The sequence below is a fragment of the Hemicordylus capensis genome, chromosome 4 (genome assembly GCF_027244095.1).
Source record: "Hemicordylus capensis ecotype Gifberg chromosome 4, rHemCap1.1.pri, whole genome shotgun sequence".
NCBI lineage: Eukaryota > Metazoa > Chordata > Lepidosauria > Squamata > Cordylidae > Hemicordylus > Hemicordylus capensis.
This window is the reverse complement of record NC_069660.1, coordinates 178,891,193-179,179,550: the sequence shown is the minus strand read 5'-3', so window position 1 is coordinate 179,179,550 and position 288,358 is coordinate 178,891,193. Positions and strand designations below refer to the sequence as shown.

At 44.6% G+C, this 288,358-nt stretch overlaps 3 protein-coding genes and 1 long non-coding RNA gene across 34 annotated transcripts; 2 read left to right on the top strand and 2 right to left on the bottom strand.

The window, feature by feature from the left end:
* The first annotated feature begins 87,287 nt into the window (after nucleotides 1-87,287).
* Nucleotides 87,288-206,499, top strand: ADAMTS16 (ADAM metallopeptidase with thrombospondin type 1 motif 16). 4 transcript variants are annotated; one of them, XM_053250585.1, is made up of 24 exons: nucleotides 87,293-87,437; nucleotides 87,759-87,945; nucleotides 88,211-88,310; nucleotides 93,693-94,018; nucleotides 103,415-103,682; nucleotides 107,130-107,329; nucleotides 111,666-111,749; nucleotides 119,234-119,393; nucleotides 121,099-121,204; nucleotides 122,310-122,447; nucleotides 127,558-127,711; nucleotides 129,540-129,635; nucleotides 147,077-147,225; nucleotides 154,213-154,385; nucleotides 156,562-156,692; nucleotides 159,257-159,380; nucleotides 161,331-161,575; nucleotides 166,215-166,353; nucleotides 180,945-181,071; nucleotides 188,657-188,858; nucleotides 192,229-192,423; nucleotides 193,535-193,753; nucleotides 196,126-196,273; nucleotides 204,519-206,499. In XM_053250585.1, exons 2-24 carry the CDS (start codon nucleotides 87,892-87,894, stop codon nucleotides 204,632-204,634), a joined length of 3,654 nt encoding a protein of 1,217 aa, XP_053106560.1. In that variant the 5' UTR covers nucleotides 87,293-87,437; nucleotides 87,759-87,891; the 3' UTR covers nucleotides 204,635-206,499. The 4 variants fall into 4 exon arrangements, with proteins under 4 accessions (XP_053106561.1, XP_053106560.1, XP_053106563.1 ...); XM_053250588.1 differs by lacking the exons at nucleotides 87,293-87,437; nucleotides 87,759-87,945; nucleotides 88,211-88,310; nucleotides 93,693-94,018 and adding an exon at nucleotides 99,814-99,888 and having other exon boundaries at nucleotides 103,415-103,561; XM_053250586.1 differs by lacking the exons at nucleotides 192,229-192,423; nucleotides 193,535-193,753; nucleotides 196,126-196,273; nucleotides 204,519-206,499 and adding an exon at nucleotides 189,106-190,312 and having other exon boundaries at nucleotides 87,288-87,945.
* On the bottom strand, nucleotides 116,656-128,723 carry LOC128325116 (uncharacterized). Its single transcript, XR_008307268.1, has 4 exons — nucleotides 128,647-128,723; nucleotides 123,811-123,958; nucleotides 122,379-122,518; nucleotides 116,656-116,804 (listed from the first exon to the last, which is right to left on the bottom strand). It is a non-coding gene; the product is annotated as an uncharacterized LOC128325116 (long non-coding RNA).
* A 41,267-nt stretch (nucleotides 206,500-247,766) lies between the features above and the next one.
* Nucleotides 247,767-282,195, top strand: LOC128322706 (basic proline-rich protein-like). 17 transcript variants are annotated; one of them, XM_053244487.1, is made up of 4 exons: nucleotides 247,767-247,852; nucleotides 274,496-274,647; nucleotides 275,653-275,786; nucleotides 277,390-278,480. In XM_053244487.1, the coding sequence occupies exon 4, from the start codon at nucleotides 277,532-277,534 to the stop codon at nucleotides 278,459-278,461; it is 930 nt and encodes a 309-aa protein (XP_053100462.1). In that variant the 5' UTR covers nucleotides 247,767-247,852; nucleotides 274,496-274,647; nucleotides 275,653-275,786; nucleotides 277,390-277,531; the 3' UTR covers nucleotides 278,462-278,480. The 17 variants fall into 17 exon arrangements, 14 of the variants coding, with proteins under 14 accessions (XP_053100462.1, XP_053100470.1, XP_053100460.1 ...); XM_053244495.1 differs by having other exon boundaries at nucleotides 247,794-247,852; nucleotides 274,521-274,647; XM_053244485.1 differs by lacking the exon at nucleotides 247,767-247,852 and adding an exon at nucleotides 249,567-249,700.
* LOC128322709 (basic proline-rich protein-like) lies at nucleotides 258,907-266,705 on the bottom strand. 12 transcript variants are annotated; one of them, XR_008305897.1, is made up of 4 exons: nucleotides 266,455-266,705; nucleotides 265,244-265,449; nucleotides 262,418-262,611; nucleotides 258,907-260,005 (listed from the first exon to the last, which is right to left on the bottom strand). XR_008305897.1 is itself a non-coding variant. In XM_053244501.1 (3 exons), exon 3 carries the CDS (start codon nucleotides 263,568-263,570, stop codon nucleotides 262,641-262,643), a length of 930 nt encoding a protein of 309 aa, XP_053100476.1. In that variant the 5' UTR covers nucleotides 263,571-263,712; nucleotides 265,244-265,449; nucleotides 266,455-266,705; the 3' UTR covers nucleotides 262,622-262,640. The 12 variants fall into 12 exon arrangements, 8 of the variants coding, with proteins under 8 accessions (XP_053100476.1, XP_053100478.1, XP_053100474.1 ...); XR_008305898.1 differs by having other exon boundaries at nucleotides 265,316-265,449; XR_008305899.1 differs by lacking the exon at nucleotides 262,418-262,611 and having other exon boundaries at nucleotides 265,316-265,449.
* Nucleotides 282,196-288,358: the final 6,163 nt, after the last annotated feature.

The following is a 288,358-nucleotide window of genomic DNA, read 5'->3' as shown; positions in this document are numbered from 1 at the left end:
CCACAGATCTTGATTAATTTTAATTTCACACCTGGTTTTCTAAAATGAACTGCTTTTACAACATGAAGAATCATAACTAAATATTTCTATAATTACAGGAAACATTTGCATTCACAGTGAAATGTAAAGTTAGTTATAAGTTTATTCGGTCATTGACCAGCAAACATTTACAATAAACCAGTACGTATTTTACAAATAATATAACAAAACTTGGCCATAACAGAAATAATATCAGTGTCCTCATTAATTAAAAGATAATTTAAATAAAATTCATCAGACTGGCCAGGCAAATTGTCTAACATAGGAGATAAAAGTCTTAAACGGGGTTCCCTATAAACATTTGCATTCACAGTGAAATGTAAATATTCAGAATCAGACGGTGATGGACAGTTGTTCATGCTTGTTGTGGTATTTTCCAGTCATATCACCAGGTGGCAGCAAATGATAATGCTGTTGAAAAAGAATTGCTGTAATTCAGTTTTTTAAAAGTTGTCCATGAAGTGTTACCAGTTGTTAGAATAGAGGAGAACATAACAAGACCTATATCCAGCGATCCTACACACCCTTACATATTAGTAAGCTACATTCTAATAAATAGGATTTCCTTCCTTATGAAGAGGTTTTGTAGAGTTGCCACAAAATTTCACCTGGCATATAATTAGAGTCAGTATTGAAGTCCAGATTCAGGTAAAACACATGAGGAATTTGGAGATGTTTCGCTAAGACTAGTAGAATTCACAGTGCTGTTTTGTACATTCCTACTTGGATTTTTTAAAAAAAAATGCCTGCTGTGCTTTCATTTGTATCTCATTAGTACTGGATATCATCGTAAGATGAAATCCTCTCAGACATCCAAGACCAATGAAGGAATTCTCTAAGCACAAGGCAAAGTTGGGAATCCATGTTTTAATGCCCTGTTGGGAATCTGGGACAGATGAAGCAGCTCCTCATTCTGGGGCAAAGCTGATCAGATATGGGATTGGAGCTGCCAGTGAATTTCACCTGAGACAATGCTGAGGTTGATGCTCAGGTGAAATGCTCAAGATCATTTTCCAAATATGACTAGTGGGGGAGCAAGTTCATGCAACCCAAATATTTAGTGTCCGTGTTCTTGGGGCTCATCTGTTACAATAGCTTGTCTCTGTCAGAAGCTAATTCCTGATGCTTGAAGATTCTAGTTTGCTTATTTTATTTTGGTTAAGAGCTGGTCTTGTGGTAGCAAGCATGATTTGTCCCCTTAGCTAAGCAGGGTCTGCTCTGGTTGCATATGAATGGGAGGCTTGAAGTGTGAGCACTGTAAGATATTCCCCTTAGGGGTCGGAGCCGCTCTGAGAAGAGCAGAAGGTTCCAAGTTCCCTCCCTGGCTTCTCCAGGATAGGGCTGAGAGATATTCCTGCCTGCAACCTTGGAGAAGCCGCTGCCAGTCTGTGAAGACAATACTGAGCTAGATGAACCAATGGACTGACTTTGTATATGGCAGCTTCCTATGTTCATATGTTCCTAACTGGTTGGTGGTTGGGTTGAGTTAGGTTTAAAAATGAAAAGCTATCTCCACAACTCATCAGTGTTATCATAAAAAGACAAATCTCTGCTCCTAAGGATCACATGCTATGAAAGGTTGACAAGAAGTTCTGTGTCTCCCCATCATCCCCCAAGTGTAAAATGAAAAGCAACCTACAGCTGGGAGAAGAAACTCAATGAGGGAAAGAGCTGCTTAACTCTTTCTCTTACTGCTGTTTGTCTGCTAAAACTCACTCACTCTCACTCTCTCACTCACACTTGTCCCCTAAAAACTAAGTAACTCTCTCCCCCCCCTCTCTCACACACACACACAGACAGCTTCCCTACCTACTTGATTAAAGGTATACAGACCCCATATCTTTCCCCCCTCAAGATAAAAACAGCTACAGGCAGAGGTGTATCTAGGGAAAATAGCACCTAGGGCAAGCACTGAAATTGCGCCCCCTGTCCAAACATCTGACACCCATCTTTCAGATACCTTTACCATAATATCAGCTCAAAAATACAAGTCAAGCTCATTAATCTTTTAATATTTCAAAAACTATTTAGCAATGGATGTAGCCAGAAATACCCAAAGACTATGTGGAGGTGTACTTGGAAAACTAAACAGAAGTGCCTGTCTAATTCTCTACTATGCATTGTAGCATCACTATTACATAAGTTTTAAAAATAAATAGAGAATCTGACTTTTCCCAGATACTCTGAAAATAATTAAAGGATATGCAGAGTAAACTGTGTCACTGCTTGGAACATATTCTAGTATTTCAGAAAGAAAGTTAAAATGAGAGAAAGAGAGCAAGAAACTCCCAGTGGCCTTGATACTAAGGATTTCGCACTGATTCAAAGACAAACTCACCATTAATAGCCATATTATTAAGACATCACATTTGACTCAATCGTAGCTCATAAGCTTCAGCTCAGTATTCACAAACCCTGATTCTCTGTACATAGTGCCAATCTGAATATGTGTACAGTGACTTATATTTAAAAAAAATTAAAAAATTACCTGTAGCCCCTTCGGGGGGCTTCCTAAAGGCTGGGGGGGCTCTTCAAAGGTTCCCCCTCCCCCAGCTGGCCTCTAGGGCCTCGCAGGGACCATTTGAGCATGTGCGGTGGCCATTTTTTAAAACATTTTTTTAATGGCCGCTGAAAATGAAATGGCCACTGTGCATGCTCAAATGGCCTCTGAGAGGCTGGCATGGCCTAGGGCCTCATAGAGGCCATTTGAGCATGCACAGTGGCCATTTTGTTTTCAGTGGCCACTTAAAAAAAATTTAAAAAAATGGTACCCCCCCTTCAAGTGGCGCCCGGGGCATGTGCCCTGCCTGCCCCATGCTAGATATGCTCCTGGCTACAGGATTTTCTAGGAAATGAACTGCAGGAGGGAAAACAGAAGTAGTCCCTGCCTCAACTGTTCTTCTGCTCCTGATAAGTTTCCATGGTCACCCTTGGTGCTTTCTTTCCCCCAAATTCACAGTTCTTAGCATGATTTCCATGCTCCATCCCCTTGAATGCCAAAGAATAAAGAGCACTAATGACCAAAGAATAACAGGGACTTCAGCTGTTATTTGCCAGGGTTATATGGTGAAGAGTCTAATTGGTGGGAGGCACACCATAGGCACCACCTAACGCAGCAGGGAGCATAGGCGCAGCAGGGAAATGACTTGACTAGGAAGCCAGAGGTTGCCGGTTCAAATCCCCACTAGTATGTTTCTCAGACTATTTCCCAGACTATGGGAAACAACTATACCAGGCAGCAGCAACATAGGGAAGATGACGAAAGGCATCAACTCATACTGCATGGCAATGGTAAACCCCTCCTTTATTCTACCAAAGACAACCACAGGGCTCTGTGGGCGCCAGGAGTCGACACCGACTCAACGGCACACTTTACCTTTACACCATGGGCACAGAAAACCATGTGCATTGCATGGGGCACAGAAAACCATGTAGGCAGCCAATACATATAGGTACAAAAATCCAAGCCAATGGGTGTAATTTTAAAAGAAGATCCAGCCTCTTCTCAAGCAGTCGGAAATGCCAACTCTAAGATAGAAACTGCCACCTATTTGTGTTGCATGTTGATTCATGCAGCTTTCACAGCAGATACCATTTCAGAAGATGCATAAGAGCAAGTATCTTCCCTAAGATGATGCTAGCCAGTTGTGGGCTTAATAAGTACATGTGGATTTTTATTTATTGGGCGGGGGAGCAGCCCTGATGAACTGGGAGCAACTTTATAATTTTACAGGGCTAATTCTAACCAGTTCATTGACTAGATACTGCAGCCCCTGCTTGTCATGCTTAGCTTTGGCTGGATCTTGCCCAGATATAAAATTGTAACTGTCGGTTTGGCCTCGCATTCTTACTTACTTCATCATGTCTTTTACTGTGTATGAGATCACCACCGCCTCAACAGAAGCTTTTTTAATATTATACCATTTTCTGTATGGTGGGAAAGGTTCCCATGGCTACTGTTCTGTGGATGGTTTGTTTCTCAAAAATCTTTGTACTTGAAAAATGCATAAAATAAATGTCTTCTAGCAGAGGGACACCTGTTGGGAAGGAAATCATTTTCATATAGAGAAGATTACGACTTAAGCATATTAGGTAGTTAATGCATTCATGTGAGGCTAACCCCTTCAAAATCTATAGAGATGAAGGTCTCTGCTCTGTGAATATTGCATTCCAATGCACACTTACCTGGTGGGGTCAGTCCATTGAACTCATTGACTGGCACATGCAGTAAAACACAGGCAGTTCTGCTGCGGGTGTCTGAATTATGCCAGTGGTCTTCTGCAAGAGTGCTTTTGTACAAATCCTTAAAAGGTGCAATTGCACTTCTGTGATGCTACTTATTAGAAATAAGTAGTGTTATCGAAGTGTGATCACACAGGTTTAAGACTTTGCACAAGTGCTTTTGTGCAAAGCAGATACCTTGGGGGGGGGGGCATCAGCAGGGTGAGTGGTTCAGAATTGCCCGCATTTCTCTGTGCACATATTGACCATTGAGAATCTTGCTTTTGTGTCAACATGGTTAGTATCACATTATATGTAGTTCAGTGATGCATTGTTTTATAACATCCCTGATACACATACTTATGAATTTGTATAGCCTTGTTCAGCTGTTTACAGTCACTGCACTATGCAGGCAGACATTTAATCTCTATGGCTTGTTTGAAATGGGGATTGCACTGCCCCCCCGCCCCACCTTCAGCTCCCTGTGGAACACTCTGGTGTCCCTTACCATGTGCAGGTTGGAACTATTATTTACACAAGGGCTCCTTGGGAGAGGCCAATGTGTAGATAATGGCCAACATGAGCAGATAATGCCCCATCGGCATTAACTATACAGTGTACACTTTGAATTCCTTTTGTGTAGAGATTGAGTCAATATGACTGGATTTTATCTGTGCAAGTCCCTGTGCAAACATTCACTCAAATACACCAATGGTGGGTGTTTTTGGTGTTTGCGGGGTGGGGGCATTTGCCAAAAGAGGAAGGGCAAGAGGCAGGACCCCAGTTCACCACCCTATTGTGAGTTTGAGCATCTGCATAGGGATATTCTGAAGTCTGAATGGGACTAGTATAGTAAGTTGACTAAGAATAAGTACAGAAAACATGGTTTTTCTTTTAAAAAGCAGACCTTGTCCCTCACCCATTAAGTTCATCCTACTGCTAAATGTCATTAGGCATCATGGATATCTGATACAATATTGGCTTGTTGGTAGTGCTGTGTTTGCACTTGTTCCCAGCAGGGAAACCATGTTCAGCACAGGGGTAAGGCTTCCGAGTGCATCTGGATCAGTACAGGGCTTACAGCTGTGCCTTGGGTTGCTGTACTTAAGTTCAGCATCCCCCCTTTTAAAAAATGTCTGAAGATGGCTCTGATTTTCACTTTGTAGAGGGGAGGTTTCATTGAATAAATATTCTTGAGGTGTATGTTTCAAAGTTTAGGGATCCACCATTCTTTGTTTGAATTTGGGGCGGGGGGGTAGTTTTCACAAAACCTCCCAATAGAATTTGATCCCTGGGAGCTAATGGCTTTCTTGTTACATCACAAAACAGCATCTATAGTAGAAAAATATTGCCAAACATCTGTCCTTGTGAAGTTCTACTGCAGCTGTACATTTAGAATGGTCACAGGCTATAATCTTCTCAGATAATATTTAAGTTTGTATGTAATTGCATTTGTCACACGAATGTTTTACTGACTGGCATTTCTTCTCTGTTACCTCTGACAATTCCTTGGTCAAAATCCACAAGTTTATAAGAATGCTGCAATAATGTGTCTGAACCAATTTTATTGTATTTGGTTCACTGATACTATAAAAGTTACCACCATCTGTAGAAGACTGGAGCTGAAAGGCCACAGGGAAGTATGAGTACATGGAAGCTATAAACATACAAAGCTATCTTAAGAAGACCATCAGTCCATCTGGCTCAATATTATCTACACTGACTGGTAGGAGTGTGTACAAACCACAGTTTGAACCGTGGTTTGAGCACCATTTGGGAGCAGGAGCTTTAAGAACAATATTGAGTAAGTAGACAGTTTACATGTTTGAAAACTAGCCCGTCCAGCCAACACACACTCTAAAACCAATCTTAAAAGTGTGTCCTGCTCGGGAAGCACGTGTCCCAAGTATCCCTGCATGGTACCAGCACACACATGGTGTCCGCGCATGTGCAGGCACCATTTGCGTGGTGAGCAACATGATGCTGTCCACACAAATGGTGCCTGTGCATGCATGGACACCATGTGCATGCTCGCGCCACATGAGAGTACTTGGGATGTGCATCGCCCCAGCAGGAAGTGGCATGGGGCAGCAGAGAACAGGTAAGGACCTGCTCTCTTCTTACTTAAAGGTCCCAGTCCCCACTCTCAAACGTAGCTCAAATGTAGCTCGAATGAGTTCCCAAACGGAGCTCAAAGCAGGGTTCATGCACACCCCTACTGACTGGCCGCAGCTCTCCAAGTTTCAGAGAGGTCGTTTGTAGCCCTATCTGGCGATGCCAGCGATTGAACCTGGAACCTTCCACATGCAAAGCATGTACTTCACCACTGAGCTATAGCTTGTGAGCACAAGCTGTGAGACTAAAGAACACTTTAGCACAACGCTTGAGCATAATTTGTGAGACTAAAATGTGTTTACTGCTTATACAGTGCGGAAGTCAAAGTAGCATACAATTTCCACGTAGTGACTGCCATTTTTTCCTGTTTGCTTTCCAGACTAGACCCTACAACAGGGTCACATTTTATCTTGGAAGTGTGCTTCCACACTTCCTGTGTCGTGACACCGCAGTCCCTATGTGGACAGCAGGGTGCCATTCACATTTCCAATGCCTTGTTCTGAATTTAATTGCTGTGATATAGAGCAAGGACATCATATGTCCAGCGTGGGAAAGTTGCTGTTTTTTTGGATTGTTAGTTGCTTCGAGACTGCTCCCCCTGCTGTTTACGTTCCAAATGCGACTTGCCTGAATGGAGGCATTTTGCTGCTGATGAGCAGCTAGTCTGGAAAGAGCCCTGGCAGTAGCAATATTTTACCCACAATACTCTGGGATGAAGCTGTGTTGCACTTTTTCCCTCATTTAAAACAACTGGACTGTGGGAAGCATGGTTTTGAAAGGTTAGAAAGAGAGAAGCAAGTGTTTAAATATTGTAACTGTTAACACATGGAATAGGCCAGTGAATGTGTTTGGGTGTATAAATCTCTCAGTCTGCCTGGATTTTTGGTTCCTACTACATAACCACATGCAATGAATGTACCTTAGATTGGAAGCACGTGCACCACCAGAAAACAAGAAGAAATATGGGCTCCTCATTGTAAGAAACAACATTTGATTTGATTAATCCAAGTGGTAACAGGTTGAGGACATAGAAAAAGTCATGATTGCCTTGCATAAAAGCAGGAATTTGACAGGAATACCTAATCATTCTTCTATTTGAATCATGTTGCAGTTTTAGGTTCTAGCTATTTTAACTACAAAAGATCGTCAATTGCCTAAACTTTGACTATGTTCCTAGTTTATCCAAATTTCCTCTGTGCCCTCAAGTAGTTTGTGAACATAATCAACCAGGAAATAATTCTGCATAATCCCCAGTGAAGTTAATGGAAGCAGCAAAATCCACAGATGAATACTTCTGTGCAAAGTCCATTGAAATGACTGGGAACCATGGAAGAGCAATGAAATGGGGCTCTTTTAGAAGACCCTCCTGATAGTCTGTTCCGCATGTCAATAAAATGTTATACAAAGAAAGCATGTTTGCATAAGTGAAGCTGTTTCAGCGGACTGCTAAATTTTTGTTAAAATCTTCCTGGTTTGTTGAGCAGTTCATTATAACTTTCCCAATAATACTTGATGCTGATTCTAATGCATGTGTGGGTATAAGGATAGTAGAAAGGCTCCTAGAAGAACAAAAAAGATTACTGCTTTTTTGGCTTTGGCCATTTTACCTTACAAACGCTTCAAGCCATCAACCTGTGATAATTTTTTTTTTAAAGTCCAATATCCCTTTAGGCTGGAGGTAGATGATAATTTTGTTAAAGGTTGAAGGTCATATGACAGAGTCTCCCTTCCACCTCTCTATTCACAAGTTTTTGTAAACCTGAAAACCTCTTTAACCAGAGACACACACCAAAATGAGTGCAATGACACCTCCATCACACCAATTGTTATTCTCCTAAGGGCCAGAGTCTTTCCCAGCCTCAAGTGACCCACTTCTAAACCTGCATTTTTGAAAAGTTCCTCCTTGACACTCTACATTATAACCACACTGAAGACATTTCCTTGCCTGAAAATGCAATTATTATGCAGCTCCCCATCCCCCTCTCATAGAAGATTTCATTTTCCACAGTTTGTCATGGAACAATGAACACAAGGGCTCGTTTGTTCCAGTGGCCCTTTCCAACCGTCTCCTTTCCATGCTCACTGCTGACTTCACAAGTCTAATGTCACAACGTCTTCACCTTTTTCCTCATGCCAAGAGACTAATGATCTCCCACTTGAGAGAATGAGAGGCTCATTTCCCCTCCACTTGCAATCTGTGTGGCAGTCTCTATAGCTGCCCACACAAAAATGCAACCTTTTCATAGACAGCAGTGTCGGATTCAGAGGCCTGCCAGCACTGTGGTCTGATCCGCTGAGTTTCACCACCATTCACCAGCATTCTGAAAGGCAGCTTTGGGGAAGAAAGGAGCGGGGGATGGCTCCCTGGCCCAACAACCGGCTCCTTCCTTGTTGTGCCTTTTATTCCTTGAGCTTGGAAATTGAGCTAATAATACCACAAGCAAAGGGGGATGTGGCACAACTTCTTGTTTTTGTGACCCTCCATTGTGATAGCATTGGGCTGAGGGTGGGGCGGGGGGGGGAGGAGATAAATTCACAAACATAGAACTTTCAGTACCTCAGAGTCAGAAATCATGGTGCTCTTTCCTGTCTGAACATAGATAAAACCTTTTAAATGAAACAACATGTTAATAAGCAGCAGGGTGTATTTTTAAAATACCATAAATCTTTCAGGGTTTTTTTCCCATTTTTAAAAATTCATCTTTAATTGATATAACCACTAGATTAATCAATCAAACCCTTTCCCCCAATTCAGTTCAGGATGCTTTCCAGACTAGCTGCTCAACCTCAGCAAAATGCCTCTGTTCAGGCAAGTTGCATTCAAAATGCAAGCAGCAGGGGGAGCAGTCTCATGGAAACTAACAACCTGAAAAACAGCAGCTTTTTTACACTGGATATACAATGTCCTAGCTCTATACCGCAGCGATTAAATTCAAAACAAGGCATTGGAAATGTGAATGGCACCCTGCTGTCCACATAGGGACTATGGTGTCACAACGCAGGAAGTGCAGAAGCACACTTCCAAGATACCATGCGACCCGATTGCAGGGTCTAATCTGGAAAGCACCCAGGACAGGCTATTGTAGGATAAAGCAAAAACAGTATGCAACTGGTAGAGAAGACCCTTTAGTGTGTGATAGTGGGATGTGGGCTCAGCCAATGATTCTATAGTAAGAATGGGGATGTTACAAACACACAAGAGTGTCCCTATGTTCATCTGTGAGTTCTTAGAGGGAACAGTGTGGGACATACATTGACCATTATTCAGCAAAGCACTGAAATAATAGTATTTTCCTATTTTTCCTCAGCCAGCTATTCCAGGGCAGCTAACAATATCAAATACCATTAAAACCAAAACAATGTCAAATATTTATTTAGGAAATTTAATATTGCTGATCAAAAATCCAAGATAAAAGCCACCCCCAAATCCTTGAAAAACAATACCAAAACAGTCAGCCCACCATCTGAACAGGTGTTGTATCATAAACTAATTTTAAAACCTCAATTCATTTCGAAAGTTAGGTATGTGGCATCAGTGTGCTATTATGCCAGTATAATGGGGGGAAAGCCTGCATGCCTAGATCCCTTGCATATGCAGAATTGAGTTCTCTAGGATTTTCATCCAGCAAACTCACTCTCTGGGCTATATCATTTGAGACTATGGGGAATTGAGTTTTTGAATACTCCTGCTCATTAAAGAAACTCCAAGAAAAGCTTTGCCTCTTGACCAGTGTTCTCTCGAAGGCATGTACACGTGCAAGTGCTCAAAAGTGTTTTTTAATTTTAGATCCTGTTCAGGTTGAATCTGGAAGGTCCCACTATGAATGCATGTGCGCACACACTGCCTTTATACTGCCACCCAGAAAGAACAAAACTCATTCCACACAGAGATTTTTTAAAAATTAGAGAGAACACTGCTCTTGAGTGTTCTGATTGTATGAAGTGGCCTTGCACGTTTTGTCCCCGTGGCCACCATTTCATTTGCACCTCTCCTTCATTACACTGTGGAAATATGGCATGACACTCTATAATTATTGCATTGTTCTTCTAATGTTGTTCCAGGCAAGGTTCTAAAGTTGTTCCAGGCCCTTAATCCTTAACTACAATCTCACGTGTTCCTGTTCCTCAGAGCCTTCCGAAAACATGATATGGACAAACTCATCAAACATTGAGCATTTTAGTTGGGTCATTCATAGTATGGCCTCTTCATAATATGGTGCTAATTCTTTCATTATTTTTTCTATTCTGTGCAAGCTGCCAAACTATACACTAGTACCATCACACAATGATTACCTTTGCTTTTCCTACCCCTCCTTCCCTCCCTTCCAGACATACAGTTGAAGAGAATGCTTCATATATTAGAAACATGAAGAGAATTACTTGAACTTGTCATCAGATTCTCATGCAGAGCTACTCAGTGCGATGACATCATAGCATAAAGTGGAAAGCATCATGACAAAGAAAAGACCTTTTGGCAAGAAGTGATGCTGGAAGTCATCATCACTGCTGGCAGAAAGACCGTGTGCACATTATTCAGTTTTGTGTTTTGTTTTTTAAATACAAAATATTACAAACACAAAACGTCAATTGCACCCAGACCCAATGAAGACGCAAGACAACAGTAGTGGAGTAAAATGGGCCACAACATTTTTGATCGACATTCTGATTAACGAAAGGGGAATGGTGCTCCACCTCCTACAGTGAGGAAGTGAAAGACTGGCTGCTGCAGCACAAGTCAAACCTAAACATATTGGGTGACACACCTTGGCTCCAGGTAGCATCGGCCCTATGGCTGGTGCTGCCCATCTAAAAGCCAAACTAATGCCAAGGCACCTGCCTTAGGGATCATCATCCCCCAAGCCGCCAAGCATTTAAGGCTGGTGATTCCAGAGCAGATTGGAGTAAGTCCTAAGCTGGTGCTTCCTGAGCTGCACAGCCTCTAGGGACTGCCAAGGACTCCTCCATATGCCAAACACATGCCTGAAGGTGTTCACCAATCCCATACAAACGGCAATGTTGGAAACCCAACTAATTAAGGCCCATTATACAAGGCAGGCAAAAGAAAAGACACACACACACACCGCCAGCCAAGGCCAATCTGCCAGGGGCCAAAAAATTCCTACCCAGTTCCCCAAAGAACAACCAGCCAAAGGCCACACTATGGCCAGGGATGGGTGGGAGAGGTTGCATCTCAGACTCAGACTGCGAGGCTTGAAGCATGGCTAAGGCAATGGCCATGCAAGCACCGCCCCCTGCCGGCCCACACCAGCCAATCAGGGCCCGTGTTTTGCCTCATGCCTCATTAAGAGGCTGGGGCAAGGAGCCCACCCTTCAGACAAGCAGGGGGATGCAACCAAAGTCCCGTCATTACAATATAATACCTACTGAATCCTCTTCCATGTTCTGTCAAAAAAGTAACACAGTCAACTTTCCCCCCCCCCCAAAAAATTTCCCAAGAAAATCTGTTGTGCCCAAAAAAGGACTACTTCACATGTTTTTCAAACAAAGCAAATTCAAATTCAAATTTCTGAATTGTCTTTAATTATAGTATGATCATAGTGCTCCTGCATCACTCCTCTTCTGAAGGCATGCCATCATAAAGCACCCTAAAACAAAGACTATGCTTGTTTACAGAAGACCATCAATGAAAAAGTCTGGTGGATCTCTTTAGGAATGAATCTCAGAAAGTAGATACAGAGAGAGACTGGTTCTGCACTGTAAATGAGTTCACCGCTGTGAACAAAGAGACCTGGACCAAAGCCATGCCTCATAGGCCCAAGAGTACATATGAGAGGAGGTTTTTCTTCAGGTGTGTGTGTGCAAGCCTCAGATCATTTCATAGCTTAAGGCTAAATAACAACAGTACTAGTTTTCTACAAATTTAAAAGCAAAGCCATGAACACATGAAGCTGCCTTATATACAGGGTTTGGCTCCAACTGAGCCCAATATTATCTATTCTGCGCCAAAGGTTTTTTACTCCAACTAGAAATAGATCTCCAAGTATTCAGATCCGTGACAATCTTCAAGTTCCTTAACAGCTACTGTCTGTGCATATCTCCCCCCGCCCGCCCCCCCGCAAAAGAGTATGAAGCTTCTCTATAATAGAAGGCTGTTCAAAAAGGGAGGAGGGGATAACCTATGTGAATGCTAGTCACTAGTTTCCCTTTAAAATCATCAATACATCAGAAATCAGTATGTGCATTCTATGTTTAGCTGGTATACAAGGAGAAGCTGTAGCTCAGTGATAAATCACACAGACATTTTGCACGTAGTAGGTCCCAGACTCCATTCACTCTGTCTCCCTCAAAAAGGAACTCAGTTAGCAGGGTTGGAAAGACCCCCATCTGACCTGGAGATTGGGGATTTTACATCTGTCTGCATTTTTTTAACGCACATTATAGATTTTCTAAGGTGCACAATTAGTTTATAACTGGCCAGACCAATTGGGTCTCAATGTTGCCTCCCATGAACTCTGAACACTTCCAACAACCATGCAGCTGCAGTTGTAGGGAAAGATTGATTGTGGCATGGGCAAGCAGTCTTTCAGGGAAGTTTGTCTACCATTGCTGATCATCTCATAAGGAACCCTAGGGTTTCCCAGTTTAAACACCACTGACTACAAAATATACATATAAATACATAATATATTTGTATAATGAAGCAGTGTTTCTTTAAAATAACAAGAAGGCAGTTGACAAGATACACACACACACACACAGAGACGTTTTATACTTGTCCTTTATACTTGTTTCAGCTATGTATAAGGAAATTTCCAGATTTCAGTCACAATTGCTTTTAACATTATAGTTCATGGATGCTCAAAAAGGCTGATCCAGCTGACTTTTATTACACCCAATAAGAAATGAACAAACTCAGCTCATTTATATGCTACTGGTGTGCAATGAAGCAATTGCTTTCTGGGGAGGTTTTTATGAAGAAGTGGAGGGCGAAAGGCCTTTTCTGCCTGAGCACCCAACAGAGAAGAAATCTATTGTGTCCCCTCTCTCAGTGCCTGCCTGCAAAAAGGTTCAAGATGAGGTTTCAAATTTAGCATGATGTCATCCTGCGATATATTCTCCTGAATAAAACACAGAGGGTTTCTTCTGTAGCAGTTTAGTCTTTCAGAGTGTCCACAGAGTTCAAAGGTTCAAGGGTCTTTAAAAAAAAAAGATTACCATCATGTGGTGCTTTTTTTTAAAAAAAAATAAAGGTGCCAGTACTCTTAAATAATGCCCACACATATTGATTCCTATGCAACTGCTGGGGGCTGAACATAGTCTGCCTACCCAAAATGATCAAAATGCACAACCAGACTATGGCAGGACTATATAAGCACAGCAGTAAATTCACCTTTATCCCTCAGTAATACTTAAAATATTTCATAATACAAGGCTGAAATATTTATTTTTCTTTTTAAGAAGGAATTCTGAACAACATCCTTCCTGATGATGTGTGAATGCCAAATTTTGAATTGACAATCCTGCCACTTGAATTAGCTGAATGCACTAATTTTTACACCAGGATATACCAAATGAAAGGTTAAATTTAGAAAAGAAATCCTAGATAAAATCATCATATTTTACCTGTTATTGTTCTCAACAGATTTTTAACACTCAATAATCAGATCAAGAATCCCAAGCCAACATGCCCAAAGCAGGACCCCTCCTCACAACCCTTAGAAAGTGCTGCCTCCTGAGTCTCCCAGGGCCCTTATTCCTCCTCCTCTCCTTCCTATCTCCCTTCCCTTCCCTTCCCTCTCGAGTGAATCCTTCTTTTGCCCTCCATGATGACTCATTCCTTGTTGTTCTGCCTTGGAGTCTGTCATCTCCTAGAAGGAAAAATGCTGGGGTGGTGGCACTGGCGGGCAGCAGGCGCCTGCAGAGGAGCATGGATGGGGCCTGTGAGAGTGGGAAGAAGAGGACTGGTGCAGAATGGTGGGCTGTGTTTTGGGGACTAGGGAGGAGTACTAGTTTGGTGCAACAGGAGGGGGACAAGAATGAGGAAACAGCCAGCCAGGCCAACTCATAAGAGCCACAGGGGTTGGGGGGCAGCAGCACCCGGGGGGGGGCAAACATGCCAAAGCAAGATGAGCTCAGCTCTCCAGACTCAGACGGTCAGCCTTGCTCCATCCACCTCACCTCACCATGCCATGTGCTGCAGCTGACTCGGAGGCAGCCTGCAGCTGTGCATGCTGCATGCATGAGCTCTGAGCTGGCAGAGAGCAGACAGTGAAACATTGCGCCACCACTGCCACTTGCTCACAAGGAATTGCCACTGCTGCTTTCTGCCTGGCAGGAGAAAGGAGGAGCTCAAGCCAGCTGGGAAGAGGCAAGGGAAGGAAGGCAGCAGGCTGGCCTGCTTTGCCTTTTGCTGTGCTGCTGCCGAAGACAAAACGAAGAGAAAAACTTGCTAAGTGCTGCTATCCTGGCTGGGAAAAGGTGGCGGTAATTAGTACCAGTGAGTACTACCACACAAAAAATTTGCTGTCATGCCATTAAGTTTCCATCCATCCACTCTAGAAGAGAATTACCCAGCCTCAGAATTGACAATGAAGACATTGAAGTGGTGCATAGCTTCTGCCTTTTAGGATTGACAGTCAACAGTAAAGGATCCAGTCAAGAAACACGTTGCAGACTAGCATTTGGTAGGGTTGCAATGAAGGCCTTGGAAGGGATATTTAGATGCTGTGACATGTCTACACCTACAAAGATTAGAATTGTTTGGACAATGGCTTTTCCCATGACACTCTATAGATGCGAAAGCTGGACTTTGAAGAAGCAAGATAGAAAAAGTATTGATGCTTTTGAACTTTGGTGCTGGAGAAGACTTTTGCGGATACCACGGACAGCCAGGAAAACAAACCAATGGATCATAGAACAATTCAATCCAGAATTTTCACTCAAGGCAAAAATGACCAGGCTCAAACTAGCATACTAGTTGATGACCAGGCTCAAACTATCGGACACTTTATGCCAAGATCCAACTCCCTTGAGAAGTCCATAATGCTGGGAAAAGTGAAAGGAAAGAGAAGAAGAGGAACGCCAGCAACAAGGTGGATGGACTTGATTACGACAGCAGTGAATGCACCACTGAGAGACCTCATAGGCCAAGTTGAAGACAGATCATCCTGGAGAGAATCTATCTATATATCTATTGCTAAGAGTCGACACCGACTTGACGGCACTTAATCAATCAATCAATCAAATGAACTGAACGATTAAGGAAAGAGATTATAACAAACCATTAATTAAATGCTATGCAAAACCACCAGCTTTTCTGAGAAAGAATTAACAGTGTGGAGCAAAGGACATTTTTCTTCCTCTCTTATAATACCTAGAACTCAAGGAGGATCTTCACATGACTCTAGGGGGGTCCCTGCAGACGAGCAGCAGTCTGCTCTGGGCGGCCGCAGCAGCCACCCACCCAACTGCCAGCTCTGTCATTGAGCCAGCCGGGGCTAGGGAGTTCGCACAGGGCATGCTGGAGAGACCCCTGAGCTGGGAGGCTGCTTTTTAGCCTCCTGCTCATGAGTGGCTGCGGTGTGGAGCCGCAGCATGGCTACTCACAATTGGCTACTCACTGGGTTTAAGGGGTGGGCTACCTAAGTGGGCTAGCCACTTGTAAGCCACCGGGCTTGCCTGCGAGCCCGGTGGTTTACATGAGCAGCAAAAATCGGGCTATGCTCTCCTAGCCTGATTTTTGCTGCTCGTGGGAATAGCCTCAAGGTCATTCAAAGAAGCTGACTGGCAATAAGCGCAAGATTGACAAAAGGAAGCACTTCATACTCTGCAGAATTAACTTGTGGGTTACTTTTTCAGAAGAGGTGGAAGATGGTTAAATCCCAACCAAGTGTCCTTACAGTATTGCACCAAGATCTTTAAAGCTCTCTTAAGTCCTATTGGGGTACACAAAATGACCACTACATTGTCTGCATATAACAAAATTGGTATACTTAACTCTGCAATTTTGGGTGTGTGCAAATCCAGGTTAGCCAAATTTCTTGCCAAGGAGTTGATGGCTAGTATCCTCAACATCTTAAAAAAAAGAAAAAAAACCCAGATATGGAATCCTGTATATAATTGAGTCTTTGAAAATTATGGAAAGCTCAGCAATTATGGCACAGAATTCCCAAGAACATAACAGCATACCATAGATATGCTGATGTTAGTTTAAAAGGGTTAGACAAATGCATGTAGGGTAGTTCTATTAAAAGCGATTAGAGATGATAGCTAGATTACTTTTGCAGGTCAGTAGCATTATGCCTTTCATTAACAGACTAGTTATTTTTGGCCCGTTAAATTAATGGGTGCTAGGGGAGTTGTGCGCTCCGGGCCCCCTGTCGTCATTCCCCCTCCCCCCACCGCCGGCCTCCATGCCGCGGCCGGTCTCCCCGGCTGGGCAAGGGCCCCCCTCGACCGCCGGCCTCCCCTTTCCGGCTTTCTGCCTCCCCGGCTGGCCCTCATCGGCGCTGCGGCCGCCGGCTCGTGTCTGCTGCCGAAGCGGCCGCTGGCTCGCCTCCGGCGACTTCCCCTCCTGGCCCCTTCCCGGTTCCCACATGTCGGCCTCCCCCCGTCCGGCTTTGGCTAGAGGCCGCGGCTTCACCGCCACCTCGGCCAGCTTCCCCCTCCGCCTCTTTCCCCCGCCCGGCTTCGCGGCGGCCGCTTCTCCTCGGCCGCCGCTTCTCCCCGCTCATCATGGCCGCCGTGTCTGGGCGGCCGTATCTTTCTCGCCCATTCTGGGCATGCGCATGCCCAGAACGGGCGAGAAAGACACGGGCGGCACGGGATCACACTCTACCATATTATTATAGAGGATACTGGGGACAAACACTATGGAGTAGTCATTAAGGGTGTGCAAGGACTGGGTTGACCCAAACCAGTACACTGCAAACCAGGGCAGTTTGAGCAGTAAATTAGACGGTCCTTTCCAGTGGTGCTCCATGCAGCCTCCAGGAGGTGGTGGTGCTCCCCCCCCCCCGCCCAGTCCAGTGCCGTGCATGAAGGTGGCACAGCTCTGGTACTCACCTGGCCTCTGCGCATGTGTGGAGGCCAGGTGACTGCAGGGGCTGTGCTACCGCCGTGTGGGCTTCTGGGGTAGCACTGCCACCACACCTGGACACTACCCCCTCCAGCACCACCCTCACTGGCCCTTGGACCGCCAAACTGGTTCAAGTTGGTTCAACCTAACCAACCAACCCAGTCAGCCGGATCAACCAAACGGATTTGCGGACCCGCAGTTCAGTCCAAATTCATCCAAATTTTAATTGAACCACAAAAATGGGTCTGCGCACACCCCTAGTAGACATCACCTTCATGCCTTGGTTCTGGGCTTCTAGAGGGATCTGACTGGCTGCTAGAGGAGAGGAGAGGAGAGGAGAGGAAAGGGAAGGAAAATACTTGACTCAACTTTGTCTGACCCAGCATCTTATACGTTTTCTACCATAACCTTCATAAACAAGTACAAGAGAGACATTATATAAATGCAATTTAGCAATAAAGATTTGGTAATGTCATTTACAGCCATGGCCTATACTAGCATTGTATACCTATATGTATTACATATGATAGCATTGCAGACTGATATTAATTAATTTATTTATTTATTTATTTATTTATTTATTTATTTATTTATTTATTTGAAACATTTAATATACCGCCCACTCCAAAGATTCTGGGAGGTGTACAAAAACATGCAAAGCAAGACAACATTAAAACTACATTCTAAATTAAAAACTAAAGTAACTAACAAAAAGAAAAAACCAAATAGGTAAACTACAGGGCAAAAGCCTGGCGAAAAAGAAAAGTCTTCAACAGAGATTTAAAAATCAGTAAGGAAGGAGCTATACGAATCTGAAGGGGAAGGGAGTTCCAGAGAAGTGGGGCAGCAACCGAAAAGGCCCTTTCACAGGTCCTAGCACCATTTTAACACAAATGGTCAGCTTGCACTGGCTTTCTTACATGGGGGAGCAGTCCCCATCACTGTGTCTGTATTCTGCTGGGATGAGGTTTCTCCCTTGCACAGCACACTGTTTCAAAGAGATACCATTTTTTAAGCATGGAGGACCAAGAGAGGGAGATTCTAGGGGGATCATTCACCTTTTCATCAGATAATGCAAAGAAGAGAATGAGCAGAAATGTGTGCTAAGCCATGGTTTCAGCTAGCTATGGTTTGGAATGATGTCTGATTTGATAAAAACCATACTTATGGAGGCCAGTCACCTATGGAGACTGGAGTTCTCAGTGGGGGATGGGGGGGACAAAGCCAAGCTGCACATTTGGAAGTGCAAATCATTCTTTTAGTTCTCAACCATGGTTAGTACAAACCACAGTTGGTTGTAAAGTCTGAATTGAGTCATAGGGATAAGAAAATGTTGGTGAGTGGAAGAAGATTTATTTTAATGTTTAATTTGCCCTCCTTTGCTTCTTCAAACCATCCATATTACATAGATCATAAACCTTTGGAGAAAGAGATAGATCTGACTTAGATCAAATTGTTTTGAAGAGGTGTTCTTTGATTATTGACAAGTTGTGGAAAGGGAAAGAAAATGTATTGGCTCAACTGTGAAATATTTAAGAATTGTAAAAGACCAGGGCTGACATAGCATGCAGTGCACTACGCATCAGAGAGGGAAACACACATGCAGCGTGCGAGCCAGCCAAGAGTCCATTCTCACTGGCAGCAAAGGTGAGAAAGGTTCTGTCCATTCACTGTTGTGTGTAATCACTACTCCACAGCTACTGCCATTATTCCCAATGCCAGTAGTGTTGAAGCAGTGATTCTGCACAGCTGTTTGTATATGGAGCCTCTCCCTCCTCAGCTGCCAGCTGTGATGCCATATAAGTTGTGATGCCATATAAATTCATTCTGTCTATCATCATCATCATCATCATCATCATTATTATTACATTTATATCCTGCTCTTCCTCCAAGGAACCCAGAGTGGTGTACTACATACTTATGTTTCTCCTCACAACAACCCTGTGAAGTAGGTTAGGCTGAGAGAGAAGTGACTGGCCCAGAGTCACCCCGATAGTTTCATGGCTGAATGGGGATTTTTTGAACTCGGGTCTCCCCATTCCTAGTCCAGCACTCTAACCACTACACCACGCTGGCTTTCTCTAGAAATGTCTAGAAATGAGCAATGCCCCCTGTTTGCCTAGGAAGGATACTCAGATGTTCCTTAAATTCCAGTGTTAGGGGAATTCAGTCGGCAACTGGAATTGTGAGAATCCCTCTGAGAATGTTTACTAAACATTTAAATCCTTTTCTCTCAAAATTGCTACACGTGTCTTGCTTGGGCAAGATCCCCTAAATTCCCCTTGGCATTTCCTGCAGCTGAAACTGAAATGAACACGTAACGTTTGTCTTGCACTCTTTTGAGTGTTAAGTGTGCTTCATGTGCATTATGCTGATGTGAGCTTTACAGCAATATAAGCATCATCGTCATATTACAGATAGAAAACTAAGGCTGAGAGGGAGTCCCTTGCTTAAGGTCACCTAGTGAGTTCACAGCAGAGTTGAGACTTGAATTGAGCGAGTTCTGATTTGCAGCTTAGTCACTACACTACACCAGCTCTCAATGGAAAATATACTGACATAAGAATTTACAAAAAAATGATGGTGAATCATTAGAGATATTAGCCTTGAGGCAGTGTCACAAAAACAGTTCCATAAAAGCCTATAGGACTACTCTAAAACAATAGCTTGTGGGGCAGCAGCCTTTATTCAATCTCTTTCTTTCATTGAAAGCAGGGCTGCATTTTTATAAAACCTACAAAACTCCAGGAGTCCTTTCAGCCTAACCTCTTGATTAAGCTTTCAATGGAGATCGTCTGCATTGTAGAACACTGGAGCAAATCACATGAGAAGAAACCAGCACTGTAAATCCTCCCTTGCAATGAGCTATCAGGATTCAATGTAGTGTTCAATGAAAATGTGTGCTCAGTCAGTCTATCTATGGAGCTCAGCTCTGTAAGAATAATAGGAAAGTCATTCAAATCTGCATTTTGAATACTTGCCAAGCTCACATATGCTCCTCTTCGGTGACTATGCTACTGCGGTTGTTGTGCGTTGGTCTCCATAAGCAGGAAAGTCAGCAGGGATGAGCGAATTTCCCCACAAACACCATGGACAGATTCAGAAAGTAATCAAGTTATTTCAAAAAAATAAATCAATCAAAATAACTCAATTCCTGAGCCAAATCAAGGCTCAAAAAAGCAGCCCCATGCAAATCAGTTAGGGAAGAACATGAACTGCCTCAGGGAAACCTCCTCTTATCCCACTGGTTGCCTATGAGGATGGAGATTTCCTTCCATCCCAGTTTTCCAAGATGTAGCTCATTCGTGAATCAGAAACTGGGGGGAGAAGTAAAAGTCAGTCCCCTCATCAGACCTTCTTACCCCAAGGATTTCCTGGGGGGTTGGCTTTCCTTCTTTCCCCTCAGCTCTTCATTCAGCATGAGGCTATTAACATGATGGGGGGAAACCAGGCTAAGGGAGCCCAGCCCGGATTTTCCCCATCGTGAGAACTACTGGGCTCACAGGCAAGCCCAGTGGTTCAATGGCGGCTAGCCCATCCTCTAAAACAAGCCCTCCTCTAAAACAAGGCTAGTGGAGTAAGCGCTCCACTAACTCCTTTTTTTCAATCACGAGACATGGTGGCACAGCTTTGCACCATGGCATTTCGCAAGTAGAACCCAGACCGGGAGGCTGAAGCAAGCTTCCCAGCATTGGGAATCCCCCCAGAATGTCCTGTGCACTTGCATGGTGCATGATGGGACTTCTGGAGGCCAGATGGGCCCCAATCCCCACCACCCCTACTAGCTCCGTGACAGAGCCAGTAATCATGTTGGCAGCTGATTCTGCCGCCCTGGGAGAGTTTTATACTCGTATGCAGGGAGAGCGGGCTTGACCCGCTCTCCCCGCCAAACCCCATCCAGTTCTCCACACTGCTCATGTGGAGAGCCTCATTATCTTAGCTAAAGAACATCATTGAGGGGCTGCCCCTTGAAAACTGGGAAAGGAAGAAGCAACCCTCCTCAGGGACTCCTGAGGTGAGAGACTCTGCCAAGGGGGCAGTGTTTACTCCTCACCCCAATTTTCTAGGGGGTGGGGTTCATTGAAGAGTTGACAAACAAGGTGAGGTGCAAAAGCCCATCCCATAGGGATGGCTCCTCTTGGGATTAGATGAGGTTTTACTGAGGTAGCTTGTATTTATTCCTGGCCAAACCATGGAGAAACATGGGCGGGGGGTGGCTCTTGTCCCCTCCCCCAGTTTTCCAGGGTGCATTCCTCCAAAGAAGGGTTCCATTCAACTGGGTTCAAATTCATTCACAGTGGGTTGGCTTCTTTCTCTGACCTTGGGTTTTTGCCCCTGTAGCAAAGAAATGGAGCCACAGGGTTCCACATAAATGGTGAGGGAAGCCAGCAATTCTTCTCCACTCCAATTTTTATCCAAGTCAGAGGGCTTTAAAAGTTTGCCTCTCCTTTGTGGTGGGCTTTATTGAGCCCCCAAGTCCATTTCTGAGCTTAAACTTTGCCAGAATCCCTAGAAGTCAAGCGATACAGAATGAAAAGTGAGCTGATATTTTGTCTGAGGTATATGTGTCCCAGAGTTTCAGCTGAGAGGCAGGGGGGATGGATCAGCTTAGATTAGTTTCCATATGAAAAATGTTAACAATACTGTTCTAAATGCTTATCCAGCAGAGGCACCATTTCAGTTTTCTGGCAGTGGAATTCTGAAATTCTCAGAAAGATTTAAAAGGCTGTACTTGGATATGTTCAGGATGACATCCATGTATTTTAAGAACATTTTTTTCCTGAATGCTTTTGCATATCTTCCAATAAATATAGCAATGTTATCAACATATATCAGTCAGTTTGTTTATAGCCATGGCCAATGTCTATAATCAGTGAACTTGCCAGAAATACTGCTGCTGCCCAGGAACTATTTTTGTGGTCACAGCATTGGAGCATCCTAAATGGGAGCTTCTGACCCCTCCCTGGAGCCCAGTTTGGGAAGCTCCATAGACCCAGGCCATGGCAAAGTATCTGTTTAGCATGCCTAAAGTTCCAGATTCAACCCACAAAATTTCTAGGCAATCAAATGGTCACCGCTGTGTATGACATAAGTGTGGTGCTCATCCTGCTGTCCAGACATAGGACTGAACTTCAGCAAGAGCAGAGCAAGTCAGTGTGGTACAGTGGTCAGAGTGCAGGAAAGGAAAGAGCTGGGTTCAAATGCCCAGCTGGCCATGAAGCTCGCGGGTGACCTCGAGCTAGTCACTAACTTACCTCATGGCGTTGTGGTGAGGATAAAATGGGATGATAATACGGATGCCACACTGAACTCTTTGAAGGAAAAGTGGGATACAAATGAATGAATAATAAATTATCTATATATTTTTTTTTCTTAGGCATACCTGCCACTAATCCCATGTGTGGCAGCTCTCGCGAGAGTTCAAGCAGATGCCGGATAGTGACAGAGATGGGTGGGAGGGAAGAAAATGGAGGTGGCGGCTGTCAGAAAAACAAAATGGCAGCTAATGGCGGTGGCAGCTGGCCAGCTGGCCCACTGGCCGGCAGGTGGGCAGGAGAAGAGGGCAGGTGGCTGGCCAGCTGGGAAGAAAACAGTGGGTGGGTATGGGAAGTAGTGACCACTCGGCTGGCAGGCAGGCGGGAGAAGCGGAGGCGGAAGAAGACAGTGACAATGGCAGTGGGGACGGGGGGATGACAGCAGTGGTGAACTAGAGGTGCAGATGTTCTGTGCCCGGTTCAGCTAGTTCTCATTATTATATATCTTGATCTTCCCTCAGAGCAGTGTAACACTTAATGATTCAGGCCCACACATCCTTCATAGGGCTGCAATCTTTAATCAGTAGAGCTGTGGTGTCCAGTGAGGGTGGCATGGGGGGAGGGGGAAGTGGTGAGAGGTTCCTTTAAAAAGTGATTGCCAGTGGTACCTGTGGCACCTGCAAGCTGCCATGAGCAGTGGTGTCCCACCCAGCATCCCACATGATGGTGGTGGTGCAGTTCCAGCACTCACCTGGTGTCTGCACATGGGCAGAGGCCATTTGCATGATCAGCAACACTATTCTGACCATGCAAATGGCCTCTGCACATGCACAGACTGAGCCCAGGTGAGTGCCAGAGCTGCATCACTGCCATACAGGATGTCAGGCAGGGCACTGATTCTCGCAGCGCCTTGCAGGTGCATCACCTACTCCAGTCCTTGGGCAGCTGTGGTACTGCCAGTAATCACTTTTTAAAGGTACCTCTAACTGCCCACCCCCATGCCGTCACCAGCTGCCACTGCCGTAGAATAATCAGTGCAAGATTTAGTTGATTAATGGGCACGGCCAACTTTAATCAGTGAGAATGCAAATTAAGGGCAACATTTTTAAAAGGGTAATTACAGTTCTCATGTAGGAGGGAATAAAAAGAAAATATTAAGATGGCTCTCCTTTTAATGATGGTTGGCCTTTACGTATTAAATTATTTTACACTATTAACAATATATAGAATGACTATATTTTTTGATTATGCAAATTCAGTTAAATATCACAAATTCATTAGCTGATCAATCAGTTAAATAGCAGAGGATTAACTCAATCTGCTGATTGCCCTAACTCCTCTCACTACACCTGTCACTTTGACCAAGTGCACAGTAGGCGTACATAAATCTCCAAGTTCACTTATTGGCATCTCCAGTTAAGAGAACCTTGGAAGCAGAGCTGAGAAAAATCTCCACCTGAGCTGCTGGTTGTTGGAGCCTACAGGGAGCAATGGTGTGAGGCAGCATCACTTTGTTCGGACCATTTCAGTCATGGTGGTGGTGGTAGTGGTGGTGGGATTTGAGTCAATTCAAGAGAGAGAAAGGGAGAAGCAGAAATGGCTTCTTTTTCCAGTGAGGGAGTGGTTTAATGGGTAGAACTGTGCAACTGCCAGGTAGCAGAATTTGAGAAAGAAGTGGTTCCGGTGCTGTAAGCGGACACTGACAAGGAGATGGATAACTGTTTTGGAGTTCTGGGGGTTCTGGCAAATGCGAACAATGGGAGGAAGGCATGCACCTGAAGTCACCTACACTGAAAGCATCCTGTGAATGCTCCTGGCTAGTGGAATAGGCTGGAAGTTCACTCTGCTTGGACATAGTCCAAGTTGCTATGGTCCCACTGCAGACTGCACTCTTATGAGAGAGTAATCCACCCATAGGCAAAGTTAAGCCCATGGAATGTCACGCAAGTCATTTGCCTTGTGGTGGGTTGTATCTCATAAGCCCTGTGGTCTTTCGGCAGATCCTACAGATTGAGAGTCCTTGGTGATGCTGGGTACTACCCCTTTTTAACCTAGGAGAGAGGTTGACCACCATCCTCGCTTTTAATGGTGAAAGACCAAAAACCATATAAAAACTCACCCCTACTAGCCTAGCTTAGTGGAACTACAGGCACACACGGAAGGGAAGGAGAAGTCAGGTAGGGAAAGGAATAATTCCTGGGAGTGAAGGAAGGAGTGGGTGCTTCTTCTGCTACCTGTCTGATGTTAAGGAGACATTCTCTGAAGAGAAAATGGGGTGTGGATATGGATGAGCAGAGGGCCACAATCCCCAGAACAATCCCACAGTCCCCAGGCCAAATCCCAGAGACTGCGTGCTCTGGGAGGCTTTTGGCTGGCCAGTTTGTTAGGGTAAAAAGGCATGAAATCAGTGCCTCTCTGAGTTAATGATCAGAGGGGTTGGGATCTCCAGTGGAGAACAACAGAACAATGAATTTCAGGACAGGAAGATACAATTTTCTTTGAAGTAGAGTGTTGGCTGTAGGAATTTTGGCTTGTTGGTTTTAAGGATTTGAAGGATCTCAGAGGCATGAGGGAACTGATGTCAGCCCAAAGGTCAGGAGTTCAAGAATGTGCACGAGTGGGAGGAGAGTAATGGTTGCCTTGTCTTGGGAGTGCTTTAGAGTCTCCATGTGGGAAGCTCCTTTTGGGGGTGTTGAGGTGCCCTGTCCGGGCTCCTCTTGGAAAGGAAGCTGTAGCTGCTCTTAGTTGGTTCCCTAGGCTACTCCTAGCAGTGATCAGCACTGTTTCCTTCCCAGACTCTCCCAGAGACAGGCCAAACAAGTCTATATGCCTCTGTAGGGGCACAAGGGGGCACTACCATTTCTTGTACCCCTAACAGGGTTGCCCTGCTAGCCAAATGAATGAGCAAATAGAGATGATCACATGACAGAACATACGGGACTTTGGATCTGAGTAAATATTAGGACTATGTTAACCAGCCCTGCTTTGGGGGGGGCACCTCCACATCTGGGGGAGGTATCAATTCATTTTAGGAGTTTGGTGGGATCCTGCTTTGCTTTGGCTGAATTCAGAGCCAAAGCTTCAACCCTCACCTTCGCTCTTCCCCTGCCTCACCACCCTCACCCAACCTCTGTAGGAATTGACCAGACACATGCAAGAGACAGGCTGGCTCTATTATTATTATTATTATTCAAATGCATTGAGGTACCATTTGTTGCAGAGGGTGTTCTGTCTGTGTGGATTACAGAGCAAACACCAGTGAGAGGTTTTTAAGATAACTCTGCTTGTGAGACAAAGGCACTAAGAGGTCCGTACAGAACTTGCTGATTCATACAAAAAGGAACAGGAACAGGAAGGAGAACAGAAACTCCTAGCTAGCCCAACCAATACAGAGGATGTTTCATAGTGCCCCCTCTGGGTTTGTAATGCATTGCATGGAAGCTAAGCTGCAGCTGTTGCATATCCCAACAGCATTCAGGTAGCAACATCTTCTGTGATGTCACAACTTCTGAACATATTGTTTTAAAAAAAAAATTCCCCCAGCAATCCTGGGAAAGGCAAAGGATTTCCTGGGTGTTTGATTCTTTTCTGGGTCAGCGGGAGTGGCTGCAGCTGTGGGGAAAAGTCTATAGATCCCAGGAGACCCTCTGTCTTTCCCAGGACTGCAGGGGAAGAAGTAAAGGGAAAGGTGTCATTTTAAAATGAGGCTGCAGAAGATGCTGCTACCTCGCTGCACTCGGATAAAAATTAAAATAGTTGGCCTGCCTCCTGCCCTTGCCTGGTAAGCACTTGCAGCAGTCAGGGGAGGCTGCTGAGGTGGAGAGAGGGGCCAAAGTGGCCAAATAGCTTCCAAAGAGAATCAGCCCAGTTTATTTTATTTATTATTTCTTGTTTACACAGTAAGACAGGTGTTATTGACTGGTTTGTTTTATCCAGACATTGAGTCTTTCCCAAGGACCTGGGATGGCTGAATTTTATTGTCGGTTGTTATAGATATCGTCGCAGAATATAGGCTGTTCCCAGTAAAGCTGCTTTTTGTAACTGGCTGGTGGTGATTTCTGTGGCCCCTATGGTGTTGAGGTGCTCTTCAAGGTCTTTTGGAACTGCACCCAGGGCGCCAATTACCACTGGGATTATTTTGGTCTTCTTCTGCCACAGCCTTTCAATTTCAATCTGTAGATCTTTGTTTTTGGTGATTTTTTCTATTTCTTTTTCTTCTATTCTGCTATCCCCTGGTATTGCTATGTCGATTATTTTGACTTGTTTTTCTTTCTTCTCGACTACAGTTATATCTGGTGTATTGTGTGGCAGATGTTTGTCTGTTTGTAGTCGGAAGTCCCATAATATTTTTACATCTTCATTTTCTTCAACTTTTTCTATTATTATTATTATTATTATTACTATTATTATTATTATTTACATTTTATATCCCGCTCTTACTCCAAGAAGCCCAGAGTAGTGTACTACAAACTTAGGTTTCTCCTCATAACAACCCTGTAAAGTAGGTTAGGCTGAGAGAGAAGTGACTGGCCCAGCATCACCCAGCAAGTCTCATGGCTGAATGGGGATTTGAACTTGGGTCTCTCCGGTCCTAGTCCAGCACTCTAACCACTACACCACATGCTTGCTTTGATTTAGTCTAGCACTAAACTGCTTCGGTTCCAAATCAAAACTTCAAGGGCTTCATTGGGCTGAATCTCCTCCAAACTGGATCAGCCATCAAAGCTTTGCACACAGCCCTGGCAAATATATTTGCTGAAGGCAGACACATAATGGAAATTTATGAGTATTCTTCCTCCAGTTTATATCCAGATGTTGTTTCTGTTCAATCCAATCATTTTTAGTACCGCTTGTATTTTGTAAATAAAAGCTATGTTTTATTATTTTAATTTTCTGTTTTCATAATTTCCTAAGCATACATGAGAGATTCATGAGAGGTCTGCAGCTGCACATTACATCTAAAGATAAGACCATTGAGATCAAAGAGCTACTAGTCAGGGTAGCTCTTAAAAATAGCCCTAACCACTTTAGGAAAGCTACTCTCTCACCCCATAAGAGTTGTGTCACATGTGCTATAGTAATGCAAACAGACATGCTTTGGTAACTTCACAATGTTATATACTTTCTCAATGGCTTGATAAAATCTCTTAAGAAGCGTGGGAGTTTGGGTCCTTCTTGGAAGAGTTATCCTTGTGGATTAGCACAAAGAAAACATCTTGAGTGAGAAGACACTATTAGGGACAAATAGGGGGGTAGTGGAGGGGGGACATGCAGGGATGGTGCATTGGTACTTCTCAACTTCTCTGGCTGTTGAGGTGGGCATGGCCATGGGGGCTGTTATGAAGAGCACCTGCGCTTCTGAATTTGCAATTACATTACTGGGGACAAAGAATATTCATGGTCCTGTTTGTTTGTTTTTAAGTATACCATTTGGAGTTTGGCTTACCACAAATTCAACCTCCAAATGTTTCACCCCATAATGCACACTTTCACACAGTGGGATCAACACAATTAGATTCCTCTGCTAACTATTATTAGAACTTTTCAAAATGGCGATTCTCTTATTTTTAGCAGGGGGAGAGCAACTGGCTGAATTCATCCAATTCATCATCCCCAGCACAACACACCATCAGTGACTGCTGCTGGTTTCTGCCTTGTCTTTCTTTTTTAGATTGTGAGTCCTTTTGGGACAGGCCATCCCATTTATTATTTATTTATTTGTCTATGTAAACCGTTTTGAGAACGTTTGTTGATAAGTGGTATATAAATATCCATTGTCTTCACCGTTTTCATATGTGTGTAGATTAATCTATTATCTATCAGGAGCATGATAAGTGCATAGAACTACATAGCTATACCAGTAAAACAGACGTGCAGTTTGCAAGCATTCCTCCTGCCCCACAAAATAACCATGCACTCTCCCTTCGCTTGTTGCTAGCTGATGTGCAGAAGAGTCTATGCATTTAGAACAATATATTTATATCTCCAGCACTTAAGTTTTCTCAGGTTTTTCAGTTTTGTAAGCGATTTTCGTAGAAATCCGACACAGAGTGAAATGCAGTGAACTGAAAAAATATAGCTTATTCATTGCTTCATAGTTCAGTGAAAGCCTGGACTTTCACTGAAAGTGCAAAAAACTGTCAAAGAAAACTGTCAAAGTTTGTCAGAAAGTATCATTCCCCAAGCTTGACCCTGGAAGGACAACTCGCACCAGCCAATAGTGTGACAGCCCATGGGAGGACCATACTCCCTTTAACTCTGGTTTGGAGTTAATTCAGAATGCGGACATTGTGCTGCAGGGAACAGACCCTCAGTTGTGTGAGTGAATTAATTCCCAAGTTTGGCAGTGAGATCGGAACCATGGTTGGGTCTGGGAACAGCAGTCCCAATTATTCAGACAACACAGTGGGTGAACTGGAGGTGAGTTTGCCTCCGGTTTGGCGTTATGTGCAAAGGCAGCCATAGACACACTTCAGCAATCATGAGTATATTGTTTTAAATGTTTTGTAAACCACCTTGAGGTTATTTTAATGGAAGGCGGCATAAAAATTTAACAATCAATCAATCAATCAATCAATCAATAACTTCCTAGGTTCAGGGTGGGCAAACTTGGCATTCTAGCGGATGTTGAATTGCAACTCCCATCTTCCCCAGCCACAATAAATTATAGCTGGGGATGATGGGAATTGTAGTTCAACAACATATGGAGGACCACGTTTGCACACCCCTGTAACTGTCCTAGGACCTAGGACCCTGACATTTGGCCACAAGACACCCTGATTACTAGAAAACTGAAAATTGGCATCAGACCATCGATCCCTCTGAAACAACCACTTTCTACCTCAATCAGACAAGGGCCCCAAACATGATTGTGCATAATGTTATCACTATTGGGGATGCTTATGGGATGAAACTTGATAAACGAATTCAGAACTGATGGCCATCACCTGTTCTGAAACCATCCACCCAAAAATTGTTTTCATCAATTTCCATAATACTAATGTGGATTACATAAGATTTAAAGTTTTGCCCTTTGAACTATTATTCTTAATCCTCCTTTGGTTATTTGCTATCAAAACATATCTGTTTCTTACCTGACATTCTCAACAACAGGTTCCTTATCTGATTTCAGGTTGGTGCTAAAACTGATGAACAGCAGAACTGACTGGAGAAGATTTTTCCTGTGATGGGAATGCTGAAGTTTGACCTTTGCTGTTGTGTCTGAGCTGGGAAGGTTCTCTTCTGTTTATTCAATGTCTCCAGTGTTCACTGAATGGCATGGGGAAACTTTATAAATGTGCAAGGGTCAATGACTCTCCAAAAGACCCCTGGCAAAGCTTCAGGCAGAAGTGATTAGATGGAATTGCACAGAATATGCCAACTGCTGCTAGTGAGTGTGTGTGTATTCAAATTTGTCATTCAACAATAGTTCAAAATAGCATAAGCACTTTAGAAAAGCCAAGGTCTATCTAACCCTCCCTATCTAATCCTATTTCCCACAGTCGCCAACTGAATGCCTTTGGAAAGCTCACAAGAAGGAAATGAAGACATACAGGTGGACCTCGTTATTCGGGTTAGGTTCTGTGCCTACAACCACGTATAACGAAACTGCAAATAATGAAGCATTGTGTCAATGGGAGATTGGGGGTTAGGTTCTGGAATATCAGAAAATGGCCTGAAAAATCCCCCAAACATCAGGGAAAAGGCTGAAAACAGGATAGTACACCACGGTGTGCCTTGGCCAACTCTGATATAATGCTCTCCCACTCTCTAGATTCCCCCCAGCCCCTCAACAATGCATAAAGTACAGTGTAGTGGAGTAATGTAAGATAAAGAATTCTCACCCTGCTGCTGTCATCCTGGGCACTTTCCAGATTTCATGCTGCAACAGTGTAAAATGCTTCAGCTTGGCAGGATCGTCTTGAAAACGATCCCCAGAATCTCAAACTCCTACAATGGGAAAATACAGCTATTTTTCTGCAACAGACTTGCAACGTTGTAGCACTATAACGCAAAGATAAAATCTGAAACAAGGCATCGGAAATGTGAATGGTGCCTTGCTGTCAGCGCAGGGAAGCACACTTAGGAGATCCGTAGTGACCCTGTTGTAGGGTTTAATCTGGAAAGTGACCAGCACATAGCAGCATGAATCTCAGGCCTTATCTCACAACACCCAAAGGGGTAGTTCCCTCACCCCTCTCACTTCCAGTTGAGCACTTTAGAGGCATTATAGCATTAGAGATAGTTCAGGTAAGCACCCAAAGAGGAATTTCCTCGCCCCTCTCACTTCCAGTTCAGCTCTTTAGAGGCTGCACAGAGACATTTCAAATAAGCATCCAAGGGGTATTCTCCTCACCCCTCACAGTTCAAGTTTAGCACTTTAGAGGCTGCACAGCTTCAGCGACAGTTCAAGTAAGCACCCAAGGAAGAGTTCCCTCACTCAACTGCAGGAGTTAGCAGTAGAGATGTGCACAGAACTTCTGACTGCCAGTATGAAGGTGGAAGAAATCGCTTTAAGGACTGAGGAGCATGCTCTCCCCCCATCCCCAGAAGTGACCGGTGCACGTATGCACACCATGATGTGCTTCTGACCGCTTCCAGTCTGCAACACACCGGGATGGTAAGGAGGTACACTGCTGCCCTGCAGGACCGATTTTGCACACAGCACCGGTGGAGGAAATGCAGCTGGAAGGGGGGAAGCACCCTCCCCAGTCCTTAAAACTTTCCCCTCACCTTTGAACCGGTGGAACCACCCAACTTTCAAACCAGTTTGGAGGTCCCTTTACGGACCACCATAAAAGGGCCTCTGGACTGGTTTGGTGCACATCCCTAGATAGCAGCACTCCATTCTGTGTCCTTAAGTGGTGAAACAAAAACAAAAAATGCAGTGGAGTTTAAGTTAAGTTAAGTTACATTACATTACATTAAGTTGTGCTATCGAGTTGGTGTTGACTCCTGACAACAACAGAGTAACGTAGCTTTCTGTGATAGAATACAGGAAGGGGTTACCATTGCCATCTGTACAGTAAATATTTAGGATACAGTACAGTATTAAATATATATTCAATTTAAATAAATAAATAAATTCAATACAATTGAAAAAATAACTGTTGTGCATTGTATGGAAAGGGTTCAGTAATTAATTTACAAGATGAATATCACAGTACTGTAAGTTGTTTCCTTTAAATATATATATATTAAAATTTAAAAGTATACAAAATTAAAAAACATAATGATTAAAAATTAGCTGTGGTGCATCGTACGGCAAGGGTTCAGCAATTAGTTAACAGGATAAAAGCAATGTACTGTAAGTCATTTAATTAAAATAAATTTAAATTTTAAAAAATGCTGCAGTATACTGGGGCTGAACACTGCTCCAGGAGGTTCCTCTTATGAATGGCCATGGAAAGGCTCATACAGGCCTAGTAAGCCAACACAGAGACCCAAAGAGCTAAGACAGCCAGCATGAAAAGGAATGGCCCCAAAAGGCTACTAAAGGCTCCCAGAGGAGACCAAGCTTCCACTATGCTGCCAAAAGCTGAGGAAATACCACAAAAGCTGTAAAATACTAAAAAAACAAAACAAAACAAAACCCACCACCACCCAAAAAACCCCACCACTACAACAGTCCTCCAACTTTCTCCAAAGTCCTCTCTCAACCCGTGCAGGAAGAGCACACCCATATATGGGCATAGAAGTGACATGCCGAAAACTGTGGATATGCGAGACACATGACCACGAATGGCAAGGTCGGCCACTATTTTCAAACCATGGATACATGAATCCCCTAATATGGAAACCAGGGATAATGAGGCCCGCCTGTATTCCCTTTGCTGAAGTTGCTCCTCTGCAACTGGTATTCAGAGGCATCCTGCCTCTGCCCCTAGAGATAGTATGTAATCATCACATACATACCTAGTAGCCTAATAGATTTGTCCTCCGAATTTGGAAGATAAGTCTACTAGTATCTAAGCTAGTGCCCATCGTAACATTTTATGTCAGCAAATTCCATAGATTACTTATGCTCTGTGTGAAGTACTTCCTCTTGGCCATCATAAATCTCCTGCCAAACAGTTTCATGGCATGACCCCTAGTTCTAGTGTTGTGAGAAAAGGAGGGGGGGAAAGTCTCTCTGTCACTTTCTCCACACCAAGCAATGTTTTATAAGTCTCAATCATTTCCCTCCTTAATTGGATTTTTTCTAAACTAAAAGTCGTAAACATTGTAGTCTTCCCATATAAAGAAGGGAAGGAAGGGAATATCACCACCATAAAAAGAGGCCAACATAACTATATACATTCAGCATATGCTATAGCTATACTGGGTGACTCTGGGCCAGTCACTTCTCTCTCAGCCTAGCCTACTTCACAGGGTTGTTGTGAAAGAGAAACTCAAGTATGTAGTACACCTCTCTGGGCTCCTTGGAGGAAGAGAGGGATGTAAATACATACATACATACATACATACATACATACATACATACATACTCCCGCTAACTGAGCAAAGAGTCACCTTTTAAAGTGGTGCTTCTGTTATATTAAGCAAGGGGAGAGCAACTATCCCTATCCAACCCCAACACAGCATTCTTCCAGTCTTACTGGTGTCTACCTTATATTTCTTTTTAGACTGTGAACCCTTTGGGGACTCCCATTCAAATGCAAACTAGCTAAGATCCTGCTTAGCTGGGGGGGCACTGAGGTCAGGTCCAAAGTAGGGTCTCAGCTGGTGCACCAGCCATAGCTGGTAGAAGGCACTTCTGCACACTGCAGCCAGCTGTGCCTCCAAGGACAACGTCAGGTCCAGAAGTACTCCCAAGCTGCAGACTTTGTCTTTCAGAGGGAGTGTGACCCCATCCAAGACCAGATTTACCTCACTATTTGGATGATTAGTTTTACCAACCCAGAGTACTTCCATCTTATCTGGATGAAGTTTCAGTTTGTTTCCCCCATCCTGTCCAGAACAGTCTCCAAGCCCTGGTTCAGAGCATCCACTGCCTCCCTGGTGTCTGCTGACTTAAAAGATAGGTAGAGCTGGGTGTCATCAGCATACTGGTGGCACCGCAGCCCACACCTATGGATGACCTCTCCCAGAGGTTTCATGTAGGTGTTAAACAGCAAGGGGAACAGAATAGCACCCCTTGGGCCCAAGGCTAAGGGGTGGGGCAGGAACCCGCCAGCACCACCTTCTGAGCACAACTCTTAAGGTAGGAGTGGAGCCACTGTATAACCATGCCCCCAAGTCCCAACCCAGAGAGACGTCCCAAAAGGATAACATGGTTGATAATATCGAAAGTGGCTATAGGGATTCCACAGAGTCACACTCCCTCTGTCTATCTCTCGATGTAGGTCATCCACCAGGGTAACCAAGGCAGTTTCCCTCCCATATCCAGGTCAGAAGCCAGACTGGAAAGGATCTAAGTAATCAGATTCATCCAGGGCAGCCTGGAGCTGAGATGCCACCACTCTCTCCAACACCTTGCCCAAGAAGGGGAGGTTAGAAATTGGTTGAAAGTTATTCAGGTCATCTGGGTCCAATGAGGGCTTTTTTAATAGGGGCCTGATTACTGCCTCCTTCAGCTGAGTGGGCACCCCCCCCCCATCTTAGAGAGGCATTCACCACCCCAGCCACTCATGGACCCAGTCCCTCCCTCAACCAAACGTGAAGGCCAAGGGCCGAGCATGCACGTGGTAGGCCTCAGACTTCCAAGCAGTATGTCCACCTCCTCCGGCAACACAGTCTGAAAAGCATCCAATACAAGAAGACCAGGCAGTGCATTGGCAACATCCAGTTCCAGCAGCACAAAAATCTTAGCAACCAAGTCAGAACGGATACGAGCAATTTTATCCACAAAATGTAACACACATTGGTCACAGTGGGCTGCCGAGGATATTGTTTGATGGTTTTGGGGGTCCTCACTTAGGACCCCCCGAATGACTCAAAAAAGCTCTGCTGGACAACATTGAGCAGATGGTGGTGGAAAAGTAGGATTTCTTCGCTACCATCACCATAGAGTAAGCCCTAATATGGGCTCTAGCTTGTGTTCGGCCACATTCATTCTGGGTTTTCCAGCAACAACGCCCAACCCATCTCCTCATACCAGAGGGAGACCTGGCCATCAACAGGATCATTCACTCTCTCAGCTGGAAACTCCCCCAGAGCCATCAGGAATCCATTAGGAGCCATATGCCTTTGCGGCCGGACCATCCTAACTGGTCCCCCACCCTGCAGAGGTGTTTTGGCTCCACCCTCAGTCCAATATTCACCAGATAGTGATCCATCCATGATTAAAGTGTCCTGGACTATCCATGGAGAGCCACTGTCCACCACTGACCCAAAGACCAAGTCAAGTGTATGGCCTGCAACATGTGTGGGACCAGGAATTAGTCTGGACATCATGGAGACAAGGCCATGGTCATCATGGAGGACATGAAGTTGCGAGCTGCACCAGACAAGGCAGCCTCAGTATGGATATTAAAGTCCCCAAAGACTGACAGCTGCAGGGTCCTCAACACTACATCCAAGACCACCTCAAGCAGTTCAGGCAAGGAGACTGTTAAACAGTGGGGTGAGTGGTGTACCAGCAGAATCCCAACCTTCTCATGATCCCATCACTGCATGCAGGCACTCAAACTGGTCAGAATGGCGGGCAGTGCACCTGGTGAGGGGGTTGGTCTCCTGATGAACCAGGGCAAACCCACCTCCCCACCCACCCCGCCTTGGCTGATGCTGCACCCGGCAACCTGGTGGGCACAACTGGGAGAGATTTACATCTCCTCCTTCATCCAACCAGGTCTCTGTAATGCATGCCAGGTCCATGTCTTCATCCAGGATTACCTCCTGGATGGCTGTGGTCTTTGTATTTATGGGCCTGCTTTTTTAATAGTACCAGCTTCAGGCAAGATGGACTGCTGTGAGAGTTACTGGGGTCTCTTTGGGTGGGAGAAGGACTGGAGGGCGTGATGACTATAGCCAACACGCCTTCCCCTCACCTGGCATGTTCTGCCCCCACTGCCATATTGCCCTCTGCCAAGGACCACCTCAACTCTAAGGGCCTCCTCCAAAATAACACGTCCTCTGACAGAAATTGAGAAGAGCAACACCTTAATAATGACAAAAGTAAAAATTCTCTCCTATTAAAACAGAGGCAATACTCTAATCTGGTAATTACCAGATTAATCTGGTGATCTGAGAATAGGGCAGTGTACTTCACTGCAAAGCCTAGGAGCCCCTGGCAACTCCCATTGACCCAAAGTGCAGCTCCCTAATTGTTTATTAGGCCTGTACAAAGGTGCAGTCAAAGCAAAATTCTCCACAAGCTCCCCTGGCATCATGCGGAGGCAAGGCAACCTTATCCACTGCAAGGTATTTCTTTTATTTGATTTTATTTACTATATTTATAAACTGCCTCGCATTTAAATCTCAAGGTGGTGTACAACAGCTTTCAAAACAGCAGAAATAAAATGCAATAAAATCAACTGGAACAATTTTTAAATAGTTTTAACAAAAAGCCTCAGAAAATAGGTGGTTCAACTTCTTAAAGGATTTTTATTTTTAAAGGCAGCCAGAGATGGAGAAGCTCGTATTTTGACAAGGAGTGCATTCCAAAGCAATGGGACAGGCACAGAAAAGGCCTGATCCTCAAGCAAGCTGGTGGCAACTATACCCAGACCTCCACAAATTATCTTAATAGGCAACGGGGTTTGTGACACCCTCTTAAACACCCTGGACCCAAGGCATTAAGGACTTTATAGGTAACCAGCCGACCGCACACAGTGCATCTGTGCGCTCTTTGGGGCCGGAGGTTCCCCCTCCCCCCCGCCTTCTGCCCCCTCTCTCCTCCGCCGCCTGCCACCTCTTCCTGGCGGCCCAGCCAACACCTGACCACGGCCAGTCCGGGGCCTCCCTGCTGTCTACTTCTGCCCCTCCCATTTTCTTCTCCTCCCTCCCGGCGACCAGGCCTGGGCCTGGGCCTAGGCCTGCCTCCACTGCTGCATTTCCGCCTACCAAACATCCCCCCTCATCCACACACATTTCCAACCCCACATTTCCACCCACCACACACTGGCTTAGTGAAATAGTTATATAGATGATTGACCAGCACTTTGTAATTTGGTTGGAAAAAGCAAATTGTGCTTTCCCCAGTACTGGTGGGGCTCCTTTGAGGGAAACGGAGCCCTCGTGATCCCCAGCACCATCTTGTAAGGTGAACATGGAGCACTGGACTGAGTACTTGGAAGTAGAGTCCTTCCCAGTTCTTTCCTCAGAGATCTAGATTAGATTTCCCAGAAGTCCATGTGCACCTTCTAAGAGGTGAGACTTGAGACTTGACAAGGCTCTATCATTTATTTATTTATTTATTTATTTATTTATTTATTTATTTATTTATTTATTTATTTAAGCACATGTTTAGGGACCATTTGGATGAACAGCCCACACATGCAATTAAGGGACACACCAGGAGGGCAAAGGGAAGGCACTCCCTCTTCCTGTGCACATGTACTGCTAAGCCATATAGTTTGAATCCTCTCTCTCTCTCTCTCTCTCTCTCTCTCTCTCTCTCTCTCCCCCCCCCCCCCCACCACCACATGAAAACAGATGCCTCAAGATCTCCTCAGTCTCCCCTCTTCAGCAAGAGGGAAAATAGGAGTGTGCTGGCTAGTCGTGCCTCCTTCCTGGACCGATCTGTCAGCTGACCACATCAATTCCCAGGCCAGGTACCTTTCCTGCATGCACTGCTGACCTATGTGGTAGGGATGTGCACAAAACCGGTTTGCCCAGTTCCAAACCAGATTCAAACCAGACTGGGCATGTTTGGTTTCCCCTCTTCAAATGGGTTCCTGGTTCAGGAACTGGTTCTGGCCCGGTTCGGGGGTGCCAAGAAGCATCTGACACTCCCGAACTGCGCCCAAACTGATTCAAATTTAAATCAAACTGGGGGGCCCATTTGGGGTGGGGGGGGAACCAAACATGCCCTGTCCAGTTCAAATCCGGTTTGGATTCTAACTGAACCGGGCTAATTGGTTTAGTGCACATCCCTATAAGAGACTGTTAGTCTATTGTTTCTTAGCCTATTTTTTTTAGTTTGTAATAAATATCAAACTCTTGTTTCTCAAAGTTGGCTTCCTGTTCAGTTATGTACAGAAGAGACATAATTTCTCTTGCAATAGCAACCTTATCTTCAGGGACAGTTCAAGACATTTTGCTGCCTGAAGCAAAAGACACAATGAGGAGCAGCCAAGACTGGGCTAGGTCAGCTAAGACTCAAGCTGGTGAAAGCTGTGTGGCTTCTGGCCGTGCCGCAGAGGCAAATCCACCTATGGATCCTGCCAGTTAGCCGAGGTTAAATGCTCAATGCACCCTTAATTCAGGCTAACTGCTTGTGTGCGAGTGCCGGCTGCTCCCATCCGGTGCTGGCACAGGGGCGGACTCCTGGCCATTGCCGGGTGGATGCCCACAATGCACCCACGCACTTACATGAGCAGAAGGTTCCAAGTTCCCTCCCTGGCTTCTCCAAGATAGGGCTGAGAGAGATTCCTGCCTGCAACCTTGGAGAAAGCCACTGCCAGTCTGTAACGACAATACTGAGCTAGAGAGACCAATGGTCTGACTCAGGATATGGCAGCTCCTTATGTTCCTATGTGGGATTTCCAGGGGCCGGGATGAGGCATCCTGACACCCGCACCTCTGCGCTGCCTGGGGCCACAGTGAACCGTCTGGGCACATGATGGGTGTGCCCTGACCCTGCCCAGACCCAGCAGCCAGATTGTATGTGGGGAAGGAGAGCTGCTGCTGCCTTCCCCACCACCCGCCCTGAAGCCCTCTCACAACGGGCTCTAAATGTTCCTTGGAGTAACATGTGGGGTAACTGTTTGGGGCCCCAACTCTGCATTTTTACACCCTGTCTAAGTTCATCCTGAGGTAAGCTTCTTTAGAAAGCATACTCCATAAGCTTGAGAGCACAACTGTGAAGGGTCTGCTTCATAACTGTACCTAGGTGTCCACCCTAGTGGGAGCTGGATGTGAGAGTTAGCAGAGTCTCCCAAACAAATCAGCCAGAGTGACATGGTAATCCTTATAGCGTGTCAGGTGCTGCCACAATTGCTGAAATCATCATAGATTTCGCTTATATAATGCCAGTGTGCATAACCGTATGGAGAAAAAAGTAATTTTTTCAACATGTGTGAGCAGGACCCTCTTTCCCAATCCTAATTCAATTCATGTTTAAAATAAAATGAAGGTAAAGTACCGAGTGGCCAAAGAAAAAGAAAAGAAAAAAGCATAAAGGAGCCGTGGATTAGCTTGCGTCTGTGTATCCCTCTCTCCTTTGGTTTGGTTTCTGATGCTGGTGTAGGGCATGCCGCACAGGGCCTTTCTCTTTGAGGATTTAATACTGGCAAAAGCTAAAGCTATTCATCATCACATTGCTCAGAATGGAAGGCAAGGTTAGCATGACTAACTCAGCTCTTCAACTCAGAAAGTCAAATGCCCGGGTATCCTGAAGACAACAAAGCTATCACAGTCCAGTGTGAGAAGTTTAGGATAAGAGTTACAAAACTTCAAACACAACTCGGAGGTGGGCGCGAAGTGGGGGGTGCATGTCAAATTGAGAGACTTGACCTCTGCAGTTTCCCCTCAGACTGGTGTAACTGAAAGACCTGGGAAAAGTCTCTGAATTAAGAGGCTTTGCAAAGCTCCAGGGGTGGAAATGCTGAGAAAAGGAAAGGAAAAAGATTCCCCTTCAATTCTCATTTCAGTCTCAGGGGTGGGGGGTGTGCACATCCATTCATGTGGTACTGCATATCTATTACATACTGAAAGTCCTAGTTTATGTCAGCAGTACCCCAGGTAAAGGATCTGAGGTAGCAGATCTGAGGAAAGCCCCTCAGCCGTTCTGACAAGGTTCTTGGAGAGGAACATAGGAAGCTGCCTTATACCAAGTCAGACCATTGGTCCATCTAGCTCAGTATTGTCTGCATTAAGTGTCAGTGGCTCTCCAAGGTTTCAGGCAGGAGTCTTTCCAAGCCCTATCTGGAGATGCTGGGGATTCAAACTGGGACCATCTGCATGCAAAGCAGATGCTCTAGCCGCTGCCAGTCAGTACAGGTACGTGGGACGACGAGTGGAGTTGGGAAATCTGGCTATTTACTAACTTAGATTATGATCTCTTTGGAGAAGAAGACCAACTCCTCCTCTTCCTCCAACTCCTCCTCGTCCTGGGTAGGGTTGCCATTCACACCAGTATCTTATTGGCTTGACCAACAAAAATGTGTTAGGAATCTGGCATTGTCTGACGAGCTTGTAATTAGTCAAAATTTCCAAGCTCTACCCAATCCAGTAGGTTCCATCCTTGTTCTGCCTCTGAACTACCAAACGCCATCCAATCTCCACATCTATCTGGCCAGAAACCTCCAGGCTTCTTGACTGTCATGTTCTGCCCCATCTCTGTCTGCCTTGGCTCCACCTTGGCCCCTCCCGAAAAGCCAGTATTTTTAAAATCAAAAGTTGGCAGTTGGGGATGTTTGGTCTGACTGTGTTTGGGGTGGCTTATCATAACACCAAATTATTTGCAAGTTCTAAATAGTGTTTAATACATGATGACTCATTCACACCAGTTGATCCTGCAGTCTTCAAGTGATGAACATGCATGTGTGTACCAGGCTTAGGTTTACGGTCATGAATAACACCACAAATTAGGAAAAACAAGATCTTCTTTTTTTAAAAAAAATTGGCCAATCTCTTTAGCAACAGTTTCCATTCTAAAGAAATCTAGCCTGAATAAATTGATCATTATTGTTTGTTTGTTTGTTTGTTCATTTACCCATCCATCAATACATCACAAAGACAAAGACAATGTTTAATAGCATTACGGAAAATACAGAACAGATTCAGTCTCACACCCCTATCCACAGTCCATTATGCCAAAATATTTTGATCAAACCCATTTTTGATGCATTGACCTCAATGGGATGTTACTGGCATCCGTCCAAGAATACTGCCTTGAAATGGGCTGAAGCTGGAGCTGAGAGTCTTTATGCCTTCCTCAAATTAGCACAGAGCAGCTTCCCTGGGAAATCTTGATCAGGCAGCAGGGGCCGTTGAGAAGAGCATGCAACTGGCATGCTCCAAATTTCCCCAGGAAACCGAGAGATGCTAACTCTGCCCATTCTCTGCAGGCCTAGGTCCTGGGAAACAGAGCCCTTTCCCACTCTTTCCTCTAGCCTCAGAGAGATTCAGTGGCACTGTGGATTTTTACTTTAAGCCCCTGTGGATTACTTTCATATCAAATTGTTTCCAGTCCCATTCATCATTGGAGAAATTGTGATGAAAACAAAGTAGCTTTCTAAAAGGAAAAAAATGTTGTTACAAAAGACGAACAACAGATTTCACCTGAGATTTAAAGAAAAAGTAGAAAGCATGCAAACAGTGAAGGAAGGAGACTTCTTTGTCTTGTCCCTTTAAAAACAGTCCAGAGCTGAGATTGTAAAAATATGTTTCCTGTAGCAAGGCAAGCACTTACATTTATTTTGCACATTTCTATTTTTCCTTTTCCTGAGTATCCAATTGAGAAGGCTGATGAGATAGCGGCTCATATGAAACTGGGGAGACCCAGGTTCAAATTACCACTTAGCTGTGATGCTCACTGAGGGATCCTGAGCCATCATTCATTCTCAGCCTAGCCTACCATACAGGATTGTTGTGACATTAAAATGGTGCAACCAGGTAAATTGTAAAGGGGAAACTATATACAGAAACCATGTACTGAATTCTCTGGAGGAAGACCAGAATATTGTGGAAAGAAGATAAGTTAAAGGGTCAAAGACCAACTGGCACTGCCATATTCCTAACCTCATCACTCCAGTAACTATTTGAGAACTGAAATGAATGTTACTAAATATGCCTTGCACAAAATCCTTTTCATGTTTTATATTTAATATCCTGTATTTGGCATACAGCAATATCTAATATTGTTCATTATTTGACAATAAATATGGATTACTCTGTTGATCATAGTGGCTTACATACCAAGGTCAGCCATGCACCCAAGAGGACATAAGAATAACATCAATTTGATGTGATGTAGATTGTACCATACCACTGTATGTATTGTTTGATTCAGTCTATCAAAGTAACAAATTGTTGTCTATGATTTGTCACTCCTGTTAAATCTACTTTGTTTTGTTTCTCAGAATTATGGACAAACTTCATCCATATTAAATTTCCTACTTTTTATGGACAACACTTCCAAAATATGAATTAGTCCATAAAAATTATGAAGAAGTGTTGTCATTTGCTATCTGACAATACCTGATAGTTAACAAGCTATGATATCTAATGTTTGGCATCTCACAGAGTTCAATACTTATATTTTGACAGCTAGTAACATTTTATGTGTTTATGATATTAGAAAACATCTGACAGTATCTGACAGAGACAGCATGGTGTAGTGGTTAGAGTGCTGGACTAGGACCGGGGAGACCTGAGTTCAAATCCCCATTCAGCCATGATACTTGCTGGGTGACTCTGGGCCAGTCACTTCTCTCTCAGCCTAACCTACTTCACAGGGTTGTTGTGAGGAGAAACTTAAGTATGTAGTACACCGCTCTGGGTTCCTTGGAGGAAGAGTGGGATATAAATGGAGAGAGAGAAAAGTAAAGTATCTGATACCTGACAGTATCTGACATTTTATATCTGGCACTCGACAGTAGGATTGCTGATGAAGTCTATATAACCTTGGGATGTGCACAAAACCGGACAAGCCAGTTCGGCTCAAATCCGAACCGAACTTGAGCTGCCCTGGCCTGATCCAGTTCCATGCATACTCGAACCAGTTTGTTTTGAGTCAATTTGAATCCAGATTCCCCTTTATCATTAAAGGGCGGGGGGGGGCGGGGGGATTTCCGCAAAAGTAGAGGAGGCAGGAGGGGAGTACAAAGATACCTTAGAAGTGCCCCCAGCGCCAGCGGCCAAGGGTGGTGGAGGGGGTGGAAGCGGCTTCCTCCCACTCCTGCAGGTCTCCCACTGAGTAGCCCAGGCTGGTTCAAGCCTGATTTGGGCCTGATTTGGGCCTCTGCACAGATGTGGAGATCTAAAATGGCCTCCACACCTGCGCAGTGGCCCAAACTGGGCCCAAACCAGCCCGGGCTACTTAGGGGGAGGTTGTTCGGGTTGAAGCAGAGCTCTTGCCACCGCCACCACCCCTGTGACTGCCACAGCTGCAGCCACAGCCAATGGCATCAGCACTTCTAATATACCTTTTTACTCCCCTCCCGCCCGCTCTACTTTTATGGAAGTCCCTCTGCCCCCATTTTACTGGTAAAGGGGAATCCTTACCATGTACCAGTAAAGGATTCCCCTTTACCTCTGATCCGCCTCGTTTCGAACTGGGCCTGGTTCATTTCTAACTCAGACCTAACTGGGCCTGGTTCTGTTCAACCTGAACCCTTCGAGCTGAGCTGACTCAAACTTCAGCCTGGCTTGATCTGAGCCAGCTCACAGACCCCTAACCCATTATTCAGCAATGTTGGAAGTGAGGCTTGCTGAGCAGAACTGGCTCATTAGGATTTGCTGTAGATTTGGGGAGGAACTCAAATTTCCCTTTGATATGAATTGTGTTTATATCCCTTGTCATGGCAAGTTAGACCTGCCAGGAGCGTACCACTGGGTCACTGATGATGTCACCAGCAGTATACATCAAATACTTATTTGTTTTTAGCAGCAGTTACCAATATTTCATAGAAAGCTTTGAGTGCTTCTTATTTGCTAATTAGTTTTATGTTTTATGTTTTATTGCATCTGACAAGTAAATTTGGATGTTAATTGTTCTAAGAAATAAGTGTTCATTGGAGCAACTTCTAATGCTAAGACTGTGTTCAAGAACCCTGCTTGAAAGCCTAACATTGCCCACCAAAATTGTTCTTCTAAGTAAAGACATAAATAAATATGCTTGTTGATTGAGTCATGGGCTTTAGGATTGATTAAGAGATTGCCTAATTAAATCTTCCATACAAATAAGAAGATCCATGGGACATGAATATTTCAAATAAAGACTCTCTCTATATGGGGTGTGGTGATGGCTACAAGCTTGGATGGCTTTAAAAGGGGCTTAGATAAATGGTGCAGTGGGGAAATGGCTTGACTAGCAACCCAGAGGTTGCCAGTTTGAATCTCTGCTGGTATGTTTCCCAGACTATAGGAAACACCAATATAGGGCAGCAGCGATATAGGAAGATGCTGAAAGGCATCCCCGAGAGGAAGCAATGGTAAACCCCTCCTGTATTCTACTAAAGACAACCACAGGGCTCTGTGGTCGCCAGGAGTCAACAACGACTTGACGGCACACTTTACTTTAGACAAATACACAGGGAAAGGTCTATCAATGGATACTAGTCTGGTAGCTACAGGCAACCTCCAGCCTCAGAGGCAAGATGCCTCTATTTACCAGTTTCAGGGGAGCAATAGCAAAAGAGAGGGCATTACCTCACCTCTTGCCTGTGGGCTTCCAAGAGGCATCTAGTGGGCCACTGTATGAAACAGCATGCTGGACTAGATAGGCCTTGGGTCTGATCCAGCAGGGCTGTTCTTATGAAGCACACCCTGCACATTAATCAGTGGGTACAAACCTGCTCAGATAACTACAGAGCCTTTTAAAGACAACAAGAGGCCTGAGGCCACAATATTCATTTAAGAATCTCCCACTTCTTTCTCTCTGGCTGACATACTGCGCAACATTATGCATGTGGAGGCATATAATGTTTGTGCAGTTTCACAGAAACGCTGTTGCACATGGGCAGAAATTGCACAGAATTGTGAAATAGTGAGACCATTATTAGGGATGTGCAGAATATTTCGATGTTGAAACGTTTCAACTCAAAACGGGCCATTTCAAGTATTTCAAGTTCAAAACAAAACTGCCTTTAAATAAAGAGCCTGTTTGCAGCTTGAAGCAGAACAACCCTGTTCGGTTGAAATGTTTCAATGTTTTGAGCATCATTTTGGAGACCTGTTTTTCTCTTTCTGATTGGTTTTCAGGCACTGGCTTGATATCTGCTTGCTTCTTGGTTGGCTTGTTATCATACAAATCATGTGTTGTCATGAGCAACTGTGCCCCCATTGACTGGGGGAGGGAGGAGGCAGGGGGAAGCCCCAAAGGAGGGAGTTTCAAAATGTATTCAAAGGGACCTACCACCCAACCCACAAGAAATAGGCAATTTGGTGTCCCTAGGAGCTATCCATGGGAAACAATGGAGTGTTTTGAGTTTCCGCATTGTTCCCTGTGGCCGAAACACTTGAAACACTTCGATTTTTGTTCCATTGAAACAATCACTTTGACTTCTGTTTTGATGAAATGTTTCAGCCATCTGCATTTTGTTTCAAGTATGAAACAAAATGCAAAATTCCTTTCGTGCACATCCCTGACCATTATATATAATGGCTGCAGTGTCACACAACTCAGTTTGTGAAATGTGCACTTGCCCAACAGTGCTCTTGCAAAGCTTTGTAACTGTTACATTCCACCACATGCGTAAGATTGCACAGTAGGTCAGCCATTGTATCCCATGTCAATGTAATAAACCAAAATACGGAGATAAATCTTGATTCTGTGGTTATAACTGATTATTTTTACTGCCTTGAATGAAAAGGATCAATCTGATCATTTCAAATATTGAACCATACTTTGGATGGCACCCTCCATGAGTGGGGCCTGGGGCTATAGTCCCCCACCCCCCCGCTTCCCAAAGGCCTTGGGGGTATTGTTATCTAAGAATATTAAATAGGCAATGAGAAAGAGGTGGGTGTTGTTTTTTCCTCCTGCAATAGCCCCAGAGCTCTGCAACAAGCTTCTGGGGGGGGGGGGATGTAATGTACTTATTTCCCAAGGTCTAAGAAGCCTTAGGAAAGGATATTTAGATGCCGTGGCGTGTCTTTACCTACAAAGATTAGAATCATTAGGACAATGGTTTTTCCTTTGACACTCTATGGATGCAAAAGCTGGAACATAGGAACATATGAAGCTGCTGTATACTGAATCAGACCATTGGTCTATCTAGCTCAGCATTGCCTTCACAGACTGGCAGTGGCTTCTCCAAGGTTGCAGGCAGGAATCTCAGCCCTATCTTGGAGATGCCAGGGAGGGAACTTGGAACCTTCTACTTTCCCAGAGTGGCTCCATTCCCTGAGGGGAATATCTTACTGTGCTCACACTTCTAGTCTCCCATTCAAATGCAACCAGGTCGGACCCTGCTCGACTTTGAAGAAGCAAGACAGAAAAAGTATTGATGCTTTTGAACTTTGTATACTGGAGAAGACTTTTGAGGATACCATGGACAGCCAGGAAAACAAACAACTGGACCATAGAACAAATCAATCCAGAATTTTCACTCAAGGCACAAATGACCAGGCTCATACTTGGGACACATTATGGGGAAACCCAGCTCCCTTGAGAGGTCTATAAATCTGGGAAAGGTTGAATGAAAGAGAAGAAGACAACCAGCAGCAAGGTGGATGGAATCAATTACATCAGCAATGAATGTACCACTGAGAGACCTTAAAGGCCAAGCTGAAGACAGCTCATCCTGGAGAGAGTCTATCAATGTGGTCACTAAGAGTCGACACCAACTTGACAGTACTTAATCAATCAATCAATCAATCAATCAATCAACCAAGAAGCTTTGTAAAGCCCATGACCTCAATTCAGCAACGGTCATGGACAACTAGTCATGTGTCATAGCTGATGGTTCTGGATGTAGATGTGCATTCCAATTCCAGCCAGCCAATAGTGTTCAGATGAGCAGCATATTCAGGTTGGGGATGTACATGAGGATGGGAGTGACACTGTCTCATGACGAGTGCATATAAAAGACTGCTTACTGCGCATGGAAGGCTGCTCACACACACAGATCTTGCTTTCTATTTTGGAGCATAACTTTTTAAGCAGGGTTTTGAGAACTGGTCTGATGTTACTTCTTTTTCTTTTCTAACATGTTTTTCATGTTAACTCCACACAGATGAATTCTAGATTTTAATTATTAGAACTGCATTTGTGAGTTTTTAAATGCCATGAGCCCCCTTAAAGCTGTGGAGAATGCCAGGAGCTACATTCCAGATTTTGCCTATGTAAAAGCAGGAATATAATATTTCTAGAAAAGTTGATATGACGGTAAGGACATTTTGTATATGGGACTAATGTAGATACAATTAAAATTCATATTCATTGAAGAAGGTGAGTAAACATGTTTTCTTCTGTTATATTATGACGCTATGTAACATTACTGTTAAGCTATGTAACAGTAGTAGCACATTGACTGATCAACAGTTTATTGTCTTAACCACCGTTAAGACAAAGATGAATGGTATATATATTCATTCCAGTCTAACTAGAAGCATGTAAAAACAGGCTTCTGCAACTGTATCCTTAGCTAGAGGGTGAATCAGATGTGCAAATTGTTGCAGTACACACTGTTATCCTTCCCAGATCTAGCAGTCAGAGATGTGCACATGTAGTCCTTTGAAAAATGGGGGAAATGTGGATATCAGACAGATCAGCTGTTCAGGAGGAGGAGTGGGGTGCTGGAGTGGGTCTCCCCCATTGCCCCTTTAGGCCACGCAGCTGATCAGTAGGATTTCAGCTTTTAAATAGAGGACTATGTGTGCACAGCCCCAGATGCTCCACGCATACTTTCTGTTGGACTGGAAACATGAAATGTATGCCACAGTGACCTACTGTTACAAACAGATACAAATAACTCTCTGTAACCTTCACTTTTCAAAGCCAGAAAACTGCTGATTGCCCTCTAGGCTTGGGAGGAGAGGGTGGAGAAACTACTGCTGGATTCTTGAATTTAAAATATTTCAACAACTAAGATGAAAAGCTGAATTGTTATACTGCTGAAATGAAAGAATAATCCATATACTCTCTCCTTGGAAAAAATCTATATAAGGAGTTTGGAACTTGTATACAGAATTCTTCTAGGTCCAAAAGCAGAAGTATGAAACAAATAAGTTTTGCCCAGAATTCCCAGCCTCATCAAAACTGTGTCCAGGAAGGAAAAAAAGACAAAGTGTCATGTATGTTGATCCATATGTTTCACTCATCAAAACCCTAGAGAAATAACTATTGATTAGACCCAATTGATAAATACAACAAAAGACAATGAAGGACCAAAAAGCAAACAAACCCGCAAATAAAACAAATTTAAGTTTTTCTTGGTTCAAAGCCTTGAGGCTGACTCCATTTCAAGGAGCATACAAAACAAAGCACATTATCGAAGGAAATTACTGCTCAAGATTGTCTAGTAAGAAAATAATACAGTGCACTGGTACTCCAGGGAACTGCTTGGAATAAAATATCAGCATTGCTGGGAAAATGAAACAAAAAGAGATCAACAACCTGCAGAATGCAAAGGAAAACCCAAGTCTTTCACTACATACACAATTACAGAATCTCTCCTATGATAATGCCTGAAAAGAACCCCAGCATAACAACTGATCTGTAACTTGTGACCATGCTAAGTATAGGATGAGAACTTCAGATAAATAATTACAAATGGGGCTTTCATTCTCCTCCCTCTTCTCTATTCACCATGATGTTTCATACAATGAAGGGCCAAGCTGGGGGTTAACTCTGGCTGACCAGAATGATGCAACACACAATTGAGCCTCTGTACTGAGCCAAACAGCTTTCACGGAGTGGTCCCTTTTAATTAGCTGCCTGAGATTTTCAGGACCTGACAATTTCTTTATGGCAACCAGCCAATGAGAGGAGGCTGAGTGGCCTCTGTTTCAATTTGGCTTTTGCTCAATCTAGTTGCAGGATGACAGCACTTGGCACAGGTAGTATCTTGCAGTGGCATGGAATTTGACAGGAGGAGAAGCATGAGGCATATCTTCAGATAGAAAACCTCTACATTTCCCCCCACCCCCAACCACTCACACGGCTTCCTAGCATGCATTAACAACCAGATTGCAGATAAATTTTAATAAAGAAGAATTGCGGCTTGGTTCTTCTCTGGCACACTCCTGCAGGGGTCCAAATACCTCCAGGAGTGATGGAATTGAGTGTTTGCCCAGAGTGCCTTAAAGTAGGACAGGCACACTGAAAAGTTACACATTCAATAATTAGGGAAGGAACAGCTCCAAAAATCTATCAGAAAAAACAATAAAACCATACAGGGTTATTTTGTCTGAACTGTAGACTCTCATAGTAGGAGTGTGCATTCATTTTGGGACAAATGCTATTGCTAAAACACAAGGCACAGAACCTGTTTCATTCTGTTCAGCATTTATCTCAAACAGAGTGCAGTGGCCACAAACCAGCCCTGAGGGAGCAGCTATCAATTTCAGTATTTGGGTCTTCTCAGGTCTGCTTTGTTCCCTTGGTTTCAATTCTTGTAGCCAGCTGCAGGTAGGAGAGAGAGAGAGAGAGAGAGAGAGAGAGAGAGAGAGAGAGAGAATGAACCAGGGTGGGGTGGTGGTGTTTCATAGCATTCACTCTCCAGTCTCAAGCACATTCTAGTCAAAATATGAAAGAATCCGACAGAACTTCTGGAGACACAGAACTTTCAGTCTGACAGAGTGGGAGGATGTTCAGAATGACACGAGTGGCAAAGGGGAGGATATTCAGAAATATAAAAGATAGAGATGACATGTGCTATCCATGTTCTACACCTGTTCTCCATGGTGAGGGAGAAGACGGAGAGGACTGGAAATTTGTGTTTTGTGCTTTCTTATATATGGGTTGGTTCTCATTATCAGATGTAAAGAGGAAGGGTCTGCATACTCGGAGCATGCACGGCTCCTCCAGCCGAGATTCAGGAGCCGTGCATTCTCCCACCCAGCTGGCATAGCAGCTGACATCTGTGATCTGGCATATGAGATATATGATCACTTTCAGTTTGTGACTCCTGATGATGTGTGGACATGCTGCTTTGGACTGTACATCCTACCACCTGTTCTCTTGACCCTTGCCCAACTTGGCTCATTTCATCTGCCAATAGTACTATCAGAGATGGTCTGGTATACATATTATAAATGCTTCTCTGAGGGAGGGCAGGGTGCCTAATTGCCTTGAGGAGGCTACTATTAGACCTTACTTGAAGAAACCTGCACTGAATCCCTTAGAGTTAACCAATTATAGACCTGTCTTCCCATGGTTGGGCAAGGTGATTGAGAGGGTGGTGGCCTCTCAGCTCCTGGCAGTCCTGCAGGAAACAAGACTACGGTATATCAATTTCATAGCCTTTCATAGTGCTTGGTTTGATAGCAATATGATTTCAGTACTATCATCTTCTGATTCTATAGTAACTGTCTTCACAGCCCTCATAGGCTATAATTTTATAGTTTTAATCTTCCACTTTTGATGACACTTTTTATGTTTGCCTTATGCTGGTCAAAGACCATAATAAATACAGTATATTGATTGATGGAAGAGAGGCACTCCTTTGTCATGAACCCTCCCACCAGGGTCCCCTCTAACAGGGATTCCCAGATGTTGTTGACTGCAATATGTTGCTGCAATAGTGTTTGCTTAGGGACTATGGGAGTTGTAGTCAACATCTGGGAATCCCTGTTTGTTTGTTTGTTTGTTTGTTTGTTTGTTGAATTTCTATACCACCTAATATAGAAATCTCTAAGTGGTGTACAGATTAAAATATAATATAAAATATAAAACATTTAAAATCCATCAAAACACATAAAAATCACAACAGATAAAAACACATTAAAATTAAAATTTCAGTTAAAAGCCTGTGAAAACAGGTACATTTTATTTATTTATTGTTAAATTTATATACCGCCTTTCATTAAAGCAATCCCAAGGCGGTTTACAGCAAAAAAAAAAATTTTTTTTAACACAAGATGGTAAAAAAGACACAATTAAAATATTAAGTGGGGGAAAATATTAAACAAATCTGATTAAAAAATTAAAAACAAGAGCATAAAAGCAATAAAAAACTATAAAGAGCAGCAGCAGAGAATCAAATAAATGCCTGGGCAAAGAGCCAAGATTTTACACTTTTTCTAAAAGCTGTGATGGAGACCAAGGAGTGAATAGCCACTGGGAGAGCATTCCAGAGTCTGGGGGCAGCAACAGAGAAGACCCTGTCCCGCTTGCACGACAACCGAGCCTCACTCATTGTCGGCACCCAGAGCAGAGCCGGAGAGGAGAGCTGGTCTTGTGGTAGCAAGCATGACTTGTCCCCATAGCTAAGTAGGGTCTGCCCTGGTTGCATCTGAATGGGAGACTTGATGTGTGAGCACTGCAAGATATTCCCCTCGGGGGATGAAACCGCTCTGGGAAGAGCTGAAGGTTCCCAGTTCCCTCCCTGGCTTCTCCAAGATAGGGCTGAGAGAGATTCCTGCCTGCAACCTTGGAGAAGCCGCTGCCAGTCTGTGAAGACAATACTGAGCTAGATAGACCAATGGTCTGACTCAGTATATGGCAGTTTCCTATGTTCCCATGTTCCTAGATCCCCCTCAGATTACCTTGTCAAGTGGGCAGCAACCCTTGGAAGCAGGCAGTCCCTCAGGTATCCCGGGCCCAAACCGTTTAGGGCTTTAAAGGTCAAAACCAGCACCTTGAATTGGACCCGGAAACAAACTGGTAGCCAGTGCAGCTCTTTCAAAATGGGTGTGATGTGCTCCCACCGGGCAGCTCCGGATAAGACTCTAGCTGCCGCATTTTGCACTAGCTGCAATTTCCGGATGTTCTTCAAGGGCAGCCCCACGTAGAGCGCGTTACAGTAATCCAGCCTTGACGTGACTAATTTTCATTCTCCTAAAAGCAAACAGAGAAGGAGATGCTCTTATTTTAGCAGGGAATGCATTCCAAAGCCCTGTGGCACCCACAGAGAAAGCCTGGTCCCAAGTTGCCACCAAACGAGCTGGTGGCAACCATAATCAGACCTCTCCAGATGATCTTAATAGGTGACAGGGTTCACGACAGAGAAGGCGCTCTCTTAAGTACCCTGGACCTTAGCCGTTAAGGGCTTTATAGGTAATAACCAGCACTGTATTTCATTTGGAAACATATCATCAGCCAGTGCAGTTCTTTTAGAATAGGTGTTATATGGTCCCTTCGGGTAAACCCAGAGACCAATCTGGCTGCCGCATTCTGTACCAATTGTAGTTTCCGAACTACGTACAAAGGCAGCCCCATGTAGAGTGCATTACAGTAGTCAAGCCTAGAGGTTACCAGCATATGTACCACCGTTTTAAGGTCATTTGTCTCCAGAAATGGACGTATGTGGCATATCAGCCGAAGCTAATAAAAAGCACTCCTGGGCACAGCCTCAACCTGAGAAATCAGGGAGAGTTTGGGATCCAGGAGCACTCCCAGACTACGAACCTGATGTTTTAGGGGGAGTGTAACCCCATCCAGAACAGGCAGATCAAAACCATCTCTCAGATCCCAACCTCATACAGATAGTACTTCTGTCTTATTTGGATTCAACTTCAGCCTGTTATCCCTTATCCAACCCAATATCGCCTCAAGGCAGGAACTTAGGGGGATCATGCATTTCCTGAGGAAGTTGGTATTGAGGAATAGATAGTTACTCCTTCCCACCTATTAAGATCATCTGGGGTGATCCAGTAAAGGCTACCACTGGCTCGTTTGGTGGCTAGTTGGGACAGGGCCTTCTCTGTGACTGCCCTGGGGCTCTAGAATGTACTCCATGTTAAAATCAGAGTTTCTCTATCTCTGGCTGTTTAAAGACCCTTAAGACGCACCTGTTTTCTCAGGTTTTTAATTAATTTTAATTGGTTTTATATTATAATTGTTTTAATTATTTTATCCTGTTTTTAAATTTGTTGTATTTTAACTTATGTACACCACCTGGGTATGCACATGTCAGTATAGAAATATGATAGAGAGAGAGAGAGAGAGAGAAAGAAAGAAAGAAAGAAAGAAAGAAAGAAAGAAAGAAAGAAAGAAAGAAAGAAAGAAAGAAAGAATAGGGTGGAGGGAACACCGGCACTGCTTGCAGCAGACAATCATTTCCCAGTCCTCTGCCTTACATTACCCTCACCCTCATGATCAATTATCAGGAGCATCTTTTAATTCCAACACTCTAAGGCAGTTCACGTGATCAGAAATAGGGTAGAATACATGTCCTAGCCTCATTCAGGAGTTGTGCATGTTCCCATTTTCTGACTGTGTGCAAGTAAAAAACAAGGTTGGAGGCTTAGGTAGTGATTGTCTATTAAGGGGTAGCTGGGTAGGAGGTCTTCATTCTACCCAGCAGCTGTATGTAGCCAATCAGATTTGACTCTGTGATAACATCAGTGAAGGCAAATGAAATCAAGAGGGAGACCCTTAAAATTAATAGGTAAACATTTTTATTGGCATTGTTAAAAAAAACCCAAGCTTGAAAGCAGGTGGCAACATGGTTAATAAGCTACCTGAAATACAGTGAGTAATGTGTATTATTATACATATAATTCTACATTATTATTGTATAATATTATACATATTGTATAATATAATTGTATAATATTATACATATAATTAGTATACATATACATATAACAATATAATCGCTAGATTTAGTGAGTGATGTAAAATAACCTAATGACTATAGCATGTGAATTGGAGACTGCTTTGGGGCTGTTTAGTCATGTTGGTTGACAGGCATGTCAGCCCTGCATAGTGAGAAGAGTCACCTCCACATTGTACCCGGGGTGGGTGGGTGGTACAGAGTATTCAGTTTTGGCCAAAGCTTCATACAGGCTCAATATACAATTAGTTGCACTTAGGGAGCCGCAGTTAGGTTTGATGGAGGTTTGATGGAGCCACAAACACTGCTTTATAGAGTAGAACCAGCCCATTGTGTTGTGTGAGTGGTGGAGTGGAAAATTCTTTGGAGGAGCCCCTAACAAACTGATATAAGAATTGATATAGATTATAAATCTATTAATCAAGCCTCAGGAGCAGATGCTCCCCCTTCTCCTGCCCATGCAAACCTCCCTGGAATTCTTCTTCTGATTTAGGTTAGGAAGAAACTGCAATCAGTTGCGACATCTGACTGAAAGATTTTGGTTTATTCTAAGCAGCTTGCTTCAAATAAAACTAGATATGAACCCAAGGTTTGCATTGGGATTCATATCTAGGTTTATTTCAAGAAAACTGGCTAAGATCAGTCAGTATGGATGTAAGACTCACCTGAACTTTGACCATGAGGGGACCCTCACAGTAGAGGAGAAGGAGAAGAAGGTGGAGGAGAAGCAGCAGCAGCAGCAGCATACTCCAGCCAAGATCTTGGAAGGGCGCTAACTGCCTTGAGCCATTTTTTGAAGGCCGGTATAGAAATCAAATGAATGAATGAATAAAAAGATCCTGGCCCTGATGAAGGTTCCCTGGTCCAATGGACCCCAAGCAGCTAGAGCTTGTCTTCCCTCCTGTAGTCACCCTCCTGAAGGAACTCTGGAGATCCAGTGCCCCCCAGCAGAATTCCTGTTCCATCCCAGAAACTCCCTCCATCACCCCCAGACCCCAACAGTTGAGGCCTCCATCCCAATGGGCTTACTTAAAGGAGGAGGAGGAGGAGGCCGGCTCAGGCACCTGCTTCAGATCAGGGACAGGCTGAGTTCCAGGAAGAGGCAGGGCTCCTCCTATTTTGCACCTCCATTCAAAGCCTAACATTGCTGGCACAGAAGCTCCCTTGCTGTGTTTTTGGTTCCATTTGTTGCCTTACTAACCTGCCCCTCTGGACCCAGACTCAGGCATAAACACACATCACAGCTGAGCTTGGTTTTTTCCTAAGCTAAACTGGAAGTAGAATTCTTAGGAGACTTGCATGGGCAGAGGAGAGGGAGATGTGCACTCCCAGAAGGTCTTGAGGACATAATGTGGAACTAGCCTTTAACCCTAGTTTGATGTGATGTCTGAATGGGCCCAATGTGTGAGGTGGGTGCTCCATGCCAAGGCCCGTATGCATATAAATAATATTTGCACAACCTTTTCCTCCTTTTTTGAGAGGGAAGAATAATTCAAATAAGGCTCCTGTGCCCACAGGCCTCCACAAGGATTGTTCAACTTTCACACACGCTATTTCACACCAAGTAGAGAGAATGGAAGTATGCCCACTCCTTCATCACAAGCAGGGGGTTGCTTGCCCAGTAAGAGTATGAACTGGGCTATTGTTTGCAAACCCAGCCAGCAAAAAAACACCCAAAAATCTGACCTCAAACTGCAGAACTGAGTCCACTTTGGGCACAGCGATGCCATCAATTTCCAGAAATGCTTTTCAATGATATATGACAGTATGAAGCTTAATAGTGGCAGGTCTTTTCACACTTTGGTGGGTGGCCCCATTCAGAATGTCACACACTCTGTCTTGAAAGAATTCTTGTGAATACTTGTTTCCATATATACATATTAATTCATGATGTTGCTATCCTTGGCACTTCTTGTGCCAAACATCGTTGTTGACCAGCCAGATCCTGACAAATTCGTCACAGCCAGGATGAAGTATTCCTGCAGTCAGCGTTGGAGGTCATCCAAGCATCTGTCAGTCCTTTGGCACTGGTGGCTTCTGCAGGCTCCTGCTGACTTACAGATGCTCTATTCCCAAGCTGCTACAAAAGAGGGATCACAACCCCGCCTGCCATCTTCCTGTTTTAGCTCAAGAGGAGCAGCAGCAGTATGGAGTGGCTCTGAATATAGTTACACGCTCCCCACTTCCCTGACTGGTGAGCAGAGGCGTATCTAGGGAAAATAGCGCCTAGGGCAAGCAGTGAAATTGCGCCCCTGTCCAAACAGGAATGATGGGACTTGTAGTCAACAATATCTGGAAATCTCTGTTAAAAGGAAAACTGTACCATCTAGACATAGTTGTTGATCAAAACCTGAAAACATGAGCCATCTCTGTAAAAGACTTAGAACAACAGTCAGGAGTTATGCGAGGATTCCAAGTGTCATTTTCTCTGTCTCATCTCATTCTTTTTAAAAAACATGACTTTGTCCTAGAAGATCACCTGTCCAAATAGCCACTAGCAAAATAAGGGAAGAAGAAGGTGGCGGGGGGAGGGGGGAGAATCTATAAACCAGTGAATGATTCCTGCCAGCCTTTGTCTTGTGATGATTGTTGGCTCATGATGGGGTATATATGCATTTACCACACTAGTGCTTACTTTGACACCAGGAGGGAGGAGGATACATTAGTTTGCCACACTAGACAGAGGCATTTGCAACAGGAGCAGACAGCCAAGTTCTGCCAGGGCCAAAACCAGCCCCTGCCAGACTAAGAAACCATTGTAATTTGCCCCTTCCTGTCGCAAGCAGTGTGCTGTTCTTTCATTATTGACTGTAACTCTCAGATATCCCAGTCATGGATGGAAAATTCAGGGTCAATTTACAAGAGACACATTTTCTACATGGGAGTTTCTTCTGTGCGGGTGTTATGCAGAAACCCATGTGTAGTGATCAATACATATGTATCTATTCCGCCAGGGGCATAGCAAGGTTGGAATGGGCCCAGAGACAAGATTTTAAAATGGGCCCCCAGCCCCTCAAGGTCCAGGGCCTCCACACACCCCAGGCTCCCAAGGATTTAAGTCTGATATTTCAAAATAAGTATGCTGCCTGGAAATACATTTCACTGAATACACACACGCACACTTCACAATATATAGTGATATATATTGGTACTATATATTTGTGCTACTTTTAATGCCTAGGACACACTAGAAACACTAATTATTAAAATGGCCCCCTCGCTGCAGATTAGCAAAGGAGACTTTCAACCATGCAGGGTGAGCCTATGTATGTTTTCTCAGAATTCTGAACAAATTCAGTAAAGTTTGATTCCAGGAGGTTTTTCAGACGGGGCTTTTAAAGCCCTTTAACACACATCTCCTCTGGAATGGAGGTGCTGCATTCACATGTTGGCCAGATTTACCCTGAAGTCCCTGCGAGTTATTGGGGAGCAGTTCATACATAAGAAAAATAAAATAAAATAAAACAAAAGCACAACACATGCTTCACAGTTCTCACTCAGACCTTCTGGGTTGCAAAACCACTTGAACATAAGTGCATTTATGAATGAATGAATGAATGAATGAATATAATATTGTTCCAGAAGTTTTTGTAATTTTCTTCCATGAAACAAGCCACTTATAGGGCAAAGTTTCCACTCTGTTTTAAGTTAAATATTCAGACTTCTCAGTCTCCCCTCCCCACCCCACCCCACCCCCCATATCAAAGCCCTATGACAAGCAGATCCCTATATATCGGGGGTAAACAACAAAAAGGAATTCACAGTACCTGACAAAAGCTGTGCTGGACGGTCTGGGCAGAGGGTCTGCTGCTGCAGATAACTCTGCTGGCCTTCTTCTTCCTGGCTTCTTTGGGGCCTGTCAAGTTCAGGCTTCAGGGAGGCCTACACGAGGCCTCTCTGTAAGCCCCACCCACCCATTGATCAGCTGAGAGGTGGGGAGAGAAGAGCTGCTCTGCAGTTTGCAGGCCCCACCAGCAGCCGATCCTAGGCCTTGCAGAAGGCAAGCAGGATGGCAAGTGGCTGAGGGGCCCTGGAGCTGGGCAGGTGGGCAATGGGGTGGGGGTGGCAGGAACTGGCATGGCGTCCCTCCCTCAGTGGCACCTAGGGCACGTGCCCTGGCTGCCCCACCCCAGTTCCGCCCATGCTGGTGAGAAGTTCCAGAAACAGTGCTACTGCTGAAATCAGTTTCTTTTGGATGAGAAAGCAATGGAGGCTTACAGTGTCATTGCAATATTTGCTTTACATTCAAATATACACACAGGGAATAGCAGAAACAAAGCAACTCTGAAAAACAAGCTGCCAGTCTCCAGGGAGCAACTTGTGCACCTTTCCTCAATGCTGCACTCCCATTTTCCAGCTAACACCAGTTAGAAACTCTCAGCTCCAGGGGCACAGCACAGTTAGTTAGTTAGTTAGTTACTATACCACCTGACTCTGAGGCTCTAGGCAGATCACAACAATAAGCAGAATAAAAACACAATAAAACCATGCAAAAAATGATTTAAAATAATTTAAAACATTCCAAGATTACTGAAAGCCAGTCTAAATACTGCAGCATACAGGATCTTTTAAAGGCTAGTAAAGATGCTACCACAAATATTTATAGGGAGCACATTCCGACCACATCCCAGGAGCAACTACAAAGAAGGCCTGCTCCCAAGTCACTGCCAGACAGACTGGTGGCATCCAGAGACTAACCTCTCTTGATGACCTTAATGTGCAGTGAGGATCATGTGGAAGGATCATGAGGATCATGGAGAAGAGAGCTGGTCTTGTGGCATGACTTGTCCCCATAGCTAAGAAGGGTCTGCCCTGGTTGCATATGAATGGGAGACTTGATGTGTGAGCACTGCAAGATATTCCCCTCAGTGGATGGAGCCACTCTGGGAAGAGCGGAAGGTTTCAAGTTCCCTCCCTGGCATTTCCAAGTTAGGGTTGAGAGAGATTCCTGCCTGCAACCTTGGAGAAGCTGCTGCCAGTTTGTGAAGACAATACTGAGCTAGATAGGCCAATGGTCTGACTCAGTATATGGCAGTTTCCTTTGTTCCTATGAAGAAGGTGATCTCTCAGGTTACCTGGTCCTAAGCCGCTGCAATTGACCCTGGGACAATAAGTGAAGATGGGATGCCAATGCCAGATCTTTGCTGTTTTCTGCTTAGGCTAATGGCAAGGACTTGCTCTTCACCTCACGGCTTATTTACTTACTTTAATGCAGTCACAGACCAGGAGCAGTGACGCAATAGGCATCCTTTCCGTCCATAGCAGCAGTTTGGGCATTGGCTAAGCACAGAGAGGAGCTCTGTTCGGAAGCTCCTCTCTTCTGCACAAAAACTGCTTTCAGTTCGCCCGACTGCTGCGGGCTGCTTCGGTTAAGGAGGTCTCAGGCAGCTGGGAGGGCGGGGGGGGAGGCCAGAGGGAGTGGGGCGGGGGGGGGAACTCTCCCCTACTAGTGCCCGTTATTACAACGGGCCAGAAAACACTAGTAAGAATATAAAAAAATAGCACTGCTGGATCAGGCCCAAGGCCCATCTAGTCCAGCATCCTGTTTCACACAGTGGCCCACCAGATGCCACTGGGAGCCTACAGGCAGGAGTTGAGGGCATGCCCTCTCTCCTGCTGTTACTCCCCTGCAACTGGTACTCAGAGGCATCCTGCCTTTGAGGCTGGAGGTGGCCTATAGCCCTCCGAATAGAAGCCATTGATAGACTTCTCCTCCAAGAAGTTATCCAAACCCTTCTTAAAGCAATCCAGGTTGTTGGCTGTCACCACATCTTGTGGCAAAGAATTCTACATGTTTATTATGCTTTGTGTGAAAAAGTACCTCCGTTTGCTGGTCCTAAATTTCCTGGCAATCAATTTCATGGGATGACCCCTGGTTCTAGTGTTCTCCACATCATGTATGATTTTATAGGCCTCTATCATGTCTCCCCTGCAGTTGTATTTTTTGGCCTACTTTCCAGTAGACTTATGAGATCACCTGGCATTCTGTGTGTGTGTCTGTGTCCCCCCCCCCATCTACTTCACAAAACCTGGACCAATATGAACCAAATCGGGTACAGTTGTAGGGACACATAGGGAAACCCCAACGACATAGTTTATGATGATGTCATCCACCCCGATCCAAGATGGCGGATGCATAAACTTTTGAGGTGCAAGTGGGCTAACTTGTGAACCACTTAACCGATTTGAACCAAATTTGCTACAGCTGTAGGGACATATAGAGACACCTCAACAGTGTAGATTGTGACAATGTCATCCAACCCAATTCAAGATGGCAGACATGTAAACTTTTGAGGTGGAAGTGCACTAACTGATTTGAACCAAATTTGCTACAGTTGTATGGACACATAGTGATGCCTCAGTGGTTTAGTTTGTGGTGATGTCATACACCACAATCCAAGATAGTGGACATGTGAACTTTTGAGGTGCAAGTGTGCTAACCTGAGGGCTGTCTAACTGATTTCAACCAAATTTAATACAGTTGTAGTGAGTGACATACAGAGACACCTCAATGGTGTAGTTTGTAATGATGTAATCCACCCCAATTCAAGATGGTGGATGCATGAACATTTGAGGTGCAAGAGATCTAACTTGTGGACCTTGATCTGAACCAAATTTAGTCCAGTTGTAGAGACAGTGAAAGGCTGATTAGTTCTTACTAACAACAACTTGTTCTAAACTAAATAGCCCCAGGTGTTGCAGCCTTGCCTCATAAGAAACGTGCTCTAGGCCCCTGATCATCTTGATTGTCCTCTTCTGCACCTTTTCCAGTTCTACAATGTCCTTTTTTAGATGTGGTGACAAAAATTGTACGTAGTACTCCAGGTGTGGCCGCACCATAGTTTTGTATAAGAGCATTATAATATTTGCATTTTTATTTTCAATCCCCTTCCTAATGATCCCTAGCATGGAATTGGCCTTTTTTCATAGCTGCCACACATTGAGTCAACATTTTCAACGAGCTGTACACCACGACCCTGAGATCCCTCTCCTAGTCAGTCACCGACAGCTCAGTTCCCATCAACATATACCTGAAGTTGGGGTTTTTCATCCCAATGTGCACCACTTTACACTTGCCAACACTGAACCGCATTTGCCCTTTTGTGGCCCACTCCCCCAGTTTGGAGAGATCTTTTTGGAGTTCCTCACAATCTACATCGTGTCATGCTGTGCAAACAGCTGTCAGTGGCACTGCAGCTGAGGCTAGCACAAGAGAGAAGAGCAGTGACTGGTGCCAGGACATGAAGGAGGTGGGGACCAGCAAAGAGATGAGTGTGGTGGGGAAAGAGTAGCAGCAGCAGATTTGTGGTGAGGGAGGTGAGGTGATAGTCATGGTGGGAGATGAGGTGGAGAGCCCATAATCTTGGTGCAGTTGCCGCTTGAAGCCATCACCTCATAGGGCACCATAGGGAAGCCATTCCTGACATTCCCGAACCCAATCCCAACATTCTGAAGGGTCCAAAGGATCCCGATCCAACATTTGTGGGATTGGGTCCAATCAGGTCAGACCCAACCCTGACATTTGCAATTGTGCATAGCCCTCAATAAATAACCATTTATTTACCTCTTGTATTGCCTTTTTTAAATCATTCAATTGCCAGTTTCTGTGCCTGTGAGGGGGAGAATTGCTAGTTTCCTTGCATTTTTTTTCTTTTCACTTCTATAGATAAACACTGTTATTTTGCCCTTTCCCCAAAAAGAAATAAGAGGAACTCATTAAAGCCTTCCCTCTCCTCATGGGACTATAAAGTGATATCATGGTCTCTTTTGCTGTCTCTCTAGACTCACAAGTCCAATATGACTAAGAAACAGAACCTTCCATCCACTATATAGATGGAAGGGCAGGCTATGACGATAGAAAGGTTCTCATTGACTTCTGTGGAACAATAAATGAAGTCAGGTGATCAACAGTGCTGGGAAGGGCAAGTTCTGCTCCCTCCAAGAACCTAGGGATCACCAGAGACAAGTGGCAGGCTTAACTCTTGCCCTAATGGTCTCCTTAAGGACACCCATTGATTTCCTTCTATTTCTCCTGTCCCTTTTAGGTGTGTGCACAAAACCAGTGTGCCCAGTTCAGTTCGAGTCCAAACTGGACTCAAACCTAACGGGGCATGTTCGGTTTTGTGCCCCCCAAACAGACCCCACGCTCGAATTCAAGCTTCTTTGGGGGTTCTAAAGTCATGACCCAGCCACACAAATGGCCAGGGCACATGCATGGCAGCCTCCAAAATGGCGACCGCCACCGGAGGAAGGGCCAGAACTGCCCCCAAATGGGCCAAAATGGCTCTTGGAAGAGTGGGAGGAGGCCAGTAGTGGAGGGGGAAATGGAAGAGACAAACATCCCTCTCTGCGGCCACAGCAGCACCCACGGTGACCACTGGACCCCGTGGTGAGTGTTTTTTAAAATTGTTTTTTACTTTAGAACCCCCAAACCAGCCCTGAGTTCACCCAGGGGGGTTGGCTTGAGGTTGAGCCAGACTGGTTCAAAGGCGAACTGGCTCTACCTTGAGCCAGTTTGCACATCCCTAGTCCCATTGTGCTCTATTAGTTTCTTGATCTTTGCCACAAAAGCAATAATCATCTGAAGCTCAGTAAAACATCTTTGTATAAATGGGTAACACAATAGTGGTACTATAATCATATCACTGTGTATAGTTGTGTGGATAACAGTTTTCCTTGCAAATTATGAAGGTTAAGTCTATGGAACATAACTTTGTTTAACAGATATACTAACCAGATATACTAACTTGCTGGATTAACTACACTGCAAATATTTAAATATGTTAATATATATTTCATTTTATTTAAATGTATCCCTTCATCTAGAGAGTTCAGGGCATCATTAATCACCCCTCCATTTTATTTGCACAACAATCCTGTGAGGTAGGGTAAGCTGAGAAATAGTGGCTCGTCTAAAATCACCCAGTGAGTTTCTCGGCTGAGCGGGCCAAAGTCTCCCCAGTCCAAGTCTGATATTCTATCCGCTACACCACATTGGCTCTCAGATAACAGATTAATAACAGCAGACTACTTGAAACATGGCTACATCTCTGCTTAGTGGTAAGTGGCTGATTTTAGCACAAAGGTTTTGCTGAACAAGCAAAGCATTACAGGATTGTATTTCAGGTATGCTTCTTATATAGCCTGGCTGCGATTCACATGTATCCTTTTGTTAACTGAATTATTATTATTATTTTTAAAAAATTAGAAGAAGGGGGCAGGAAATTTCATTGGATTCAGACACCAAATACCATTTCAGATGTAGGACATCACTCATATCTTTTATGTTTCTGCAGGAAAACCCTATGATGCAACTCCTTGGCAGCAAGGCACATGTCTAAGAATTTAGTTCCAGTCTGCTAGCAGAGGGTCGTTTCCTACAGCTGCCAGCAACCATGTGGTCAATACAGTATGAATCATTGCATGATTTTTCACCTGGCATTCCCTGCTTTCCTGAGGGCATTTTATATTTCTTCCAACATAGATACTGTAAACTGTCCTCTGTCTAAAATCAAACTTCTGTTAGGGAAGCTGCTGAATTCCACTCCAGCCAGCAGCTGGCTGAGGTAAGCCTTTTCGAAATGCAACCAGGATCTGCCAACTCTAGGCCCATTCTTCAATACTGGAGGCTTACAACTCTGTTGCTTGGCCAGTGTGCCATGGCACACTAGTGTACTGCAGGACACTGGCCAGTGTGCCACAATGACTCACTCTGAGGGCTCATTCAGATGAATGTCCACCACCCCTTTCATATGTGATAAGGTTCGAGCCCCATCACCAATGCTCCCACCCCTACATCATTCAAGGCAGTGCCGACACATTCTCGGCATGTCCTTTAATAGCATGTGAGGGAGTGATCATCCAAATGGCCCCTCTACACGTGCTGCAAAACCCTCTTCAAAGAGGGGCTTGAGTATAATCACATGTAAAAGAGGCATCAGGCTAACATTCATCTGAACATACCCAGAGTCAACTACAGAAAAGGAGTTTATCCCTGCTTTTGGTGCTGGCTTACCTCATAATTCACGAGGAAGGTGCATGAAGGAATAAGCCAGCTCCAGAAGTTTGGAGTTGACTCTGAGTAAATAAAAAGTAAATGGTGGATTTGCAGCTGCAAAAAATGTTCCCCGATTCTTTTTAAAATTTAAGTGTGCCTCAGGACAGAACATGTTGGGAAACACAAGCTGTGTGGGTGAGGATGTGATACCTTTACTGATGAGCAGTGATAGTGGATTCTAAGTTCATTCATCATTTTGCAGCAAAGATGATGAATAAACAACTTTGTTAATTCATAATCTTCTTTGGTGCAAAATGATGAATGAACTTAGAATCCACTATCATTTCCCACCAAAGAATGTACTCTCAGACCACCTCAAATATTGAAAACACAAAACCCAGTACCACATGGGCTTGTGGTTTTGGGGGTAGATGCCACCCTATGTGCACTACACCACAACCCACTCTTGGCCATCCAGATGCCCCCCAATTGGAGTTGTGGGGCTGCTGAAATCCCCATTATTCCCTGGGGGGGAGTTAAAGAGACATTATAGAGGCATCAACAATCGCTGCTTCCATTCAGTTAAAACCCTTCCCCAGGAACTTCAAGAACCATGCAGTCAGATCCATGCATTTAAACAAAAATAAGTTTCCTGACGCATCTGGCGAAACTGGTCCCCATTCTTCCGACTTACTTCCAGATAAGGAACTTCCAGTTGTTTCCCAGCTTTCCTTACAGTAGTTGCTGATGAGACCCAATTCTGAAGCCTCCAGGGAAGAACTGAACTCTACCAAACACCTCCTCTGTTCCTCTATAGGCTGTTGTCTACAGCTTTTTATATTATTTTATTCAGTGGTTATTTTGTTTGTTTGGATGGATAGGCAGCTGGAAGGCTGCTCATCCTACCCTCTCCCCGCCCCATCTGTGCTCACCTGCTAGCCTGCCACTGGTCAGCTAAGGGGTTTTATTGTGTGGGGCAGTGAGTGGAGCAAAAGATTCTCTTCAGGATGAGGGGTAAGTGCTTTCTTTTTGGTGCCCTCTTTGTCCTTAAATTTCATTATAGGGCTTCTTTTCTGGTTTGGGTTGGGGGAGGTATTTTTTTCTGTGTCTTTTTTTAATATATAGGTTGTCTCTTACCAACCCTGGTTCGAAGCTGGTTAAAATTCAAACCAAACAGGCCCAGCCGGTTTTGTGCACATCCCTATCCTTAGTTAGCCATTGAGAGCCATTAGGAGCCTTTTATGAGCCATTGCTGTGGAGCTTCTTGGAGCCATTTTCTGGAGCCTCTTGCAGCTGCCCTTGTAAGGTGCTAATTATCACTTTTATAAATGCAATTTTAATTTTAATTTTGATTAAATTTCATTTTTAATTTAAAAAATTCAAATCAAATTTTTAATTTTGATAATTACAGTATATTAAATACAGTATTATTTAATATAAATTTCAATTAAAAGTTCAATTTAAATTAAAAATTAAAAACTGATTTTAATTATCCATTTAAAATAGATTCTTCTCTCACTCCTTGATTCTCTGCATTCTTCTCTGTATGTTTATTTGAAATGGATTTAACTTTGTACTACCACTTTGGCCAACCTACCATCCAAACAGCCCATGGGTTCTGCTGCTAAGTGCTGGACTTCAACTGTGGGATGAGGAAACATCACAATTATGTATTACTGGAGGAGCTGGGGGGCACTGCTGGAGGAGCTAGAGAGTGGAGAAGAGGAAGATTTGATGTCGCCAAGGTACAGTGCTGTGCTACATCCTAACTTCTGCTTTTACCTTTTCTTTTCAGTGATTTTTTGGTCATTTTCCTGGGCTCCAGAACCTAATCTCCCAATTCCCATTGACTCAATCAATCAATCAATCAATCAATCTTTAATACAGTCTTAGACCAGCACAAAGTACAAGGCATAAAAGGCATAAAAATACAAAAGTAGCAGAAACATTAAGAGACATAAATTGGCATAAAGACATGAGTAAAACATAAAGGCATGAAATTACAAAAATAGCAGAAACATAAAATGGGATCAAACACACAAATAAGACATAAACTCATTGACTTAATGTTTTGCTATCCAGGTTTTCATTGTCTGTGGTTGTAGGTCAGAACGGAATGCCAGCGCATAATGAGGACCACCTGTATCTACTTTATTCAGGAGGTACAGAATAAACTGAGACCTAGACCTAAGCAACAACAGATGGTAAAGCTGTGCTTGGAGAAAGCAAAAGTAAAAGTTGTGCCCTCAAGTCGGTGTCGACTCCTGGCAAACACAGAGCCCTGTAGTTTTCTTTGGTAGAATACAGGAGGGGTTTTCCATTGCCATCACCCGTGCAGTATGAGATGATGCCTTTCAGCACCTTCCTATACTGCTGCTGCACAATATAGGTGTTTTCCCATATTCTGGGAAACATAGCAGTGGGGCTCTGAACCAGCAACCTCTTGCTCACTAGGAAAGTCACTTCCCATAGCCTATTATTTCCCCTAATATGCTAGTTTTGTATGTGCAGAGAAATTTTTGTTTCTGCTGACAGCTGGTGTAACATAATGGCTGTGAGCTATGAATGGAGAAATCCCTTAGCCAAGAACTCACTCAGTAGCTACTGATAATGGGACGCATGATCAATGTCACAGCTCACGGGATCGCAGCTCATGGGATCGCAACACTGATAACCTAAACAGAAAGCAGAGTTTCCTCTAACAGGAATTCCCAGAAGTAGTTGACTACAGCTCCCATGATCCCCATCAAAATGCCTTTGCAGCTGGGAATGCTGGGAGTTTTAGTGAACAACATCCGGGAATCCCTGTTAGAGGGAACACTGCCAGAGAGGCGGGCTGCCATAGGCACTCTTTGCCCAGAGTGCCATTTATCCTAGGACCAGCCCTAGAGAGGAGGCAACAGGACATGTGTTCATGGCCCTCATCATGTGGCAAATGGCACCCGTTGGTTCTATTGTCCAAAGTGGTCCTAGGACTGCTTAAGTTCTGCTTCAAATCTCTCTCTCTTTTTAAAAGTGTTCTAGGATTTTAGTTCTTTGCATAGTATTACATTTTTAATACCACCTTGGGCACTTTTGATAGATAGATTATTTATGTTTTATAAATAAAATAGATTCATAGGACCAAAGAATTTTACATTTGGAAGGAACTTTGGAGGTCTTTGAGTCCCCCACCCCCCCACCCCACATACACACTGCTTAGTGCAGGAAACGGCTACAGCAGTATTGTGTAGCCTATGACTGAAAACCTCCAGTGAACAAGAAACCATCGCTGCAGGATGGAGACTGTTGCACTGTTGAACAGCTCTTACACTTAGGACAATAAACTCTTTTGCTATATAAATGTTTACTTTTCATATTGGTAGTATTAGTCATGCATAGGTCCTGTGCTTGCAGGAGAGTATAATCTAGCCAAATTAATTTCATTATGAGCAACGGAAGCATATTCTAAGCAATTCCACTGAAATCAATGGGATTTAAATGTGCTTAACTTTGGCTAAATTAATAAATTTATAGGTCCCATTGGGGCCTATCAATATATAAAGCATTTCCTGTTATGTCTGTTTGTTTTTGCAAAGAAACATCCGCTTTTGAATGTATACTAAAAATGGTAACAAATTCCTGGCAAATTACTGTTTTAACAAAAGAAGCTCAAATAATCCCAGTGGTTTGTACAGCATAGGACCATTCTGTAGATTTCCTGCTAAACCCATTATTTTATTTTCAGAAGAAAAGCTTAGAATCAGAATGTTTAGTTTGCTTGAAAAGTTTCCAAACAAAGGCCTGGGAAGCAAATCCCTTAGGAAATACTGTGGTTTTCAGAATTCATCCTTGTCAGTGGAAAAAATGTAATGACTTTCTTTCAATTTGAAAATTAAAACATACTCATAAAGGGACTGGAAAGTATAGAGATTTATAGATTATTCTTACATGCAAAAGGACTACATGACCTGTGAAGTCAGCAGCTGACTTCTAAAAAAAAACAACCCAAAGAGGTATGCTATGGACTAAAGGTTGCCAGGTCTCAGGGACTGACCTGCAATTTCAGGGTTTTAGCCCCCTTGGTTTCCAGGAGGAATAAAATCTCAGGGTGAGGGGACAGACAGAGCCAAAGGTTAGGGGGCAGGGGGCAAGATATATTCTGCTTGGCTTGCTGAGAGCTTTTGCTATTGACTCCACCCCAAGTCCACTGGACCATTCCTGAGCCATCGGACATAGCCAAGTTCTGCTCCTTGGCCCACTAGGTGTCAACTTCTTTCTCCACCATGCTCCTCTGCCAACCTTCCATGTACCAGATTTATCTTCTCCCTGATCCCTCCCTGAGGATGTGAAGACATAGGCAACCCCAGTTGTGTTTATTCAGTGAGGACTGACACAGGAACACACACTGTCCATTTCTCTATTACTTCACTGTTCTAGGCCGTGTAACTTTTGTTGGAGATGGGTTCTAGTGCATCGATCTTTCACACCAACTATCCTAATGACCACTAGGAGCACTGGGAGTAGAGGTAGTTAGTGAGGGTCCCCTTACCTGTCCCTGCTTTACCTCTACTTTATGACCCCTGCCTAATCCTCAAGTATTTCCTGTAGTGAATCAGTCCTACTTCCTTTCTCCTCAGAGAGCAGATGGGAGCATCTCTCCCTCTCCCCTCCTGTTCATTATGTAGCTCATAGTTAGGATAGGTCTTTCCTATCTCAAATGTACTTAACCTAATAAACCTTATTTACTTTATACTGCACGACAATCTCCATGCTTGTTCTTGACTAACTGCAACAATAAGGCTCTGGACTACTTTGTAACTGGAGTGGGCAGCTTCCTCTTGGTGCTTTGCTAAGCTATCACAAATTACAACTTTGACACCTTCTTTACTGGCCCTGTTTCTAGGCTTCTTACAGCAGCCAGATACATTGACATTTAATGGCTGAAGCTTTTTCTACCACTTTCCTCGATGCCAGGAAGATTTATTTCTTACATAGCTGTGCCTTTGTCATGTACACCAAGGTTATTCTTAATGTTCTAGGGTACCTTGGGGTTCCATGGCTGAAGCTTTTTCTACCACTTTCCTCGATGCCAGGAAGATTTATTTCTTACATAGCTGTGCCTTTGTCATGTACACCAAGGTTATTCTTAATGTTCTAGGGTACCTTGGGGTTCCATAGAAATGATAAGGTAGGGATTGCTCAATGAGAAGAACCCTCTTCAGACAACGCGGATATTCACACAAGCAGCCCAACCCAGGCTAGGCCAGCTTGGGTTGCTTGCATGGAGCACCAGGATCACTCCTGATCCCGGTGCTTCCGCCCCCACTAGACTGACTTTTTAACCTGGCATTTAAGGTAAGGGTAAGTTGTGCCATCAAGCCGAGGTTAAACAAATCTGTGATTCATTTAACCTTGGCAGGAGATTGTGAGCATGATTGCCGTCAGGTTAAAAGGCTTCTCCTGGCTTGCCGCCATTTCTGCCAGCGAGCCGGCAGTGGACGGAGTGGAGCAGCCAAGCTGAATGTGGCAGCTGCTCTAATGAGAGTAGCCGCTGCACTCATGGCGCAGGTCACTCTGGGATGCGCGGGGTGGGTGGGTGTAGTCCTCCCACTCCCAGATTTTGCCTTCACCACACCACTGCTCATGTGGGTGTGCAGCACAGTGAAGGCAAAGACACCGCTACTTGTCTGCTGGGGAAGGCAGGAGCTTGCCTGCCTTTCCCAGCAGACGTGTCTTTGCTCCTGCGTTCCCCACAGATCTCCATGAGTGGCGACGTGAGGTTGTGTGCACGACCTCATTACATTGCACCTGAATCCAATGTCTGTGCACAGGTACATGTTTTTTTGTGAATGGCTGTACCTGCATTCATCTTAAATGTGAACCTGGGTTCAGGCCCCTCAGATGCATGATACAGGTGCAACATAATGAGGTCGTGCACACAACCTCACATCGCCACTCACGGAGATCTGTGGGGAACACAGGAGCAAAGACACGTCTGCTGGGAAATGCAGGCAAGCTCCTGCCTTCCCCAGCAGACAAGCAGCGGTGTCTTTGGAAGTGTACTGGTGCACCTGGGTTCAGCCTATCGTGTGAATAGCTGTACCTCCAAACAGTTCTGTACCTGTGCTAACTGTACACAGATTGTATGAGTATGGAACATAACATGTAAATAGGGCTATTATAAGCAATGGAGAATAGCTTGCCCACTTACTACCCATTTTTCTCTGCACTGCAAAATCTGGGTGGGTGTTGGATGAGTTTAGGGCACCCTCTCAGTTCATGTGGGGCAGCCATGAGACCCAAACAGTGTGTCCAGTGCCCCAGGTGAATTGATTGTGTGCTATAGAATATGTCCCAGAACCTTCTGCAATACACAGGAATTCCATGCAGATGTGTAGGAGTTCTCAGCGGGCAAGCTGATGTGTAAAATGTTCCCTAAAGGCAAAGTTTGAAAAACAGCAACTTAAGAAGATGGTTACTCAGTGATCAGTACCAGTAATGTGGCCAAAAACATACGTGCTCCTGAAGAATAATCATCTGTTGTTTTGAAATGCAGGCATTGATGGTCCACTTGTCTTCCTTAAATGATGCTACTGACCATTATGCTAATCCACATATAGGACAATAAATTTTAGGACAATAAATTTTTAATTGAACCAACAAACTACCAAATTATACAGTATGTTACTAAAGCACAATTATATACAAAGGAGTTGTTTTTACATCATATACAGAGAGAGAGAGAGAGAGAGAGAGAGAGAGAGAGAGAGAGAGAGGTTTATATGCATGGAGTTGGTGACCAGCAGTGAGGTAGAGTATATGTAGGCAGTGCTGTGTAAGGGCAAAGATTTCTAAACATATCAGGTTATCAGAGGGTTTAGATCCAGTGTCCATTTCCACAATTTTTCCCATTGCTGTTTGGAGGAGATAGATTTGTCTTTTTGTACATAACCATATAGACTTTTCCAGAAGAAATTTACCATCTTGTCCACATGGATCTCCCGATTGTATTTTTCCTCCCCGTTGCTATGTAGGAGCATTGCATAAATGACATACAGATTTACTAGCTTGATTACAAGTAGGGGAACTTTCCAGTTCCCTAGTATGGGACTACCCGTTCCATCCCGTTTCCTTGAGGGCTTTTTACTGGGACCTCGAAAAGAGGTTCTATCGATCAAACCCGAGGCCAGTTCTTCCCATGTCCCACATACAGGGCTTTGAAGAGAGGGGAGAGGTAGATGTTTGATGAGAGGTCATGACAGAGAAAAGAAACCTGACACCTAGTATATTTATCATCAAATATAAAGCACTACCTTATCTTTTGTTTCCCCACACAGTTGTCAAAAGCAAAATATAAAAAGCAGCTGTGAGCTGCAGAACTGGTCCCCTTCAGGGCAATATGAGTTTTAGACATGTATGTATATCTTGTCAAGAGGAGAGTTTGTGCTGCCCTCCCCCTGCAAACAATGCAAGTCACTGAACTGCTCCTAACTGTTCCTTCACCTTTGACATGGTAGTAAAAACTAATTAACCAGCCCAAGAGGTTTTGTTTTAACAGGTGAGGGAACATGAACATTGTAGCACTTGGTTTGGGCAGAACAGTGCAAACAAATAGACCTTCCTAATTTTAGGATATCATTCATGTGCAAATGCAAAGGAATCCTGCCTCCTTCTCACTAAGCTTCATGGGGACTGAAACTCACCAGTGGGCTTAAAGGCACAAAATAGTGAAATTCCGGCTTTACCAGACGTCCATCTAGTCCTATGCAACATTAAATATGTCTAAAGTCATTGCTTTCACTGGTTTTAGGCAGTTGACACTGTGGTTTTCTTTGGTAGACTACAGGAGGGGTTTACCATGGCCTCCTTCCACACAGTAGGAGATGATGCCTTTCAGCATCTTCTTACATCACTGCTGCCCAATATAGTAGCAGTTGGGATTCGAACTGGCAACCTTCTGCTTGTTAGTCAAGCATTTCCTCACTGCGCCACTTAAAGTTGCACACCATAGGTACATCATTGGAAAGTATCACTTGGAGGCACCTTCTACTGTTACATTTTAGCAGCATGGGAACTGCTGCAGCATGGCTCCTTACTGGGCCACTCTGTAATGTTAGAAGTTCAGGGTCATTTGAAAGAACCCCATGCTGCAGCTTCTTCCTATATCAGTGTTGCCTCTCCCTAAAAATGGAGCCATGCTGGCACGAGAAGGAGCTGCAGTGCAACCTTCTTTGCATGTGACCTCAGGCATCAAACGACTTTATCAAGAAGGGGACAGGAAGGCGCTGTGCAGCTGGTGACCACAGAGCCCTGTGGTTGCCTTTGGAAGAATACAGGTGGGGTTCACCATTGTCATCTCCTACACAGTATGAGATAATGACCTTCAGCATCTTCCTATATTGCTGCTGCCCAATATAGGTGTTTCCCATAGTCTGGGATACATACCAGCAGGGATTCGAACCGGCAACCTCTGGCTTGCTAGTCAAGTCATTTCCCCACTGTGAAGGGGCCCTCTGTAAATGATCATCTGTTTTCAACAACTCTCAAACAGTGTATTCTCGTCACTTTTCTTTCTTCGGTAAGGAACAGAATGGACCCTTTCCTGTACAGACAACAAGAAGGTGGGAAGTGAGATAGAAGATCTTTTTCTCTTCTTTGTCTACCAGTTCTCAGCACCAGAAGCGGCTTCCTCCATAAACCAAATTGCTTGAGAAAGCACACATAAGAAATACAAATGTTATCCAATGATCAGGCTTTCCTCAGAGATGAAGAGGGAACTCCCAATGTTCAGCCAGTGATTTAAGCACAGGACCACACAGATTGTTGGGAGTGGTGAGATCAGTTACACAGAAGGATAAGGCGATAAATTTCCCATGGCTATCACACACTGTCTGCTACACCTGGCCTCAGCAGAAGTTCTGGGAGATGTTGATCAGTTTTGCTAATGTTGGTAGAACATGTTTCTTATCTAAGGAACAAAAGAATTTGGCCAACTGCATGGGGAGTGTCAGGGCGTGAGCATGCAGACTGAGAGACGAAGCAGCTCCAAGATGAATTCAGCGGAGTAAATAAATGTATAACTGAGTTCAGAAACTAGCAAATTGGTTTTAGGTCATTTTGTCCATGGCTTCATGATAAAAGTTAGCTGTTCTTTTTAGAGCAAATGCAGGAAAGTACAGAGCAAGAGAAAAGGTAAAACAGACATAGCCAATGTCAGCAATTGGAGAGGGTTGGGAACTTTCCAGGGCCAAAACCTATTAAGGGGGCATCAAAAACTAGCATGTCATTTTGCACTTCAAATACAACTGGTCCCCACCAAGTAAAAACATGCACCAGATTCCCCTGTGGTGATACTGGGAGCTCTGGGATATTATTTTACTTCGGGTGAGGCCTGGTGTTCAGGAATATACATTGTATCTGACCTGATCTGGCCTGAGTCACCTGAGAGCAGTTTCAGAGGGCTCCTCAATTCACTCACCCACCTCTGCCCCTCCACCCAAGATAAAGGGGGCAAATTGCTTATTGTCTTACCAAAACTTGGAGCTGACTCAGAAAGCAGGTCCTTTACATTTGCTACAACCATTGGTTGATGCAGAAGGAACCTTATATCTCCTGAAATTGAGGGTTGGGAGACCTTCGGGAACATAGTTTAGAGAGGCACAGGTGAATGAGGAGGGAAAGGAAGACTGCCAAAAATCCCTCTTGTGTAATGGAAAACACTGGTGCATCCATGCAACATTAGTCTCAATGTCAGCCATAAAATTCCATGATACAAAAAAAGTTAAATACTGCATAAAACACACTAATATGTCGTTTAAACAGGAAAAATTATATTCTCTTGTTAATATATCTCTGATTCCAAACAGAAATGAATGGGTGCCATTTCATCAAAAAGTCTGGCTGGCTATACAATTTTAAAGCAATTGATGTTAGTATGTGGTGGAAAAGCAGGACTTTTAGTACAGATTGTTTTGCCAGATTCGATCTGCAATTGGTATGCCTAGTGTGTTCACTCATTATTATTTTTTTAATGCCTTTATCACTTTCTAGGTTAATCAAACTTTAAAAAATCTCTGACAAGATTCCTTTCTGACTACTGGATTCATTTCATGTAACAGCATTTCAAACATTGTTAATTAAGAAGTCAATTTTCCTCTGATTATATTCTGCATGATAGAACTTCTGAACTGAAAGTACTGAAACCACTGTGCAGAGATGCCATTCAGTTCCGCTTTTAATTCATTCATCGAGAGATACCAATTATGCTGTATTACATCATTCAACCTCAACACATCTGGTATAATCTAATTCCTGGTATCTCCTTCAGGATGAAACCCTTTATGAAATGTGAAAAATTAGAGAAATGATATCAGGGGTGGGGGGCTAAGTCTTCCTCTGAGATTTTCCCAATTCATAGTTGTATTAATTAAGAGAGGAGAGCTGGTCTTGTGGTAGCAAGCATGAATGGTCCCCCTAGGTAAGCAGGGTCCACCCTGGTTGCATTTCAATGGGAAACCACATGTGAGCACTGTAAGATATTCCCCTCAGGGGATGGAGCTGCTCTGGGAAGAGCAGCAGGTTTCAAGTTCCCTCTCCAGCTTCTCCAAGATAGGGCTGAGAGAGATTCCTGCCTGCAACCATGGAGAAGCCGCTGCCAGTCTGTGTAGCCAGCACTGAGCTAGATAGACCAATGGTCTGACTCTGTATACAGCAGCTTCCTATGTTCCTACGTTCCTAATTTTAACTGATTTGGGTGAGTTTCTTTCACTGGGGCAAATGCCAAATGGTGCTGTAACCCATTAAACTACCAGGAGCACAAAGGTGACATCTGCTACAGGTTGGTTGGCCCCTACACTAACTAATCCAGAAAGACTGGACAACTGGAAACCTTTCAGTTCAGTTCAGGGCATGGACTGAACTGTTAGTTAGGCACTACAGAGCTCAGACCAGGTCAGAGACAAGATTCCTACGCTACTGGTTGGATGAGGATTGGTGAAGGCCAAGTCTAATTACTATTGCTTCTTCCTAGAATTTTCCTGGTCCTGGAAATCTGGTGATACAAGAGAGCCAATCCTGTACTGCTGCTTGGTATAAAGCTTCCAGATCTAAGAATAAAGATGCATGCTTGATTGCTATCCACACTGCAGTTAACACAGCTATACATATAGGAAGAATGGGAAGTGACAGCTGTTGGGGGGAGCCCTGAATTGTTTGCTCTGCCCTCTCCCCTTCAAGAGACCACCTGGATGCATAATGGTAAAGAGACCACCTGGGAGTTATTCACACATGGCTTTATGCCCCGGGATATCCAAAGAGCAGATTTGAGACAGTTTAATTCAGGGGATTAGATGGACCGTCAACAGAGCTGTTGGCTCCTCCCTGCATTCCCTGTGATCTTTCTCCTGTGTGTGATCCCAAAACTTGCTCAGGGATTTTTATCCAGCCAATCACATCCCAGGTGGAGGCAGCTGCGGAAGACCTGTTTCTTCTTTTTTGTTGGTTTGACAGTCGTAGTTTGACAACCATATTTCAGCAAGATTGACTAGGCTCAGAAAAGCAGAAGAAAAAGCCTACATTTCTCATTCCCAATCATGCGTGCTTTGATTCAAGAATTTATTTTCTTTTTTCCTCTCCTTCTGGACTGCGGGAAGGCAGGTGAGAGAGAAAGGGAGGGGAGGGGAAAGTGAGGGGGCTCATTGCAAGAGAAGGAGCCAATTCTGTCAAACTCCTTTAGCAGAAGATCGGCAAGACAAATTGCCAAGCAGCGGCCTCTGCTGACACTTGGCATTCCGTTAATAATACCCAGCAAACGTTTTAAAACACACACGCCAAAGTGTGGTTCTGGGGAAAAAAATCCCAATGATCAGCACTGGCCCATCCACACATTGCTGATAAACTTTGGGGCATAACAGAAGCCTCGGGTTTTGAGTTTTTTCAAAAGCCGCTGGAAATAGAGGATTTGTTTGAACCGTACATACTTTGGGCTAAGCCAGAATGTGCAGCCTGGATTCGGGGGGGTGGGGGGGGGCAGAGTCTTATCTGTACTGGTCTCTGATAGCCTGCAGGGACATTGGGGTAAATGCAGAATATGTGGACTGGCACACTCCATTCCGGAGGAGATTTGAAGTAAAAGCCCTGTGTGTAAAGCCTCCTGGTGGAAAAGGCATGAGCCTAAGGGCAAGAGCACAAGGGCTCTCATCCTGAGCTCTCAGCCTGTGAGAAACAGCCTGTGACCTGAGATTTGCACGGCCATGAGAAAACTTTTAAAACTTTGCCTTTTTAAATTCTGCCCACCTGTGGGAGCTGATCTTTCGTATGTGCCTAGAGCTTTCCTAGACAGCAGGATTGACCGCAGGCCCCCACAAATGATGCAAAAAGTCAATTTTTTAAAACCCCAGATATAAATTGGGCTGCACTCTAATGCGCAGTGAAAACCGTGAATTGTGTGTGAAGTGCTCCCTGATAGCTCGCAGGGACTTCGAGGTAAATCTGGACAACATGTGAATGCACCCCCTTCATTCCAGAGGAGATGCAGGTTAAAAGCTAGGTGTGGAAAACTTCCTGGGAAAGCAGGGAACTGGGGGTAGTTTGGGGGCAGCTATTTCTTGGGTGGTGGGCAGAGAGAGATATGGCAGTAGGAATTTCAGCAGGTTGTTACAGGTGGTGGTGGTCGAGGCAACTGAGGACTATTCCTTTTTCCAGCTCTGCTCCCAACCCTGCAGCTCCAGGGAGTTCTGAGAACACTCCCTCAAGGATCTGGGTTCTTCTGCTGAATGTGAGGTCAATAAATGCAGAAACATCTCTCATCCATGATTTGTAAATGAGCATGCTGACCTGGTATGTGTGACTGGCCCTGGTTGGGTGAGTTCAGTGGAGTGTGTCTCTCCCAGCTCTGCCCTCCAGGTTTCATGATCCTATAGCAGCCCTGCCTTGATGATCAAGGAGGTAGGGGTGTGCATGAACCAGAACTGGCAGTTGGGTTTGAATTTGAATTGAATTCGAACTAAAACAGCATGCTGTTGAACCAGTTCGGTCGGGGTCCATTTGACTGAACCAGTTCAGCAGTTCAGCTATACTTGTAAAGGGGAATCTGATGTAGGGGTGTGCATGGAACCATGGAAGCACGGTCCGGTGCCAGTGGGGGTCTCCCTTTAAGGGCGGGTCGCACTTACCCCTCCTACCGCTTCTCCCCACCCCCGCTGGTGCTCTGTTTGTTTTTTTAAATGTTCTTGGGGTGGCAGCGTTCCTCCCTGCCACCCCTGCCCCCGTTGTTGGCCAGAAGGACGGGAAGTAGCGATCACATGTGCGCCCGCAGGGGGCAAGGGTGGCAGGGAAGAATGCTGCCACTCCATAAACATTTCGAAAAAATGGAGCACCGGCAGGGGGAAAGTGGTGGGAGGGGTAAGTGCAGCCCCCCCCCTTAAAGAACCCCCCCCCCCAGCGCCAGACCTCCAGACCGGGCCACGTTCAGACCGGTTCTTGCACATCCCTAATTTGATGAGGATCCCCCTTTACAAGTAAAGGCATGGGAAACTCTACAAAGTGGCAGCCGGGCAGTGGCAACTCCCTAACGTAAACTGCTTACCAACCAGTGCAGCTTCCAGCACTGCCACTCCCCCCGCCCAGCGCTGCCCAAGTGGTTGCAGCCTCTGCAGATGCCCGAAGGCCATTTGTGTTGCCTCTGTGCATGTATAGAGGCCACTGCCACTGCCGCATGGGGAGCTTGGTAAACACGAATCACCATACGCTTGGGCAGCACCAGGGGGCAAGCAGTGGCAATTGTGCCAGCTGTTAAGCGCTTTACGTAACTCCCTCCCCTTCCCTCCAATGCTGTACCGGTTTACTTTAAACCAGGCTTGGTTCAGTTTGATCAAGGACTGAATCGTCCTGGTTCAGTTTGCAATCAAGCCGCCAAACCGGCCAAGTTCAAGGCGAACCCGTTCAGAATCAAACAGTTTGTGCACACCCCTATGTGGAGGAGGAATTACAGTCATCTATCATGAGTCCATTCCCCGCTCCAGATACCCCGTTAGGCAATATCAACATTTTGAGTGTTTGCCCCTGTGGGTGGGCCTACGAGATATGATAGGGATTCTGTTGGTGTTCCAACCATCCTGCTGCACCTCAGTCTCTCAGCCTGAGCTGGTGGAGGTGGTTTCAGAGGTGGTGTTGGGTTCTCTTAGGCTTATTGTCTTGGGGGATTCAATGTCCATGCTGAGGTCTCCTCTAGTAGGAGAGGCTCTGAACTTCATGGCCACCATGACAACCATGGGCCTATCTCAACTAATATTGGGTCCTACTCACATGGCACAACATATGCTGGATCTGGTTTTTGCCAACCAGGAACTGAATGATCTGCAGGTAGGGGAATTTGATATAATTATGGTCCACCCACAAAGGCTTATGGATCTCCTCAGTTTCCAGACAGCCCTTGGGGAGTTCCCAGTGTCCAGAACTGGTGACTCTGTCAAGGCCCTGGTGAATCTCTGGAATATGGAGACAGCCTGAGCTATTGACATGGTCGCTCCTAAATGTCCTCTGGCTTGGAGGAGCCTGTTCCATTCCTTGATTCTCCTTGAAGCTTAGGGCAATGAAACAACTTGGATGATGGCTAGAGCAACACTGGAGGAAGACCCAAAAAGTATCTGACTGAACATGGGCTAGAGCCCATTTTAGGGACTACTCTGGCAGTGGGGGTGGCAAAGAAACATTTTTTCCCCACCTCCACTGCATCTGCCCAGTGTATGCCAGAGGAGCTGTTTTGTGTGGCAAAGTCAGTGCTTCACACAGGCTTCTGTGTGACAGGAGATGAACCATCAGCAGCCTGCTATGACCAGTTTGTTTGTCACATCACAGATAAAGTCACTCACATCCGTGCACCAGGATTTTGTAAGTTTCAGGAGATGTGCCTTGGCAACCATCTGGTCCAACTGTGATGGATTATTTTGAGTTAATGCAGCCTGAGGAAGTGGACAAAAGCCTAGGCAGTGTACGGGCAACATCATGCACTCTGGATCCTTGTCCTTCATGGTTAGTAAAATCTGCCAGGGAAGGAATAGGTAGATAGTTGGAGCCAATTATTAATGTTTCATTAAGAGAAGGCAAAATGTCATCGAGCCTCAAGCAGGCAGTGGTAAGACCACTATTTTAAAAAGCCCTCCCTTGATTCTACCAACCTGGGTAACTATCGGACTTTTTCCAATCTTCCCTTTTTAAGCACAGTGATAAAGTGTGTGGTGTCTGTGCAGTTGCAAAGGGTTTGGATGATATGGATTATCTAGACCCTTTTCAATCAGGCTTTTGCCCTAGGTTTGGGACTGAAACTGCCTTGGCCTCCCTGGTAGATGACCTACGACAGGAGATAGATAGGGGGAGGGTATCCCTGTTGGTTCTGCTGGACCTCTCAGCAGCATTCAATACCATCAACCATAGTATCTTTTTGGACTGCTTCTCAGGTATAGGGTTAGGGGATGGTGCATTGAAGTGTTTCTGGTCTTTTCTTAGGGGGAGGTTCCAGAAGGTGGTGCTGGGGGACCTCTGCTTGACTCCTTGCCCTCTGGCCTATGGGGTCCCACAAGGCTCTGTATTGTGCCCCATGCTGTTTAATATCTTCATAAAATCACTGGGAGAGGTCATCAGGAGGTTTGGACTGAAGTGTCATCAATATACAGATGCACTCAGCTTTCTCTGATATCAGATCCTATGGAAGCAGTGGAAGTACTGAACCGGGGGCTGGAGGCAGAGATGGACTGGAAGTGGGCTAGCAAACTGAGTTTAAATCCAGAAGATGAAGGTGCTGCTGGTCATTGGAAAAGTAAATCGGGATAGGGTGATTCAACCAACTCTGGATGGGGTTCTACTCTCCTTGAAAGAACAAGTGCACAGCTTGGGGGTGTTGCTGGACCTGGTTCTGCTTTTGGATGCTCAGGTGGAGACAGTGGCCAGGGGTGTCTTGGCTAGAGCACCAGCTGCATTCCTTTCTTGAGAAGGCAAATCTGGCCACGGTTACCCATGCCTTAGTTACATTGCAGCTAGATTACTGCGATATACTCTTCGTGGGGTTGCCCTTGAAGAATATTCAGAAACTTCAGTTGGTGCAGAATGCAGATGCCAGGGTTCTCTCTGGAACTGCTTGCTCATAACATATTACACCTATTTTGAAAGAGCTGCCTGGCTGCCAGTTTGTTTCCAGATCTAGTTCAAGGTGCTGGTAATTACCTTTAAAGCCCTTAATGATTTGGGCCCTGGATACCTGAAGGACCACCTACTCCCAAGGGTTCCTGCCCACCCAACAGGGTCATCAAACGGGTCTTTGCTCCGTGTGCTGACATTGAGATAGGTTAAATTGTTGTTCACACAGGACAAGGCCTTCTCTGTTATTGCCCCCAGGCTCTGGAATGTTCTCCCAGTGAATGTCTGCTCTGACATCTGTGGCTGCTTTAAAAAACTACTAAAAGCCTTCTAATTTGTTCAGGCTTTTGCCCCTTAGGGCTGCAAGGTCCCTCAGCTCTCCTGCTTCTTTTTGTCTTTTTTATGGTTGTTTTTTGTGTGCTCTATGGTTTTTACCGTTTAACTGATTTTAAGGTTTAAATGTGGTTTTTATGGAATGTTATTGTATTTTAACTTTTGTAAACTGCCTTGGGCTGCCTTATGAAAAGCGATATAAAAATTGAACAATAAATAAATATTTTAAAGCTCAATATATTATTTATCTTCAAAACTTCTTGCAGCAAAAATTCAATTGTGTTATGCAAAAATAACCACATTTGCAAAAGAGAGGTTAATATCCCTGCTCATGACTGAAGAGCACTTCTGTGATTCTGTAAGTGTCTAATAACACTTATAAAGCTTTGCTGTTTTTTTAATGAAGTAAAGTTTGAAGGTCATTTTAGTCTGTGGTTTTTGCCAATGTAAAGACAAGGAATAACTCAGTTTCCAGTTAATAATTTGTTATGATTTATTTCTCTTTAACAGGTGAAAAATTGATCATGATGTTTACCCTTGCTGAAGACATATTTGTATAATAGTATTTCAACCAAAGTCACACATATTCTCCTTTAAAAGATTCCTTCAGCTAAAGCATACCTACTAAGCCAAGCCGTTACTCTCTGTGACCAATCAAGCTGAACATAGCCCAGTTATATTCTGTGGCTTCCCTGGATGCCTGACAGCTGCCTTGTTTTTGCAGTCAACGTCAGACAGCAAAAACAGGACATTTAGAGAGCTCCCGTTGAGACATTTGTCTGATGGACTGCACTCACCTGGGTGGATGACAAATTGTGCAGTATGCCTGCACGATTGAATTCAGCAGGATAGAATCCCAAGTGACTGCGCTTCCGTTTATCATTCAAATATTTTGATCTCTCTTTTTCATGCTTGCATTTTGGATCCGAGAATCCTGACCCTCCAGCATTTTGAAAGTATTTCTAATACCGCTGTGATTGTTATTTGGGGACAACCAATGACTCCGGGACTTGAACCAGGAACTTCAAAGTTGAGACTAGAGAACCTTTGAGACTGGGGTCTAGTTCTCACTGTGGTTAACAATGTCTGGGCTGAATCATTTCAGATCTCAAGTAGGAGCTCTCCTGAGGGGAGTGACAGTAGCTCAATGGTAAAGCACATGTTTTACATGTACAGAGTCCCAGGTTCAATTCCTGGTATCTCCAGGTTGGAATGAGAAAGATGCTTGTCATGCCTTTAGGCAATAAAGAGCTAGATGGGTGTTCTGATTAAGGGAGCTTCATATTCATTATGAGCCACCTAATGGCGGAGTGGGGAAGCAACCTGCCTAGAGAGCAGGAAGCTGTTGGTTCGAATCCCTACTGGTGCATTTCCCAGAATATGGGAAACTCCTATATCGGGCAGCAGTGCTATAGGAAGGTGCTCATCTCATATTGTGCTGGAAAAGACGATGGTAAACCACTCCTGTATTCTACCAAGAAAACCACATGGTTCTGTGGTCTCCAGGAGTCAACATCGACTCGGCGGCACAGCTTTTCCTTTTTTTCATATCCATTATGAAGAAAGGCTTCTCCACAAAAAGGGCTTCCTGCACACAGAAAATGAGCATACCAGGACTAGGCTAGAATCTGACTCCTTAGCATGCTGCTTTTGTATGTGGAAACTAACAGCTGTTCAAAAGAAGGCACTTTGGCAGATGCAGCTTGTCATGGCGGGGAGAAAACTGCTTGTGGAGAAAGGTCCACACTATTAAAAGGTACACAAGCCCTCTGCTCTTCCAATTTGGGTCACCCCTTTTCTGTTTCCATCCCTAGGGTGGGATGTCTCTGTCCTTTCACTCTACTCTGTGCTCTCCCCAACTCCCAATGCAGGCTGAGAATACAAGGCAAGAATTTCTCCCTCTCTATTTGTAATATACCAATGTGCAAGATAGGGTTTGAATGGAGATGGAAAGCAGGTTGAAGAAGGAGCAGCTGCAGCACTGAGTAAACCTATGTGTTTGTACAGTTCCCAGCTCCCTCTTCCGGATGAGCTGCCCCTCCTAACAAGGAAGCCAAATGCCATGCAATTTGTCACAGAACTGGAAATTGTGTCATGCCCCTCTGCTTGCCAGTTTCTTAATCTCATGCATTTGCTTTAACCAGTTGACAGACAGAGAGTTTTGTAGTGTGCAGTAGTATGTTAGCATCAGGACCTTACTATACTGAAACCGTCTTTACTGATTGCAGGAAAGAGTCAGAACAGGTTGCTAGACTGGCACCTGAGATTTATTTTTATTTTTTATTTTATTATGTAATATTTCAAAATGCTCAGAGCATCTTATGTGGGGCTCCCAGAATTGCACTCTCACTTATCAGGTACATATCCACTAAGCTTCAACAGCGCAAGGGCATCAAGTTGTGGGAGGATGTTATAGCAATCTAAGCACTCTTATTTGGAAATAAGTTCCAGTTTGGTACTTGAAGTAGGATTGGTGTGTGCATATTTGTGTGGCTCAGACAATGACGCTGGTTCAGAATTCAATTTTCAGTTACAATTTCAGCAAATGCTATTGGACCTTGGTTCCCAAATTTGTGGTGCACTAAGAAGAATGACACAAAACGGTCATTGGAATGTAATGGCTCCTTTCCAAAGGTTTTCTACATTGTTCAGTCTCTCATTGCCATCTCAATGCATTTCAGTGGCTATTGGGAAGTGGAAGACTTCTGTTTGGTCATTTGGGAATGATTCTTAATTACCTTTTACACAGTAATCACCCTTAGTTTAATTCATTCCAATGAACATTCAAAAATTCAGTGTATTCCTATTACTATTTGAAAGGGGCCATACTGACTACTCAGCATCATTTTCTTCATAAATACCCCAAATTTGTGTCAGAAATGCCATATGGAAATGGCATCTCCATATCACATCAGTGAGAAAGCCAACAGAAAGCACAACAAATTATTTCAACTGAAATGTTGGGTAAATTACTTATTTGTTAGTTCCATGCTTGAGGCTTCAGACTTGTAGCATATATAGTAATATCTGCTTTTCCTACATGCTACCCATTCCCAGAGGCATATTCTTTCTGTAACATTACCATCATGATGTTGCTACCCAGGAAAGGAAAATGTCATTTCTAATTCCAGAATCACATTTTCAGGAGGCAGCCTCAAAGTGTTATACAACTTGGGTGAACAGGCAAATGGAATTATATTGACCTGGAGTATATAGAATTATTTGGGTTTGTCAGCTTACAAGAAGAAATTGCGATCTTGTCATATTCCACAAATATGGAACAGGTCCTGTCATTAGGTGGTCATCCCTGTGGAGAATAGCCCTCCTCAGACTACCCTGTTTAAATTTTAAATATAAATATAAATTTATACTTGATTTAGAATGTATATACATCATTCTTTGGCTTCTGTGCTTGAAACAAAGGCTGAAAAGAGAAGTAGGCTTTTTTAAAAAACCAAAATATGTGATATTTTTGTATGACCTCATAAAGAATAGTTAAGAGGTTCATTTTATAACCTTCCAGAGAGCACTCTTTCAGTCCCCACCCACTAGGATGTGATCATGTGGGGGATATATTGGGAAGTACGTTTTTTAAAAATATGATCTGACATTTCATTTTAATTATCACCATGTTCCACCATTAAGTATGCTTAAGAAAAATGCTTTCATATGGATCTGCAATTGCTTTCTCACACACCCACTCAGCAGCTAACGAGCCAAAATCACGTATGCATTTTCAAACACTATAATGCTCACTTAAGAATCTTCCCCTGCTACCAATAATGTGTATTATTGTCATTCAAATTCTACTTGCATTACTGCATTATTGGCCCACCCAGTCCACTGCCATTTCCTTCACTGTCCCTACTCTCTGGTGAAATTGTCAAGGTTAGGATAAATCTTTGTCAGTTTCATCCTGTACCCTTCTCTGAAATCTGAGGAACCAGACAAGGTCAGAGGGAATTTGGCAATTTCACCAGCACCTCTTTTTCCCCCTTCCAAAGGGTGTGTGTGTGTGGTGTGGTGTGGTGTGGTGTGGTGTGTGTGTGTGTGTCAGCACCAGTGCATACAGTAATATTTTAATTTTTTTAAAATGAGAAAGTATCCATGAAATTAAAAAGCCTTTCCTCTCATTCTGTCAGCTTTACAGACAGAAGAGAGTGGGGTGATGAAATAAGTGTTTTAATTATTTGGTTAGCCACTTTGACAAGAGTGTCGAACAAATGTGGCAAGAAGCAGCATATAAATCTAAACAACAAAGAAACTCAGACTGTTCATGTGACAGATGCCCATAGTCATGGGAAGGGAAGAGGAATCAGATGGGAGCCACGCCATGTCTGTTAATACTGACCAAAAAGGTATGATTTTATCTCGGAAGAGATAAACGACTTATGATCAGCAGTGGGAGGCACTACAACATGCATCAGCACAGGAGCAGGACTTGCAAGTAGCATTGCAACCATGAAGACCATTACTGAACGCCTGAACAGGCTACAGTGGGTCCAAAATGCATTCTGAATAGAGACTACTCTTCATTCACCACCTATCGTTGCAAATCTGGTTCTTGCTTACTGTGAATAGGTAAATCATTGTCGCTTTGCCTAATAGGAGCCAGAGATATGACAAAAGCACATTAATGTGCCTTTCATGAGTGTTTCCTGAATGGGCAGGTCACCTGCCTGATGGGGTGTCAGTCCAGAGTTTGGCAGACACTAAGATTATTCATATGACTGATAACAATAGCACAGGGGGAGGGCTGGCAGGAAGGCAGGCTCCCATATGCCTCCGCACACGATCAACTTATTTATTTTTACATTTTATATCCCGCTCTTATAGCCCAGAGCGGTGTACTACATACTTAGGTTTCTCCTCACAACAACAACCCTGTGAAGTAGGTTAGGCTGAGAGAGAGTGACTGGCCCAGAGTCACCCAGCTAGTGTCATGGCTGAATGGGGATTTGAACTCGGGTCTCCCCGGTCCTAAACTGGCACTCTAGCCACTACACCACGCTGGCTCCTTAACTTAACTTAACTTAACTTAACTTCTAAGGGTCTGCTGCTGACGTGGCACACGAGCCATGCTGCAGCGAGTCAGAGGAAGAAATGCTCCCACATCCCTCAATGCACCACACTAGGACCATAATGCATTGGAGGAATTCCCCTCATCCAGGCGCTCATGTGCGCTCGTGTGTCAGTGTGCATGCTTGAGTTATCTGTAGCCAACACACACTCTACCAGGTACCTGGGATGAAGAGCACACCTGTATCATTCTATGTAGGTAATAGTGGTGCCAGAGGTAAAAACTTGGGCTGCCTGGAAGCTCTTCAGACAGCAGGCTTTACTGCAAGTTTCGAGCATAATGGATACTCTGATGCAAAAGAGGATTTTTATTTATTTATTTTTAACTCTGGACATAAATCAGGCTAGGTTCCAGTACAGAGAGAAAAACCCCAATCGTGTGTGAATCACACACCCGAATCATGTGCTCTCTGAAATATCATCCAGACTTCAGGGCAAATCTGGCTGATATGTGAACGCATACCCGCTCTCCCAAAATAAAGTCACAGTAAAGTCACCATCTGAAAAGGCTCCTGGCAGGACAGCACCACAATTGGCCTGCGCTTCAAACAAGGAGGCCAAGTGCTTCACAAGAGCAGCCCTACCCTACCAGGGCCATGTAAGCCCCAGTAGGGCTGCTCACATGAACAGCCTTTGTGTATGAGAAACAGCAGCTGGCAGTTTTAAAGGGCCAAAATACACATTATGATGAACACATAGTTTAGCCTCCCTTTATCTTCTTTAAAGCTCAGATAACTTTTTAAAGTACATTAAACCTGTTTCAATAACCTTAATGTAGGTTTGGAGAGAAATTTTGGTCCGGAAAATGACACTAGAAACATTTATCATATATTAGGGAAGAAAATCTAAAGTCTTGGTTCCGAGTTCTTAACACTTATAGAAGGAAACAGGTGCAGGCGCACCATCTTTTGAACTCAAAACCCGTCAGGTGTGGCAGGAAACACACTGTAGGAGCAGACCAAGACCAAAGTCAGCATCTCATAGTGGTTAGAGTATTGGACTAGAACTGGAAAGACACGGGTTCGAATCCCCATTCAACCATGAAACAAGGTGACTCTGGGTCAGTCATGTATCTCTCAGCCTATCCTACCTCACACGGTTGTTGTGAGGATAAAAATACCCACATACATCACTCTGAGCTCCTCAGAGGAAGAGCAGGATATAAATGTAAAAGTAAAGTCACAACAAGCCAGGGGTCAGAAGCCAAGAATCAATCCAATGGGAGAAGGTAAGATCAGAGTCAAAAGCAAGCACGGGATCAGAAGCCAAGGAATCATAAAAGCAGGGAACAGGGAAAGGGCCAATCATGCCCACAAACAAAGTTGCTTCAGCAAGAAACAGAGGCCAAATGAGGCCTTCAGTAGCAGCCAGAGGTACAGCCCCACCCAAACCTGGAAGATCCTTAATCTTAAAGGGCCTGTCTCCTCAATTCCTGGTGTTGGCTCCAGTGGGGCTGAGTGGAGGTTCTGGTGCCTCTCCTTCAACCACCAAGTCTGAGGACAAGGGTAGGCAGCTGTTGAGAGGGTCAGCAGGCACTGGGGACACTGGTGTTGGAGATGGAGACTCCTTGAACCCTTCCTCCTCCCTCCAAGTCCTCTGTGTGAGACCCTGGTGTGTGAGGGTCAGATTCGGGGCTAATGACTGTTTCTTCCACTGAATCTTCAGATTCTGATCCAGGTAGCATGGGGTCAAGCTTGGGGTTCATGACACTCACCAGTCAAACATGCATGGACTGAGTGCCCCCCTAAAGGAGAATCTTTGATACTCCACACTGGACGTGGGATGATTGCACCCTTACTGTACCATCATCTTGGTTTAGAAAGATCCACCAGAAAGGTCCACATATACCTGCATGCAAGAATCTCTGCACACTCACCTGTGGAACAGGTTATTTGTCCTGGGTTGGGGATCCCAAAAGGCAGCCATAAAGAGGGGAGGTCAACTGCATAAGTATAGGAAACTCTTCATCAATCCCCAGTATATGGGGACTCAATAGTCAGACCTTGATGGTAGAATGAACTATGTACTTCAGGCTGGAGGTGCAGTGATGCTGTTAATGCTTCTCTTCATTTAATATATATATAGATAGATATAGATATAGATATAGATATAGATATAGATATATCTGCAAGTAAAACAATAGCATATTCGATCTTGGCTTGATTTCTGCTGCACTAGCCTCTGTCTGGCAGATACTGTGCATCCATTTCCAATACACACAGAGAGAAAGGGAACACAGCCTGAAGTCATACAGACCATTCTACAGTTCAGAACTCTACGACCTCATTCTGCTCCATCTGTAAACCCAAGCTTTTTAGTGATGGAAAAATGCACTCTGCACTTGATCAAGAACATCTTCACCTAGTCCAGAGATTTTAATTATAAACCACCCAGAGACACAAGTTTGGGGAGGTATAGAAATATTTTAAATAAAATAAAATAAAATAAAATAAAATATTGCCTGTGATCTATTCCACGGTGAAGTTCTGGCCCTGAAAACAGGTGCCCAGACTGAGCTCTCTCTGCCAACCCTGGCCATTGGCCAACTGCTCTCTTTTGCACTTGCCTTTGCACAGATGTGATTGTTCCCGCCTCTTTTGCCCTGGGAGGACAAAGGGAGAGATCAATGAGGAGGAGAGCAATATCCCGCCCACTCGCATCTCCTTCGCAGCCGGCGCGTTTTTCATGCTTGGACAGCAGCAGCAGCAGCGAGAGCCGGCGGCCTGCAAGACAGGGAGTGTGGGAGGCGGCCGCAGGTGCTGGGCGGGACGGAACAGGCTGTCACTCAGCAGGAGTGGCCGGCCGGCTGCCCGTCTGTGTTGGAAACAGAGGCTGCTGCTGCTGCAGGAGCTCACATGGGACGCCTGGGCATGGAGAGCTGCACCTGGCGCGCCAAGCAACCTCGCTTGCTCTGCCTTCCTGGGAGAGGTTCCCTTTAACCACTGGGTGTCCTTCCCACTGGACTGGGCCGGCAGCAGCAGCAGAAGCGGCGGCGGCGGCAGAGTGGGGGAATCCGTTCCTTTATGTCATGACTTCGTGTTAGGTTGCCGCTTCACAGCCTCTCTTACTCCCCGCAGGGCATGCAGGTCCCTGCCACCGTGGAAGCGGGCGCCACTTCCTCTCCCAAGCCGGGAGCCAGCCTCCCTCCGTCCGCCTGGTTCCGTCGCTAGGGGCTGTTAATTTGCAGCTCTCTGCTTTGCGGGAGGGAGGATGTATTCAAGCAGTTTAGCGGTGCTGTGGCTTCTCTTTGAAATACAGTTCAAGGTACGTTCTCCTAAAGTGAGGGTGTTCAAGCTCCCATCGTCCTCCTCCAGCTTGGATTGCATTAATTGCGTCTTTGCAAATGTCTTGCTCTCCCCCCTCCCCCCAGGAATATTATTCTAAATCTAAATAAAGCTGTTTTGCACCTTTCTCTTCTTCAGCTTTGATTGCATTAATGGCCTCTTGGCACGTTACATATTCCTTCAGAGACATTGACTTCAATAAAGCATTTTTGTTTTTGTTTTTTGTTTTTTAATTTTATTTCCAGTATGCACCTGTGGCATGTGTGGGTCAAACTGTGGTTGCGAGCCAGCCCTTCCTCCTTCCCTCCTTGCACTCAGAGTTGCTGGACTTCACGGACAACAGTGGTAAGTCAGCAGAACTCTGAATAATTCCCACAGCTTCCAAATCATATAAACCCTTGGACTGAATTTTATAAACAAGGGTCATAGTATGTGTGGTGTTTGTTTCAATGATACATCAGTATCATTGCCTTTCTTATAATTAGATACATATGTCCACTAACATTACTGACAGGACTTGTAGCGTGTAAACCTCTATGCATGTTTACTTGAAAGCAAGTCCCACTGTCTTAGTGGTGCTTACTCCCAGGTAAGAATTGCAGCCTTACTGTGCTAAGGAAGCACTGTGATAAGGAAACTCAGAACTTCTGGCTGAGGTATCATATTAACCTAATGCATGAGTATACCAATTGCACATCTTCTGGGTGTCTCAGGGTGTTGTGAAGCTTGGCTTGCAAATCTTCAAATTCTTAAGCTTGTATCTTAAAGCATGCTTGTTTGGAAGTAAGTTCCATGAGAAACAATGAGAACTGCATCTAAGTAAAGGCTGCAGTCCTATACACACTAGCCCAGTGAACACATTTACCCAGGACTGACTTCTGAGTAAACATGCATAGGTCTGGGCTGCATGGCTCAAATTCAGTGTGGATTCAGATAACAGCATTGTTAAGTATATTGAGCATAAGAGAAAAACCAGTTAAATGAAGCTTCTGCAGTCCTAAATGCATTTGGCGGATGGGGAGTCCCATTGAATTCAGTAAGACTAACTTTCAAATAAATATGCTTAGTATTGTGCTGTAAAAAACACCCTACTCTTAATTTAACTTGGTATTTTGGAATAGTTGTAATTGGAAAGTGTGGGTTATATCTGATGTCTTGCTTTGGGTCTATGTTAATTGATTTCTGCACGCACATAATGTGAAGGCTATTCCAGTGTAGCTTTCTTAAATTAAACTGATATATTTGTTACTGGATTTCTTCCAGTCTGGAGTTGCTGCCCTGCAACTTAAAACCTAACAATAATAACTTAATGGATGAGGAAATAACACCCACACACATTCAAGCTAATGAATAACTGTTGCCCTCAGTGAGGTCTTGCTGCATGGTGATAGTAGCCCAGTAAAGATCAGAGCCAACCAGTGATTTGTTCTGTTATTGCCTTGCAAACATTTAAGTATAGCTGGAAGTCAAAACTGAGGCTTATTAACTGCCTGAATAATGTTATATACATAATCTACACCCTTTTTCCATAATCATGACAAGAGGAAGTTCAGCTTTTTATTAGGCACATAAAACATCCAGATGCTTCATACCTGACTGGAATGATTCCATTCTGTAACACTATCATAAAAATATATTGCTATAGGAAGTTGTGCATGTGGAGATAAGAAGGAACACTAGAGGGTGCTAAATGTGAACATTACTATCCACAGCATTCAATGAAAGCCTCCTTTGAATTAAAATGGGTAATGTCTTGTTAATTTCACTAGGAACTTTATTTGAGATGTTTTGGAGGTAGCATTAAACATCTTTGCAAAAACTGCTATTCTTTGTAGTTTGAAATTAGATGTGGTAGTAAACATTTGGCTGCTGCCAAAAATTGAGCCACTGTGCATTTATTTCTCCCTTACATGTCTGTAACACTGAGTTAGTCTTACCCAAGTCCTAGCATGACAGCATGACATGTTTCCCACTGCTGTTAAGATTGTGTTGAATGTTATCTGTACTGAAAGTACAGTTTCAAAATTGTAAGGAAACTGCATCTGCTTTTTCATTTCTGGAAAAAAAAGTAATATGATGCAAATGCCTGTTGGCCCCAGAGATCTGTTTAAGGCCTTTCTTTTGACATTGAAGAGAATGGAGCTCCTTCTGTTTGCACGGTGCTCAGCAAGGGCATACTTGAATCTTTGGGTTAAAGTGAAAGGTGTCTAATCTCATGCTTTTGGTTGGACTGAGTAGCAAAATTGAGTGGCTATTTTAGGAACATAGGAAACTGCCATATACTGAGTCAGACCATTGGTCTATCTAGCTCAGTATTGTCTTACACACTGGCAGCGGCATCTCCAAGGTTGCAGGCAGGAATCTCTCTCAGCCCTGTCTTGGAGAAGCCAGGGAGGGAACTTGAAACCTTCTGCTCTTCCCAGAACGGCTTCATTCCCTGAGGGGAATATCTTGCAGTGCTCACACATCAAGTCTCCCATTCATATGCAACCAGGGTGGACCCTGCTTAGCTATGGGGACAAGTCATGCTTGCTACCACAAGACCAGAAGGCTGCTAAAAAGTCACTGGGTGACATCCTGACTAATGATCCACCAGTGCAATGAGAGAAGTGCCAGTGCTTCAGAACAGTTCCAGACTAACACTGCACCAGAATATGTGTGTGTGTGTGTGTGTGTGTGTGTGTGTGTGTGAATTTTAGCAGCTTCAATTTCCCTTGAAGCCCTCTTCGTCACCTAAAAATATGTCTCTGTGGGCTGCATGATCCTCGAGGACATATTTTTGGGTGGCACAGAGCACTTCCTGCGGAAAGGGAGGTTGTCAAAAATTTTCCCCTTACTGTTATGAAGCTGAGTTAATTGAACTTTTCAGAAGCAACAGTGCTTCTTTCATTGCATCAGTGCTTCATTAGTTAGGATATCAGTCACTGTTCTGAGTTACTCAGCTTCATTTTTGTCACCTCATTACTGTTTCTGGTCTGATAATATTACAGCACCCATGGAAAATACATGCAGAGAGGAAAACATAAAAACTGCTATATCGGCCAGTGGCACTGCTCTTTGGTTAGGGGGTTGAGATTAGTCAGTATAATTGGTTAATTGGGTAAATGTCAAATACTTAATGACTGTGAAACAAAAGGAAATCAGGTGGCCACTAATCATGTGATGCCTGCTCACACAAGCAACAAATGAGGCAGCAAACCTGTTTCCTGGCTGTGCCTTTTCAGACTGCAGGTTGAATGCTCTTCCATACCAAATAAAAAATAAATTCCATTCACACAGGAAACTGGCATGTTAGAGAGAAGATTAAGACAAGTTGAGCAGAGAATTGGCAGGGGGAAGCATTGCTTAACTCCCTCCTCCTTTTTTCTGCTCAAAATTGCTCCCTTCTGTTGCTTTCTCCCCATAGAGAAAGAGGTACCTCATATATTTTACTGTGGGTGGCGAAACAGCTTGGAGAAGGGTGATTCTGAGCAGGCAAACAGCAAGAAGAGAAAAAGCGAAGCACCCCTCCTCCCTCTGCCTTCACCCCACTGGTCCTCCCCTTAGTCTAAAGCCATCCACATATGCTTTGCATGATAAAAAGCTCTCTGGAAAAACAGACAAGGAACTTCATATAATGCATTGTTTCCTCTTAATCTTGAAGGTACCACAGGGCGCTTTGTAGTTCTTGTTATCACAGACTAATGGGTCTATCCCTTGGAATGAAAAGCTTTCTGTGAGGCAGCTCTAGCCATTCAGAGGCAGCTGTCCCTAGCTTCCAGACATGTGGTAAGCAAAGTTATACCATGCTTCCCCTGGACTTCCAAGTATTTGCAGAAATTTGGTAATATTCATGTCGTCATGCAGACAGGCACTGCAGATGACTGCTGTGTGATTCCTTGCAGAACAAGGTTTTGAGAAGACATGCATCATGTGACACTGCCTTGTCTTCCTTTTGCTGAGGAATGGGTTTTGCAGCACAGTTATCTGCACAATGTTCAAGAAAAAACATTCTTAACCATTTTTTAGAAATGTATTTCATATTATGTCAGAATGCTGCTAATCATACAACCTATGAGGAAAATGTTCTGTAAATGTAATATTTCTTTAAACATATTGGGCGAGCTAAGGACTTAGCGTTGTGAAGGTAAAACTAAACATGAGCATCCTGAACTCCTTGGAAGAAAGGCAGAATAATAGATAACTGATCACTTCTGTTAAAGGATTCTTCCTTCTTCGGCTTCAACTACTCTTTCTGTCCCTGGCTCATTAATACAGTGGGATCATTCACACAATCAAAAAGTATGTTCTACCTGGGTTTGAGAGCTGTGTGTGCTCCCAATTTTCCTTTGTGTAGAAGTAAGTAAGAGGAAAATCTGGGTAGAAGTAATTGAGGTCATTCATACAATAAAAAACCGAGCCAAGCTATGCTGGTCTATGACCATAATAAAGATGATTGATTGCCCAAGCCAAGCCTGGTGCTTTGGTGCCAAACCCTGCACTGAAGCCCAGCTCTTTGGGATTGTGTGTCAACACAAGCTGCTTGCAGCTCGCGCTGACTCAGAAATTGGTGCCTAGAGTGCCCATCCCCTGCGGGAATCCCCCAGTGCACTGCACTTGGCACGCAGTGCACTGTGGGATAGGGGTGTGCACGGAACCGCAGAGCTGCGGTCCGGCACTGTGGGGTGGGTTCCTTTAAGGCATTCTGCCACTCTGTATGTGGGGGGAAGTCGCATGGAAGCCGGAAGTGAGGGTTGCCTGGGCTCGTCGGCACGTCCTCCCTGGCAGAGCTGTTCTCTCACTCAGTGGCTGCTGGGCGACGGCGGCTCAGGATGGGGGAGCCGCCGGGCGGAGAGGCACCAGAGTGGAGGCCGGCTCGGTGCTGTGCAGGCTTCTTCTCCTTCGGCATTACCATGGGCACTGGGGAGCAGTGATTACTTTTTAAACCGTGAGTCCCAGCAACAGGATCTTCGCGCGGCTGGCGGCATTGCAGAGGGACAAGGGGCGGCAGGGAAGTATCCTGCCGCCCCAATTATTACAGTAAATATGCGCGCTGGAGGGGGGCAAGCGGCGGGAGGGGTAAGTAAACCCTCCCCGCCCTTAAAGGAACCCCCTCCACCCGGACCGGACAGGCCAGGTCCGAACCGGTCCGGACCGGTCCAGACCCATCCCTACTGTGGGATACTGGGGATTTTGTGGGAGCGTGAAGCTCCCACAAGGTAAGCAATGATGATCTCGGGGAAAAGGAAAAGTTTGGGAAGCTTTCCCCCTACCCACCTGGTAGGTCATGTGAAATTAAGAGATAAACCTAGGTAGAAGTGATTGTGTGGAAGCAAGGTAGGAGGAAAAGTGATTGCTTCCATGCAATCGCTTCTACCCGGGTTTCCTCTTACCTTGCTTCCACAAAACCAAAAATTGAGTGCACACACAGATCCCAAAGCCAGGTAGACCACAATTTTTGATTGTGTAGATGACCTCAAAATGTTATAGCTCAGAGCTGAGAAGTCCTCAGTTCTAATTTTGCCTCTGCTATGGACTCAGTCAGTGGCTTTAGGCAAGCCACTGTTTCTCAGTCTCAGGCATATGAGTAACTTATCTGCCATATGCCACTGATCTGAAGTAGTTCTCTGGATCTCAGCCAAAGCAAACACAGTTGCAGTGGCCAGCTTGCAAACTGAAGTGTGTGTTTTATGCCTACGTATGTCCATGTCATTGTGCATTCTGACTCTGTATCTCTACTCATTACAGAATATGATATTGTGACGGCATATGAAGTAGACCAAAATGGGGAGTATGTGAGTCATGCAATTGCACACCATGAAAGGAGGAAGAGATCGACTTCAGGGGGAGGAGCTGACTTGCTACATCTTCATTTCCATGGGTTTGGTCATCACTTCCAGCTCGACCTTAAGACTTCAAATTTTCTTGTTGCCCCTGGATTTACAATACAAACACTGGGCAAAGGGAGAACCAAGTCAATACACACCTACCCAGTAGAAGACTTTTGCTTTTATCAAGGTGTCTTACGATTGCACAAAAACTCATCTGTAGCACTTTCAACATGTGGAGGTTTGGTAAGTAAAATTGCAGCAAGTGCAGCACTGTGTGAAAGATTGTTCTTTAAGATTGGCTGCCAAATTTTGGTTCATGTGAAATTCAGATAGGATGTGGAGAGTCTTGCTCATGTGAAACATCTGTGGGAATTTCAATATAAGGGAGCGTCACTTGTGTTTTAAAGTGTACATGTAAAGTTTTTTATGTGTAATGCAGAAATGCAACCAAGAAATGCATTCTTTACCACCACATGTATAGTATACCGTGATGTATTGGTACCTGTACATCTTACCTGTTAATATTAGACTGGGTGATAAGGGAGCATGTTGGTAGATACATAGCCTCATGTTAAGGGTGACCAAGACATGCCCAAAAATGTTAGTTTGGGGGGCAGATCCCAGACCTCTCCCCAGAACCAAATGCCACTCCTGAAGAAGCAGAGAACACATACACTTTGCAGCCACAGAATGCTCAAACAATGGTTCTGACAGGAGGTTATTTTCCTTCTGTCAATCAACAGGGCACAGCCAATAACAGTGGAGGTTTGGAGTGAAGAACATAAGGAAAGCCCTTTTGGATCAGGCCCAAGGTCCATCTAGTCCAGCATCCCATTTCACACAGTGGCCCAAAAGATGCCTCTGGGAAACCCACAGGCAAGAGCTGAGGGCATACCCCCTCTCCCATTGTTACTCCCTTGCAACTGATATTTAGAGGCATCTTGCCTCTGAGGCTGGCCTGTAGCCCTCCGACTAGTAGCCATTGATAGATCTGTCCTTCATGAATTTTTCTAAACCCCTCTTGAAGCCATCCAGCCTGGTGGCTGTCACCACATCTTGTGGCGAGAATTCCATAGGTTGATTATGTGTTGTATGGGAAAACTACTTCTTTTTGTCAGTCCTAAATTTCTTGGGAATCATGGGATAACTCTTGGATCTAATGTTATGTGAGAAGGATAAAAATTTATCTCTATCAACTTTCTCCACACCATGCGTGATTTTATAGACCTCTATCATGTCTCCCCTCAGTTGTCATTTTTCTAAACTAAAAAGCCCCAGGTGTTGTAGCCTTGCCTCATAAGGAAAGTGCCCTAGGGCCCTGATCATCTTGGTTATCCTCTTCTGCTGGACCTTTTTCAGTTCTACAATGTCCTGCTTAACTTATGGTGACCAGAACTGTACCCTGTACTCCAAATGTGACCACACCATAGTTTTATATAAGGGCATTATAATATTAGCAGTTTTATTTTCAAACCCTTTCCTAATGATTCGGGTATTCAGTATGCAATTGTCCTCTTTCACAGCTACCGCATATTGAATCAGCACTTTCAACGAGCTGTCCACCACGACCCCAAGATCCCTCTTCTGGTCAGTCAGACCCCATGACCGTATATGTGAAGTTGGGGTTCCCCCCCCAATATACATCACTTTACACGTGCTAACATTGAACTGCATTTGCCATTTTGTTGCTCACTTTGCCAGTTTGGAGAGATCCTTCTTGGAGCTCCTCACAATCTCTTTTCTATTTCACTACCCTAAATACGAGTTTGGTGTCATCTGCAAATCTGGCCACCTCACTGCTTACCCCCAACTTCTAGATAATTTATGAACACGTTAATGAGCATAGATCCCTGGGGGATCTCACTTCTTACTTTCCTCCATTTAGAGAACTGTCCATTTATACCTACAATCTATTTCCTGTCCTTCTACCAGTTACCAATCCACACATGAGCCTGTCCCCTTATCCCATGACTGCTAAGTTTTCTCAAGTCTTTGATAAGGAACTTTGTCAAAAGCTTTTGAAAATCCAGGTATACTATGTCAACTGGATCACCTTTATCCACACAACTGTTGACAAACTCAAAAGACTCCAAAAGGTTAGTGAGGTTATTTGCAGAAGCCATGCTGGTTCTCCTTCAGCATGGCCTGTTCTTCTATACGCTCAACAATATTATCCTTGAGAATGCTCTCCATTAATTTGCCCAGAACAGACGTTAAGCTATCCAGCCTGTAATTTCCCGGATCCCTTTTCGAAAATCAGTGTTACATTGGCTAATTTCCAGTCCTCTAGTACAGAGTCTGATTGTAGGGATAAATTATATAGTTTTGCAAGGAGTTTTGCAATTTCACATTTGAGTTCTTTAAGAACTCTTGGGTGGATGCCATCTGGCCATGGCTATCTTTTTGTTTTTAATTTTTTCCAGACAGTTTAGTACGTCATCTCTCATCACCTCTATCTGACTCAGCCCTTTGACCTGAGAAGCTTGGTTCAGGCACAGGTATATGCTCAGTATCCTCTGCTTTGAAGACAAATGCAAAGAACTGGTTTAGCTTCTCTGCAATCTCCATATCCTTCTTAATAATCCCTTTCATTCCCTCATAATCTAACAACCCAAATGCCTCTCTGGCAGGTTTCCTGCTTCTGATGTATTTAAAGAAGTCTTTTGTTATTCCCCTTGATGCTTTTAGCTAAATCTTCCTCAAAGTCTCTTTTCGCTTCCCTTAATGTCTCCTTATTTTTTTTTAACCAGAGTTTGTGTTCCTTTCTATTATCTTCATTTGGTTAAGCCTTCCAATTTCTGAAGAAAGTCTTGTTCCCCTTTATAGCTTCCTTGACTTGACTTGTTAGCCATGCTGGTATCCTCCTGGAATTGGTGGTACCTTTCTTCCTTTTTGGTATACATTTTAACTGGGCTTCTATTCTTGTGCTTTTAAATAAGCTCCATGCAAACTCTCCTGATTTTCCCTTTTAGTCTTATTTTCACCAAATTCCCCATTTTAGAGAAGTTTCCTCTTCTGAAATTCAAAGTGTCTGTGTTAGACTTCCTTGGTGATTCTCTCCTCACATGTATGCTGAATTTGATCACACTATGGTCACTGTTCTCTAAGGTTGCCTTCTCTCTGGTTGGTTCCATGATCAACTGTTCTAGTTTACAGTCATTCAGTGTGTCTAGAAATGTGGCCTCTTTGTCATTACCTGACTGTGAATCTACCCAGTCTTGTGGGTAATTGAAGTCACCCATTATTACAGCTCTGTCCCTCTGAAATGCCTCCATGATTTCCTTCTGCAACTCCCAGTCACTGTCAGCATTTTGATCAGGAGGGTGATAGCACATTTCTCTAGTAGCACATTTCCTTTCAGGTCTTGTATTGTAACCCACAGAGTTCCTGTGGAGGACTCCAGTCTTCATAGAAACATAGGAAGCTGCCATATACTGAGGCGATTCTCACAATGCAGAGAAACCGGGTTAAGGGAGCCCAGCCCAGTTTTTCCCCATCATGAGAACCACTGGCCTCTCGGGCGAGCCCGGTGGTTCAACAGCGGCTAGCCCACCTATGAACCCTCCCCTAAAATGAGGTTAGCATAACGAGCACTCTGCTAACTGCATTCCCCCGATCATGAGACACTGCGGCAACTCACGAGGAGACCTCCGACCAGGAGGATCCACACACACCCCGCCAGCCTTGGGGGATCTTTTCAGAATGCCCCACGCACTTGTACAGGGCATTCTGGGACTTCTGGGGGCACACCTACCGGCTCTGTGACGGAGCCAGTAGTTGTGTGGGCAGCTGATCCGGCCGCCCGGGACAGCTCCCTGCTTGGCTGTCGTGGGAGTGGGCAAAACCTGCTCTCCCTGCAGAGCCCGGTAAGGTTCTACACACTGCTTGTGTAGAGAGCCTCACTGAGTCAGACCATAGGTCAATCTTGCCCAGTATTGTCTACACAGACTGGCAGCGACTTCTCCAAGGTTTCAGCCAGGAATCTCTCTCAGCCCGATCTTAGAGATGCCAGGGAAGGAACTTGGAACCTAGATGCTCTTCCCAGAGCGGCTCCATCCCCTAAGGGGAATATCTTACAGTACTCACACTTCTATTCTGCCTTTCATATGCAACTGGGGCAGACCCTGCTTAGCTAAGGGGGCAAGTCATGCTTGCTACCACAAGACCAGTTCTCTTCCTTGAGTACTAGGAAGGACTCCTAGCTTGTGAGATTCTATTCCTCCTTTAATATACAGTGGTACTCCATCCCCAATTTGCCCCTCCCTGTCCTTTCTATAGAGCTTATATCCAGGAATAACCATGTCCCACTGGTTCTCACTGTTCCGCCATGTTTCTGTTATGCCCACTATATCTATGTTTTCATTAGCAACCAAGCACTCCAGCAGTCCCATCTTGGCAAGGAGGGTTCTGGCATTGGCATATAGGCACCTATATGCTGAATCTCTTACCTGTTGTGTGCTATCTTTCTTTTGGCCATTTTGTCTCTTTGACCGGCTAGCAAAATCCTTCTATCTGCTTTTTATCTGGTTCTTCTCTGTCCCCTTCTGGTTTATCTGAAGCATTTACACCCTGGCATCTTAAGGGATGGCATTTGCCAAACCAGATACTGCCCAGCTCCTGTTGGCTATCCCCCAGATGTAAGAGAGAAATAATTGGGAGAAAAGGAGGGAGCAAGTAAAACATCCCTAACTAGACACAAGCCAAGGGAAGGGAGCAGCAGAAGAAGCATAGAGGAGGACAGTAGAATATTGGGTATGTGAGTTGCACTCTTAGGAACATAGGAAGCTGCCGTATACTGAGTCAGACCATTGGTCCATCAAGCTCAGTATTGTCTACACAGACCAGCAGCCCCTTCTCCAAGGTTGCAGGCAGGAATCTCTCTCAGCCCTATCTTGGAGAAGCCAGGGAGGGAACTTGGAACCTTCTGCTCTTCCCAGAGGAGCTCCATCCCCTGAGGGGAATATCATATAGTGCTCACACTTCTAGTCTCCCTTTCATATGCAACCAGGGCAGACTCTGCTTAGCTAAGGGGACAAGTCATGCTTGCTACCACAAGACCAGCTCTCCTCTATTGTCTCACATGTCCTCCGCTTACACTTCCTCTTCTGCTCCTTTCTCTTGAGTCTTTGAAAAAACATGGAGGAGAGTGGTAGTGGCTAGCACCCCACCACTGGATGAGAACTGAGGGAGAAGGTGGGCCAGTTGAGATAGTTGGCTGTGGCAAACCAGTGGAGGTGACCACTCCAGGCAATATGCAATCTACCACCTCTGCCAATCTGCTGCCTGAGGTAACTTCCTCACTCAGCCTCATAAGAACCACTTGAATCCCAGACGTTCATGTCAGGTCTGATACCCATTCTGGTAATTATTCCACCTAATTGGAATCTGGGTTTTAGGTCCACCTTTCAGTTAGGATAGAACTCCCCTCTGCCTCTAGTAATTATATGTTTTTCCTGATATGGAAATTCCTGCTTTACGTTATCCTATTTTCCCTGCACTCCCACCTTCTGGTGAGTGTAGAATGATGCTAGTATCTGCAGCATGCTGGAACCCCTTTGTGCTGTGTTTTGTAAGTTGATATGGCAACACAATAACAAGTAGGAGGCTTTCTTTTAGAGGTAGAGTTTGGAGACCCAGAGAGCTGCTATATGCTTGACCCAGAGGGCAAACAAGTACTTGGCCTTACATTAGGAAACATAAAATCATAGTGGTTAGTGGTGGAAAAGACCTATTAGCTCATCCGGTCTCTTTTTTTGCCAGATTAGAATTGTTTCCTTTGGTTCAGTTTTTAGTCCTCTGATCAGTTTTTTTAAAACTCCCAGAAGAATAGGTAGCTGCCATGTCCCTCGTGCTTAATATTAAATAGATTTATGTATTATACTATTACATTCCTGTGGTTCTTTTTTTTTTAAGTCAGAATAAATGCTGCTTCTTGTACAATTGTGCCCTACATTAAAAGGAACTCAGGGCTTCCAGTGAAAGCAGCAGGCCTGTGTTGAGTATACTCCCCATATGTACTTCATGTCCTTCCTTTAGTAGACTGAGCATTCTCATACCAGCAGCACCAGTGATGTGAAGTGGGGGAAGGGAAACTCTCAGCATAATGATACAGGGTAAGTTGTAGCAGATATTAAGGACACTTTTGGCAGCAGCCTCCTATGTGTTTTTGCCCTTGTCTTCCAGTTAAACCTCTCAGCAGAATCCTCTCTTTTCATTGAAGATTTCTAATTTATCCTCTTTAGCTGTCACTTTGCTTGTGTTGAATGTATTTAACACAAGCCTGTAAAAACTGCACCAAAGAAGCCAAAGGCAGCCCACCAGCTGTGGGTAATGACATCAGGATTGGATAATGTATGCCAGAGACTACAAACTAGGGAGTGTGCTGCAATCATATATATTTTTTGTTTCACTTTTCCATTTGGTTTTGTTATTAAACACTTGTTTTGTTATTTGTTTGTTGAACTCACATGAATCTTAGCTATTATTTTAATCATTTTCATTATTTTTATTCCACCTCCAGTGGCTACCATTTTCACCCCAGAATATTCTGGACATTGCATCTTTACAAGGCACTCGGGTGGGGTGTGTGTGGCTGACACACATAAATGGTAGCTCTCACTGGTAGCTGCCGTGTCCCATCTTGCCTACTAGAACCCACGAGGTCCAACAGAAAGCCAAGCAGTCAAGGTTGCAGAACCCTGGAGAGTTCCACTTGCTCTGACAAAGGCCAGAAGAGGAATGAGGTCTCAATTTACTTCTAGGCTTAGACTACCCCTCTTAGGTTCTGCTCTCTGCCTGGAGAACAGAGAGATTTAAAGGGGCAACCCTCTGGCCTGTAGTCTTGCACTCTTCCGCTGCGCATAACATCCATCTTGGCCCATTGCTGGTGCTGCTATACAGGCTTGAAGGCGCATAAGGGAGTTGGGATGAAAGGGACCAGTTAATCAAGCTTAATGAGCATTGGCTCCAAGATCTCATTTCTGGGGTATCTGGCTCTAAGGTCTTCTTCCTGGTATCGGGACTTGGGGCTGGGTTCATGGCTGGCTTTTTCATCTTGACTCCTTCACCTCCCTCAGGGTCAGACTCATGAGCTATGGCTCAGGGTGGGGGTCATAACAGCGGTCACCTCCCCCCACCGCCTGAATGCTCGGAAACAACATAAGGTCTGGTGGGGCATTCTGAAGGGGGGAAATGATTGCGGCATTTTCTGTACCTCTTCTTAATGCCAGATCTGATTAATTGGGGGCAGATAAGTATGTCAGAAACAATTCATCCACAGCTATATGGGAGAATGAGCTGGAGAAGATAAGGAAGGCTCACATCTGCATATAAGTTCCACTGTTTAAAAACTTCCATTGGTTGCTTGAGAGGACAAGCGTTAGGATGGGCCAATCCAGAATGGCAGTTTGAGATCTAAATCTTGCACCCAGACTCCCCAAACCAAACTGGTTTTATTTCTAGCCAATCAAAGGAGCCTATGCAAGCTGTTCTGCCAGGACTGTCTTTATTTTTGATGCTATGATGCTATGAACTGTTCAAAATTGTGTTGTCTTTTTTAAAATGTCTCTATGAACCATAGTACACCTCTTCCTAACTGGTAGTTCAAAGTTAATTATGACCTCAACATTCTTCCAAGCTCTGTCCAGTGCAAACATAATACTAGTACTTCGTAAACCGTGGATTGCAAATCAGGAGTGCTCCAGTCTTGCCTCCTTCCCTCCCTGAAATGTTTCCCCTCTGCTTTTCCATATATGTTTGTGTGAGTAAGTGTATATTTTTTGTTTATAATTTTATTTAATATATGTACATTGCCTCAAACTTCCGTCTCTGGGCAGTTTACAGCAAAAACTGCCCCATGGTTTAAGCATTACATCTGCATCAGTGCTAACAGTGCTTGGAGTAAGCATAATACTACCTGCTCTCCCAACTATGCATAAGAAATTGGGCTCAGATGTTCTTCTTTCTTCTCTCCTCTCGTGCTACATTCTTCCTTCTCCATCAATTTAAGAACATTGAAAGATGCTTTCTGCCAAGTCAGGCCTTTGGTCCATCTAGCTCAGTACTATCTACACTGACTGGTAGTGGCTCTCCAAGGTTTGAGACAGAGGTTTTCCCCCAGCCCTACCTGGAGATGCCAGGGATTGAATTTTGGACCTTCTGCATGTAGAGCAGATGCTCTGCCTCTGAGCTGTGGCCCCATCCCTAGTTTCAGAGCTAACTATGGTTAGTGTTGTATCTGTGGCCACATTTGCACGTAACGTGGAACTGCAGTTGAATGGGCCTGTGGTTCCATGGATGTTATGTCCAAATGCAGGCAACCCAGGTTACGCATGGTGACAAAACCAAGAGTTCAGATTTGGAACTCCAGTCTGAACCCTCAGGTTGTAGTGAGTTTCATCGCCACAACCCGAAGTTCCAGGCAGACTGCGGCGGCACATCCGAATGTGGAACCGTAGGCTGCTTTGGGTGTTGAGGGAGGACGCTTCTCCTTCAACTCCAGTGTGATTGGCTATGCGAGCTGTCCTTCAGTAAAGACAGAAGCCCAAACATCCAGCTCCCTCGCCTCTCTGCAGTCTCGCTGGCTGCAGAGAGACTGCTCTCCAGTATGTCTGAATTTGGACGGGAGAGCGGGGGGAGGGGGCACGGAACTGCAGGTCCATTGGACCCGTGGTTCTGCATTACATGTGAAGGTGGCCACTGACTATTGCTGTCCAGAGATAATGTTAAACCACAGTTTGGAACTCTATTTACAACCATCATTTGGCATCATCAATGGTTAGAGAAAATGCTGGTCCAGACATAGTGCTATCTTTAGTTCTGAAAATGAAAAAAATAGATGAATGTCTGCTCAAGAGGGGAGAGGAAGGAATGTGTGAGCCCATGATTATTCCAGATCTTTTACCCATGGTTAAGAGCAATGCTACATCTGCACGAAGTATATATTCCTTCTAGGGTTTGCAAACCCTAGTTTCAAATTCATGAGTTAACATGAAAATCCTTATTAGTGTTAACTGTAATTCTCATCAGTGAAGAAACAAATACACCGGGGGAGTTCTCACAATTTTTTTTTTAAAGGCCATCTTAACAGAATATCCCAGTTGCCAAGCTGTGTATGCTTCCATGGAGCATGTAATGAGAACTCAGGATTTCCTCGCTGATCCCAGATTCGTACAATGACTGACCAATATTTAACCAGAATTGTTAGTCATAGATCTGAACTTGGCTGGTCGATCCTGTTAAATGTTGAGTGTTTGCAGCACTAATCTGGAATCTTCAAAAAATGTTCTCATGAGGCAACCCACAGGGAGTGCACATGACTCGACTGGGTTTTTTATAATCATGAGAACCCACCCACTGTGTTCGTGTAGATGAAGCACTAAACCATGTTTAAAACTGACAAGGGAAGGGAGTGGGAAATCTGCTTCAGAGAGTGGGGTGGGGAATCTATCCCCTAGGCTGGCTTCTGATTTACCAGTCATGGTTTGCAAGGAGTGAGAATGATGTCTGCACTGAACTGCTGTTTTCTAAAAACCACTGTGTAGCTTAAGATGTGGGTGAAAGCTCAGCATGGAAAGAGGGCTGAAAGAAGGGAAATGGGCAGCCAGTGGTCTTATTTTTAACTATGTTTTGTCTTTCTAGTCAGGCTTGATAAGGACACAGCAAGCTGATTACTTGCTGAAACCACTACCTCCAAGTATTGCACTTAAGCACAACTTCTCTGCTCCTCACCGCTCTCACGTACTGTATAAGAGATCTACTGAGCCTCAGCTGTCAATTGATAATGAGGTAACTGTGAATGAGAGTCAAAGGGAAGTGGATGGTCACAATAATGTTTTTCAAGAAACCCAGCACCATCGCAATTCTGGGCAGCAGCAAAAACGGCACTTTTGTGGGAGGCGCAAGAAATGTATGTAAGGACATAGTGTTTCCCCCCCTCCCTCCATGATTTATGCTCTCTGTGTAGCTGCTGTTAAGATGGTTCATTTGTGGTTCGGTTCAGCCTTTCTGATATAAGGGAATTTTTCCACTTCATTAGGACATGAAGTTAAGCTGAGAACCTTGTCTCCAAAGATGTTGTATTAAGGCTCAGGCTATGGTTAGGAGGAGATGTCTGCCTCCGCCAGTGTTCATATCAGCTATGCAAGCAAATACCTCTGATAGAATCTATAGTTCAAACCTGTTGCCACATCCTGAGTCAATTAGTGCTTCATTTTCAAAAGTTTTTTGTTCCTAGAGCTATTGCCACAAAGGACAGGTACTAACTACATGTCCTGTGGCGTTCCCTGACAGTATGAATGTTCACCTGCACTGTTCCCTCCAACAGGGATTTTCAGATGTCGTTCACTACAACTCCCAGCATCCTCAGCTGCAATGGCCTTTGGCTGAGAATTATGGGAACTGTAGTCAACAACATCTGGGATTTCCTGTTAGAGGGAACATTGGTCACCTGGATATACATTTCATAATGTATATGTACATTACCCAGAATGTTGGGGGGCAATATGCTAAATCATTGTAAACCGCTTAGAGAGCTTCCAGCTATAGAGCGGTATATAAATGTAAGTGCTATTGCTATTGCTATAATGTGCTTCATCCCACTCCTTGCCCTGCCTCTCCTCCATCACCAGTAACCAGTTTGGTTTTGTGCATATCTGCATTTTTGACAATCTCCACTTGAAATCTCTGGTTAGCTTATGCCCAAGTTAAGCATCTTTCAGTCCCATCAATTTTAACTGAAGCTTCTAAGAAAATGCCTTAATTTTGGCAATTTAAATTAGTGGGACTTAAAAGTGCTTCACCAGATGGGTACTGCCCCTTGTTTCCACTCTGTTTTGTTGGTGTTCTTTTCTTTTTGTTTTTTTGCAACATTGCATACCTCCTGGTTATTTTGCAGCCTCATGGTTCTTTTTTGCACAGCATAGGTACAAATGAGTGCCCACTGGTCTGTGTGCACATAACCCAAGCCCACTCCAGCAGTAGCTCACATGATAGGATTCATAATGTTCACCTCAATATGATAGGATTCATAATGTTCACCTCAAATGTAAGGCAAACACTATACCCACAAATTGTTCTCTGGCTCAGATTTTAATCCAAGGAAGAGAAGTCTACCCTTCCACTCTCCTATCCAGTCAGCCCCTAAACTCACTCCCTCCATCCCATTCACTGATCATGTCAGTGCTGGTTGAGGATACTGCATACAATGGCATGGTTATTTGGCAAAAATAGAATAAAATAATCCATAACCATTTGTATGTGTATGCATGCACTGATTAACCTGAATAGGCACTCTTAATTGTAAAAGTGCTGCTGAGAGGAAAATCTGTGCATGCGTACCAATGCATTTCTCATTCCCCATTTCTGCAAGTGGTAGAAAGTTCAGGAATAGGTTTACAAGGCTAGCTGTTTATTTGCAGGTTGCGCAGATGTCAAGCATGGATGAGGACAGGCAGTAGTAGTTCCAAAGCAGGATCAGTCCAGCATCCCCTTGATCTCTGAAGTTGCTTCTGCAAGCCAGAAGCCTCTTAGCAACCTTTTCCAGCCAGTGCTAATCCTCAAACACCTTTTTCTCATTCACTGGCAAAGTTCAAAATTGCATTTCCTTAGGCCTCACTCAAGCAGGTGTGGATTTTATGCACATTCCAGTGGCTTGAAGTAATCATTGGTCATCAAATGCAATTAATCAGCCCTCTATTCACAATGAAGCATCAGTGTTTCATGTGATTTGGATTATCTTGATGATGTCTGCTTAAAGTATTCTCTCTTTCTAGGTCCTGAGATTTCCACCATATTTCTCTTTTTGTCTTTAATGTCACTTTTAGTCAGAGTAGGTCTCTATTTAGTAGTGGTATTTGTGGTGGGGGCTGAATTTACTACTGTTCATAGCTGATATACAGAAGAAGGATATATCAATGTAACGACAGCAGCCTAACAGAACTAACAAACAGGGGCATATCTAGGGTAGGGCAGGCAGGGTACGTGCCCCGGGCACCACTTGAAGGGGGGCACCATTTTTTAATATATATATATTTTTTTAATGGCTGCCAAAAATAAAATGGCCACTGTACATGCTCAAATGTCCTCTGTGAAGCCTTAGGCCATGCCAGGCCTCTCAGAGGCCATTTGAACATGCATGGTGGCCATTTTGTTTTCAGCTGCCATTTTTTAAAAAAAGAATATTAAAAAATGATCACCACATATGCGCAAATGGTCCCTGTGAGGCCCTAGAGGCCAGTGGGGGAAGGGGGAACCTTTGCAGACCCCCCCATGGTCTTTAGGAAGCCCCCCGAAGGGGCTACAGGTATTTATTTTTATATATATATATATATATATATATATATATATATAATATAATCAGTGTCACTGTACACATATTCAGATATGTGACTTGTATTTTTCAACTGATATATGGTAAAATTATCTGAAAGATGGGTGTCAGCTGTTTGGACAGGGGGCACAATTTCAGTGCTTGCCCTAGGCACTATTTCCCCTAGATACGCCTCTGCGTAACAAACTACACTGATGCATTGCAAAAGGGGTACCCTTCACTTCCCCAGGCGGCCCTCTCTGACATCTGAAAATATGTGTGTGAGGGCTGCAAAACCCTCGGGGGGCATATTTTCAGATGGCAGAGAAGGCTTCCTGAGGAAGGGTTCAGTGCCAAAATTTGCCCCATCTCCAGCACACCAGTGGAGTTAGTTGGGAAGTGCTGTTTGGCTGCTCCTTTGCTGCACCTTGCTCTATATGTAAGCCCATGATTGTTGACCAAGAGCATGAAGGGGGACCCTTCCATTATTTGTACAGAAACTGTTCCTAAAGAGAAGCTAACAGTGCTCTGTGTGGGCCCAGGCAATGATGTCACCAGTCTGCATAGAAAACTGTTCTCCACTGTCCAGGAGCAGTGTTTGCCCCTTGTCGCTCAGCAGAAATGATCAAATAAGCAGTGGCCAAGTTTCTCCACAGGTAGCACCACATGTTCATATATATGCTTGTGAACATACAAACATATATTCTCTACTGAGTTGGATCTCTGATGGTCTGCTTTGACCTGTAGCAGCTCTCCAGTGTCTCAGGCAGAGGTCTTTTCCCAGTGCTGCCACCTAAGACCCTTTTAACTGAAGATGTTGCGGACCTAACCCACAACTTTCTACCTGCAAGCCATTTACTCTGCCACTGAGCTATGACTCCTTCTCATGGCCCTGTGGGAGTGACTTTTATGGGTGCTTTTTGTAATCTTGCTCAAGTATTGCTATTTGATTTGATTTGTTTTCTGACACACACACACACACACACACACACACACACACACACGCAACTTGGGTTTTACTCAGATCTCCCGCCTTGCTTCCTGCAGATATGCCCCAGCCTCCAAGTGGAGATACCTATATCTTACCTGATGAATATAAATACCTGCTGCGCAGCAAGCGATCTCTTCTGAAAGCCCACAAGAACAAGGAGCTGAATGTTGAGACTTTAGTGGTGGTTGACAAAAAGATGATGCATAACCATGGGCTGGACAATATTACTACTTATGTCCTGACAATACTTAATATGGTATGGCCATCTTTTTTTGTTTTTCTTTGAGACAAGTTGGGAAATTAAAATGTATATGCAATATTAAATTTTCACATTTTAGGCCTGTCCTGTCATCTCTTTGCGCCCCACCCCCCACAGTTTTACTGGGGTGAGATTATGATCATCTGACTTCTGTGCTCCTTCCCCGCATTGCAGCTAGTAGGGAAGTCAAATCCAATTGCTCTGCTTAACACCATTAGTCATCACAAATGGGGAAAAGAATCACATATCAGAAGGCATAATGCCACAGAGGGAGATACGGAGGTCATTTACATGACTGGGCAGGCAGGGGTAATGCTGGATATACTCACCTTCTCTCCCCCCGCCCCCCACCATGCTCCCAGATGCTTGGATGGAGGCTGGGATGACGTGTCCTGGCCTTGGGATATCCCACAATGCACACTATGTGACATGCACAATGCATTGGGGGGATTCCCCCAAAAGATGGGTGCTCTAGGAGCCCATTGTTGAGTTCACTAAACATAGCTCCAGTGAACACACAATGCTATAGCCCTTAACTCTGGCTAAGAGCCAGGTTAAGATCCCAGATGGTGCTGAGATCAGGCCTGATCCCGGCAGTTCTCATGCAACGCTTAACCCAGACTGGGCTTCCCTAGCCTGCGTTAGGGTGCGTGTGAGAATAGCCTCATAGCAGCCAGTGTGGTGTAGTGGTTAGAGTGCTGGACTAGGACTGGGGAGACCCGAGTTCAAATCCCCATTCAGCCATGAAACTAGCTGGGTGACTCTGGGCCAGTCACTTCTCTCTCAGCCTAACCTACTTCACAGGGTTGTTGTGAAAGAGAAACTCAAGTATGTAGTACACCGCTCTGGGCTCTTTGGAGGAAGAGCAGGATATAAATGTTTAAAGAATATATTATCGTTTCTTGCAAATGGTCCCCAGTGCATCATACCACAATTTGTGAAATGAACATATACCTAATAACTTGAGCAGTTGGGCAAACATGGCAACCTTATATGTTAGATGTCGCCTCATCAGATATCAAATAGCTGGTTTTCTAACAAGCTAATATTTCATTCTTATCAAAAATTACTTTGAAAAGCCTTTCCTGGGGGGATTGAATCAAGAACAATACCATATGTGCGTTCTTCTTGAGCACAAATGCATAACAGACAATCAGCAAGAACTTTAACATATCTCTTCTCCTAAATATAGTGAAGGCATCATTTGGAGTTGCAAAGCAGTACATGCTTTCCTCAGAGCATAAAGACATAACTCCACAAAATAATCAGGAGCACCAAAACTTAATTGTTCAAAACTGAGAAAACTGCATACAATGGCTGACATCTTGACTAATGAAGCTCATGGAGCTAATGAAGCTCATGGACAATTAAGGGCTGTGGGGACGTGACTGAGGCTAACGAACAACTCGCCCAGTCCTCCCCACAGTTGTTGTTTTCCCCTATGTGTTACACACACCGGTTGGCATTCTGACTAATGAAGCACATGGGTAATGAGTGACAGTGGGGACTGGGGCTCACGTGTGAGTCCCACAGTCCTCCACACATGCATGCTGTTAAACAAGTGGATGAAGCTTCCAAGTTTTGCCTGCACTCCAGAAGTCTATGGAAGAGAGGAAACCCATCGCTGAGGGTCAGCAACATGTATTTCCTCTCTTCCAGAGCACGGGCAGAGCTTGGAAGTTTCATCCCCTTGTGCGGAGGACTGTGGGACTTGCACATGAGCCCCAGTCCCCACTGTCACTCATTACCCATGTGCTTCATTAGTCAGAATGTCAACCAGTGTGTGTAACGCATAGGGGAAAATAACAACTGAACTGAAAGATCCTATTTAAATGAAATGCAGGATTTGCCTAAATCTGCAAGATAGGTAGGGCAGAGAGGGGCTCCTGCTTACCCTAAAATCCCAAGTGCAAAATATCTGATGAATAAGCCCTGTATTATGAGGAGAGGGTATATTAAAAGTCAAAAACCAGCCTCATGTTATTTAGGCTAAGAACCTTTCTAGCAACCTCTTGTACATATGTGTTTCAGAGGTAGTGTGTTGATATTAATAAAGTATCAGAATTGTACCACAGAGTCCTGGGTTCTAATAATCCCAACTCACCCCTGAAGCTCACAAGGTGAGCTTGGGCAAGTCGCTTGGAGGGTTGTTGTGAGAATCAAAGGAGGATAAGAGAGAACCCTGTCCTGAGCTCCTTGGAGGGCAGCAGCATAAAAACCTAATCATAACAAATGAAAGTGTGTTCTAGCAAAAACTTCAAAAGCTACATTGGTTGTAAACAGCAATTGCACCACCTATATTCTTAATGCTTTGATGTATCCTTGATTTAGTTAATGTTTAGTTTCCCTGAGCGATGAAATCTGTGAAAAAGGGATGTACAAAATTAATGAATCTCAAATGTTCTCCTTATGTTACACATTGTTTTTTCTTCTTGAGCACTGAAATGCAAACTTCACTCAAGCAAATAACATTTGTTTTTTAAAAGTGTATGAACATGATCTGGCAAAAGTTAAGCACATTTCAGGTCTGTTGTTAATGTCAGTGAGAGAGTGAAACAAGCATTTAGGACCAGCCCAACCACCAAAACAAACTAGAGAACTGCCTGGGGTGCCCAAATGCTAGAGAGTGCCAGTCTCACCTAGTGAATGTCTTGGAGAAAGAACTACTGCCTGCACTTTTGGAGGAAATGCAGAGAGGCACTTTTCCAGCTTGTTCACTTGCATTCCTGGGCACACAGTCAACTGGTCACCATCAGCCACCCAAGGCCCAGAAACTGTTGTAAAGGGGGAGGAGATATAAAGCAGTAGACGTTAAACATGAAAATGTGAACATAGTGTTGCAGTTGAATCTTGATCACATAGAGTACTTTTGTGATACTGCTCAGCAGAGGATAAATGCAAGAGCAGGCAGCAAACACACACACACTTGAGCAGATTCTTTACATACTTAGTACCCTCAATGAACATTGGCTAGATTATTCTGTATGTTTGAAAAAACTCCCAGAGCAGGGGTGTAGCTATAGTTGAGCAGATGGGTTCAAAGAACCCTTCTAAGGGCCCCTCAGCACCACTCCTCCCTGTTTTATTCATTATCTCCCTCACTCAGAGGGGCCATTGGGGAGGCAGGTGAACACATCCCCCTCTCCTCTAGTTATGCCCCTGTCCCAGCGGTTGACATCTGGGCTAATGCTGCACAGGCGTGCGGAGTTCTAGTCTATCACTGCTGTGTTGCATGAATGGGGGGTGGGGGCATGTTCAACATGACACTCTTCCCTCTGAAGCTCTATGTGCATCACAGAAATATGTCCCTGAGGGTCACATGACTCACAGGGACTTCTTTATGTGATGCACAGTGGGCTTCAGAGCACTGTTCCCTCTAAGGCGTGAGTGTGCCCACAAGTTTTTGGATGTCTGCTCAGTTCAACTGAGATCCCACTCAGGTTGAATCAAGAAGGCCTCATTCTGCTGCCCAGAACTAAACACATTCCACAGAGAGGTGAAAAAAATTAGAGGGACCATTGATTCAGAGGGAAGAGGAAATTGTCAGCAGTCACTCCTTGCCCCACTCACGTGACAGTGCAGCAGTAGTCTAGAACTGCATCCTGCTGCACCTATACGGTACTAGCCTGGATGTCGGTCAGTGCTTGCCAGAATCAGTTACTATAAATAAGCATTAGAGGCTAGTAAATGTGTCGTTGCATAAACTTTCATAGGCCAGAAGCCCTCTATGTCAGATGTTTTCTTGGAGGATCAAAAGGACAATAGTTTAACATGGAGCCCTTTAAGCAGAGAAAGGGCTCTGACAAGGGGAGGGGAGGAAGCCTCGAAAAGCTTACCTCCCCCACAAAGGAGCAGGTCCTTGCCTCTGGGCGGGTGGATTATCAGCTGCTGCCAGTTGCTCTGGGGGTCGGGAAGTATCACCCTGCCCCCTGGAGCTCCAATAACGCACTGCATGAGTGTGTGGTGCATTATGGGAATCCCCTTTCCGCTCCCTGAGTCTGCTAGCCGTGGCTGCTTGCAGCCGCGGCTGACAGATGATCACAAAAATGAGGTTAAAGGAGTGCTTGCTCCCTTAACCTTGTTGGAAAGGGAGGCTTCATAGGCAGGTTTGCCATCGTGGTGCTGCCAGGATCAGGCTCAATCCCGGCCGTTCACACATGCGTGCAAAACAAGGCTGGGCTCCCTTAGCCTCATTTTCAACATCTTTCAATGAACAGGAAATTGGAGGTGGCTTTTGTATCATATCCAGGAACTTGATTCTGATCCTTGTCTTCTGCAAGGGATGGTACTGACCTAATAGGCTCCATCACTTTGATTTTGTATTTTCTTTTAGGTTTCTGCTTTGTTCAGAGATGGAACAATAGGTGGCAATATTAACATTGCAGTTGTTGGCTTGATACTTTTGGAAGAAGAGCAGGTATGGTGAAGATTGCCCTAAATTTTCTAGTTTGACTTCCAGTTTATTTTCTCTCTGCTTAATTTTCTTATCTAATTTTGAAAGATTCTAGCAAAGGAGTTGCACCAAAGGACTCTTCCTTGTCTTTAGATCTTTAGATCTTGAACTTTTTTCACCCCTTCATCTCACATTTTTCCAAATACAGTAATTTTCCCCAAGTGTTCTTTTTTGGTCCATCTATATCCTGTATTATTCACCAGAATTTTTTTAAAAATTCTAATTTCAATTAGGTTTATTTAGGCTTCTAAGGAATATAAGCTAAATCCCCACGTTATCTTTGAATTTACAAACAAAGCTCATTGGGAATATTCATTAAGAACATCATTACCATTCATAAATGTTGATTACATGCAATGGGAATGGAATAATTAAATTTGGTGCTTACCGTTATAGGAGAAAGTGTCTGTCTTTTTTCCTCCTAGTAGTTACGCATTCTTGATTTCCTTTAGCTTTGTGCAGGTGACAGTCTAAGGCAGGCTTCCCCAAACTGTGACCCTCCAGATGTTGCTGAACTACAACTTCCAGTATACCCAGCCACAAAAAATGGTGTCTAGGGATGCTGGGAGTTGTAGTTCAGCAACATCTGGAGGGCCGCAGTTTGGGGAAGCCTGGTCTAAGGGAAGTGGAGGAGGGCTGGGATTGCATCCTCTGGCTCCACCGCAGCTTTAATGCATCAGTCAGGTCTCCCACACAGTGCCTGTTTCACAGCTGTACATGCATAGGCTCTCTCCATGTGATCTGTTCCTTGCATTTTTGCAGGGTACAAATCACATGAAGAGAGCCTAAGTATACAGCTCTCTGTGCATAGGTGCTGTGTGCAGGGGCATAACTATAATAGGGCAAGGGGAGACAGTAGTCTGGGGGCCCACTGCCTTGGGGGCCCCCCAGAGGCAAGTCACATGACTGACTCCCCTAGCCGAACACCAGCCCAGGCTTCCTTCAGTTGTATTCATCCTCCGAAATTGATGTGAGTGTTAAGACCTGGAGCTACCAGAACATCAAATAATTTAGGATGATGTTCTATTGTGGCACATAGGTGTTCGAGAGAGAGAGAGAGAGAGAGAGAGAGAGAGAGAGAGAGAGAGAGATCTTCAGTGAGGGGGAGCCATTTTAAAATCTTGTCTCTGGGCCCACTCCAACCTTGCTATGCCTCTGGCTGTGAGGAAAAACAACTGGTGCACAGGGTGGGGTCAGCAGGTATGATCTCCAAAATCACACACAGCATACCCACACAGACGTTTGTATGACCTGAATTACCATCTGCAGGGGGGTTTTAAATCCTGGAGAGTTCTATAAGACACAATTCAAAACTTCTGGATGAGGTGAATGGAGAAGAGCAGCTCCTATACCTCAGATGTTCCAGCTCCCCCAACATCACAATTGTTCCTCTCCAGCTCCTTTCCCCTGAGAATACCTCCTGCATGCTTGGTATTGAAACTGGCTTCACTCTTCACAGAAACTGCCACTGCCAAGTCTTCTAGCTGGGTTTAGCTTGGAGAACTTGCTGCAGCCAAGAAGGGAGGAGAACTTGCTCTCTGCCAGGTTGCTGTGTGGCCTGGCAGGACACAGCCACAGTCCCTTAGGCTGCACTTGGCTTAGGATACTCTTCTGGGGTCTGGACAGCTGGGAGAGGGAGAATTGTACTCAGGCCCGGCAGGGGTGGGGGGAGAGGGGCCCTGAGTCAGGCCTCCCACCACCCACCCTGGCCTCAGAGCACATCCAGGCTGGTATGAGGAGAGAGAGCAGTACCAGGCAGGCCAAAGGGAATTATCTGTCCCTCCAAACCCACATCTAAGACAGGCTGGTCCCTTAACTATGGCTGAAGCTTAAAGAACCACAACTGTGATGTTAGGGGAGCTGGAACATCCGGAGCTGGAGTGCTCTGCTTTTCTCCTTCCACCTCACCCAGGATCAGGCCACAGGATCATGCATTCTGCCATGGTCACACTGTGGCCAAATCCAGGGACACCTGCTTTCCATATGATGGGGCCTGAGTCCTGAACTCCAGGGTGGGCAAAAGTCAAATTCTGAAAGAAGCAACTGAATATCAGATGGGCCAAAAGCACGTAATGTAGCCAAAGGACAAGTTCAGATGATATTTTGTCCACCTGGTGCACTGCATGTGAAGGATGGGACCATGCCACGAGTGATGTTTCCTTCCTTCGTTACCCCCACCTCCAGCACATGGGGACCTTTCCCTAATTGGCGGGGGTGGGGGCAGTTTGTTTAAGTCACTCCTCTACACACACTAGGAATACTAGTTTAAATTAGCATGTATAGAGGTTCTCTAGCATGTGTAGAGGTTCAGTTTGGACAAAGTGCTCCCCACACACATTTAGAGAGAGGCTCCCCAGTGCACTGGAAGTTGGGGAAGATGGGCATGCTCATGCAGCACTCGTATCCTTATCATGTGCGGTGGGCTGGGTGGATGAAGTATTGTCTGAACCAGCCCAAAGGCAGACAAGAGGTCAAGTTCCAAAACCAGCTGCTGGAGCCTGGAAGAGCTAGAAACAATTAGGGTCCTCAAGGGCAGGCAAGAGATCAAGTTCCAAAGCCAGCAGTGGGGCAGGAGATGGGAGTAGGTGCTTAGCTGGACAGGATTATCTTCAGGGAACAAAATTAGACTGAGGAACAGACTCTTAGACTGGGGTTTTACAACAGTTGGTGGAACCAGTTTGGTCCTTGGCGTCAGCTGACTGAGTGTCATTGTATACCTGACAACATGTCCCTATTTTCCCATTCAATGGGAAGATAGGGATATGTTGACAGGTATGCCACTGCAATCTAGATGATGCCATTGAAGAACACAATTCAGTTTGCCATGCTTGTGGCACAAACTTGTCCATAGAATGTAAGGCACCAGAGCCAGGTTGCAAGGAGCCCTGATTCAAGAATTCCTCTCCTAGTGCCTTCCCCTTCCACCAACTCACACATTTCCCCCACTCTTCTTTGGCAGCCTTAAGCATAAGTGAGGATTGCATCAGCTCCTCTGTTACCACTAGACACAACTGATTTTAGCCAGAGGTTCTAACTATTTCCAAACTCTGATTTTGAACCCTAGTTAAATACAAATACTGGTTAGCATGAACTATGGTTAACAGTGATGCCAACATAACTCCTAACTACCCTGTTTCCCTGAAAGTAAGACCTACCCCAAAAGTAAGACCTAGCAGTAATTTCTGATGTACCGCTAATTGCCCTAGTGCATTTTTTTGGGCTAAAATTGATATAAGACACTGTCTTATTTTCGGGGAAACATGGTATATGAAACTGCAGCCCACTCCCTTAATAATGACTGAATTTTTATTTATTTATTTATTTATTTATTTATTTATTTATTTATTTATTTATTTATATACTGCCTGTCCTAAAACAGCTCAGGGTGGTTTACATTAAAAATTCAAACCATTTAAAATATTAACATAAAACATTACATTAAAACATTTAAAAAACTCATTTAAAAACCATTAAAAACAGTTAAATGTTATTAAAAGCCAGGCTGAAAAGATGGATCTTTATGGCTCTCTTGAAGGCCTCCAGAAATAGTAAGCCTCTTATACCCACAGGGAGTGCATTCCACAACCTAGGGGCGAAAACTGAGAAGGCCAGATCCTAGGTTGCCACCAGATAAACTGGTGGCACCCAGACCTCTCCTGATGATCTCAATGAGCAGTGGGAATTTCACAGAGAACAGTGTTTTCTCAGATCTGCATTTCCCAATTTGGACTCTTTACTGTGCTTTTATGAAAACAGAAAAATTTACATTTTTAATCTGCTTCAGTTTGCCTTAATGAAAATGTTGCTAATAGACACACACTGATTCAGAGCACCCCTCTGGAATGCCCAGAGCAGTACAGCGAGGCAATTAAACTTAGTACTTTAATATCCAGAGCCACACAGCAGTTCCTTTATTAAACCATGACAGAATAGTTCGAGATTATCACTACTCCAGGTGTTAACAGACTATGTTGACTATAGTCTACTCTCCCTTCTTTTATTAAACCATGACAGAATAGTTTGAGATTATCACTACTCCAGGTGTTACAGTTATGTTGACTGTCGTCTACTCTCCCTTCTTTTATTTTCCTCTTCCCCTCTTTTGTTTTTGAGTTGACTCCAGAGCCCCATGCCATGCAGTAGAACGCTCTGCTAACAATGTAATGCTTCATTTTATGTGCTGAGCGATCAGGGCTCCTTAAGTGACAGCTTAATTACTTTGAATGTTTAGCTTTTCGTGCTTGGACCACATCCAACCTGAAGAGAGTAAAAAGAATAATCTTTTGATCTTACACCTGTGACATAACTTTCCTTTGCATCTCTGCTTGTAAGAGCTGCTCTTGTAAATCTGGTGCTTACAGTTCTGCTGCTTTGTGTCCATCCATACTCATTCATATATGACACAGTGGTGCTAAAGGAATCATTAGCACTTGCTGAAAAATTGACTGTAATGTTTACGGCCGCAGCTTTTAGGTTGATAGATTAAAAGCCTTTTGATTGTCTAAAAAGGTGTTCCTAGTTTTAGGCAGTGTTTCAGATTTGTCTTTTTTAGTGGCTGACATCCAGACTATGGTACTAGTCATGAGTAGTCCCATTGAAACTAATGGGACAAGTTAGTCATGACTAATTTGTCCCATTAATTTCAGTGGGACTATTCATAAACAATTTAGTCTAGCTGTCAGCCACTAGTACTTCCCCCTACCCAATAAAAATATCCCACCCATGATAGGCTCCATTTTAGAAGAAGCCTGCTTTTACCTCACATGCAGGAATACCTCTTTTATGAGGATGCCTGCTGCCAAACATATGAATATCATCTAAAAACAAAGAAGGAATGCTGCAGAAAGATGTTTATTTACTGTCTCTTAAATTGATTAGCTAAGATATGGGCTAATATCTTGATATTCAATATAGTCTTAGTAATTTTTTCGGAGTCAAACTGGTTCCATCCAATTGTCTTTTCCATATTTTGCTGTTTTTTTTCCAGGTCTCTGTTTTATTTCTTGTAATAAATTCTGTCTGAGGAGGAGAAAACATTGGACAGTCATAATACAATAATCCTTTCAAAGACAATGTTATATTTTATTTTAGATATTTAGATGAACAGCTTGAGAGATCTCAGGACTAATACTTTTTTTTTAAAGAGTAAGTTAGATTCTGGAGTAATATTATCCCCCCATGTCTTAGGTTTATTCTTAATTATGACAAACAATGTGTTCCATATTGGATCCCACAGTTCATGCTGAGCAGAGGTTATTGAGGCTAGCATTTGTCAAATCAATTGATAAACATTTTGTTTTACGCTATGAAAACACTAGGCAATTCTGTGGCCCTGATAACCCTCAGGCCTGGATGGGGTTGTGTATCCCTCCCAATATGCAAGCAGAAGACTGCTTCCCTATTCCCTTGCAGGATCAGGGCTTACTGTATATGTCTTAATATTTGCTTTATTAAAGTCTAGTAACCTTTCCAAAGTGTTTACTAATACTTATACCTTGATTTCAAAAATGTTACCTTTTCATTGTTTTCCTTACAAACTGGCTGACAGTAGGAACCAAATTTATTCACAATCTCTCTCTCTCTCTTTCTCAGAAATTTTAGAGAATTCTGACTGCAGGTAGAGAGGGGAAGGGCTCCCTCCCTCTTCTCCTTCTCCCTACCTTCCTGCACCCATCCAACCTATTATTTCCATTGTGAAAGCAGAAGAGTATTGGGGATGGCTTTGAAGAATGTCATTTTGTTTTCTTTTGAGCACTACCATCTAAGCAGCTGTTCTAGGCATTCTGTACTTTTTTGCACAATGTAAACTGACTGTGGTGGTGCAGTGGGGCAGGGAGGGAAGGGTAGAACACCTAGAACATGGAGAATGAGGGAAAGGCTTGGAGTCCTCCCCTCCCTGCATGTGAAATTTCAATGGGCATCCTCTAGTATGAGGTAAACTACATTATGCTCACAGAAAATGCTTATGTTGCACTTCTGGGGCCTTGTGCGCCATAGGAGGTGCCAGCTAAGTTATAGAATGAGCCAGAACCTGCTGGAATCTGGTAAATGTACTGACAGAACTAGGGAACACTGAAATTCATGTAGTATTCCAGAAAAGAGAAAAGTCAAAGGGGAATTTTAAAAAATTGGATGAAATATTTTCCCCAAACAGAACAAGATAGTTCTCCCCATCTTTACCTTTGCACCAACCTTCTCTAAGATCCTTAAATCTACATTACCGCTGTTATAACACCTTTCCATAATTTCTTTTAGCTTTACATTTTTCTGAGCAAAAATAAGCTTTGGTCTCCTTGGCTTCATTGGGACTAAAGTAGTGCAACACATCATACAGAAATACTGTTTATTTCATTTATATACCACTTTTCTTCAATCATGGAACTCAAGACATCACACATGGGCTCCCCACACAACTTTTCCCAGGGTGTTTTTCACACAGGGCTTTTAGCTCGTATCTCATATCAGCCAGATTTACCCCAAAATCCCTGCAAGCTATTGGAGAGCACTTTATACACAATTCAGATTTTTCATTGCATGTTAGAGTTTAGCCCGAATTATATCCAGGATTTTTAAAAAAACCACTTTTTGCATCTTGGGGCAGGGGACAACTTTGAACTTGCTATTAAGCCTCATGGTAAAGCCTGCTGACTGAAAAATGTCCAGGCTTTTCCGGGCACAGATCAAACCTAGACCTGCTTAGCTTCAGAAAGGTGGTGGTATCACATACCCTGGGACCTACATTCATTCCTATGCTATTTACAGTTATGAAATTCATCCACTATGTTTACCTTAAAAATTTAGTAAACTCAGAAAAAACTGCTGTTGACTCTCTTTTTAAAAGGAATTATCAAAGAAGGAATTTTTGAGCTGGATGAGTCATAACTCCACATTTGATACACTCAAAAGGAGAGAACAATTGAAAAAGGAATGGTTTGCACTTTGCAGTCATCACTGGTGTTTGTTACTTTACTTATTAGCTACTGAGCAGCATATAAAGTTGCACAGGTTGTGTGACCCGCTAAGACAAATGCAGCCCACCAGCCATGTAAACTGGCCTGCTAGGTGCTTGACAATGTTATCTGTTTTTGCAGTAGGCAGCAAAAACGTGAGAGCCAGGTTCTCACGAGTTAAAATAATGTAATGATGATGTTGCACTGCCAGGCATGGCAGGTGGGCATGCCTTCAGCTCAGTAGCTCGCGGGCTGGGCAGGCCTCTGCTTGGTGCTGCACAGAGCTAACATTGAAAACAGGCCCTTCTAAACAATGTATGTTCTAATCATCCCAACCTTGCAGAGAAAGGTACTGGAATTCCATTCCTTCTTGTTGTCTGGCCCCTGAATATTTATTTGTTCTTATTAAAGCATCTGCTGTGACTAAAGGAAGGCTCATTTCTGGTTCCCATTTAATTCCTGTGCTGGGGTTTTCGTCTCTTTGACTTTTGTCTGCAGCCAGGGCTCATGATCAACCACCATGCAGACCATACCCTGAGTAGTTTTTGCCAGTGGCAGTCTGGGCTAGTGGGAAAAGACGGCAGCCGCCATGACCATGCAATTTTACTTACTGGCCTGGATATATGTTCCTGGAAGAATGAGCCATGCGATACACTAGGTGAGTGTCCCTGGCTAGGAAGGCCTGGGTGGGCGAGAAGCCAAAGGAGGTGGGCCAGAGGCCAAAGGAGAGGCAAGGATGGGCCAGAATTTGGAGCCAGGTTGTAGTGGCAGGATGTGTAGTCAGGGCTGTACTGGGCAGTCTGTTTTGCCTGCTATTGTCCAACTGGCCTAGAGGCAAGGGTGGTTGTTTTTTAAAGCCCAGGATGGGGCCAGCTGACTTCAGCTAGACTGGGGTCAGCTGATAGTGCTCAGCTCAGCATTGCACACCCAAAGGGTGCCCTTCGGCAATGAATTCCCTCCTTCTTGCTGGTGGGTCATTTACTAAACTGATGCTTCAGCTTCAGCTGCTAAATACCTGAAACCCAGTGTCTCTGTTTTCACATCTTCTATGGCTTGCTTATAGTTCAGAAGCTGGAGGACTCTGGACCCAATCTGCCCCCCTGAGAATTGCTACCTGTCCCCCGAGAATTGCCACTGCTCCCATGAGGAGTAGTGAGAGGAGAGCTGGTCTTGTGGCAGCAAGCATGAGTTGTCCCCTTAGCTAAGCAGGGTCTGCCCTGGTTGAATTTGAATGGGAGGCTTGAGGTATGAATACTGGAAGATATTCCCTTCAGGGGATGGAGCCACTCTGGGAAGAGCATCTAGGTTCCAAGCTCCCTCTCTGGCATCTCCGAGATAGGGGTGAGAGAGATTTTTGCCTGCAACCTTGGAGAAGCCTCTGCCAGTCTGTGTAGACAGTACTGAGCTAGAGAGACCATTGGTCTGACTCAGTATATGGCAGCTTCCTATGTTCTTATCCCATCCCAGCTGCTCACCTGTTTGTGAAAGAGGTATTGGGAAAGTGCCATTTGTAGCAACTGATAATTTTGGTAGACCATTTTAGAAGGGGAGAGTGGATCTTTTGACCTCACATTATTCTGAAAGTGACACATGGGGAACCCTTGTTGCCAGAGTCAAATCAAACCAGAACTCAAATCCAACAGCTGGTTCAGAGGGGAGTTTTTCAGTGAATTGGAACTGAAACTAAAATATCCTGCTTTGCCATATACCAGAACTGAATCCCTCAACTCAAGTACAATTGGTTCAAACTAAATGGTTCGATAATGGGACACTCTGCTTGCAATTGTATGATCCACATTTTATCTCTCTCTTTTTAAAATCCTGTTGTTGGTATTCATAAAAGACTTTCCAAAAACTAAAATAAAAATTAAGAACTGGAACTGTTTTGTTAATGGTTTGACTCCTCTGTTGGTTTGATTCCTCTCCAAGATTATAGATCTATAAAGAAAGAAACATCCTCTTCTCACTATCCTTCCTCCCAAGATCATGTTTAGTACTTGAAACTGAATTGCTCAGGGCAAATGTGATGAATAAAATAACAGACATATGGGAACCGATTGTCATTGAATTTTGCACAATGATGTGTGTGTGATTTTTTATTTATTATTCAGTATAAAAGACACATCTTGTACTTCCAGTCAAGAAACGATGGTGGGGAGATTGTTGTGCACTGAGTTAAATAATTGCAGAGCTCTTGCTTCATTTGTGTTATGACATGGAAACCTTGTTGTGCCAGCAGCAACAGAATACTTTACAAAAACAGCTATCCTATCTGCATTCAAAGCCAGCAATGTTTCTGTTAAAATGCCCCTTTCAAAGACTTCTCCCTAAGGAATGATATTCTTTTCCATTTTATTGATTAGGATTTGCTCCGATAAGTGGAATGTGCAGTAAATATCGCAGCTGCACTGTTAATGAAGATACAGGGCTAGGACTGGCCTTTACTATTGCTCATGAGTCTGGACACAAGTGAGTGTGCATGCATGTCTGTTGGAAGGAGATGCTAGTCTTTTGTATGATTTTCAGAATCTTTATTTCTTCCTATCACCAAATGAATTTGAGATTTGTTATGGCTCAATTAAATGTCACATCTAACCATGTTTTGTGCTAACCATACATTAAAAATTTAAACCATGGTCTGAGCTTTTAAATACACAGGCAAACAATGAGCTCTTTCACACAAACAGAAAGGGGTGGTTTGGGACAGGGAAGGGCTTTTACCCTATTTAAGACAACCATGAATACACCACTGAGAGACCTTAAAGGCCAAGTTGAAGACAGATCATCCCGGAGAGAATCTATCTATGTGGTCGACACCGACTTGACAGCACTTAATCAATCAAAGACAGATGATCAGAATCTCCAGTCAGCAATGCAGGCCTCACTACATGCTGCGTTCTCCATTGCTGCAGCTGTGAGCTGGGAACAAAGGACCTCCAAGCCCTGAGAAAGTCACCCTATTGTGCTCCATGATGAATAGGTTTCTAGGGGCAGTGAGTTCCAGAGACAGAGCAACCGCTTGCTCATGGCTTATTCAAAACCAAACCATGGTTTGCAAACCCACTTAAAACAATGATTTCTGATTCTGGTTTGCTGGAAAACCAGAATTCTGATTTTTAAACCATGATATGTCAATTCAGACATCATGCTAAACCATAGTTAAGCTTCCTTAACCATGGTTTGGCATCATTTTTTAACTGAGCCATTGTAGTGTTGTATTACATGTACAGTTATGATGGTGTTGCATTTGTGTTGAATTACAAATCAACACTTTCCTACAAGGAATGTTGCATTACTCTGGTGGGGTGGAGATGAAGAAGTGGTAAACCCCCATGCCCATCCATGCATCCTCCTTTTGTTCAAAGTTATTTAAATGCCTACAACACTGCCAAATGTTCAAAAGAGCCACTGGAAATCCTATATTGTTTTCAAAAACAAATCAGGATTAGCAGTGCTCTGCAAAAGTGAAAGCTGTGGACAAGGTTACTCTTGTTTTCTTTGCAGTTCTGAGTATTGACATTATAAGGAATCATTTCTGAAGACAGCATAAAAATTATCATTTTGTGTCTTACAGCTTTGGCATGGTCCATGATGGAGAAGGAAATATTTGCAAAAAATCTGAAGGTAACATCATGTCACCCACCCTGGCAGGACACAACGGAGTCTTCTCCTGGTCAGCATGTAGTCGTCAGTATCTCTACAAGTTTCTGAGGTATGCCTTTTGGCTAAGATGTTGCATTCAGATGAGATCTTGGTGAGTGGAAGATTTGCTTTTGCCCACCCCTACTTAGAGAAAAAGAAAAATGCATGTGTTAAGCTGCCTGCAGTTCAATAAACCAGAGCAAACAGACCACACTCAGAGTTAGTGCCAGAGACTGGAGTGGCCAAACTTTTTCCAGGGCTCCAAGACTGGCAGAGGTCCATCCCTGTAATAATCTTGCCATTCTCTCTTTATATGGAGTACCCAAGAAGATCAGAGGCAACATGAGATAATTCTTGGATTGAATTGCCCACTTCTTCCAGGATTCTGGTGCCCACTCAAGATGCTTTGCCCAAGGGACCCTCTAAATTCCTATGAATGTCCAAAGAGGCTTTCTACATCAGTTAATCTTACTGACCAGTCAAACGGAGGGATAATATACTGTGTGACAAATGATGAATTCTGTTTAAGCAGCTAGGCAATATATTGTTTGTTTGCCAGAGGGCCACTTCATACATTCCATTTTCAGATTAACACCGAGGATATCAAAAGAATACACCTAAAAACTGAAAGTGTGGATGTGACAAACATATGTCATGCAATAATACTAGCTGTCTCATATTAAGACTGTGGTCAGGAATGTTTTTCACCAGTTTTGGCTGATATGACAGCTCTGCTTGTTCCCTGAAGAGAATGACCTCAAAACAGTTGTGCATCAGCTGGTAACCTATTGCAATGCCCTCTATGTAGGGATGCCTTTGTACATAATTTGGAAACTTCAGTTAGTCCAAAGTGCGGCAGCCAGATTGGTCTCCGGAGTAACTCGGAGAGACTGCATCATGCCTGTTCTTAACAGTTGCGCTGGCTGCCAGTAAGTTTCTGGGTGAGATATAGGGGCCGTTCACATGACCTGGCAGGAGGGTGGAGGGGAAGGCTTATTAAACTCACCTTCCCCCACCCCACTAGATGATTGATTACCTGCTCCTGGGAGAATGGAGCATGTTCCCAGACGATCTATGCTGCATGCCTGCAGCGCAGAGCTCTGAAGGCTGGGACAAAGTCTCCAGATCACACAATGCACCATGTGACACGCACAATACTTTGGGACATTCACCCAGAAGATGGGCACTCTAGGTGCCTGTCTCTGTGTCCGCTGGGGATAAACATAGCCCAAGCAAACACATGATCTAGTCGCCCAGGTTAAGAGAACGCTCACTCCCTTAGCCTCAGCTAACAGCTGGGCTACAAAGCGAGGCTAGGTGGTGCTGACCTGTCAGGATAAGGCCCAATCCCACCAGTTCTTATGCCAGGTTGGGCTTCCCTAGCCTGGGTTAGGCTGTGCATGAAAACAGCCTAATAAAGTGCTGTTTATTACCTTTAAAGTCGTGAATGGCTTAGGCCAAGGCTACTTGAGAGAGCATCTTTCTCTGCAAGATCCCCACCGCTCATTAACATCATCAGGGAAGGTCCATCTTTAGTTCATCTGATGGCAGCTTCAGGTTGGGCCTTCTCAGTTGTCGATCCTAGGTTGTGAATGATATAAGAGGTTTATCGTCTTTGGAGGTCTTAAAGAGAACCATAAACACCCATCTTTTCAGACTTGCTTTTAATAATATTTAACTGGTTATAAATGGTTTTAAAATGAGTTTTATGTTAATATTTTAACTGCTTTTATGTTTTATATTTTAAATGTTTGGATTTTTAATGTAAACCACCTTGCGTGGCTTTAGGATGAGTGGCACATAAATAAAATTAATAACTAAAAATAAATGCTAGATCCTGGAGGGTCCTCATAGTTTTTGGCCTGCATGCTTCTTGCCTTCAACCAGGCTGACACCTTCTGACTTGAGGTTTCTGTTTACTACCTTGTGACCTGAGTTCCTTGCCATCACCTGTGCTGCTGATTTGGGTGTCTGGCAGTGGACTGTGTTTTTCTGTTGCCCTGACCAGGCTTTGAACTCCCCACTCCTCCAACTCTATAAGAGCCTTTTCTTGTCACTGGACTAAGAATCAGGTCACACTCATGTCTACATTCTTTTTTTACTTCCTCGGCCATCTTGGGGGTTTCCAGAGTTGCTTCAAATAGACATGCTCAGAGCTTAGCAAATGCCTGGTAACTAATTCATATAAACAAAATGTTGTTTTAGGAAGAGAGTAGTAGATGATGGGTCAACACCCCCACCACCATCTCCAAAATGGTCTGCTTCCAACTTCCATTGTCACAGATAACTGAAGATCTACAGCTCTGTTTTGCTTTCGGTTGCTGTTGGGGGCCCAAGCCTCATTCTTTAAGAGTTTGATTTATCCCAAGACACACATGTTGCTGTCCTCTACAATAAGCTGAAGCTAGGAGCCTTTTCCCACAATCTGTGAGAAGGGTTCAGAGGGGTAAGGGGAGGAAGCGCAAAAAGCTTATCTCCCCTGCAGATGATCCTCTTCTTGTTGCTGGATGACTGCATTGGCCACCCAGATGATTGCTGTCTTCTGCTGGTAGCTCTGACGGCCGAGGTGCCAGGACGCGTCGCCCCGCATCGCCCCGCCTCGCCCCCAGAACTCCCATAATGCACTGCATGAGTACACAGTGCTTTGTGGGGATCCCCCTCCCCTCCCCAAAGCCAGCTGGCAGATGATCAGTAAAACAGGTTTAGGAAAGCTCTCACTCTCCTAACCCGGGCTTCCTTAGCCTGGTTTTGCCTGCGTGTATGAATAGCTTCTAGTTGTCTTAAAGGTGTGTTGTGCGGGGGGGAGGTGCTTAAGACCTTATGATCTCCAGTAAGTGCCTTAAAATCACAGTTGCAGACAACATTATGAGATCAGGAAATAGTTTATGGTTTTAGGACCATATATTTCATAATAGGGGTTTCAAGCAATCATAAGTAAGATGGGTTTAGCTTTCTGGAAACAAGTGTACAGTGGGTGAACTTGCCACAAATGTGGCAAGTCTTTGGTGTTTTTGAGCTGTCTTCTGTCATTTGTGTTGAGGATGTTATGTAGCTTCCCACAGAGTCCTGCAGTTAGCTAGATTGTGCTACATTTCTTTCAACTGCACCAGGATCATTGCCCATGTTGTTCTGTCATTTCCTATATTAATAGGAAAAGATCTCATCCCATTTAGTGATGCCTGTGTAGTCCTTATTTTAGAAGAACAGGTTAATGTTAGAAATAGCTATTCACGTGTCTAACATCCTTGGGATGGCCTAATCTTGTTTTTCAGCTGCACAAAATTGAAGGCATCTGGATGTCAGGTCAATTACTAGTATTATTTAATCCAAATGGAGAGCTGTGGAACATCAGTCATTGCCAGAATGAAAAAGTGGAAAGCTAGGTTCATTGCTCTGCTGGGCACAGTTTAGCCCTCTGCACATTCTCAGCCAGTAACATTATATGTGCTGAAGCTGTGACCGATAAAGGAGGTCAAATAGGCTAATCTGAGCATGGGAAATGAGTAGTTGCTTGTAACGATGTGAGGTGACTTGTGTATACCTCAGTGTGGAAAGACCTAGTGTGTACCCCAAACTTTGACTCTGGTGCATATTTGTAGTTGGATGCTAGTGGACTATAGTCAATACTCTGGGCTATGTAACTCTGGACCTAGGGCTGGGTTCAAAGGTTTACAGGTTAGTTTCTTTTGGCTAGCCTACTGGCTCACACCCTTGTCCAGGAAATCTGGGATTCCATTTTGTACGTGTGTGTGTGTGTGTGTGTGTGTGTGTGTGTGTGTTCCCTATTCACAGAAGATTTACCACACCCCTTTTAAGTGCTGGAGCCTGAAGGTTCCCCTTAGTTCTAGCCACGCTCCCTGGCACAGACATGCTTTGTGTCCAAGGCCTCCCACATCCCTGAGTGTAGCAATGTTTTGAGAAGGGCCGTCCAGGTCCTGGTAACAAATCTTGCACTGAATTTGAAACCCTGGTTAGTGCTGCTCTCCTCAGAGAAATTCTGTGCCTATGGACGCAGGGGTCTGTGACTATGAAGCACGTTGGCATCAGAGGCATGGTTAGCCATTATGCTCCGACTGCCCGTGTACCTGAGGACATACTCAAATACATAACTTCTGAAAATGGCTTGCCTTTTTTTGTCTAACATAAGGAAAAGTACCCGACAAGTGCAAGGAAGTGTTACCTCCAACAAATCTGAAAATCTGTCCTGGTCATATCTACTCCTGGGGCACAGTTGCTACCAAATGAGGCTGTTCACATGCAGCCCAGCTTGGGCTAGGGTGTACAAGTGAAGCACTGAGATCAAGCCCAGTGCTGGTACCTATGGTTCACTTCACATCAGCTGGTGATTATCTGGGTGATCACCTCTCCCCTCCCCCGGGCCTGGGGTAGAAGAAGTGACCACACTTTTAGTGTGGGGCACCCTGGGATGCAGGAGAGGGGAAGTCCTCTCGCTCCCAGCTCCTGCTGTCACCGTGCCACCACTATTGTGGGCACGCAGCGGGCGGAGTGGAGGGCGGCAGCTGCTTGTCTGCTGGGGAGAGCAGGCAAGCTCCTGCCTTCCCTGTAGCCCTTCACAGTGGCTGCCAGAGGTTGTATGAAAGACCTCAATGGTCTCATGCAGCTTGTTTCAGGGGAACCTCCACACTGAGAGTGTTGCTGTGGGTAAAATGCAGTGGATCTGCACATATAGCTTGTTCTTCAGCCGTGTTCTTTGGCAGTGCCCTGGGAGCCAATTCACTGCCTTAGTCGAACAAGAGGAGCTTGCACTAAAAGTAGTGAACTCAGCTCAAGAGTGATGCAGCAAGGTGATAACCGTATCTCCTTTTCTTTTCAGCAATCACATTGGCAAGGATGTCTGCAACCAGAGGTCCTTCATTTCACAAAGAGTTGGCTCACAATTCTTTAGCAGCCCTCATGTCACCATGCATTGCTGCAGCAATCTAGTTTCAGCCAGATATAACCATGAGGAAAAATCGCCCACCTGTGCCTCTTTCGAATTTAGCACTCCCATTTTCCTTTCATGCTTTTTGGCAGAAGCTTTTTGCCCATGAGCACTTCTGAGAGGGCTGTGGTCTATAGTTTTCTTCTTTACAACTAATCTGTTCTATAGTCTTTACACCAAAGGGCCCCTTAAAATACATTCTGCATATTCATAGATGCCTTGTTTGGCTCTTTTGTAGCTCTGCTCAGTCCTTGTGTCTTGCTGATGAGCCTAAGCCTGTGCATGAGTATAAGTATCCAGAAAAGCTGCCAGGAGAGCTGTATGATGCGGCCACTCAATGCAAGTGGCAGTTTGGGGAGAAAGCCAAGTTGTGCATGATGGACTTCAAAAAGGTAAGGAACTCTTTTATATAAACCCATTTTAATCTCACATTTAATGTAAGGAACTCAAGGCATTGTGCATGAGCTCCCCTCTCATTTTAACTTCACAGCAACCCTGTGGGTGGTAGGTTGAGAGATAGTAACTCATTCAAGAGGTACGTGGTTGTGTAGATTTGTACCCAGGTCTCCCCAGTCCAACCTTCTGTCCACTACACCAAACTGATTCTCATGCTGACTCTCACAGTTGGCATACAAATATGGTTTTACTATTGTATACTCTGACTTAGACATTAATAAAGGTCATTCATATGACCTTAGGGGCTGGGGGGAAGGCAGGATCCCACTTACATTCCCCCACATGAGCTGGGGCCTGAAGAGGGCTCTGCTGCCCATGTGCGATGTGCCAGAGGAGAGGCCAGAAAGAAACCCAGCTGGCAGATATCCCACAATGCACCATGAGAGTGGCGCAGTGCATGGGATATCTCCTGGCTGCTGGGCCACTCCTTCCCCCCTGGCTCTATGGTATGTATGGCTGCCGGCAGCCTGAGCACCAACACAACCTGGGCATGAGGTAAGTGGTACAAAAGCTGAGGTAATGGGTGGGCAGGGCTCCAGGATCAAGAGTGATACCAGCACTTCTCACGATTAGCCTATCTGGGCTAGCACTGACCTACCCAGGTAGGGCAGGTCATGAGAATGACCCCATAGACTAGCTTTAGTCTAAGTTGCATATTCCTTGTCTTTAAACAATTATTTTTACTGTTATGATTATTGTTGCGTTATTATGGGTATTATTGTGAATATTTATATAGTGGTACTTCTTTTCAATTAAAAAAAAGACTCGAAGTTGTTTACATAGCAAAAGTGAAAAGAAGATGCTTCTCTTTCCCAAAAGGATCTAATAATCTGTCACAATATAATAAACACGAGAGAACCCCAACACTTACTAAAAGGGACTAAGGATGTGCAGAGCGGTTTGCAGTCAGAACATGCTGACTGTGAACCACCTGTTCCGAGTGTTCTGAGCTTGGAACAGAATGCCCTTCAAATGAAGGGCCTGTTCTGAGCTTGGAATGGAACAACCCCATTCTGACATGGAACACTTGAAACATTCTTAGCCAGAACAGGGTTGTTCCATAGGAATAATTGGCTCAACCAGTTGTTCTGATGGAATGTTCTGGGGATTTCGCGTTCCTTTCCAAGCTTGGAACCGAATGCAGATCTGTTCAGTGCACATCCCTAGAAGGGACACTATGCTGAGCTGAAGTAAGTTAGTAGATTGGCAACCTGATTTAAAATATTTTATTTTTAAGAAAGCTCAGTTTGATATCAGTGAAATTTACCTCCACAAAGTAGGTATAGTTCAGCAAAAATTAAGCATGCTCAAGTTTTCTTCAAGTTAATGTATCAGTTAGCTCTTAGTGCCGCTCATTCTTGTTTTGTGGTAGCAAAAAAAGACTTCATATGTAAAGTATATTCATATATTATGCTGTATGAGTGTACAAATGTCTTTGTTCATTTTACAGACTGTCTTTGTTCATTTTAAAAGTGAACCAGGGCACAGACACCTCAAATGCATGACACAGATAGGAAGTGTTCTGCTGCACCTGCATTCAACATAATATGTAAATAACTGGACCTGTGCAAAGATCTCTACCTGTGTATACTGTACACTTGTACATGTGTTCAACATAATGTCTGAATAAGGCTAGTGTAACAACTGCATGGAGCATGTTGTAGACGTTTCCAGTTGTTCTTTGGCTGTATTTCCTGTGGATTCATTTGAAAATTAACAATTCCAAGTACTACACTTTTGTTTCTGTTTCCCCCTCTTAATTAGGACATTTGCAAAGCATTGTGGTGTCATCGTATTGGCAGAAAATGTGAAACCAAATTCATGCCAGCTGCAGAAGGTACAATGTGTGGTTATGACATGGTAAGAAAGCCCCCTTTTTTGCACGGGGTGGAGGAGGAGATGGGGAATGTGTCAAAAGGAGGATGAATGGTATTGGATCCATGATAGAAATGCTTACACAAATAAATTTGAAGAAGAAATGACTTTTTAATATAGCTCTTAAGGAAGGACTTTTAAATAGACACCTTAGTCACAAGACCCATTTAAAATAGTTCAGTAGATTAAACACAGATGCACTTTCATTCTATCTTTCCTAAGAAATCACCATCTGACTATTTATTATAGAAAGATCACTCTTTCAGTTGTTTAGTTTTAAAAGCAAACCACCTTGAGAACACTTCCCACCTCTAGGCAAAGAGTACTTTTCAGGCTATACATGCAGATGCAAACTTGAGCTATCCTTGCAATATAGTGGTGATATTGAATAATTCATATAACAGATAAAGTCTTAAAAGTAATGTCACTAGGGATGCAATCAGACTAAAGCCATTGTAATTAGGCTTTTAGTCAATTATCAACTATATTTGCATCTGCTTTTTGTTGATTATCAATTATATTTGCATAAATTTGCAAATATATTGTTGATTGAACACACTTGATATTGCATCCATCTCCACACTGTGATGTGTGCTTCATATTTCCATCATCCCCTGTTGATTCTCCAAAGTTGCTGGGATTAACATAAGAACAGCCCTGCTGGATCAGGCCCAAGGCCCATCTAGTCCAGCATCCTGTTTCACACAGTGGCCCACCAGATGCACCTAGAAGCCTACAGGCAGGAGTTGAGGGCATGCCCTCCCTCCTGCTGTTACACCCCTGCATCTGGTACTCAGAGGCATCCTGCCTTTGAGGCTGGAGGTGGCCCACAGCCCTCCGACTAGTAGCCGTTGATAGACCTCTCCTCCATGAAGTTATCCAAACCTCTCTTAAAGCCATCCAGGTTGTTGGTTGTCACTACATCTTGTGTCAGAGAATTCCACAAGTTGATTATGCTTTGTGTGAAAAAGTACCTCCATTTGCTGGTCCTAAATTTCCTGGCAATCAATTTCATGGGATGACCCCTGGTTCTAGCGTTATGTGAGAGGGAGAAGAATTTCTCTCTATCCACTTCCTCCGCAGCCTGCATGATTTTATGGACCTCTATCATGTCTCTCCGCAGTCGGCTTTTTTCTAAACTAAATAGCCCCAGGTGTTGTGGCCTTGCCTCATAAGAAAGGTGCTCTAGGCCCCTGATCATCTTGGGTCTGCCTCTGAACATGGAGACTCTGTTCCATAGTTGCCTTATTGGAACAGACCAAAAATGCACAGAGTGCCCTGTCTCCAATCAAGGCCAGTCATTCATGGCTAAGGATTGTCTCACTGGGACAGACTGTTCTCATGAGCAGCCTAGCCTGGGCTAGGCTGCTCATGTGGAGCACCAGAATCCATGCAGATACTGGCACTCCCACCCAGGATAACCCCACTTCTTAGCCTGGCTCTTAGCCAAGGTTAAGGGTGCCAGCATGCCTTTAACCTGGCTGCAGGGGTCATGTGTCTCCTGGGACTGCATGTAGCCCAAGGAGAAACAGAAATGCACACCTAGAGCACCGTCTGATGGGGGCATCCACCAAGGCACCACACGCATCATACAGTGCTTTGTGGGTTATCTGGAGACCAGGAAAACTAGTCCATGTTGATCCATGCTGCTCCTGGCAGCGCGGATCATGTGGGCGTGTGGCTTGCACACCAAAGACACAAAGATTGATCATCTGAGGGAAGGTAGGTTGAACCTGCCTTCCCCTATAACCGCCCTCTCTGCCCCGGTATTGGGTCGTGAGAATGACCTTTAAGAGTACATACACCATCACGTCCTGTTCCTAATGCAGCCAACTGTTGGCTCTGAGAACTCTACAGACTTTGACCTCCCCCAGCTGTGTTTCTTAGCAACTTGAATTGCTCTGTGGAAATGGCTCCACAACCTTCCCCAAGCCAACCAGTGCTGAATATATGCACTTTCATGAGCTTCTCCTCTCCACCCTGTCCAGGGGCAGAACTACAATAAAGCGGACAGGTCTGAAGAACCTGTGCCACTCTTCCAGGGGGCCGCCTCACTCACCTCCCCCTGCCTCCCCTCTTGCACTGGCCAGCTACTTGCCACTGTGCTGTTCTCCATGGAGGCAGTGCTTCTGCAGCCCACTGCTGCTTCCCAGCCACTCAGGGTAAGAGTTGGTTGGAGGGCAGGCAGTAGGAGTAGGGGTGTGCACAAAACCAGCTGGCCCGTTTGGGTCTGGAACCCACTTGGGACCCCCCCCCCCAGTTTGGTTTGGGTTCGGGGGGTTTGCAGACCGAAAATGTTTTTTGTGGGTTTTTTAACCTTCTGCTCCCCTCAGGGAAGTTCCTGGAGGCGGCAGTGAGGAGGGGGGTGTCTGTGGAGGTTCCCCCTCCCCCTGCCGGCCTTCTAAGTCACCCCCTCACCCCATTCAGGTGCTCTTCGGCCAGTTTTCGGCCTTCACTCAGCACCCAGCCCAGCTGCCAGGTGAAGGCTGGAAACCGGCCGAAGAGCACCCGAACAGGGCAAAGGGGTGATTTAGAAGGCCGGTGGAGGAGAGGGGGAACCTCTGTGGACCCCCCCCTCCAGGAACTCCCCCGAGGGGAGTAGAAGGTTAAAAAAAATTTTAAAAAACAATTTTCGGTCCGCGAACCCCCGAACTTCGGGGGAGGTTTGGTCCAGGTGCAGACCGAACCGGGGGTGGGGGTTGGTTGGAACCATAGTACCCCCGAACCTGTTTGCACATCCCTAAGTAGGAGCATGCCTCCATTATCAGTGGGGGGAAAAAGGATGCCCCTGCCATGCTTCTACCATCATTGCCGCCGGGGGCCACCAGGGTAGAGAGCCTCCTGCTGCAATGGGAGGGCTCCCCATGAGAACACTGAACACCCAAGCCCTCCCTACGCCACTGACCTCTTCCTCTTTCCTCTGTGGCAAGTATCAGGTAGTGCTGCTGTGAGTGAACTTCTTCCCTTCTCAATACAGCAGGCACTTCGGCATGCAAGCTACTGCTGCCCACCATGTGGTACCACCCAGCCTCCCCTCGTCCAGGGTCAAAGCGATGGGGGTGTGATCATGGTGGGTTTGTATGCTGAGCATTGGTTTTGCTAGAAAGGGAGAAAAGGCAGAGGATGCTTGCACATGGGAAAGGGACAGCTCCACACTGCGTGGTTGATGGAGGAGGGGGAAACCAAAGACTACATAGCTGGGTTAAAGATGACCAAGGCATGGGAGGGAGGGAGAACACAATAGCAGGGCTGAGCCAGTTGACATACAGAACTTGGGAGACTAAAAGAGAGAGAGATGGCAGTTGGGCCCTCACTAGAATAACGGGGGCCATAATTTGGACCATGGTCAGATGGATTAATCAGGCTGAAATGGCTTGCTGTTGCTACTTTGAATGAATCAGTTCATCACTCAAGGGCTGCTGCATCAAGACATAGTTCAAATATTACTATTATAGCATGGCTGCCTGCCACTAAAAATCATAGTAGTTTGTCAGGACCCCCCACAGCTCTAAGAGTGTTTATTTTTCCCCTGAAGGTCTTCTGGACTTTGGGGGAAGTAATCACATTAGCATCACTGGACCCCAGGGAGCATGCACCGGCACATACTTCTCATACAACCTTGGGAGTCCATGTGGGAAAATATTTAAACATTCCCATGGCCCTATAGACTGAGCATTTATCATAGAACTGTGAATTTTGGTATCAGCCACACCACCAAAGGCTTATTTGAATTGGACCTAAGCAATAACTTTTGTGTGTGAATGAGCCATCACAGATCAGACACCAAAGAGAGAACTTTCCTATCACCTGGCCTCAATTCATTTTTTGATAGTGAGAGGTAATTGGAACTGCTGAATATTCAAGTAATATACATACATATGCATGATCCTTCCATCCATCTCTGTGCTCTCTCTCTCGACCCCAGATTCAAGGACTCACACTGCTAATCCCCTTGGTGCATGCTTTTCCCACTAGACTCTACCCTCATTTCCTGTACCTTGTTGAATTGCTCAACGCCTTCCCTGTTGTCATTTACATTTCCACTCCTTCATTTGTCCACCATCCTCAAACTTGCTGAGAATACTTCCTACTATACTTTATAATAGGGCTGCACACCTCAAATCTTTCTCAGGGCAATGTTTACATTTTTACTAATTTAAGAGGGCCATGTCGTGATGATAACTGCAAAAATGATTTCCCCCCCTTTCCATTTAGACTTTTTTCTTTTTAACCCATTCTCTCTAAACTATCCTTTTCTCTCTATACCTACTATGTAGTTCAGAGTTTATTAACCTTGGGCCCCCAGATGTTGTTGGACTACAACTCCCATCATCCCCAGACACGGCTTTTGTGGCTGAGGATGATAGGAGTTGTAGTACAACAACATCTGGGTGGCCAAGGTTAAGAAACCCTGATGTAACTTGTTTTCTCTTCTCTCTGCACCACCATAAGTCTCTCCATATCTCTGTTAATCCACCCTCCCTCCTCTTCTCTTTCCACCCCATAGATCTCCTCTATCTCTGTGCAAGGTAAAAGAAATCGAGTCGATTCGACCCTTGGCTCCCATAGAGCTCTGTTGCTGTCTTTGGTAGAATACAGGAGGGGTTTACCATTGGCTCCTTCCACGCTGTATGAGATGATGCCTTTCAGCATCTTCCTATATCGCTGCTGCCCGATATAGTGCCAGTGGGGATTTGAACCGGCAACCTTCTGCTTGTTAGTCAAGCATTTCCCCGCTGTACCACTTAAGGTGGCCCTATCTCTGTGCACCCATCTCCTTTTTCTTTCTGCAGGTCTCAGGTCTCTCCACAGCCCCATCTCTTAGCTTCTCCCTTGCCCTTCACTATTTCACTCTCTGCTATGTTGTGTTACTGGTTTTGTGCCTCACCCCCACATCTCACTAAATTCCAAGCAACACGCAGGCTTTCACTCTCCAAGAATCTGAGGGAGTTGCAGATACAAGTGAGCCATATAGCATGACTGGCCATACAGCTGGCTGCAACAAGTGGGAAACTCTGTTGTAAGCTTCATCACATCACTCTGAAGATCCACAGACAGAAAGAACAATGTGGACAGAGTGATGCAGGAACTCTCCCCTCCCTCACATTGAATGGGCTTTGATAGGCCTTGGGTGTTAAAATAAAAGGGAAAGGGAGAGCAAATAATGGCAGTTTTGCCTAATCCAGCAGGTTTAATGCCACCAATCTTGTGATATCACTTTAGTGATGATTTCGTGGTGAAAGAGGTTCAGTTCCTAGAAGAAGGATATCATAGCAGGCTCCTTTTCCAAATCAGACTGTTGAGTCATTTGACTCCAGACTAGATTTTAAGGATATCATACACAAAGCACATTTCAAGATGAATGTAGACAGGTACAATTTAAGCGCTTCACATCAAAGCCAACATGTGCTTTCAGGTTAAATGGAGTGTAATCCTGATTGACAGTCCCAAGAGAAGTGGGGTGTGTGTGTGTGTGTGTGTGTGTGTGTGTGTGTGTGTGTGTGTGTGTTTCTCTCCAAGAATAACAGAGAACAATTAATCTCAAACTGATTACTTCATATATAAATCAGATAGCATATACAAAGTCTGTTTGCTTTCTTTACTGTATTCTCCCATTTATAGTTTTTTAAGTGTCACTTGCCATAAGTCATTCTCATATATTATGAGAGGTTAGAGCTAGATTAATCCATAACAATAACAAAAAAATTAATGAGATGACTGTTCCTTTGAAATATAAGATTTTAAACACCATTGTCCCAATCCAGAGAAACTGACCTGTGTTCAGAAGAAAATTTCCACACTCGTATCTGCAACTATGATCATAAGTTGGATTGTATATGAATGCACATGTCTATTTGCAGTGCATAATTTTCAAAGGGAAGTTCATCTGGATATGCATCCCTATCCAAACGTTTGTGGAAATGTGCATATGGGTACACATCTGAATCCACACTCACTGGAAGTAATAGACAACTCAGAATGGATATCTGATATACTCTCACTGTTTCTGATACATGCAGAGAAACCTACTTCTATGCACACATTACCATCTCTGTATCAGGTGCATGTGCTGCATTGCAGGTATTCATAGCAGATTTGAATTAATAACAGGCCTTCCCAATGTTTCCCAAGCTTAAATTTTACACATAAAAAATGCAAGCCAGAGTTAAATTAAGTGCATTAAAATAAAAAGGTGTTTTCACATGTCAAGTAAATTGAGTAAAAACCAATGGAAATGAAGGATCCACATTATTCCAAGCATAGCTTACCTCCATCTGCTTCCCCTACAGGAAATAAGCAAGTTAATGTAGCAAGCATGCATTGTCCCCTTGCTACCACTCTGATTTGCATTTGAATGGAAGACTATGTGTGAGCACTATAAGATATTCCCCTTAGGGGATGGGGCTGCTCTGGGAAGAACATCTGAGGTTCCAAGTTCCCTCCCTAGCATCTCCAAGATAGGGCTGAGGGAGACTCCTGCCTACAACTTTGGAGAAGCTGCTGCCAGTCCATGTAGACAATACTGAGCTAGATGGACCAATAGTCTTACTCGGTGTAAGGCAGCTTCTTATGTTTCTATAAAAGTAAGGTGATAAATGAGTAAATTTCCTATCTAAATGAGTGTGAGAAAGCACCTTTTCTGTGGTGGCACCCAGAAGGCAAAGCTCCCAGTCCCAGAAAGTTTGGTTGTTCTCAGTGTTAGCTTTAACTTTTAACTGCTGCTGTGGAGAACCAGCTTTAACATCTGTATTAATTTGCTGGCATTGTTAGTGTTGTTTTTTTATGTCTTATTGAAGCTGCTTCGAGAACCTTCATTTTAGGAAATGAAAAGTCAATTTGAGAGTATCCTCAATTAATTAATTAAACACATTCAGTTTGGAAATTTGTATTACGGACAAGATAACAATTTTAGGCAATTCTGCTACTTCCTTCTTGAAGATACTGGGCAACATGTGCAATGTTACATTGGCAGAAGCCAGGAATTTGCATAAGCAGATATCATAGCTGTGTCATGTCTAAAACCGCCTTGGAATTGTTCTAATGAAAGATGGTATACAAGTTGAACTATAAATAAATAACAATGAATAAAATAAATGTGCAAGCAGAGCAGTTGAGCAATTTATGTTGTTTAAGCTCATCCTGGACTGCTAACTGCTCTTGTGCAAGCTCACAGGTTTGTACACCACCATGATAAAGTATGAACCAAAAAAGATCAGCCATTTAGGGTAGCTTGCATTCTAGGGGTTTTCTAAATCTAGAACCAGACAACAGTCAGGTGTAGCCGTGCTCAGGGGCATAGCTGTAATTGAGTGGATGGGTTCAAAGAACCCGGGGGCCCCAGCTCCACTTTTCCCTATCTTCTTCATTATCTATCTATCTATCTATCTATCTATCTATCTATCTATCTATCTATCTATCACTGCCCCAAACTTTCATCTCTGGGCGAATTATCTCCCTCACTCTGAGAGGCCACCGGGAAGTGGGTCAAACATGGGGCCCCTATCCTCTAGCTACGCCCCTGGCCGTGCTAGGATGCTGACTGTCATCTCTTTGGGAAGGTATTTGTGTCTGAAGTAATCTGCTTAAGGGTAATAAGGCTCCATTTATCCATTTCCTGGAGAGCTGTGGGTTGTCACAGTTCCTGATTATTCTGCCCACTTGTTCATAGGGTGGGCCACATTGCTACATACCTTGCTGCTGATGCCCATTAGGAACTGTGCCACTAGCATAGTACATAATCTCAAGTCTGCCCTTACCAGAACTGAAGTTAACAGAAGCAGAGTGGGAGCAGTCACAGATGTCAGGCACCTACCCTGCTCTAGATAATGTATAAATGGGTCCTCAGAGAGATCTGCAGCTAGCAGGCCAAAGGAGCCTGATCAGCAGTGGGCCAAGGGCAGCAATGTGGAGCTCCTCAAAAGCTAGGAGCCACAATATTGCCTTCTATTTTATTCCTGGAACTTGAGAGGAATAGCCTAGTCTAATTCTGCAGACAGCCACTCTTTCTAAGATTTAGCTTTCCTTTTGAACTCTGATTCATTGCTGACTAAGCTTTTTTTAAAGGATCATAAATTGCAGATGTCAACGAAGCAAGACAGTGACAACGAGATCCTTTTTTAAGGCTGTGGTCTAAAGCTTGAAATACTTTAATTGGAATGACTTGAGCCATTCAGCTTGTTCAGAGGCTAACAAGGGCACAGAACACCAAAGGAAAATGAATGTAAATTTGCAGATTTGTCCAATTCTTTATTCTGAAAAATGGTAGGCTGCACGTGTGTGTGTGTGTGTGTGTGTGTGTGTGTGTGTGTGTGTGTGTGTAAAAAATTATGTTAATCTCTCTCAATAACTTGATAGAATACATAGTTAGATAAGCCAGTTTGCCACACAGGGTGAAGACAGTCATATGTTTTAAAGCAGAGATGGCCAATTTGAGGTTCTCCTGGTGGTGTTGGACCATAACTCCTATCATCTCCAGCCTCTGTTTTTAAGGATTATGGGAGTTTTAATCCAGCACCACCTGGAGAGCCTCAGGTTGGCCACCCCTGCTCTAAATTGTCATGAAAGTGGTTTTGACAGTCATACATCACATTCCAAGGGACAGAGAATGTGCACTGAAACCACCTACACCGCTCTAAGGATGAAGACAGACATTCTGAGTGTGGTAGAAGTATTTCAACACACATTTCTTGCCCTGAATACAATTGTCTGTCTCTCTTCACAAGTGTTCTAGTGCAGCAAAGAAACAGAATCTAGGGTGGGACTCTACCAAGGAAGGAGCAAGGCTTGATTCTCAGTGACTGGCATCACTAGGGGTAGGGCATAGGTTTAGCCACTATGGCTGTGGTCTCCCCAAGTGCAAGAGCCCTTTGGGGACAGAGATCCATCTTATTTATTTATTATTTCTCTGTGTAAACCGCCCTGGGCCATTTTTGGAAGGGCAGCATAGAAATCAAACAAACAAACAAACAAACAAGATTTTACTTTCGCCAATATATATTAATAGTTGCTGTTCACTCTTATGGAGAAAAGGAAAGCCCTGCCTTTGTGGTGACAGCAAATCTGCCCTCCACCCCTGTTACTGGGTAGCTTGACCTTCATTGACAGGGATCCCATTGAGGCAGTGTAGCAATGTCTTTGCCTCTCTATGCAGAATTCACAAAGACACACATGCATCCCACCCTAATCCCCATTAGGTCTTGACAATATGCAAACTTTCCCTTCACATGTGTACACCATAATGGTGCATAATTGCTAGGGATAATGTCATAGAATTCATGCTACCTTGTGCTACAATGCAAATATTACTGTGTAAAGAACTATAAGTATTTTTACTTCAACGTCTAACTAGATGTTATGGAGGATGTATGGCTGCTGACTAGGTTGCCAGCTCAGCCTGAGGCTTTTCCTGTAGATTCCACCCCCCTCTATTTTTTTCACAATATCAAGCCATCAAGATGTCTAGGATTGCTTTCAAGAGTCACCTGGAGATTCATGCCAGTTCTGAAGACTTCAAGACAGCTGGCACCCCTACAACTGACTTCTGTTTTCCCTATGCATCTCTCTGGTAGCATCTACCCAAAGAAACATTTAACATTATGTTCCCCCTCCTCAGTTCATTGGCTGCCATTTTTAAGAAATGGGGAAATATTTGGTGTAGTGATAGCACATTTCTTTCAATAAGAGTTACCAGGGAGTTGCCTGGGAGAGATGCAGCTGCCACATGTTTACCATAACAACATAGGCCCTCAAGCTGTTGGGGTATTTACATTCCATTTGTTGCAATAAAATATGTGAAAATGAAGATCAGCAATCGCCCTGGATAAATACATGTTTTGGTCATCTGAGAAACAAAAATTACAAAACCATCCAGCTTGGTGCACTATGTTAACATCCCAGCTGAAGGTTGGGAGACACTGAAATGGAATGCAATCTTGATTGTTTTGGCTCTTGGAAAAGCTCTGTGACCTTGGACATTGAGTAGTTTATCACACAGCCCAGGTGTCACAGACGAAAGCATAAATCCTCTGGCCAAAGGGAGCTCACTTAAACATTGAACATCTTGTTGCTTTCTTTGTAGCACAATCTTAGCAGGACATCTGATGGCATACTAAGAAATGCTCACAACTGAACACTCCCTAGATGTTTACGACTTCCCAAATTTGAATTTAGTCAGGGAGCTTTTAACTATGTTTTAGGGGCTTTGTAACAATGCTTTTTTTTTTTTTTTGCATATGTTTACTAGGACTGTATTTTGTAGCTAGCATTTGTATTTATATGTATTGAAAGGTCCCCCAGAAGAATTTAATTGAAAGGTCCCCCAGAATTGAAAGGTCCCCCACAATTTAAAAAATAAATGATTAACAATATTTGATATTATGCAAGATTAAGAGGCTGCATTCTGATTGGAGCAAGTCATCTGCATTAGTGCTGCTTTGGAGGCTCAGCTCACACACTGACCAATGTTGCAAGTGTCTAAGAATGTTTTGTATGTTCAACAGGGGCGGGGAGATTTTCACTGATCTCCCCTTCTCTCTGTAGCCCTCAATATCTTCCAAAAATATGGCCCTGAGGATTGAAGGACCTTCAGGCACATATTTTCAGCTGTGGGAGGAATTGAGATCAGCAGAAGGAAGGAGTGAATCACAAAACTGCCCCTACCCTTTTATGCATGTGAAATGTTCTTTGGCATGTGTGACATTAGTATGTGAGCCTCTTTGCTTAGAAATTTGCATGACACTATTATAAAGTGTCATGTCGCAAGAAGAGAAAATGATCCTATGAATTAGTACTGACCAGTCTTCGCCATTTAGAATATTCAAAGGATTTCTTTGCACATTTAGTTTTTCAGATACACTTTTTTTGTACCGTACATCTAAATATGTAAATAGTGATGTGCACACATCCGTCCGTACCCCAGGCCCTTTTTGGAGGAAATATTGTATATGAATATTAGACAATAACTGGTTTTTGTCTCTAAGTTCAATCTGAATTGGGCCTTGTTGCACTCCCAGTGATGGTACTGAGAGCATGAAAGGGTCTGATGGCCACCCTACCCTGTGCAAACCTTATCCACTGGCACCAGCAGAGACTCACAGTGTGGCCTCAGTAAGGCCCCAGATGCTGCCACAAGCACATACTGCAAATACATGCAGTTAGGGTTTCCACCTCTGACTCAAACTATTGCTGGATATTTCCCCCCAATATTTTTCACTGTATCGAGCCATTATAATCTCTAGGATTGCTTTCAATAGGAGATTGATGAAAGTAACTGGAGACTCTAGGTCAATCCTGGAAGGTTGGCATCTCTAAGGAGAAAAATATAGTTTCTCAGTTGCTTGGATCAAGAACATCATGATGGGTTATCCCCCTCACGTGCTCCTAGGCAGGACTTTGTAATTAGTTTGAAAAACTAGCCTCCCACCTTCAGGCCATGAGACATGCAGTAGTGCAGCCAGAGACCTTCGGGGAGCCCTTGGAGCTGACACTGAAGCCTCCCCTCCGTCCTCCCACCTTGCCACCAGGCTTCAAAGGGCGGCAATGGCCCCCCTTCCGAAGCCACCACCAACGGAGGGAGAGTTGAGCCCTTGGGCAGCCAGATCAGGCCCCTCATCTTCCTCACTTACAATGGCAGAGTGCGAGCTTCAAAATGGTGGCCGTGCCAAAAAAGGCACAAAAATATGCAGCTCCTCAGGGGAATTATGGAGGACCTTGCCAGAGGACATCAGGGACCATGACCAGGGACAGTCAGGGTTGCCAGTGAGACCTCTCCTCACTGTGAATAGTTCCCACGCAGGTCACTCTATGCCAGTTCCTAGCTTCCCCAAGGCAGTTCCCCTGAAGTGGCAAGCTTGGTTTAAAAATGCCATCGCAGATACTGTTCAGCCGCTTAAACCTCACGTCAAGTCTAAAAAATCCAAAGAACAAAAGCATTTTTCTTCCTCATCTGAGGAGGCTACCTCGAGGGCATCTAGTCCGACCCCCAAGAAAGCTACTGAAAAGATAAAACACACTCCACATTCAAAAGGGGATAAGGATTCTAAACGTAAATCCAGGGAACTACACTCCTCAGATCAGTCAGGTCCAGATTCAGGAGACCCTGATCCACTGGACCCCAGACCCACTCTTCCTGATAAGTGTAAAATACCAGTTACCCCTGTGATTGACGGGGAATATGACCTTGAAGGGGAACCAGAGGAGGGAGATGAGAGAACTCAGAACCAGGACATGGTATCTGAAAAGGAAGAGGGTGAATGGTCAGGGTGGGGGAGACCCAGACTCACTTAGTGTTTCCCATTAATTCGTAAGTCTGTTCGTATCTGAGGACTTTAGCCCACTAATGACTAGGGTCATAGAAACTATTGGTCTACAATCTAAGGTAGCACTAGAGTCTACCCAGGCTTTCCCAAGGCGAAGCCCAGGGATATGTTGCTGCCAATGCCTGAATGCTTTACTGAGGCAATACAGCAGGAATGGTGCCTACCAGCAGCAAACAGGAAACCAATGGCTTTGGTGAATTATTATTATTCCTTTTTACAGGAGTCATCAGACTTATTAAAAACGCCTAATACAGATGCCCCAGTGGCACAATTGGTGCCTGGTTCCTTACTCCCCCGGGATGGAGAGGCAACCTTAAGGGATCCCTCTGATAAAAAAAGTGGAGATCATTTAGAAGAGTGCATGATAAATCTTTTTTGGCAACATGTTCCTCCGCAGCTGCGTCAATGGTGGCCAGGGCATCCTTGCTATGGGTTGATTACCTGCTCAGTGTTCCCCCATCAGATCCTATTAAAATGAGGCAACAACTGCTCAAAATAAAAAAGGCTCAAGCCTTCATGGCAGATGCCACGTTAGATTCTATTAAATTTACTACAAGGGTGTCCACTGACTCTGTGGTGGGCAGGAGACACCTTTGGCTAAAAAGCTGGCAAGTGGATGCAAATTCCAAATCAGATCTGACTGCCATGCCCTACAATAGCACGAAGCTGTTTTGGGGAGGATAAGCCAACGTCTAAATGACCCTTTCAGCCCTTTCGAACTACTGCCCCTCTTTTAGGGGGCAGGATAGGGATTTCAGTCCTCAGCATGGAAACTGGAACCGGCAACACTTCCAGAACAGGCGTTTTGGAAGACAAACAGACAAACTTTTAACCAGAACAAGCACACTAAACAACAACCATGACTCAGAACAACCACGGCTGGGAGGCCGCTTGTCAGAATTTCTCCAGGTTTGGGAACATTCCATATCAGACAGGTGGGTCCTCACTATAATTCAGCATGGCTACAAGATAGAATTGGAAGCCCCTCCTTCGCACAGGTTCCTTCCAACCACAAGATCTCACTCTATTTCCAAGCACTTAGAATTGCAAAAAGAAATATTACGTCTACAGGAAATAGGTGCGGTGGAACCAGTACCACCAAAGCAGGAGGGAAGAGGAATCTATTCCATCTTGTTTAACATCCCCCCAAAGGAGTTCTCCAGAAGAGCAGTACTAGATTTAAAGTACTTGAACAGGTGGGGCAGACACGAAAGATTCTGGATGGAATCTCTAAGGTCAGTAACCTCAGAGACCCTACACCACCTGGACTTCCTCTCTTCTGTGGACCTGAAGGAGGCATACCTTCATATTCTGATACACCCCAGCAGCTGATGCTTCCTCAGGTTCAAATATTCAGGAAAACGCTATCAATACTCGGCACTTCCATTCAGCCTTTCGTCGGCCCCCAGAGTCTTCACAAAGGTCTTGGCACCCCTAATGGCCCATCTCCGCCTCCAGGGGGTTTGGATCTTTGCTTATTTGGATGATCTTTTGATCCAGTCATTGTCCAGGAAAGTAGCAGAAACCAATCTACAGACTACACTACAAGCTTTACAGGAACATGGGTTCCTGGTGAACTTCAAGAAAAGCCAATTGTCTCCATCACACAAGGTCCAATACCTGGGAGTGGTGATAGACACAGTCCATGACCATTTGTTCTTACCACAGGACAGCTATACGATGATCATCACAGAAGTCAAGGAGGCTCTGGCCACTCCTTCAGTACCTCTACTCTCATTGGCAAGACTCCTGGGATTGATGGTAGCAACGTTGGAGGCAGTCCCATGGGCAAGACTACACCAACTCCAATGGTTTCTACTTCCTTTTCAAAAGGCTATAGCCAAAAAAAAGACATACGCTAGTGACACTATCTCCCCAGGTGACACTATCTCCCCACTTTCTCCAGTGGTGGCTCTCACAGCAAAATCTATTGAGAGGAAAGCAATTTCTGGACCCCCCAAAGATTATAGTAACACCATAACAGGGGCTGGGGAGCACATTGCCTTCAACACGCGGCACAAGGGAGGTGGTCAGTAAGCGAACAGCAGCAAGTTATAAACTGGCTGGAATTAAGAGCTATTCACCTCGCTCTAACTGCTTTTCATCAGGAACTGCAGGGGTGCGATGTACTGGTCAGAACAGACAATATGACAGTGAAGGCCCATGTAAACAGGCAAGGGGGCACACGGTCAAAAGCCCTGCACTCGGAAGCAGTTCTCTTAGTGTCCTGGACAGAACTACATCTTGAGTCCCTAATGGCACATCATGTGAAAGGAGACCTGAATCAACTGGCCAACTGGCCCAGCCAACAGGAACTGATGCCAAGCGAATGGGCATTGAACCACAGAATATTTCATCAGGTAGCCTAACAATGGGAGAGCCCAGTGTTAGGTAGATTCACTACACCAAAAAATACCCAACTCTCAAGTTTCATTTCTAGGTTTCCATGCAAACAAGCGGAGGACATTAATGCCCTCTCAGCAGATTGGCCAGAGGGCGTTCTATATGCATTTCCACCAGTCCCACTGTTAGCCAGCGTGCTGAGGTGTATCAGGATGCTACAAACAGAAATACTGGTGGCTCTGTTCTGGCCGAGAAGACCATGGTTCACAGAACTTCTACACCTAGCCATAGCAGAACCATGGTTCCTTCCAATCACACCAGATTGGAACACACATCCTGCAGGGGCCAGTTAACACCAAAACCCAAGTTGGTTACGGCTTGCCACTTGGAGACTGAGCAGAGATTGCTGAAACATCAAGGTTACTCAAACAGGGTGTCTGAAACCATCTTGGCATCTCGAAGGCCTTCCACGAACTGGGTGTACCAGTGTACATGGAGAGCATTTTTAAGGTGGTCAGCACACCACAAAGTGTCCCGAGGGGAGGCTTCGATTCGACACTTACTACAATTCTTACAAGAAGGCCTTGATATGGGGTTGAAGCCTAATACGCTAAAAAGACAGGTGGCGTCACTAGTAGGTCTAATCTCATGTGTTTCAGCAAGAACTATCCACACATCCACACCTGAAACAGTTCCTCAGGGGAGCTACTCCCCTGTCTCCACCGACGGCACACCGTTTTCCCTCTTGGAACTTGGGCACAGTGTTGAAGGCCTTACAATCTTCACCCTTTGAACTGATAAAGTCAATCCCAATAAGACTATTATCATTTAAGTTAGCTTTTCTAGTAGCAATTACCTCGACAAGACACATTTCAGAGCTGCAAGTTTTCTCTTTACATGGGTCATATTGCATATTTGTGAAGGACTTTGTATGTCTCATGCCTGATCCCTTTGTTCATCCTAAGATTATTTCTCCCTTCCATCAATCGCAGAATGTTTTTCTTCCATCATTTTGTCCGCATCTGAATCATCAAAGGGAAAAAGCATGGCACAAACTGGATGTTAGATGATGCCTTAAGACATGTATAAACTGGATAGCATCTTTTCACACTACAGGTTCCATCCTTCCTTCCAGCATCAATGGGGAGGCCAGCGTCTTCATCGACCATTGTGAGCATGTATAACACTGGCGTATGAGACACAGCGTCTTCATCTACCTATGAAAATTATGGCACATTCTACAAGGGCGGCAGCTACATCAGCTGCCTTTTCCATGAATGCACCATTACAGGAAATTTGTAAGGCAGCCATGTGGAAGAATTCATCAACTTTCACAAGACATTATAAAATGGACATATATGCCTTTGCTCAGGCGGCCTTTGGAAGAAGGGTGCTTCGGCAGGTGCTTCCCCAGGAGTAGACAAAGGCGCTCCCTTCCTAGGCGACATACAAGCTATGGTATGTCCCATCATGATGTTCTTGACCCCAGCAACTGATAATGGAGCATTGGTTCACTTACCGTGAAGGCTTCTTCTTGTTGCTGGAGTCAAGGACATCACAGCCCTCCCAGCTGGGCGCACCTGTCTGCTTCTGGAGTATCACATCCTCGATTACTTATGATCATGACATATTACTTACAAGTAACTCAATGTTATGCGGCAAGAATTCTTAACAGACTACTTGGAGGAAAGTTATCAACAACCTCCTTGTATTATGAGACACAGTTTCTCTTCTGTTAGTTATATGTTTTTATCTCTATTCTGCTTATACGTTCTTGGTACACGTTGTTTGCAGTCATACCTTTTTAACCTGGCCTGAAAGAACTGGGGGCCGAGTCATCCACCTCAGGCTCTAGAGGCTTCTGTTTTTCAAACTAGTTACAAAGTCCTGCCTAGGAGCGCGTGAGGGGGATAACCCATCGTGATGTCCTTGACTCCAGCAACAAGAAGATGCCTTCACGGTAAGTGAACCAATGCTCCATTCCATGTTCACTGACATCCCTAATAGGGAGGCGTATTTCCCATTATTTCTGGCAGTCCTGGACGTTACTTGTGGCAAAATCTTGGACCTAATGCTGACTCCTGCCAAGAGTTTTCACTGCATGGTAAATCTGGGTTGAGGAAAGGGAAGGAAAAAGTGAAAGCCTAAAGCAAGAGTAGACCAAATGAGCCCAGTCACACAATCTGGGCTAGATTTGGCATGGACTTGATGGTCAAAATAATATTTGCATTTTGAGATCTCCTCTCTCAACTTATTTTGAAAACTGACTGTCACTAATGTCAAGTGTGAATGTGGCAGACTAGTGTTTGAAAATGCATGCATCATACAGGTTTGCCGATTAGAGATGCAGGATTAGATGCAACTATCTGCTGAACATATATACTCGGTGGTAAGCCTGAATGTGTTGCTGTCTCCTCAGAAACAGCCCTTAGAGAGCACTTCCACATTCAGCATAAAATGGTTCCAAAAAGACAAATTCTGAAAAGACAAAATTCTGAAAAGACAAAAAGTATTAAGTATAGTGTTATACTATATGGTTAGGTAGACTTGATAATCTAAGCCCACACGTGCTTGCTGATGAGAAAGAGCCTGTTCGACTAATTTTATAGGCAATATATGCTATTGCAGTTGTACCGTATTACAATATGGTTAAAATACATTATTGCAATCAATCGTGAATGGTTGATGTAAAAAGATTAACATGTTGCAGTTGCAACACAAAGGGCAAACAAGTAATCTAAATCAAAACAACATTGTATGTTGCAGTGGTGTCGTGGTGGTCAGTGTGTGAAGTATGGTGATGAAGGACCCAAGCCTATCCATGGGGCTTGGTCAGAGTGGTCCAGATGGTCGCCATGTTCCAGGACCTGTGGAGGAGGCATCTCTCATCGAGAACGAAATTGTACTAATCCAAGGTATATTTCCATTTTCAAGCCTAAAAGCTGAGGAACAAGCTATACATTACCAAAGAGAACCATCATTATCTTTGTATTGCATTATGTTTAAGACTTGTTCTGGCAGTCCAAGCGCATGGGCATAGTGCTGTGTTTCACAAAAGATAAGTGGTTGATGTATTTCCTGTCTACAGCAAATATCAGTGTTCACAAAAGTGTAGATCTTTACCCTCTTTTGAGAGTTAGCATGATGCAATTGCCCAGAGCACAGTAGTAGGTGGCATATACCTTTAACTCTATCCAGACATTATGTTGTAAGTGCATATAACTATCTGTCCACATGTACATGTTTTTGTGTGAATGGCTGTACATGCATTCATTTTCAGAGTGAACCATGGTTCATTTTCAAATGCACGATACAGAAGAATGTGTGCTGCTGTATTTGTGTTGAACATAATGTTTGAATAACGGTGTGTGTGCACATTTCTGTGTCACTGTACACAGATTGTATGTGTAAATAGGATTTCTGCATTCATAAGATACCATATTTGATGTCCAGTTAAAAGGCTCTCAGGGAGCAAGACTGAGAAATGCAACTACTTGAGACTTTGAGGAACTGCTGCCAGTGTAGACAATACTGAGCAGCATGGAGCAGTGGTCTAACCCAGTGTAAGGCATCTTGCTATGTTCATTGAGCACAGCGGTTCCCAACCTGTGGTACTCCAGATATTGCAAAACTACAATGACTCTAATCCCCAGCTACGATTTATCGTGGCTGGGGATGATGGGAGTCGTAGTTCAGCAAGATCTTGAGTACCACTGGTTGGGAAGCCTTGACTGAGTTGAAAGAATATCCCATTTGAATAAAGGATCATCTCCTCACCTGGATGCTAGCCCCTTTGAATTTAGTGGGACTTGCTTCTGAGTAAACATGCATAGGATTATGCTGCACAGTATTGCTTGGAGGAAAGAAAGGATACAGATGTAAAAATAAACGTTTTGAACAGTTGGTGGGTAGGAGAGGATATTCCTCACAAACATGAAAGTTCAGCAAACTCTTGGCCACTTCTGCAAAGTATTTCCCATTTAAGGAAAAATATTATTAATCTCACCTTTCTTCTAAGGAGCTCTAGGCTGTATCATGCTTAGCATAACAGCCCTGTGAAGTAGATAAGGCTGAGTGACTGTGACTGACCCAGCAAACTTTGTGGCACTGCAAGGATTTGAACCTATCTCTTCCCAGTTCAACTCTTTAACCACTGACCCACAATGCTTATCATTTGTTATTGTTTGTTGTTTATTAGCAGTTTGATTTAGATGTATCTGGAATACTGTCTGGTCTATCTTTGATCAGCAATATTATCCCTCATGAAAATGCACTTACGAAGCTTCACTTTCAAGACGAAAGGCAAATATTAATGAAATTCAGAAATCTTTCCCAAGTGTTCTCGCTATGTAAAGAAAACCAAGTGATATTGGATACCTTTCTGTTTCTTACTCTGAAGTGTTCCTGTGTTTCCTTTTGAATCTTGAAATAGCCACGCACTCTAGATATGGTTTTGATCAGAATGAAGAGGGATTGGTGTGTTTTGTATCTTCGGGGCATTCACAGTCACAGCAGTGTTCCCTTCAGGTGATCCAGAAATACTTTCAGTCATATGAAGCTTACTTGTTAGATGGATGATCATGTGAGCAACACCTGAACTTTAAAATTATAAAGCAGTTTTATAACAATATGACTTGTATCTTTTGGACACAATTCACAGCAGATTCTTTTTGAAAGCATTCAATCTTTAATCATTTCCCTTATGTTCCTATTTCCTTTATCTCATCAAACACTGAGATAGTGAATGCATTATATCATTGATCTGTTGAAATGTCAGGTCCAGTTTGCTCTTGAACCTCCAGCTTGCTCAGATGACCAAGCTTATCTTGATTGACTAACCAATATAATATAATTAAAAGTAGCTAATTCAATGCTAACACTTTATAGAGCCCCTGAATTGTATATCTCCTCCCAGATTGGGAGTTGAGCTGTGTTTGGAGTTGTAATTGTTCAATAAGCAGGAATAAGCTGCCCTTTTATTTTAATCTATTTCACTAGTATTTTACTAGTATTTTCAGTGACTCTGTGCTGAGCAGGACCCCATAGAATGCTGATTATCCTCTCTTTTAAATTTGTTCTGATTTTATACTGCTTTTTGACTGAAACAAAGTGTTTGGCTGAGTCCTTTTTAGCTTACATGCATTTTACCTATTCTGTTTGTGCTTTATAACATGCTTTAAAATTTTGTCTTTTTAGATTCCCCCCCCTCAGTCTTATTGCTACATCAATTTTAATCTCCGTAATACTGCAACACGTTCTTTATATTGCATTTATTGTATAGTATTACTGTTTTACAACTTGTGCTGGTCAACGACCGTAATAAAGATTATGAATATAAGAGCAGATGTTTGCTATTGAATGCATAAAGGTACATGGCCATATTTAGAGTTCAGTTTATTTGAATTTTAAGGATATAAGCAATGGATATTGATAGATTGTTTAAAAAAATGTATCCTGAAATGGTAGAATGGACTGTATCTCTTCAGACTGTAGGTGGGGAATGCCATTTTTGAATGCTTAAATGCTTGGAAAATTATATGCTTTGAAATTTGAAAATATCGTGGAGGAAGATTATGGCTCAGCTAGTTCTGTGCTTGCCAATTTTGTATATGCTGGGAGGGTGAGTGAGTGTGTGTGTGTGTGTGTGTGTGTGTGCGTGTGTGTGTGTGTGTGTGTGATGATTTACTCAGGAGATAATTTTAAAAATTGTATCAGAATCTGAAGAGCGATAGTCCATTCTACTGCCTCAAGATTGTACCACTTCATTTTGCTGCATATGTAGATCTGACATCAGACAGGATGGAGTGGAGGCTTTGAAAAGTAGTGATCTAGTAGTCAGGAATATCTGTACTGAATCTGACCAATCTTGTCTACTTGCTCCATTTGACTGTCATATGCTTTTGAGGAAGGAGTTTTTTCAATAGGAGTTTTTCCTAGGGAAAGGAGTTTTTGTCAGTAGCACTTGACCAAATATTGTTGCTCAGTATATGCTCAGTAATCATAGCAGAAGTAGATTTGTCTGGTAGTCGCAGGATGTCTGCTTATTTAGGAGGTAAACTTAGGATATAATATGGTATGCATAACTGTAGTTCCTCAGGCTTATCAGCTGACCTCCCTTTGGCACAAAGGAAAATATTTTAAGAGCCTTAATGTACGCTCCACCAAGAGTCATGAAGCTTTTTTAGCTTTGGCATATAAGCATTTTTAGAATTCATTAGAATAGTTCTGAGGACTCTCTGGGTTGATTTCAGCCCCAACACAGATGCCATAGAATCATAGTGTGGGAGGGGGTCTTGCATGATTTCTAGTCTGACCCCAGCTCACTGCAGGAAATCCTGAACTAGGGCATCCCCAACACATAGCTGCCCATCCTCTGCTTGACAACTTCCAGAGAGGAGAGCCTTACCACCTCCTAAGAAATGTGTTGCATTATTGAACTGCTCTTGCCATTAAGAAGTTTCTCCTGATTTTCAGCCCAATGTTCAGTCTACCCACTGTAACATAAGCCCATTAAATCTTGTCCTACCCTCTGGCACAGCAGAGAACAAGACTTTGCCCTCTTCTGTGTGACATCCCTTTGGGTATTTGAAGAGTGCAGTCATGCCCCTGCCCCAGTCTTCTTTTCTCCAAGCTACATATACTCCCTTCCTTCAAACCTTCCTCATAGGGCTTGTTTTCCAAACCTGTGACTATCTATCCTCTGAGCCCATTCCCATTTGTCTACAATCTTTTTTAAAGTATGGCCTTAGGATTGGACACAGTACTCCAGAAGAGGTCTAATACATGCAGGATAAACTGGAACTATTACTTTTCACAATTTGGAAGCTATTGTTCTGATAAAGCAGTCTAAAATCGCATTGGTCTTATTTGCAGCTTCATCACACTGCTGACTTACGTTCAGCTTGTGATAAGACTACAATCCCAAGATCCTTTTCACACATACTACTGCCAAGGCAGGTATTTTCCTATCATCTACCTGTCAATTTAATACATTTTATTTGCCTAAGTGCAGATTTTATTTATTATTTGCACTTATTTCTGTTGAATTTCATTTTGTTCATTTCAACCCAGTTGTCTACTCAGTAAAGACCATTTTGAATTGTCTTCCTGTCTTCTGAGGGGGTAATTATTCCTTCCAGTTTTTTGTGATCAGCAAATCTGATATGGATTCCCTCCACCCTTTTTATTTATTTATTTTACATGTTTATATACCACCAAAAACTTGCATTTCATGGCAGTGATCTAAATAATTGATAAAATCTTGGTGTACCAGGACCAGGAGAGAGCCATGCAGTATCCCATTTGAAACTTCCCTCCCATTTGATAGGAACTATTGAAAACCATTTTGCAGATGAAAGCACCTGACAATCATCTAGCATGCTTTTGTCCAGTTTACTAGCCAAAATATCATGAAATCAGATAAATTATACTGCATTCCCACAATCAATTAAAAAAAGATACAATTAATCTGGCAGAATTTATTCTTGACAAATTCATGCTGACTTTTACTAATCACTGCTCTGTCATCAAGATGATTACAGATGAATGGCTTTATAATCTCTTACAGTATTTTCTCTGGTACAGAAGCCTGACCAATTCCTCATCAATCTTGAACTACACTATTCACATAGTTCCCTCACTGGTCACACAGTTTTTGTGAGGTTATACATAGTTGCTCTTTTGGGAGAAGATGGACGCAAAATAAGAGTTCCACCTTTTGTTCATCACCCATAAACATTCCACCTTCCTTACTGAGCAGTAGGTCTACTGTTTTCTTCTGTTCCTCCTACCTCAAAATACCTATCTCAAAAATACTGACAAAGTCCTGTCTGTTGCTCTTAGCATCCCTCACCAACCTCAGCTCATTCTAAACTTTAGATTTCATAAAAGCTTTCACTTTCCTAATATTGCCCTTGTTCATCTAGGTTATATGTCTACTCAAATGGAAGTGCTTTTAAATTGTTTCTATTTCAGTGGCCAAGATGCTTAATTTTTCCTGTTGAACTTGTAAGTGCATAACTTTGACTGGATCACATCTAAGATTTCTGTACTCTTCAGAATACAATTTCTATATTAACAAATCCCGAAATATTTTGAAAGCAGCATTGGATAAATGTTTTTGATTTAAATGTTCTGCATCAGGTACAGAGACCTTAATGTGGTCCTTTCTGAGAATCCCTGGCAAGCTATCCTGGCAAGACCTGCAAATAATCATTTTGCTTTTATGAGAAGGGAGGCCAATATCAGATGATATGCCATCAGTATCTTACCCCAGCAAGATTATTTATCACATGAATAGGTTTGTCAGTTACAAAATACCGATTCTGTCCCTCTTTAGTAGAATTGTGATATTGTGGGGGTTAGAGTACTATTTTGCATACAATCTGCAAGATTTCTTGGTTGGAAATTCAATTTGGTATAATGTAGTGGTGTAATGGAATACACAGGCATTGTTAGCACTGGTACAAGGGTGACATGCCCCAAATCTTTGGGTGGGTGCCCTGAACCTCTTGCCTGTCTGCCCATCCCCTGAACTTCCACCACCAACCTGGTTTCAATAAGCAAGAGGTGGTGGCGAGAGCGGGGGGCATGCTTTGGACTGGAATAAAAAATGCCAGCCCACCAGATGCTCCCTGTCACTGTCTCCTCTGTCATTGAGCCTCCATCCTCCATGCAGTTGGAAAGGAAAGGGGAAAGGGGAGAGCCGAGTACCTTCTCTTCATGCCCTATTCCACTCTCTGTCTCTTCTCTTCCATTTTTGCACAAAGGAGAGGTGAAGGCAATTGTACTGGAGGCTGGCTCTTTTAGTGTGGGGCCCTTGGTCTTGTGCCCATCAACAACAGCCAATGGAGTTGGTGGCAGGCAACCCTGGTGCCCAGCAGCAGCCCAGCTGCCATACTCAGTGGAGGAAGCAGTAGTTATAAGCAGGAGAAGGTTGGTAGCCCCACTCTATAAAATGTACTGCTATCCCCTCCCATGCAATATTCTGTTTTTAAAAATTGCTTGGCAGCAAAACTGCTGCCCCCAAAAGAGAAAAAAGACAGTTTGAGGAGTGAGATACTAATGCACAGTAAACCCCCATCCCTCAAATTTCACATGGTGGCAAAGGTCATAACTACGTGCCCATCACACGTAACATGGAACCAAGGGTCCAGGACCCACTGTTCCACTTCCCAGTGTGCTTACCTGTCTACATTAGGATGAAACGGGCAGCAACCAAACTGCAGTCAGGGAGACTGCAGAGGGGGAACTGGCTTTATAGGCTTCCTTCTGACATGAATGACAGCCCCAACAGCCAATCACAGCCAGAGAGAGGGGGGAGCTTCCTCCCTCGACTCTGGTTACAGTGAGCGCATCGTGCAATTCAGAATTCAGATGTACGGCAGCTGGCTGCAAACCTCTGGTAGGAGTAGTGAAACTCACTACAGGCTGAGGTTTCAGGTTTCAACTTTGGGTCATTTTTCTGACAGGACTGTGGTCAGGCCTGGGGTTTCACAGATTTGGACATACAAGAAAGTCAACCTCCGGCTCCTTCACCTCTGGTTTCCCGTTACGTGCGAATGCAGCCATCATTTAGTCTGTTTAGGGGCACTCCTTGCTCATGCAACATTTCTTGTAAAGCTTGATAGCACAGTGTTCAAGAGAATGAACAATGAGCTGAAAAATCTGTTATCCACATCTTAGCTCAGCCAGGAAAACTAGGAAACCTTTGAGCACTTAGGAAAAGCTCTATATTAATAATTGTTTGTGTGATCAGAAGTATCAGAACTGAACAATTCTTTTAACTGGTCAAAATGTTTGCTAAGAATTCCTGTTTTATTCTCTGCTGTAGGCTGGTTTATTTAACCTTTATATAGATTATCCATTAACACCTGAGTGTACTCTTTCAATTTGTGTTTTAGACCATCCCATGGAGGAAAGTTCTGTGAAGGTTCCCCTCGGATGTTGAAGCTCTGCAACAGACAGAAGTGCCCAAAGAACAGCATTGGCTTCAGAGCTGCCCAGTGTGCCGAATTCAACAGCAAGCAGTTTAGAGGATGGAACTACAAGTGGAAACCTTACACTCAAGTGGAAGGTAAACTTAAATCTATAATTAAATTCCTGTCATTTAAAACTGTAGGCATGATCCTGTAGACCAGATCATAGCTCCACATGTAAAGGAATCATTTACACAGGGATCAGTGTGTCCCTCCTCCCCCTCCATAGGCTTGTGCAATGCAAGATATGCACTGCAGCATCCCCGTTCTGTGTAGTAGGATACCAACATGTGCCTCCTCTGTGCAGATACCGTGCTCCTCTTGAAAGTCACATAATGCACCCCTTTCCAGCACCTGTTCAGCCCTTCTCTGAGTTGCAAACCGGCAACTCAATTATAATGGTTGTAGGAGCAGAACTGGGATAGCAGTATTTCTAAATTAATTGATGTTTGGGTATTGATTATATCAGAACCTGGATGAAAAATGTTAGGCTTGATCCAATCAACTTTTAAGTTCCAGTGCTTCCATTAGACACATCTCCCTCTGAAATCAGTGCAATTTAGGCTTGAGAGTTGTCTGGCCTCTACTCTGAAATTTTAAGAAAAAAGGCAAAATACTGTGCTAGATTCTAAAATAAACAGTAAATTAATACCCATGAAGAATGTTGGCTGACATGATGAGGAAAATAACTCCAAGTAGTACCACTGAAATTAAAATGACAATTTAGGATTTAAATTCAATCAGACTATCCTCATCTAGGCCAGTATCCATATTATTGAAGACTCCTGAACAGAAGGAAAATGACTGATGGCTTTCATCTGCAAATGCTCACACAAACTCTAGCATAAGAGTTTGTACAGTGCTGCAGTAGTTCTCATGATTCCACTTGTATGAACTCTTGCAGCATGGATCTGCAGAGTTTGACACATTTGTATAAAATAGAAGGTCTGAAAAGGGGGAAAGCAAGAAGAGCTCTTTCTCTCTTCTAAAGTGCCCTTCTCTCATACATCTTCATGCATTAACTCCAGCAGCCTTTCTGAATTTGACTCTGCTCTTATATTAATTACAAGAGATTGGCTCCAAAGGCGGAAGTGCTGATTTAGAACTTGTGTACAAAAAAACGGGAAACCAAAGTAGAGCATCTTTGGTTTCTTTCTTTTTCTTTTTTGGTGTGTGCAGTTCCCTAGCACAAATTCTAAAGCAGCCCTTCCATGTGCAGAAGACACCTGTGCAGTTTTACAAGTAAGAGAAAGGCACTTCAGAAGAGAGACAGGTGGGTCTTCCCAGTCTCACATCCTGTGGCTGAGTGTGTGAGGCTAAACAGGAGATGCCTGCTCACAATCCTGCCCAGATACCTCCACTTCATTTTCTCCTGGCCTTTTCCCTGGAGTCACCTTGCCGGGATGAGAGGAGAAGAGTTGGGCAAAACAGCCTATGACAGCCCCTACATACATGTATGTGTGTGTATGCAAGGCACCTGCACTTCATCTCCCTTTCTTCTCCCCCGGTTAAAAAAAGACATATGCAACCCACATGTGAGCCAACTCAGACAAATCAAATGGTCAAGAAGCAAAGTGAATGACACACATACAGTCCCCTGTTCATGTATTCTACTATTATGTAAAGAAGGCCGCTAACATTAAACATCCTACATCTCCAGAACATTCACATTTCTTGCATTCTAACCAAGCTTCCATGTCTGCAGGAGTAATGTGTTTTAAATAGTCTCTTTGCCTGTGATGGTGATAATGAATATTTTTCTAGAGTACTTACAGTAACTAGGTGCTATACATAAATCAAAATAAAGACACAAACCCTTCCCTGAAGCTTAATATGTAAGGTCCAAACTACATGTTACAGCTGCTGTTTCCCAGAGTGAGGAAGCTTTGGTATTCCTTCCTTTCCATGTTCAGGGTGGCATATGAAAGTAAAAGCACCAGCCCAGAATTAACATAATAAAACACAAATATAAATGATAAATAGCATAAAACAGCCAGCCATAAAAGAAGATTGTCATCAGTAAAGTTACTTCACTTGCTAAATGTACAACTCCTAGTAATCGACACCAAAGTCTTAGATTAAAAGTAATAACTTAAGAACAGCCCTGCTAGATCAGGCCCAATGCCCAAGCCCATCCAATCCAACATCCTGTTTCCCACAGTGGCTCACCAGTAGTTTAAAACTCCGTTCTGGTTAGGATAATCTCCAAATCTTCTAGTAACAATACTATTGGACAAAAATAAAGGAATGTTCATTGTTCTGTTTGCGTTTTAGATCAAGACTTGTGCAAGCTATACTGTATTGCAGAAGGCTTTGATTTCTTCTTTTCTCTGTCAAACAAAGTAAAAGATGGGACCCCATGTTCAGAGGACAGCCCTAATGTTTGTATTGAAGGGATTTGTGAGGTAATGATGAAATAAGGTACTATGTTTTGCCATTAACTTGCATGCAATTTCTTTAATTGGCTGTGAAGGCAAAGGGTAATGCCTTGCTTGCTTATATTTTGTTATTGTGCTTTTCTGGCAGGGCAGGTGGGTATGAGCGTAAAATGTCAGGCTAGAGCTAGATTTTACGGGAGATGCACGGCTGCTGCCAAAAACATCATTGGCAGTCATATCTCTTTCTCTGGTATCATCTAGTAATATAACACCATGCTGTAAGATTCCCTGCTCCTACAAGCGGCAGCAGGGGAAGTCACGGCATAGTGACACCATGTGATGCACTTTATATGCTTCACATTATTTGGGGAGAGGAGGAGGAGACGCAGGGTTGCTGTTTTGGTGGTAGTCTGGTGTCTCCCAAAATGGCTAGTTCTGGTCTCAGCATGTGCGCAAATGAATATACCTTGCAAGCTTTAAGGCTTGCAAACTGCAATTGACTAGCAATCCTTTGTGCACTTAGGGCCAAACCAGGTAAAATGGTAAGCAGCCATGTTTGCATGTTTACGTGTCTGTATTGTTTAGGTATCTAGTGGGGGGCAGGGTGTCAACATTTTATATTAAAATGAATACCTCTCCCACTATCTCCCTATGCTCAATCACTGAGGGACTTATCTTCCCAGCAAAACTCACAGAAAGTGAGTTTGCTTAGAGAGAAGAGATAGAGCACATAGAGGTAAAGTGTGGGAGGGAGAAGGGTTCTCTTCCCCTCATCTGTGCTCCTTACTTGATAGAAGAATTAGACCCTTACACCCCTACTAGGAGAGCTGGTCCTGTGGTAGCAAGCATGACTTGTCCCCTTAGCTAAGCAGGGTCCACCCTGGTTGCATATGAATGAGAGACTAGAAGTGTGAGCACTGCAAGATATTCCCCTTGGGATGGAGCCGCTCTAGGAAGGGCAGAAGGTTTCAAGTTCCCTTCCTGGCTTCTCCAAGATAGGGCTGATAGAGATTCCTACCTGCAACCTTGGAAAAGCTGCTGCCAGCTTGTGAAGACAATACTGAGCTAGATAGATCAATGGTCTGACTCAGTATATGGCAGCTTCCTATGTCACTATGCTTTATACAACTTAGCAGACATCTGAATAAACAAACATGGCTACTTCCATCACATCTTCTTTGGCCCTTACTTATCAGTAAGCCTTATTGCATTCAGTGGGACTTATTTCCAAGTAAAAATGCATAGGATCAGGTTGCTGATTTCAGTGATCAATCTACTGAAAATTCATTGGACCAGGTCTCACGATCCGTGAGACCCGGTTTGGGGCGGTGAGCGGGAAGAGCGGGCTAAGCCCGCTCACCCCGCTCACAAGCAGGGAGGGAGCCCTGGGCAGCCAGATCGGCCGCCCACACAATTGCCAGCTCCGAGACGGAGCCGGCAGGGGCTGGGGAGCTCGGGGGCCGTGTGGCCCCCAGAAGCCCCAGTATGCCCTGCGTGAGCACGCAGGGCATACTGGGGAGACCCCCGGAGCTGGGAGGCAGATTTTCTCCTCCCCTTGGGGGGTCTACTCATGAGTAGGTGCAGTGCGAAGCCGTACCGCGGCTACTCACAATTCTAAAAACCAGGTTTACGGAGCGCTTGCTCCACAAACCTGATTTTGGGGCAGGGCTTCTTGAGTGGGTTACCCGCTCCAGAACCACCGAGCTCGCAGCCGAGCCTGGTGGTTCTGACGATTGGCAAAAATCGGGCTAGCAGAGGCTAGGCCAATTTTTGCTGATCGTCCGAATAGCCCCATTGTCGTACAGCTTTACAAATTGATGCTTATTCCTGTTTATTTCAGAGAGACTGTAGCATTTACAAGCTACTCACATTCAGAGGTCTTCAGTTCACTTCCCACAATATAAAATGATAGAGGCAGCCAATATTGCTTCATAGATAATATACGGACATGGATCCAAGTTTAACAGCAAAATTGATGATGAGCCTCAGTCTGAACATAGAGGCTCGTCCTACGCTTTACCTCCTTTTGGCCTTTCCCCCAGGTGCTTTTATCTCAGCTGTGATCAATTGCAATATTAGAGCTGGAGAAAAACACCCAGGAAGTAAAGCTGCAGAGAGAGGGAGGGTTTTGGAGTGTATGAGTAACAGACCAGAATTCCTCCTCAAAATGGTCAGTTTGGTGTTGAGCACTGTTCCCTTCCAACTTTTATTTTTCCATTTTTATTCTGCCTTCCCACCCAAAAGGCCCACAGGGACAGGCAGATGGACCCTTTATGGACAACTACAGAATGTATCGGTGGGGTGTGGGGGCAGGGAGAAGGAGAGAGAGGATGGGAGTTAAACTCAAGCCAAATCTACATGTAGTTTCATATTGTAAGCAGTAATATGCTGACAAATAAGAGATGAATGGGCTTTGCTCCTCTGCCATATTTCTGCTTTTTCCATGTCTTGTCTGATGACATGAAGTTTCCTACAGTTCATTTAGGGAATGGAAACATTTTCATTTTCTTGTAACTTTTTAGATTGAGTTACCTATCCCCATTTTCTAAATTTAGATACATGAAGGTGAGCATATGGTCCTTATTTTGCAGACTGTTGGCTGTGATCATGTCTTAGGCTCCAGTGCTGTGGAAGATGCTTGTGGAGTATGCAAAGGAGATAATTCAAGTTGTAAAATCTATAAGGGGCAGTACACAAAATACCACCCTACAAATCGTAAGTGTTTTGAAAGCTTATTTATTGTACTTATATTTCGCCCCATATAAAATCTCTATGCAATTTTCAGTTAAAATCCAACAACAATTAAAACCTTAAATCATATAAAACAAATTAAAATAATCATTAATACTTCAAAACATTATAAACTAAAACCCTGATAAAATAGGTGCATTTTCAAAAGTTGCTTAAAAACAGCCAGAAAGGAGGAGGTTCTAATTTCCTTTGGGAGCATGTTCCAGAGCCCAGGGGCAACCCTAGAGAAGACCTGGTTATCCCTTTTGGCATGGTTTGAATAGCCACCCCTGACCCCTTACATTTATACAGAGCCAGAGACATGGGGACAGAGTGGTGCACTCTTGCTTCTTCACATGCTGCTCCAAAGTCATGTCCAAATCAGCTCACTGCAAAGTTTCAGGAACTTTGTTAGCCTTCATGTTTTGAGTTATGCAGGTCAACAAACAAAAAAATTGCTAATATAGCCTCTGGTCTTCTCTAAAAATGCATCTGCCATAAGAATGTGTGAGAGCTGCAACCAATGTGCTGGTCTTTTCTTCCAGAAGCTTTGCCCACTTGGCCCTGTGACCAGTGGTGTGATTGGATTTGGCAATAAAGAGACACATTTTTAATGGTTCTCAGCATGTTCTTGCTTCTTTCCCCTTCCTGCATCCCATTCTCACACCCACACAATCCACAGATGGTAAAGGGGAAAAGAGGAGCCCGTCTTATTACATGGCTGTATATGGAGCAACAGGAACACAGGGCTGAAGGAAAGCTCTCTAAAGAGGAAAAACTGAGAGTTCTTGGGCTTGAACACAAACATCTGAGGTGTGTGGGAGGGTGATGAGAACAATGAGGTGAGAAATGGAGCCCAAGGGTGGGACAGGAGAAGTGAAGCTGAGAAGGAGAGGAAAACTGAGGGGCATTGGAGGCCCTGAGGTAATGGCAGTGGTGGAGAGGATGAGGAGACTTGACTGCTGCTGTTACCCCCACCCCTTGATTCCCCTCAACATTCATAAAGTCAGATTAAATATAGCATATGCCAGAGGCCTTCACTCTTGAAACTGGAACTCATCTTTCAGATCAAAAAAAGTAGTCACCAGAATTCATGATTTGCCTTGTAACTGAACTCCTTGAGCACGGCGTTAAAATAAGGATGTAAGATATCATGTTCCACAGAACTCTAGGACCCAGTTCATGCTTAATTCTGAGACTTGGGTTTAGAAACGAAGTGGGCTGTGAGATTGTATTCCAGCACATATATCCCATTGTGTGTGCAGATTTCCTTTTAATATGCCAGTTCAACATCTTATGCATCTATCACCAACGAGGGCATAGGTATATCCCTAAACCTATTTCAAGAATTCTGATTAAAAAACAGGCCATATAATCAGATTGAGAATCCCAAGCAGAAGAGGCATGAGACCCAGTTGTGAGAGTGATGCACCCTGATAACATGAGATTGATTCAGGGCAGGGCCTTGAGCAGCCATAGCCAAAGCATACCTGAAGATTGTTTTTTCCATCCCAGGGTCCCTAAAATCTGAGACTGGGGTGATAGAAGGTATTGTCCTAGGCCCTAGATAGAAAGCCAAGCTTCTAGTATTATCCAAGCCTAACTAATTTAGTTTATACTAACTTCATTCATAACTAGCTTAGTTTATACTGCCAACCAATCTGAGAAGCCAATTTTGTATTACTCCTCTATTTCTTTTTGTGCTTGAAAAGGGATCTGAAGTCCGAGCTTATATAATCCAGGTAGCTCGCTACACAAGGATGAAATGTATATGGAGCACTGAAGCCATGAGGTCTCTTGCTCAAGCCCCAGAGTCCCTAACAGTGTCCTAAGATCATGGAAAAGCTTGGCATGTTGATAATGTTCCTCAGTCTTCTACTTTCATGTGCCCTTTGTTATGTTACTGAAGGGTGTGTCTCTCCCTTCTTCACCTAGAGTACTATACACTAGTAACCATCCCTGCCGGAGCACGCAACATCCACGTGTACGAAATGGACATCTCCAATTCCTACATAGCTCTCCGCAATACCAATAAAAAATATTACCTCAATGGCTATTGGACTGTGGACTGGCCAGGGAGATATAAGTTTGCTGGATCTGTGTTTGACTACCGGAGGCCATATAATCAACCAGAGACACTAAGCACTCCTGGACCTACAAATGAAAGTGTGGTAATAGAGGTATCTTATGTTGTAACTGAGTAAAGATACATGGTGGAAATGTAAGCAAACTAACGACTGTATTGCTGTTGCTAAAAGGTGCTACTCAAAACAGTCTGCCCATAGTGATTCATAGACAGATAATTGAGGGCCCGGGGGAAACATAGTTTTGGGGCCTTCTTCCTACACCACCACCACCCCCAATCCTGTCAGTAGATAACAATAGTAATAATACGTTGGGGGCCCTCAGCCTTATGAGGCCCTGAGGAAGTTTGCTCCTTCCCCACTCCTTGCATGCCCCAATGATACATGCGTGCCTCATCCATAACCTATAGGATCATAGCCATAGCCATAATATATTACATGTGGACTGGGCTGATCGCTTTTTGAGACTTCACAACTATGGTCCATATCTTGAAACTACAGGGCAAGGAACAGAGACTTGCAACATGATAGTCACATTTAACAGGGTATTTACTCTTAAACGTTATGGCCAGGCAAGAATGGTATACCATGAAAAGGAGGGTTCTGGTGGCATCTTAGATAGCGCAGACACTAAATATGTGCAAATCTATTTGATTTGAATCTATTCAAGTGATTCAAACTCAAATTGCCCCTAAAATAAAGAGCCTGATATGAGTTTGAATCTAATCAGCCCTGATTCGAGCTCAAATCAATTTGAGTGATTCGCGTGGCGAGTGCCATTTTGGAAGGCTGTTTTTCCTTTACTGATTGGTTTAATGGCACTGGCTTCTGATTGGCTGAGATCTCCTTGCTTCTTGGTTGGCTTGTTATCATTCAAATCAAGTGTTGTCATGGGCAATTGTGACCCCATTAGCTGTGCAGAGGGAACAGGGAGTGGGGAGGCCAGAGGAGGGATTTTCAAAACATATTTAAGGGACTGTTTGGAGTCAGAGAGAGAGAGCCAGGGAGCCATTTATTTCTCAGGAGAGAAGGATCAGAGAGAGACTGCAGCAGCACTGAGAGGAGAGACAGGTAGTGGTGGTCTGGGCCTGGCTGCCTGCCTGGCCCAGTGAGTGGAGAGAGAGAGAGAGAGAGAGAGAGTGCCTGCTGACTTATCTGTCTCTCTTAATTTACAGTGCCAACTGCTTTTAGCCTTTTATTTTCTTTTACTAATTTTTTAGCCTATTTTCCTTAAGTAAAGGAAGCATGTGAAGTTTATCTGGCATTCTGTGTGTCCATGTGTGTGTCCCGAACTATCAACTTCTCAATGCCTGGACCAATATGAACCAAATTGGGTACAGTTGTAGGGACACCTCAACAGCATAGTTTGTGATGATGTCATCCACCCCGATTCAAGATGGCAGACACCTAAACATTTGAGGCTCAAGTGGGCTAATTACCTAACTGATTTGAACCAAATTTGTTACAGCTATAGGGACAACTCAGTGACTCAGTTTGTAATGATATTTTCCACCCCAATTCAAGATGGTGAATACATGAACTTTTGAGATGCAAGTGGGCTAATTTGTGAACCACCTAACTGATTTGAACCAAATTTGGTACAGTTATAGTGAGTGGCACACGGGGGGCACCTCAGTGGTGTACTTTGTAATGATGTCATCCACCTCAGTTCAAGATGGCGGACACATGAATATTTGAAGTGTAACTGGGCTAACTTGTGAACCACCTAACCAATTTGAGCCAAATTTGTTACAGCTTTAGGGACACATAGGGATGCCCCAATAGTGCAGTCTGTGATGATGTCATCCAGCCCAATCTAAGGTGGCGGATGCGTAAACAGTTGAGGTGCAAGTCAGCTAACTTGTGGACCGCCTAACTGATTTGGACCAAATTTGCTACAGGTGTAGTAAATGACACAAAATGAAACCTCAATGGTGTAGTTTGTGTCATCCACCTGTTTCAAGATGGCGGACGCATGAATACTTGAGGTGCAAGTGGGCTAACTTGTGGACCACCTAACCAATTTGATCCAAATTTGGTACAGTTGTAGTGAGTGACACAAAGGGACACCTTAATTGTGTAGTTCGTGAATATGTCATCCACCCAGTTCAAGATGGTGGACATGTGAACATTTGAGGCAAAAGAGGACTAAATAGTGAACCGCCTAACCGATTTTATCCAAATTTTCTACAGCTGTAGGGACACCTCAGTATGGGGTGAGTAGGGGTGTGCATGAATTGTTTTTCGCCATTCAGTTCACTAGCAAATCGCTAGCTAACTGGTTGAAGGACAGGAAACAGAGGGTAGGAATAAATGGACAGTGTTCACAATGGAGGGAAGTAAGAAGTGGAGTCTCCCAGGGATCTATACTTGGACCAGTGCTCTTTAACTTGTTCATGAATTATCTAGAAGTTGGGGTAAGCAGCAAAGTCACCAGATATGCAGATGATACAAAAGTATTTAGGGTAGTGAAATCCAAAACAGATTGTGAGAACCTACAAAAGGATCTCTCCAAACTGGTTGAGTGAGTGACAAAGTGGCAAATGCAGTTCAATTTTAGCAAGTGTAAAATGATGCATATTGGGGCAAAAAAACCCAACTTCATGTTTACACTGATGGGTCTGAGCTGTCAGTGACTCACCAGGAGAGAGATCTTGGTGTCATGGTGGAAAGCTCTGAAAGTGTTGACTCAGTGCATGGCAGCTGTGAAAAAGGCAAATTCTATGCTAGGGATTATTAGGAAGAGGATTGAAAATAAAAATGCTAATATTATAATGCTCTTATACATATCTATGGTGCTGCCACATCTGGAGTACAGGGTACAGTTCTGGTCCCCATATCTTAAGAAAGACATTGTAGAACTGGAAAAGGTGCAGAAAAGGGCAACCAAGATGATCAAGAGCCTGGAGCACCTTCTTGCTTAGTGCTGCAGTGCTGAGGGAAGATACCATTTGGGCACGGTCATGGAAGCAGGTTTCATTTGGACACATCCTAGACCAGCCAACTATGCGGTGTACTTCTATGAACTGAAGAACTGTTACAGGGAAAAGAACCCTTATTAAACCTCCTCTGCAGTCAGACCAATAATCATGACAGAGAGAGCCAAATTCCAATGATATAAGAAGATATTTAAAAGAGGAAACGGGTGAAGCTATATAGAACTCACACTAGCCAGTCACAACTATTTACTACTCAAGTTTCTAAATACAGGGCTTGATATTCAAACCTGCTGAATCCCCAGTCATTTATAGAAGATTTAATGGGAACAGCAGGGTATCCAGCACATAAATAGTTTGCAGCAGGATCCTTGTAACTGCATCATATGAACAGTGAAGTGTTTTGGCAGCATTTTGCTCTCACAGCTTGTTGTGATCTAAGTCCAGCCCTGGTGCCAGTGTGGTAGCAGTGTCAGACCCAGCTCCTGTTGAGTTGAGGGCAGGGGTGCCCTGTAGCTAGCAAGAACAAAATCTTCTAGTTGCTCAGACCTATTAGCAATGCTGACCTAGAAGGTTTTATAGAGCCCAGAAAGTTCTCCTCTGGCCTATTAGCTTTCTTGACGTGTGGCTGATCTGCCTGCAGTTCCCTGTTTTGGCCACAGCTAGGGGGTGGTGCATGGCCTGAATCCTTGCCTGATTGGGTCAAGACTCACTATGGCAGTCATTGGTTTGTCCCTTGCCCCAGTACATTGTGTGAGGAGCAGGCCACATCTCTGAAGGGGTTGGGCCTGCTGTGGCTTTTCATGCTATATCATATAGGCCAGTTAGAAGTCTAGGAGGAAGTCAGCACCTGGCAAAGGCAATTTGGTTATGACTTGATACCTCTTCCATCCTTGCCACTTTCTAGATGTCAAATGCCATGATAGCTTCCATAACACAAAATGTTTCTATCTTGGGAGCTAAAGTGTGTTGAAATGATGGACCCTACCTGTGGTGTGTCTATGTCCTTTATTTTAAGTATCAGCTCATGAATCTAATTGCTGCCCAGTCCCAAAACTCTAGAAGAATTAAAACCACTCCAATTTCACCTTGAATTTTGCTTCAGGTTAAATCTGTATGATTCTTCCTACCCCACTTTCTCACCCTGAGAAATCTAACCCAGTGAAGAGGACCAAAGTTGTACAGCTGTGGCATAGTGGATATGGGTGCATATTTTGAACTACAGCTAGTCACTAGACCTAGTCACTCTAACCTACCATGACCTCCCTTACAGGTTTGTTATGAGATAAACAAACTTAAGTACTTTGGAGAAAGGGGTGGGATACAAAAGATGTTAAATAAAATCTTTTGGCTTCCATTGTAATTGCTGCAGTTGTTATATCTGAGCAGGTCCTCTAAAGCCTTCTCAAATATAGCTTTTGGTGGCAATTCTAGCTATATGCTTGCTGATCAGCTGAGCCAGCGTGTTATAGTGGTTAGAGTGCTGGACTAGGACCGGGGAGACCCGAGTTCAAATCCCAATTCAGCCATGATACTTGCTGGGTGACTCTGGGCCAGTCACTTCTCTCTCAGCCTAACCTATTTCACAGGGTTGTTGTGAAAGAGAAACTCAAGTATGTAGTACATTGCTCTGGGCTCCTTGGAGGAAGGAAAATGTAAAAAAAATGTAAATAAATACTTTCAAGGCACATATTCTTTGCAGAGATTCCTCATTCAGGGAAGTCCTTATACAATTTTCAAAACTTTGGCATGTGCTAAGAAGATGCTGACCATATTTTTCTCTCAATTTCCTTCCTTAGCTTCTCTCTCAAGGTAAAAACCCAGGAATCACCTGGGAATATTCCCTTCCTAAGGTAGAAGATGAAAAAATGACAGCACTGAAGCATAACTATACATGGGCCATCATCCATTCTCAGTGCTCAGTCTCATGTGGAGGAGGTAATGTATCTCTGAAATATTCAAATACAGTTTTATTGCAGACCACAGATTCTTTCCTGTCCAAGAATAGCATTTGCTAGGCGCTTCCGTAGCTCAAAAGTGTAACCTGTAGGAATAGAAAGCATCTTTATGGGCTGTATAATTAGGCTGGCTCCTAAGCATTATGTTAAGAATGGAAAAAACTTAGCACTTGTTATGTTGATCTCCCGCATGCATAGAAGAAGGATATTTCAATTGACTAACTCAAAATTAATATAAAATAACAAAGGTAATTGGCCAACTTGTAGCTAATATGAGTATTATTAGTTGACAAACAGAAGAAGATACTTCCTGTTGCAGAAGTTTAGAGCTACCATCTCTGTTTTAGCAAAATGATAGTGCTGTCTTAGGAACATAGGAAACTGCCATATACTGAGTCAGACCATTGGTCTATCTAGCTCAGTATTGTCTTCACAGACTGGCAGTGGCTTCTCCAAGGTTGCAGGCAGGAATCTCTCTCAGCCCTATCTTGGAGAAGCCAGGGAGGGAACTTGGAACCTTCTGCTCTTCCCAGAACGGCTTCATTCCCTGAGGGGAATATCTTGCAGTGCTCACACATCAAGTCTCCCATTCATATGCAACCAGGGCGGACCCTGCCCCGATAGTCTGAGAAACACAAGCCAGGACAGGAATGGCCGTATCCCCAAAGCATTAAACACCTCTTCCCTTTTCAGAAATTATTCCTCCCACATTTGTTAAACATATGAAATGGGAAATGAAAGCACATCAGCTGCCCACAACCCCACTTCCGCCATGCTGGCTGGCCACACCCCTTGGACATCCACACATTCAGTGTTTGTCTGCAGAGGGCAGTGCTGAACATAAGAAGGATGCTTCCATCCAATTTGGAACCAAACCTGCCCCACATTCACTGCTGTCCTCTGCAGACAAATGCTGAATAAGCAGGTACCTGGAGGCATGGCCAGCAGGGACATGGTGCTGGGGCATAGATAGCCAGAACACTGCCATGTCCCCTTCCATGTGACCAAAGAATGTGGAAAGGATGCATTCTGAAGAGGGCTTTTGATTCACATGGAAGCACTCTTACTCTCTCTTCTTTTTTTTTAAAGTTGAGGCCAGTATGACCATAGATTCATGTTTGGTGGGTATTTTGTTGCCCTTCTAGAGGCAAAAATGTACCCCTCCCTTCCCCTCTCTCGGGCACGTAGGAAGACTCCCATTGGCCAGGGGACAAAACCTGGGTAGGGCCCCCCCTCTCATGCGTGCTTTGCCCCCGCACCCCAAGCCAGGCCCCCTGAGTCTGATGTCAGATGTAAGGGGCGGGGCAACAAGCATCTCGATACCACCCCTGCCCGCCCACCACCTCTCCCCCTGCCGCACTGCTGCTACTTAGCTTGACTTCCGGGGTGGGGTGTGTGCTGAGCAGGATAAGCCACCCCCCATGGCAGTGGTGGGTGTGGTGGCAGCAGCGGGCCTATCTCCTCTGGCCGAACTGCACAGCTGCACAGTTTGACTGTGGTAGACGTCGCATGCCCGTATTGTCACAGGCATGTGACATCCACCAGTTGAACTGTGCAGCTGTGCAGTTTGGCTAGAGAAGAGAGGCCCGCTGCTACCATGGGGGGTGGCCTGCCCTGCTCTAATCACTCCCACCCCCGGAGGCCAAGCTAAGAAGTGGCGGAGGGGCAGCAGTGCGACGGGTGGCTGCGGCAGGGGCGGTTATGGCTGTGGGGTGGTCTCTTTGGGGACACCTTGGGGGCCCCTTACCCATAGCACCCAGGAACATTTGTCGCTGCTTATGCAATGGGCTCATGCCCTCTCCCATTCTACACTTTATTCCTTCAAGAGACCTGTGTGACTTTTTTTCTTATACCTTCCTTCTTACTTTCTGCTTAAGGAACCTGCATTGCTCCATCATTCTTATTTTGTTGTTTCTGCTCCCTACACAAATTCCCTGCCGGGCTACACTTCACTGTCACTGCTACCTCCATCCAGGGCAAAACTTCTCAAATAACCAAAGGTGCAGTGCAGCACCAGCCAGTGATTTGCTCTTTCCCAAGCAAAGATACAGGCAAAGCTTTGTTTAACTCTCTCTTCCCCAGTAAACAGCAATAGAGGCTTTGGCAAAACTCTCCCTTGATTAATGCATCTCAGCTGCTCTGTGTCTTGGCTCGTGTGTGGAAATGAACAGCCGGGGTTAAATACTCTGACAGCACTTCTTTTGTTTTCTGTGCTGTTAAAAGGACATTTTCCTGTGTCTTGACTGATTTTATAATCCAGGGGAACCATTGTGCCTTGGTTGCCAGTTGAGTATCCCTACTCTAAGCTGTTCACATGAACTTATACACTTGCCATCACATCAAGACACTTTCAGCTAGGCTGCCTTTCAACTGGACATCTTCTCAAAGATGTAGATACTGAGGCTTAACTTGAGACAAAGAGCAAATTGTAAGATACCAGAGCCTGCACCTGAGCAACCTCCCTGTGGGGTAATAATCCCCTGTTGCTTGTTCTCGGTGAACATCTGTCACCTGCCTTAAAAGACCGAAACACTGGGAAAAGAAGAGGTGATGTCATTAAAAAGGTAAAGGTCAAAGCGACTGTGATCCTTCAGAAGCTGAAGTTGGCCCTTGTCTCAGCAGCTTTAATACAAAGACTCTTGCCTTTTGATCTAAGGTTGCTATGCTTGTCAAACTGTAGCCGTATTTTCAGTTCCTCAGACAATCTTCCCTTTCATCTTTTTGGCATCTTATTTACATGTACAGTATATGTGTCAATCACTTGAATAATTAGGACTTATACATTACTAAATTACACATTGCTAAGGCTGGAACTAAATGTTCACTATCCAACTGGAAAGCCAGCAGCCATATTTCCCTGCTGCAAAGTTCGGGGTGGGTGGGTGGGTGAAATTGACTCTTCCTCCACGAAGCTGAAGTAAAAAAAAAAAAAGATGTTTTTAAAAAATGGCAGCTGGGAATCGCAGGGAGAAATTAGTAGGTGTGGGAAGGAGTAAACACTGGTTAACAGATTGTTAAGCAATAAGACCCTAGTCCTCATTGAGGATGAAATTTTAAAAATTACACCAGCATTAAAATGGCTTTTAAGGCCCAATTTATTGAAAGACACAATGTTATATATGAAAGGGCCAGATTTAATAGAGGGTGTTAGGAACATAGGGAAATAGCAGGAGAATTCATTACAGCTGTTCATGAACTTGCAGAGCATTGCAAATATGGAGCTATAAAAGGCTCTTATGAGACACGATTGTATAACGGACCTTGGTTTGTAGCACTGGTGCAGCTGCATCCAGATCTCATTTTAGCAAAAGCTATGCAGAAACTGAGGAAATCACAAAGAAACAGCAAAGAGGCATGCAGGCCAGTAAAACAGGAGATACTACATGAGCCGACACTGATACTGTAAAATGAGAGAGAGAGAGGCCATGGTTTCATTCATACCTAATAAAAACTGCAAGTATCTAGAGAGGTAGAGAGACTTTAATGCTCTCTGGAAAGGAGATTACAAAAGCTGTAGAAGGTGCGGCAAGAAGCCAAACCACAGCTTCCAACAATGTTCAGCGAAAAATATGGCATGTGGAAAATGCCATTAAAAGGGACATTTTGCAACAGTATCTGGGTCACCAAGAACAGTGAAATTAATTCAAGAAGAAATACTGTTATCGGATGATGAAGATGCCCTCCGGAGAACTGTATTTTCAATAGATCAAACACTACCTTGGTCCACAAATGTTCGCTTAAATGGATGGAACCTGAAATTTAAGTTTGATAGAGAAACAGCAGTCATTGCATTTTTATTTTTTTTTAAAGAGGATTACTGTCCATCCCTGGATGGAGAGTTGAAAAAAAGTTATTACATAGGACAAGTGAATGTCTGTGGCCAGTTTCTTGGCACATTGCAGAAAAACCAGGCGAGGTTTTTCAATAAACAATATATGTAATAAAAGGGATCATCACATCTGTTGGAGTTGCCATCCATACAAGAATTACACTTAATAGAGAAACTGGAAAAAATCAATGAGCAAAAGTAATATATCAAGGCAATGTATTCACAGGTACCAATGGTTTAGGACAGCTGACAGGAGTACACAATACAATTGGTACCATCAGCAACACTCTTTGCTCTCACTGCTCCATCCACATAATATTCCTATTCCTTTGTTTGGAAAGGTCAAAGAAGAATTAAAAAGAATTAAAGACATGGGGTGATATAGACAATAGAAGAACCCACAGATATTGTTATTGGCAGGAATGATTAATGACAAAATTCAGATTGTGTGGATCTCACCCAACTAAGTGAAAGTGTGCAAAGAGGAAGTGTCTGGGCTGTCAGGTGTCCTGTGCTATGTGGATGATGTGTTAGAGTATGAAAAAATCAGACACTTGAATGCAGTTTTGAAACACTTCTAGTTGGTGGAGCTTACACCTTGAATGAGAAATGTGGATCTGGAAAGAAGGAATAACATTTTTTGAACACATCATCAGCTAACAAGGAATTAGCCTGATCCAGACAAGCTGAGAGTATTGATCACTTTACTGGAACCCCAGGATGTTCCAGCTTTAAGAAGATTCTTGAAACTGACAACTTACTTTGGGAAATTCATACCAAATCTTGCTCATCTGTGGATATGGAAAAGTCCACAACAACATGATTTTAAAACAGTAAAAAGACTTATGACTACCCTGCTTCTTCTGAAATGTATTCAATAAATTTAGCAGCAACCGTGGCATCTAATGCAACAGCCTATGGGCTAAGAGCTGTGGTCATTCAAAAACAACCAGGTGGTGATCAGAGGCTTGTTGCTTTCATATCAAGAAGTCTAAGAGAAACAGAATGGCAAAATACTTACATAAAAAAGAAAGCTCTCACAGTTGTTTCAGCACATGAACAACTTTGTAGGTACTTATATCAACCATATAAGTACCTACAAAGTTGTTCATGTGCTGAAACAACTGTGAGAGCTTTCTAGTCTGCATTTCACTATTGAGACAGATTGCAAAACTTTATTTCTGGGGTCAAAACCACTTGATGACCCCTACAGTCCATAGGTTTCATCGACAGCTGATGTAAATATCTTTCAACTTTGTACATGTACCAGGGAAGTCACTAGCAGCAACTGAAAATTTATCCAGCACCTCAGTGGAGAAGTTACCAATGTGAGAAGAAATTGTTTTGGAAAAAGACCTCAAGGCACACATTGATGTTGTGGTAACAATGTCAGCTTCTGCAAATACAATCCAGTGAATTAAGTCTGAACAACAGAATGATGTAATTTGTCAGAAACGTTTTCCATCCCTGCTTAATAGATTGGACTTGAAAGAGTCAACTTCCAAGAAACCTATTGCCGTATTGGCAGGACCACAATAATCTACAAATGGCAGATGGCCCCCTTGTGAAAGGACAGCACGTTGTGATTGCCACATCACTTCAGAAGGAGATACTCTCTAAAGTACATGAAGGTCATTAAGGCACAGACAAGTTCAGGATAAGAGCTCAGCAATCTATATGGTAGCCAGGCTTAACCTAGAAGACTGTGAAGCATGTCATAGAAAAGTCATTCTCCAGAATCTTTAATCATCACCAAATTACCATGCAAGCAGTCAGTAGCAAAAGATCTGATTTTTCTGGAAAGGTCATACATTATAGTTGTTGGTTAATTCTTTCAATACATACAATTGATCCTGATGCAGGAGACCACTTTCAGACACATTATTCAGAAACCTCTATTTCTGGAAGGCTAAGGGAGCCCAGCCCAGTTCTGGGAGGTCATGTGCTATGATGGGAGCCACGTGGCTCCTGGCAGCAAACCTCCTTAAAAGCCCCCACCCTTAAATGAGGTTAGCAGAGTGAGCACTCCGCTAACCCCACTTATTCTATCATGGTTGCCGCGGTGTGGCGCCGCACCACAGCAACTCATGAGGAGACCCGTGACCAGGAGGCTCCAGCAAGCCTCCCAGTGTCAGGAGTCTCTCCAGAATGCCCTGCACACTCACGCAGGGCATGCTGGGACTTCCAGGGGCTGGGAGGCCCTCAATCCCTGCCGTCCCTACTGGCTCCGTGACAGCACCTAACCCCATCTGGCTCTCCACATTGCTTGTGTGGAGAGCAGTGGTGACTGGCCAGTAAGTTCAGGAGGGGCAGTGTTACCCTCCAAACAAAAGCAAACAAGCTAATAAAGGATCAGACTTACCAGCAGCCAGGGAAACCTTCAGAGCAGAGAGTTTTTTCCAGTCCCTCCTCCCCTGCCTGTAACTTCTTGTTTTGGTCTTGTTGGCTGGAACAGCTGCTACTCAAGCTGCTTCAGCCAATCTGATTCCTAGGGGGCTCCTCCTGGCACTACCCCCAAGGAAGAACTGAATTTATTTATTTATTTATTTATTTAATTTTTACACCACCCTTCCAAAATGGCTCAAGGCGGTTTACAATTAAAACAGAAACCATTAAAACCAATAACAATTAAAACAGAAATATAAGTATGAACCCCAATTAACAATTAAAACATCTTGAAAAACAATTAAACTATCAGAACAATTAAAACCCTGAAAACCAGGTTAACATTGAAACAATTAAAACTAATTAAAAAAAAACCCTGAAAAGCCAGGCCAAACAGGTTTTAAGGGCTCTCTTGAAGGTCAGTAAGGAATTAAGATTGTGGGTTTCTGCTGGGAGTGCATTCCACAGCTCGGGAGCAGCTACAGAGAAGGCCCGTCTCTTAGGGATGTGCAAACCGGTTCCAATTCAAACCGGTTCAAATTCGAACCAGGGTGGTTCGAAGGTTCGAATTCGATCTGAACCAGCCATCAGGTTCGAGCTGCAGGTTTGAATTCGAACCGAACCAGGGGGACCCTTTGCAATAGACCACCACTCACTCTTGGCCACCCCAGCACCCCACAAGTGGCTTTAAGGGAAGAATGGAGGTTTCAGCATCCCCATAACTGCACTTGGGGGGTGCTGGGGTGGCCCAGAGCAAGGGTGCCAACCACCTCCATGGGTTGCTAACCCATGGGGTACTGGGTTTTGTTGTTTCTGAAGTGTTCTGAGTGTAGATTCTTTGGTAGCATATAAGATTTTCAATGACAAACTATGAATCCACTCTCATTGCTAACCTTAAAGACACATACACTTCAAAAATCACTTAAAAATCAGCCCTTTGCCCAATTTCTTTCAAATAATTCTGATAGCTTCCTTGCCCACCCTAGGAACTACCACCCACCACACTCTGCTCTACGAGACACCCCTTTCCCCCCGATGTGAAGCTATACATTTGCTGCAATCCTAACTATTCCCTATGAGGAATTCAAAAATACTTTAACAATTCACCAATAATCAGAGGAGTGTCCGATTGCCTTGGGGTTTTGTGGGTGGTAGGCACCCCTGTCTGTCTACTACCCACCCCGCTTTTGTGCCCCTAGGTGCTCCAAAATAGGGGATATGAACTGGTTCTGGTCCCATTATACTCCATGAGAAAAATAATTGAAAATATTTCAAATATTCATAAAAAATCGTAGTACTGTCTGATTGCTTCAGAGTTTGGGTGGTTGTTGGCACCCATGGGTGCTCCACAATAAGGTATAATGGCCTCGTTCGAGTCCCATTATACCCTATGAGAAAAAAATAAAAATAATTTTCAAAAAAAAAAATTGTACGAGTGTCCGATTGCTTTGGGGTTTGGGTGGCAGGTACCCCTGGGTGCCAGCTACCATCCTACCAATTTTTGGGTGTCTGAACCTGTTCAAATTCGAACCGAACCAGGGGGAGGTTTGAGCAAAACCAAAACCGAACTACTCCCTCCTGGTTCGAACCTGGTTCAAATTCGAACCAAACTGGGCAAACCGGTTTTGTGCACATCCCTACCATCTCTGAGTCGCCACCAAACGAACCGGTAGTAATTGGAGATGGACCTTCTCAAATGACCTTAATGTGCGCTGGGGATCATGCAGAAGAAGGCACTCTCTAAGATATCTTGGACCTAAGCCGGTCAGAGTTTTAAAGGTAATAACCAGCACTTTGTATTTTGCCCAGAAACATATCAGCAGCCAGTATAACTGTTTCAAAACTGGAAAAATATGGTCTCTCCGTGTTGCCCCAGAGACCAACCTGGCTGCCGCATTCTGAAGTTTCTGGACTGTGTACAAAGGCAGCCCCATGTAGAGAGCATTGCAATAGTCAAGCCAGGAGGTTACCAGCTGATGCACCACTGTTTTGAGGTTATACTCTTCAAGGAATGGATGCAGCTGTTGAATCACCGAAGCTGATAGAAAACACTCCTGGCCATGGCCTCGACTTGAGATACCAGGGTGAGGCCTGGGTCCAGGAGTATTCCCAAGCTGTGCACCTGCTCCTTCTGGGGGAGTGTAACCCCATCCAGCACAGGAAGATCTAACTCACCCCTCAGATTCCGAGCCCCTACAATGAGCACCTCCGTCTTGCTTGGATTCAGCTTCAATTTGTTCTCCCTCATCCAGCCCATTACTGCCTGTAGGCAGGCATTTAGCGAATGAGTGCCATTTCCTGAGGATGAAAATGAGAAGTAGATTTGGGTGTCATCAGTATACCGATAACATCCAGCACCAAACCTCCTGATGACCTCACCCAGCAGTTTCATGTAGATGTTAAAAAGCATTGGTGACAGAATGGAGCCCGAGGGACTCCATATAACAGCTTCTGTTTTGAGGAGCAACCGTCACCAAGCTCCACCATCTGTAATCTACCCGAGAGATAGGAACGGAACCACTGCAAGCCAGTGCCCCCATCCCCAACTCCCCCAGGCGATCCAGAAGGATACCATGGTCGATGGTATCGAACACCGCCGAGAGATCCAGAAGAACCAGAAGAGTCACACTCCCTCTGTAGATTCCCCGGTAAATATCATCCATCAGGCCGACCAAGGCTGTCCCAACCCCATAACCAGCTCTAAAGCCAGTTTGAAATGGGTCTAGATAATTAGTTTCCTCCAAGACTGCCTGGAGCTGGTCAGCCACCACCCTCTCAATCACCTTGCCCAACCAAGGGAGATTGGAGATTGGCCTGTAACTATCCATCACTAAGGGGTCCAGGGAAGGCTTCTTTAAGAGTGGTCTAACTATTGCCTCCTTCAGACAGGGGGGCACCCTACCCTCCCTCAGCGATGCATTTATGATATTAATTAGGCCATCTCCAACAATCTCCCTGCTAGATAGAAGCAGCCAAGTCTGGCAAGGATCCGGAGAACAGGTGGTAGCCCACACTTCCCCAAGCAGCTTGTCCACATCCTCAGGAGTCACAGATTGAAAATGATCCAATCTAATACTGCAAGAGGGATCCCTAAACACCTTCTCCATAGACTCTGCAGAAACAGTGGAGTCCACGTCGGCCCGAATACAGGAGATCTTATTCGCAAAGAACCCATTAAAGGCATCACAGCAGAGCAACTCCAGGGACTGACTGGAAGTAGAAGGAGCAGAAACCAAACTCCTCACAACCCGGGATAGCTCCGCCGAGCGTGAACCTGCAGCCGCAATGCGCACAGACCAGAATCTCTCTCTTGCTGTGCGCACTGCCACTGCAAAAGTCTTCAAATGGGTCACATGCTGAATCCTGTCAGATTCGAACCAAGTTCTCCTCCACTTGCTCTCTAGTCGCCTACCCAACTGCTTTAGCCTCCGCAACTCCACAGTATACCAAGGGGCCATTGAGGGGCCATTGATAATGAGTTAAAATGAACTTCCTGGTTGCTTCAGGGAATATATTTTAAATACATTTCCCCCTTTTTCCTGGGGGCAGTGCTAGGAAGAGCTCCCTAGGAATCAGATAGGTTGGAGCAGCTTGAGAAGTAGCTGTTCCAGCCAGTAAGACCAACAGAGGAAGTTGCAGGCGGGGGGAGGGGGAGGAACTGGATGAAACTCCCTGCTCTGGGGGATTCCCTGGCTGCTGTTAAGTCTGATCTTTTACTGGCTTGTTTGTTTGGTGTGTGCGTAATCCCTGCTTTCTCCCTTCTGTCCCCCTTTCTGCCTTTTGCTTCTGCTTTTTGCTCTTCCTTTCTGGTTTCTGCTTTTCTCCCTGCTTTTTTGCCCTGGCTTTTTTGCTTTCTGCCTTCTTCCCCCCACACCCCACAAAACTTTTATGATTTCTACTTTTGCCCCTGCTTTTTTGCTTTTCCCCCCTCTCTCTTTCTGTTTTCCTTGGTGTTGGCAGGCTTGGGTAAATACCCAAGCCCACTGATGTGGAGGAAAGGGGGGAGTAGGCTTCTGCCTCGGTGACCAGGTTCTCCCCTGCCCCTCCTACTCCAATGCCCACCAGCCACTACTGGTGAAGAGCCTCATGGGGTTTCCAAGGTTCTGATTTCAAGCCTCAGTTTACCTTTGTGCTGTTTATGGAATTTGCACATGACTTCACTATTGAACACTTCACTAGCAGCCCACATAGCAATGGCAAAGTAGAGACAGCAGTACAGACTAAGTTGCAGGGAGGGGTGGGAATCCAATAACCACATCCTAGTAATACCTTTACTAGGAGTAACCAGAATGATACAATATTTTGAGCAGCTGTCTTTTGAGTTCTTAAGAACCTTTCATCGGGCTAAATGATAAGAAAAGCAAAGGGGAAGATAAGCAAAGAGTAAGAAAAGCAAAGGGCCTGGTGAAATGTTCCCAATGCAAGGTCTACATTTCATAAAAGTCCTCAGGAGGAGTTCTGCAGATTCATGTTGATCAGTCTCACTTGACATGATCTCAGGTTTTTTTCTTGCTTTTTTGAGGGTAGAAGGCCCTCCAACCATTGGGTAACACTATCAATTTGGTGATCATGTCTAGCACCTGATCCACATGAGTTTGCATGCATCCTCATTCACGGAACTCACGTTGGAGTCTCCCAGACTTTTGGTGCTTCATTTTGGGACCAATTGTTCATTTTGGGACCAATTTGTCCAGGGCAGCTCAGGAGTTCATAGTGGCCATGACAACTATGGGCCTATCCCAAGTGGTCTCCAGACCGACGCACATAGCAGGTCACACACTTGATTTGGTCTTTTACTCTGATCAGGGTGGTGTTCCATGGGTGGGGACTTCTGTGATTTCCCCATTGTCATGGACGGACCACCATCTGGTTAAGGTTAGGCTTATAACCACTTTCCACTTCTGCAGGGGTGGGGGGCCTATTAGAATGGTCCACCCGAAGAAGTTATTGGACCCAATAGTATTCCAAGAAGCCTTGGAGGGATTTAATGTTGGCTTTGCCGGTGAACCTGTTGATGCCCTTGTGGAAAACGGGAATGACATGCTCACCGGGGTGGTAGACACGATTGCTCCTAAGCGTCCCCTCCAACCCACTTCAAAACCAGAGGATTCTTTGAAAAACCCACTGTGAACTGGAAGGTCTTTTTATTTGCAGATATAAAAAGGCCCTCAATGCCTTCTCTCCAAATTCTGGTTCCTGAAGGCAATTCAAAAAGTCATTCCCTTTTGCTGGGAATACCACTGCCAGTTCTAATTTCAAGTCTCTGAACGCCTTGCAAGTTATTGTGCAGACAGCATGATGGGCAGGCCTATAATATCCATGACCAGCTTGTCTGGAGACCCAGCAAGCCATACATTGTGTAACTAATGAAAATAGCAGTGCTTAGCACATGAAGCAGACTTCACAGGCACAAAGACTGATCACAGAAGAGGAATAAATTGTGGAATAGCATCCTTCCATCTCTGGGTGAAAGGTTAAGTCACCATTGTTGCACAGTGCTTGTTTAAACCGAGGGATGTATACATTTTTGTTGGTCGTTCGAAAGGAATCTGTGTTCTGTTTTCCTTGTGTCAAGAGAAAACAAGTTAATACATAATGTTCTGAGGTGAAACAAGTAGGCTGACAAACACGTCTGTGGAGAAAAGAGAGAAAATTATACTAGAATAGAAGTTTGTATCTGCTTGGCCCCACCGTGGCATTCTTTAGCTGTGTTTGTAGAACTTTGCCTTTTTTTTAAGTGGATTTCACATGTCTGGCTGAATAGCTTAAACCATAATAATAGATACACTGAACAATAGATATACAGAGATACACTGAACCTGTCAGGGTTCAGGTTACTCCCACCCTGCCAGCCCTCCAGATACAGGGAAGAAAGAAGGTGGTGGAAGTTCAGAGAGAAATCTCTGGGCAAGCAGCAACTATGCTGTGTAAAGTAGCAGGCAAATCCCCCATTGGCGGAAGGAGAGGAGGGAGCAAGAAATTCCCACTACAGTGGCCTGAAATATTCCCTTGAATATTTCCCTTGAATATAGGCAGGACCTCCTCCATGAATAATCACTTTTCAGGGGCTGATGAGAAAGGAGCTCTTTGACTTCCCCATGTTAAAGAGAGAGCCCCAAGTATGCAACAAATATTTTTGTATTTTTGTTGTGCTTGTTGAGGTTTGTGGATTCTGTTCCTCCCTTCTCCCTTGTGTGCAAGTGGGGAGGTATCACACCTTTTCTCTCATCACCCCAGTGAGCTCTGCACTTGGGCATGGAATGGTGATATGAGGGCTACTACCCAGCTATCACTCCCTCCAGCTGATCAGCATTCCAACACCCTTTCATCAGCAGCCATGGATTCTTTAAAGAAGTAGTCGCAGTTGTTATGGGTTTCCCAGGAGGAATTTTCATCTTGCAGAGTTCCTGCACATGAGACCTCTACTCTGCATAGATGCTGCCATTGCCTTAGCACCAGCAGAGCCAGCTGGCCCACTCATCGGGCTTTACCAGCTGACAACACAGCCTTATCTGGACATGAAGCCCTATGTGGTGAGGGTTTCATTAGAGAAATTCAGATGGAGAGAATTTTGTATATATCACAATGGACATTTCTGAGAGAATTCTTGACCTCTCATGACACTCAATACATGTCCCTTAATGAGTCTTTGAACTTGAGCTATCTACATTCCCAAGAATCAAAAGGAAAACAGGGTTTTGTAGAAGCCTCTTAAAGTGCTGAGGTATATACTGTACAACTAACAAACAAGTTAAAAGAATGTTTACTTAAATGAACTGTAACAGAACTATGAGGTTCTGTTGGTGAATGGTCTATCCATTCATGGTAGTGATGTTCAACATGTTCTGTATGTGGTTGCGGTCCGCTTGAAGGATCAAGTTTTCAGCTTGGAGGTCCTGATAGGTCCAGCATTGTTACTCAGTGTTCAAGGGACATGTGGCACACACTGCCGTTATCAGCTTCAGCTGACTCACTGCCTGCTATCCTACCCAGAGAAAGATGATATATAGTGATCCATGTGCTCACGATGTCCAGATTGGATGTCTGTAATGTATTGTGTGTGGGGCTGCCATTGAAAAATGTCTGAAAAATGCAGCTGGTTTAAAATGCAGCAGCCAGGCTCCTGACTGGGACTAGCTGCTGTGATCCCATCATGCCAGTGCTGAAAAAGCTGTACTGACTACCAGTATACTACTGGGCCCAGTTCAAGGTGCTGGTTTAAGCCTGGGCCCAGGCCATGTAGGGCCTTACAGATTATCTAAGGGGGCATTTGCTCTCATATGAAACCTGTGTGTAGCAGTTAAAGTCATCTTCAGATAGCGCTCCCTCCTTCAGAGATGAGATTAGTGGTAACCTTGCTCCACTGAGCAGCAAATTGGACTAGAAAATCTCCAACTTCCCTTCCAACTCTAAAATTCTATTATTCTAACTGGAGGAAGAACCTTTTCAGTGGTGGCCCCCAAACTCTGAAATGCCTTCTCAAAACACATTTGCCTGGCACCAGCATTGTTCTTTTTGATGTTAGGCAAAGTCCATCCTGCTCTCTTGGCCATTTTTAATATAATGTAGTTTTTATTTTTATAACCTTTGAAATTGCTTTAGTTAATTGTGGTTTTTCACTGTAGCTAACATTCCCTGCAATGCCAGGACAACTGACCTAGTGGAGGGGCAAAGAGGTTGGAAACTAGCTGCATTTCTTACTTCTTCCACAGCCCAACAGTAGCATTGGGGGGAAGGGACAATTTCTGCTGCTCTCTCCTTCCTCCTAAAGGATTATTCACTTGCAGAAATATGTCCCTAAGGGTTGCACAACCCTCAGTGACATATCCCTGCAAATGAATAGTCCTGTAGGAGGGAGCATCAAAAATCATGCCCCTGTCTGCTTCTGCTGGGCTGTGGAAGAAGGAAGAAACATAAGATTTCTAACCTCTTTGCATCTCCACAGGGCTTCTTCCATTGTCCTAGCACTGTGGGGAATGTTAGCTAAAGCTTTTGGCTGCTGCATTTTATTGTTCTCTGAGCCAGCTTGTAAGCTGCCTTAATGTTAATTTGATAATGTGGGATATAAAAATAAATTGATCAATCAATAAATGAGAGACAAATGGTATATATGGCTACCAGAGTTGTTTAAAGCTCTGAGATAATCAGTCAAGTAATTTGTTGGTATTTGAAGGGGAAAGCAGACCCATTTATTTGAACTGGAGATCCAAACCTTGAAGGTAATCAGATAGATGAGAGAACAATTTACAAAGCATTAAGTAAGAGTGCACAGAGGATAGATAATTGAGAGATTGGGTTTCAGATGTATGCAGCTGCTCTTGTGTTTGCACTTATCACCTGTGTTGTTTTGCATGCAGGTCAAATGGTCACAAAAGAAAGATGCTACAAAGATCTGCAAGTGCAAGTAGATGCTTCTTTTTGCAGTCCCAAGAATCAACCAGCTAGTGGAATTGTTTCTTGCAAAATGCCAGCTTGTCCTCCCAGGTAATAAATGCATTACCCATTGCACGTTACATTTATTTAAAATATTTGTCATCTCCCTTTCTCCAAGGTGGCTAACAAAAATATTAAAAGCCAATATAAAAATATAAATCGTTTTGCATCACACATCAGTTGTTTCAATGAGGACATCTGTTTGATTGAGATATGAACTTTTTTTAAAAAAATCACCCTAATCTGCAGTTAAGATATATGCCCTCATTAAAATACAACATGCAGATCTTTTCAAAGCTGATTCATAGTTTATCTTGGCAGAGCAGAATCTGCTTGTGTATAGCTGAATCTGATGTTGCCCTGATAATAGAAGCAATCACATAGGATGGCTAACCAATATGGTTACTTACTTTCCAACATCAGTGCACACCTGAGTCCTATACGTGGCAGTGGCCACAGCTTGTCTGCCTTATCCATGGCTCTGGGACCATAGCACTGTTTGAGCTGTGCTCCCCAACCAGGAAAGTGGAAGTTGCCCAGTGAAGAGTGGCCTAATTGTTTGAAGTAACTCAATGGCCCTAAGTGTAATACTTCTAAAGGAAGGCATAAGGCAACTTACCAAAGAAACCTCTGAATATCTACTCATTCTCAGATGCCTGGGGGCCTGTACTTAGTGATGTGTTTACACTGAAATCTCTGTTGTCCCATCCAGCTTTCTCTGCCAGTCCCTGGGAGAGCCTTAAGAATTCTCAGCAATCAGAGCTAGTTCACATGTAGTAATATAGTCAGAGTAATCAAATATCCCGATGTTTATTGACACCGGAACAATTCCAAAAGAGTTATTAGAGCTTCATTTTTAGCCAAAATTATTCTGAGGAATTCCTAGCCACCCAAATTTTTGGTCTAGCTTTGAGGACACTTCTAATTTCATTGATCCTGAATCATCGTAGTGAAACAGTTATTTAATCACAGCAAATGCTACAAATGCATAAGCAGTTATATCATGGCACATATAGTGTCTTACATCATTCTTGTGTACTCTCTCAAGTTAAAAGAGACGTCGCGATACTGTCTGAACCTTACAGACATCATTTCTGTGTTCTACATGTGATATTTTAGAATTCATGGCCACAGACCTTGCAGCATTTGGCTGCAATCCCAGTTCTGAACATTAGAGCTAGCACATAAGTCTATAAATATTAGGTTTACACCAGAGCAAAGCTTAAGCTGGTTATTCAGTTGCTGATCATAGCAAAACTTGTCCAGTATAAAACATTTATGCTACATTATTCTCATGGATAAAATAAACTGATGATAGAATTCTAATTAGTGCCAGTTGAATCGCCTTAATTTTTTTTTCCTTTTCGTTTTTTGCTTAGAAGGGACAGGGAAATGCATTCATTTTTATCTAACTTTTCTTCCTTGAACATGAAAACAAACTAGAGCTCTTGTGGTACACTCTTGTTATATAACTTTTTAAGCTCAGTTGCAACCGGATCCTAACTATATTTGCTTCAATACATGCACAAAAGCAACAGCCGTCACTCCCCACCCCTTCCCCTCCACAACACTAGCAAAACTCAATAATGTCTGGACCCAGCTGCAGCTGAGAACCTATCCAGTTAGCAGTTGTCATCACTAAGAGCATGAGGAGGGAGCCTCAGTCAGCCCACCCTTCCATTGTGTCCAGACTTTGCTTCAGAAGAAGAGTGTGTGAGTGGCGAGTGGGTCAGTGTGAAGAACTGCAGCAGGAAGGCAGTGAGATAGCTCCATTGTGCACATGTTCCTTTGGCTTCAACCCACAATAAATAAATGATAAAATTCACTAGGGATGCCCAACAATCCCTTGAACAACCCCATTAATGTTCAAGGATTTGCAAAAGTTCCAAGTGAACTTGCATAAATCCTCAAGGCTTTGTGTGTGATCAATGCAATTGCTAGCAAAGCTTCAAAAGCTGTCGCTGTGACTGTCTTCATCCCACTTTCCACTGTCCAAGGGTACCCAGAAGCTTTCCCTGAAAAAGTATTGGAGGAGGCAGCAATTGCAGAAGCTCCAGGCCAGCTCTTTCCCTTCACTCTTCCCCAAACTGCCCAGAGATTTGCCTTGGGGCAAGAGGAAGGCAGCAATGAGCACTCACAGAGCATCTTTTTTAATCCACTGAGGACTGACTGGACCTAGAAGTCCCAGGAAATGCAAGTCTCCCATAAGCAGTGGGAGGCTTCCCCTTGATGGAAATGACATGCAGTGTGACATTTTCTGGTGTCTGTAGTCCAGTCAGTCCCTGGTAGATAAAAGATGCTCTGCTAGGGACTGACTGATATACCTGACTCTGCCAACACCTAATTCCCCCTGCCCCAAGTGATTTTTCTGGACACCTCTGGGGAAAGGGAGGTTGTGGCAGCAGAGGATTTGGGCTACATCCTCCCTGATTGCCTGTGTTTGCCACCTCAGAGATCAGAGCTACATGTGTCCTGGTCTGGTTCTCAGGCGTTTGACCAAGGGAGCTCACTTTTTTGAACTCCCCTAGTTGAATGCCCATGACATTTCAAAAACTAACACTTTATTCCCCTAAGCTTTCCCCCACCCCTGCTTCACATCATTAGCTGACAGGGTTGAGGAAATGCCCAGACTGATGACATCAAGACATGGGGTAAATTTTTTACACATTAAGCTTGACACGGGGTGGCTCCATGGTTCGTCTAATGAATATTCAGCCCTCAGAAGCAAGCCCTGTTGTTTTCAAAAGGAATTACTTTAGTCTGAGTGTGTGTCAGATTTTAGTCTTTGTGTGGTAAGCAGAATAATGAGTACTAGCTGGGCCGGCCCACCCACCACCACTGCTCCCCCCCGCCCCCGCACTGCTGGCCAACTGGCCGCTTTTACCCCCAGTCCACTTCTCACACACAACCGCATGCTTTCTGGCGGGCTGGCCCACTTCCTCTCCCCTCCACCCTGCCTGCTTCTCACCCCCACCCTGCAGTTTCCTCCTGCCCACTCCCGGTAGCGGCTGTCTTCTCCCGGTGTCCAGGCCAGCCTGCCTCCAGCTCCTGCCAGCCAGGCTGGGTTGACCCGCCTCCTCCTCCTTGCCGCCAGGCCACCCGCCACCACTACCTGCTCCTGCCGGCCAGGCCAGCCCACCGCCACCTCCGGCCGACCAGCTGCCGCCGCCATTGTCTCCCCATCCCCATCGCTATCCCCCAGGCAGCTGCTCGCAAATTCTCGCAAGAGCTGCCACGCATGGGATTAGCAACAAGTACATTTAGGAGAATTTTATATATAGATTGTAAGGGTAATTGTGCCTAGCACTTTACAAAATGGAAGCATTATTATTATTATTATATGATGCCTAAGGTTAATATGGTTGGAGTGCCTAAAGTGTCAAGGTTTTGTACCGAAATTTGAGATAAAAACACTGTATGTATGCAGTCTGTAGACCAAAACGTAGTGCCTATATAACTGAATTTTAGTACTATATATCTTTCAAGAAAATGATTTCTCTGGATGCTATAAGGTTGGATTTTTAACTTATTTTTAATGTATATTATTGTGCTTTGAATATTATTTCATGGATCTTGTTAACAGCTCTTAGCCTCCTTTTGGATAGAAAGTCAGGGCAAAAATGGTCAAACTGAAAAAGTGGAACAGGCAGCCTAGTGCTATGTTTTGAGTTCTAGCTGCTGTGAGAGGCTTGTGCCTTACTCCTATTGCCTCCTTGGCATGACTTGTTCTCTCACTCTGAAGGTGATGTCAGAAGCCCTGTGCCATGTTGAAGGAGCTCACACTGCACCTCCTCCCCATATCAGTGTTGCTCACCTTCCACACTGAAGCATGGGCTCCTCCCACATGCTCCAATGTTACCCAAGCAATGAAAAAAAACAAAAAACCCATCCACCACCACTCTTCAGTGACTCGTAAACTGACTTCCTAAACTGCAAAAGTAACATGTGAAGGGGCCCTAACTAAGTACTGAAGCATATGTTCTGGGGAATCTCATGATGTATTATTTCTTTGACTGTACCACTCAGGTGGAAGAGTGTCACACATTTGAGCACTCCCTCATGCAAAACACTCCCAGCACAAAGAAAACTAGTTTGTCAAAGCTAGAATTCCTAATTAATGCTGAAACGGTATCAGCCAAGACCTGTGAAAGCAGCTTCTGCACTTAGCATCTGTCAATTGATTTCTCTCTCCTGTTGTCATAAACATAACATATTTGTCAACCATAATGACATCTATTCAAGTGACGATCTCGGGACAGAATGATCAAGACAAAGATCTGTACATAAGTATAGTTCCTCAACCAGAGAGGTGAGAAAATAATTTTACTGACAGAAGTCACACTTAACCACCCTAGAATCACTTCCTTCTTAAGGTCTGGTGTGCAGTAGCATTTTGGCTTCACGCATTCCGTGAAATATAATCTCTTCATGAGGTTTAAAAGCTTGAAACATCCACATGTCTTATGCGCACAGAGCTTCATCTTTTAGATTACAAGCACACTGAAGTGTTTTGTGTTCATGTTTTAGGCAGTATGCTTAAATGCCCCATCCAAAAAAAAAAAAAAAAAAAGCAGCTGTGAAATAGAGCATCCAGAAGTGTTGACGGGAATGTTTTAGGTCACTTGCTGAGGACTTGGGTTACTGCTCCAGGTTTCTCTCCTTCCGCACTCTTTGCCAATCAGCTGTCATCATCCCCAGTCTTTTCCATGCCAAGGTCTGATATCGGGCAGTAATCTTGGGGAAATAGAAAAGAGTATGAGCAGATTCCTGGGGCAGCCTGAAACCTGCCCCTAAGGTCAGCAGCTAGAACATCTGTTCAAACAGAAGAACAGGGGAAAATGTGACGGCAGCATGTCCTGCTATTTTGTCTGTATCTCATTACTAGTTCCTAGATACAACAGCAGAAGCAGAATATGTTTGTGACTATTAAATAGAACACAATACAAGAATATGGGGAGTTTAAGCAAGCTGTATTTGTCAATAGGTGATGAAGGATTGATGGGAAGTCCTTGACACACTGAACTATTTCCCTTGCAGCAGCACCAGGATGTGTGATGCAATCTATACCCTTCTTCTGGAATGTTATATTTTGAAACCTATAATGAAAAGTAATACAAAGCATCTCACAGATGAGGGGAAACTATGGTGGCTGAAAGAACAGGGGTTTGACTAAGCCACCTAGTGAGCCCATCCCCATATGGCTGTGAGAACAAGCTCAGCAAGTTCATGGCTAGGACTGAACTGGGGATGCCCTAGTCCACAGCTTATACTCTTAACTACTACCATGCACTATCTCTCTCAACTGGCCTATGCTGAGCTGATTTATCTTGTTTAATGGGGAGGTCTCTAGAAAAGACGCAGTGCATTTTAGTTGCTTCTGCATTATATATACTGCCACAGGGTGTTTTTATGTTGGAATTGGAAGGGAACTATTGTCATGCCTTACTACCAGTTGCAGGGGAGTAATAGCAGGAGAGAGAGCATGCCCTCAACTTGTGCCTGTGGCTTCCAGCGGCATCTGGTGGGCCACTATGTGAAACAGGATGCTTGACTAGATGGGCATTGGGCCTGATCCAGCTGGGCTGTTCTTATGTTCTTATGACAACACATACTTCAGAATTTGAAAATAGGTCCAAGATTACTAAAGGGCAGCTCTGATGTCCTCCCTTGAGGCCCCTGTAAGATTTCTTAGGGAAAGCAATATTACCACCAACTGACAAAATAATGATGCAAAATATTATTTTTATTTATTTATTTAATTTCTATATGAGCACTGCTGTACCCCTTGCCCAGTACCCCATCCTGTTCTCCACATATGTGCACATACTCATGTGGCAACAGTATGTGGCATTGGTTCAATGCCGTGTCTGTCATATGCATGTATAGTGTACGTTCAGAAGACAGCTTACCTCTTTAACTGTGTGTGACTTCCCCAAAAATGATTGCTTCCATGTTTAGAGGCATGTACATATATTTTCCTCAGTGAAAATGATACTTCCTCCTAAAGAAATCTCTTGACTAGCAGTCACCTTCAAGGCTTACCAAAAATGCCGTCAATTGTTACAAAGTAAATTTTAATTAACTCATCAACTCATATGAGTGCCCATAATGTTCTCATTAACTCTTCTCATGTTAATGAGAATTCTGTTGAAAAGACATTGATAATGGCTCTTAGACATTTATTAGTTTGAGGTCTTTTTGTTCTCTTTTTTCATAAAAACTAATAAAATGACAGTGATGTGTAAACAACAGTAAGCCAGTCATGACTGATAGTTGACTAATAACTGACAAAAATAAAATAAAAATGCTACCTGAATCTTCTAATCCACAACCCTCAGTCTCTCAAAGACATTACACTTGATCTTCAAAGATATAGAAGTTGCCCACCCCTATGTTAGAGTAAAAGGAAGGTGGGGCAAACAAGAGGGCTGTTCATTCATCTTCTTTCCTACATGAAGGAACAATCAAAATGTGTATTCTGGCCACACATCCTGATGTCCATGCATTAGCAGTTAACATGAGGGGGCTGTATGCATATTGGCCTCCTCTGTGCAGTCAGGAACACAGATCACTCCAGACTTTTCAGATTTCCAAATGCATGAGTTAGCATTATGTGTATACAGGCCTTTCACTCTGACATCCAGTATATGGATGTGAGGGCATGGCTGGCACACACCCCAAAGCTGTGGTGTGTGGCCAGAGATGCATTTCCATTTCCTTCTCATACATTCTCTGAACATGTGGGGAGAAATGAATGAACAGCCCTGTCTTTCAGTTACTGAGGCCTGAGAGCATATCATTATTATTATTTTATATAGTTATGTACCACTTTCAACAACAAAAACTTCTCAGTGTTGTTTACATAGTAAAGGTATGAGAAAATGGCTCCCTGTCCTAAAAGGGCTCACAATTTAAAACACACACACTCAGGAGACAACAGCAACAACCATTCAATAACTGCAACATGCTGGGCTGAATAGGTACAGTTGTCTCCCCACCTGCTATATAACAAACCATCACCACTTTCTTTTCTATGGAAGTAAATATAATACTTAATAGAGTTTTTCCCCACTTAGTACAGGATATTGCCTTATTGTGATGTGTTTCCCCCCGGTTTCTTTTCTCTCCCCATTCCCCACCCCTGTTGTATCGGGAATGAATAGGCATTATACAAGGGAAATTAGAGGTGAACCTGGGATTCTACATTGTTTGTGCTTTTCCTTATTTTCAAAAATTCCCTATACGCACCGGACTTCCACAGGGTCATTTGTCTGAGTTCTGCTTATCCTCTGGAGATGAGGATAAGATGAGATAACCCTGATGTATTCTGCCTTCAGGTCTTTGGGGGAAAGCCAAGATACAAATGTGACAGATGACCAGGGCTGGACTGGGGGCACTGAGAGAGCCGTGGAATGTATATGGGGAGGGTGCCAGGTTTTGAGCAGAATGGGTAATGAAGGGTGGGAGTTGGGGCGCAGGGGTGCCCCGCGAGTGGGGCGCACCGGGAATATGTCCTGTTGCCCTGTGGGCCAGTCCGAGCCTGTAGATAACAATACATTAAATTATCGTCACATTGGGTTAAATGAAGCAGTAATATCCCAAAAGGTAAAACTTATCTTTGAATCTGTTTTTCTAGCTGGTCTGTTGGTAACTGGAGTGAGTGCAGCATGACTTGTGGAGCAGGGGAGAGGTTCCGGTATGTTCGCTGCATGCAGAGAATTCAGTACAAGCCAGAATGGGTATCAGACTCTCTGTGTCGACCCCCTGCCCCAGTAACCAGGGAGCTCTGCAACACTCAAAGCTGTCCTCCCATCTGGAGCACTGGGTCCTGGTCTGAGGTAAATTAAATTCCCAGGTGTTTTCTTTAAATACTAGAGTTGTTCTGTAGCCCATCCCTTGTTAGGTCTGTGTTCAGGTGAGTTGACAAACCAGCAGTTATTCAGAGGCGCCCTTGCTTTATTAGATGGGAACTGATGCCCCATAGTACAAGGCTTAATTCAAGGCAGTTATCTATACTCATGGTAGAACCCTTCTGCTAGGGCTGATCTGAACACCCCTTTCCATTTTCATCCCCCTTTTTCACAGATGACAAAGAAGGAGGATTCAGCAAAGTTCAAGGGGGCCATGAACTTCTCCAACAGTTTCATTATAGAGATGGGTTACCTTTCTTGCTGGTGGTGGCATTGGTGATATTCTCTTTCTTTTAACTGAAGATGTTGGATTTTTGGAGGTGGCTGCGGCAGCACTTAAAGCACTGCTTTTTCCCTGCTGGGTGTCTCCTGATAGCCATAATTTATCCCCCTGAATGCACTGGAGAATGATACTATCTCCCAATATTGCAGCGTTCCCTGTCCACTCCAGGGGGGAATAAGTGCATAGCCACTGTGGGCCTATAGAAGGTTGTTTCCCCCGCCCCCTCCGAATATACTAGTCTTCATGTTCTGCAGCTGCCTCTTCTACTACCCTATCCACCCCCAGCACAGTACCTCCAGTGACTGTTGCTGGTGTCTGTCATGTTTCTTTTTAGATTTTGAGCCCTTTGGGGACAGGATTCCATCTTATTTATTTGTTGTTTCTCTGTGTAAACCACCCTGAGCCATTTTGGGAAGGACGGTATAGAAATCGAATAAATAAATAAATACCCACAGAGGTATTTCCCCATGGGCCTGTAGAAGACTGCATTTCCCCCAGAATGTACTGGGCTTTAACGATTGCTGCTGCCACCCACAGAGTAAGGTCGTTCACACAACCACAATCTCTAGTGGCTAGGGAGAACTGGGGGGGAAGGCGGGATTATACTTACCTTCCCCCACACGACCTCAGTGATCCTCTCACCATGCTGCTCGGCCATGCACATGATTGCCGCTGCGGCAAATGGCATGGTGTTCTGGAGGCTGAGAAAATGCAACCCAGCCTCTAAAAATCCCATAATGCACCATGCGAGGAGCACAGTGCATTGGGGAATTTCCCTACAGCCAGGTATTCTAGCTGCCCAACTCTGTGTCTGCTTGGGCTGCAGGCTGATCATGCATGCATGTAATTACTGGATTCATTATACCTTGATTATTCGACATGTAATTCACAGCTCCTGAACTGCTACTATTGTAAATTATTGTGTATGAGGAGATACAAAACTTGTCCTGGTGATGTTCCATCTGCAATAATATTATCACAAATCTTCACTTGACTGTGTTGTCTCAGTAGCACCCCTCATACCTAACTGAAGTAAAGATGAGCTAAACCACATGTGAAGTTACCCATAGGTTCACCTTGGAAGCTGAAATTCTTGTGGGTTTGTATAGATTCTAATGTACAGATCCCCTGTTAGAAATGTGCATATTCCCTTTCAGTTTGGGATATAGATTCTCTAGCATCTTCAAGTTATGCATTTATGACTTTTTAACTGAGAAAACTACTACTATTGCTACTATTACTACTACTACTACTACTATTTATATACCACTTTTCAACAAACGTTCTCAAAGTGGTTTACATAGAAAATCAGTAATAACTAAAAGTTGGCTACCTGTCCACAAAGGGCTCAAAAGAAACATAAGGTAGACACCACCAGCAACAGCCATGGGAGAGTTGCTGTGCTGGGGCTGGATAGGAACAGTTGCTCTCCCCTGCTACATATAAGAGAATCACCACTTTAAAAGGTGCCTCTTTGTTCAGTTAGCATAGGTAACTATTAGGAAAACAAATAGAACTAACCCACCGATAAGCAGCAAGCTGTGTATTGAACACACCACACTATGTACTAGTGTACATCAACCTTCCTGTTTCCATGATCTGAGGCAGTATACCTCTATATACTATTTGTTCAGGGGTGAAAGTAAACAGTGAGGAAGGGCAGTTTGCTTTTATGCCCTGCTTGTGTAAACTTCCTAGAAGCATTGGGCTAGCCATGAGACCGGCACCATTCACACAACCGGGTGGGGGGGGGGCGGCAGGGGGAAGGCTTACTAAACCTTGCCTATCCCCAGATGATCCTTCACTGCTCAGTGGGATCGCGCTCCATGCTGCTACACTATCAGCCGTGCTCCATATGGATCTAGCGCCACATGGCATCGACCTTTTGCACCAGTAACCCTAATGACCACTAGGGGCATTGGGAGGAGAGAGAGAGAGTGTGTGTCTCCTTCTCTTTCCTATTTATCTCTGCCTCTATGACCCCTCTATGGATAGAATGTACTCAGGAACTTCCTGGGAGTGACTTCCTTTTTCTTCGCAGAATGCTTCTAGCTCTCCCTCTGAGCACCATGCCTCTATAGGTCTCTCTCTGACCAACATGTAGCCAACTGTTAGATACAGTGGTCCCTCGACTTACGAAGTTAATCCGTTCCGAACGCACGTTCGTAGGTCGAAATTTTCGTAAGTCGAAAAGCGCACCACGGAGGTCTGGAAACATTTGTAAGTCGAGGAAACCGCATCTAAAAATTCGTAAGTCGAGGAAGCCGCATCTAAATCGGCAACGACTTCCGGTCATTTTTGTCATTCGTAAGTCGAAAACTTCGGATGTCGAGTAGTTCGTAAGTCGAGGGACCACTGTATAGGCCTTTTCCTATCATCATGTATTCCTGAATAAAGTAGATTAGTTTAACCTTACATGAATCTCCATGCTTATTATTTGCAAGCTGTTGCCCCTGAGACCCTGTTAACATATGCTGTAATGGGAGTGAATTAGCTCCCGAAATACTCTGCTCTGTAAGTAATTACCCCCAACAGCAGGGTGGATTTTTCTGAGGCTGGGCCCGTGCTTGCACATGAGAAGTTAGCCACGGGTAAGGGAGCGCTCACTCCCTTCACCTCCACTAACAGCAGGGCTTAAAAGCCGGGCTAGGTGGCACTGGCCCACCAGAATCGGGCCTGATCCCAGTGGTTCTCAAGTGCAGCCTAAGCTGTGCTATGTGTCCCTGGTCCTGGTTAGGATGTGCATGAGAACAGCCTCACCATCTAGTTTCAACATGTATCTTCCTATATATGTAAACAGAAGTACTCACGAAAGCATGTTCTTCTGGAAAAGCATTTGGAGATATTATTTTCTGACCTGGTGTAATGTTAGGATTCTTAACATTAAAACATTCATTAGTATACTGATTCATTAAAAATTCATCCTACTAATATGTTTTACTTATTTCTTGAACTTTGTTCTACTTCTGGAAAACAGCAATCCCAAAAAGTTTGTTTTTCATTCCACTTTCTCAGTGCTCTCGAACATGTGGGAAAGGCTGGAGAAAGAGAGTGGTTGTGTGTAAAAGTTCCATTTCATCTCCCTGGGCTCCAGTTCTATCGGATGCTGCCTGTGCAGCAGAACTGAAACCGAAAATGCAAGAAGCCTGCCTCCTTAAGCGATGTCATAAACACAAGAAACTACAGTGGTTTGTGTCCACATGGTCTGAGGTGAGCAATAGGTAGCTCTGCTGCATTTCTGTTAATTACAACATTTATTTTTAAAGACAGAATTACAAGCCAGCAGGGAATCAGAACACAAAATGGCCAGTTACAGGTGAATATGAACATAATGGCTGCCATCCACAGTGGCTCTAGCAAGTTAGCACAAACAACTTTCTTATTTCCAGTCTCCTCCCTGCATCCCCACAAGCTGCCAGAAAAAGCCGTTGCCAAGGCTTGAGGGATCCTTGGCAACAGCATTGGGTTGTGGTGCCAGTGGATACAGAGGAGGAGATACACAAAGATACCTTCTGCTGGTGGAATGTATCTCCATGTGGTTTCCATGGTCTGCCCCTTCAGCCTCCCATGCCCCATCCCACACTGTGATGGCTTTTTTGGGCTGCAGCGAGGACAACCTGCAAGCAATTCTCCTCTTCCCCCTACAGAGGGGAGGGGATAATTGCTCACACATGACTTACACAAACTCTGTCTGATGCTAGGTCCACTGTGGATATTAGCAAGTGTTCTTAGAGGACAGGGGCTGCTCTGAAACTGCCCTTCACGGTGTTCAGTCCAAATGTACTTTTTCTGCTCCAGAGTTGTGCTTTGGGTGAGGGGAAATGGTTTTGCAGATTTGAAGCCAAAGTCAGCTGTGTACAGCACTGCTTAACCGATGGAAATCCCTTCCCAGTGATGTCACCAAGAAATCTTCATCTCCAAAACAGTTTTGCAATTAAAAAGAACTTCTAAAATTAATAAGCAATGGGTGAAGGGGAAAATGCATGTGTTCATGCAGTACTTTTAAAAATGAAAAGGTGGACATCCCACGTGAAAAATGGTGGTGGGGAAAGGGGGGACTGATGTCTGAACAGTGTTGCCCTACTTGTCCCTGTTATACCATCTGTCATTTCTGCCTCTGAGTATGAAGATTCCATTTAGTTATTGCGACTAATAACCACTGAGTGTGGAACTGCTCAAATACAACCCACAGAGATGGGAATCTGACTACAATCAGAATGAGCCCAGATGTATCATAGCCTGGGGAAGTTGCAAAGAAAGGGACAGAGGACCTAAACCTATCTGACATTTGAATATATCATTGCTTTGTCACTCCCACCAGTGCTCTGTGACATGTGGAAAGGGATTACAAAGACGAACACTGAAATGTGCAGAAAAATATGTTTCTGGAAAATACAGGGAACTTGCGCCTAAGAAGTGTTCTCACCTGCAGAAACTGAACATAGAACTGGAAAAAGCCTGCATTTTAAACTCATGCCCCAGATACCCTGTGCATTCACTAGTCAGCCAGGGCAGCTGGGTCTCCTCTTCGTGGTCTCAGGTAAGGAAACCTGCTCACTTTGAAACTGTTTTATGTTTCACGTCTGGTCTCATCTATCAAGTTTCTTTCCAACAGGATCTCTTCTGCTGTTGGCATGGTCTATTAGTCACAGATCTGTCCTGTGGAGAGAGCTGGTGTCGTGCAGTAGCTAAAAAGCTGAGGTTTTCATGTTCTCTCTCATAACACTAGAACTCAGGGGCACCTGATAAAATCGATTGGTCGTAGGTTTAGGGCAGACAAAAAGCACTTTGTCACACAGCCCATAATTAACTTAACGGAATTTTCTGCCACAAGCTTTAAAAGGAGGAGTGGACAAATTCATGGAGAATAGGTTTATCAACATCTGTTACTCATCATAATTGAAAAGATTCTCCATATTCAGGGGCAACCTACCTTTGAATGAATACCAGGAGCTTTTCCAGACAGCAGGCTTACTGCAGGTTTACTGGGAGGCTTTACTGAGAGAGAGTTCAGAGTTGCCCCAAAAAACTGATGCCAAAAGTGGATTTTTTTTTTTTTAACCTTGGATATAAATCAGGCTACACCCTTAACACACAATTTAAAAAAACCCGAATTGTGAGTGAAGGGCTCCCTGCAGGTCATAGGGACTTCAGGGTAAATTTGGCCGATATGTGAACACACACCCTCCATTCTGGAGGATATGCAAACTGAAAGCCAGGTGTGAAGGCTTTCAGTCACCCCCCCCCACCAAAAAAAAAGATTGACCAGGGTTTATGGGAAAGAATTTTATATTACAATTGTTTAATATATACTTTACAAATCATTCTTGCAGACTATTTGCATATTAAGACTTAGTAGGAGTTTTTCCAGTTAGGCTGATGATTTTAGTGAATTTTTCAGGTGAGAACCTTACAGTGGGAACTGAGGGGGAATCTTTATTCCAGGTTAATTAATACTGTAGCTAAGCATCTTGTTGCAGATCATTAAATGCCAGCAATTATCTGGGAAGCTGCTGTGTGTGTTCATGACATAGTAACCAGCAAGCTCCTCACACTTAGCACGGAGTTTTAGATTACACATTAATGTGTTGTAAGAGCTCAGTTGCTTGTAAGCATTTTCACACCATGCTCCATGCTAAGCACTTGAGAAGGCTGTAAAGATACAGTGGCTTGATGCCCACGGAGGTTTATTCTTGGATTGGCTGCACCATTTGACCATCCAACTGACAACTTAGGTTTATTATTTTCTTTCATATGCAGTATTGCAAAGGAGCCTAGAAGCAAGTCCTGGCTCTTTGTAATACACCTGTCTCAGTGTAAGAATTCTGGCCCCGACATTCTAGTTTTCTGTGTACAAGCAGTTTGCCATATGGGGGAATATTCAGGTGTATCCCTCCCACACACACACACACACATCTGAGTGGCACAACCCTAGAAACATATCATTGTGCAATTCCCTGGAGCTTTCCCAGACAACAGGCTTTACCGTGGCTTTACTGCAAATTTGCCCCCAAAAAACCAATGCAAAAAGTGGATTTTTTTACCCCGGACATTCATCAGGCTAGACTCTAAAACACAATGAAAAACGCGAATCGTGTGTGAAGTGCTCCCTAATATCTCTCACGGATTTCAGCATGAATCCAGCAGATGTGCAAACACACATCTTCCATTCCGAGCTAAAAGTCCCTCTGGAAATGCCCTGGGATCATGTGTTTCAACAATTTAGGCCTCTTCTCACATTACCTCTGTGGGAGCCACTTCAGCTTTGGCCCTTCTTGCACTGGTTGTATAATATTGCATGACCAAAAAATGGGACGGGTGGAGCTATGCATTGAGAAGCAGGTACAGGCTCTTCTCACTTAGCTCTTTGGAGCAAATTAGACAGGCTGCAATCTAGACACCAGCATTTGTTGGTTGGTTGGTTGGTTGGTTGGTTGGTTGGTTGGTTGGTTGGTTGGTTTTGTGGGGCAGCGGGGTGGAAACCTGCCTATAGTGGAAGAAAGTATTAGAAGCCCCTTGAAAGCCATACTTCAGAGCCCAGGAGTACGAGGTTTGGTAATATTGCTACTTGCAGCCTTAAGCCTAGTTGCTTCACAGTGAGATATAAGCCTGCAAACCCATGCACACTTACCTGGGAGAAAGTGCCACTGAATCCAGTAGGACTGATGTCCAAATTAATATACATAGGACTGTGCTGTATATGAAAGACCTTTATTGCTTATTTGACATTGGTGATTCATAGTGGCTAGGTAGCTGGAATAGCACCTGACAAGTGTGAAAAGTCATTGTTGAATCAGCACAGACTCTGGTCTTGTATTTGCTGATCCAAGCATAAACTGACAGTTACAACGGGCATGTATTCTGTTAAATGTGGGGCTGGGATAACACATGGACCTCCTCTCTGCCTTACAGTGCACTGCAACCTGTGGAGGTGGCACGCAGGTGAGGTCCGTTCAGTGCCTAGCGCATGGGAGGTCAGCCACAGGATGTCTCTTGCATCAGAAGCCCATTGCCTCACAAGCCTGTAATACCAACTTCTGCCCACTTCCCGAAAAGAAAGGTAACTTCAAATTCTCCTTTTCTTTCTGAACTTCTACTTTTGCCTCCTAAGGTTTGAGCTTCTGAATTGTTGTTGATGTTACCCTGCCTTTCTACAAAAATACTCAAGGCCAGTTACAGTAATAGACATTAATAAAATATATCATACAACAAATATAAAGCAATAAACAGTCCTTAAGACCAGTATCTCTATGAAAACAACAGATTAAAACATATCAATGGCAGTAGTAAAATATGCCTTATCCTGGTTGAAATACAATTCAGAGAGCCCACCAAAATAAAATTGAATAAACTAGCGGAGGTAGTTGCTCAACTGGTAACAAAAGCCACAGCCAGACATTATGGGCTATGTGTGGCTCAAGCCAAAACCAGAAGCTCTGTCGCCCTGTTCGTACATCCCCCCCACCTCTACACATTCAGCACACATTTGGAGGAGGAGCAGGTTTGGTGCTATGGTCCCACTCCTGCCTTGCCTGCTTAGCTCCATACGTTCAAGCAAAGGAAGCCCATGAAGAACCCAGCCGTACATCCAACAGGAGCCCATGCATGTATAGCTGTTAGTTAGTTAGTTAGTGAGACATTTATTGCATGATCATTGGTCAATACAAAAAAAGAAAAGTTAAAAGAACTAAACACAAAGGAAACATCATGAAATATAAACAGTTAAAATAACTACAAAAATATCAATGTCAGGTAGCCAGGAGAGTTTTCTTCAACTTTTCAGCAGCATGAACAAATTTAGCTACCTGATTGACTTAAAAAATATAACCCTGCAACAGAAATGATAATCTACTAAGATCATCAGAGAACATATTCATGTGTATAAAAAAAAGAGAGAGGTCTAATCTATCCCTGTATTCAAACAGGAACAGATAATTTAAAAGATAATGCAGTATATTATCCTCTTGAGGGTTAGTACAGCCACATATCGAGGATTCCACTTCTGAGACAATGTTGAGCCTCTTCACGTGATCGGGAGCATGGATCATGCAGGTTCCCGATCACATGGAGATCCTATGTGCATACAGCATGTATAGCTGTATATACATAGGATCGTCGTGATCAGGAACCTGCATGATCCATGTTCCTGATCATGTGAATAACTTACAACATGCAACTGTATGAATGTAGGCTCCCTCTGCAGACAACCAAACTAGGGATGTGCATGGAACCGCTGCAGGAAGGCTTGAAGGCGGCAAGGGTGCTGCTTTAAGAGCGGGGGAGGGTGCATTTACCCTTTTCGCTGCTTTCCCCCCGCAAGTCCATTTACTTGCAAGCCCATCAGGGCGGCAGTGTACCTCCTTGCTATCCTGTTGCCCCCATTGTCCGGATATGACCGGAAGTCTCCAACGCACCCGCATGCGCAGGCACGTCGGAGACTTCCGGTCATGTTCAGCCAACGGGGCAGCAGGGAGGTACACTACCGCCCCGATGGGCTTGCAAGTAAACGGATGCCAGTGGGGGGAAAGGGGCAGGAGGGGTAAGTGCACCCTCCCCCACTCTTAAAGCTAGACACCCCCCACCATCGAACCAGTTCTTTGAACCAGTTCGGAGGCCCATAAAGGGTTCGGAGGCCCATAAAGGGTTCGGAGGCCCATAAAGGGCCTCTGAACCGATTCCATGCACATCCCTAAATCAAAGGAGAAGAGAAATTGCAACGCTTGGTCCTGCCCTTTTACCTGGAATTAAAAGGGCAGGACCAGGAGATGCAATTTCTCTTCTCCTTCACATCTTCAGTGAGCATATGGGGAAGGTGTAAATAGGGCTTCTTCTTTTGACAAAGTTCCCCGCCCAAAGTTCCTGAGGAAACTTAGCAGTCATGGAATAAGGGGACAGGTTCATGTGTGGATTGGTGACTGGTTGAAAGACAGGAAACAGAGACTAGGAATAAATTGACAGTTTTCATGGAATGGAATCTTTATTTTGGTCATTGACTGGACAAAAGGACAGTTCTTCTTAGTGGTCTCTGTCCATCACACAGATGGGCTTCACACCTGCAGGAAGACCAGTCCGGAAACCTATCAAGCTGATAAATTCTTTTCTGCTTTCCTAGCTAGGTAGCTAAGGAAAAGCCCTTATCCTTAGTCACGTGACCCAAACCCCTTCACCTCTGGAATCTGTCAAGCTGTTCTCCTAGCTACATTACTTTAATTTTTTCTTTTATTCTGCCTCCCTTCTATACCTATATACTTCTTTCTGTCTTTTTTGCATGTTTATTTCCTTAGGTTTAAAAAAAAAAGGAGAAAGAGGGAGCTTTTCAGGGGGAGTGGAACTTTCCCTCACCTCACCTGAGGCACCCACGGTTTATGGCCAGTACAGCACCTTTCAAACGTTGCCTGAACTGCCGCTCAGCCTTCCCTTCTTCAGATGGGCATACCCTCTGCCTTTTTTGCTTGGGAGAAGCCCACGTAGCCACTGCTTGCCCACATTGCCAGAAGCTTTCAAAGAGGGCTAGGCATGACAGACAGTCATGGCTCCAAGTTTTTCTGTGGGAACGAGCCTTGTCAGCAGCTGTGATGGAGTGTCCCAACACTCCTTCAGAAGCTACCTCTGGGGAAGGGTGCAAATCATCGGTGGTGGTTCCCTCGCCACCTGGAGGGCCTGGGACTCTCCTGGGGACTCCCTCTGCCTCCCTTGTGCCATCAGCTCCCATTGTATTGAAAATTACCTCAGAGGGACCGGCACTAAAATCTTCCATTTCGGTGCAGCCGTCTGTTTCTGGGATGTTACTCGTTTCACCCGCGGCTCCCTCGGTCGCCCTGGTGGCGAAAAGGAAGAAGGCTAAAAAAGACAAGGGTGTCACAGGCTCGGCACCGAGAGTTAACACGGCGCCGAATATGAGTGAGGCTCTGCCAGCCCCAACACAGGCGCACCATGCCGCCGCTTCCTCTTCACATTCAGAGACTTCTGTGCCCGTCAAACGTAAACACAAAGCACAGCACTCTGAGCCTGTTCCTGCAGCTCAAGGGCATGCACCGCCCCCACAATCCCCCAGCACAACACCGCTCCTGGAAGCAACGCTCAGCCTCACAACCGGCTCCTGCCATGCCCCACTCTATTATTCTGGATGCTGACATGGATGCAGGGGCAGGACGCTCTGACCTTGTTTACACCTCTGATCCTGATGGATCTTTATCGGGGGAATCTAGAATGGCCAGTGCCTATTCTCCTCTGCCTGGGTATTCCCCACGTAGAGGAGGAGCTTACTACCCTTATGGGGGGCGCCTTATGAGGACTCGGACATGGAATACTATGACGAAGACCCATATGAATATGACCCTTATGAGCAGGATCGATACCATTTTCATCAGGCTCGCTCTGTCTCCATGTACCCCTGTCGTGAGTGCTATGGGCCACCCCAGCGCTACCACTCTCAACCACCCTATTGGCCATATCAGAGATGGGGAGAGGAACCTACTCATTCCTCTAACGTCGACCCAATGAACATGAAGCATCTGCCCAGGCGTGAAACCAGGTGCCTTGCTCGCCCCTGCACTACTGCCCATGCCACCTCGCCACGGGACCGCGTGTGCCCCAGCATGAAACATACTATACCTGTGTCGCAGCCACCGCCGTCTGCTTTGATTGCCTACAAGGAGGGCTGTGAGACTCTTCAGGCACCAGCCCAGGCCTCTCAGGTGGATGCCCCACACTCTTGGACTCGCTGGGAACAGCTCCGCCGGACAAGATTTTGGCATCCTTCGCCTCTTCGGACTCCTCATCAGATTCTAACTGACTCTCCCTCCTTCCTCCCCTCCCTCCTGTCCAGCCACCCCCGCACCCAAGCGCAGGAAGAAGGACAAGGGCAAACTCCCATAATCTCCTACTGCAGATCTCAAGTCCTTTTCTACCTATGTATCCATGATGGCCAAAGCTCTGGGCATCCAACCCAAGGACACCCCTGCGCCAGCAGCTAACCCTTTATTTGATGTTCTTGCAGATGCTTCTTTGGCCCCCATCGCTCTCCCTATGAACCAGATGCTCCTGTACATAGTCAAGGAGTTTGGGGACAAGCCTGCTTCGGTCTCAATGGCTTCTAGGAGAATAGAAAACTTATGCAAGGTTCAGGACGAAGACTCCTCAGTTCCTGCATCTCTAAATACAATTGTTGTGGAGGCCGCCCAAACAAAATCGAAAAACAAGATGTTCTCCACACCTGTGGACAAAGAGGGTCGTAGACTAGATACCTTTGGCAAGCATCTTTATGCCAGTGCAACAATGGGCATTAAAATAGCCAACTACCAGGTGTGCATGGCGAGATATAATCACCTCCTTTGGGGCAAGCTTTCTGAATATACCCAGGACCTGCCCACTGACCTTAAACTGAGTCTCTTGGCCTTCCAAGTTGATGGCTATGAACTAAGTAAGCAGATGCTGCATGCTTGTAAACACACCACTGACTCTGTAGGACAATCACTTACGACCTCGGTGGCTTTGCGAAGACATGCTTGGCTTCGCTCTTCTGGCCTGAATCTTGATACTAGAACCAGAAGAAGACCTCCCATTTGACGGATCAGCCCTCTTTGGCACCCAGACCGATGAGACATTAGAGCACGTACAAAATAGGGATGTGCATGAACCGGTTTGGAGGCCATTTTGGAGGCCTCTGAACCGGTTTGGAACCGGACCGGTCCGGCACTGAGGGGGAGTCTACCTTTAAGGGCGGGGGGGTAGTACTTACCCCTCCCGCCGCTCTTCCCCCTCCGGTGCTGCATTTAAGGATGAAGTTTTGGAGACGGCAGCGTTCCTCCCTGCCGCCCCTGCCCCTGTCGTTGCCCGGAAGTCTGGTACAAACGAGCACGCATGCACTCGCCACGGCACGCGCCTGTTGCCGCCGTGCGTGTGCGCACACCACATACATCACATGCACACACAGCGTGCGTGTGACGTATGCGGCGCGCGCTTGGTGGCAACAGGCGCGCACGCCGCGACGAGCACATGCGTGCTCGTTTGTACCAGACTTCCGGGCAACGACGGGGGCAGGGGCAGCAGGGAGGAACGCTGCTGCCCCCAAAACTTCATCCTTAAATGTACCGCCGGAGGGGGAAGAGCGGCGGGAGGGGTAAGTACTACCCCCCCGCCCTTAAAGGTAGACTTCCCTCTGTGCCGGACCAGACCGGTTCGGTTCCGTGCACACCATTAGTACAAAAGATGCGCAAGACTGCTCAAGATGCACAAGATCGATCAGCTTCTTCTCTGCTTCAGCCTCACGGCGTTTTCACAAACCTTTTCACTCCCAAAGGCCCTATCAGCACTGGGCACTGCCAGCTGTCTCCTATGACCATTCTTTTCATCCTCCCCGCACGGGCCAACCTTGCCATCACTACAAGAGACGACAGTACCCCATCTCCAAACCCAGCCAGCAGAAAATGAAGTCTGCAACCTTCCCAAAGTGCTCCTGACTACCCGTGCTTGGGCTTCTGGCTACGCCCTTACCTGGATCGCTGGGAATCAATAACATCAGATCCCTGGGTACTCACCATTATCCAGCTGGGATATGCTATCGAATTTATACAATGCCCCCCAGACTCGAGCAAGCTGCCGACCCCTATGACACCCGTCCTTCAAGAAGAGATCAACTCGCTTCTTCTCAAAGATGCTATCGAGCGTGTTTCCCCCCGCCTTGAGGATGGACTCTACTCAAGGTACTTCACCGTACCGAAGAAGGACGGCGGGTAAGATCTATCTTGGACTTCCGCGTTCTGAACAAATATGTATGCTACCACCATTTCAGAATGCTTACTATTACGGAAATTATGACCCTACTGTCTCAAGGCATGTAGTTCGCCACCATAAATTTAGAGGACACTTACTACCATATTTCTATACGCCCTCAGCATCGGAAGTACCTACGATTCCAGCTAGGAGATGTCACGTACCAATTTCAGGCCATGCCATTCGATCTCTCTTCCGCCCCACGAGTCTTTATGAAATGCATGGTTGTGGTGGTTGGCCACCTGCAAGAGAGGGGGATCTAAATCTTCCCATATTTGGACGATTGGCTTTTGACAGCGTATTCGCCACAGGCATTACAGGACCACCTTCAGGTGGCCATAGACCTGTTGGAAGACCTCGGATTAAATATCAGTTACAAAAAGTTGCACCTTATCCCCACCCAATGTATTCGGTTCCTAGGGGTGATGTTCGACTCACTCACTGCTGCAGTGAAGCTCCCGGACGACAGGGTCCTCAATGTGCAACATCTGGTGGAGGAACTGTCCAGCCACCCTACCCATCCTGCATGGACGGTGCAACGCATGCTGGGCTACATGGCTTCGACTACTGCTGTCCTCCCCACAGCCAGGCTGCATATGAGATCCCTCCAATGTTGGTTCCTGGACATTTTCCATCCTCACCAGGAACACAATTCCAAGATTCTTCATGTTCCACTAGAAATTCGCAAGACCCTGCGATGGTGGGTATCCCTACCAAATTTGGAATGCTCAACTCCATTCCAGCAGTCCACTCCTCACGTACAAGTGACTACAGACACCTCGGAAGACGGCGGCCACTGGTCTGGCAAAGAGGCTGCACACCACATCAACTATTTAGAGCTTCTCGCTATTCACAGAGCTCTGAAAGCCTTTCTCCCAAATCTGTGTGGGAAACATGTCCAAATTATAACCGACAATACTTCAGCCAAGGCTTATATCAACAGGCAGTGGGGGACAGGGTCTCGTGCCCTTCTTTCCCTGTCTCTCCGCCTTTGGCACTGTTCCATCAGTTGGATCTCTCGGCAGTACACATCAGAGGTCACTCAAACACTTGACATGCACAGGCACATCAGATACTTCTGGTTGTATCCAGTCAACAGGGTGACAGGGAGGTACGCTGCTGCCCCGATTCACTTTGGAAAAAAGGAGTGCCGGAGGGGAAGAGTGGAGGGAGGGGGAAGTGCACCCTCCCCCACTCTTAAAGCAGCAACCCCCGCCATCAAGCCACCCCCACTTGGCTCCGTGCACATCCCTATCCAGCAGTGCTGTTCTTATGTTCTGTGACTCTAGCCTTTTCTCTATTAAGTTTCATTGTCTATGTTTTTCAATCGGAGAGTTTCCCTGCATTTTCTGGGAAAGTAATTCTTTTTTGTGGGGTCTGGATGGGGCGGAGCATTGGTAGTCTGTGCAAAGTCTAGAACCTACCTGCAAAACCTAGATAGATGTTTCTGTCTGTGTATGTTGGTCTGGGGGTTTCATGTAAGCATCTAAGTGAGACCCAGGCAGCTTTAGAGAGATAGAGATAGAGATGGAGAAACAGAGAAATAGTGAAGTGTTAAAAACGCCCTGTAGTTTGGGCCTGGCTTCTCCTTGCTTTTGCATTCCATTTGACAAACATATTGGCCAGTGAATCAAATAATGATTCAGTCATCTGCTTGCCCCTCCCCCCATGCTTTAGGCAGGTTCTGTGTCTTTTCATTCTTGAAGTACTGTATGTACATATATTTAATCAAACAGATTTTTATCCTCTTTTTTTCTTTTTAAAAAAGCAGAATCTGGTTTTTAAATGTTGAAAATTTGTTTTAGGGGGGAAACAGTTTTAAGCACTAGTTCCCTGTCAAGTCAGTTCTTTCCACAGCAGCGTAACAAAAACAGTGGGGAAGAAAACTACAAGCCTATTCAGACATTTTTTTTTTTGCACATGCATTCTGGTGTCTCTACACATACACATATTTTTGTGTGGATGACTGTACCTGTGTTTATTTCAAAGGGGAACCTGGGTACAGGCCCTCTCAAATGCAAATACAAAGAGGAAGTGTACTGCTGCATGTACATTCAACATGTGTGAATAACTATATATGTACAAATCTGTAAGGTAAGGTAAAGTGTGCTGTCAAGTCGATTTCGACTCCTGGCGCCCACAGAGTCCTGTGGTTTTCTTTGGTAGAATATGGGAGGGGTTTACCATTGCTTCCTCCCGCACAGTATGAGATGATGCCTTTCAGCATCTTCCTATATCCCTGCTGCCCGATATAGTAGCAGCGAGGATTCGAACAGGCAACCTTCTGCTTGTTAGTCAAGCATTTCCCCACTGCACCACTTAAGGTGTACATGCGTGTATTGTACACACACTACATGCATTGCACATAACATGTGAATAGGGCTTGTATGTCTGATCAAAACAATATGGTGAGTGCACTTACACAGCAGGCTCACTACTAAAATTATATCTGTCATTTCGCCCTGTGTCTTTCAAACCATGTTAGTAGTGTAATAAACTAAACTTTTTTTCTTTTACTTTTTATTTTTCAGATTTCTTCTGCAAAGATTACTTTAATTGGTGCCACTTGGTTCCCCAGCACGGTGTTTGTAATCATAACTTCTATGGTAAACAATGCTGCAGGTCTTGTATCAAGTCAAATCTGTAACTAAAACTTGGTTCTCGGATATGAAGCATCGTTTTGAGTACAAAATGAACTGCATGTTCTTACTTGGGGCTGTGCCCAATCAAGACAAAAGTCTCGAGAATGACTGCCATTTGCTCTGAAGCGTTCTTTTCATTAATCAGTGAGCCCAGGTACAAGTATAGTCAAGCACTATGCAGATGGGTGAAGTGTCTCAAATCCTTTTCAGTATTTTAATGGGATCCATGGTGCTGTTTTCTGCCAGGCATCTTGTTCTTAAGAGGAGCAGGGAAAAGGGAACAGTTTTCCAAGTTATAAACCTCACAGGGGCAGAGTTGAATCTTATGAACATCACAGGGGCAGAGTTGATTCTCATCATCTTTTGAGAAGACTTTGAAGAGGTGCCTGGAGGATGAATGTCTGAAACCAGCAACAGAGCAATTTGCTGAGCCTCAAAGAGGACTTGGTTTCTTTTTACCTCAGTTCCCACTGCCCCATTGCAATCAATGGGAGCTGTGCAAGAACACTACTGCACATGAGCGTTTCCATGGGGCTCACACTAGAGAACTTCCTATTGGATTCTGCCTGAAATATTTATTATTTCTTAGAATGGTGCTCTTGCAAAGCCAATATATAGGCAATGTTCATTTGTACTGTGAGTATAATCCGCGGCAAGGTTCTCCTGAACAAGTTCCATTCAAAGAATGAGAGCAGCTCAAGAACGCTCTGGTGCTCCATTTATTCAGTGATGCTTACAGGAACTCAAGACATAGTCTCCTAATGCTCTTGTGCAGCAGCTCCCATCCATTTCAAAGGGACCTCACACAGAAGGACTCCCTGGTGGATAGCACTGTTCACCTGCAGCCTCGTGCCAGCCATCCTGGCGTTAACATTTATAAATGACCTATGAAATCAAAATACGGTCACTGACTATAACAATCAAAATATACTTGAGGCATTTTTGCCATTTTTAAGAAATCTGAATTGCTTTAGTTAGATCTGTCATTTTTAATGAATTTGGAGAAACCAACAGGCCTCAGGGTGTTCTTTCTCCTTCTTGATTTCTGTCAGATAATAAAATCCTTTATATTTGATGTTTTCAAATGAGTGATCTTATTTAAATGTCCTTGTTTTATGCTTTACCATTAAGTATAAAAAGAGTGTCCTGCCATCAGTGTTACTTAAATGGCTGATTTTACCAAAATTTTGTTGTTTGCATTTAAACTTAAGGTACTACTGCTTTATATTCCAGCACCATAGTAGCATAATAAACCTATGCTTTGAAACATATTTTTGGCATTTCAGTAGCTATTTAGGACAACTGGAAACTGTTTCACAAGTTTAGAAGCTGCACAGAATACTAACATGAGGGGCTATATGTATTTTGCAGTACCATGGGAGTTCAATGTTGAGGTATTGAATGCAGAATGCTGCTTCCTGAGAATTTCAGCTCTCATGAAGCAAAGCAAGCTTCTAGCCATTGTGGCTGAAAAGGGATGCTTGAAAGTGTGTGGGTCCCATGGCTGCTGAAGTTTCAGATGCCAGAGCAGCTGCTGAATAAGAGTTCCATTGTTTGGGGTGGGGCTTCAATGGGACTGTATAACTGATGTCCCTTCCCCATTAAATGTGTAAAATAAAGGGGAAATGCAAACTTTAATGCATACTTTATAAAGGTCACAGAATTTTGGTTATTTTGGGTGGAGAATTTGGCTTGCCCTGGTGCAGAAACTTTCCTTCTTAAAACACAGGGTATACACAGCCCTGACTCAAATGTACACTGCAACTACAGCATAGGTGCTGCCTTAAGATTTTCTGGTGCTGTCACTCCAAATGGGAATCTGAATATTTATATTACCTGAAATGTAATTAAAAAAATTTATTTGTTTCTCTACTGTCTCATCACTTATTTGGTCAAGTTCAAAGGTAATCTAAAAATGCATATACCTTCTGATCTTGTTTCTGATGTTATTCCATAGTCCAAATTTGTTGGATCCATTTCTTGCCACAATTGCTGAGTATTAGCATTCTCTCTCTCTCATGCATACACACAAACGTATATCAGTTGCCAGGATTCTATCACACTATAGCATGTAGGCATGTGCACGAAATGGATTTTGCATTTTGTTTCAAATTCAAAATTAAACACAAAATGGCCGAAACATTTTGTCAAAACAGCAGATGAACCAGCTGCTTAGATGAAACAACTTGAAACGTTTTGAGTGTTTCAGCCATAGGGAACAAAGGGAAAACCCTATTGTTCCCAATGGGTAGCTCCTAAGAGGACACCAAAACTGGTTGAGTGGTAGCACATGATGGGTACTACCTACTACCCAATCCACAAAAGGATTGGGCGATTTTTAACAAATTTTTAACCTTTCCCCAAAACCCAAATAGGACCCTATGAGGGTTGGGGGAAATGTTAAAATTTTGTTTAAAATCACCCACTTGCCCATTTCTTTTGTGGGTTGTATGGTAGGTAGCACCCATCGTGTCCTATTATACAACCACTTTGGTGTCCCTAGGAGCTAACAATGGCGTGCTTTGGGTTTCCCCATTGTTCCTTATGACCTAAACAAGTTCCACTCACAGAGTGCAATGCATTTTGCAACCCTGCCTTGAAAAACACTTGAAGCACACACTTAAAGGGAATCTGTCCCTCCCAACACAGAATACACATTTCGAACACAGTCCAGATGGCCAATAAAAAGGCTCATTGGCCCAGGATCTGCTGCCAGTCACAGTGCCTGCACTGCAGTAATATCACTGGCACAAGTTGATCTCAATATAAGGGATCTCTGTACATCCCAAGTCCTTTTAGTACATTTTGAAATTCCCTCCTTTTGTGTCCCCTTCCATTCCCCGCCCCCAGACAATGGGGCACAGTTTCCCATGACAACACTTGTTATGTATGCTAACAAGCCAACCAAGAAGCAAGAGGATTGTTAGCCAATTGGAAGCCAGTGCCAGAAAACCAACCAACGAGGGGAAAACAGGCCTTCAAAATGGCACTCGGAATGGCGAAACGTTTCAATCAAGATGGGTGTTGTTTTTTAGGTTTTTTTAGTTTGGAACAGGCCCTTTATCTGAAGGGTGTTTTGTTTTGAGCTCAAAACACTCAAAGCGTTTCAATGTTGAAACATTTTGCACATCCCTAGTAGCATGACCAAGAAACAGAATTCATAGCAGAGCTGTGCTGTGTCGACAAAAAGGCAAATAGGAATAGGCTCACTTCTCCGTGGCTCAGTTAAATACTGAACGTAGTGGGGAGTAAAATTGTCTGCCCAACCCTAATAATGTCCATATGTACACCCATGTCTTTCCTCCATACAATGGCTGCCATTTGCTCCTGTGTGAAATGGAAAAGCGTTGCAACAGGGACTAATTTTGAAATGAGAGCAATACAGAAGAACAAGCTTTCATCCCAGAGTGACCGGAACAAATGCTGCTTCTTTTAAAGTGGAATTTGCCCACTTGAGCATTTCTCACAGCCAAGATGAGAACACTAGCTTTCTGAGGTTTTTCTTTGTAGCGTCCTGGAAACCTGTTTTCAGAATTTTCAAAGCATCCATTTGCTTTGAGGGGCATTTACTAATAAGATGGATTAGCGAGGATATTTTACAGATTTATCTGGCAATTCCCATTGGTCTATCATGGAGATTGTAATAAGTATTATATATTAATCAGTTTGCCATCCATTTCAAGAATAGATGTGAAAGTCTTCTCTATTAGAGACTGCAAATCCCTAAGGGTCGCCACGCATTACATCTAACTTCAATATTATTTGGACAGTCTGAAGACTGCTGAAGGTTCAGGCTGGCTGGATATATCTCATTTTAATCAGATAAGTCCTTCCTTTGAGGTTTTTATTTTATTATGAGTTTTTTTAAAGGAAGGCCTTAGGTATCTTTTCCTATGCATTTCTCCTGATGTTGAGAGAAAAGATAGAATGTAATTCTGGCAGCAGAATTTAACACAGAGAGAATCTCAACTCTCATTTCTAAAAAGAGTAGCTTCCTTGTCCTCATGGGTTCAGAGATACTGGGGAGTGTCTGGTGATATCTCAGAAGATAGGGGATATGTTGACCAGGATTTCTAGTGATTTCCAGAGGGTGCAACTTCTGCTCATAGTCCATTCTCATGATTAGCAAAAACAGAATTATGCAAATTAGCAAAAATGAAGATTTAATTCTTCAAACATATAAGTAAATTGCTATGCATAATATAGCAGAATTCAGCCAATCTATGCAGCAATGCACTCTGTGCATGTTGGGCAAAGACAGTATCCTTGCATTCTGTCAGGGAAATATGCACCTTGCATTCTATAGGAGATTCATGGCCTATGGCTGAAAACAGCAGCCTTGGAAGTTAGATGTGCCTTTCCTCTTCTCTCCTCATAACACCTGTTTTTTTAAAAAAATAGCATGACATCCTGTTTCATCTCTGCCCCAACCCTACCGCCCAACTTCATTTCATTTGCTGCCAGTTATGAGAGGGAACCATATTGTCTCTGATGTTGTTTAACATCTACATGAAACCGCTGGGAGAGATCATCAGGCGATTTGGCGCAGGGTGTTATCAGTATGCTGATGACACCCAAATTGATTTCTCCATGTCAGCATCCTCAGGAGAAGGCAGAACCTCCCTAAATGCCTGCCTGGAGGCAGTGATGGGCTGGATGAGAGGTAACAAGCTGAGGCTGAATCCAGATAAGACGGAGATACTTATTGGGCAGAGTCGCAATTCGGGAGTAGATTTTGATCTGCCCGTTCTGGATGGCGTCACACTTACCCAGAAGGAACAGGTATGCAGTCTGGGGGTGCTTCTGGACACACAACTCTCCCTGTGTCCCAGGTTGAGGCAGTGGCCAGAAGTGCCTTTTATCAGCTTCAGCTGATACGCCAGCTGCGTCCATTTCTTGAGATAAATAACCTCAGAACAGTAGTACAGCTGCTGGTCACCTCCAGACTTGACTACTGCAATGCGCTCTATGTGGGGCTGCCTTTGTACATAGTCCAGAAACTGCAGTTAGTCCGGAATGTGGCAGCCAGATTGGTCTCTGGGTCATCTCAGAGAGACCATATCACTCCCATCTTAAAAGATCTGCACTAGCTGCCGGTAAGTTTCCGGGCAAAGTACAAGGTTTTGGTCATAACCTATAAAGCCCTAAACAGCTTGGACCCTGGGTATTTAAGAGAATGCCTTCTTTGCTATGAACCACACCGTCCATTGAGATCATTTGGAGAGGTTCGTCTGCAGTTGCCACTGGCTCATCTGGTGGCTACTTGGGGACGGGCCTTCTCCATTGCTGCCCCGAGGCTTTGGAACACGCTTCCTGCTGAAATAAGAGCCTCCCCATCTCTTACAACTTTTAAAAAGGCAGTCAAGGCGCATTTGTTCACCCTGGCTTTTAATTAGACATTGTTTTAATTGTGTTTTAATAGTTTTAACATTTTAAATTTTAATGTGTTAATATTTTTATTGGTTTTTATTGTCTTGTAAACCACCCAGAGAACTCGCATTTTGGGCAGTATAAAAATGTGATAAATAAATAAATCTTAGAGTGCAATGACGTGATGCCAGCCATTTTCACTTTCTAAGAAATAGAAATGCTCCACCTGTTTAATGCTGTATCTTTTTGATGCTGTATGCAACATGTAAATGCATATATTTGCATGCTACTCTGTTTCTGAAGGCATGCATGTTGTAACAGCATAGCCGATACTGCTAGCTTTATTAAGAAGCCTGACCACAGGTGAGGAGGTCAATTGTTCAGTGAAATACACTTTTGGATTTTGGACTGCTTCAGGATATGGAACTTAGCCATTCCTGTTGTAGACAAACATGACAGGCCAAAAAGATGTGACGGATGTGATGTGGAAGTTCTGTGAATAGGACTCCCTTTTTTCCCCCTACTTCAAAGCAGCCATGCATTCAAAGCTCCAGTTTTTATTAGAGCAGCATTTTTCAGGAAGGGTGTTCAATTATTTTCTCGCTCTCTTTTTCCCCCAACTGAAATTACATAGACCCTGAAGTTACTATTAGCACAGCTGGAAGAAACAAACAGGTACAATCCAGTACCTGTATTCTTTTCTTCTCTTAAACACCTGCAGTGAGAGGAAAGAGATTTAGATCAGGAAATGACACAGGGGGAGGAGGTCTAAATACCTCCATCTTCGGTATTCCCATTGCCGCAATCAAATTCAGAATTTCCTGTTTTAAAGTAACAAAACAACAACAAAGTAGGGAGATCTGATCATGGGTTACCCACATTTTGTCATTTTTGGCTCAGAGGCTAAAAGATTACATCCAATATCCAATCCTTAATACTGTCATTAAGCAGTGGTGATGATCAGTCTGAAAATGTAATGTTTCTTCAATCGGGAGAGTGGAATCAGCTGAAAAGCCAGCCAAAGAACTGATAAGAAATACACATCTTTAAGAACGAATCATTTCTGCATCTGCAGTTTCCTCTGATTTATTTCACTCTAATGAATAATTCTTTCAACACCACCAGGCTTCTGTCTGTTGCTTTGCAAACCAAACCAAACTTAACAGAATCAGAGTTCCCCAGTGTGTGTGGGAAATGCAGAACATTGCCAGCTGGCAATCTTGGGGAAGGTCTTTTAGGTACCAAACAGCAGCAGCAGCAAGCACTCAGAGAACATATGTCACATGCATGATGACCAAAGACTCAGACTCATTCCCAGCTAGTCCAGCCCTTTACTGGAGGAAGAAGCCTTTGTGATTCTGAATTCATTCCCATGTAAACTTCTGTGACTCATCCACCCCAAGCATCAGGGTCTGGCAGGGTAAACCCTTCTGCAGCTGAGGAATTCTGCTGGTCTCATCATTTTGTGGTAACTTAAGGTCCTGCCCCTAATGAATAACTTCTGGAAACGTTTGACATGGTGTAATAGCTACACTGGTGGTTGGGTGCAGAGGGGAAAGTGGGAGGCATAGGCTTACTCATCCCATTGTATGGACACTGAACAAATATTTTCCACTTCTCTCTGACCACAGAGATAAAATATTACCCATTATCCTCCATCTAAATTATTTGCAATCTAAGAATCAAAATATTTTGCTGTAGTCAGGGTGCATATAGGGACTAGTGTTGATTTGCAGAGAAGACTTGAGGCACACTGTGATGAGACCTTTGAAAGGAACCTACGCAAACCAGGACACTAAGCAAAGCAAGTTTATCTATGGGTATTCTTAGATGTTAACTATGCAAAATACAGTTGATGCTGCAAAACATTTAAATGGTTATACCTTAAGGGTCATGGTTGTGCTGGAGTTCCTGGCAGTGGTTTGCCAAACTAACTGATTAATATCACATAGAAACAGGGCAGACAGGAGGTTTCTTTTTGCCATGATTGAGCTGCGGACGGACAGGGCCAGACGGTCAGACGCAGGGCCAGATGGCCAGACGCAGCCATGGTTGGGCTGCGGATGGACAGGGCCAGACGGTCAGACGCAGGGCCAGATGGCCAGACGCAGCCATGGTTGGGCTGCGGATGGACAGGGCCAGACGAACAGGGCCAGCAGAAAGGGGCCTAGGCCCAAGGTTCTCAAACCTGGACCACAAATCCCATCATCCCCAGCCACAAAACTCAAAGGCCATTGTGACTGGGAGGAAGGGAGTTGTAGTTCAACAGCATCTGTGGACCCAAGTTTGAGAACCTCTAGCCTACGGGAAAGGGATAGACATGGCAAAGGCCTAGGAAAGGAAACACATAGCTGAGATGGTAGCAGGTCAAAGGAAGAGGAAGTGGCCCAGAATGAGGCAAAAAGAAGGTACAATGAAGAAATGTGACAGGCAAAGTCAAACTTACAGAGAGACTTGAAGAAGTGCTCATGATGGAGGAATGAGAGAGGCTGACTTTTACACACTGATTTGAATATTAACCAGCCCAAATCTTGGGGTTCCTACCTAATGCCTGGCTCTTGGTGTGAATTTTAGATAGTAATTTTAACAACTCATTCATTGAGACAGCATTAAGCAGCCCTCTTAATTCACCATTACGGTACACAACCATGAGTGTGGGCAACATCCTGCGGAAAGGCAGACATTTTCCCCTCTCCTCCTCAGCCTTTGAGGAGGAGAGCTGGTCTTGTGTTCACAAGTATGAATTGTTCCCTTTGCTAATCAGGGTGTTGCCTGGTTTGCATTTGAATGGGAGACCATATTGTGAACACTGTGTAAGATATTCCCTTAGGGGATGGGGCTGCTCTGAGAAGGGGATCTGCATACTTGCATGCAGAAAATTCCAACTTTCCTCCCTGGCATCTCCAGATAGGGCTGAGAGCAGAGGCGTAACTAGCACTGAAATTGCACCCCCCCGCCGCATCCCCCCCGCCGCCCCCCCAACATACATCTGACTGACACACATATTTCAGAAAACTTTTATTTTAAAAATTAAAAAAATTACAAAAATTACCAAAAATTTCAAAATGCACTACATACTTAGGTTTTTCCTCACAACAACCCTGTGAAGTTGGCTTGTATCTCAAACATCAGAATTATGATGCAATGGTGATTATTATGATTATGATGCCCCTCCCTCACGCCCTGGTTCTGTTCCTGACTTTCCCTTGTGAGTGACTGTATTTTAACAAAACGAAAACCAAGGACTCCAAAGTAATTCGAGGGACTAGGGTGATAGTGCTAAAGACTCCTTATTCTCCCTCTGTTAAAGAAAGACTCCCCTTTTCCAAAACCGCGCGCTATTTACACCAGAAAAGGTTTCAAATGGAGGGGGAAGCATTTATGCATTTATGCTTTGTTTTATGTTACGATTTCAAAGTTAGAAAAACTATAAAAGGGCCATTTTAGAGAAGATATGCACTGCCTTAGTTGCAAATCCTGCTTTTTTGAGATTCCCTGCAATTGAATAAAGCGATAATATACACCTTTGCTATTTAAATTGGTTGGAGAGTATTTATGACAATAAAAAATGAAATGGCATTTCAGATGCAACATTGGTTGCCTAAGACCACTCAGATTTAACTAATCTTCATCAGATTGACAAAAAGAGCAATTAAAATTAAAATCCATGACTAAAACCAAACACTTTGGGGTTGTTTTTAATGAAAGGTGGTATATAAATTTAACAATAAATGTTTAGAAGTATATACTTTCACCCCCTGCCCAACCTACAATTAATTCCAGCTTATTTTCAAAGGGCTTCTAGTTTTATTTACAAATTGCTTGGCAGCACCAATGTTTAAGTAATCGCTAATTGCTCCTAATGATAGTTTTACTTATTGTTAAATTTATATACCACCTTTCATTAAAACATTCTCTGTTCATCTGATTTTCAGTCTGGTTAATTAAATCGGTGGAGGTTTAGACTTTCCTGATGGGCTGAAACAGCTAATCCATTTTGATGATGACATATAATTAAATTAGCTTGCATTACATAGTGAAAAAGTCCAGGAAGGGAGAGATGGGGGGATGTGGAACCCAAGGTTCCACATCCCCCCATCTCCCCCTCTCTGAACCTTTTCAGTTAAAACGTGGTTAGATTATAGGGGAGGAAGGACTTGAATGAGCAAAAAGGGGAACTGGTTCGGGCGTTCAGGAAGTTGTTCAGAAGAGGGAGTTGTTCAGGAAGTTTGCTCTGGTGCGTGTCCTCCTCTTGACGCATGCGCGACTGGTGGTGGGGCGGCGGGGCGCGCCGGGGAGTGAGAGTCAGAGACTTGGACTATGAAGACGCCGCAGCACCCAGTGCTGGATGAGCAATGCCAATGGGGGGGGGGGGGTGCCGGGACCCGGGGGAGGGGGACTGCTCTGCAAAAAAAATAAAATAAAAAATTTTTTCCAGCAAATCGGCGGGGGCACTTTTTGGCGCCCCCTGCCAAGTGGCGCCCGGGTCATGTGCCCCCCCTGCCCCCCTATAGTTACACCTATGGCTGAGAGAGACTCCTGTCTCCTGCAAGCAACCTTGGAAAAGCCACTGACAGTCCGTGTATACACTGAGCTAGATGGACCAATGCTTTGACTCAGTACAAGGCAGCGTCCTGTAGGCCTGTGCATGCATGTTGATAAAATTGGAATTCCAGTATTGGAATTCCCTGTCCCCACCACCAGGAGGCATTAGACCAGGGGGGAAGTGCCCTGGGTAGTGTCCTGGTGAGGGGGGAGCTCTTTAATTCACCACCCAGCAGTGGCACAGGGGTGGCTGGGCAATACAGAGAGTGAAGGCAGGCAGGAAGCAGAGAACTGCTCCCTGGAGAGCCCATGCACTGCTGGAATATGTGTGGGCTTCTAGGGATTGGAGTCTCATGAAGGATTCCAGTCTCCAGAAGCCTACACATTTTCCCAGCACAGCAGCACAGGGGTTTCCCAGGAAGCAGATCTCTGCACTACCTAGCCAGCCTGTGCTAGTGCTGGGTGGTAAATTAAAGGGCCCCCACCACCACCAGGATGCTACCCAGGGCACTTCCCCCCTGGTCTAATGCCTCCTGGTGGTGGGGACAGGGAATTCCGACATTGGAATTCCAATTTTATCGGCACACAGAGGCCTAGCTTCCTATGTTTCAGAACATTTGTTAGAATGAGTATGAAAAGCCAAATGATATGGTTTGGCCTGTGCTCGTGTCCCTCCCATTTACTTCAACGCAGCTTGAATAGGAATGTTCCCCACTGGACTGCCCCCAAAGGAGGTGGGGAGATACTTCCTTTTGAAGTTCAGGTGACAAATCTTGATGGTGCCATGTTCAGCAAAGGAATTATTTCTCCTAAACAAAATGAACAGAACACTCAGGCCAGAATGGCAAGTGGCATCTCCAGCTCTGACAGTCACAGGTGATAGACGTATGAGGCTGGCACACCCTGTTTCCTGGGCAAATGAAGATCAGCTTTCCCATCTTTTGTCCCAAGGCAAAATAACTTCTCCCCTAGTAAGTGTGGCATATTATAATAAAGGTATCTTAAGTGTCAGTAGTAATATTAATGTTGTTATTAATTCATATAGTGCTTAAATGACATATCACACAAATAATGAAAACCAAAAATACAAGTACCTGTCCAAAGGTTTCCAATTTGAGTATGAGAAGAAAGAGTAAGGAAAGCAGAAAAGGATATTAGAATGTGTAATGATTCAATGCATTAGCATGTACCTGATAAAAGTGGGAAAACATTGTTGCAAGAAATGTCCTTGGATGAAGCAAGGGGATGTTTTATTTATCATAAAATAAAGCAGGAGAGGGGAAACCGTCAGAAGCCATAAGGACATGAAAGAAGGGTGGCAAGGGGCTGCAGAAAGAGAATTGCAAATGGAGAGAGAGAAACAAAAGAAAGCCAAAAAAGAAACTGAGAAGTAACAGAAGGAAAGACAAGCAGAGGAAGGCACCAGATGAAGGGAGCAGCCAAAGGTCTATGAAGTGCTTGGTCAAAGGGTTATACCAGAGGCAACATCCATGCCAGGGACATGCAAGATGATGGTGATGATGCCCATCTATAGTGGCATGGGTTGTATTTTCATGTTAGTAAAAGGTAGAGTTGTGCCGCCAAGTCAGTTTTAACTCCTGGCACCCACAGAGCCCTGTGGTTTTCTTTGGTAGAATATAGGAGGAGTTTACCATTTGCCTCCTCCTGCACAGTATGAGATGATGCCTTTCGGCATCTTCCTATACCGCTGCTGGGCGATTCGAACCAGCAACCTCTTGCTCCCTAGGCACATTACTTCCCCAGGTTTAAACATGCCATTTTCATTGGTTTTATACTGTTATGAAGCAAGAGAGTGAGAGGTTTCATGAGGGTTTCTGTATGATCACCCCACAAGTAGGATGTCATTGTTTGGAATTTGGGATCTAGCTCTTGGACAAGGGATCTTTCCTGAGAGATCCATGTGGCGGTTCACATGGATAGCTTGCACTTGTATTCCAACTTGGGAAGTGTCTTGAGTGCTGGTATGGGCATAACGCTTGGCATGATAGTTGGCACCCCATAGCACTTTTCCTGAAATACACCTACCCAGGTTGTAGTGCAGAGCACAATTCATCAGTAGAGTTGGGATCAGAATGTCACAAGACTCCTCACCTACAATCTATATCAATAGTGAGAATGTGGCTGGCTGGAGCACCACCTGTGACCCTTCGTACATGTACACACCATGGGCTGCATTGGAGGGCAGCAGCACTCCATCATAAAGCTCCACAAATGCAAGTCATACAACACAACACCCATGATTTCCAATGAGCATCGCACTGCACAACTGTAGTCATGGAGCTTTATGGCAGAGAGCAACTGCCCTACAGTGCAGCCCCATCAGCAGTGCTTACAAGCACCTGGGGGCACAGGTGGTGATCCAGTCACCCATGTTCCTTGCATATGTCAGCCACTGTTTGCAAATGGTAGTGGGCCGATCCACAGTTCGATGGCCCTAACCCATATGATGAGTTATTGCAGTACATGATATGCCACCATGGAAATACTGATTCCTCTGGTGAGAAACATTTAGACCAGTTCTTAAGAATGCTGAGGGAGAAAAACATGCTAAAGTATCTGTTGCTTCCTTTGGAAATGTCTTCCATAAGAAATCAGTCAGTCTGCTCTCACTTTAAAGTCAATTAGCAACTATTTACTGCTTGCCTTTCTTGGAATCCCAGAGACTTCCTTGAAGAGGAGACAAGTGATCCACAGAATCCTCTGTACAGTCACAGGGATAAAGGAAAATGAACTGCTTTCCTAATATTATATTTAGCAGACAGTATCCACTCTCTGTCTGTCTGGTCTATAAAAGTCTGAGGTAGACAACATTTTCAGGAGTGATGTCATTGGGGGTTAAAGGGTTCTCTCTAGCCACCAGTTCATTAGAGCCGGTTATTATATTGTAGGCCAGGACCTAGGTGTGGTAACCCTAGTCCTGCAGTCTCCGTTTCTTTTTTCTCTCCCAGACGGTTACGTGAGACCACATGACTTCTGTCAGACTTGAGCTCACGGAAGATCTCCTTTCGTCCTGGAAGATATTCAGGCCGAGCCAGCGGGTCATCTTTCACACCATTCAAATTATATAGCATTACACATACAGCGGAGGGGAGGATTCTTGGGAAGCCAGGAGGCACATGGTTCTCCCTCTCGTTGAACCATCCAGCAGTGACGCTGGCTCCAGCTGTAAATATATCAGGCATGAGAGTCATGCACAGTCAGGGGACTCTTCCCCTCCTGGGCTGTGCAGACACTACTCTCATAGCACTGCTAGACTGCCCCCGCCCCTCAACTGCTCCAGCTGGAATTTAATTCCAGGTCACAGCCAGACAAAAATTATGCCCTGTCATTTTGTTCACAGTCTATTTAGCATTATTTTTAGTGCAGAAGCAAATATTAAATGTGAACGTCAGCCTAGAAGCATTCATCCTTTCGGATTCAAGTACATGCTTCTGTAGGACAGAAAGTCGATATTCCATAGCTTACAATGCACTTCTGATGCCTCTGGTTTCTTTACACCATCACCACACCCAAAACCTTGAATTTCTTTCCTCGATTTTGGGAGGAGAAATAATAATAATTAGCACTTCTTTAGCATTTGGGAGAATTCAAATCTCTTCACAAAAATTAGGGCTGTTCTCATGACCAGCCCTACCTGGGCTAACATTGCCCTATCTGGGTAGGGCTCATCATGAGAACCGCTGGGATCAATCCCAATCTTGGCACTCCTCCACTGGATAGCCCGGGTTTTGTACCCGAGCTAGAAATGAGGTAAAACCTGCACCCTCCTACAGCTCCTTTCGGGCTGCCGGCAGCCATTAAAACCATAGAGGCCAGGAGGAGGAGTGGCTCAGCCTCAGGAATTTCCACAGTGCAGCGTGCTGCTCACAGTGTGATTGGCGTGCCACCCACTTGCCAAAGCAGCAATCGTGTGTGTGTGTTTGTGGTGGCACCTGGTGCAAAAAGGATTATGTGGGGGGGAAGGTAGGTAGGCTCCTGCCTTTTCCTCCCCAACCCCAGCCCAGCCCAACTGCCCTGAGCCATAGAAATCGAATAAATAAATAATACGCAGTTGTGTGAACAACCTAATTATCTCAGCAAACCTTACAATAGCGCTGTAAGGCAAGGCAAGACGATTATCTTCACATTTCAGATAAGGATTGAAGCTGAGAGAGAGTGGTGTTTCTAAAGTTCAGTAGAATTTACTTCTGTCTAAAAATGCATAGGACCAGGCACCAAACCACTTTGACACAACTAGTGACAAGAGTCTTTGGCCAAATATGATGAGCATCAGATACGGTGCCAATTAAAGCCTTTTCCTCAAGGGAAATAGCATGTGCAAGCTTACACTATTTGAACTGAAGCCACAGTAGGGACAAAGTGTTAAAACCCCACTATCCCCACTGTGGTTTGCTTAAAAAAACTGCCAATAATACATTTAAAGTACTAAATTAAGTAATACTAGCTGATCCAGCGCAGACCATCTGCTCCCCTTGTTCTCCCTATCATTCCCCTCTCCCTTCAGCCCCAGTCCGTTCGCCACCCTTCCCCCCATCCTTCAGCCCCAGTCTGTTCTCTGTCCTTTCCCCCACTCCCTTCAGCCCTAGTCCTTTTTCTGTCCTTCCCCGCCCCCTTCAGCCCCAGTCCATTCTGTGTTTGGCTTTCCTTTTCCTCCCTACCCGCAAGTGGCAGTTTCCCTCACCGGCCGGCATGGCCGGCACTTCTCTCCCAGCTGGCCGGACGCTGCTGCCATTTTCTCCAGGTATCTGCTCTCAAACTCTCATGAGAGCTGCCACACATGGGATTAGTGACGGATACATTTAGGATAATTATTATATATATAAATAGTATAGTGGTTAGGAGACTGGGTTACAAATTAGGTTCAAATCTTATCTCTGCCATTAACTTATTAGGTAGAGGTAGACAAGCCACTTTCCTCTGCCCCACATCTGCAATGTGGGGATAATAATAAAAGTGACTAACCTTATGACATCACTTTAGGTTAACCTGCACAAAGCACTTTATTATTCACAGCAGGCTAACATTCAGAGCAAGAAAGTGCCAGTGTAGTGAGACAGCAGCCTAACAACATTTCCAAACTAACTGCACCAAAGCAGCGAAAAGGTGGCAATTTTTTATGCTTTCCTCTTCTCCAGGAAACCCTTTGTGCTACCCAAAAATATGTCCCTGAGGGTTGTGTAACCCTCAAGGGCACATTTTTTGCATGGCACAGAGGACTTTCTGGGGAATGGGAGAGCATAAAAAATTGCCACTTTTCTGCTGTACCAGTATAGTGCATTGGGAAGTTATTGTTATTTTCATTTATTTTTATCATCATCATCATTATTTGCATGTACTCCACAGATGATGGTTAGTTGGTACTGCCTATACCTCCGGGAGGTGGGGGGAATACTCCTGTCATGAAGTAAAGTCATTTGGAACGATTATAGGACATTCAAGGGAACAGAAACAACTATGCCAATGATATAACAGATGAGTGACACTAATGGTTGGAATTATTGCTGGTCACTTGTACTTAGAGGATTTGAAGATCTTTCCTAACCCCACACCTGTTTCTTTGCATTGTGAATAGTGATTGCTTTAGATCATTCCAGGTGGCAAAAGCTGACACATGATGTAGAACAGGCCTAGTACTATTCTCTGTAGCAATGGCATTTCTTCAACTCCTGGCAGTTGGATGGCTTAAATTCCAGTTTTGGAACAATAATAAGCTGTCTGCTATCTCACCAACAGGTCAGGGTTTCCATTAAATTGGTTCTAATCCCTCATTCTTTTTGCTCACAGATATACTTTTATATTACCACTGGGCCCATGTCAGATTACAAAGAAATGTTGAATGCAATTGGAGGCCTCATTTCAAAGAGCCTGTGGCCTAAATAAGCCATGAAATTAATTAATTTGATGGCTGAAAAAAAACACCAAAACACCCAGACAATACAAGTAACGAGCTGATAAAAGAATCGTTCCATACGGATTCTATTTGCCATCAGCTTGAGTTTGCACTGTGTCAGAACTCCTCCTACCCTCCTGTAGGAGGGTAGCAGATCAAAATGCTAAAAGGTTTCCATGAAGTGCTATCCTGTTCTCTTCTACACTGTCAAGTGCTCCACGGGAACTCTCACTGCATTGGCACAGAGCAATCTCCGTCGCATAGAAGACAGACAGTCCCTGCTCATGCAGAACTCCATGGGTGCATCTGAGCCTCAAGATATGACAGGGGGAGGTGAAGAAAAGTGACTCGTCTTGAGCGAGTTCCCAAGTAATATCTGCACCTGGTTGGGAGCTCATTTAGCTGTCATAGTTGCCTCTGGGGAGAAAGCCAGGCTATTTGTGGGCAGAAATAATGCTGCATCAAGGTAATGAACATGTGACTTTGGCAGCTAGACCCAGGCACCTCATTTGCTTGTACACCACTGCAGCTGGTCAAGAAGAGGAGCTGCCATTCTGCTGCTCTCTGCTACACTTGGGTGTCATGAAGTTCAGATGGCATGGCAAGAAGCAGGTACTGGCCGACATGATGCACTGTTCTAACATCTCCTGCTAACTGAGCAAAGAGGCACCTTTTAAAGTGATGAGTCTCTTGGGGAGAGCAACTGGCCCTATCCAACTCCAGCACATCATTCTTCCGGTGGTGGTTGTTGGTTTCTCCCTTATGTTTCTTATCCACTGCAGTTCTGGAAGGAAAGTTCAGAAAAATCCCATATGCTCAAAGACTGTGTCCTTGTGCAACAGGCACCATCGAAACCACATCCCATGTCTACTTATATTGTATAGAGACATTTCGTCAGTTATACTGTATAGACACTTTTGTCAGCATTACATTTATCCATTTTTAATTAATTTTCCAGGCCACGTGGATTTATTTTGTGTAAGTGTTTTGATGTCTGACCAGAAAGATGAGATTTCCTTAACTGTCACTAAGTTCTGTCTGATTACTTGTAAAATTAGACCACAGATACTCATTTCTTCATAGCCGGTACAGGTTGCATGGAGGGGTTTAAACTCACTCTGTATAGTATTGGTAGATACTGTTAGGTATAGTTTTTATGCCAATTGTGCTTACTGTATTATGTTCACACACTTGTTTTCTTTTATTCAACCTGTACTAGGGTTGTTTGCTGGTCTGTGACTGTATCGATAAAGACTGATTGATTGATCAGTTCTTTATGTTTCTTTTTAGACTGTGAGCCAGTCTAAAGTGCAGCCTGTTCACACTCCTCCTGCCTTCTTCTTGCCTCACCACAGCAGTAACCCCAGGCACGCAGGTTGCTCATCTGCAAAGCTCCCCAACCTGGTGAATGAACAGCCTTAACACCTGGGTTTAATGCCACAATGGAGTGAGGCAGTATGGAAACAGGCACCCAGGCAGGGCAAGAAGATGATGAGAGGACAGGGGCGTATCTAGGTCAGGGCAGGCAGGGCACGTGCCCTGGGCGCCACTTGAAGGGGGCGCAAATTCTTAAAATTATTTTTTTTAAAAAATGGCCACCAAAAACAAAATGGCCACTGCACATGCTCAAATGGCCTCTGTGAGGCCCTATGCTATGCCAGGCCTCGCAGAGGCCATTTGAGCATGCATGGTGGCCATTTTGTTTTCAGCTGCCATTAAAAAAACCACAATAATTTTTAAAAATGGCCACTGCACATGCTCAAATGGTCTCTGCAAGGTCCTAGAGACCAGCCGTGGGAGGGGTAACCTTTGCAGACCCGCCCCCCCAGCCTATAGGAAGCACCCGAAGGGGCTACAAGTAAAAAAATAATAATTTAATATAATATAAGTCACTGTACACATATTCAGTTTGGCACTATGTACAGAGTATCAGGGCTTGTGAATACTGAGCTGAAGTTTATGAGCTAGGATTGTATTCATTTGCTCTTACTTTGCTTCTTATGATAAGTGAGTTAAATGTGGTGTCTTAATACTATGGCTATTAATGGTGAGTTTGTCTTTGAATCAGTGTGAAATCCTTAGTATTAAGGCCCACTGGGAGTTTCTTGCTCTCTTTCTCTCACTTTAACTGTCTTTCTGAAAGACTAGAATATATTCCAAGCAGTGACACAGTTTACTCTGCATATCCTTTAATTATTTTCAGAGTATCTGGGAAAAGTCAAATTCTCCATTTATTTTTAAAACATATGTAATAGTGATGCTAGTAGATGCATAGTAGAGAATTAGACAGGCACTTCTGTTTAGTTTTCCAAGTACACCTCCACATAGTATTTGGGTATTTCATGAGCCCCAGAACACTGAAATTTGTAGTTTTCCAGCATTTTTTGGTCTGGCTACGTCTATTGCTAAATAGTTTTTGAAATTTTAAAACATTAATGAGCTTGACTTATATTTTTCAGCTGATATTATAGTAAAGTTATCTGAAAGATGGGTGTCAGATGTTTGGACAAGGGGCGCAATTTCAGTGCTTGCCCTAGGCGCTATTTCCCCTAGATATGCCTCTGTGAGAGGAATATGAATAAGCTGCACTTTCGGTTCACACCTCCTCCCCCCGCCCCATTCCACCCCTATCAGACGCCACTGGATGATTTTGGTGCTCATCTTGCACTTATAGTATATAAAATTTGGTCTGGTAAACTTTATAGGAGTTGCTAAAGACTGAATCTGAAACCTTATGCATTCAAAGTGTGTACTGTTGTCATATGAAATCAATCTATCTATCTATTTACTTACTTACTTGTTTGTTTATTTGTATGTTTGTTTGTTTGTTTGTTTGTTTGTTTGATACACACCCTTCCAAAAGTAGCTCAGGGCAGCTCACATTAAAATAAAAAGCACATAATTACAATAAAAAACCAGTTAAAAACAAATTAATTACATTTAAAACTTGATAACATTAAAACTATATATAATTAAAAGCCAAGCTAAAAAGATGGGTCTTAATGGCTCTCCTGAAGGCCTCCAACGAAGACTATCCTCTTATATCCACGGAGAGCATGTTCCACAACCTAGGGGCGACAACAGAGAAGGGCCTCTCCCAGGCTGCCACCAGATGAACCGATGGCACCTGAACATGGACCCCTCCTGATGATCTCAATGAGTGGAGGGAATCTTGTAAAGTAAGGCTTCCCCTCAGGTAACCCAGGCCTAAGCCATTCAGGGCTTTAAAGGTAATAACCAGCACTTTGTACTTTGCCCAGAAACATATAGGCAGCCAGTGCGACTGTTTGAGAACAGGCATAATGTGGTCTCTCTGGGATATCCCAGAGACCAATCTGGCTGCTGCATTTTGAACTGAAGTTTCCGAATGACATACAAAGGCAGCTACATAGAGCACATTGCAGAAGTCTAACCTGGAGGTTACCAGCTGATGCACCACTGTTTTCAGGTCATTACTGCTGAGTTATGTTGTCCTCCCTAAATAACTTTTTAAAAGATACTGCATTTCCCCCAAGAAATACACACACACACTTTGGAATTTAGCCTTCACCTAATGCTAGCAAACTAGACTAGAGCGTGTGCACTTGGGCGGGGTGGGTGGGTGTCAGCCTCCATATCACGCAAGATGGTCACATAGGCAGGAAAAGGTGTGAATCTCATCCCGTGTTCTTGCATTTTTCGTGAAGCTAAATTCAAGCAAATAAGGAAGACTTGCAGGGGCTGAACTGGGAACACAAATCCCTGTTGCTAGCCCTTAGAGTGTGAAGGGAACCCTCCTTCCATCCACCTGGTGGTTGCAGCAGTAATAACCACCAGCACTCCTGGTCGTCTTCCTCATTGCATCTGATCAACAATCAAGAAGCAGAGGACAGGGAAGCTGGAAGTGTGCTCAGTCCTGCTGCTCCAGCTGACTGAGATCCCTCCCTCCCTCTTCATCAGGATAAGGAAAGGTATAAATGGCTCTCTCTTTAGTTCACTTCCCTCTCCTTCACTCTCTTTTCCACTTCCTGATTTTGGTCTTCACCCTCTCAACACCCTCCCTCCCAGGACAGCCTTCAACCTCCTCACTACTCCAACAAACACTCACTATTCAGCTACTGTGCTGTACCTTTTTAGAATAATGTTTGTTTGTTTGATTGTTTTGAAAAGCTCTAGCCTCCTGTCTAGACTCTGATTGCCCCTGGCATACTCTACAGTTATCCTGCATTATCCAGACCTGATCTGTAGCTATTTGTGCTTGTTAGTTTGGTGTTAGTTTATTTGAGTCAGTTCTACCAGATGGAAAGCTGCTTCCCAGGCTGGTCAGAGTTGGCTGCAGAAGGGAAAGGGGTTCCTCTAGCATCATTACTATAAGAGTAAATCCCCAAAATTGATTGGTGTCTCAGCCCCGGACATGCAACTAGGTTCCCACATATAGAAGAGAGATGGGTCTAAGCAAGTGTGGTAACAGCATGCATAGAGAAAGTCTTATGCATGCAGCTGGAAACTGGATGAAGAAAAGGTACCAATGTTTCTCCTACATCTGAGCAACTCTCTTTAGAAAGAAGACCAAGCTGCTATTGAAAAACATCTATTGGCTTCAGTCCACCTGCCCTAGTTTGCCTCCCCCAGCCTGATCTTCTAGACTTGAGTCTCCCTGACCTCTTGACAGCACACATCTTTCACTTTAAGCATAATTTTTGTTTTCCCAGATGCAGTGATGTGTTCTTGCTTAAGCAGAACACACCCTTTTGGTGCAGAGATCCCCTAAATCTAGCATGAAGAATTGGCTCTACTCACGCACACATAAAAGATCTTTAAAAAAAAAACACCCTCCCTGAACACCTGTCATAATTTATTTAGAAGACAGAAAAGATAAACTGCAATATATTGACCCTGAATGTCTAATACACATGCATGGATAATGCTTTCAGTATAATTAGTACCTTGACCAGAATGCCAGAATTTAGACAATCATTCTCAGATAATATTTTTGATAGGAACACTAGGTTAAAGGAAGATGCTTCAGCTGCAAGTCCTTCATATCCCCAAATCAATGGCCCAACTATGGGCCTATCTCAAGTCATCTTGGGACCTATGTACATTGCTGGTCACATGCTTGATCTGGTCTTTCACTCTGATCAGGGTAGTTCCATGGGTGGGGACTCCTGTGACTTCCCCATTGTAATGGACAGACCACCACCACGACGGACGGATGGTGGTGTCATGGATAACACCACCATTTGGGTGTTATCAGTATGTTGATGACACCCAAATCTTTTTCTCCATCTCAACACCATCGGGAGAAGGCGTGACCTCCATATATGCCTGCCTGGAGACGGCAATGGGCTGGGTGAGGGATAACAAACTAAGGCTGAATCCAGATAAGATGGAGGTACTTATTGTGTGGGGTTGAAACTTGGGAGATGATTATGATCCCCGTTCTGGATGGGGTCACACTTCCCCAAAAGGAAAGGTGCACAGTCTGGGGGTGCCTCTGGATCCAAACCTCTGTCTGGTGTCCCAGGTTGAGAGGTGGCCAGAGGAGCTTTTTTCCAGTTTGGGCTGATATGCCAGCTGCATCCGTTTCTTGAGATAAACAACATCAGAACAGTGTTACATATGCTGGTAACCTCCAGGCTTGACTACTTCAATGCACTCTGTGTGGGGCTGCCTTTGTACATAATCTGGAAACTGCAGTTGGGACAGAATGCAGCAGCCAGGTTGGTCTCTGGGTCATCTCGGAGAGATCACGTTATTCCTGTATTGAAAGAACTACACTGGATGCCAATAAGTTTTCAGGCAAAATACAAGGTGCTGGTTATAACCTATAAAGCCCTAAACGGCCTACGCCTAGAGTATTTAATAGAACGTCTTCTTCATCATGATCCCCACTGCACATTAAGATCATCCAGAGAGGTTCATCTACAGTCGCCACTGGCCCATCTGGTGGCTACTCAGGGATGGGCCTTCTCCATTGCTGCCCTGAGGCTTTGGAATGCTCTCCCTGTTGAAATAAGAGCCAACCTGTCTTTGACAACTTTTAAAAGGTTAGTCAAGACACATCTGTTCACCCAGGCTTTTAATTAGATTTACAATTTTAATAGTTAACACTTTTAGCATGTTTTAAATTTTAGATTGTTTTAATTTTGTTTTAATGGTATTTTTATTGTAAACCGATCAGAGACGTGAGTTTTGGGTGGTATAGAAATTTGTTAAATGAATAAACAAATAAACGAACTTGGTCAGTTAGGGCACAACCAGATGTAATAGTAGAAAGATGTAATCTAGTCCTGTGACTTTTTCGGGCAGTGTGTGTGTGTGTGTGTTTTAGCACAGGGTGAGTGAGTAGCATGGGGAAACTGAACCCACCCCGCCTCCACTTTTCCACTGCAATCTACTTAATTGTTTAGCCAACTTTATCATAGCAGTGATTACTTTTGTTCAGTGAGCCCCATTTGGAGAAAACTAGCTGAAACCGGATTTGGTGGCGGAAGAAGCATAAGGGAAGGGTGGGCCCAGCTTTGCCCTTAATCTACTGCTTTATAGGGTTTCAGCAGACTTAATTTTGTATGAAGGCCTGCCTCTGTCATGCCTAGTTGGGCCTTTGCTTCTCGGGAACAAACACAGCTGCTACTTCTGCTGCTGCTGCTAGGGTGGCCAGCTGCTAAGGAGTACAGGTCACCTACACCTTTTCATGGCTGAGTAGCAGAAAAAGAATGTCTCTGAGTACAGATGTTGCGTATGGAAGGGGGAGAGAAAAGCTGGACCTGCTGAAATCCCCTCTCCTGAACAGCTGTCAGAGGCAATGAAGTTCTGTCCTCCTTTGCATCTGGCTGCCCAAGCAAATGCCCTCATTTATGTGGGATGTTTTCCTCTCATAGAAGATACTGACCACAGTGACTTAGGACTGTATTCCTCCATCCATTGTTGCCTTGCTAGGGTCTCCAGATGCTTACCCAGATATGTGTCTTTTTAAATTCCTCAGTGCAATGGGGGGAAAGGAAGCTGTGGCTATTCCCAGCTATGTCTCTTTTGAGCCTGTCATCTGCGGCCTTCTTCTGCCTTTTGTAACAAGCAGTCATCCAGGTGTGTCACACATATAAGCAGGGGAGAGGAGCAGTGCAGCCAAATTAACCAGGAAAGGAGCGGGTGGCTGGGAGAACCCACAGCAGCCATGTTGCCCATTGTACTGGAGGACATAAAGATACAACAACGACCTCTGGGTTTGACCTGACAATTCTGTCTCTGGTTGACATTCACTGTTAGAAGGAAGGTGATACTTTCAGTCCATAAAACGATGTGTATCAATTAGAATGCAGATTCTCAGCAACTTATACACAAAATCAAACTATTGCCAACTTTATATTTGTCTTGGATACAATACTGTCTTGCTTCAAGAAAAATATCCTTTTACAACAAGGCATTTTGCAAAAACCTCTGACTTCAGCAGAATGTTGTGAGTTGCAGCTGTCACCTCTTAACTTTAGAGCTTTGGCCATGAAGAGAATAAACTTTCAGGCACAGAGCTCAGATGTTATTCTTTGCCTAGCAATAAATGAAATGTCCTGTAATTTATTTATTTCAATCAAGGCCTTTTATTATACAGTCAGACTCATAAATTCTGCAACAGACATTCCACTTCTCAGCAGGAGTAAAATACAGTGGGCTATTAAAAGCCAATCTATTACCTTTTCAAGATATCTTAATAATCTTTTCTATGGTGTTGCTTCTACAAATGCCATTAATCTTTAAGGCAGAGTGGCACACTGTGTGGAAAAGGGGGAAAACAGGGAGGGCTCATGGATGTAATAAAACAGAAACTTGTGGCTCCTTAAATGCTAACAATTTTATGGTGCCATAAGAATTCATAGGCCCACAGGTATGTATGTATGTATGTATGTATGTATGTATGTATGTATGTATGTATTGCATTTCTGGACCACCCCATCCAAAGGCACAACACATTTTAAAAAACATTAAAAACAAACACCATTTTAAGAAGTAAACATACTGCTTAAAACACTATAAAACAAGTTTAAAACAATTCCAAGCCATTTCAAAACCAATTAAAATACTTTAAAACAATGTAAAAACCTTGGAAGGCCAGGCCAAACAAATAGGTTTTTAGGGCTCTCTTAAAGGCCAACAGCAAGCCTAAATTATGGATATCTGCTGGGAGTGCAGTCCAACAGCCAGGAGCAGCAACAGAGAAGGCCTGGCTCCAAGTCACCACCAGACATACCAGTGGTAACTGGAGACGGAACTCTCCAGATGACCTCAACGTGTGAAGGGGGTCATACAAAAGAAGGCACTCTAACGTAGCCTGGACCCAAGCCGTTCAGGGCTTTAAAGGTAATAGCCAGCACTTTGTATTTTGCCTAGAAACATATCGGCAGGCAGTGCAACTGTTTTAAGACAGGCATAATATTGTCTCTCCAGGTTACCCCAGAGACCAGTCTGGCTGCCGCATTTTGAACTAACTGAAGTTTCTGAACTACGTACAAAGGCAGCCCCACGTAGAACACATTGCAATAGTCGAGCCTGGAGGTTACCAGCTGATGCACCACTGTTTTGAGATCATTCTCTTCAAGGAATGGACAGAGCTGTTGAATTGATAGAAAGCACTCCTTGCCATAGCCTCCACCTGAGATACCAGGGTGAGGCCTGGATATAAAGGCACTCCAAAGATGTGTACCTGTTCCTTCTGCAGGAGTGTAACCCCATCCAGCACAGGAAGATCTAACTCATCCCTCAAATTCCTATCCCCCACAATGAGCACCTCCATCTTGCTTGGATTCAGCTTCAATTTGTTATCCCTCATCCAGCCCATTACTGCCCATAGGCAGGCATTTAGGAAGTGAATGCCATTTCATGATGATTATGATGATGATTGATGATAAGGAGAAATAGATTTGGGTGTCATCAGCATACTGATAACATCCTACTCTAAATCTACTTATGACCTCACCCAGCGGTTTCATGTAGATGTTAAAAAGCATTAGTGACAGAATGGAGCCCCGAGGGACTACATATAATAGCTCCCATTTCGAAGAGCAACCCTTGCCAAGCTCCACATCTGGAATCTGCCTGAGAGATAGGAATGGAACCATTGCAAAGCAGTGCCTCCTATCCCCAACTCCCCCAGGTGATCCAGAAGGATACCATGGTCGATGGTATTGAATGCTGCCAAGAGATCCAAAAGAACCAACAGAGTCACACTCCCCCTGTTGATTCCTTGGTAAAGGTCATCCATCAGGCTGGCCAAGACTGTCTCAACCCCATAGTCACATGATCAGATGGAGGCTCTAGTCCAGGCAGCCCCAAACTGCGGCCCTCCAAATGTTGCTGAACTACAATTCCCATCACCCCCAGCTACAATGTATTGTGGCTGGGATGATGGGAATTGTAGTTCAGCAACATCTGGAGGGCCGCAGTTTGGGGTTGCCTGCTCTAGTCCATGCAAATGCACGCCACCATAAAATTGCTAGTCTTTTTCACTTTTTGCTACCTTTACTACAACAGACTAACATGACTAATAGGGATGTGCAAGTAATGGATTTTGTGTTTTGTTTCAAGCTTGAAACAAAATGCAAATGGCCAAAATGTTTCATCAAAAACAGTTTCAATGAAACAAACTCAAAACGTTCTGAGAGCTTCAGCCATAGGGAACAATGGTGAAACTCAAAATATCCTATTGTTTCCCATGCGTATTTCCTGAGGACACCAAAGTGGGTTGTGTGGTAGGGCATGATGGGTGCTACCTACTACCCAACCAACAAAAGAAATGGGCAAGCAGGTAGGTTTTAACAAAATTTTAACCTTTCCTCCCAACCCACATATGATTCTCAAGGAAGGACAGCACCCAAGTTCTACCTTTGTCAATCTGTGATCAAGCAAAAACAGATCTTTATAGTAGCAATTGCACAACATATTACACTCAGTTCTGAGAAAACCTCAAAATCAAACCTTCCTTCCATCCGGATGTATCCTCTTCAAGAGAGGCAGACTGTAAGGGTTCTCTCTGCCTCCCAGTCCCTTTGAATACATTTTGAAATTCCCTCATTTTGTGTTCTCCCTCTCTCCTCCCTCCCCTTAGCCAATGGGGGCACAGTTGCCCATGACAGCACCTGATTTGTATAACAAGCCATCCAAATAAAAATAAACAAAACCAAGAAGCAAGGAGATCACAAACCAATTGGAAGTCAGTGCCAGATAACCAATCAGCAAGGGAAAAACAGGCCTCCAAAATGGCACTCAAAACACTGAATGTTTCAATCGAAGTGGAGTTGTTTTGTTCCGAGCTCAAAACAGGCCCTTTATTTAGAGAGTGTTTTGTTTCAAGGTCGAAACACTTGAAACAGCCCATTTTGAGTAGAAATGTTTCAACATCCAAATGTTCTGCACATCTCTTAACATCTACCACTGTGGAATTCATAACAAAATATGTTTCAGAGAAGCTTATCTCTGCTGTTACTTTAGCTGAGTGTTTGTCATGGCCATACCCAAATCATTTACTCAAGTGAGCTTGAGTATTCTTCAGCCTGGGATCCCCAAGCTCATTTACTGGAGTAGGGGATGCACTTGGGGGGTTGAAGTGTAACAGGAAGGAAATACCCCTCTGACCAGGCAAGGCCAGAGCCAAGCTTGGCAGGATGGGGAGCAGCTATGTTTGCTCATTCACATGCCTGCCCAATTCATTTATAAAGCAGAGGGTGTCTAATTCCCCCCCCCCCCCAAAAAGAGAGCTGTTGTTAGCTGCCTTGGGTGCTTATATACATGGATATAAATTTTTATAAAGAGCAAGGATCTCACTTTCGAGTTTGATTTTATATTGATTTCTAATCGCTAAATAAGCAAGGAACTAACCTAACCTTTCCCTCCCCCCAATCAAACTGAACAACAGTTAATATTTAATACTTCTCTATGGAATGATGCGAGAAGTTGGTAGGAATATCTTTTAACTGCCTTTTCCATATTTGCATGTTTTCCACTGTTTTTGGAAATGCCCAAGCTTAACTGAAGCAAATGGGAGCTGCTGAAGAGTGCAGTTATGCTCTTGTGCCGCTCCCACTCATTTCAGAGGAGCTTGCATAGGACAATGATCCAATATGTACCCTAGATGAGCAGCTTTTAAACTTTCTTCTTGAAGGAAACCCTTCTTGCATCAGCTTGAATGCAGGAGGACTTTTGGGTATCTGCTATAGAACCAACACTCTAGATACCTGATGCTCTCCTATGACTGCACATTACAGGGGAAGATCAATAGTGGTGGGCAAAGTACCTTACGAGGAACCTTGACTGTCATTACTGGCAGACTGCCATTACTTTGCATTGAGGGAACCCAGAGTTCCTCATAACACCGTTTAAAAACCATTGCAGTAGATTAATTAAAGAGTAAGCAAAGCAAAATGCACAGAAGGAAAATGCACAATAATGTCCACCTCGGTGTCATTGAATAGCTATGAAAAGTCACATTTCTTGTCTTCTGTAGAGTGTATCTTGGCTCAGTTGCTTAAGCCATCTGGAGTGACCTTCAAGCAACCTTCTGCATTGCACCTGTTCTTTGCTTGTGGCTCACAGTGGCCTAGATTGCATAGGATGGTCTCTGGGGGGGGACTGGCAAGGATCCAGTCTAAATATTAATGTATTTTTCAGAGGAGAAAGTACAGTAACATTCATCAGAAGTGAAGGCATAGTCAGCAAAATTAATCAGACCACCTCAAAGGCTGAACCTATAGAACTCAGTGCATTCCTTCCTCTGTACTTGCTAGGCGAGTTCAGAGTCACATACAATTTTGGTCTGCCTCAGAATGTGGGAATGAATGGACTAGCCTCCTACCTAGGTGGAAAACCTCTGGCCTGTCATTGGTCCAGAGGTTGCCCTTCTAACTTTTGAAATTTGAAAAAAGGGCCAACTGTTGGGGTGGTAGTTGAACTGTGATTCTGGTAAATGGCAGACTGGGGGTGATATATTAGAATGAAGATGTATGGGTTTTGTGCTCTTTTAATTAATATATTAAAATTATTATTATTTTATTAACAGTGAAATAATTCGATTAATATATTAATTAACAGTGATCGGGGGGAGATGTATGGGATATCGCCCATATCCTCACTCTTTGAACGTGAGTAAACTCATTGGGTGGGGGGAATGTCCTGCTTCTTTTTGCTCAAGTTTACTCTCACTACATGTCAGATGGCTGGCATAATATAATGGGTATGAGAAGGATACTGTGATGTTTTTGGCTAATCCATTCCTTGATCCAGGCCAGCTTTTGAATGGGGCTTTAGTTACTTGTATTCAAGTCCTGGAGTAGAGGTGGGGCTAACAAACAGCGAGAAGCAAGAGCATGGAAAAGCAGTCTACACTTACCTCTCTTTATATAATATCTGTTTCATTAAACTATTAATATTCCTGATTCCACTCCACCGCCTTGTCCCTGCATACCATAACTCTTTCCCTTGGATTCTACAGATACATTTGCCTAAGAACAAAAAGGCAACAGGGTGGCAGGATCAGTGTCATCCCTCAGGATAACATGGCCAGTAGGCATGTGCACGGACCGGTTCGGAGGCCATTCTAAAGGCCTCCAGACCGGTCCGGACATGGGTGGTTTTGGTTCGGGTGGGAGGTTCTAAGAAAGTACGGGGGGAGGGCTTTACTTACCCCCCAAAGAACGTCACCTTATTCTTTTGAGTAAGCGGGCGGCATACCTCCCTGCCGCCCGCTTCATTCCCCCTCTGGCGCGGCTCTTCTCCTTTAAATTCTCAATCGGGCGGCAGGGTATCTTCCAGTCCCTGCCGCCTGGCTCTTCATCAATGTCTTCAATCAGCTGGCGGCCGCCCCCTGTGCACCCCCAAGACCCCTGCCGCCCCTTCCCTTCCCATTTCAAGGGGTCGGCAGGAGAACTCCCCTGCCGACCCCGTCCCCTTCCCCGGCTACGCTGCAAATGGCTTCTAGGAAGCCTTTTGTGCGCCTGCGCAAAAGGCTTCCTAGAAGCCATTTGCAGCACAGCCGGGGAAGCGAGCGGACGGCAGGGAGTTCTCCCGCCGCCCACTCGCTAAAGTTAACTTTAGAGAGCGTTAACTTTAGCGAGCGGGCGGCGGGAGAACTCCCTGCCGTCCGCTCGCTTCCCCGGCTGTGCTGCAAATGGCTTCTAGGAAGCCTTTTGCGCAGGCGCACAAAAGGCTTCCTAGAAGCCATTTGCAGCGCAGCCGGGGAAGGGGACGGGGTCGGCAGGGGAGTTCTCCTGCCGACCCCTTGAAATGGGAAGGGAAGGGGCGGCAGGGGTCTTGGGGGTGCACAGGGGGCAGCCGCCAGCTGATTGAAGACATTGATGAAGAGCCAGGCGGCAGGGACTGGAAGATACCCTGCCGCCCGATTGAGAATTTAAAGGAGAAGAGCCGCGCCAGAGGGGGAATGAAGCGGGCGGCAGGGAGGTATGCCGCCCGCTTACTCAAAAGAATAAGGTGACGTTCTTTGGGGCGTAAGTAAAGCCCCCCCCCCCCGTACTTTCTTAGAACCTCCCACCCCAGTGCCGGACCGCAGCTCCGCGGTTCCGTGCATACCTCTAATGGCCAGGAGGAGGTTATGTAAGCAACATCTGAAACCAAGCATACAGGCTCTTCATTAATACGGAGAAAAGAAGAGGCAGAATAATCAAAGGGCTGGTTCACAAATGCATGTTCACAGACAGAATTTCCGCACTGCCTCACAACAGAATGGATTTTCAGTACCGTTCATTCACAAAGTCAGCAAAGGCTAGTTCACACAAGTGCACAACACTGCACGGTTTATCTATACTTGATAGCTGTTCAATTGGGCTAGGCTCATATATGCAGGCCACCTAATCGTATAGTGGGGAAGTAACCTGCCTAGAGAGCAGGAAGCTGTTGGTTCGAATCCCCACTGGTGTGTTTCCCAAACTCCTATATCAGGCGGCAGCGATATAGGAAGGTGCTGAAAGGCATCATCTCGTACTGTGCGGGAGATGGCAATGGTAAACCCCTCCTGTATTCTACCAAAGAAAACCACAGGGCTCTGTGGGCGCCAGGAATCGACACCGACTCGACGGCACAACTTTACTTTACCTACATGCAGGTGTCACTTGATGACTGCAACATCAAGGAATGGCTTGCATGTGTGATGTATGGGCAGATTTGATTATTACGTCAAACTCAATGCTTTTCAGTGGAGTCAGCAGAAGTGGGCATCACTGGACAACTGCTGAGGTCCAAGAGCCCTCTAAAGAGTGCACTGCTGATGTGAGACCATCAATATGCCCATAGCTGTTGCAACAGAGTGACTCTCTCAGGGCCCTCAGGTAGGAGGTAGTCCATAGAAGGTCTGGAAGTCAGCTGGCTACTAAATGTGTTAAGCATGAAAACATTTACGTGATGCTTTTGTATATATGTGAGCCAGGCCCAAATGACAAAATATTGACTGTGCACTAACTACAAGGGAAAGCATTGTATGAAATGATATGGATGTTATGGCTGTGGTGGCCCATTTGCACACAGAATGGTGCTTCTAGATAATGACCCCCAAAAGTGAGCCTTTTAAAACAGATGTTATAGTAGTGCTAGATGACCATGTGTGTACATCAAAGTTAGAACGATATTTTTAAAAGGCATCAGTGAAGGTTCACTTCCACCACACACCACACCCCCACAAGTCCTCTGCCTGCTAAATCAACTCACAGCTGTTGTGGGGTGAATACTAGCATTTTTTTAAAATGCAGTGCAACAAGACAGGCAGGTGCAACTAGGACTAGAGAGGCAGGACTACACACAGTGTGATGACACCATTACAGTTGTTTCACACCTGAAATAATTGTGAATCAATTATTTGATTCACAAATAATCAAATTTATTTGCAGGAGATTTTTTAAAAAAAAAATTTTAAAGACACATCACCACTTGAAAAGAAATATGGAAAATGTGGAAATGCAATGGTTGGTTTGGGATGAACATAAATAGGATTCTTAGAAGTAAATGAGTACATGAATGGTGCTGATACCTTAAAAAATAGCCAGTATGGGAACACTCCAAGCCATCACTGGATACTGTAGTCATCAAGGGATGTGCAATCATATGTGATCTGGCTTCCTTCTGGTTCTCCTGGTTGCAAGCAAGGAATTTTAAAAGTGGCTGACATTCAGAGCAGAGAAGCAGTGAGTGAGAGAACAGTCTAACAGAACTTCCCAACTAACTACACAAGTGCAGTGAGGAAGCAACCATTTTATACTCCCTCCCGTTCCCCAGGAAGCCCTCTGTGCCACCCAAAAATATGTCCCTAAGGGCTGTGCAACCCGCAGGAACATATTTTTTTGGTGACATCTAACATTTTTGGGGAAAGGATTGGGCATCAAAAATGGCTGTTTCCCAGCTGCACCAGTATAATTAGTTGGGAAGTTATGTTACGTTGCTCCCTCACTGCAGTGGTGCATCCTCACTTTGACAGACAGACAGCCCCTACAAGGGAGGGTGAAGGGAAATCAGAATTTTGCAAGGAAGAAAAGGGAATGCTCCTTCATAAAAAATATGAAAGCATGAGCAAAAAGTAATTCTGTTATTCATAATGTTTAGATTTGGACATGATATTTATGTGCAGCCCAAGAACCATAGTTCACACAGATTTGGAAAACAAGACAAACATTTTATCTGGACTCAGCTAGAAAGAGTCATTTGTTTTGGATAAAAGAAGCCTTCAGTTAGCTATCAGCATTTCCACCTATTGACCTGCAGATAGCCTCACTCCCCACTTCCCCTCCCTATGGTTTTGGAGCTTTTCATCATGACAAAGACACCCTCACTATGGAAACTAGGAAAGTTTGGTAAACATAGCAGTTACACACACACACACACACACACACACACACACACACACACACACACACATATTTCCCATGTTCATCTGTCAGAAATTATCTAAGTTTAATGTCCTAGAAAATCACTGTCCGGAGGCAAGCAGACCCTGAAGAGAAAGCTGCTTCCACACTAAGCCTTTTCTCTGGGGTAGCCATCCTTTGTTCACTCACTTTTTATAGGGAGTCCCCACATGGCATCATTGTCAAATAGTTACCCTGCCATTATTATTTTTCATAGCCTAATTTGTGGTGGTTTTATTGTTATTATTGGGCAGCATCCATACTTGCACTGCCCTTGCATTACAATGTTTTCCCTCAATACCCCCTTCTGTCTGCTTCCTCAAATGCCCCTCAAAAATATGTCACTGAGAACTGGGAAACCCTTAGGTACATACATCAGGGGGCAGCAGGCGGAAGGGGGAGTCAGGAAAATGGTTGCATGTAGAAAATTTTCTAACTAGGCAGCATGAGTCTGGATGCTGCCTAGTATTTTTTGACCATAATTAATTAATTATTATTATTATTATTATTAGGTATAAAATTCAATTGCAGCACCAGCCTGACAAAAAGATTCTAAGGCTTTTAAGGGAACTGTTCATTTAATAAAAGCTACCTGCTTTTAGATTCAGTCCATGGGGGATTCGTGTGATTTGTCCCTTAATTGCACTCTATTTAGTCAGCTTTTGTTCCCTGGGTGAGGTGTAAGAGATTGTTTAATTACTGGTTTCTCGCCTTTAAAATATATATATCTGTCATTTATTCTAAAATAGTGCATTATAAATGTGTGCATATGTGTATGTATGTACACATGCATAAGCATATGTAACCCACACTATTTTATGGAGCGGGCAGATTCACATGTACAAAAAAAAGTTAGAGAAGATAATGTTGCTATTATATTATCATGGACAGCCTGGGCCAAAAGGTCGAGTAGATTTTTTTTTTAAATTTAACTCCACGACTGACCCGAAAGAGTTATTTTCAGTGAAATAAATGTTTCTCATGCGTTTCATTACTGGAAAGCATAGCCTTGTTTATTCTGAAAGGAAGTCTATAAAGATACAAATTATTTCCTGACCATTCCCACCAGCTCCTCAAACAATTTAAGCTTCTTTTCATTTGTCTTTAATTATATTATATTTAGCATGACTTCCTCTTTCTTATGTAATAACCTAGTGACTTCTCCAGGTTTGAGCTTACAGAAAGATTCCTGAGACTTCCTTTACCATCAACACTCTTAATTTTAAAAACCCATGAGGTCACAGTCCCATGCAGTCTTGATTGTTAGGTCTGGTACTAAACTGAACATGGTTGACACTCTGATTTGGATTGCCATTGGCAATAGTGCCGCATCATTACAGCATACAGAGGCAGGAGTAGAGCTGCACTCCATTCTGCATCCATAGAGAATCCAATCTTGACTTTCCCTTCACTTGGACATGTAAGCTATGAAGCTGTTCTTACATGCAGCCTATCCCAAGCTAGAGCAGCCCAGCCTGGGTTAGGCTGCATGTGAGAACCGCCAGGATCAGGCCCGACCCTTGAGGGGCAGTGCTGCCTAGTCCCACTTTGTAGCCCAGCTGTTACTCAAGGTTCACATGGGATTGTATGTTCACTGGAGCTATGTTTGGCCCCAGCAGACACAGAGATGGGTGCCTAGAGCACCCATCTCCTGGGGGAATCCCCAATGCATTGTGTGTGTCATGTGATGCATCGTGGGATCTCTGGAGGCCAGGATGCATTGTCCCAATGTTGCAACACACAGCACAGATTGTCTGGGAGTGCAGAATGCGCTCCCAGAAACAAAACAGTACTCGTCTGGGAGGAAGCTGAGTTTAGCCATACACACTCGCTGCCCTGCCTGCTCTGTCATGTGAACGAGCCCTATGTGTCATGCTAGTCTTCTTGTTAACAATATGCAACAAAAATTACATACACAGAGAGCCAAATCTCCATCCTACTTCTGTTAAAATACTTGGATTTCAGATATTTTAGCCCTACTGGGCAAACCCTTGCATTTTAAAATCAAAGTAATTAAGAACAGCTTTGCATCGGGAATTGATTTTGTCTCTACATAGTGGTCTTGCAAAACAAGGAAATATAAGATTCCTGGTGGGAGGCAAGATTGTCAACACTGGCCTGCTCAGAGATGAACTGTGGGAAGTAGTCTCTAGGTGGTGGTCAAAGCCAGGACTGGGAGTGGTCGGCAACCATTCAGGGATTAAATTGGTAGCCAGAGATCAGGAGCACACCAGAGGTCAAGCTGAGCAGAGAGTAAGGAATCAGAAGGTGAATTAGCATCACACTAGGGGTCAAAGAAGCCAGACCAACAAATAACTGAGAGTAACCACACCAGGAACAAGGAGGCCTTGATACTGAGGCAAGGCCTGCCTCCAACAGGAAGCTGCTTATACTCTTTCTGCTGTAGTGGGAGCCAACAGTTCCCAAAGGGTGGGACTCCTCAGGGTCTAAAGGCTTAAAAATCTGTCATAAGGAGGAGCAGCAACATGTAGAGCTCCAAACCAGGTAGAACATGATACATAGTCTCTGAGCCGTCTCTCTGGATTAGGGGTAGGTGGCATTGTGTTGCATTGGTTCCAGTCCTATCCAGAATGTGTCACGGGGGTTTCTGCTCAACCTCTTGGCTTTTGGGGTTCTGCAGGTTCTATTCTGTTCCCTGTGTTAACATGAAATCACTGGGAAAGATGTCAGATTCAGGCTATAATAAGCACATGATCTATCATAGCTCTATCTCACTATGTTAGCTGATCCTAGGGAGTCAGTGGATGTCCTGAATTGATGTCTACAGGTAGATACAGGATTGTACTGGATGCAGACTAATAAACTGAAATTTAATCCTGACAAGATGGAGGTGCTTCTGATCAGTAGGAGAGCTGATCCTGGGATGAGGATTCAGCCTGACATATGTCAGCTGTGGTCCTTCCTGGAGAAAGCAGATCTACCCAGTGTCATCCATGCATTGGTCATGTCTCAAGTGGGTTAACTGCAATGTGCTTGACATGGGACTGCCCTTGAAAAGCATTCAGAAACTACAATTGGGCCAAACTGCTGTAGTCAGGTTGTTGATGGAAGCCTTGAGACTTCCATCTAAGGTTTAAGGCAACCTTAAACAAGTAACATGTCCTCAGCCTCACACTATGAGGATAAAAAGACTGACCTACCATACAGGCTTGTCGTAAGAATTACTAAAATATTGGAATTTGTTATTTGGAATTCTCAAAGAGTGCTATATAAATGCTAAATATTACGAATGACTCTTCTGTCTTCAGCTCCACAAGTGCTGACCCAGATGGAGAGTTAATTGCTCACAACTCAGAGCAACTGCAGAATGTCTAGTGTCCACTGTAGTGGTCATTTGTTCATTTTTGTTTGTTTAGCTTGATTATAAATGATATTTTGTTATAGTCGGAGTAGTTGTGCAACCTCATAGGATGCTAGAAAACCCAAGAAAAACACAGACTGTGCCATAACTAAATTACAAATGTGAATAACAAAGACTCCCCTTTCAGGTGCCTTGAAACATGTGCAGGTCCTTGGTTGCCATTAATCTCAATTTAAAGAAAAGCGGCAATGAGTGCCAGCATTTGCTCAACACCAGTTCCCCGTGGGTGATATCATTAGCGGAACATTTGCCAAAGAGAATAGTCTGATAAATAAACTACTCCATGCCAGGCTAATGAGGAATCCTCCCATGTAGCTGGGATCCACTTTACCATAGCTAGTTTATAACTTTGAAGGACTTCTAGGTGAACTGTCAAAAGTGAAATCCTCCCCAATATATTTTTTAAAAGAGGGCTGAAATTTACTAATAGCAGAAAGCTATTAGTAGGATATTTTCTGGCACTGCGTGTGCACCAGTATACCACGATGAGGGTAGCAGAGGAGGCGAGCTCCTTCAAAGAAAACAAAGAAACTGCATGTTTTCAATATCTTGGAGCCTGAATGGGAAAGATCCACCTGTGGGAAGCACCTATTGGCCAGCACCTGTAATGCCAAGAAAGTCCCTCCAATCCTCAGAACAGTTCTGCTGCTGCATTTTAAATGGTATGGTTTATTTTATTTGAAAGGCAAAGCATAAATGTACATCTATATACATGTGTATGTACCACTTTAAACAATAGGGTGTCTATTTAAACAATAGGGATGCCATTTCATATTTCTGGGGTAGACAGAAGACAAGATTCTCTGCAAGATTTAAAATTGTGTTCTTGGATAGACTCAAAATTAAATTACAAAAATTAAATATATTTTAAAGGCAAAAGAAATGCTTTAAACTTCATGGTTATCAATATGTTGATGACACCCAAATCTATTTCTCCATGTCAACATCATCAGGAGAAGGCATAACTTCCCTAAATGCCTGCCAGGAGGCAGTAATGGGCTGGATGAGGGATAACAAACTGAGGCTGAATCCAGATAAGACGAAGGTACTTAATGTGTGGGGTCAGAACTCGGGAGACAATTTTGATCTGCCGGTCCTGGATGGAATCACGCTCCTCCGGAAGGAACAGGTATGCAGTCTGGGGGTGCTTCTGGATCTGAACCTCTCCCTTGTGTCCCAGGTTGAGGCGGTGGCCAGAGGTGCTTTTTATCAGCTTCGGCTGATACGCCAGCTGTGCCCGTTTCTTGAGACGAACAACTTAAAAACAGTGGTACATGTGCTGGTAACCTCTAGGCTGGATTACTGCAATGCGCTCTATGTGGGGCTGCCTTTGAACATAGTCCGGAACCTGCAGTTGGTCCAGAATGTGGCAGGCAGGTTGGTCTCTGGGTCATCTAGGAGAAACCATATTACTCCTGAGTTGAAAGTACTGCACTGGCTGCCGATACATTTCCAGGCAAAATACAAGGTGCTGGTTATTACTTATCTATATATTTATTTCTCTTAGACACACCCATCACTAATCCCATGCGTGGCAGCTCTCACGAGAGTTTGGAGAACTGCCAGATAGCTAAGGGGATGACAGTGATGGGGATGGGTAGCTGGCCGGCCAGCAGACCGGGAGTTAACAGTGGTGGCGGGTGGCCAAATGACAGCACCGGACAGCAGGAGATTGAGGAGGCAACAGCGGTGGAGGTGGGCAGGGAGGAGGAGGTGGAGGTGGGCAGGGTCTGGGAGGAAACTGTGGAAGAGGCAGGTGGGTGGGCAGGGAGGAAACTGCAGTGGAGGTGGTCGGGCAAGGAGGAGGAAGGAAACAGCGAAGTGAGCAGGCAGCCGGGCAGGAGTGGGGAGATGTGGCAGGTGGGAGAAAGCTGTGACGGCGACGGGGGGCAGGGAGGAAGGAAATGGCCAGGTGGGGAGAACTAGAGGCACAGATGCTCTGTGCCCAGCCCAGCTAGTAAAGCACTAAACAGCTTAGGCCCTGGGTAGTTAAGAGAACGTCTTCTTCACCATGAGCCCCACCGCCTGATAAGATCATCTGGAGACATTTATCTGCGGTTGCCGCCAACTCGTTTGGCAGCTACTCTGGGACAGGCCTTCTCCATTGCTGCCGCTGGACTTTGGAATGTACTCCCTGTTATAAGAGCCTCCCCATCTCTGGCAGCTTTTTATAAGGCATTGAATGTACATTTATCCACCCAGGCTTTTAATTAGGTTTATGGTTTGAATTTTTAATGTTGGTTTTAAATGTTTTAATGTTAATGATTTCAATGTTTAAATGGCTTTAATTGTAAACCGCCCAGAGAGGCAAGTTTGGGGCGGTATAAAAAAAATGTTAAAGAAATAATTAAAACTATCTAATCAACACACATTACACATGCACATTTGCTGTGAAGTAAAATAGTGAAGGGGAGTATTTCTCCCCAGTCAGGATCTGAATTAAGTTTGGAAAAACTACATTTTTTTTTTAATTGGGGGGTTGTTTCTAGCCCAATTCCACTCATTTCATCAAATGATGCCACGGGCACACTGCAACAGGGCCCAATCCCTTCCCCACCCCAGTAAGCCTCCAACCTCTCTTCCACTCAGTCCACTTGCCCGCCGACCGCCCCACTCCTATTTACTTGGCTTGCTACTAAAGTAGTGCTTGTGAGGAGGGGAGAAGGTTTCTCTCTTCCCTCATGCCTTCTGTTCTGTCTGGCATGCTGCTACTGCTCTGTACACTGGGACATGTAGTTCCTTCATCAACACTCCTGACTGCTACATTTTCCAGTACCTCTTGTCTGGCATAAAGCTGCAGCAAAATGCCAGAGATTAGGGGGAAGAAAAGAGTGCAGGGCTTCCTATGGTTGGATTGCAAGGCATTCAACTAAAATGATTGGGCATTTCTGTTTGAACTAGTGCTTATGAGACAAAATGCAAAGGATTGCCTCGTGCTGATTCCAGTGTTGAATTTGGTTAGTTTGGAATTAAGGTAGAAACTCTTTGGACATTTAAAAAGTTTAAGCAAAAGGTGGGTTAGGGAGTATCTGATTTGAATGATATATCAGTTTGTCTCAACATGCTGTAGTTAGCGCTTTTCAATTTTCAGCATTCATTTCTGGATAATCTTTGCTGCCATCTGAAGTATATTCACTAGAAATGCAAGTCTTACCAGTCATTAAACTACTGGAATGAAAGTCCTGGCTGTTAGAACATAAGAACAGCCCTGCTGGATCAGGCCCAAGGCCCATCTGGTCCAGCATCCTGTTTTACACAGTGGCCCTCCAGATGCCACTGGGAGCCAACAGGCAGGAGTTGAGGGCATGCCCTCCCTCCTGCTGTTACTCCCCTGCAACTGGTACTCAGAGGCATCCTGCCTTTGAGGCTGGAGGTAGCCTATTGCCCTCCAACTCGTAGTCGTTGATAGACCTCTCCTCCATGAAGTCATCCAAATCCCTCTTAAAGCCATCCAGGTTGTTGGCAGTCAACACATCTTGTGGCAGAGAATTCCACAAATTGATTATGCATTGTGTGAAAAAGTACTTCAGTTTGTTAGTCCTAAATTTCCTGGCAATCAATTTCATGGGATGACCCCTGGTTCTAGTGTTATGTAAGAGTGAGAAACATTTATCTCTATCCACTTTCTCCACACGATGCATGATTTTATATACCTCTATCATGTCTCCCCGCAGTCATCTTTTTTCTAAACTAAAAAGCCCCAGGTGTTGTAGCCTTGCCTCATAAGCAAGGTGCTCTAGGCTCCTGATCATCTTGATTGCCCTCTTCTGCAACTTTTCCAGTTCAACAATGTCTTTCTTTAGATCTGGTGACCAGAATTGTATGCAGTACTCCAGGTGTGTACAAACCGCACCATTGGTTTGTATAAGGGCATTATAATATTAGCCATTTTATTTTCTATCCCATTCCTAATGATCCCTGGCATGGAATTGGCCTTTTTCACAGCTGCCGCACATTGAGTTGACACTTTCAACAAGCTAACCCCAAGTTCCCTCTCCTGGTCAGTCACCTACAGCTCAGATCCCATCAGCATATTGGGATTCTTTATCCCAGTGTACATCACTTTACACTTGCTAACATTGAACCACATTTGCCATTTGTCACCCACTCCCCCAGTTTGGAGAGATCCTTTTGGAGCTCCTCACAATCCGTTTTGGATTTCACTCCCAAAAGAGTTTGGTATCATCTGCAAATTTGTCCACCTCACTGCTTTATGAGTGAGATCATTTATGAATAAATTTAAAAGCACCGGTCCCAGTACAAATCCCTGGGGACCCCACTTCTTACTTCCCTCCATTGTGAAAACTCTCCATTTATAACTACCCTCTGTTTCCTGTCCTTCAACCAGTTAGCAATCCACACATGTACTTATCCCCTTATCCCATGACTGCTATGTTTCCTCAGGAGTCTTTGATGAGAGGAACTTTGTCAAAAGCTTTTTGGAAGTCTGGATATACTACTGTATGTCAACTGGATCACCTTGAGCCTCATGCTTGTTGACACTCTCAAAGAACTCCAAAAGGTTTTTTAGGCAAGATTTGCCTTTGCAAAAGCCATGCTGGTGCTCTCCCAGCAGGGCCTGTTGTTCTATGTGCTTTACAATTTTATCGTTGAGGATGCTTTCCATCAATTTGCCTGGAATTGACTTTAAGTTAACCAGCCTGTAATTTCCCAGGTTGCCCCCGAATCCCTTTTCGAAAAACAGTGTTACATTTGCTACTTTCCAGTCCTCCGGTACAGAACCTGATTGCAGGGATAAATTATATATTTTAGCAAGGAGATCGTCAATTTCACATTTGAGTTCTTTGAAGACTCTTGGATGAATGCCATCGGCCCTGGCAATTTGCTAGTTTTCAGTTTTTCCAGACAGTTTAGAACATAATCTCTTGTCACTTCTATCTGACTCAGTTCTTTAGCCTCCATCCCCAAAAAGCCTGGTTCAGGAACAGCTATATTCTCAGTATCCTCTGCCATGAAGATGGACGCAAAGAACTCATTTAGCTTCTTTGCAACCTCCATATCCTCCTTAATAATCCTTTTCACTCCCTCATTGTCTAATGGTCCAACCGCCTCCCTGGCAGGTTTCCTGCTTCTGATATATTTAAAGAAACGTTTATTATTCCCTTTGATGCTTTTAGCTAAATGTTCCTCAAACTCTCTTTTCACCTCCCTTATTGTCACCGTGCATTTATTTTGCCAGAGTTTGTGATCCTTTTTGTTCTCTTCATTTGGGCAGGCCTTCCAATTCCAGAAGGAAGTCTTCTTCCCTATTATGGTTTCCTTGACTTTACCTGTTAGCCATGCTGGTGTGTTGAACACTGGTGGGACCAGCATTGAGAGCCCAAAGAGCTAAGCTGAGGCCTGTATCTGGAATGGCTGTTTTGCAAAAACTGGAGTGTGAACTTTGGTTCTGCTGAGCCAAAGTAACTGAACCAAATTGTCTATTCTACAGTCAAGGCCTGACAAGAGGGGGAAAGACTCACCCCTCTCTGATCTGAAACTTGTTTATATATTGTGCTATGCCAAGGGAAATCATGGGAACCAGCTTGAAATATGCTAAGAGTAATCACATTTAGAAGATCTTAGGAAGCCACACATAGATATCAGTACCTACATATTTTAGGGGTACATTATATTCACACAGTTAGCTGCTGATCCTCTTTGCATGCTATCTCTTAACCGATTTCTCTGGACTGAAAGGCGCCAACCCTGCTTTGAGGTGACCACACGCCAGTCAATCTGGACAGAAACAGGAATGTTTTGAGAACACCAAAAGGGAAACAGCTCCACCTGAGTCAGTAAACAAGTGCCGGATATGTACCCCAAGAATGGTAGACTCCTGGACCAAATATGGTAAGAGAGTCCAGGAGGAGGAATCGGAGTTTTTATATCAGACAGAGAGAAATGATATGGCTGTTTTTGATATGAGATATGGATAACAGACCGGGAGGAAGGTATAAAGAGGGGCACATGAACACGCAGGACAAGGGAAGGCAAGTTCTCACTCCGTGGGAGGTGTAGCATGTAGCCCCTGTCTTGTGAAGGTGACTCTGCCCAGCAGATTGCTGGAATTGCCTCGGTCTCTAAGACTGGAGGGACTTCCATTCTTGCATATTCAATTGCTCTGCTGAGCCACCTGGACAGGTGGAAGCCTCTCTGCACACTCAAGACCTCCGTCCCTGAATCTCACAGCCGACCCAGGCCAACAGGACCCAGTAATTATATCTGCAGATGTTTGCCTTCAGCCCAGCATCTTCTAAATTAACATCCCTGTCCAATTCCCCCCTGCCCCCATCCCATGGATCTCTTTCTCTCCCCCTTCTGCTCCCCAGAACTTCCTTAGACTATGCCTGTCAGCTTCTCTCCCCCATCCCTTCATTCAGTTCATTCACTCTGGATTGTTGGCCCGAGGCTAGAATGGGCCCCTCCTCACTTCTCTGTTCTTTCCTCTTCACTCATTTCCCTTTCCTCCTCCCCTTTCCCACGCCTGGACTGCTCTCTTTTCCCCATCTCTCTGCTTGAAACCGAAACTGTCAAATGTTGTGTCTTAGCTAAAGAACAGCTGCTAGATTTCACACACACACACACACACACACACACACACACACACACACACACACAGGGTTCATTACTATTGAAGGAAAATGATTTTAACTGTTATTGAAAACACTACACTATGTTGGGGAAGAAAACCAATTGACTGATTTTGCTTGCATGCTTAATTGCTTAATTGTAACCATTTGCCTTAATAAAACTTATAAAACTACAGTTGTGTATGACATCTCTTCTCCCCCTCACTCCCGATTGCTCTATAACCTCAGAACCAAACCAGGGGTAGCCTCTATTGGCTAAGTTGAGAGGGGCTGTATGCTCCCTCTCTCCCTTGCAGGGAGGGCGCTGCAGCCTGTTTGCAACACTGGCATCCTCTTGGACTTAGTGGTACCTTTCCTCCTTTTAGGTATACAATCTGACTGGGCTTCTAGTTTTGTGGTTTTGAGTAAACTCCATGCACTCTGGAGCAAAGTGACTCTCCTGATTTCCCCCCTCAGCTTTCTTTTCACCATACTCCTCATTTTGGAGAAGTTTCCTCTTTTGAAATTTAAAATGTCTGTGTTGGACTTCCTTGGTGTTTCTCTTCCCACATGTATGCTGAATTTGATCACACTATGGTCACTGTTCCCTAAAGGGTTAATGCCACTGACACCATGAACCATATCCTGCCTCTCAGGATTAAGTCCAAGGTTGCCTTCTCTCTGGTTGGTTCCAAGACCAACTGTTCTAGGGCACAGTCATTCAGCATATCTAGACATTTGACCTCTTTGTCATGACCTGACTGTGAATTTACCCAGTCTATGTGTGGGTAATTGAAGTCACCCATTATTACTGCCCTGCCTCTCCTTGACGCATCCCTGATTTCCTCCTGCAACTCCCAGTCACTGTCATCATTTTGATCCATAGGGCAATAGCACATCCCCAGTAGCACATTTCCTTTCAGGCCATGTATTGTCACCCAGGGGCATAACTACTATTAGGCAAGGGGAGGCGGTTGCCTGGGGGCCCCACTGCCTTGCCCCCCCCGAGACACCTCACATGATTCCCCATTGCCCCCTGCCCAGCCCCAAGGCCAGAGGCGTAATGATAGGGGGGCAGGGGGGCAGGGGGGCACGTGCCCCGGGCGCCACCCTGGTTGGTCACGTGGGGGGCGCCAAAAAGTGCCCCCACCGATCCCCTGGCTTTCCTGGTTTTTTGGGTTGTTTTGTTTTGTTTTAAGCACAGCAGTCCGACCGCTCTGGTCCGCGTGGTGGCGTGGCACCCCCTCCCCCGGTCCCGGCGCCGCCCCCCACCCCCCCATTGCTCGGCTCTGGTGCGCGGGCGCCTAAAGTTTGTCGAGTGTCGACTCATCTTCGTCATCACAGCATGAGCAGGAACAGCAGTACTCCGCACTCCCAGTCCCCACCCCGCCACCAGTCGCGCATGCGTGGTGCTGGTGGTGTCCGACTCCTCCTCCCAGCTCACCGTCTGCAGCACGTGCGTCGGCGACGAGGCAGGGAGTCGGACTTGGAGTCGGAGAGCGACAGGAGAGTTTCTGCTGCTGAGGCCGGCCGCTGCCTCATAACACAAGCAAAAGCACCAGGAGGACAAGGTGTGTGTGAGATGATTGATGTGTGAACTTGGTTGGGCGGGGCGGGCTTGCATTGCACCTGGCTGGCGCCCCCTTCCCTCCCGGGGCAGCAGCTGGACGGAGAGCACCTGCCCGGGCTCCCCTTTTGTGGCTCTCGCTAGTTTGGGGGCTCTCTGCAATCCTGCCTGCGCAGCGCACGCTGCTGCCTACTTTGGCCCGGCTGTGGCCACACTGGCTCCCCCTCGCCCTCCGTGGCTAACGGTTCTCCCTCCTTGCTTGGCGAGGGGGAGGGAGAGGCGGGATAACGGGCCGGGGCGCGGCAGGGGCAGGGCCCCCCAGTCACGTCTGGCGGGGCGGGCGGGCGGGTGGCGGGAGACCGGGGCGCGGCTTTTCTCCACTGCCGTTCGCTCTGATGTAATCTTTCCCGGGGCCTTCGTGACCAACGACCAGGCAGCAATGGCCAGCCCCCCACTGAGGCAGGCCGGGTACGTTTTGCACATCGCCGCCGCCCGGCCGGCCTACACTTGTTGAGGGGCCGCTGGAGCAAGTTCGGGGCTGGGGCCAGAGCGAGGCGGCGACTCAGGGGCGCCGGCACTGCCAGCACTCCCCGGGGCCAGCTTATTGCTTCCCAGCTGCCACCTCCGTGCCGGGGCCTGGCCTCACTCGTCGCCAGCGCCAACTGGCCCGCAGGCACTGGGGAGCCGGTGACGTCCGCGGCCGGGCATTGGGTGAGCCAGAGAAGTGCCGCCCCGCCAGGCCGCCGCCGCCGGCCAAATGCGCCATTTCCACTGATGGCGCGCCGCGCGGGGAGAAGCCTCCCTCCCCCCACGCTAATAGAGTGCTTTTCTAACAAAAAAGAAGTAAGCATTCATTATCTTGGATGACCCACTCGTGGTTTTCCTGAAACTTATCAGGGGGATAAGTGAGAAGAGAACCTCTCTTCCCCCATGACTAAGGACTAAAAAGGAAGGCTCTTAAAAACTAAAAAGGAAGGCTCTTAAAAACTGAGGGTTTTTTTAAAAGTTATCTTCCGTAACAGGGATAAACAGAAACTTTTTTTCCTAAGGGGGGGTTTATTTATTTATTTATTTATTTATTTATTTATTTCCCAAGTACAAACTACAGGAGAAGAGGGACATTTTCTCATTAAAGTTACATCCCTGCAGTTAGTACAATTACTTGATAGATGCAGAAGATATTGTAAATTTAAAGATTAAATAACTTATGCCTTCCACACATGCTATTCCTCATGGGCAAGACTTGATCTGAAGCACTTAACACGATGCTGAACAGGACCGTTTGCAAACAGTTTGTTCTGCAGAAGGAGCACGCTTTAGCACCTTGTCCCCGCCCCCCCCCCCCTTCAACAAGCACATATTTCAGAGGAAGGTGAGAAACATCTAGTGCGCACTCTAAACCAAATGGTCTGTGTGGCTGCTGTGGCATACATGTGTGTCAGTCAGATGTATGCTGGGGGGGGCGGCATGGGGGGGCGGCAGGGGGCGCACAATTTCAGTGCTTGTCCCGGGCACCGTTTTCCCTAGTTACGCCTCTGCCCAAGGCCCCTCAGCCACTTGCCCTGTTTGCCCTCCCTCCTGCTTGTTCTCCTAGTAGGCAATCTTAGCAGCAGGCCAGCTGCAAAGAGCTCCTTTTCTCCCCGCCTCTCAGCTGATTGGCGGGTGGGCGGGGCTTCCAGGGAGGCCTCCGTATAGGCCTCAGTGAAGCCTGAACTGGAGTAGGCTTGCAGGGAGGCCCCAAGCAAGCAAGCAAGGAAGGAAGAAAGGAGGCAGGCAGGCAAGCAGGCAGGAAGGCAGAGTGGCCCCCACAGCTCTCTGCAGCAGACCTTCTGCCCAGCCCAGCATTTGCCAGGTAGAATGTGAACTCCTTTTTGTGGTCACACACACCCGCCCATATATAGGGATCTGCTTGCCATAGGGCTTTGATAGGGAGAGGGGAGAGACTGAGAAGTCTCTGAATATTTAATTTAAAACAGCTGGGAAAATTTGCTGGCTTAAAAAAAAAATTACCTAAAAAGTCCTATAAGTGGCTTGTTTCATGGCAGAAAATTATAAAAACTTCTGGAACAAACAATATTGTATGTATTTATTTATTCATTCATTTATAAATGCACTTATGCTCAAGTTGTTTTGCAACCCAGAAGGTCTGAGTGAGAACTGTGAGACATGTGTGGTGCTTTTATTTTATTTTATTTTTCTCGTGTGTGAGCTGCTCCCCAATAACTCTCAGGGACTTCAGTCTGGCCAACATGTGGATGCAGCACCTCCATTCCAGGGGAGATGTGTGTTAAAGGGCTTTAACTCCTGTGAAAAACCTCCTGCAATCAAACTTTACTGAATTTGTTCAAAATTCTAAGAAAACATACATAGGCTCACCCTGCATGGTTGAAAGTCTCCTTTGCTAATCTGCAGCAAGGGTCCCATTTTAATAATTAGTGTTTCTAGTGTGTTCTAGGCATTAAAAGTAGCACAAATATATAGTATTCAATATATATCACTATATATTGTGAAGTGTGTGTGTGTGTGTGTGTGTGTGTGTTCAGTGAAATGTATTTCTAGGCAGCATACTTATTTTGAAATATCAGACTTAAATCATTGGGGGCCTGGGGTGTGCAGAGGCCCTGGACTTTGCCGGGGGGGGGGGGGGGGCATTTCAAAATCTCGTCTCTGGGCCCACTCCAACCTTGCTACGCCCCTGCTCCCCTAGCCCGATTTTGCCTGATCGTGAGAATAGCCCCATTATATTTTGTTGTTAGACTACTAATTGTTTTAATTCATGACCTAAAACTGCTTATGTTCAGCAGCAGCATGTTTCTTTTTCTTTATGCTACTTGTAGGACAGATTCACAGCCACTTGATTCATCCACTTGATTGCTGCAACCAACACATCTTGTCCAAGGCATACTAGAATTCTGTGAATTCTATCCACACAATGCAGAACACAATAGCAAATTGTATTTATGTATGCTTTTATTTAAAGGGATTTTTAAGCTACAAAAAGAGATTTAAAGGGATTTTTAAGCAGTCAGATTTCCAGGTGATTTACAAAGGGGTGGTTGTGGAATAACAGAGCAGTGCAATTACAATCTTAAAATATAAATGTCCAAAAGACAATTAAAACTGCAGTTCAAATTTTAAAAATAACATGTATTTGCCTGGCACAAAAAGAATAATAAGATGCACACCAGGTAAGTCTCCCTAGGAAGGGAATTCCATAGGTGGAATTCAGCTGAGAAGATCCTCTCTCCAGTCACCACCTGTCCTACCTCAGATAATGAGGGTACTTTGCGGAAAGCCTATGAAGTTGATCTCAGGGTATGGGCAGGTTGATGTGGAAGAAAAGATATACTGATTGAACCAGTAAACACAACAATACCGGTTACAATCCTATATGTGTTTGGAGATGTAAATCCTATTGACTTCAGTGGAACTGCAGCCGTATAAATAGACACCTAGATAATTCAGCTGACAATACAAAGGAATTGCCCTGCAAATTAATATCAAAACTTGAGTTTGGAAGTGGTCTTGAAGTAGAAAATCCTTCTGATCGACATAGTCTGCTCTGGAAATTATGACAGCAGTTAGAGCAATTACAGCAATGGCCAGATGGTGGCATGCTTGATTTATAGAAGACACTCCAAACCCAGCAGCGCACTTCTTAGTGAGGTTTTATCTTTTTCTCCAAGTACCATGACAAGAGCTGAGGTGCTCTTACCCCCAGGACTTTGGGGCCAAAGTCCAGGGCCTCCACACACCCCTGGGGGTCCCCAAATCCTCTTTAGTCTGTCCTGGGTGGTGTGGTTGAAATAGCACGTCGCCGGCCCGCACTGCACTGGGTGACTGGGTGCAATTGTGACCTGCCGTGGGTGCTTTAGAGACGGTGGGGGCGGGAGGGGGAGTGGGGAAAGAAATATGTGGCATGGGAATAAGTTGTGTTATGTGTTGAAATGTTTCTGCAAATGCCGATTTGCATGAATATACCTGTTTTGTATTTCTGTGAGTTCAGTTGCTGTTTCTGCCCTCAAAAACCCACATGTTAAAAATACTGCATGTGTCATGGTGTGCGTGAAGGAGGGATGATACTTAACTTGCGCGGGGGGCAGAGGCGTAACTATAGGGGGGGCAGGGGGGGCATGTGCCCCAGGCGCCATCTTTTCTGGTCACGTGGGGGGCGCCGCCATGACCAAATTTTTTAAAAATTTTTAAAAATTTTTTGTTAATACAAATGTTTCCTGCTCAGTGCAGCAGCGCTGCAGTAGTCCAGGGAGTGCGTCGGTGCCCCCTTCCCCACGAGTGGTCCCTTCCACGCCTCCTGCTTTGCTGGCGCCTGGCAGCCAGTCAGTGGCCTGGCTTGGCGGCAGCGGGCGCTTGTGAGGAAAAACCTAAGTATAATGTAGTATGTTGGGGGGGGGCGGCGGGGGGCATGGTGGGGGGGCGCCATTTCAGTCCTTGCCCCAGGCGCCGTTTTCCCTAGTTACGCCTCTGGCGGGGGGGGGGGGGGGGGGCAGCTCCAAAGGCCTTTAGGTCCAGGCTCTAAAATTACCTCGGTGTGCCTCTGGACAAGAGTGCCACAAACAGAAGTGAAACAAATTTGGCAGAAGAATTATTTTTTAAAAAGAAAATAAAGTGAATTTGTTTGCAGGAAGTCAAATGTGTCTTTAGTAGTGCCTGTATCAATCATTTCTAAAATAGTTTGCTGACCCACCAGTATAGGTTCTCTTAGATGATCCTTTACCTCCTCACCGTTAGTAATACTGCTGACCCTGCACTTGTGAACACCACTCTCTAATTTAGTGAGGTATCTCTGTTTGTGGTTCAGGCTTCATTTCATGAGCAGATTTTCTAAAATAACAATCAGCTTTCATATGCCCCCTTTCCCCACATTTGAAGCATTTTGTATCACTGTCTTTTCTCCTTAGAAAGGTTTCTGAACCCCAAACTTTTCATTGGTAAAGGATTTTTCCTATTTATTTACTAGTTTTTCTGTTGAACCAGAGCAGTTTGACTTTCTGTTTACCTCAGATTTGCCATATCTAAAAGACGATTCTTCCCTATTAAGCACCAATTGATCAGCTAAGTTGCTCTCTAACTGTTTCTGGTGCCAAATCTTTTATTTTTATTTTCTGGTGCCAAATCTTATTTTTATTTTAACTGTTTCTGGTGCCAAATATTTTATTTTTATTTACACTCTTGGCGTTGCTGAGAATCAAATCGAGCATTCACAATTAATTCAGCCATTTTATCCAGGGTGTCTACTCTTCTTCAACAAATGCAATAACTGGGTACCAATTCAATATAAGACTTCCGTGGTTTAGGCTGCAGTTTTCCTGAAAAAATCAGGTCCTATTTTAAAACTTCTGTATACAGCTTGTTTGAACTCATCATATGATGTAGCCTGTCCTCCATGAATCTGTCAAAGCCCTTTTTAAAGCCATCACAGCTTCTGGCTATCGCCACATCCCATGGCAAGGAATTCCATAGATTAATTATGCACTGTGTGAAAAAGTACTTCCGCTTGTCTGTCCTAAATTTCCCAACCTTCAGTTTCATGGGTGTTGGACTTCCTTGGCAATTCTCCACTCACATATATATATTGAATTGGATCACATGATGGTCACGGCTACCCTGGTTCTAGTGTTGTGAGAGGGAGAACAATTTCTCGCTATCTACCCTCTCCACTCCATGCATAATTTTATAAACTTAGATCATGTATCTCCTTAGTCGCCTCTTTTCCAAGGTGAAGAGCCCCAGATGCTGTAGCCTTGCCTCATAAGGAAAGTGTTCCAGGCCCCTGATCATTTTGGTTTCCCTCTTCTGCACCTTTTCCAGTTCTACAGTATCCTTCTTAAGATATGGTGACCAAAGCTGTACACAGTACTCAAGATGTGGCCGCACCATAGATTTGTATAAGGGCATTATAATATTAGAAGTTTTCTTTTCAATCCCCCTCCTAATGATTTCTAGCATGGAATTAGCTTTTCTCACAGCTGCCAAGCACTGAGATGACACTTTCAATGAGCTGTCCACCACAACCCCAAGATCTCTCTCCTGGTCAGTCACCAACAGCTCAGATCCCATCAGTACATATGTGAAGTTGGTGGGTTTTTGCCCCAATGTGCATCTCTTTACACTTGCCAACATTGAACTGAATATGCCACTTTGTCACCCACTCACCCAGTCTGGCGAGATCTTTTTGGAGTTCCTCACGATCTGTTGTGGATTTCACTACCCTAAATAGTTTAGTGTCATCTGGAAATTTGGCCACTTCACTGGTCATCCCAACATCTAGATTGTTTATGAACAAATTAAAGAGCACTGGTCCAAGTATTGATCCTTGCGGGACCCCACTTCCTACCTCCCTCCATTGTGAAAACTGTCCATTTATTCCTACGCTCTGTTTCCTGTCCTTCAACCAGTTACCGATCCACACATGAACCTGTCCCCTTATTCCATGACTGCTAAGTTTACTCAAGAGCCTTTGATGGGGAACTTTATCAAAAGCTTTTTGGAAGTCTAAGTATACTATGTCAATGAGATCACCTTTTATCCTGTTGACTCTCAAAGAACTCCAAAAGGCTAGTGAAGCAAGACTTTCCCTTGCAGAAGCCATGCTGGTTCTCCTTCGACAAGGCCTCTTCTTCTTTATGCTTAACCATTTTGTCCTTAAGTATGTTTTCCAACAATTTACTCAGCACTGAAGTTAAGCTGACCGGCCAGTAATTTCCTGGATTCTCCCTGGATCCCTTCTTGAAAATTGGAGTCACATTGGCTACTTTCCGTTCCTCTGGTACAGAGCCTGATTGTAGGGATAAGTTATATATTTTTGCTAGGAGATTGGCAATTTCACATTTGAGTTCCTTCAGAACTCTTGGGTGGATGCCATCTGGCCCTGACTATTTGTTAATTTTTAGCTTTTTAAGACTGTTTAGAACATCCTCCCTTGTCACATCAAATTCACCCAGTTCCTCAGCCACTAAACCTGAAAAACTCAATTCTGGAGAGGGTATATGGTCAGTGCCGTGAAGACAGATGCAAAGAACTCATTCAGCTTCTCTGCAATTTCCTTATCCTCCTGACTAATCCCTTTCACACCCTCATCATCAGAGGGTCCAACCGCCTCCCTGGCAGGTTTTCTACTTCTGATATATTTAAATAAGTTTTTGTTATTCCCCTTGACACTTCTAGCTATATGCTCCTCAAACTCTCTCTTTGCACCACTTACTGTGTCCTTGCATTTCTTTTGCCAGAGTTTATGCTCCTTCCTGTTTTCTTCATTTGGGCAGGACTTCCATTTTCTGAAGGAAGTCTTCTTCCCTTTTAGAGCTTCCTTGACTTGTTAGCCATGCTGGTATCCTCCTGGACTTGGTGGTACCTTTCCTCCTTCTTGGTATACATTCCAACTGTGCTTCTAGTACTGTGGTTTTAAATTAGTTCTATGCCTTCTGGAGTGATTTGACCCACCTGACTTTCCCTTTCAACTTCCTTTTTACCATTCCCCTCATTTTTGAGAAGTTTCCTCTTTGGAGTCCAACGCATCAGTGTTGGACTTCCTTGACAATTCTCCATTCACATATATGCTGAATTGGATCACACTATGGTCACTGCTACCCAATGGTTCTGCAATTCTGACATCTCGCACCAGATCCTGAGCACCACACGGGATTAAATTCAAAGTCACCATCTCTCTGGTTGGTTCCGCGACTAACTGTTCTAAGGCACAGTCAGTTAGCACATCTAGAAATCTGGACTCTCTGTCATTACCTGTATGTGAATTTACCCAGTCTATGTGTGGGTAGTTGAAGTCACCCATTATTACTGCCCTGTCTCTCTTTGACACCTCTCTTGTTTGTCCAACTCCAGGTCACTCTCAGCGCTTTGATCCAGAGGGCGTTAGCACGTCCCTAGTAACACATTTCCTTTCAGTCCTTGTAATGTTAGCCATAATGATTCTGTGGAGGACTCTGGTCCACCTAGGTTTTCTAGCTTATTGGAATCTAGCCCTTCTTTGATATACAGTGCCACTCCTCCCCCAACCCTTCTATAGAGTTTATATCCAGGAATAATTGTGTCCCACTGGTTCTCACCACTCCATCAGGTTTCTGTTACACCCACTATATCTATGTTTTCATTAGTAACCAAGTACTCTAGCTCACGCATCTTGGCTCGGAGGCTTCTGGCATTGGTATACAGACCCCTATACGCCAGGTCCCTCACCAGGTGTTGGCATGTGCTTTCCCTCTTACCATCATTTGACCTGTTTGGCAAGCTGTCCTGTGTTTCCTTCTGCTCAACTCCTGGCTCTACTCTGTCCTCTTCTGGTTATCCAAACATAAAGAAGTGGTGTGAGAAGCACAGGCTATTCCATCCACTCTTGCCTTTGGTGCTGCTTCTTTCAACTTCCCTGCGCATCAGCAGAGAAGCAAGGAGAGTGGCTATTTAAACTTTGCAACCAGCCCCGTGATCTGATAAGCTTTATTGCTGCCACCGATTGGCAGAGGCGTATCTAGGGAAAATAGCACCCAGGGCAAGCACTGAAATTGTGCCCCCTGTCCAAACATCTGACACTTATCTCTCAGATAACTTTACCATAATATCAGCTGAAAAATACAAGTCAAGCTCATTAATCTTGTAATATTTCAAAAACTATTTAGCAGTGGACGTAGCCAGACCAAAAAATGCTGGAAAACTACAAATTTCAGTATGCTGGGGCTCATGAAATACACAAATACTATGTGGAGGTGTACTTGGAAAACTAAACAGAAGTGCCTGTCTAATTCTCTACTATGCATTATAGCATCACTATTACATAAGTTTTAAAAATCAATGGAGAGTTTGACTTTTCCCAGATACTCTGAAAATAATTAAAGGATATGCAGAGTAAACTGTGTCACTGCTTGGAATATATTCTAGTCTTTCAGAAAGACAGTTAAAATGAGAGAAAGAGAGCAAGAAACTCCCAATACTTCATACTAAGGATTAAGGGCCTTAATATACTAAGGCCACTTGAGCATGTGCGGTGGCCATTTTGTTTTTGGCAGCCATTAAAAAAAAATTTTTTTTTTAAATGGCTCCCCCCTTCAAGTGGTGCCCGGGGCACGTGCCCTGCCTGCCCCACCCTAGATATGCCCCTGCCAATTGGATGTTTTTCCTGGCTGTCTGCACTAAACAGCCTACCAGTTCTCCATCTCTCTCTCTCTCTAGGTAGAGTGTTGTGACATCTAAGGGATACAGAGTAGCAGTAGCAATAGCACTTACATTTATATACCGCTCTATAGCCGAAGCTCTCTAAGCAGTTTACAATGATTTCGCATATTGCCCCCAACATTCTGGGTACTCATTTTACCGACCTCGGAAGGATGGAAGGCTGAGTCAACCTTGAGCCCCTGGTCAGGATCGAACTTGTAACCTTTTGGTTACAGGGCGGAAGTTTTACCACTGCACCACCAGTACTCAAGAATTGAATCAAAGTTGCAGTTTTTACTTGAAAGGGGGGGGGGCAGTTCAAACAATAGCGTTTGTGGTGTTTTAAGAACAATAACCATAAGAGCAAGGAGAAAAATGATAATGGGATAAGCACATGCCGTGATTATCTTCTATTCTATGCTGGCCCAAATAGAATCTCACCAGCAGCTCTTAGTCAGCCTGTCTCTCTGCTCGGCACTGCTTTGTCTGATCTTGCTGTTGTCTTTTCCTCTGGTTGTTCTGAGAGTGATCCAATTCTTCTGTGCGATGTTCATCTCTCTTCTTTAGGCCCATTCACATGTGATGTTCAGCACTGGTATGATGAGTGTACAGTATACACAGGTACAGATCTGTACACAGGCACTATCATTCACATGTTACATTGAATACAGGTACAGAATTACACTTCCTTTCTGTACCAAGGGCTTTTGTGAATCAACTGCTCTTACTGCTTCCTAGCTGTAGCTGTTCCAGTTCTCCTTTTTTATCCCCGAAACTTTGCCCACCTCCTCTGGATTAGCCAATCATGGCAAATACAAACCAGATGGAACATAATGACCTCCAGACAGAAAAAACAAACCTGAGATGGATAAAAGGCCACGTTTGCTTAACCTTTTGTAGAAGGAACTCTAACAGGAGATGGGGGTCAGGCCGCCATTTTAAACATATCAAAATGTTGCACACGTACAACAAAATGGAGGTTTGGGCCATATCCTCCACAGAAATGAAAAAAGGATATTGTGGGGGCTGTGTCAAAGGCTTTGTAGAAGAAATCAAGACACACAACAATGGCTGCAGCATCTCCATGCTCTACTAAACTAGGAACTCCGTTGAAAAAGGAGGGGAGATTACTCTGGCATGACTTGTTCTTGACACATTCATGCTGGCTCCTATTAGTAATCACCAGATTCTTTCTTTCTGCAGTGCTCACAGTCTTCTGATAATATTTGCCCATTTAAACATTCAGCAAAACCAGGCAGTTACGTTTTAGAAGACTGTGTCACTTCAAGCTGCAGGTGTGTGATTTGTGTGATCCTCCCCACGAAAGGTCACCACACAGAGAAAGATAACAATTTAGGGAAATGATTACATTGAACCAAGGGTGCACATCACCCCAGCCAATTGAGGAGTTCCCCCCACAATTTACTGTCCCCTCACCGCCAAACTTAACAACCCATATCTACTCACAAAATGAATGCGTTGCTTGTCAAGCTTTCCCTCTGTCTGCACACCTGTGTTGGATCCTTCTCCCCAACACGCTAGGTTTCCACACCCAGAAAGTTCCCTTAAAATTATTATTTTAAAATCCCATCTTCAACCTGCAGCCTGGATGCAGAGCTTTGCCACTGAATTGTGTGAGTGTATGAACCAGCCTCTCCTTTGGAGGATTTGGAGGGTAGGGCTGGCTCGCAGAGTGCTGCTAGGGCAGAATGAGCACTCCTGCTTCTCATGGATTTGTGGATCCTGCCTCTTTGCAAAGCTTATCTTTGTGGCTCTAGAGATCCTGCTCAGGCCTACTTGAGAACATCTTGCAAGAGCTCTGTCATGAGGTTCCTTTGCACCCATGCCCCCAAATAAATGACACGACACAGGAAATGGATTAAAACTAGGGCGATAACTTTATTAACCTAGTTTCAACAGAGAGCTGCAATGTAGCCAAGCCACAGTGGAGCTGCCACCCCTAGGGTGCAGCACCGTATCCCCTCCTCTGACCTGCCATCATGGTGCTGGTGACCAAGGGGCTACTCTATTTAAAGGCACCGCTCCTAACATGGGCCAGATCAAAAACCCCTACCAGTGCAACAGTGTAGAGTAGGCAAAAAACCAGCCACCTCCAGGCCAATCTGGGTGGATGGGGAAAAGTCCTACTCGGCCCCAAAAGGCGGCCAGCTAATCCCACACTGTTACCCAGTGGGGTGAGCGGATGCCAAGGTGTTCCTGCAGAAAGCCAGCAGAGGTTGGGGACTGCTTTCATTAGCATGTCCTCATCCCTCTGGATGGCCCTATGGACCGAGGATAAGGGATGTGCTCACATCATTTTGGCGCCTCATTAGAGAGGTACCGAAACGATTCGCCTGGTTCAGATGTGCCGATTCAGGAACATCCCTACCAAGGATGCTGTCACAGCATGGTCCACTGTGTTTCCCAGGCTTGTTTCTTATACCCTGTCGGGAATGGATGCAAAAAACCAGCACCCCACACTGCATGCAGTGCTAGGAGAAGATGTGGTCTTGCACCCAGGCTCCAAATCAAGAGATGGGGCAGAGAGAAGAGTTGCAAACTCAGGCCACAACTATAGAAACTAGTTTGAAAGGAGTTCTGTAAACTAAGGTGTGGCTTCCACTCCTGGGGTGAAGCACTGCGGTGCAACCATGCCTCCCTGTTAAGGGGGTGGTTTTTGCCTCAGAGGTGAAGGCAAAACTCCTCTGAATGGAGAAGTATCCTCCCTTCCACACAGAAGGATCCTTTGGTCTTCTCCCAACACCTTGAATAGACTTGAGGCTTTGGGGAACCTAGCCAGAAAGGGAATGGGAATCTGGTGTGGGCTTGATCTCCTCAACCTCTTCCTGCCCACAATTCCCTTCACCCACGAGGGGAGATTTGTCAGTGTTGATGTGTACTGACCTGGCTGAGGTCGCCCTCTGCACTTACCTCGATAACAATGCCAAGTGGGATTCCGGGAAGTGCTCCTTTGCTGGTAGGATGGAGAGAGAAGGCAAAGATAACAAGTGTGAGCTTCAGATTGGCGGATCTGCTATGACTTAAATGTCATTTTCTCAATGACCCTCAGTTTCAACTACCTTGATTTCATGTTGATGTCTTTATCCAGTCCCCTGCCAAAGAGCTGCTGCCCAAAATGTGCTGGGTTTTCTTCATAAACACATGGGGTTCTGCACCAGCGGACTATATTAATTATTGCAGGGGTGGCCAACCTGAGGCTCTCTAGCTGTCATTGGACTACAACTCCCATCACCCCCGCTGCTGTTGTAGGGACTACAGTTCCAATAACCTCCTACCACAATACGTGGTGGCTGGAGATGATTGGACTACTGCTTCTATCATCCCCAGCTCCCATTTCTTATGATGGGGTGATGGGAGCTGTAGTCCCTCCACCAGCAGCTATGGATGATGAGAACTGTAGTCCAACAACAGCTGTAGAGTCTCAGGTGGGCCATCACTAGATCCTCTGTGGCTTTTCTCCTGGCTTTGGCTGTCTGCTGTGCTTACTGGGGGCTGCTGAGTAAGGGCATAGAGGCTGTGTGTCCCCCTTCCCCCCGCAAACTAATACTCTTGATAGGAAGGGAAACTTATAGCTTAATCGGAAGAGAGCGAAAGTGCCATTTTCTCTGAAGAGAAGGGAACTTGCTTAGCCCCTTCTCCCTGCGGCTGCAGCTGCTTCTCTTCCATGGTTGGCCAGAAGAGGTGCCAGTCAAGCTATCCTGTCTGATTGTTTCGGTACTCCCCTAAGCATTGCCCACCCCCTCACCCCAGGAGAAACAACTACCAGGCTGATTGCCACAGCCTGTATTTGATTGATTGATTGATTGATTGACTTTTACATTTTTCCTCTGGGAGGTGGGCAATGCTTGGCTAGACAGGATAGATTAACGCTTGGGGTAAGGGGGGTGCCCACCTGCCCTCCCCCCAGCTGTTGAGTGCCAGTGTCTGCTCCGCCCAAGTGCCACCTGGAGCTCCTGGTCAGACTCCCCCAAACAATCAGAAGATGGCTTCCAATCTTCCCTGGCCAATCGGGGAAGACAGGAAGCTGCAGTAGGAGGAAGGAGGGGTTGAAGCAAGCGCCCTTCTTCTCAGAGAAAATGGCTGTCTGTGGTTCTTCTGAGGAAGCTGTACAGATTGCTTCTTAGCAAGTGTCTGCATGGGCTTGGTTGCTCCCCTCAAGCCCCTTCGGACTGTTCCTGCCCAGTGAGCCTTTCCCCTCCTGTTGCCCAGTGAGGTTCTCTTTTTCTTGTACCCTCCCCCCCGCCCACAAGACACTTCCCCCCTTCTCTTGCCAAGTAGGTTCCCCCCCTTCTTCCTTCCCCTCCCTCACCACCCCTTTCCCCTTCTTTTGCCTGGCCAGTAGTATTTCTGTTTAGAGATTTAGCCATGTGCTTCCTATAAGAAAACACTCAGGCTCAAGCTTGTTCAGCTGCCAGGAGTTAGTTGCGCAGGTCAGCCTGGGCGCTTTCCAGATTAACCCTTATCACAGTGCCACTACAGATCTGCAAAGTGTGCTGCTGTATTGCCTGTGCATTGACATCACAGTCTCTGTGCTATCAGCAAGGTGTCGTTCACATTTCCAGTGCCTTCTTTCAGATTTTATTGCTTTATTACAGTCCTGCAACATGGTAAAAAGATTGCAGTATTTTTCCATTTTAGGGAGTTTGGGGCAAACTAGAAAAGACTGCTGCCCCTGCTGGTGGACTTGAGCAACACCCTTTCATTACGTTGTCAATTCAATCCCACGCTGAAGCATTTTACGGAGGTTGTAACTGTAATCTGGAAAGCGCCCAGCAGTGGAAAAGTGCTTGCACTGGCCCTGAATGGGGTGCTTTATCTTCCCAGAAACTGGGGGAAGTCCCACTTTGGAATTAATAACTGGGATCTACTGAAATGAATTACAAGAATGTGACACAGCCTGCAAGGGGTCCGATGGGCTGCACACCACCCCAGAGTGTCCTAACAAAGCGCAGTTTGAATATAAAAGATAGAAACATTTTAAATATATATGAAATGAAATGCTTACCATCAACTTAAGACCCTCCACCTTACATATAAATGGAAGCAGTGGAGGGCAGCACACCAGTGTCCCATGGAGTCCAGTAGGGCTGCCCCACCTCCACTGGCACTCTCCCCTACCAAGCTCCCCATCCATCCTGGCTTGGTCCAGCTCTTGTCTTCTCCAGCCCTCCACAGAATTAGAGCTGGGATGCAGCCAATCCCTTCTGCATAGCCCCTTTGTTCCCTAGACACACCCACATCCAAGACTTCTTAGGATCCATCCCCAAATCGGGTTCACCATGAATTTGCACCCAAATTGGGGGAAATGGGGAAAGGAACTGAGCAATTCAAAAACAAAAATACAAAACCAGTAACTGATACTGACTTTAACCATGGTTCAGGCGTGAGGCAAGTCCTTGGGTAAAACAGCGTTGATCTCAACAGCATTTTCCACTCTTGGGATGCTCCATCTAGAGCTGCCCCATCCTCCTGGGATTCTGCATTTCTCTTGCATTCACTGGCTGTAGTTACTTCTACAGGAGTTCTCCTCGTTTCTCGGCGAGCCATTTAATCCCTACCCTGAGGGAAATCAAGGGAGGGGGGCAGGACTAAACTGTGGCCAGTTGCAGGAAGGAGGCAGGACTGGCCCAGAGCCAGGGGGGTGGGTGCAGAAGTGCGGGTGTGGCGCTGTCCTGGGGCTGGCTGCAGAAGGGGGGTGCGGGACAGCCCCGGTTCTGGCTGCAGAAGGGGGGTGCGGGACAGCCCCGGTTCCGGCTGCAGAAGGGGGGTGCGGGACAGCCCCGGTTCCGGCTGCAGAAGGGGGGTGCGGGACAGCCCCGGTTCCGGCTGCAGAAGGGGGGTACGGGACAGCCCCGGGGCCGGCTGCAGAAGGGGGGTACGGGACAGCCCCGGTTCCGGCTGCAGAAGGGGGGTGCGGGACTGTCCCGGGGCCGGCTGCAGAAGGGGGGTGCGGGACTGTCCCGGGGCCGGCTGCAGAAGGGGGGTGCGGGACTGTCCCGGGGCCGGCTGCAGAAGGGGGGTGCGGGACTGTCCCGGGGCCGGCTGCAGAAGGGGGGTGCGGGACTGTCCCGGGGCCGGCTGCAGAAGGGGGGTGCGGGTCTGTCCCGGGGCCGGCTGCAGAAGGGGTGTGTGGGACCGTCCCGGGGCCGGCTGCAGAAGGGGGGTGCGGGACCGTCCCAGGACCGGCTGCAGAAAGGGGGTGCGGGACCATCCCGGGGCCGGCTGCAGAGGGGGGGTGCAGGACCGTCCCGGGGTTGGCTGCAGAAGGGGTGTGTGGGACCATCCCGGGGCTGGCTGCAGAAGGGGGGAGTGGGTCCGTCCCGGGGCTGGCTGCAGAAGGGGTGTGTGGGGCCGTCTCGGGGCTGGCTGCAGAAGGGGGGTGTGGGTCTTTCCCGGGGCTGGCTGCAGAAGGAGGTCAGGACTGAAGTTGGTCCGGCTGCAGAAGGGGGTGGGTGGGACTGTCCTGGTTCTGGCTGCAGAAGTGGGGAGGTCCTCCTGAAATGCCAGCCTGTCATCATTATCTCCTTATTAACCAAAGTTAATATATAGACTATTCTTATTTCTGAACTAGTGCTATTCAATGGTGTAAAATTTCATTTTGAAGTGGATAATGGGATTTTCCTCAGGGCAGGGAAGTAGTATATGGGCAGCCTGGTCCTTCTGGCATATATGTAGGAAAATGACAAAACAGAGAAAGCTTTTGCTTACATCTAGGTACTATCCATTATTACAATCTAAGCAGTTTCTCAAATAAAACCAAAACCAAATACCAAAATAAAACAGCAACCAATTAGGGACATAATTAAATTTAATTTAACATATCAGCTGAAATGATGAAGCAGAAAAGGTCTACAGTACTTAGACACTGGGAAAACTGTCCCTCTTTCTAGGACTCTCACTCACCACTTTCAGCATTACATCGGTGGACCTGCTGCTTAAATGGCTTATTTTCTTAATGACTTTTAGTTTTAACTAGGGATGTGCAGAACGCCCAGGAAAAGGTTCGCTGTGAAACAGGGCATTTCAAGCAGTTCATTCTCACCAGAGAACACCCTACAAAAAGGGGTCTTCTTCGAGATCAACCCAGAACCAACCAGTTTTGCGGCAAGTGGGTTTGCTGTTTCGAGCAGCGATTGTGGGTGCCATTTTGGAGGGCTGTTTTAGTGTTTTCCCCTTTCTTGTTGGTTTTCTGGCATTGCCTTCCAATTGGCTTGTGATCTCCTTGTTCCTTGGTTGGCTTGTCATCATACAAAATCAAGTGTCGTCAGGGGCCACTGTGCTCCCGCTGGCTGGGGGGAGGGAGGGGGAGCCAAAAGGAGGGAGTTTCAAAGTGTATTGAAGGGGCTGCTCGACAGAGAGAGCCACACTCTTAGAGGATATCAGAGGAGGAAGACTGCAGCAGAGCAGAGAGTGGTGGCAGAGAGACTGTGCCAGTGTCTGGCTTGCTCTCTTTTTATTTTCCTTACCAACTGCTTATTTTACTATTATTTTAAAAATTGCACCAGCAGCCCTAGTGGTAGTGGGTTTAACTGGGTGCTGCTGTGGGTTTAAATTCTGTTTCTTTGTGGCTCCCCCCCCCTCTCCACTTCTGACATGTAACAGCCCTCAGTGCCTTTGATAATAAGGATGCTGAGAGTTCTCCCCACCTTCCCCTTTGGCAGCCCCTTGCTGTCTGCTGCTGTGTGCTTGGGCAATTTTTGTTTTTGTAAGCTGTGGTTGCCCAACCTGCCAGGCTCTCTCTTTTCCCCAGGTGTCTCCAGGATTTATTTATGTTATTTTTCAAGCTTTTTCTTTTAGTCTTTGGGTGGATGGGTGCCCAACTGCCCACCCCACTAGCTGTTAGGTGCCAGTTTCTGCTCGGCTCAAGTGCTGCCTGGAGCTCCTGGTCAAGAAGAAGACGCCGAGTCATGTAGCCCCCAAACAACCAGAAGACAGAATATCTTATCTGGCACCTTTTCTGACCTATCAGGGAAGACCAGAGGCTACACCAGGAGGAAGGAGAGCTTCTCCCTTCTTCTCAGAGAAAATGGCTGTTTGTGGTTCTTCTGAGGAAGCTGTAAAGATCCCTCCTAAGCAAGTATCTGCGTTGGCTTGGTTGCTCCCAAGCCCTCACTGACTGTTCCTGCCCAGTGGGCTTTTCTTCTCTTGTCATCCACCCCACAACCCAGCTATGTCTTTTCCCTTCTGTTACCCAGTTAGGGTCTCTTTTTCTTGTACCCGCTCCCCTCCGCAGAGACACCTCTTCTCTTCTTGACTACTACACCTTCTTTCAAAGTCCGCTCTTTCCTTGCCGGATCCTGCTTTATCTTTACGCATCTTGACCTTACACCAGATTGATCAAAGGAAACACCACTTGTCCCCCAAATCTTTCATGGTCCTGTTTTGGTGCCTCTTTTTCTATAGATAGAAGGAAAAAACAGATACATCCAGTTGTGTAAGCAGTTAACTCACAGTTCCCGGGAATGGGTGATGTGCAGCCTGGCACACAAGCAGGGAGGAGGGACTGTGTGACTTTGTAACTCTTTCCAGTCACACTCATGATCCACAAATATTACAAATGTTGATAGGCTATTGTCAACCAAAAAGGATTCTCAATGTGATTTACATTGCCAAAGGAATGAGAAGAGAGTTCCCTGTCCAGAAGGAAATTGGGACACAATCTATGCAGCAGCACAGCAGAGAGACCAGCAATAGCCCCAGAAGGATGCTATGTTGAGTTGATTAGGGGACAGTTGCTCCCCATCCTGCTAAATAGAAGAGAGTCACCACTTTACAAAGTGGTGCTTTGCTCAGTGGGCAGGGGTGAAGTCCAAACTGTGTGCCACAAGAAGGACTCACAGTAGCCACTTAATGGAGCAGCGGGGAAATGACTTGACTAGCAAGCCAGAGGTTGCCGGATCGAATCCCCGCTGGTATATTCCCCAGACTATGAGAAACACCTAGATCGGGCAGCAGTGATATAGGAGATGCTGAAAGGCATCGTCTCACACTGCACGGAGGATGGCAATGATAAACACCTACCAAAGACAACCACAAAGACACCAACTCGACGGCACACTTTACACCCCCACACATGACACCATCAACAGCCAAGGTGTTGAATAGGGACACCCACCTGCCCCACCACTAAATATGAAATTGAAAACTACCCACAAAGGTACCTCTTTGCCCAGTCAGCAGGGCTGATTTTGGCATAAGGGAGACCCTGGAAGGGAGACTGTGCTGGACTGAATAGAGGCAATTGCTCTCCATGTGCCCAACAGAAGAGTCTTGACATTAAAAGGCAACTCTAGGCCCGGTTAACAGGGGTCCCGCTATTAGCAGATAAAGCAAATTTTATAGAAACCCCCTTAGTCTCCTCCAAAGGGAATAGAGGGAGGGCAGGGCTCCCTTGAAACTCACCACTGGATGAAGTGGGCCACAGCCCAGAAGAGAAGCCCCTTCCATCATGATGAGCACGACTCCCCTGGCAGGATGCTGAAAGTGCCCAGGAGTTGCCTGTTGGGGTCCTTGAAGCCTTTAACTGCATCTGGAGAATAAACGTTCTGCTAACCCTGTCAGAGGAAAGCAGAGAAGAGAGGAAGCAGCTCCTCTCCCAGATCCCAGAAACTGCTTCAGAAAGAGCAGAAACTGACTCCCAAGAAACCTCTGAGCAGTTGACAGTTAAGAGGACAGTTAGGTGATGTCATAAAGAGGGTGATGTCAGAAAGAGAACAAAGAGTTTGAAAAAGACCAGTGAGGCTTGCTTAGAAAGCAGGTAGTTTCCCCAAAGCATTGAGAATCACAAGTATAAAATACAAATTTTAAAATATTGTATTTATTTATCATATCTTTATACCATCTGGGGCAGTTCATAAGTTAGCCCACTTGCACCTCATACATATACGCATCCGCCATCTTGAACTGGGGTGGTTTATATCACAAATTACGCTGGTGAGGTGTCCCCCTATGGGTCCCTACAACTGAACTCAATTTGTTTTATATTGTTCCAGGCACTGCCAAGTTGAGAGAGAGAGAGAGAGAGAGAGAGAGAGAGAGAGAGAGAGAGAGAGAGAGAGAGCACATGACATTGACCAAGGTGTAACTTACCAGAGTACATGTGTAAGATTTGAGCCCTCTTCAGTCGCTACTGTACACAGCTACAGTGCACCCAGGTACAAAGGGTACAGGTATCCACCAGCTACCCCCACCCACCCACTATGCCAACCTGCTCCATAGTGTGGAGGCCCACAGAGCCCTGTGGTTTTCTTTGGTAGAATACAGGAGGGGTTTACCATTGCCTCCTCCCGCGTAGTATGAGATGATGCCTTTCAGCATCTTCCTATATCGCTGCTGCCCAATATAGTACCGAGTGGGGATTTGAACCGGCAACCATCTGCTTGTTAGTCAAGCATTTCCCCTCTGCATATACTGTACTGTATAGTGGGAAATAGGGCTGTTACTCCTGCTAACCTTTTAATGTGGTGATTCTCTTTATTTATTTATTATTCTTTATTTATAAAGAGCCCCTGGTGGCGCAGTGGTAAAACTGCCGCCCTGTAACCAGAAGGTTACAAGTTCAATCCTGACCAGGGGCTCAAGGTTGACTCAGCCTTCCATCCTTCCGAGGTCGGTAAAATGAGTACCCAGAATGTTGGGGGCAATATGCTAAATCATTGTAAACCGCTTAGAGAGCTCCGGCTATAGAGCGGTATATAAATGTAAGTGCTATTGCTAAGTAAGTGCTATTTAGCAGGGGGAGGATAACTGGCCCTATCCACCCCCAGCACAGTACCTCCAGTGACTGTTGCTGGTGTCTAACTTGTGTTTCTTTTTAGACTCTGAGCCCTTTGGGGACAGGGATCCATCTTATTTATTTATTATTTCCCTGAGCCATTTTTGGAAGAGCAGTATAGAAATCGAATGAATGAATGAATGAATGAATGAATGGGAAAAATCGACTCACAAGTTTTTCAAGGGAAGATTCTAGCTCTTTGTACTTTAGGGTTGCAATTCTATGCACACTTACCAGAAACTGAAAGTCCTATAGAACTCTGTGGGGTTTACTTCTGAAGAAACATACATGGAGTTGGGTTGTATAAATTATCCATGGAGGACCAACATGTTTGTTGCCAGTCTTCCAGTTTATGAGATTTATATCAATAGTTGTTAGCAAACAGTCACCTTAAGTGGCGCAGCAGGGAAATGCTTGACTAACAAGCAAACGGTTGCTGGTTCGGATCCCCGCTGATACTATATCAGACAGCAGCAATATAGGAAGATGATGAAAGGCATCATCTCATACTGCACGGGAGGAGGCAATGGTAAACCCCTCCTGTATTCTACCAAAGACAACCACAGGGCTCTGTGAGCGCCAGGAGTCGAAATCGACTTGACAGCACACTTTAGTTAGCAAACATAGGGGCATTCACGTGACCTACTGGGGAGGTGGATGGTTGGGGGGAAGACTTCCCAAACCTTGCCTTCCCCCCAGATGATCATTGGTTACTCGGTGGGAGCATGGAGCTAACTCCCACATGATCAGCCGTGCTCTTTGCAGTGCGGAGCGGGACAGATTGATCTGAGGCTGGGACTCGTAGCCCCAGCAAACACACGAGCAGTTAGCTCAGGTTAAGGGAGCACTTGATCCCTTAACCTCAGCTAACAGGTTTGAAAGCAGGGCTAGATGGTGCTGCCCCACTGGGATCAGGCCTGATCCCGGCGGTTTTCACTCACAGCCTAACTCATATTGAGCATCCCTAGCCCGGGTTAGGCTACACATGAGAACAGCCTCACAGCCTACCATTGTGTGTGTGCATTTACTTGGGAGTAAGGCCCTCTGAGCACTCTTGATAGGATCAGGCTGGTCAGGCCTGTATTCAAACATTTTATGACTGTGGAATTTGGATGGTAGTGTCCTAAATCAATGTAAATCAAGCAAAAACCTAAATACTAGTAGACTAAGGAGCTGGCAAAGAGCCAGCGTGGTGTAGTGGCTAGAGTGCTGGACTAGGACTGGGGAGACGTGAGTTCAAATCCCCATTTAGCCATGATACTAGCTAGGTGACTCTGGGCCAGTCACTTCTCTCTCAGCCTAACCTACTTCACAGGGTTGTACCCTGTATGGAGGAACCTAAGTATGTAGTACACCGCTCTGGGCTCCTTGGAGGAAGAGTGGGATATAAAATGTAAAAATAAATAATAATACATTTAAAACAATGTATTAAACTGTAATAACACATAAATTTTCTTTTAAAGCATAACATGCAGTAAATTTTAAATCAGTTTTCCATAGTTTTTCCCAGACTGCCATTTCTATATTATGACCCACATCTTGAGCCCACTTTATCATGGTCGTTTTAACCACTTCCTCTCTTGTCTCCTACAGAAGTAACAGTTTATACATTTTAGAAACTAATTTTTCATCATTTTCACATAATTCCTTCTCAAAATTTGAAGTCTGATCCTCAAATCCAAATTTAAAATCTTTCTTATATATCTCATTTAACTGATGATACTGAAACCAATCTCTAACCAAATTTTGTATTTCAGTTAAACTTTTTAACTTATAATCCTTTCCCTGAAAATGTAACAAATCCCTATAGGTACCCCAATGCATTTGCATATTTACTTCTTTATGTGATAAAGCTTCAATCGGGGATACCCATAGCGGAGTTTTAGGTTCCAACCAATTTTTATATTTTAGCCACACCCTCATTAAACTCCTTCTCACATAGTGGTTTAAAAAATCTTTATGTATTTTGCTTTTTTCATACCACAGATATGAATGCCATCCAAACCTTCTATCAAATCCTTCCAAATCAAGTATTCTAGGGTTTCTTAATGTTATCCATTCTTTAGCCACGTCAAACAAACAGCATCAAAATACAACCTTAAATCCGGCAAAGTAAGACCACCTCTTTCCTTCGCATCTGTTAAATTCTTAAAATTAATTCTTGGTCTTTTCCCTTGCCAAACAAAATTAGTTATATCCTTCTGCCATTGCTTTTCATACATGGTATAATAGCTTTAGATGTCCAAACCATATCTATCCTTGAATGTGATTGATATCTTTCAGAGAAATAAGTATATTCTTTTGCATTTGAATTTTTAATTCTCCACAAATCGTAAAGGTCCATGTGTTCTGCTAAATCAAAAAATGCTTTAGGAAGTTTACCTTGTAAATTCCTTTCCAAAATATCTGATTTTCTGTCCAAAGATGTAGAAATAACACCATTAAAGTCTCCCAGTATAATCAAGTTGACATTTGCTAGCTCAGCCATCTTTTGATCCAAATAAATATAAAATTCAACTTTCTTTTCATTAGGGGCATAGATTCCAATTATCACCGTTTTAATTCCAGAGATTAGAATTTCCAGTGCTAGTAGCCTACCTTCTTCATCTTTAAAAATCAATTTAGGTTCAAATTGTTGTTTAACATAAAATACTACCCCCCCCCCCTTTTTTTCTTGTCTGAGGAAACAAATTCTTGTCCAAGAGCATTGTTAACTAAAATTTTTATCTTGCTTTCTAATATGTGTCTCCTGTAAACATACAATATCCAAATTTTGTTTCTTAAGAAAATGAAAGACTCTGTTTCTTTTTGCTTTTGTGTTTAACCCATTAATGTTCCAAGACAAAATCCTGTAATCTCTGTTAGCCATCTGGTCTAATTTGAATTATGTGTTGAGGGAGCCGAATGCTCAGAAGATAAGTTTTTTTTGTGTGTTTCCGCCAGAATTCTTTCACTTTGAGGAGCTCGGTGAATCTATTCTTCTTGCCCTTATAGAAGAAAGAAACTCCCTCCAGTATTTCCCACCTAAAACGTATTCCGTTGGACTTCAAAGCATCTGTCAAAAATTTGTAATCCTTGCGTTTTCTTAGAATTCTGGCTGGTATTTCTTTCAAAATTTTTGTCTGCTGGGTTTCAGTAGTAAGGGCTGTATCAAAATGAGCCTGAACAATTCGCTCAATAATTGATTTTGAAGTGAATTGCGCCAAACAATCTTTAATTAATTTATTCCTTGTAGCAAAATCCGAGTTTAAACAAAAAGCTACCTCAATCTGTGGCTCCATCTCTTCAGCTGAAATTCCCAAAAGCTATGCAAGCTCCTCCCCAAGTAGTTTTTTGATGTCTTGACCAGCTCTTTCTGGAATGCCTCTGAACCTTAAAAATCTCTCTTTTTGTCTAAGTTCCAACAGTGCCATTTGATCCAATAACATGTTAAATACCTTTTTAAAAGTTGAACATGCAAAGAAGGGGTCTAGATCTCCCCTAAGGGGGACCGACCCCTACAAACCTTCCTACCAGGAATGTAGCTAGGGGAGAGGGGGCCTGTGTTCGTCCCTCTCCTCGGTGGACACTCAAGAGTGAAGGAGATAATGAAGGAAATAAGGAGAGGTGGATCTGGGGGGCTGTCAGGAACTGGGGCCCCGGATTCTTTGAACCCATCTGCTCAAATATACAGTAGCTACACTCCTGCTCCCCTCTCATGATTGTGGACCTGGCCTGGTCAAGACTACTCACAGTGTGCTTGATTGTGTGCTTAGCTTTGGCTTTGCCTTGAGATGTTTTCTGTAGTGCTTTGACATTATGTAGACTCCATATGATGTATGTAGAGTTTTTAGGCTTTATAAAATAATATTAGATTGAGGGTATTTCCCATTTGTTATTTGGAAGGTGCATTTAGAGCTTCAAAGAGGTGGTTGAGAATGTGATATCCCCTACATTTAAAATCTGAAATGTGAAGAAAAGAAGGTGAAGTATTTGGATTGAAGAGTGGCTGGAAGGCAGGCAAATTAACAAAGTTGCTCGTAGGGAGCTGTTTTGCATGACTGTTCTACTGAGGACTCTGTGGTAGGTCTTTGGTAACAGTGCTGACTTCCTGACTAAATTGCTTGACGGAAGTTCTATTAAAATTAAGTAGTCCTTTAGAGTAACTCCTGAGTAGTACAATTGAATAACTTAGGTCCACTTCACACGATCAATCCCATGTCCAGTAAATGAAACCTGGAGGTCTCGGCAGCATCTGCACATACACAGAGAGTTATACAACTCAAGATTTGTATAAATTCAGAATTATATAAAGTCTGGATTTTTCGCTGATCTCCAGTTGACCCCGCAGAAAAACGACATTAAGCTGACATCGAAAACCTGAGTTCAACTCCAAGATTCATGATCTTGGCTTAAATGTTGGGTTTTTGCAGCACCAACCAGAGACTGGTGAAAAATCCTAAGTTCACATGACATGCTTCATGGGAGTGCACACACTGCTGGGATCTCCAGTTTTTGCTTACCAGGTGTCAGAAACCTTCTCCAGTGCTCCTCCCAAATCTAGGGAGGTGATTTTTAAAATTATTTTTAGATCAATTGTGTTACCATGATCATGGAATTTAATACGTTATTACTTTCTTTTGCTGCCACCATATGATTGTCTATTAACCTGCTCTCAATAAATAACTATATTACACACAAGCCACTTTCTGTTTTCAGTGCCTTTTGGACTTCCCTCCACCTATACCTGCGTACCATTTTTCACATTATTTGATACATTGTTTGATCCTCTACCCAGCCCTATCTTGCTGAGACTGCAGCATGGAGTGCCGCCCAGTGGTGAGGATGCATGATCTGGAGGCCCCTAATTTGATTCTCACTTCTGCTGTGAATTCTCTGGGTGCCTGTAGGCATATTTCCTCAGCAGGGGTGCAGTTGTAGTTGAACAAGGCACGGTGGTGGTGGGGATGTCCCTGGGCCCCTGAGGGTGGTGGATTCCACTGGCTAGGAGACAACTCACTCTTCCCCCTCCCACATCCCCAACTCACTGGCATGCTGTTGTCTCCTGATTGAAGGACATCTTCAAAAAAGAGGGGTTCCATCCAGGAGGTATTTATATCGATAGCAGGCATATATGTTTGTTGTTTTTTTAAACTGGAGCCAGGGAAATGCACAGATGCAAGTAGAAGTGAGAGAAAGGGGATGTCAAGAATATTTTGTTTCTCTTTCTCCTCAGTTATTGTTGTTGTTGTTGTTAATAATAATAATAATAATAATAATAATAATAATAATAATATTTTTATTATTTCTTGTTTACACAGTCAGACAGGTGTTATTGACTGGTTTGTTTTATCCAGACATCGAGTCCTTCCCAAGGACCTGGGATGCCAGAATTTTATTGTCAATGGTTATAGATATCGTCGCAGAATATAGGCTGTTCCCAGTAAAGCTGCTTTTTGTAATTGGCTGATGGTGATTTCTGTGGCCCCTATGGTGTTGAGGTGCTATTATTATTATTATTATTATTATTATTAACATTTATATCCCAATCTTCCTCCAAGGAGCCCAGAGCGGTGTACTACATACTTGAGTTTCTCTTTCACAACAACCCTGTGAAGTTGGTTAGGCTGAGAGAGAAGTGACTGGCCCAGAGTTACCCTGCTAGTTTCATGGCTGAATGGGGATTTGAACTCTGGTCTCCCTGGTCCTAGTCCAGCACTCTAACCACTACACCATGCTGGCCCTTCCTCTGCCTTAGCCCAGCCCCATCACAAACAGTCCTGTTATGCTATTATAGTCCAAGTTGTAAGAATCTCCTTTTCTGCTGTGTACCTGGGTTCAGGAAAATGTGAGTGTGCCAGGGAGCCCTCCCCCACTTCCTGTGGTGGTCCATGAGCCTTGGGACACATGGGGTAGTGGGAAAAGGAGCAGCGGACTTTAAAAATGGGGGACTCATTGCCAGCAACACCAGAAGAGTGGGCTGGCACTTGAGCCTACATTCCATACTCTCGACCAGATGCTATGCCCTCCAGCTGGCCAATGGGCATGCACAGCCACACCCCTGGCTCTCCTTGAAGACAGAGACAAATGCCAAACCCAAGGAAAGCATCTGCCCATGATTTGGAATGCTGGCTGCCAGATTTTCCAGACCATGGAAAGAAACTCCCCCAGATATAGCAACGCATAAGCCTCTGCAGACAAATACTGGACTTGGGAAGAGCACACTATGGAGCAGGTTGGCATAGTGGGTGGGTGGGGGTAGCTGGTGGATACCTGTACCCTTTGTACCTGGGTGCACTGTAGCTGTGTACAATAGCGACTGAAGAGGGCTCAAATCTTACACATGTATTCTGGTAAGTTACACCTTGGTCAATGGCTATCTATATCTATAACCCTAACCCCTGCTAACTGGGCAAAGAGGCACCTTTTAAAATATTTTAAAATTTGTATTTTATACTTGTGGTTCTCAATGCTTTGGGGAAACTACCTGCTTTCTAAGCAAGCCTCACTGGTCTTTTTCAAACTCTTTGTTCTCTTTCTGACATCACCCTCTTTATGACATCACCTAACTGTCCTCTTAACTGTCAACTGCTCAGAGGTTTCTTGGGAGTCAGTTTCTGCTCTTTCTGAAGCAGTTTCTGGGATCTGGGAGAGGAGCTGCTTCCTCTCTTCTCTGCTTTCCTCTGACAGGGTTAGCAGAACGTTTATTCTCCAGATGCAGTTAAAGGCTTCAAGGACCCCAACAGGCAACTCCTGGGCACTTTCAGCATCCTGCCAGGGGAGTCGTGCTCATCATGATGGAAGGGGCTTCTCTTCTGGGCTGTGGCCCACTTCATCCAGTGGTGAGTTTCAAGGGAGCCCTGCCCTCCCTCTATTCCCTTTGGAGGAGACTAAGGGGGTTTCTATAAAATTTGCTTTATCTGCTAATAGCGGGACCCCTGTTAACCGGGCCTAGAGTTGCCTTTTAATGTCAAGACTCTTCTGTTGGGCACATGGAGAGCAATTGCCTCTATTCAGTCCAGCACAGTCTCCCTTCCAGGGTCTCCCTTATGCCAAAATCAGCCCTGCTGACTGGGCAAAGAGGTACCTTTGTGGGTAGTTTTCAATTTCATATTTAGTGGTGGGGCAGGTGGGTGTCCCTATTCAACACCTTGGCTGTTGATGGTGTCATGTGTGGGGGTGTAAAGTGTGCCGTCGAGTTGGTGTCTTTGTGGTTGTCTTTGGTAGGTGTTTATCATTGCCATCCTCCGTGCAGTGTGAGACGATGCCTTTCAGCATCTCCTATATCACTGCTGCCCGATCTAGGTGTTTCTCATAGTCTGGGGAATATACCAGCGGGGATTCGATCCGGCAACCTCTGGCTTGCTAGTCAAGTCATTTCCCCGCTGCTCCATTAAGTGGCTACTGTGAGTCCTTCTTGTGGCACACAGTTTGGACTTCACCCCTGCCCACTGAGCAAAGCACCACTTTGTAAAGTGGTGACTCTCTTCTATTTAGCAGGATGGGGAGCAACTGTCCCCTAATCAACTCAACATAGCATCCTTCTGGGGCTATTGCTGGTCTCTCTGCTGTGCTGCTGCATAGATTGTGTCCCAATTTCCTTCTGGACAGGGAACTCTCTTCTCATTCCTTTGGCAATGTAAATCACATTGAGAATCCTTTTTGGTTGACAATAGCCTATCAACATTTGTAATATTTGTGGATCATGAGTGTGACTGGAAAGAGTTACAAAGTCACACAGTCCCTCCTCCCTGCTTGTGTGCCAGGCTGCACATCACCCATTCCCGGGAACTGTGAGTTAACTGCTTACACAACTGGATGTATCTGTTTTTTCCTTCTATCTATAGAAAAAGAGGCACCAAAACAGGACCATGAAAGATTTGGGGGACAAGTGGTGTTTCCTTTGATCAATCTGGTGTAAGGTCAAGATGCGTAAAGATAAAGCAGGATCCGGCAAGGAAAGAGCGGACTTTGAAAGAAGGTGTAGTAGTCAAGAAGAGAAGAGGTGTCTCTGCGGAGGGGAGCGGGTACAAGAAAAAGAGACCCTAACTGGGTAACAGAAGGGAAAAGACATAGCTGGGTTGTGGGGTGGATGACAAGAGAAGAAAAGCCCACTGGGCAGGAACAGTCAGTGAGGGCTTGGGAGCAACCAAGCCAACGCAGATACTTGCTTAGGAGGGATCTTTACAGCTTCCTCAGAAGAACCACAAACAGCCATTTTCTCTGAGAAGAAGGGAGAAGCTCTCCTTCCTCCTGGTGTAGCCTCTGGTCTTCCCTGATAGGTCAGAAAAGGTGCCAGATAAGATATTCTGTCTTCTGGTTGTTTGGGGGCTACATGACTCGGCGTCTTCTTCTTGACCAGGAGCTCCAGGCAGCACTTGAGCCGAGCAGAAACTGGCACCTAACAGCTAGTGGGGTGGGCAGTTGGGCACCCATCCACCCAAAGACTAAAAGAAAAAGCTTGAAAAATAACATAAATAAATCCTGGAGACACCTGGGGAAAAGAGAGAGCCTGGCAGGTTGGGCAACCACAGCTTACAAAAACAAAAATTGCCCAAGCACACAGCAGCAGACAGCAAGGGGCTGCCAAAGGGGAAGGTGGGGAGAACTCTCAGCATCCTTATTATCAAAGGCACTGAGGGCTGTTACATGTCAGAAGTGGAGAGGGGGGGGGAGCCACAAAGAAACAGAATTTAAACCCACAGCAGCACCCAGTTAAACCCACTACCACTAGGGCTGCTGGTGCAATTTTTAAAATAATAGTAAAATAAGCAGTTGGTAAGGAAAATAAAAAGAGAGCAAGCCAGACACTGGCACAGTCTCTCTGCCACCACTCTCTGCTCTGCTGCAGTCTTCCTCCTCTGATATCCTCTAAGAGTGTGGCTCTCTCTGTCGAGCAGCCCCTTCAATACACTTTGAAACTCCCTCCTTTTGGCTCCCCCTCCCTCCCCCCAGCCAGCGGGAGCACAGTGGCCCCTGACGACACTTGATTTTGTATGATGACAAGCCAACCAAGGAACAAGGAGATCACAAGCCAATTGGAAGGCAATGCCAGAAAACCAACAAGAAAGGGGAAAACACTAAAACAGCCCTCCAAAATGGCACCCACAATCGCTGCTCGAAACAGCAAACCCACTTGCCGCAAAACTGGTTGGTTCTGGGTTGATCTCGAAGAAGACCCCTTTTTGTAGGGTGTTCTCTGGTGAGAATGAACTGCTTGAAATGCCCTGTTTCACAGCGAACCTTTTCCTGGGCGTTCTGCACATCCCTAGTTAAAACTAAAAGTCATTAAGAAAATAAGCCATTTAAGCAGCAGGTCCACCGATGTAATGCTGAAAGTGGTGAGTGAGAGTCCTAGAAAGAGGGACAGTTTTCCCAGTGTCTAAGTACTGTAGACCTTTTCTGCTTCATCATTTCAGCTGATATGTTAAATTAAATTTAATTATGTCCCTAATTGGTTGCTGTTTTATTTTGGTATTTGGTTTTGGTTTTATTTGAGAAACTGCTTAGATTGTAATAATGGATAGTACCTAGATGTAAGCAAAAGCTTTCTCTGTTTTGTCATTTTCCTACATATATGCCAGAAGGACCAGGCTGCCCATATACTACTTCCCTGCCCTGAGGAAAATCCCATTATCCACTTCAAAATGAAATTTTACACCATTGAATAGCACTAGTTCAGAAATAAGAATAGTCTATATATTAACTTTGGTTAATAAGGAGATAATGATGACAGGCTGGCATTTCAGGAGGACCTCCCCACTTCTGCAGCCAGAACCAGGACAGTCCCACCCACCCCCTTCTGCAGCCGGACCAACTTCAGTCCTGACCTCCTTCTGCAGCCAGCCCCGGGAAAGACCCACACCCCCCTTCTGCAGCCAGCCCCGAGACGGCCCCACACACCCCTTCTGCAGCCAGCCCCGGGACGGACCCACTCCCCCCTTCTGCAGCCAGCCCCGGGATGGTCCCACACACCCCTTCTGCAGCCAACCCCGGGACGGTCCTGCACCCCCCCTCTGCAGCCGGCCCCGGGATGGTCCCGCACCCCCTTTCTGCAGCCGGTCCTGGGACGGTCCCGCACCCCCCTTCTGCAGCCGGCCCCGGGACGGTCCCACACACCCCTTCTGCAGCCGGCCCCGGGACAGACCCGCACCCCCCTTCTGCAGCCGGCCCCGGGACAGTCCCGCACCCCCCTTCTGCAGCCGGCCCCGGGACAGTCCCGCACCCCCCTTCTGCAGCCGGCCCCGGGACAGTCCCGCACCCCCCTTCTGCAGCCGGCCCCGGGACAGTCCCGCACCCCCCTTCTGCAGCCGGCCCCGGGACAGTCCCGCACCCCCCTTCTGCAGCCGGAACCGGGGCTGTCCCGTACCCCCCTTCTGCAGCCGGCCCCGGGGCTGTCCCGTACCCCCCTTCTGCAGCCGGAACCGGGGCTGTCCCGCACCCCCCTTCTGCAGCCGGAACCGGGGCTGTCCCGCACCCCCCTTCTGCAGCCGGAACCGGGGCTGTCCCGCACCCCCCTTCTGCAGCCAGAACCGGGGCTGTCCCGCACCCCCCTTCTGCAGCCAGCCCCAGGACAGCGCCACACCCGCACTTCTGCACCCACCCCCCTGGCTCTGGGCCAGTCCTGCCTCCTTCCTGCAACTGGCCACAGTTTAGTCCTGCCCCCCTCCCTTGATTTCCCTCAGGGTAGGGATTAAATGGCTCGCCGAGAAACGAGGAGAACTCCTGTAGAAGTAACTACAGCCAGTGAATGCAAGAGAAATGCAGAATCCCAGGAGGATGGGGCAGCTCTAGATGGAGCATCCCAAGAGTGGAAAATGCTGTTGAGATCAACGCTGTTTTACCCAAGGACTTGCCTCACGCCTGAACCATGGTTAAAGTCAGTATCAGTTACTGGTTTTGTATTTTTGTTTTTGAATTGCTCAGTTCCTTTCCCCATTTCCCCCAATTTGGGTGCAAATTCATGGTGAACCCGATTTGGGGATGGATCCTAAGAAGTCTTGGATGTGGGTGTGTCTAGGGAACAAAGGGGCTATGCAGAAGGGATTGGCTGCATCCCAGCTCTAATTCTGTGGAGGGCTGGAGAAGACAAGAGCTGGACCAAGCCAGGATGGATGGGGAGCTTGGTAGGGGAGAGTGCCAGTGGAGGTGGGGCAGCCCTACTGGACTCCATGGGACACTGGTGTGCTGCCCTCCACTGCTTCCATTTATATGTAAGGTGGAGGGTCTTAAGTTGATGGTAAGCATTTCATTTCATATATATTTAAAATGTTTCTATCTTTTATATTCAAACTGCGCTTTGTTAGGACACTCTGGGGTGGTGTGCAGCCCATCGGACCCCTTGCAGGCTGTGTCGCATTCTTGTAATTCATTTCAGTAGATCCCAGTTATTAATTCCAAAGTGGGACTTCCCCCAGTTTCTGGGAAGATAAAGCACCCCATTCAGGGCCAGTGCAAGCACTTTTCCACTGCTGGGCGCTTTCCAGATTACAGTTACAACCTCCGTAAAATGCTTCAGCGTGGGATTGAATTGACAACGTAATGAAAGGGTGTTGCTCAAGTCCACCAGCAGGGGCAGCAGTCTTTTCTAGTTTGCCCCAAACTCCCTAAAATGGAAAAATACTGCAATCTTTTTACCATGTTGCAGGACTGTAATAAAGCAATAAAATCTGAAAGAAGGCACTGGAAATGTGAACGACACCTTGCTGATAGCACAGAGACTGTGATGTCAATGCACAGGCAATACAGCAGCACACTTTGCAGATCTGTAGTGGCACTGTGATAAGGGTTAATCTGGAAAGCGCCCAGGCTGACCTGCGCAACTAACTCCTGGCAGCTGAACAAGCTTGAGCCTGAGTGTTTTCTTATAGGAAGCACATGGCTAAATCTCTAAACAGAAATACTACTGGCCAGGCAAAAGAAGGGGAAAGGGGTGGTGAGGGAGGGGAAGGAAGAAGGGGGGGAACCTACTTGGCAAGAGAAGGGGGGAAGTGTCTTGTGGGCGGGGGGGAGGGTACAAGAAAAAGAGAACCTCACTGGGCAACAGGAGGGGAAAGGCTCACTGGGCAGGAACAGTCCGAAGGGGCTTGAGGGGAGCAACCAAGCCCATGCAGACACTTGCTAAGAAGCAATCTGTACAGCTTCCTCAGAAGAACCACAGACAGCCATTTTCTCTGAGAAGAAGGGCGCTTGCTTCAACCCCTCCTTCCTCCTACTGCAGCTTCCTGTCTTCCCCGATTGGCCAGGGAAGATTGGAAGCCATCTTCTGATTGTTTGGGGGAGTCTGACCAGGAGCTCCAGGTGGCACTTGGGCGGAGCAGACACTGGCACTCAACAGCTGGGGGGAGGGCAGGTGGGCACCCCCCTTACCCCAAGCGTTAATCTATCCTGTCTAGCCAAGCATTGCCCACCTCCCAGAGGAAAAATGTAAAAGTCAATCAATCAATCAATCAATCAAATACAGGCTGTGGCAATCAGCCTGGTAGTTGTTTCTCCTGGGGTGAGGGGGTGGGCAATGCTTAGGGGAGTACCGAAACAATCAGACAGGATAGCTTGACTGGCACCTCTTCTGGCCAACCATGGAAGAGAAGCAGCTGCAGCCGCAGGGAGAAGGGGCTAAGCAAGTTCCCTTCTCTTCAGAGAAAATGGCACTTTCGCTCTCTTCCGATTAAGCTATAAGTTTCCCTTCCTATCAAGAGTATTAGTTTGCGGGGGGAAGGGGGACACACAGCCTCTATGCCCTTACTCAGCAGCCCCCAGTAAGCACAGCAGACAGCCAAAGCCAGGAGAAAAGCCACAGAGGATCTAGTGATGGCCCACCTGAGACTCTACAGCTGTTGTTGGACTACAGTTCTCATCATCCATAGCTGCTGGTGGAGGGACTACAGCTCCCATCACCCCATCATAAGAAATGGGAGCTGGGGATGATAGAAGCAGTAGTCCAATCATCTCCAGCCACCACGTATTGTGGTAGGAGGTTATTGGAACTGTAGTCCCTACAACAGCAGCGGGGGTGATGGGAGTTGTAGTCCAATGACAGCTAGAGAGCCTCAGGTTGGCCACCCCTGCAATAATTAATATAGTCCGCTGGTGCAGAACCCCATGTGTTTATGAAGAAAACCCAGCACATTTTGGGCAGCAGCTCTTTGGCAGGGGACTGGATAAAGACATCAACATGAAATCAAGGTAGTTGAAACTGAGGGTCATTGAGAAAATGACATTTAAGTCATAGCAGATCCGCCAATCTGAAGCTCACACTTGTTATCTTTGCCTTCTCTCTCCATCCTACCAGCAAAGGAGCACTTCCCGGAATCCCACTTGGCATTGTTATCGAGGTAAGTGCAGAGGGCGACCTCAGCCAGGTCAGTACACATCAACACTGACAAATCTCCCCTCGTGGGTGAAGGGAATTGTGGGCAGGAAGAGGTTGAGGAGATCAAGCCCACACCAGATTCCCATTCCCTTTCTGGCTAGGTTCCCCAAAGCCTCAAGTCTATTCAAGGTGTTGGGAGAAGACCAAAGGATCCTTCTGTGTGGAAGGGAGGATACTTCTCCATTCAGAGGAGTTTTGCCTTCACCTCTGAGGCAAAAACCACCCCCTTAACAGGGAGGCATGGTTGCACCGCAGTGCTTCACCCCAGGAGTGGAAGCCACACCTTAGTTTACAGAACTCCTTTCAAACTAGTTTCTATAGTTGTGGCCTGAGTTTGCAACTCTTCTCTCTGCCCCATCTCTTGATTTGGAGCCTGGGTGCAAGACCACATCTTCTCCTAGCACTGCATGCAGTGTGGGGTGCTGGTTTTTTGCATCCATTCCCGACAGGGTATAAGAAACAAGCCTGGGAAACACAGTGGACCATGCTGTGACAGCATCCTTGGTAGGGATGTTCCTGAATCGGCACATCTGAACCAGGCGAATCGTTTCGGTACCTCTCTAATGAGGCGCCAAAATGATGTGAGCACATCCCTTATCCTCGGTCCATAGGGCCATCCAGAGGGATGAGGACATGCTAATGAAAGCAGTCCCCAACCTCTGCTGGCTTTCTGCAGGAACACCTTGGCATCCGCTCACCCCACTGGGTAACAGTGTGGGATTAGCTGGCCGCCTTTTGGGGCCGAGTAGGACTTTTCCCCATCCACCCAGATTGGCCTGGAGGTGGCTGGTTTTTTGCCTACTCTACACTGTTGCACTGGTAGGGGTTTTTGATCTGGCCCATGTTAGGAGCGGTGCCTTTAAATAGAGTAGCCCCTTGGTCACCAGCACCATGATGGCAGGTCAGAGGAGGGGATACGGTGCTGCACCCTAGGGGTGGCAGCTCCACTGTGGCTTGGCTACATTGCAGCTCTCTGTTGAAACTAGGTTAATAAAGTTATCGCCCTAGTTTTAATCCATTTCCTGTGTCGTGTCATTTATTTGGGGGCATGGGTGCAAAGGAACCTCATGACAGAGCTCTTGCAAGATGTTCTCAAGTAGGCCTGAGCAGGATCTCTAGAGCCACAAAGATAAGCTTTGCAAAGAGGCAGGATCCACAAATCCATGAGAAGCAGGAGTGCTCATTCTGCCCTAGCAGCACTCTGCGAGCCAGCCCTACCCTCCAAATCCTCCAAAGGAGAGGCTGGTTCATACACTCACACAATTCAGTGGCAAAGCTCTGCATCCAGGCTGCAGGTTGAAGATGGGATTTTAAAATAATAATTTTAAGGGAACTTTCTGGGTGTGGAAACCTAGCGTGTTGGGGAGAAGGATCCAACACAGGTGTGCAGACAGAGGGAAAGCTTGACAAGCAACGCATTCATTTTGTGAGTAGATATGGGTTGTTAAGTTTGGCGGTGAGGGGACAGTAAATTGTGGGGGGAACTCCTCAATTGGCTGGGGTGATGTGCACCCTTGGTTCAATGTAATCATTTCCCTAAATTGTTATCTTTCTCTGTGTGGTGACCTTTCGTGGGGAGGATCACACAAATCACACACCTGCAGCTTGAAGTGACACAGTCTTCTAAAACGTAACTGCCTGGTTTTGCTGAATGTTTAAATGGGCAAATATTATCAGAAGACTGTGAGCACTGCAGAAAGAAAGAATCTGGTGATTACTAATAGGAGCCAGCATGAATGTGTCAAGAACAAGTCATGCCAGAGTAATCTCCCCTCCTTTTTCAACGGAGTTCCTAGTTTAGTAGAGCATGGAGATGCTGCAGCCATTGTTGTGTGTCTTGATTTCTTCTACAAAGCCTTTGACACAGCCCCCACAATATCCTTTTTTCATTTCTGTGGAGGATATGGCCCAAACCTCCATTTTGTTGTACGTGTGCAACATTTTGATATGTTTAAAATGGCGGCCTGACCCCCATCTCCTGTTAGAGTTCCTTCTACAAAAGGTTAAGCAAACGTGGCCTTTTATCCATCTCAGGTTTGTTTTTTCTGTCTGGAGGTCATTATGTTCCATCTGGTTTGTATTTGCCATGATTGGCTAATCCAGAGGAGGTGGGCAAAGTTTCGGGGATAAAAAAGGAGAACTGGAACAGCTACAGCTAGGAAGCAGTAAGAGCAGTTGATTCACAAAAGCCCTTGGTACAGAAAGGAAGTGTAATTCTGTACCTGTATTCAATGTAACATGTGAATGATAGTGCCTGTGTACAGATCTGTACCTGTGTATACTGTACACTCATCATACCAGTGCTGAACATCACATGTGAATGGGCCTAAAGAAGAGAGATGAACATCGCACAGAAGAATTGGATCACTCTCAGAACAACCAGAGGAAAAGACAACAGCAAGATCAGACAAAGCAGTGCCGAGCAGAGAGACAGGCTGACTAAGAGCTGCTGGTGAGATTCTATTTGGGCCAGCATAGAATAGAAGATAATCACGGCATGTGCTTATCCCATTATCATTTTTCTCCTTGCTCTTATGGTTATTGTTCTTAAAACACCACAAACGCTATTGTTTGAACTGCCCCCCCCCCTTTCAAGTAAAAACTGCAACTTTGATTCAATTCTTGAGTACTGGTGGTGCAGTGGTAAAACTTCCGCCCTGTAACCAAAAGGTTACAAGTTCGATCCTGACCAGGGGCTCAAGGTTGACTCAGCCTTCCATCCTTCCGAGGTCGGTAAAATGAGTACCCAGAATGTTGGGGGCAATATGCGAAATCATTGTAAACTGCTTAGAGAGCTTCGGCTATAGAGCGGTATATAAATGTAAGTGCTATTGCTACTGCTACTCTGTATCCCTTAGATGTCACAACACTCTACCTAGAGAGAGAGAGAGATGGAGAACTGGTAGGCTGTTTAGTGCAGACAGCCAGGAAAAACATCCAATTGGCAGGGGCATATCTAGGGTAGGGCAGGCAGGGCACGTGCCCCGGGCACCACTTGAAGGGGGGAGCCATTTAAAAAAAAAATTTTTTTTAATGGCTGCCAAAAACAAAATGGCCACCGCACATGCTCAAGTGGCCTTAGTATATTAAGGCCCTTAATCCTTAGTATGAAGTATTGGGAGTTTCTTGCTCTCTTTCTCTCATTTTAACTGTCTTTCTGAAAGACTAGAATATATTCCAAGCAGTGACACAGTTTACTCTGCATATCCTTTAATTATTTTCAGAGTATCTGGGAAAAGTCAAACTCTCCATTGATTTTTAAAACTTATGTAATAGTGATGCTATAATGCATAGTAGAGAATTAGACAGGCACTTCTGTTTAGTTTTCCAAGTACACCTCCACATAGTATTTGTGTATTTCATGAGCCCCAGCATACTGAAATTTGTAGTTTTCCAGCATTTTTTGGTCTGGCTACGTCCACTGCTAAATAGTTTTTGAAATATTACAAGATTAATGAGCTTGACTTGTATTTTTCAGCTGATATTATGGTAAAGTTATCTGAGAGATAAGTGTCAGATGTTTGGACAGGGGGCACAATTTCAGTGCTTGCCCTGGGTGCTATTTTCCCTAGATACGCCTCTGCCAATCGGTGGCAGCAATAAAGCTTATCAGATCACGGGGCTGGTTGCAAAGTTTAAATAGCCACTCTCCTTGCTTCTCTGCTGATGCGCAGGGAAGTTGAAAGAAGCAGCACCAAAGGCAAGAGTGGATGGAATAGCCTGTGCTTCTCACACCACTTCTTTATGTTTGGATAACCAGAAGAGGACAGAGTAGAGCCAGGAGTTGAGCAGAAGGAAACACAGGACAGCTTGCCAAACAGGTCAAATGATGGTAAGAGGGAAAGCACATGCCAACACCTGGTGAGGGACCTGGCGTATAGGGGTCTGTATACCAATGCCAGAAGCCTCCGAGCCAAGATGCGTGAGCTAGAGTACTTGGTTACTAATGAAAACATAGATATAGTGGGTGTAACAGAAACCTGATGGAGTGGTGAGAACCAGTGGGACACAATTATTCCTGGATATAAACTCTATAGAAGGGTTGGGGGAGGAGTGGCACTGTATATCAAAGAAGGGCTAGATTCCAATAAGCTAGAAAACCTAGGTGGACCAGAGTCCTCCACAGAATCATTATGGCTAACATTACAAGGACTGAAAGGAAATGTGTTACTAGGGACGTGCTAACGCCCTCTGGATCAAAGCGCTGAGAGTGACCTGGAGTTGGACAAACAAGAGAGGTGTCAAAGAGAGACAGGGCAGTAATAATGGGTGACTTCAACTACCCACACATAGACTGGGTAAATTCACATACAGGTAATGACAGAGAGTCCAGATTTCTAGATGTGCTAACTGACTGTGCCTTAGAACAGTTAGTCGCGGAACCAACCAGAGAGATGGTGACTTTGAATTTAATCCCGTGTGGTGCTCAGGATCTGGTGCGAGATGTCAGAATTGCAGAACCATTGGGTAGCAGTGACCATAGTGTGATCCAATTCAGCATATATGTGAATGGAGAATTGTCAAGGAAGTCCAACACTGATGCGTTGGACTCCAAAGAGGAAACTTCTCAAAAATGAGGGGAATGGTAAAAAGGAAGTTGAAAGGGAAAGTCAGGTGGGTCAAATCACTCCAGAAGGCATAGAACTAATTTAAAACCACAGTACTAGAAGCACAGTTGGAATGTATACCAAGAAGGAGGAAAGGTACCACCAAGTCCAGGAGGATACCAGCATGGCTAACAAGTCAAGGAAGCTCTAAAAGGGAAGAAGACTTCCTTCAGAAAATGGAAGTCCTGCCCAAATGAAGAAAACAGGAAGGAGCATAAACTCTGGCAAAAGAAATGCAAGGACACAGTAAGTGGTGCAAAGAGAGAGTTTGAGGAGCATATAGCTAGAAGTGTCAAGGGGAATAACAAAAACTTATTTAAATATATCAGAAGTAGAAAACCTGCCAGGGAGGCGGTTGGACCCTCTGATGATGAGGGTGTGAAAGGGATTAGTCAGGAGGATAAGGAAATTGCAGAGAAGCTGAATGAGTTCTTTGCATCTGTCTTCACGGCACTGACCATATACCCTCTCCAGAATTGAGTTTTTCAGGTTTAGTGGCTGAGGAACTGGGTGAATTTGATGTGACAAGGGAGGATGTTCTAAACAGTCTTAAAAAGCTAAAAATTAACAAATAGTCAGGGCCAGATGGCATCCACCCAAGAGTTCTGAAGGAACTCAAATGTGAAATTGCCAATCTCCTAGCAAAAATATATAACTTATCCCTACAATCAGGCTCTGTACCAGAGGAACGGAAAGTAGCCAATGTGACTCCAATTTTCAAGAAGGGATCCAGGGAGAATCCAGGAAATTACTGGCCGGTCAGCTTAACTTCAGTGCTGAGTAAATTGTTGGAAAACATACTTAAGGACAAAATGGTTAAGCATAAAGAAGAAGAGGCCTTGTCGAAGGAGAACCAGCATGGCTTCTGCAAGGGAAAGTCTTGCTTCACTAGCCTTTTGGAGTTCTTTGAGAGTCAACAGGATAAAAGGTGATCTCATTGACATAGTATACTTAGACTTCCAAAAAGCTTTTGATAAAGTTCCCCATCAAAGGCTCTTGAGTAAACTTAGCAGTCATGGAATAAGGGGACAGGTTCATGTGTGGATCGGTAACTGGTTGAAGGACAGGAAACAGAGCGTAGGAATAAATGGACAGTTTTCACAATGGAGGGAGGTAGGAAGTGGGGTCCCGCAAGGATCAATACTTGGACCAGTGCTCTTTAATTTGTTCATAAACAATCTAGATGTTGGGATGACCAGTGAAGTGGCCAAATTTCCAGATGACACTAAACTATTTAGGGTAGTGAAATCCACAACAGATCGTGAGGAACTCCAAAAAGATCTCGCCAGACTGGGTGAGTGGGTGACAAAGTGGCATATTCAGTTCAATGTTGGCAAGTGTAAAGAGATGCACATTGGGGCAAAAACCCACCAACTTCACATATGTACTGATGGGATCTGAGCTGTTGGTGACTGACCAGGAGAGAGATCTTGGGGTTGTGGTGGACAGCTCATTGAAAGTGTCATCTCAGTGCTTGGCAGCTGTGAGAAAAGCTAATTCCATGCTAGAAATCATTAGGAGGGGGATTGAAAAGAAAACTTCTAATATTATAATGCCCTTATACAAATCTATGGTGCGGCCACATCTTGAGTACTGTGTACAGCTTTGGTCACCATATCTTAAGAAGGATACTGTAGAACTGGAAAAGGTGCAGAAGAGGGAAACCAAAATGATCAGGGGCCTGGAACACTTTCCTTATGAGGCAAGGCTACAGCATCTGGGGCTCTTCACCTTGGAAAAGAGGCGACTAAGGAGATACATGATCTAAGTTTATAAAATTATGCATGGAGTGGAGAGGGTAGATAGCGAGAAATTGTTCTCCCTCTCACAACACTAGAACCAGGGTAGCCGTGACCATCATGTGATCCAATTCAATATATATATGTGAGTGGAGAATTGCCAAGGAAGTCCAACACCCATGAAACTGAAGGTTGGGAAATTTAGGACAGACAAGCGGAAGTACTTTTTCACACAGTGCATAATTAATCTATGGAATTCCTTGCCATGGGATGTGGCGATAGCCAGAAGCTGTGATGGCTTTAAAAAGGGCTTTGACAGATTCATGGAGGACAGGCTACATCATATGATGAGTTCAAACAAGCTGTATACAGAAGTTTTAAAATAGGACCTGATTTTTTCAGGAAAACTGCAGCCTAAACCACGGAAGTCTTATATTGAATTGGTACCCAGTTATTGCATTTGTTGAAGAAGAGTAGACACCCTGGATAAAATGGCTGAATTAATTGTGAATGCTCGATTTGATTCTCAGCAACGCCAAGAGTGTAAATAAAAATAAAATATTTGGCACCAGAAACAGTTAAAATAAAAATAAGATTTGGCACCAGAAAATAAAAATAAAAGATTTGGCACCAGAAACAGTTAGAGAGCAACTTAGCTGATCAATTGGTGCTTAATAGGGAAGAATCGTCTTTTAGATATGGCAAATCTGAGGTAAACAGAAAGTCAAACTGCTCTGGTTCAACAGAAAAACTAGTAAATAAATAGGAAAAATCCTTTACCAATGAAAAGTTTGGGGTTCAGAAACCTTTCTAAGGAGAAAAGACAGTGATACAA

Bases quoted from the DNA above. Each gene is read 5' to 3' on its own strand.
- LOC128322706 (XM_053244487.1), top strand. From the start codon at position 277,532: ATGATGACAGGCTGGCATTTCAGGAGGACCTCCCCACTTCTGCAGCCA.
- LOC128322709 (XM_053244501.1), bottom strand. From the start codon at position 263,570: ATGATGACAGGCTGGCATTTCAGGAGGACCTCCCCACTTCTGCAGCCA.
- ADAMTS16 (XM_053250585.1), top strand. From the start codon at position 87,892: ATGTATTCAAGCAGTTTAGCGGTGCTGTGGCTTCTCTTTGAAATACAG. The intron at 156,693-159,256 runs GTAATGATGAAA...CTTATTTTGCAG, and splicing joins GTATTGAAGGGATTTGTGAG to ACTGTTGGCTGTGATCATGT. The intron at 188,859-192,228 runs GTAAATTAAATT...CCACTTTCTCAG, and splicing joins GCACTGGGTCCTGGTCTGAG to TGCTCTCGAACATGTGGGAA.